The sequence below is a fragment of the Podarcis vaucheri genome, assembly GCF_965113315.1.
Source record: "Podarcis vaucheri genome assembly, chromosome: 12".
NCBI lineage: Eukaryota > Metazoa > Chordata > Lepidosauria > Squamata > Lacertidae > Podarcis > Podarcis vaucheri.
The window spans coordinates 42,855,998-43,099,790 of record NC_138750.1 but is presented as its reverse complement, the minus strand read 5'-3'; the positions used below and the strand labels follow the sequence as shown (position 1 = coordinate 43,099,790).

At 44.2% G+C, this 243,793-nt stretch overlaps 4 protein-coding genes and 1 long non-coding RNA gene across 9 annotated transcripts; 3 read left to right on the top strand and 2 right to left on the bottom strand.

The window, feature by feature from the left end:
- Positions 1 to 701: 701 nt before the first annotated feature.
- GPR158 (G protein-coupled receptor 158) lies at positions 702 to 123,346 on the bottom strand. The gene is made up of 11 exons (XM_082193743.1): positions 122,210 to 123,346; positions 106,198 to 106,303; positions 61,958 to 62,060; positions 55,791 to 56,008; positions 44,962 to 45,030; positions 38,783 to 38,892; positions 25,252 to 25,490; positions 11,473 to 11,611; positions 9,231 to 9,336; positions 8,217 to 8,363; positions 702 to 7,296 (listed from the first exon to the last, which is right to left on the bottom strand). Exons 1-11 carry the CDS (start codon positions 123,097 to 123,099, stop codon positions 5,839 to 5,841), a joined length of 3,585 nt encoding a protein of 1,194 aa, XP_082049869.1. The 5' UTR covers positions 123,100 to 123,346; the 3' UTR covers positions 702 to 5,838.
- Positions 123,347 to 154,613: 31,267 nt separating this feature from the next.
- THNSL1 (threonine synthase like 1) lies at positions 154,614 to 162,813 on the bottom strand. Of its 5 annotated transcripts, none has more exons than XM_082193782.1 (4): positions 162,695 to 162,813; positions 159,747 to 159,864; positions 157,856 to 158,000; positions 154,614 to 156,983 (listed from the first exon to the last, which is right to left on the bottom strand). In XM_082193782.1, the coding sequence occupies exon 4, from the start codon at positions 156,938 to 156,940 to the stop codon at positions 154,721 to 154,723; it is 2,220 nt and encodes a 739-aa protein (XP_082049908.1). In that variant the 5' UTR covers positions 156,941 to 156,983; positions 157,856 to 158,000; positions 159,747 to 159,864; positions 162,695 to 162,813; the 3' UTR covers positions 154,614 to 154,720. The 5 variants fall into 5 exon arrangements, with proteins under 5 accessions (XP_082049908.1, XP_082049910.1, XP_082049906.1 ...); XM_082193784.1 differs by having other exon boundaries at positions 159,809 to 159,864; XM_082193780.1 differs by lacking the exon at positions 159,747 to 159,864 and having other exon boundaries at positions 162,695 to 162,809.
- Positions 162,814 to 162,883: 70 nt separating this feature from the next.
- Positions 162,884 to 173,578, top strand: ENKUR (enkurin, TRPC channel interacting protein). The gene is made up of 6 exons (XM_082193819.1): positions 162,884 to 163,025; positions 164,353 to 164,503; positions 166,326 to 166,471; positions 168,918 to 169,141; positions 170,431 to 170,577; positions 173,217 to 173,578. Exons 2-6 carry the CDS (start codon positions 164,427 to 164,429, stop codon positions 173,388 to 173,390), a joined length of 768 nt encoding a protein of 255 aa, XP_082049945.1. The 5' UTR covers positions 162,884 to 163,025; positions 164,353 to 164,426; the 3' UTR covers positions 173,391 to 173,578.
- Positions 173,579 to 179,152: 5,574 nt separating this feature from the next.
- On the top strand, positions 179,153 to 229,150 carry PRTFDC1 (phosphoribosyl transferase domain containing 1). Its single transcript, XM_082193818.1, has 9 exons — positions 179,153 to 179,413; positions 184,022 to 184,128; positions 188,340 to 188,523; positions 210,000 to 210,065; positions 222,637 to 222,654; positions 223,469 to 223,551; positions 224,409 to 224,455; positions 225,674 to 225,750; positions 226,215 to 229,150. The coding sequence occupies exons 1-9, from the start codon at positions 179,168 to 179,170 to the stop codon at positions 226,260 to 226,262; spliced, it is 876 nt and encodes a 291-aa protein (XP_082049944.1). The 5' UTR covers positions 179,153 to 179,167; the 3' UTR covers positions 226,263 to 229,150.
- Positions 229,151 to 229,390: 240 nt separating this feature from the next.
- On the top strand, positions 229,391 to 231,215 carry LOC309515734. Its single transcript, XR_014212641.1, has 2 exons — positions 229,391 to 229,473; positions 229,887 to 231,215. It is a non-coding gene; the product is annotated as an uncharacterized lncRNA (long non-coding RNA).
- The last annotated feature ends 12,578 nt before the right edge of the window (positions 231,216 to 243,793 follow it).

Genomic DNA, 243,793 nt, shown 5'->3' with positions numbered 1-243,793 from the left:
TTAGGTTTCATTTTTTTTTTTTTATTTGAGTGACTGAAGTTAATAGTTAACCCATCATGCTTAATGATATCACTGGGGGCTGCTTTGGGCCCTGAAATCTTAGGGTTTGGGATCTCCTGACCTGGCAACACTAGCAGATACAGATGAGCCAAACATTTTGTGTGTGTGATTATTATTTTTTCCTACGGAGGAGAAACACATGTATACATTACATGGCCCTAAAGAAAACTTGATACAATTATAGATATATAATCAAGGTATTTTCACCCACCCACTTTGCAGCTTTTTATCAGCGCACACTTGCAATGGCCCCAATAACTTTTGCTGTTTGAGGCAGAGCAGCAAATGCACACACAGAGAGAGACACATACATACATACATACATACATACATACATACATACATACAAACACACACACGGTTAAAGTGTATCTAAGGCTGGCCAAACTTTTGTGGTACCTGAGGCAGAAAATCCCACAAGTGCCTCTCCTGCTCCCTGGCAGTGAAACTACAACAATAAATTACATAGCCAACCATTTGCGACACCCCAAATCAGCCACCTGAGGCAACAGCCTCACTCTTTCTAATGATAGGGCCAGCCCTGAAAGCACCGTGTGAACATTGGTAATGGAAAGGAGCGGGATGGGTAGGGGAAAGAGAACAAAATAAAGGTTGCCAAAGTTGAAGCAAAACTGCTCATCCTCCAATCCTACAATTTGAAAAATTATCCTAGTTAAACCAGGACTCGGGAGAATTTGAACACAAGATACAATGAGCAGAAGAACACCAAGGGAATGGAATGGAGGAAGACCTCTCCTTTAAAGAGACAAAGAGAATGGTGTTCAATATTACGTGCCTCTTGCTTTTACCACTATTCCTAGCCTGTTTCAGTGCACCCAAAGGGGCAGGTCAGCAAAAGGTCTTGCAGGAAGAGGTTGTGAACTCTCAAATGGCTTTTCACATTAGGTCCCATACTGAGAAAGTGCCTCTTTGCCTTCCACAGTGGAGAGAGTCCCTGCTTTCCATTACCATGTCGAAAAAGGGAACAAAACAACCATTCCCCTTCCTCCCCAAACCTCCCATCGTTCTGCTTAAGTTCTCTACTGGAGAAAGCCATTTTGTGACAATTAAAGGCATACACGTACATACATGTAAGGGCATATCCGAGTTTGAACCTTAGATTGAGTATTATGGGGTGGAGAAGGGTAATGCCAACCTGTACAACTTTATTTTCTTTCTTTGTCCCCACACCTTCCCTATACCAGTAAGATACACCAGAGCTTTCCTCTTTCTCAGTCTGAATCTTTCTTAGGGGAGTAAAAATTCTTTACTTCTACAACTTTAACTTTTCTGAATGATTAAATATTTTTATACCATCCATTGTAAATATATTATATATATTTTCTTGGTTTAAGAAAAATACATTTGTTTTTGCTTTTTAGAAAACGGTTCCTGACAGACTTTGGAAAGACAAAATATACAGACTTCTGAAGGCAGTTCAATTGCATCCCCGTTGTTGTTAAATTCTCTTCCCCCTCCCCCCTGGTCCAACATTTCCTTCTTGAGATATGTGCTGTGGTCTAGGAACCACCTTAGGCTCCCAATGGGATCCTTGGCTGCTGTCCCACATAAAAACCTGCGAAGGATTTGAATATAGATGGGGAAGGCAGTTCCAGGTGTTTTCCTCCATTGATGTACCTTGGCAGTAAAAGCCACTAACTACACTGGGAGTGGGAAGCCTGTGGTCCTCCAGATGTTGGACTCCAACGTCCATTGTCTCTGATCACCAGCCATCCTGATGGGAGTTGGAGTACAGCAACTTCAGGAGGTCCAAAGGTTCCCCATCCCAGCACTACACGCAGATAAAGCATCCTAACCACACACACACCCACTGTGGATGCAGATCACTTGTGGCTGGTTGCCTATCCTGTGTGCAGCTGCACCCTGTCTGACACCGTCCCCATCATCCTTACATAGTGCAGAAGAAGATACTGCACATATCCTTACATAGTACAGAGCTCATCTCAGTTGAGATGAATTGTCTTCATATGCTATCTGGGATTCTAAAGTGGTGTGCCCACTTTAGATTCAATAAGGTGGGAGTTAGGAGTCACCACCATGTCTTCATGCATGCATGAAGTTATCCAGGCCAGAATGGGGTCTCCATTCATTTCAATAAAGGGAGTTGATCTGAGTTCACATGCCTTTATGTGAAAGACAGCTTCATTTAAAGGGGATATATTGAGACCTCTGTGCATGCAAGAGATCCATGTGTTCATTTGAGAACATACATGGTGCACACACCAGGAGGCAGGCGTATTAACCCAATAAATTATACTCACGGGGCATTTTGGTACCTAGGTGGAGATGTAGACTATAACCTAGGGCTATATTTAAGAGGCTGAACTGCTACTGTTTAGTCTTCAGCCTCTGTGTTATCCAAAATTCCATGACATCCTTAACAAAGATTTATTCATTTTTGCCCATCAAAGACACCATTGGCTTCAGCTGGGACTGTTATAGACACAGCCTTAAGCAATTGTCCACATCTTGGCTGGACTAGTGCATAGTTCATCCTTGGGATCCCTTGAAACTAGGTTCAAATTTTTGCTCAGCTAGAAATGAATGATAGCTTTAGGTGAATGACTATCTCTCAACCATCACTGGTAGAAGGGAGATTAAAAAGTGCTTGCTTTAAAAATAATAATTATGCACTGCTCTTCATCCAAAGCTCAGAGTGTCCTACAAGTGGTTATCTCCCATCCAGGTAGCTTCCATGACCAGACCTGTTTAGCTTCAGCAGTAGAACTGCATCATATGCTTTCAGATCACACTCTCAGCTTACAAAAATGCCACCAACTTCACCTGGTGTACTGAAGATGAATGAAATTCGGCTTAAAAGCCAGCATTGGCTAGTGCATAGATTCCTCTCTCTATATATATATCAATATTTGGTATGTTATGAGCAGGGTAGCCATCTCCTGACTCAGATATCGCGGTGGTTGCTTCAACTGCTCCAAGTTAGACATCAACTCAAATAGACAACATGGGAGACTCAGAGTTGACCATCATTACTCTTGGTCACTTTCCACCCCTTCCTCATAATGATGCAATGTGGGACACTGTGAATTGCTTCACTCCATTCCTGGCTCACGTCACTGAGTCTTGGATATACAGGGCTGGGCAGTGTCCAAGAGCAACAATGTCATGTGCAATGCAAGGAAGTAGCAGCAAAGTGACAGGGAGTGGTGGCAGAACTGCTGCCTGAGCTGTCTTTTGTTGGGCGGAAAGCTCTTTAATGAAAGCCCAGAATTATATTTCCCACATTCCATCAAAGAGAGCTGATAGTTAGAACACACTGTCCCGATAGGCAAGGAATTCCCTCTGTGGATTTGTATGAGATACCCATCAGAGTTTTTAGAATATGACATTCCTCCAGCTAAAGGGAGGAGGCAGATGAACGACTATGTGCATTGAAGACACAGAGCAGAGAGAGATGGACATGAAAAATGTCTAGCTAGAGTTGTCTGGAAGTGCCAGTGCAGTCTTGGGTGGGGGTGGAAGTTGCCCACACTGCTCCCTGGTGCAGCCAAGTAGGACTGCTTTCTTGTTCCTACTGAGTCTCTGCTTTATATACTTGAAAGTTCTTAACTCCCCAATGCTCTCCCATCCAAACCTGGCAGTGCCACCCCTAAAACGTCCTACTGCTGGGGCAATTGTGGAGGCCATGTCTGTAATACGCAGAGTACAGATGTGAAACCTATGGCCCTCCAGATGTTGTGGGATTCCAACTCACAGCATTCATTGCCAGTAGCTATGCTGCGTGAGGCCAGTGGCAGCTGAGAGCCCAATTCCATCCAGAGAGAAACAGGTTCCTTGCTACAGAGACAGACAGTGATTAGGAACAGAGACTTGCATACATCTCAGTGCTCAGCCCTCCACTCAACTAATTCCCCTACATGCTCTAGTCTAAGGCAAAATCAGAGTCCTGCTTGCATCTGGAGCAAAATACAAGTAACCGGACAAGTTGGGGTGGAGGTACCCTTCCCAAATGCTGTTTTACTGAGCTGGAGTCATTAAAGCAACCATCGTGGTCTCCAGGACGGGAGCTGGCAACCGTGGTCAGTAGGTGGGTGGGTCACGGAGAGAAATGATATCATAACCTAATTGGGTAAAAGTGCTATAGAACAATTAATGATCACAAAACACCTTGCAGATTAAGGCTGCAATCCATAATCTGCACATTTACCTGGAAAGTAAACCCCACTGAGCTCAGTGTTGCTTATTTCTGAGTAAACATGCATAGGATCTGGCTGTACAAGTGCTTTGCAGGAGATTAACAAATGGGGGCTAACTGTTTTCTTTGTCCTGTCATTCACTTAATAGGTACAGGGCAGGAAGGTTCCTCACTTTCTGATTCTCTCAAGTTTAACAGTATGATGAACAAGGCCTTTCAAACCTAATTCCTCTCCTGAAACATGAATTCCAGAATTCCCACTCTGCAGAAGACATCTTCTACATTTCCCCGTTTTCTTTCAACTGGCTCAATGTAAAGTACAGAGCAAGATACTGATGAAGAATTATTAAAGCAGTGTTTCTGGAATGATAAATAACATTTTGCCAGTTTTCTAAGAAACATTGTCCCCAGATTTATTTTTAAACAGTGCTTGCTTTCTAAGCGCTACAGAAACAATAAATATCATTACAATTATTTACCAAGCTGTGCAACTCCCTAAGGTGACGGCTTCCGCTAGTAAAGATCATCAACGGACAAGTGCAAGAGACGGAACGTACCTCGTATAAAAACCCTGAATCGTACAGCATCAAATCATAATCGGAAATAACAGAGAGAAACAATAAGCCCACAATATAAACCACAACAACAACAACAAAAAGAACAGCCAAATAAAATCACCAGTGTGTTTTCTTATAGCTTCAACGAGCCTGTGGGAGCTTTGCCGTAAGTCCTAGAAATCAACCAATTTCTAGAGCAAGTTTTGCTTTCAAAATTGCACACATTCGATTTTACCTGCAGATTGCATAAATGTGTTGTGTCACATAATCATATCAAAGTTATTTGCAAACATTATACAAACTGGAATGCTTAAATATGAGACACAGAGTACATACATTTATAAGAAAAATGAGAGCAATCATATAAAAATATAATTGGGGAGGGGGATGCGTTAAGTTAGCAGTGCTATCAAGGGCAGAGATAAGGAGGGGGTTGGGGTCCAACTCTGCAATTCTATGATCCCATGAAAGTGAAAAGTCATGGTTTTCTTTGTTTCGTTTTCGTTTCTGGAGTTGCTCCCACAGCACACAATTTTTATCTCTGCATCCATTTGCTTCGAGTCTCGGTGTTATCCTACATCTGATCCGAGGCCTTTCGGAACAACTCCATTAGATTTTATGACATTTAATGAATTCGTAACCCACGTTATGCCACTACAGGGCCTTTAGGAATAATTACATTTGATCTTCATTACTTTGATGTTGCTTACTTACCAACCCCGCACATTATTACAAAAAAAAAAAATATTTCTAAAGGCATGTTTTCGCTCATTTGGAATGTAAACTCTTTTTGGGGGGACAGGGAAGGGCCACAGTTCCTCATGTTCTGGATCGCACTGATAACCCCGTTGGCACTCAACAATAAACAAACAAACAAGAGACAATTCACTTTGCCTAGTTCCTACGTATTCAAGGTGCTCGCCGCCTGCTTAAGTGATGCTCCTTTGGAATTTCCAGATCCTCAGGACCTTTCCCCCCTCCCTCTTTTCAGCCCTTTCTCATTCAGGTGTTCGCTTCTCTTCCCAACAGTCTAAGAAGCCCTCTTTATTTCGGATGCGCCGCCGTTTTATTCGAGCTTAAACTGGTAGCGTTCGATAAAGCTATACTTTTCTCCCCTTTGGGTAACTCTGGCGCCTCGTACTCCCAAGGGCAGATTTCCATACGCGACTTTAAAGGTTGCTGTGAGTTACTAGCTGCCGGCTTGGCAGAATCGGAGGGAAGCGCATTCCCCACTGGAGAGGAGGAGGAATTTTTTGTCTGGCCTCCCAGTTTATTGGTATCTGTGGTTTGTGCTGTTGTCTTTTGGAGCAGTTCCTTGGGCTCTCCAGCAGAAACGCTGGGGGCACACTGTTTATTAGCATTCTTGCCCTTTATCCCGGGAACATCCCGCTGAGCCTTCAAACTTGGCAGTTCTTCTTCTTGGGTCTCCCAAGGGCACACTTCACATCTATCTGTGCTCTTTTGATTGGGGAGCTGATTGCCTTCCGCAGTCTTGTGGGGCGTTTTGCCCTTGGCCGGGGAAGAGGGTTGCTTCTCTGATTCAGAGGAAGCAATGGAGACGTGCTTTTGAGCTTTGGAATCAGAAAGCCCAGACCCCGGGCTCTGGTCATAGATTTCCCAGGGGCAAACCTCTCCTATGTCAACTTTGCCCTTTGGCAGGGTCTTATCTGCTGCTGCTGCTGCTGCTGCTGCTGCTGTTGCCTCAGGATTCCCAGCTGCCTGAGCGGACTTTTGTTGCTTCATTATCCCAGATTTATGGGTCTTCTTCGCCTCGTCTGCATGGGCAGAGTTTTTCCGGTGAGAATCCTTATGCTCACTTTTATCGGCGCCCGAGTGCTTCTTGCTTCCCTCTTTGCTCTTCTGTTGAGACTTGTGCGACTTGCCGCCCTCTTCGCTTTGCATTTTTCCAGCCAGCCCCAGCGTTTTCTCCTTGGCACTGGCAATAACACTGAGCGATTTCTGCAACACTGACGTTCTGGGGTGAAGGGGCTTCTTATCTGCGCTTAAATTGTGAGCGCTCACGGATTTGCACACCAAAGGGACGTTTTCAGTGGACGTTGCTTCAGTTTTGTCTGCGGTCTTTTTCCCAGGGGCAGAATCCAGCAAGGAATTCTCAGTAGCTGTGATGACCTCCACGCTTTCTGTTGTTAAGCTGTTAGGCTCTGCGGCCGGCTCCCGGACGTGGTCGTAAGTGCTGTGAGACTTCTTCAACGAGAAGACTCGGTTCCTCAAGGATTCTTCCTTCGGTTTGATGTGTCCCCCAGAATCCGGTGGGTTCTTCTTTGTCGCAGGAGTATTCTTCGAAACCCCATGCTCCAGAAAGTCCTTTTCCTCCCGGGAGCACTGCCTGGTGACTGTCTCAGGGATCTCCGTAATTCTTCGCATGATTGAACGACCCAAGCCCTTTTTGGAGCACCTCTTCTTCTGGAGGTGTGGGTTGTTGGTGATCATCTTTTTCCTCTTATAAATCTCCAGCTGGGCATACAGCTTCTTCAATTCATCCTGTAAATCAGACAACAATACTTGTCAGGAAGGTATATATTGAGTCAAAATAAATGTAGTGTAGCTTTTCTTAACCTGAAGGGCCTAGGGATCAGATATCTGGGTCTTGGTTCCCTATCCCTGCAATAGAAGGAAACACATGGACCAATAGGGACCCAGGTGTACATTTCCCTGAGTTGAAACCTGAGGAAGTAGCTGAGCTTGCATGAAGATCCAATCAGATTGGGTCAAATTTAGCAAATTGTCTGCTGTCAGAGAGCATAAAAAGTAGGACTGAATCCAGCCCTCTATTCTCAACTCCTTCTTCCTCAACAGATGATCAGCAGAATTGAATGAGCCCAGAAAAAAATATGTGTACAGAGCCCTTTCCCCACTTGCACACAGAGTTCCAACTGGACTGAGTTACACATGCAGAAGACAACCAAAGAGCAGCACAAAATGGCCATCATTTCAGTTACATTTCACTGAGTTTAACATACGACAATACGAGAGTATTGTGAGAGTAACCTGAAGCCATTGGAAGAATTGGAAGAATCTATTCGGGTAAGAAACTAAGTTGTTGAAGGGGTATGATCTTTTTTCTATTTTCTTTTACATTTTTCTTTCTTTTTTTTTCTTCTTATGTCTTCTGTCTGTGTCTGAAAAAATGCAATAAAAACTATTTAAAAAAAAAAAAGAAACTAAGTTGTCCTTGTATTGGATTCTTCAGTTTTAACAGTCTGCAGTAACTCTCCAGCAATCAGAGAGGCTGCTTATGTCAGACTGAATTTACCATGCCAAAGATTTTATTAGGACTGAGCCGGCCATCATTTTCATAATTTATTTATTTCATCTTATTACTGAAGATTTCCCACCTGGCTTTTTAAAAAACACCCATAAAAAACACCCACAGAGAGAAAATTCACAAGGTTGGCATGTACCCTAATATCTTCCGGATCCAAGCTATGCTCGCTCCAAGCTGAATTGATACTGCTGTTCAGGTAAGATCCAGATCTTCCCATGTCGAGTTCATCTTCATAAGCCTCAGTAGCTATGTCATCTCTTGGGTTATTGCTTGAACGGGAAAACTGAAAACATGCGTGAGATGTCAAAATACATGCCCTGGTCAATATAACGAGTAAGATCAAAGAACATGCCCTTGTTCTTTAGTTCGACATTCCTGGAGACTACAATTGGCTCTTCCGTTGTGGCTGTCATGCACGCCTCCCCCTGAATATTCAACTTTTTTGCTGTTCTTTTAAAGTATGTGCATAGCCTTCATATGTGCATAGAAACCTTTGCCCTGCTAGCTTCATATAGAACAGGGTTGGGGAACCTGTGGTCCTCCAGCTGTTGCTGGACTCTAGTTTCTATTATCCCTGCTCATCATCCCCCCAACATCATCCCTGAGCATCGGCTTTGCTGGCTGGGACTGATGGGGAGTTGGAGTCCACCAGCCTTTGGAGGACCACTGGTTCACCATCCCTGGTATGGAAAGATACTTGCCGGGAGCAACTGCATGATACTTTGCAGTTCTAGAGAGAAATATATCTTTAGATGTCTCCTCAAAACATGAGATTTCTCAGGCTATTTCCTAATTCAACAAACAACAGTTGCCACCAAGTTATATTCATCTATCAGAGGGCTAAGATGCCTGTTAGGCGGAAGATCTGTGATGAGAACTCCTGGTGTTTCTAAAGCTGCCTTAAGGTATCCAAATTAGGTCAGGGCAGTGGCACTGAGGGGGTGCCTCTCTCTTATACCCAGCCATGGAGCTCAGAGCAGCAATTTAGACTGAGAGGAAAGGTCGGCATTCCAATTTAATTTGGAACCCTCTGCAAAATCTAAAAAAACCAAACAAACCCCAAACACGAAGAGACCCAGTAAGAGATCTCCTGCGTACTGTGCATTTGTCCCTGAGTTCTGACATGGGGGAAAGAGTAGAGAAAGAATACCTTCGGGATCAGAAGTAACCCAACGGTGACTGTCACAGTCAAGTGTGTGTGCGCAAAGAACAACATCAGCATCCAATCAGACTGAAGTCTTGAGGCAAGACTGAACCTAAAAATAGAATCCACAGGGTTGGAAAATGCATCTTCCTCCACTTTCCTCCCCCCACATTAAATGCTAGATCCTTAATATTCCTGACGACTCTTATAGAGCAAAAACCCGAATATAACAATGGACTACGTGATCGAATATGACATTGTTGCCTGTCTCTCCCTCAGCACACATCCTCTGATACACAGCCTCCTTGTGTGCACATCAGAGCAGCAATGCACATGCAGGGTTCATGTGCCCCATTGTATGTGGAAAACCAACCAAATGTTCCATTTGCAGTAAAGTGAAAACTTGCTGGGATGGCTCTAAGTGGGAGGATTCTTGACAAAGCACACTGTGGTGGAATCCCTCTGGCATTGGTGGGGCTACCACTGGAGGACTGCAGCACTACTAATACCCTCTTACAGTGGGTGGATGTGAACTACCCACTCAACTATCCATTGTTCATTTCCTTACATAATTATATCCTGCCCTATACTATGGGACCCACGGGGGGTGTACATGTGGCTGCCAGATAGTCATCCATCCAGGGTGCTAGCCAGCTTCACCAAAGTGGTGCTCTTATGTGCCTTCAGACCATGCACTGGAATCTAGAGTCCCTTGTGGGGCATTGTGGACAATTTAAAATGGTGGTGGCCTCCTACCTGCCTGCTACTGCTCTGTAAGCCAGAGCCTTGGAGATCTGTGACTGGAGCATCGTAGAGGGTGCAGAGCACCTGGCATCGATGCCAGAGGGTGCTGGTCATTATGACACACGCCTTGGTCACATAGCCAGACCAAAGTATTGCAAAGCATTCTTCAAGGGCACTTCCCTTGAAGAGTAAGCAGAAGCTGCAGTTGCAGCAAAAAGCACCAGGCAAAATACTTAACAGGTACTTATCTTTTGGATCGTATCACACTAATCCTCTTTCAATTGCCCTGGCTTCCATTTTGTTTCTGAGCCCAGTTTATATTCACTTAAATGGATTGGGACCAGGATTGCTGGAAGAAAACTGCTTCCTCCATCATCATCATCACCACCATCATTATTTAAATTTCTATACCACCCTTCACCTGAAGATCACGGGGTGGTTTACAATATACAAACACAAAAATACGTACCATAATAACAAACGAAACCAATTGCCCTCTACACACTGTTTGAAAGGCCATAAAACCTGCCCATCAAAATGAAAATCTTGGGAGGCCTTAATCTGTGTCTTGACACCAACAGAGGTATGGCTGGTGGGGATGCGGGGCAGTGCCTTCTCGGTGGTGCCCCCACCCCCAAGTTATGGAACTCTTCCTGAGGAAGGTCAGCCTGAAGCAGGTAGGTAAGATGCGTCTTAAAATTATTATTCTGCTAGGATTTTGACAGATTTCAATTCTGCCTCTGTAGGGATTTTGTAAGGCTGCATGACTAGGGAGCTACTTCCCTGGTTTCTTTTCAATGTTGATGCTTAGGCTTAGATTTCTATGCATGATTTCAAATGGGGCTAACAGCAAGAGGAGACTGGTCCATCAGGGCAAACGGGGCACTGCCCCACCACCCGCAGTCTGCTCCCAGTCACCTGCCACCTGCTACCTGCCTGCCTTAAAGGGAGTGGCTCTGGCTGTTCCCTTCCTCCTCTTTAGTCTCAGTTTTGCCTTTTCAGAACTCAGCAGGAGAATGAGGACAAAGCTATAAAGAGTTGGCTCTACCTACACAGGCTCTAGCTCCACTTACTGTTGGCCTCCCAGGATTCTGCCCTACCAATCCCAAAGGGGACAACTCTAGCTAGACATTTTCATGTCCCACTGCCTGCTGCCTGATAGTTTTCTTGGTTATTTTTAACCCTGGATTTTAAGTGTCATTTTAAAGCTTCTTGAATTAAGATTTATATAGTTGTACACAGCTTTTGGAAATAATAAATGCATAAAATGCTGTTGAGAGACCATTTCCTTTGATGCATGTACTGAAAACCATGCCTGCCTAATTAATAGATAGGAAGCTCATCTCTTCAGCCATCTAAGAGAACGTCTTTAAAAAATTCTGTGCTTTGCAGGAGGAACGCTTTCATCTGGGGGCTTTCTGATGTGCATCTTAGCCTGATGACCCATTTCAAATTGTACCATGTTGAAAGTAAACAGTTAAGAACCAGGCTGCAGGTCACTTGCCTAATTGCATGGAATATCGCAGAGATAATGAGCTCAATGTGAACCGCAACAGCCAAATAACGTGGCTCGTGGAACGCTGAGGGCACGGTCCGCACTGCATAGCAGAGATAAACGCCCCACAAGAGGAATAAAAATTCAGCTGCAAGAGAAACAATGTAAGAAATACATTAGTATTTATACATTAAAAATGAGAGAGCAAACTTGAAATTATCAGTTCGAATCTTGGTGTGTATATATATACAAATTCAACGACCGGAATTTATGCGTGTGCCAGTATGCTTTCAGATAACAGAATGGTAGATACATCACCTAATGTCCCCGCAAGCCTGCATGTGTTAGTTTCCCCATTCATTCCAATGGAGGGGAAGGTGTCATGCACTTAATGGAATCAATGTACACTACTGTATCTGTTTTGTAAATAAGGCCGGAAAAGTTACTCATCTCCAATGAATTCAAGATGGTGCACATGGATCTTTCCTCCACCCCATCCCAAATGTAATGTGTAGGTAGAAGAGGGTCCCTCTGCAATGAATTTCTTGTAACCCATTTCTTGTAACCCATTTCTTGTAACTATGAGGCTGATCTATTCATTTCATTTAATATTCGTTCATATATTTTTACTTTTCTGCTTTAAAAGCAACAGCTAACAATTAAAAACAATCACCAACGGAGAGGGAGAGAGAAGTTTAAAAAGAAAAAAAAAAAACACCGGTGAAATTAAAATGTTTTATTAAATACATTTAAAACAAGACTGAAACCCTAACAAAATAGCTCCTCATGGTAAAGACCCATTTATCACACCAGGAAAGCCAGTCAGAACAAAAACGTCTTCAATTATTTCCAGAAAGTGCAGATATTGGGTGCCTGCTGTATCTCGACCCAGAGGGCAGGGACAGCCACACTAAAAGCCCTGCTCTGAGTTATTACAGAGTGGGCTTCTAAGAGAAAGTCTCCTGTTGTTGTTGTTGTTTAGTCGTTTAGTTGTGTCCTACTCTTCATGACCCCATGGACCAGAGCATGCCAGGCACTCCTGTCTTCCACTGCCTCCCGCAGTTTGGTCAAACTCATGCTGGTAGCTTTGAGAACACTGTCTAACTATCTTGTCCTCTGTCATCCCCTTATCCTTGTGCCCTCCATCTTTCCCAACATCAGGGTCTTTTCCAGGGAGTCTTCTCCTCTCATGAGGTGGCCAAAGTATTGGAGCCTCAGCTTCACGATCTGTCCTTCCAGTGAGCACTCAGGGCTAACTCTCCTGTAGACTGCAACTATCTACTGGTAAGAAGCATACTTAGACTTCAGACACCTAACAGGTGTACTGTATGAGCTTTCATAGGCAATTTTATCACATCCATTTCATGGGTTAGTAAAGTTATTCTCCAGGGAGAAGGCAAAGGGTGTTTTTCTGTTGGCAGCTATTTTTCATTACAAATCTGTTAGCATAAAAGCGCAGTTTCCCTGGCATTGGCCATATCTTAGGTGAGCAAGCTGGTGACCTAAATATGTAGCATTTTGGAAGGAATTGGGCTTGTTGGCAGCAAGCAGTCCTTGAAGTCTAAAAGCTCCAGGCTGGAATTCCCTGAAGAATCCTTTCAAGCTGTGATCCCAAATATACTTTGCAGTCTGATCCTTTGACTCACTGGTTCAGCAAATGAAAGTGTAGCATAAACACGGCCTGCCAGCACATCACCACAGCATGGGTCCCTGCACTGCTGACTGACCCCGGCCAACTCAAGATGCTGACCCAGAACAGCAACACTTGCTGATGCCAACATTAGACACAGGTGCACAAAATCATTACTTCACACACAAACACAACAGATGGAGAAGTGCGGGATGATTAATCTGGAAAAGACTGAGTTAATGCACCATCTTCAAGGGCTTTTTTGCCCATCATGCAATCAGCCTACCTATGCAGGATCTGACAGAACATGGAGATGTGTTAAAAGACTATCACAGCTGATAAGCAGATATTTTTGCAAACACTTCTTTATGTACATTGGCCTGGGACAAGGCTGAGTAGTGGCATCTGATCAGTGCTATTTTTATGGGAAAATAGGTACCAGAACTCACCAATAACTACTTCTCCCTTGTTCTCTTAGAATGGCAATGGCGCCCACCTGAGAGGTGAGCTCTGGCTGGGGGAAAAATAGCCCTGCATCTAATGGATCTTTCCCCAGGCAGAATTTTGCTAACGGTTTCTTGTTATCGCTGAGAAAAAAATATACTTGCATCTTCTCCTCCTGTTCACAGATCAGAAACTTTACAGTTCACAATATCATCACATTCCCCTCCTCACAATATGGAACTATCTATACGTTAGCTTACCTGAGCTCCATTATCTTAATGTCTGCAATCACATCTGATGTTAAATTAACTTGGGCCCAATAATGGGAGGAAGGGAACACTTTCAGACCCCCCCCCCCAGTGTCCCTATTTTCCAGGTACAGTCCTGGATTTACAGAAGCCATCCTGGTTTCTGATTTGATCCCAGAATGTCCCACTTTTCCTTAGGATGTCCCTGTTTTCATCGGAGAAATGTTGGAGGGTATGGAGTTATGCGACCTCCCCGAGCCAAGGAGATAAGTAAATCTTTACAAGACATGTGAAGGCAGCCCTGTATAGGTAAGTTTTTTATGTTTACTGTTGTATTATGTTTTTATGTATGTTGAAAGCCACCCAAAGTGGCTGAGGCAACCCAGTCAGATGGGCGGGGTATAAATGTTGTTGTTGTTGAATAGGATGTCTCTATTTTTATTGGGAAAGTGTTGGAGGGTATGAACTTTGCTAGGGTTCTAGGGAACTGGGGGGAGCAGTAGCCCAGGCTGCAAGCTAATTACTATGAGGGGGGCAATTTATCTATGAGGAAGAGTCATAATTCAGTGGTAGAGCACATGCTTTGTATGCAGAATGTCCCAGTCCTAATCCCTGGCAGTTCTATGTAGGGTTGGGAGAGGCCCTGGTTAAAAACCTGGAGAGACACAAGGCTGATTGATTGGTAAAAGGCTGCTTCCTATATCTATCCCTTAAACTACACAGAGTGTACAGATATTGGAATTTCTCCTAAGATCTCTTAAGCGTTGGAACAGATCAAGCAGCATTCCGGCTCAGCCCCTTCTTTTGCAGAGAGAGTGCTTATACAGGAGAGAGAAGGGCACACAACTGCACATGGCATGCTCTCTCCAGAGTTCCCCGAGTCCTGTGGGCATTTCTTGTGCCACTCAGGAACACATAGGAGGGAAGGTCAAGCCCCATAACAATCATCGGCACCAAGTATTCAGGGAACCAATGCTGTTGATGGGATTTACAGCTCCATCACAAATGTAGATACTCCCTCTAATTTTGTGTTCTGCTGTTCCCCAACCCCCACATAACAGCCATGTTGTGTAGTGCCATGCCCCCATGGCAGCCATTTTGTGACTGGTGCTGACAGCACTTTCTCAAAATTCAAAATGGACCTGCTAACCTGCAAGAAACAAGGTCTAAAGTGCCTCTGTCACTTGTCACCGTTAGGAATTCGTATACATACATTAGTCAGGCTATAAAGGCCAATCACAGAATCATAGATTTGTAGAGTTGGAAGGGAGCACAGGCATCATCTAGTCCAACTCCATGCAATGCAGGAATCTTTCACTCAACGTGAAATATAAGGAGCAAAAGCAAATTATATCTAAAGGCTAAAGAACACTAATCAATTTTCTTGTTTTTTAAAACAGGTGAATTGGGGCCATGCGGTGTGGAAATTGAGTCCATGCTACAAATTTGTTCTGGACCCAGAGAAATAATACTTGGGAATTCAACCTGTTAGTGGGTGGAAGACTTGCTAAATTTTGATTTCCTACATAACAAATTTTAGCTTGTCAACACAGAGTCTGTTGTCAAAAACTGTTACATGGCAGAACAGACAAGATACTGGCAGCATTTAAGTTTTAGCCTCATGAATAATCTCTCCAAAAGGTTAGGATTAGGATGTTGAGTTCAGCATTTTGTTTTCATCAGTATGCAAAATAAGAATCTGGTTTGATAGTGAAGAAATGTTTGTCTGTCCTGAACCACAGGAGAGTTTGTGTGCTGTTTTAATCATGAGGTTCTCCAAGACAATATATGTAGCAATTATTATGCCACTGATTTTGTTTTTCCACTTGTTCTTCTCTTTTTATTTCCTCTCTTTTTATTTCAGCCTCTTTCTGCCTTTCTTCATGTCTCTCATAGCAGATGTCCAGGCCTCCTATGTGACGCCCACACCACACTTTGAGAACAACGACTTCAGGGCAATCTTGCAGTAAAAACAGCCAAACAAAAAATATAACCATTTTTTTATTTAAAAAACAGAGCCTACCCCTCATGTTCTCTCTTCTTTATATGCAAATCATACTGGAGAAAATACCAGTATCTCCTCTCTGAGTTCTAGGAGGTAAGGCTTGTACAGTGGTTGTTGTTGTTTAGTCGTTTAGTCGTGTCCGACTCTTCGTGACCCCATGGACCAGAGCACGCCAGGCACTTCTGTCCTCCACTGCCTCCCGCAGTTTGATCAAACTCATGCTGGTAGCTTCAAGAACACCATCCAACCATCTCATTCTCTGTCGTCCCCTTCTCCTTGTGCCCTCCATCTTTCCCAACATCAGGGTCTTTTCCAGGGAGTCTTCTCTTCTCATGAGGTGGCCAAAGTATTGGAGCCTCAGCTTCACGATCTGTCCTTCCAGTGAGCGCTCAGGGCTGATTTCCTTCAGAATGGAGAGGTTTGATCTTCTTGCAGTCCATGGGACTCTCAAGAGTCTCCTCCAGCACCATAATTCAAAAGCATCAATTCTTCGGCGATCAGCCTTCTTTATGGTCCAGCTCTCACTTCCATACATCACTACTGGGAAAACCATGGCTTTTACTATACGGACCTTTGTTGGCAAGGTGATGTCTCTGCTTTTTAAGATGTTGTCTAGGTTTGCCATCGCCTTTCTCCCAAGGATCAGGCGTCACCATCTGCACTGATCATGGAGCCCAAGAAGGTAAAATCTCTCACTGCCTCCATTTCCTCCCCTTCTATTTGCCAGGAGGTGATGGGCCCAGTGGCCATGATCTTCGTTTTTTTGATGTTGAGCTTCAGACCATATTTTGCGCTCTCCTCTTTCACCCTCATTAAAAGGTTCTTTAATTCCTCTTCACTTTCTGCCATCAAGGTTGTGTCATCTGCATATCTGAGGTTGTTGATATTTCTTCCGGCAATCTTAATTCCGGTTTGGGATTCATCCAGCCCAGCCTTTCGCATGATGAATTCTGCATATAAGTTAAATAAGCAGGGAGACAATATACAGCCTTGCCGTACTCCTTTCCCAATTTGGAACCAATCAGTTGTTCCATATCCAGTTCTAACTGTAGCTTCTTGTCCCACATAGAGATTTCTCAGGAGACAGATGAGGTGTTCAGGCACTCCCATTTCTTTAAGAACTTGCCATAGTTTGCTGTGGTCAACACAGTCAAAGGCTTTTGCATAGTCAATGAAGCAGATGTACAGTGGTACCTCGGGTTAAGTACTTAATTCGTTCTGGAGGTCCGTTCTTAACCTGAAACTGTTCTTAACCTGAAGCACCACTTTAGCTAATGGGGCCTCCTGCTGCTGCCGCGCCGCCGGAGCATGATTTCTGTTCTCATCCTGAAGCAACGTTCTTAACCTGAAGCACTATTTCTGGGTTAGCAGAGTCTGTAACCTGAAGCGTATGTAACCTGAAGCATATGTGACCCGAGGTACCACTGTACTAGCATGAGGAAAAAAGAAAGCTTCTGTTGTAAACAAGAATCCTTGGGCAAATTAAGTTTTGTTTACTCTAGCACAGTGGTAGCTGACCTGTGACCCTCCAGATGTGGTTGGACTGCAGTTCCCAGCACCCCAACCACTGGCCATGTTCAATATCATGTGTAGGGCCACAGATTGCCCCCTTCAGGGACAAATCCCTTAATGAGGCAATCAGTCCTTAGAAATGGCAGGGTCTGTGAGATATTTTCCTCCCTCCCTCTCTTTTTCTTTCTTTCCTTCTTTCTGTCTGTCTTGTCTTTGATTTGTTAACTGTCCTTCATCAGTTAGGATTTGGGGCATTATACAACAATATAGTTAAAACAACAAATTCAATAAACCAATTAAAAACCCTAATCTATACTTCAATGATAACCCAACCATCAACTTCATGCAAGCAAACCAGAACCTTTCTGAATATGCACAGGCTCATGTCTATTTCCTTGCCTTACTCTTTCCTTTGTGCCACTAGCTCTAAATTTAACATACAGTAACTATTTTACATAAATTAAACAATTAGTTGCAGCCCAAGGTTGCAAGACAAAACATCTGCAGGAGTTTGGCTTAACAACACTTTCTCCTTCATATCTCTCTCCGAAACCCATTTCTTCAGTAAAATTGCGCTGCAGAATTATCGCCTTCATGCAACCTACAAATGTTTTCCTTCTTAAAAGACCACCCACAAAAAAACTTGTTCGTCTTAATATTTGTTTGTCGCAATCCACAGTCCAGTGGAAGTGACAATGTTACATGTGAACTGGCTGGGTTCACATGTAATGTTCAACTACTGTTTAGTGTTGCGTGCTTGAATTGCAGGCTCATGGGCTTCTCCTATGCCCTCTCCTCCTCTAGCGCAGCCACAAGCAAGAAATCGGAAATTTCTTGTTTCTTGTCATATCCAAACCGGAAATCTGTTTTGCTTCTTACATGCCCCCACCCCTGGTTCTGCTTAATATCTGTTCTGTGTCTACCACTATTCCAATCTGCCACTGTTCAGCCTCTGTATTGGCTGTGTTCAAATGTAATGCTAAACCATAGTTCAATATGATATACGCAAACAACACTCATGTGGCTTCTTCCATGTCCTCTACTCCCCTCGAGTGGCTGACTGGAGGATATTTGGAACTTCTGGAGGATATTTGGAACTTCCTTGTTATGTCATTAGTGAGACAACTGTAGTTGATTATCTTGCTAGTTACACCAAAACATAGGTAACGCTATCCACAATTCCCAGCTCAAACATAACAAGCAACCACAGCTGGTTGAAAACAGAAGTAAAAGATCCTTGTGATGCGAGTCTGAGGAACACAATAATGTTATGTACACATAACAAAAAACTGCAGTTTAGCATTACGTGTGAACTGAGCTATTCTGTACAAGCCATCTACTAATTCGGTCTAAATAAATGTTAAATAGTTGAGGAAGTGGCAGTTTAACCTTCATAGTCACAACATTGTAGAATCTCTACAAATGTGCCAGTCAGCAAATGTTGCTGAAACCACACTCTGAAACTGAACTGTGTTTCAGCATATTTGTAAAATTCTGACCCCACAACAGTAAATCTATGCCAAATATATTCATATTTGTAATCATCACAAAGCTTTTGAGATAGCCCTCATGATCCCATGCTCTATGCTTATACGGTGGAACTCAGATAAGATTTATAACAGTTTATAGTTCAAAGGTAGAGATGTTTTAGCTACAGGAAACCAATTAGCATTACATCTTGAATCCTACAAAAATGGAATTCTTTCGCAATGCAAGGAAGATTACGATAATACATCTCCCAGCTACGCCTAACATTATCATTATTTAATTAGCAATAACAAATATATCATTCTGCTTGGAAAACAATTTATTACCCAAAGCACCAATTACACAGTTTAAATGTATCATGCAGAATTGTGCTGGAGGGTTTGGTGGGGGGGAATCAGGTTCGTATAATTAACTCTAGACTAATGCCACAATTGGCATAGAGAAATCTGCAGATGTTACCAAAATTTACTGCACTTTTAAATGTGGGAGCTGCATTCCGCAATTCTGATTACACAATGAGAACATGGGCATTTAAAGATAACAGTTATCCTGATGAAACTAAAAAGCAGTGTGTTTAAAGATCAATGGGGAAGAATCTTTTGCATGCTAATGCCACAATATTTACAAACACTCCTTCCAAATATATTTTGGCATGAACACAAAAGAGCTTGTGTTTGCCCAGTGGAACGTTTGACTTTTCCTTCCACCTTTGAACAACTGGCCCCTGTGCCAAAATTTCAAATAGCTTCTGAAACAGCCATTGCTTGCAAAAGCAGTTTTCCATGAAGTATGTGACTCAGTGGGAATTAAAAAAAGGGGGGGGGACGACTCATTAGTCTCCTGGAAGTTTCACAAGTTTATGGATCCCAACTAATATGTCCCAAATATTCCAGTTGCCTATGCTGCCACTTTTTTAAAAATGAAGTCATTGTTCTCCCAATGCTACTCTCTACCGTGACCAATGTATCTGAAAACAGGATATGGACAGATCTGACACAGGATAGAGTTTCTATGGCAATATACGCTTCTGGCTGCCAGAAAATTGTGTGTGGAACCTTTGGCCCCCCACATGATGCTGAATTACAGGTCCCATCATCCCTGAACACTGTCCATGCTTGCCAGGACTGGTTTATTCCATGACATCTGGAGGCCAAAGGTTCTACACACCTGGAGCAGGAGTGGGTAGAAATTTGGTTTTATCTGTATTTTAATATGAACCTATGTAAATTTTCACTTTCCCAAATGACAAGCAAAAGGAAATGCTGCTATTGTTCGGAATGTGCACTTTTCCAAACGTTGAGCAGTTACTGTTCTTCCACCAAATTTCACGTACAGAAATGTGTGTGTGGATAAAAATGCACATATTAGCAAAAAAGCCATTACAATTAGGGGAAAAGAACACTTTGCAAAACTGTGTGTATCTGGGAAAATTGCAAAAAATGTGTCTATATTAGGATAGTTTTTCACTAAAGACTTAAAGGGGGGGAAGCAAACTGATGCAGAAATGAAGAGAACTGAACTTAAGATTGGAACAATGGAAATGAAATTGAGAGATTTGTCCATCCCTACCCCTGAAAAAAATGAATTTGGTTGTGTGTGAAGTAGTCTATGCAGGGAGCACACAGAAATGCAAGTCCTATAAGGAGTGTGCCCCTGGCCCTATACAGGTTGACTGGACACTTGGATCAGCTGGGGAGGTCCTGAACGCTGTTCTGCTGATGGATGTTGCCCATTGTGTGGTGAAATGGGGTCATGACATGGTACCCAGATTGTGGAATCTCCCCCGCCCAAGGCATGGATAGATGGTCCCTACATTACTGGGCTTCGAGTGCCAGGTAAAAACTCACCTGTTAACTCAGACATTTGGATGCATCTGATTGTTCAAGGTATTTGTGTAAGTACCGATCAATGCAAACTTATAAATGTGTGACCGTTTTCCTTCTAATACTTTGCGAGCTGTTGTATTGCTCTTAGTTTATTTCTATTGTGTCGCTGTTTGGTCATGGTAATGCTCTCATTTTAAAATATCATTTAAGGAATGATATTTAAGGAATGGGTGAATCTTAAATAACATAAAATATTCCTCGATGCTTCTAGCATCTCTTTTCCATTTACCCACCCACAAACCCACCTTACAAGCTAGCACATGAACAACGCAAAGGTGCTCTCTCTCTCTCTCGCTCTCGCTCTCTCTCTCTCTCTCTCTCTCTCTGTGTGTGTGTGTGTGTGTGTTGGCTCTGCAGTCAGAAAATTCAGGAAAGCAGCAGGTCACTTTGTATGAACCACCATTTGCAGCATGCCACACAAATGTCGCCATCAGGAGATGGGAAGCTTGCAGAAGCATAGCCAAGCTTTGCTTCCGATGCAATTAATCATAGCTGCAACCTTTGGGTAACAATACAAACTGCAAGGCAGGAAATGAAAGTTTCCTCTTGTCTCTTGCAGAAAGAAAAAAGAAAAAAGGATGACCTTATGAAGAAAAGTGCATGTAAAAGCAAGAGAGGCGTCAGGCAGGCAAGCTGCCAGAATGGGGAAGATACACTTTGCAGCGAGAAACAACAGAATCATTCCAATGATCCTCTCATGGTGTAAGCTTCTGCTAATGCAAGGGTAGCTAACGCAGTGCTCTACAGATGTTGCCACAACTCCCGCCATCCTTGTACATTGGCCATGCTGGTTGGGTACCCTGTACCTTTAATAGTTGCATAGCTGTAGGGCTCCTGTACCTTTAACAGTGCTCAGTATTATGATCCAATTGCCAAATGAGAAAACGGGGTGTATCTGCTGAAACTCCCTGTTTTCTTTTCAGTCTGGTCATTCTGTTTGGACTCCCCAGGGCATGATGATTGCCTGCATTACACCTTGAAGCCAGATCTCCAATCCCAGGTCAATGTTTAAGCGGTCCTGTCTTTTAAAGCACCTTTTGGCAGCACTCCAAGCACTGGCCTGAAAAGGATGCTGATAGGGAAGAAAACAGTGCTGATTCTGGGCAGAGATAAGTGAATAGATGGGGAGGAGAATGGGACATAGCCATGGCAGAAGCTCCTCCTCCTTGAGAGCTTCTGAGGCTTTCAGAAGGCAGAGAGAGGTTAGGGCCGGGGAGGAAATTTGTTGCCTCTTGCTTTTTAATGAGAAGCTCTCTGGTGTACACTTCTTGAACCAAAGTGAACCCGAAATTCACCTTTACTGAGTGAACGACTTGGGGCCATGGACTGTGGGGAAGGAATTTGCTTCAGTTAGCATTCAAAGCTGAATCTATCAAATTCACACTTTCTGTAACAATATGAGAACCAAACAGCAGCTTGAAAATCAAAATTTTCTGATTTTTTAAATGCAGCTCTCCAGTCAAATGATGTGCACAAAAATGCATATATTAGTTTAAAATCAAAAAATGCATTATGTTTGGGGTAATTGCAAGCAAAAGTGTGCACTTTAGTCAAAACGCCATAAAAATGTGTATATTGGGAGAAATTCAACCTGAACTGTTGATGAATTATCATGAGTGGGGTTTTTTTTTGGGGGGGGGATGCAAATTGTTCAGGATATGTGGAGAACTGAATTGAAGACAGGGGAGAAGATGAGAGAACCAAAACTGAGAGATTTGCCCATCCTACACTTGACGAAGTCTTGTCCTCTGGAATCTTTGCAAATATATAAATTTAAAAGATTAATTGTCTTAGATATCTGCAAAAATGCTTGTTTAGATTACCAGAGGACTGCTACAACAACATATTTATTGGAACACGGTGTGAAATTCAGTAGCTAAGCAAATTATATTACATTAGCTCTGGCCTGGCTGAGATTCTTCCTGCCTGGTCAGGCAGATAAGTATTTTGGCTTCCAATATGAAGTTGAACATTAAACCGTAATTAAATTGGCATAAATGGATGTATTTAACATCTCTCTCCTTCCCCACAATTTCTACTTCAGCTGTTTGTGTTCTGTCATGGAAAGCCCAACTCCTTCTTACACCAGTATGCACAAACACACTCTTAAAAACACCATCCTAGAATCTCTTGCTGGGCATTTCTACAGTAAGGAACACAATTAAATGTTCAGTTTGAGCACAGATTTGGAAGACATATTAGTCTAAGGAGGAGGAAATAGCTCATGGGACATACAAAATGTGTGAATCATAAATGTTGGTTCCTTTATAAATCATCAACAACATGCACATTTTTAAAAAATGCATCGTGTAAGCTACTGCTTTTATCTCTATTACAATCTTATTATTATTTTATGGCTATTATTTATTCAATTTATTACCAGCCCTTCACAATCTGCTCCCACAGTGGGTTACAGCAATATAAAATTGAGTATTAAGAACAGCTGAAAGCAAATTACAGTCAAAGGATAAAGGTGGGTCCTGAAGACATATATCGCAGCAGTTGCAGCCCAGGAGAAAGATGCGTGTCTTCAGCATTCAACAAAAATGAAATAATAAAGGTGCCATTTAACATGCACACCAAATCTCACAGCTGTTCTCCAGAGCTGCCTTTCCAAATGACTTTATATTTCAGCTTGGCTTTTTAAAGCAGTTTGGTTTTCTGCCACTCGCAGAGATTGCGTCAATCTAATTATGCAGTTCACCAGTTTATTGATTAACTGGCCAAACTGAAATTCAGCATGGCGGAATGGCAATGCAAACTGCCCATTATCACTCCTTCCCTTTCTGCCATTCCTAGATACATTCTTTGGATATTTAAACTGAAATTGACGTATCTGTAGGTTCCTTTGAGACTTTTTTCTTTTTTGGTAGAAAGTGATGAATGACTGCAATCAGTAGCACCCTTCTTACTCATAATAATTTGCAGTGCAATTTTGCAGATCCTAAGCATGTGCATTATTTAGTTATTTGATTCATTTAACAATATTTTGCATATCGCACAACTGTAAAGAAATCCTCCAAGCGGTTCGCAAAGGTGTCAACACACAGAAAGGGGGTGTGGGGAGGAGAAAGGTGAAACCCAACCCTTTCCGCCGCGTTACATCACTGCGTTTAAGATGCCTGCAATTGCTGCGTGTTTAGAGTTTGGAGGTTTGCCGTTGCTTTTCATTTCAAAATTCGTGCAGCCTTGTAGGCATTTTATACCCCAGAGGACCACCTTCTCTCCATCAACAGGCTGCCTCCAAAAGATGTCTCTCTGCTGAAGGAAGGAATGTAGGAGGCTGCCTTATAATAAGTCAGATCGTTGGTCCATCTAGCTCAATATTGTTTATACTGACCGGAAGAAGCTCTCCAGAGTTTCAGGCAGGGGACAGTCCTAGCCTTCCTGTGAGATGCCCAGGATTGAACATGGAACCTTCTGAGGGCGAGGCAGATGCTCTACCACTGAGCTACAGCCCTTCCCTCAAATATTCAGTGGGGCTCCTTCCCTCATCTCCTGACTGAAGCCTTTGCTGGATCAAAGAGCCTTCTGTCAGCAAGGGATGCTGACATGAGATGCAATCAAATAAGAACACCACCTGCTAACTCTAGACCCACCATCCTGCAGGAACAATCCTGATGACCTTCTTCCCCTCAATGGATTCTTGCAAAAGTTGGAAGGATAACCCAGGCCGCAACTGGACTCAGGCATGCCCCAGTGGTGGTAGGGAACAGAACTCAGCTGGATCCTGCTAATTAATCAGAGATGCATTTTCAGTTGACTCTCAAGCCAGTAATTGGATAATTGCACCAATTAATTGATTAATGCTTTCGGCTCTACTACTAAGCCACTGGAGCAAACCCTAAATTTACATGGCAATTACAGAACATATGTAATGTTTGCAAAACATGCTGAGCGGGGAGAGGCTGGAACTGCAGAGTTACAACTCAGGTCACCTTTCTCCCAGTCAGTTGACCCCAATGACAGATTGCACTGCTAATTAAATCTAACACATAGCCTGCCTAGAGAGCTCGTTTCTGAATTGCTAGCTGAAACTTTTCAGTAGTTTTCTGTTTGAAATCTGACTTCAAGCCTTGTTGCAGCTATTTTCTGAGCCACAGGTCTGGAAAGCTGGTTATTTGCTCCATTCCACTGCTTGAGCTGACATCTGGAAGCCAATAGACCATAGGTGGTTGTTGTTTTTTAAAAAAATAAAAAATACAAATTATTGTATACTCAGTGTCAGGGACTGGCTGGACACTGAGGAGTGAGCACTAGGAAAAGGGGGGTTGGGAGAAGGGATCTGAGAGAGCCTGGAAAAGCCAGGAGATGAGAGACAAAGGCAGGAGAAACTGTAGGATTGGAGAGTGAAGAACAAGTACGAGAGGAATTTGTTTTAATTTGCTGAACAGCTTCTATGGATGTAGCACTGTTAGCGTTTGCAGTGTATTCCTTTTGTAACTGATATATTTAAATTGTCAGGTTGTGATGTGATTTTATTATTACGCTTTTTATAAGGAAAGGTGTGTTATAAATGTCTTAAACAAGCAAAATAATGACCAAAGCAAAACAGCAGTAGCAAAGGCAACTTACCAATAGCCATCATATAATCCCACCGGTCTATCAGGCACATGCTGAAGATCAGATGATCTGAGGTTTGTCCTTGGCCAACGAGAGAAATGTTTCGCTCCAGGTTTTGGCAGACGGCAGCAGTCCAGCCTATTAGGAACCAAAGCACCACCAGGAATATCACAGCCAGCATCTTCATCACGCGCCCGCCTGTCATGTATGGCATTCGGTGAACAGTCCGTGACAGGAACACTTTCAAAACCCTGTGCAATCAAATAGACACAACGTCACAATACAGTTGCCGGATCGAAATTCAAGGTGCTTGCAGTAATTCACAAGGCGCTTGACAACTTGGGTCCAGAACAGCTTAAGGATCACCCGATCCCTTATACCCCTGCCCGATCACTGAGATCTTCATCTGCCGTACCATCAAGCTATGTTGGACTCCAGAGCTTTGATAAACTCCATGCTCATCACCCTGGCAAGGTCAATAGTTTGGGACAATGGGAGCTGTGATCCATTAATCTCTGGAGGGCCACAGATTAGCCACACAGCTTCCTTCAAAACATTTTCTTATTATTATTTTTACAAATATCGCAATAATATTTTTTAATTTATACCCCACCCATGTGGCTGCGGTGCCCCAGCCACTCTGGGTGGCCTCCAACACATATAAAAACATAAGGAAACATCAAACATTAATAGTAACAATCTGATCCAATATTTTAAAAGTCACAATAACTTTAAAATAAACGATTTGTATCAAATAAAGCCATTTTCAACAATCCATTAAAATCTAATAGTAATCAGTAAAATTAAAGGCCAGCAAACAATAAATTTAAAAGTTTAAAATTAAACGCCAGCAAACAGATAAATTACAATAAATAAATACTAATCTATAATCAGTAAAAAAAAAATAACAGCAGCTCACAATACATAAAATACCACAAAACATACAAAACCATGTAAAAGGATCAAATTGAGAAACAAGGACATACAACTTATAAAATGATTTTTTAAAAATTGCCCTGAACTCCTCTCTTCCCAGCTGCTTCTGCTGGCAAAAATGTGCACTGAGGCAAGCACAATGAAATCAAGGCAGCCAAAGAAACGTATTTCAAGCCACCATTCTAGTGAACTGGCTCTTTAAATTAAAGTGCCTTCCCTGCTTCTCAGTACTTAAGAGGGCTAGGGCTAGCTCTACCATTAGTCAGGGTGAGGTGAACGCTTCAGGCGGTAGATTCTGAGGGTCAGGGAGAGAACAGAACTCTGTGTGCCCGCTCCATACTCCCTAAGCTAGTCTGCAGCCCTCAAGTGCAGTGGAAGACACTGTCTATTTGCCAGTGATGAACAGTCAACTACTGGTTTTTGGGACATGGGTTCGGGGTGTGCGTGAACCGTTTTGTCTGTTGCCTCGGGCAGCAAAATGTCTTGGATCTGCCCTGCCAATAGCACATAAATGTGTGTTTGGGGAAGAGCAGAGCGCTGCATGATAGGTAAAACCCCCAGTTACCCCACCATAGCACTGAATTATTGCTGCTGCCTATCAGCTACATGCACCAGAGAAAACAAACATACCATAAAAGCCAAGGGCATCTTTACAGAATTCTGTATCTATAAAGTGTGCAGTATGTAAGGAAGGATCAACTAAATATCAGTTACACCAATTATTTTTAGAACAACCTGGGTGTCCTGTTTCTTACCCATGTCATCAACAAAAGAGCCTGGGAGAATTGAGATAAAAATCTAGCGAACCGCTGAGCCGGAAGAAAAGTCACACCTACTATTTACAAGAATGTAAATTATTCACTCCCACAAATTTCCCCCCCTCCCCCTGCCACAATGCATTCTGCATTTTGGATCTTTCTTCTGGCTTTTGGATGTTGTCATCATCGCTACCCCATTATATAACCTTGACCTCACTGCTCACTTGTTTCTATAGTGGGCAGGAGGTAAGCCCCACCCCAACCTATCTGGGAAGCTAGGCAGGGCTGGGTCTGACTGGTACCTGGATAAGCAGACAGACGGTGAAGTCTGAGTGCTGCAAGCAAGGCTTGATGCCCTTTCCTCCCTCCCAGCCAAGTGGTGGGGCAGGAAAAAGAAACTGGCAGGAGAATAAGGCTTTGAATGGCTCCTAGCCCCAATGGCTGTCATAACTATAACTTTAAGAACTGGTACCCGACCTTGCTTTCCCCCTCCTCTCTCCCCATCACTTTTTCTTTGAGTGCCACATCTTTTAGATTCTCTCCTTTTTTCAGTCTTAACTTCAGCTCTCCACATTTCCACACCAGTTTGCAATTTTTTATTTTTTAAAAAGTAATGAAAATTCACCAGCATTTCAGTGCAAATTTCTCCAAATATACACTTTTTTGTGCAATCTTGCCCAGCAGGAACAATTTTGCAAAGCAAAATCTTCCCTAACACACTTTTTTCTATGTTATTTACACACACACAATGTGCACACTTTAAGAGAACTTTAAGAGAACTTCTTTGCAAAATTCGGAGAAGTTCAAAGGATGGTTGTATTTTGGTTCGCACCTCGTTTTGGAAAGTGCGGATTGGGTACGTTCACCTTTAGATGGGAACCAAGTCATATTTCTCCCCCATACCTAGAAAGGGCCGTGGCAGCTTGGCAGTGCATTCCCTTCTCCTCCCTGTTATTTGTCTCCCTTCCCAGTGGGGCTTGTTCGCGTGCTGCTTAGCTGTGCTTGGCAGTCTGAAGGAGGAGAGAGAGAAAGATGGCTCAGGAAAGAGGGGAACAGATTGGCCAGGGCAGTGTTTTCCCTTCTCCTCCTCCTCCTTTTCTGCTGTTACTTGGCTTCCTAACAGGCTGTGCTCACACACTGCTCTGACTGGAGGGCCTTGGCTTGCAGTCAGACAGAAAATGATGAACTGCACCAGCCTGAACTTTGGGCGAGTCAAGGAAAGAGCAGAGGAGTTGGAAATTACACAGCCCAGATCAATCTGCTCCCTTGCCCAGCTAGGCCCAAAAATCTCCAGTGCCAACAGCAAGGTTTATTTTATTTATTTATTTTATTTATATGTGATTGTTGTCATCCATGCAACGGTCACCTCCAGACTGGATTATTGTAACTCGCTCTATGTGGGGCTGCCCTTGAGACCAACCCAGAAACTCCAGCGGGTGCAGAATGCTGCAGCGAGACTCCTTACGGGGTCCTCGCTACGAGATCACATTCACCTGGTGCTATACCAGCTGCACTGGCTCCCGGTGGAGTACAGGATCAGGTTTAAGGTGCTGGTTTTAACCTTTAAAGCCCTGTATGGCCTAGGACTCTCGTACCTACGGGACCGCCTCTCCTGGTATGTCCCACAGAGGAACTTATGATCTTCAAACAAAAACATTTTGGAGGCCCCAGGCCACAGAGAGGTTAGGCTGGCCTCAACCAGAGCCAGGGCTTTTTTGGTTGTGGCTCCGATCTGGTGGAATGCTCTGCCACAAGAGATTAGAGCCCTGCGGGACTTGACATCTTCCCGCAGGGCCTGCAAGACAGAGCTATTCTGCCAAGCCTTTGGCCAGGGCACAGCCTGACTCCCTCCTTTGGCAATCTTCACAGAACTCTACCCAATGGTTGCCATCAATTTGATTTGAAGTAATTTTTTTAATGAAATGATTTTAAAATGTTGTCTTATTTTATTGTTGTTAGCCGCCCTGAGCCCGGCTTCGGCTGGAGAGGGCGGGATATAAATAAAAATTTATTATTATTGTTGTTGTTGTTGTTGGCATCTGACTGCCTTGAGAGAGTTCACTTCCGGAGAATGAAGTCAAACTGCTGTGTTAGCAGCACCAAAGTGACCTCTCTAGGCAGTGTGTATGGAGGTCCTTGGGTCCAAGGGAAAGCAATATGCTTGGCACCAGCAGGACTGCTGGAGCTGCTGGAAGAAGGAGTAAAAGGACTCTACTCTGGATTTGTGTTGGGTTTACTGCTTTGCCTTTTCTTTTCCCAGTGGAAGTTTAGGATCAGAGTTTTCCTTCTCTTGAAGAGCTGCCTTTCTAGGTTGATGAGCCTCACTTCCCCCTATAGCATGTGCAGAAACCCCCTTCTTGATCACTAGACCCACACTTGGTCTCGTCTGCTCAATTCGCTGGAGTCTGTACAGTGGTACCTCTGGTTGCGAACGGGATCCGTTTCGGAGGCCCATTCACAACATGGAAAGCCCGCAACCTGAAGCGCCGTATCTGCGCAGGTGCACAGTGTGATTTGGCACTTGTGCAAATACACAAAGCGCAATTGGCGAAACCCGGAAGTAACCCTATCCAGTACTTCTGGGTCGCCGTGGGACGCAACCTGAAAAGAGACAACATGAAGCAAACGTAACGTGAGGTATGACTGTACTTCAATGCAGGGGGAGTCCCCAACTCAACGAGGGTTTGAGACCCATCGGCTACCCCCACCTGGTTGAGCTGGCCAGTCGAAGCTGTTCCCCAGGGTGTGGCCACGCTCGCATGCTGGCATCTCCTGGGAGCCACAGGTGAGAGATGAATGCAGGGTGGGGACCAAAGGTAGACAAACTAAACCAGAAGGAGCACGATGTGCCCCCTTGCTAGAAGTACTGCCCCTCCCCACCCCACCTTCTTCTCCAAGAAGCTCAAGGTGTCGTATCTGGTCCCTACCCTGCCTTATTTAATTACCACAACAACCATGAGGGGCAGGTTAGGCTGAGAGGCAGTGATTGGCCCAAGTATTTCTAAACTGCTTAATTAAAAAAAAAAAAAACTCTTAGCAGTATAGATACAAAAAACACAACATAAAATAGTACAATAAAACAGAAACAAAAGAACAGTGAAATAGTATTATAAAAACAGAAAACAGAATTACAAAGAAAGAAACTCAGCAATAGCGAGGTTCCAGCTTATGGGTCAGGGCAAAAATATATGTCTTTGCAATATGGCTGAAGCTACTGATGGATGATATTGGGACGCAGGTGGCGCTGTGGTCTAAACCACTGAGCCTAGGGCTTGCAGAACAGAAGGTCAGCAGTTCGAATCCCCGCGATGGGGTGAGCTCCCATTGCTCGGTCCCAGCTCCTGTCAACCTAGCAGTTCTAAAGCACGTCAAAGTGCAAATAGATAAATAGGTACTGCTCCGGCGGGAAGGTAAACAGCATTTCCGTGCACTGCTCTGGTTTCGCCAGAAGCAGCTTAGTCATGCTGGCCACATGACCCGGAAAAACTGTCTGCAGACAAATGCCGGCTCCCTTGGCCAGTAAAGCAAGATGAGCACCGCAACCCCAGAGTCATTCGCGACTGGACTTAACTGTCGGGGTCCTTTACCTTTACCTTACTGATGGATGATGCATTGCAGGTGGCAGGATAAGAACCTAAGAAGGTGGCTAAATTTGTGGCCCTACAATGCCCACCAGCTCCAGCCAGCATGACCAATGGTCAGAGATGACAGGGGTTGTAGCTCAGCAACATCTGGTGGAAAACTGGTTAGTCCCCATGCTTTAGGTGTATGCCTCTTTTCTACCACCTGACTGTGAACCTGCCTGCTTGTCCGCCCAGGGTTTTTTAAGAGAGCTGGATAGACTTGCTAAGTGTCATTTGCTTTCCATAGTTCCAAGTGTGCTCCAAGACCAGCTGACGCTGATTTGCAACCCATCTATACAGCAGATGGGGCTGACGGGAGAGCCAGCCAGAATTTTTATTCTTTGCCAGATTAGGTAACGTCCCTTGCTTTGTATAAATGTGCTGGACAGGAAGCCAAAGCTCTCACACATATGTGCCCTGAGGGATCTACAGAACAACTGTTTTCTTGGCTAGGAAAAACAAAGTCTCAGGAACCAAAGTGACAATGAAATGATGCCCAAAAAATGATTATTTGAAGCTGAACAACTATGCATGTAAGCAAATGTGGGTATATGTGCATCAAATGCAAAACTACAAATTACAGTTATAAACTCTGCAAGCTATAGCAGCTATACAAAAAACAAAGAAGTCTTCCAGACAATACAAATAATAACTGATGATATCTCCAGGATTAGAGCTAGCTTCATGCTTCATCAGAATCAAATGGAAGAATTATTTGGGGGAGGGGGCAGCCATTAATCCCTGCCACCCATCAATTATTCAACATACACTATCTGAATTGTTTGCAAAACAACATTATAAGGCTTATTAGGTGGATACGGAGGTGCTGCTGTTGCTAAGGGCACTTGGCATCTTCCCTGCTGCGGAGATTCACTCTCTTCCAACAGGAGCATCTTACAGCAATAAACGTAGGTCCAGGAACACAGTAAATGATGCACTGTGCCTTTAACAGTTGTGTGTCTGGCACAAATTAAACAGGGTAAGCCTTTTCTAGTATGGAAACACTATCGTAGGGAAAGCTTTACCTGTGGACATTCTGTCTGTCAGACATCTTATTACTTGTGCGTGGCCCCTTATTTGCTTTCGGGCCCCATACTTTAGCACCGCAGCTTGTAACATCAAGAATGCTGATTTATTTTATTTTTATATTTGCTGAGGACAAACTTCTTAACAAACTCAAAGCATCATTTGGAGGAACTTGAACTTAACTAGTTCATTCTGTAAAAGGACATACTGAAATTAGTTCCATTTTGGACAGGATAAACTAGAACTAAAACAAGTTGCTTTTAAAAATGGCTTGTCAGGCACTACCTGTGGCCCCCAGAAAGTTGTCTAATGAGCAATGTGGCCCTTGGGATGTTGAGGGGCTGTGACAACTCCAGAGCTGAACTCAGCAGGGCCTTCAAAGCAATCGCAGACAAAGTCCACCTGGACAGGAGCTTGCGCAGGTCACATCTTGTGGGATGCCGTCAAAGTGTACATCCAAATATTAATACACCCTACATTACAGATGGGTCACTGTCTTTGTCACAGTGTTCTTCTTAAACAATTATAAAATCCTTCATATTGTACTGGTGCTGGGGCAAGCTAATTATTTGCTTCTAAAAAGCACTGAGAGATCACTATCTCACCCATCAGCCATTTGCCTACTTTTTCCCTTATCAAAGTTTTCCAGAACAAGGAGTACAAAAGATTTCAAGGTCAATATTTATCAGGAAGCTTACACATGAAAATAGATCTGAGTCATGGTCTCTAGTAATCCTCTCCTGCACAATGCATTCAAAACTTCCTTTATAACCACCAGGTCCAAATTGGAGTCAACTGTTTCAGCTGAATTTGCACCTCTTATAGCAAAACCTTGTGGAACCAAGCAACCTGCCAGTTCTGACTAGGCTTGAGGGAACAAAGCTATTAGATGTGGCACTGTTCAAAATTCAGGCAGTGCTTGCTCCCTAGATAACTTCTTTTGCTGTTTAAAAACCAACAGGAGTTTCACAACAAATTTCTTCACATGCAGGAAATATATTTTTATAGTGGCTCTCTTTTAAAAAACAAAAACACAGATATGTTTTAAAAATGTATCAGAGCCGAAAAATAAAATTCATCTTCTTAGCTGTGCATGTTTAGTCAGTAGTATAGCTGCGCATAGCGAAGGGTCCTAATAATCTCCAAAACTAATAAACGATTTAGAAAAATGGATCGTAAACCTTTTTGAACAAAGTGGGCACATCTTGAATTTTGAGGAAATGTTGTGGGCACCCGTCACAAAAGGCTGCTGGAGGGTACCATGCGCACAACACAAAATAAATTTAAAAATATTTCCTATTTTTGTTCTTATTGGCTGCCAATTTATTCACTTTTTCTGCTTTGATATGGAAAGGTTTTCTCTAGTAAATGAAAGCCATTGCTTCAAGAAAGTCCCCCTCACCCCGGCCACTTGTTCCTTTCTGATTTAGTAGGCACTTTGAGAAGTCGTGCTGGCAGAATACTAACAGTGCCATTTAATATGACACTATGCAATTCTTCTAGTGGGTTTTCCAAGTAAATTAATTAGATAACAGCCACTTATTACTAAAGTCAAGGTTTTCTCCACAAAAAGACCAATGGGCTTTCATGAGCCTGGTGGAAAGTTGATTCTGAATATAACAACAACAAAGCTAACTTCTATGCATGTGCCGTTGCATGAAAAGTCTTGTGAGACATTTTGGAACACTGCAATCCTGTGGCACGTTTACACCGAAGCGTGTCCAAGTATGTTCAGTGAGACTTACTGCTGAGAAAGATTGGCAGCTGAAGGACTATTCCTACGGGATGGAGATGGAAATGACCCATCTCTTTCAAAAAGGCAAAAAACAAAGGTAAATTGATAGGAAAATAATGTGCACTGCCAACCTCTGAAAAGCTATGGCAGAAGGAAAGATTCTTTCTGCTCTGATTAAGCTCACTTTGGCAGGAGGCTCTGCAAGCAAAAAGGCACCCAGCTGTGGAGTGCTCCTGCGTGAGACCAGTCTTTACCTCTGCATATATTATGCATGCTATTGATTATTGTCACTTAAACAGATCAATTAACTTCAAGCTCTAGTGGAGATGAGTTCCTTTAATTATACTCTGTGCTTCAAATAGAAGGGCATATGCTTTTTCTAGAGGAAAAGGGAGATTTACAATTTCCCGAATACTACCCTCGTTCACCTTTTTTTATTCCAAAGGGAGGGGATTCATTTCAATAAGGGTATATGTAAGTTTCTGAACTTAAGCAGGAATGATCAGATGCACAAATATAGGATTTTTTTTAGTGGAGGGACAGACTTGACAGCAGTACAAGCAGAAAGGATCTAGGGGTCTTGGTAGACTGCAAGTTTTAATATAAGACAACAGTGTGATGCAGCAGCAAAAAAAGCTAATGCTATTCTAGGTTGTCAACAGAAGTACAATATCCTGATCAAGAGAAGTCATAGTTACACTTTATTCTTCCTTGGTTAGAGTACTGTGTTCAGTTCAGGGACCACAGTTTAAGAAAGATGTTGACAAGCTGGAACGTGTGCAGAGGAGGACACCCAAGATGACAAAAGGTCTGGAAACCAAGCCTTATGAGGAACGGTTGAGGAAACTGGGTATGTTTAGCGTGGAGAGGAGGGGACTGAGAGGTAACATGACAGGCCTCTTCAAATATCTAAAGCATGGGTAGGCAAACTAAGGTCTGGGGGTTGGATCCGGCCCAATCGCCTACTAAATCCAGCACACGGACGGTCCGCAAATCAGCGTGTTTTTACATGAGTAGAATGTGTCCTTTTATTTAAAATGCATCTCTGGGTTATTTGTGGGGCTAGTGGCGGAGTTTCATGCTCCAGCACCGGGGCAGGGCGTGCATCCTGGGGGTGGGACGTGCTACCCGCAGGGGTGGGGTGCCCAGCACAGGGGGGGCAGCCGCAATGGCACCCTGGGGGTCGTGCTGCCGAGGGCGGTGTGCTCCCCCCCCCCGCACTTCTCTTCTTCCGCCAGAGTGTGGGGTCTGCCTGGTGTTTTTACATGAGTAGAATGTGTGCTTTTCTTTAAAATGCATCTCAGGCTTATTTGTGGGGCATAGGAATTCGTTCATTCCCCCCCCCCAAAAAAAAATAATAGTCCGGCCCCCATAAGGTCTGAGGGACAGTGGACCGGCCCCCTTCTGAAAAAGTTTGCTGACCCCTGAAAAGGGCTGTCACATGGAACACAGAGCAAACTTGTTTTCTACTGCTTCCGAGGGCTAAGACCCAAACCACTGGATTCAAATTACAAGAAAGGAGATTCTGACTAAACATCAGGAAGAACGTTCTTTTCATGAACTTCCTTATCTTGCTGTGCAATCCTACACATATCTACTCAAAAGTAGCTCCCTGGCATTTACATCTAAGTTTGTGGGTTTCAGGACCGCAGCCTCAGGAGCCAAGCCCATCAAAGAGATAACAAAAATACAACTTGCCTGTGTGTTCTTATGATTGTAAACAAGTAAAACAATCAACAGACTAGAAGTTATTGGAAGGGCACCTGTTTTGCGTCAATGAAGCCCCCAGGTTGTTCCTGAGACTCTCCAAGTTAAAAAATAGCAGGGTTGAGGAAAATCTCTCCTGAGAGATTAGACAGCTGCTGCAGCTTCCAGTCAGAATCAACAATCCTGAGCTAAATGGACGAGTGCTCTGAATTCCAAAGTAGATGTGACTGGCCTTTGGCTGTTCATCTCGAGTTTCGCATCCATTCTGGATCAAGGCCATGATGTGGGTGGAGACAAGCATTTAATCCTTTGACTCCACCATGATCTTGATCTGGACGAACAAACACACACGGGGCAGGCGGGTGCTGCTGTTTGCCCCAAGGGGATCATTGTCATTAGCACTAATAGCAAACAGTGGCTGTGGTGGATCCTGGGACAAATAGGTGGTACAGGGGGCCCTGATGCAGATCAGGATTGCACCAGGGGAAAAGGGTTACGTTTCCTCTCCCCACATGCTATGGAATCAAGTTGCTCCCTTGCACAACCGCAATTTAACAATAGCAGCAACAAAAGAGGACGCACACGCGCGCACACAAATCATGCAAAGTCTAATCAGGTCCTCAATGTCTGGCCCCAATCCAGCATTAAGCCACTTCATATGTCTGCCCAAAGCAGAGCTCCGTTGTCATTTCCCAGGCTCCCACAAAAAGCCTCCAAGCCTTCAGCTGCTGCTGCTTCTGTAGCATAACCAGTGACCTCAAGCTGTGCAGTGATACATCCCATTAACACTTCTGTAAACCGTTTAGTCTTGCTTTGAAGCCTGATGTAAGCCTGGCAGCTCTCTTTCCTTGGAATGCTACAAGTGATATAGCAGCAAAGATCATAGCATGGCAAGTATAGGCATTACTACCAAAGTAAATACAATTTGTGTAGTTCTGTTTTCAAATGCAGAAATGGAATGAGAGGGCAACAGTACAACTCCAAGCTGTGCACAAATAATCCACAGGGAAATGATGGGATATATATATATATATATATTTACACAGTGTGGTTTGGGCACAGGGTCAAGCTGCAGCTAAGGATGGATGAAGCTGCCAGTTTCAATACCTCTTGGTTTATCATTTCTCCAGTCTTAAATACAGTTCTCCCCATTCCCACTTCAGTTTGCAATTGAAAGAAGTATTCAGGAAAATCCGGACTGAAAGAACATACTGAAATACTATCAAAATAAGACAGGGATACTGTGAGTTGCTCTTCTGTCCAGAAGTGTGGGATATATCCTGTTTTGGATTGCATTATTCTCCCCATGAAGAGGCAGGTGCCCAGCCTGGAGACACTGTTGGAGACAACACTGCCACTGAAGGCACAAGCGCTCTCGGTGGCACAAGGTGCCTTCTGCTAGCTTCAGAGGGTAGCTCAAAGATGGTAGCACATTCTGGACAGGGGTAGTCTGGCTTTGGCTGTCTATGCTCTAGTAACCTGTAGTTTGGACTACTACAATGTGTTGTTGTAATAACATCAGAGGAGCCCTGCTGGATCTGCCTCAAGGACTGCCTCTTTCCATATGAACCTGAGGTCATCTTCTGAGTGTCACAGTCTGGTCTATGGGCGACTGAAGTTCTGGCTGAGGATGTCGGGACCGGAGGCAAGTTGGCGGGGTGGGAGCAGGAATGAGAGTCCAGAAGCCAGGGATCTGAGGATCAGGAAGCAGGGGGTCATGAAGTCAAGGGTCCAGGGGTCAAGAAGCAAGCAGTCAAGAAGCCGAGGTCCGAGGATCAGGAAGCAAGAAGCCAAACACAGCAAGGCAGGAAACATGTTGCTGTGGCAAAGAGCTGAAGGGAAATGCTGACCTTATATCCCTTCCGGGCTCTAGCCACCAGGTGCAGTGAGTTACCAAGCGGCCTCACCTGTGCGGCCATGCCTTGCCTCTCCTGAACAAACTTAGGAAGACCCCAGTCCTGCGAAGCCCTACTGGTCACAGGGCCTGGCTCCTGCACGCACACCTGACACTGAGGCCCTTCTTTGTGTGCCTCCTCCATGAGAGGAGAGTGGCAACACAAGAATGGGCCTTTTCTGAAGGCTCCCTGTTTGTGGAATACTCTCCCAGGAATGTTTGCCTGGCACCTTCATTGTACACTTTTAGGTGCCAGACAAAAGCATTCCTCTTTAACCAGGCCTTTGGCTGATTGACATCCAGTGCCCTTTTAAAATGTTTGTGAGGGTATTGGGTTGGTTTTTCTTTTTCTTTTGATTGTGTATTTTGTGCTTTTATATTGCACTTTTATCTTGTGAACCACCCTGAGCCCTGCGGGTATAGGGCGGTATAGAAATTTAGTAAATAAAATAAATCTGGCCTATCTCCCATCCACTCCAGCATCGTGTTCTCACAGTGGCCAACCAGATGTCTCTGCTAGAAGGACCTGAGTACAACAATATTTGCCCTACCTCTGATTCTCAGCCACTGGCTCTCAGGGGCATATGGCCGCCTACAGTAGAGAAGGACCACAGCCATTATGGCTGGTAGCCATTGACGGATATATTCTCCATGAATTTGCCCCTGCCTTAGAGGGCAAATTTTCCAGCTGTGGGGAGAGGGCTGTTACATCTCCCTGCAGCTGGAAGATTCAAAACCAAGGCTGCCACGGCAGCAGGCTGTCCCCATTCCACAACACAGAAAGGTAAGCGGTATTCCAAAAGCCCGTAGAAGAGGCCAGCTTTTGTGAAACATTCAAATGAGATCGACATGGTTATGCTCAAATGGGACCTTGACAGCATCATCATCATCATTATTTTTTGCCTTATTAGGCAACCATTTCTAGATAAAGCTTTAATCGCCAATCACATCTTACCAGGTAATTTATTGACAGCAGCCAGGTGGATTAATGCAAAGTTGACTCCCAGTGGATTAGGCACTGTTACTGCTCCTGAAAATTCTACTTCACTGCAGAATGTACATTATTCAATTATTTCCTCCAAGGGGTACTTTTCCAATAGTTTCGTCCAGTGTATAATTAAATATCTCTCATAAACACACATTCTTGCGGAGCAAATCAGTTCCTGCCCAAGATGGATCAAACTGCAGGTATAGGCAAACTTGGCCCTCCAGATGTTTTGGGACTACAACTCCCATCATCCCTGACCACTGGTCCTGTTAGCTAGGGATGATGGGAGTTGTAGTCCCAAAACATCTGGAGGGCCGAGTTTGCCTATGTCTGGATCAAAGGATCCATGGTTGCATCAAAAGCACTGCTGCTTTCAGCAGCCAGGTGAGGAGGGGGAGGCAATATTTTTCACACAGTTGTTTCTCCTGCACCATTCCAGGGCAGTACAAGGGAGAAACCCAAGGATTAGAACCCTACTCAAGAGATCTGAAGAGCTTCGGAACCTGTGGATATAAGACCTCCAGCATCCCCAGCCAATCCCAAAATGCCCCTTAAATGCTTTAGGAGTTTCTGCTGGTGGGAAAACTGGTGACAGCAAGCTAGAGTTTCTCTTAGGGCAGAGACCACCGCAGCCAAAGCACTCCCCTCCATCGGTAAGATTATGCTATTGGGTTCTAGACTACTGGGGAAATTAAGCATAGGCTTCCGAAGGCAGATGAAAACTTTGAAGAAGTCTGTTTTCCGTGCCCCCCAAAAATATAAAAATCACAGATCATCACTGCAATCTCCTCTGTACATGTGCGCGCACACACGCAAAACGAAATTACACAGAAATTACACTTCACCTAGAAACAAAAATGATAACATATGTAGTACCTGTGCAGCTTGAGTGTAACGGTTCCGTAAACAGTAGTAAATCCCAAAAGGCGAACCCATCTTAGGAGAACACAGCGAAATGTGCTTGGCTCAAAGTACAAAATGATAACCTAGAAAACAAAACAAAAGACATACAGAAGATATGTAGCAACTTCAAGTGAATCACAGAAGCCCTTCCTGGTTCATAAACAGAACGAGGGTTGGACACTGGGAGGTGCACTTTTTCCAGTGTTCCTGGGTGATTTCTGAGTTTGCTGCTACTTTATCTTTCTGCGTTTGCTGCTTACTTATCTTTCGCAGCCTAAATTGAAGGAGTGTAAAGAGCAGTCTAGCCCATTCAGTCGCAGCTGACTATACGGTAATATTTAATGAAGAAATAAAAGCCCACTATTTATAACGTGAAATAAGCACCCATGCTGATGTGTAGATAATAGCAATAAACAAACTTGCTGCCAGAGTGGTTCAATTAAGTGGTATGTGCCTGCTTAACTAAAAATGAATGTTTTAATAAAGTGTCTTGAAGGAAAAGTTATAGCATAGCATCTCCCCTCCTTGATAATTTTTAATCATCGCTTTTTGGCTTTCAGGCTACACATCACTTTCCTTTCATTTCCCCTATGGAGCGTGATGCTGCGCTGTTAGTGAATTTGCCTCTGAATGGAACAATAAAGAACAAAAGCTCTTAGTACAAAGAGTCTTACTTGGGATTTTTGATTTGCTTAGGCCGGAAGCTCTCCAGCAAGGTGGCGGAAAAGTCAGGACTCCTGCACCTTTCAAAGCTGCAGAGATGAATTTCAGCACGTGCAGCTTGTCATGCAATTACGCCTGCCAAAATCCCCTGTTCTGTACAACTGCAGAAGGTTCAGGAGTCCTGTCCTCTTTTTCACCTGGTCACTCTACTTCGCCAGGAGCACCCGAATCCAACCTTTGCAGCTTCTCAGATTTCTTAGATCTGACTGCTTAACCACAGCCAAGCACGACTCTCTTCCCTTTTGCTGGGGAAACCCTGCTGCAGCCATGAGTTAAGAGGCCCCACCATGGGTCTGTATAGACCCAGCTAACAACTCTGTTAAGTTACCAATGTCTCAGCGGAGGCTGAATTCAGTAAGGAAGGGTTTGAGAGACAATGCAAGGCAGAGCAATGCAAGACAGGCAAGGCAGAGGGAAAGCTTCTCAAGTTGTTGTTGGCATCTGTCTGTCTTGAGGGATAACAGAGTGTGCCTCCAGGGGTTAACTCAAACCAATGAGCTAGCAGAACCAAAGTGACCTCAGGGTGCAAGCCGGAGCAGTATGTATGGAGGCCCTGGGCTGCCCAGATGACAAGACCCTCCCCCCTGGGCCTCACTGATGTCACCCAGAGGAAAGCAGAGCAATGTGTTTGGCACCAGCTTAGCTCCAGAAGGAGGCATAAAAGGCCATCTAACCATTTTAGGATCTCCACTCCAGATTTGTGTAGGGTTTACTCCTCAAACAAGCCAATAACCTGGGCTGAAAGAACCAACCAACCAACCAACCCAGAACTCAGCTTGAATAAGTGTGTTGGATACAGCTCCCATCATCCCTGACCATTGCCCATGCTGGCTAGGAAAGACGGGACTTGGAGTACAGCAACACCTGGAGAACCACCACAGGTTCCCCACACCTGAGGTGCACTCACCTCTTCATACTCAAGAGTTGTACTTTTCTAACAAAGGTATTTCTTTTTTAAAAAATTAAAACCTGTGTCCATATTTTGATGGGCTAGCTCAGACTTCCTCAAACTCGGCCCGCCAGATGATTTTGGCCTACAACTCCCATGATCCTTAGCTAGCAGGGCCAGTGGTCATGGATGATGGGAACTGTAGTCTCAAAACATCTGGAGAGCTAAGTTTGAGGAAGCCTGGGCTAGCTATATTGGTCCTGACCAATAGCTCACTCTAGCAGTAGCTGTTTTATGGGCCAAAGTCGATTATACATTACAAGTATGATTGTATTATGTAAAAGTAAGAGCTAAAGATGTAGAGCAAGGTTTATTTATTTTTTAGAATGCCAGACTAGGACCTAGGAGAGCAGGATTCAAATCCCCACTCAGCCATATAGCCTCCTGGGTGACTTGGGGGCAGACACTGCCTCTCTCAGCCCAACCCACCACACAGGGATAAAATGGGACAAGGGAGAATTGTGAATGCCACACCTTGAGCTCTTTGAAGACAAGGTGGGATATAAATGTAAGCAGAATTTGTTTTCTGGGGGTTTTTATTGTGGGGGGATTGGACAGTTGTCTATACAAGTGGATATAACAAGTATATAACATATGAAGAGGATAGATGAATGAACACAGCTACAATATGCCAAAAGGAGAATAACAACAAGCATTTCCAGTTTAGTTTCTCTACAACAGGCATAGGCAAACTCCGGCCCTTGAGATTTTTGAGCCTACAATTCTCATCATTCCTGACCACTGGTCCTGCTAGCTAGGGATGATGGGAATTGTAGTTCCAAAACATCTGGAGGGCCAGAGTTTGCCTATGCTTGCTCTACAATAAGAGAGTTGGTTAACGTTAAGACATTTTCTGGTGTTCAAATAAGCTTCTAGTTACTTCAGATGTATAAAGTTAATTACAGGAGAATAAACTGTGGGAGGGGAGGGGAAATCAAAGTGTGCAACTCTAATTACTTTTCTAGCTGTTCTGTGGAGCAGGTATTAAAGGGAAACCGGTGTTCTTAAATGTCATCCCTCAGCTAATAAGTATCATAATAATTAATGGCTCTCTGAGCAAAGTTGCTTAAGGTCAGTTCTTTTAAATTCTAAATAAAGCCACTAAATGAAATTTTCAAAAGCATCCTGGTGACATGCCAAGTGGCATTCGCTTTAATTAGGGCCAACATGCTTTATGTTCTCTGCACACTCATCCTAAACAACTGACGAGGAAGGAAGTCTCATAGACTTGGGATAGCTAAGCGCTGCGAGTTCTAGTCCCACGTTGGGCAAAAAGATTCCTGCATTGATGGAGGGCTGGAAGGCCCTTGTGGCCCCTTCCAACTTTACAATTCTATGATTCTATTACTTCAGTGGCATTTCCTTCCATGTGCTTGAACAGCAATGCATGCAAGAAACTAGTTCCATTCAGGGATGGATGGATGCAATGAACATGTAAATTTGATGTCAATTTTAATCTGTACATTTAGCTTATAATGTACATTTTAAAAAGTCGCTTTTATTCGTGTTCCGATTTAGTTTTTCTGCTTTGATTTTTATTGACACTTACAATGTATATTTTTTACATTCTTTGTAAAGCACTTGGAGGTTTTTGTTTACAATTCAGTGGTATGAGAATTTAGTTAAATGCAATGAAATGTGAATTGTTTTGTTTTATTAAAAGAAGTAATGCAGCCCTAGGAGATGAGTCCTGAAACCCAAGAGGGGTTATTGCACTAAAATGTTTATCCCTGGGGCTTTGGTTCACTTTTGGAAAGACCAGATAAGAAGCTTTATTGGCCGTGTGTGCATGCGGTATGCAAAATGGAGAGTCCCCATTCACGCATATATACAGCAGGGGTGGGGAACCTGTTGACCTTCCAGATGTTGCTGGACTACAGCTCCTGACATCCCAGATTATTTGCCATGCTGGATTGAGCCAATGGAAGCTGGAGTTGAACAACATCTGGAAGGCCACAGTTCCCACCCCATATACTCATGTACAGCTTGCACACACATGGGCCACATCTGCACTATACATTCCAAGCAGCATCATAACACTGCAAACTGTCATGGCTCTGCCCCCCCCCACCAAGTATATTTTGTTATGGGAGCTGAGAGTTGTTAAGGGACCCCATTCCTCTCACAGAGCTACCCCTTCCCAAGTGGTTTAACAAGGAATCCCTCTTCCAAACAAGCAGAGGGGTCCTCACCCCTGCCTTGCAGGAACAATAATTGGGGGAGGAGGGAAGGGAGAAGGAAGTTTGCCCAGGGAGACTTCAATGATGAGAAGCATCCTAAGCCTCTTAGACTAGGAGCCAACGACTTCCACCCCCCAAGATCTCTCTGAAGGAAAGACAAGGCGTTGGGGGCTCTGAAAGAACTCCTGAGTTGGGTGCTCTCATCTAGGGGAGATTTCAGAACAAGAAGACATAACACAGGGCAATAGTGCGCTCTGTTTCCAGTCATCTTAACAGAGCTATGGTATTAGGAGCGTGCAGGGGGTTACTTTTGGAATTTTGGTTTCTTTTCTTTTTTAAAAAAACAACAACACAACAGACTTCACAGGGATGCATTGGGCACTAGAAGTGGTAGTTATTATGCAAACTGAAACAACTGTCAACAGACGGTTGGAGAGAAAAAGCATCAAAAGATAATAAAGGGGTGACAGAAACTAAATACAAGAAGCTTTTCATCTAGGCCTCATTATAGGCTTTATACACAAAGCTCCACAAGCTGGTGCATAAATCTTGGATGGCAAGATCAAATGTTTATTTCAATCAAGGAGATGAAAACAGAGTTATCTAACAGAAAAGTGTCGCCTCAGCATGTTTCCACATGAACAAACTCGAGAAGAACTGTACAACTATCCTTAGTTTTCCTTCTTCCCATACTTTTCCTAACATATATACTGTGAGTGGCCTGGGTCAAACGTAACACGAAACCATGGCTTAGTGTTATGTATGAACCCTGTACAGCAGTTTAACTATAGTTACAGCTTTGTCTACAGCCAACAAACCAAGATCTGAAGCCATGGTTTGTTGTTTGCTTACAAACCTTGATTTATTTTAACTATTGCTTGGCATTACATGTGAATCCAGTACCTTCTCCTTAACCATGGTTACTCTGAACACCTTAGCCAAGACATTCCACAGACTACAAAGGCACGAGGCAAGAGATGTTGGAAAAAAGAAACCAAACTTTGTAGAAACCATGGTTTGCTTGATTACCGTGGAACCACCGATGGTTTACTCATGGTTTGTTAAACAAACTATGTGTCTTTATTCCTCTTCCTGTTTTTCTATGCCACTTTTCTCATCTCAGAAATGTAAGAGGCTAGAAATAGGCGAAGGTAGTTAGCATCTTTCCTTTACATGTTCTATAATGGCCATCTGTTCCCTAAGGTAGGTGTTCTAACCAAAACAAATCAGTGTCTTTCTTTTCTTGTATTGTTCCACAATGTACCCACGTACAACAAAAATAGCAGTATGTTTTCTGAAAAATCCAGTGTCTATATATGTTGCTTGATTCCGGATGGTGGGGGGGGGGAATTGAGTCAATTTCCCTGTTTTATAACAAATGCCAGAAGGGCAACAGATTATTTGGGTTTCCCTTCTATATACAAGACATATTGAAAGAACAGTAGACAGATTTTGTAGCTTAGTTTAGGCATCAATAGCTTTGTTTAAAGGGGAAGGAAGAGGGGATGCACAAAGTCCGCAAGCTATTTTTCACAACCTGTTGGCTAATAAATAAGACTGGAAGCCACGGAAGCTCAGTGTTTTCCTAAGTGTGCCCCAGTGTTTCTTTCCTTTGATACAGCTCTGCCGTGATCCAGCTCCTGTTTATGAGGTGCTGCTTGTCTACAGTGGATCTGGGTACATCGTGTAACACCCTTAAGTTAAAAAGAAGAAAAGGAAATGGTTGTGGCGACTCTACAATTCTTCGGAGGATGGTGTAGGACAGGCTGTTGCAGTGTAAATTGCTACTGTGAGCAGCCCATGTCTAAGAGATTTCAGGAATGTATAAAGGGGAGGCAGTGGTGCCATGAGAGAAGGGCTTCGGACTCTACTTAGCAGGAAGGAGCTGCAGCAGATCCCAAACTTGGCAGGGCTATCTTATCATGCTTTAAAGTGGGTGAAGTAAATACGCACTACCATCTAAAGCAAGAATGGGAAACCTGCGGCCTTCCAGATGCATTGGGCTGCAAATCCCATCTTCCCAGACCGTTGGGCTGATGGGAACTGGAGTCCAACTGGAGGATCACAGGTTCCTCAGCCCTGGTCTAAAGATCTCTGCCAATGAGACCTTTTAAGTCCAGAGTCTCAAATTATCTAAGCGCACCTCTAAGATGAGGGCCCTTCAGGCAATGACCGTTCATGTGAGGACAGGGATGTGTGAAGATGCTCATCTGCGAAACATCGAAGGGAAGCACTGCATCTGATGCTCAGCTCACAGCCTCGTCTTTTATACTCCTTAAGAACAAAACAGTGTAACTCACCGGGAAGTAAAGAAGCAGTGACCCAAACAGGATAGTCTCCAAGAGAACAAGACCAGATGCCTTAATGCTCTAGAAACAGAAACAAACGGGTACAAGAAATTAGACTGACACAGACATTGCATTATTCGTTTCACGTTATCTTTAAAATATTTATAGCAGAAACATTAAAGAGGCTTGCAGATGAAATGTCATATTGGTGGGTTATAATCAAGGTGAATAAATGTTACCGATTTTAGCACAAGACAGAGAAGACTGACCACCTAACAACCAGATTGGTAAATTAACCCAAACACAGAATACTGGTGTTTAAACTGCTTTCAATACCTGTTAATATGTTTGCTTGTAAGCAGGTTCCCCTCATCAGGATTTACTTCCTAGCAAATAAGGTTGCAACATTAGCTCTATTGATATCAATATAATACAAGTCAGTGTAAACTGAAGCAGTCCATTTTAAATAGTTTATTACAGATGCTTGGAGTGTGCTCAGACAGGCATAATCACATCCATTTTTCCTATATGATTTAAACAGATGGCAAATGTTCGCATGCGCTGGGCATTTTCTGTAGCTTCCCTTTCCTAGAGAGAAACACCATTTCCCTCACCCCAAGCTATTTTCTTTTACTGGTTGATTGAATTTATATCCCACCCTTTCTCCCCGACCCCCACCCCCAGGCAGCAAGCACACCCGCAATAATAATAAAAAAATTCTAAAACAGCTACAGTTAAAAATATTATTTCATCCAGTGATCTCAAGATTGCCAGGAACATATTCTTCAGCCACCAAACATCTGGGGTTTCAAATTTCTCCTGAAAGCTAATAATGTTGGAGACAGAGGCACCTCACTGGAAAGGGCTTTGTGAACCTACCCTTAGATCATTATCTGAACTTAAAGGGGAATTTAATTATGATATATACATATCGAGGCTGAGAGATGGATACCAAAAATGACTGTAATGTACATGATATATGATTTTAGAGCTATTCTAATCAGTTGTGTATGTTTGCTTTTCACAGTCAGCTCTGCTACTGCTGTCAAGAAAGTCCAAGGGCTTCTTGAGACAAGGCAGTCGCCCAGTGTCAGGTATAAGCAGTCCACCACAGCTGAAAATCTAGGGAACTGAAACCCTCTCCAAGGGGGAAAGCCTTACTTTTTAAAATGCCCCCAAACTCTCTTCCGGGGAGCAAAACTGCTTGCCGCTTTACGGTGGACTGATGATCTCTTTGGCAATGCCTTTAATAATTTCAACTATTTTGGCTTGCAGAATCAGAGTACATGCAATTCATGGCTACTGGCATTTTGGAATGTACATAATACTCAGAAGGTAAATTGGAAAGCTATTTGTTCCAATTGCTTCTTCTCTTTTGCTTCTTCTCCTATACCACCAGGGCCATCAGAAGAGCCTTCAGCAATGCATAAAGCAGTGGTCAAGGGAAAAGAGAACCTGGAGGAGTTTAGGCATTCCCCAATGAGTAATACACTCTTGCTGCCATTCAATCATTTCTGCTGGGACCACTCAACTGCTTATTGTGCTAGGAGGGAATCTGTTGTTCCTCCACCCTAGAGAATCATTAAATATCTCTTTGCCAAAATGATGCAGCTGTCTTTGGGCATTGCCGTTTCCCACAGGCTGACAAACCAGGCAGCTTCTTTGGCATAATGAAGGTTGTCATCAAATGTCAAAGCATTTCCATGCTGCCCTCTGCAATGGCTACACTTTTGCTAGCAAACTGGCATTAATGACTGCACATGTAGTGTACATATAGGAAAATGACCAGGGAAACACCAGCACAATTTCCTTTAACAGCTCAAGCTAATGTGCCGCAGCACCAGATATCAAAATCCAGCGCTAGGATGTAGAATATTAATTTCCACAATGGATGGTGGTCGGCTGATAGATGAATCTAAATGCATCCTAAGCAGTAGTGGCTGGTGATGGTTATGCAATGGCTGTGTGCCTCCCAAAAGTCACTGTGATGTTTGTAAAGATGGAACAGAAGAAGAAGGAAGGAGAGAGAGAGGTATGAAAGTGTCCTGCTCAGTAGCAGATCGTATAGTGAGGCAGCAGTACTCCTGACCTCCCAGCAGCTGAGTCAGCTGCTGCTTACTAGGAAAGAGATGGGGAAAGTGAAAGGGAGGTCAGCACAGTGCAAACACACCAGCCAAGCCAATATGGTATTCCTGCCAGTGCCTTTGCGCTCTGCTGACCTCCCTGCCTCCTCACTCCATCGCAGCAGCAACTCAACTGCTGGGAGGCCAAGTGAGCACCACTGTCCCACCACACCATCAGCTACTGGACCTTCTTTTATAAACTCTAGCTTGCCTGTATGGTTAGTTTGTAATGCCTATCCATGGACTGTTCATGCATACACAGGGGGAATAAGCTATTTAAGACCCAGTGATAAGTGTATTATTTTGAAAGTACCTTACATTGATTTCAGTACAAGTGAATATCTTTAAGACTGCAGTCTATGTAGAACAGATATAGCACTATAGAAGGTGCTGGCAGAGGCTCTTTGGCTGCCACTCTTTGGGGATGGAGGAGGATTTCATTTAGTCCACAATTTTTAACGAACTAGCCTAATTCGCACACACACACACCCCCAGGGATGGATCATAATGCATGGATCATAACATAATTATTCTTTGGATTGCACACTTCCCTGAATTTCAGAGTTCTCGACTAAAAAGAATAATAAAAAAATGCAAAAATGCAAATTTTAGAATACAGCGTTTTTTAGAAATATGCAAGATAATATATGCAATGATATGTGTTCTGCGACAAAATAGGCATTTAAATGCATTTTAAAATATACATTTCCATACGGATCATAGATTATGGCAAAAATAAGACAGAACAGACTTACAAATGAGCACATGTGAAATAGATGCAGAATGGAAATATAATAATCCTACCATTCCTACTCAGTCGATAAGAGAAAATATCAAGCACAAAAATGCCAATATTTCAGCATTTACATTCCTGGGTTTTGACTTGTCTCAGATTAAAGGAAATGTGATGGTGGCAGTTCTGCGTACATTACCCTTCGGGCTCTTGAAACTCTCCCTTTTTTCTTTTCCATTGGATGCTTCCCATTTTGAGTGGGCCTTGGGGATGTGGCAGAACACTAAAATGGCTGTCAGACACAAGAAGAGCTTTAAGAGGCAGGACCACAAAATGGCGCAGGTGAGCCTCTCCATCAATGAAAAGAATGGCACCTCTGTCACCCACCAGGATGCTCACTTACAGAGCAAAAACATCTCTTCTGTTCAGAACAGAAGGGTGGGTGGGTGACCAGTCCCAAATGAAATATGGGCACGTTTAAGGGGATGTACTGTTAGGATATTTCCTAACAGAAATGCCGGTCATGTACCAGTACAAATAGGAAGTGGGCAGGAAGAGCAAACCATCTTTCATACAATGTGGATTTTTAAAAGGACATTTACTGAGACCTTTCACAAGTGCTAAGAGGCACACTGGCATTCATGGACAACATGTTGATGACCCACTTACATGACTGGGGCAGTTTGTATTCTGCTCTGGTCAGACCACACCTGGAGTACTGTGTCCAGTTCTGGGCACCACAATTCAAGAAGGACACTGACAAACTGGAACGTGTCCAGAGGAGGGCAACCAAAATGGTCAAAGGCCTGGAAACGATGCCTTATGAGGAACGGCTAAGGGAGCTGGGCATGTTTAGCCTGGAGAAGAGGAGGTTAAGGGGTGATATGATAGCCATGTTCAAATATATAAAAGGATGTCACATAGAGGAGGGAGAAAGGTTGTTTTCTGCTGCTCCAGAGAAGCGGACACGGAGCAATGGATCCAAACTACAAGAAAGAAGATTCCACCTAAACATTAGGAAGAACTTCCTGACAGTAAGAGCTGTTCGACAGTGGAATTTGCTGCCAAGGAGTGTGGTGGAGTCTCCTACTTTGGAGGTCTTTAAGCAGAGGCTTGACAACCATATGTCAGGAGTGCTCTGATGGTGTTTCCTGCTTGGCAGGGGGTTGGACTCGATGGCCCTTGTGGTCTCTTCCAACTCTATGATTCTATGATTCTATGATTCTAGTTATGCATTTAAATATATGAAGGCCATCTTTAATGATGCACTCAACATAGTCACTTCACCACAATGCAAAAGGAAATGCTTTCATACAAAGCACAAGACATACAATAGCAAGAAGACAAAAAGGACTATGTGGAACAAAGAGAGAAAGAGGCACAACTGCACAATGGTTGAACTGTCCAAGTTTAAGAGTTGGTGACAATATGTGCTCATGCCTCTATCCTGCAGTATGTAGTTTTGTAGGCAGTTGCCTTTTTTGGTGCATGTTGCGCATTAAAAAAATGCACACACCACCCTCGAGCTAGCATGCTCCGGGGACAGATTATTACACAACCTAAAGAAGGGTAAAACTATAAAATAACAATCAAGATAAAGCAAGCCTAGCAATGCAGCAAAATTCAGCAATAGAAACCAGCAGAGAGCAATAAAATCGTCAGAGTAAAAACCAGCCGACTGATTTGCTGGAGGGAAGTAGAAAAAGAGGGAGAAGAAGGAGAAGAAAGACAGGCAAGCCTCACTGGGAAAGGCATTTCAGAAAAAGAATTCCATACAGGTAGAATAAGGGTGGATGAGGTTTTTCGATTGAGGGCCATATTGACCCATTGGCAACTCTCTGGGGGCCACATTGTAAAGTAGGTGTGGCGGATGTGGAAAAGTAGGTGTGACCAAGATGGGAACGTGGACATGGTAGAATCAGTAAAGGAACATTTTCCAAGTGAATCTCCCTCTCCCACCCACTCAATTCATTTAATTAACTTTCCCCTCCTTTCTCCCAAAGTCATTCCTTTGTCTTCCAACCAACTGCATTCCATCTTCCCTCTCTGCCACCAAACCAAAGCAAGACACCATTTGCACACCCATGCTTTTATTATTAAGCAATAAAGTGTTGCTGCTGACTACTCTGCCTGTCCCATTTTGATGCACGTGGGCAGCACTTGGGACAGACTGCCGGTGACTGTTGTGTCTTTAGCCACTGACAGCATTGCAAGCAGCCACTGAGCACGGCTATTAATAGGACTACAAGAAATTAACTCTCTAGGACTGCTATAACAACAAGGAATCAGAAACAAGGAAAGACTGGGCTGTCTGGGGAACTGCAGAAGTGGAACCTGGCTGATTTAAACTGGAAAGTGCTTGGAGAAGCTCTGAGGATGTTTAAAAAAACCCATGAAAAAGGACAGGGGAAATAGGGATCTTTATTTAATTTATTTGCATTGTTTTAAGCCTTCGGTTTTGCTGCAGTGAAATGCCAGGGGGTCCCCGCAGGTTGCAATAAACTTTTGAGGGCCATGTATGGCCCATAGGTTATGGACTGCCCACCCATGAGCCAACGGAAAACTCCCATGTATTCTCTTTGAAGGTGTAAACCGAGCCTTCAAAATCAATTTCCCGCATTTGGAGTGTGTATACTCAGGAGTAACAGTAGAATTTCTACCACACAGAGAGAGAGAGAGAGAGAGAGAGAGAGAGAGAGAGAAAACGAACTTTGGAGGCCTTGTAGTACTTCTGCAATTCCTCGTAGATATATAAAGCTCTGCAAGCTCATTTTTCTTCTGATTTGGGAAAGTATGCTTCATTATCTTCAAGCCATATATTTGTCAAAAATGCTTATGCCAAAGGCCAGGTTTATCTCTAACTGCCCAGCTAGACTGTGGACACCACTTTAAAACTGAGGTAGGTGTGTGTGTGTGTGTGTGTGTGTGTGTGTGTTTTCCTTGAAAAGGCAGAAGAGGAAGGAAAGAACAAGAAGTCATCAATCACAAATGAATCGCATCCAGGAGGAAAGAGTATTAGTGTTCCCCAAGCAATTCTTCAGTTCACCCACCTCCTGATCTTTTTCTCTAACACAAGAAATGTAAATCTGTCAAGGTATGTTATGATGAAGATAAGTTGCTCTGTGTCTTCTGGTATAGAGACTCTGATCCGCACCATATACATGATCCTTTGAAGGCTTGAGGTCTAAAAATACAACACTGCAGGCTGATACGAAAGGAATCCCGCAGTCAAGGTGGCAAAGTACATATTCTTTAAGATCCGCCTTCCCAAATGGGTGCATTCCAGATGTTTCAGCATGGCCAACAGCCAGGAGTTGTAGCCCCAAACACCTGGGGGGCATTAGGTTGTGGAAAGCTGCTTAAAACAGTCCTCTAACTAGGGTTTGCTAATGCAGATGTGGAATTCTCTGTTTCCTTTGTGTAGGCTCACTGGTCAGACATCCCTCCATGCAGATGCTGGAGGTATTTGATGAAACCAGATTTTGTTGCTGCTGTTAACCAACAACCTGTGGATTGTATGTAATTAAATTGTTTAAATGACGTAGTTCTGTGGAGTGTTCTGTGTTTTGCCTTCAACCAGAACCTTCGGTGGAGGAACACAGAATTGTAGAGTTGGGAGGGAACTTAGTGGTTAAGACCGGTGGACTCATAATCTGGAGAACCAGGTTCGTGTCTCCGCTCCTCCACATACAGCTGCTGGGTGACCTTGGGCTAGTCACTTCAGCCTTGGGCTGAAGTCTCTCAGCCTCACTCACCTCACAGAGTGTTTGTTGTGGGGGAGGAAGGGAAAGGAGATTGTTAGCCACTTTGAGACTCCTTAGGGTAGTGATAAAGCGGGATAGCAAATCCAAACTCTTCTTCTTCTTCTTCTTGTCCAACCCCCTGCAATGCAGGAATCATTTGCCCAACCTGGGGCTTGAACCCAGAACCTTGAGATTAAGAGTCCCATGCTCTACTGACTGGGCTATCCAGGAGCTGTCCAATGTGCTTAATCTAGCTATGAAGGAAGAAAACGTAAATGTGAAGAAAGCAGCTTTTAGGGATAGAGACCACAAGGACCTTCCACTGCACTATGAAAGGTGCTCAGGGACGAAGGGTCCCTGAGAATTCAACAGAATCCTCTCCCCACCCGGTGCATATGCACAGGTACATAGGTGTGACTCCCACAATGCCATCCAGCCTTGAATACAAGTCGCTTATTCTTCAGACGCAAGCAACACAAAGAAGGCTGGAGCAAGATCAGTGGCTCCCAGACCTTTTCAGGCCATTGCCCCCTTGGTTCCATAAACTCATCCCCAGAGACCCCTACCCTACCATGTAAAAAGCATTATTCAGAATACATTGGTACCTCTGGTTGCAAACGGGATCTGTTCCGGAGGCCCGTTCGCAACATGAAAAACCTGCAACCTGAAGTGCCATATCTGCGCATGTGCGCAGCGTGATTTGGGGCTTGTGCACATGCACTAAGCGCAATTTAGTGCTTCTGCGCATGCGTGAGTGGCGAAACCCGGAAGTAACTCTTCCCGGTACTTCCGGGTCACCGCGGGACGCAACCTGAAAAAACGTAACATGAAGCAAACATAACATGAGGTATGACTGTAATGGTTTGCACAACCCACTGAGGAAGACAACAACACAATATAATTCAAACCGGTAACAATTAATTGCACATTTATTCAAAAGCCAATTAAAACTATTTTGTTTAATTAATTCAACAAAATGGTTGAATTTGATCCAGTGATACCAGGTTTTCTAAGTTGGATAGTCATTCACTGTAACTCCAGTGCCCCCTACTTCCCTCTTAAGTAATCCCTTTGCCCCCCCCAGGGGGCGGTACTCCCCACTCTGGGGACCTCTGGGCTAGTTGGGGGATATGGGAGTTACACGCAGCCTCTCCTATAGTTGCTGTGTGCCTAAGGGCTTTGTGTGAGCATAAGTGGGGAAGCAAGGTTCTCCTGCACTTACGGGAATTGTCTTTGCCTGGGTGCCGCATCCACAGATATCTGGCCTGCGGCTGGCCCTGTTCTGTGGAACAGCATTCCTGTAGAGGTGCCAGCTATCTGCACCTTCCAGAAACAACTGAAGACTTTTTTTTTTGTTCTGTCAAGCTTTCCAAGCTAGATGAATAGGTCTCCGCCACAGAAGCCTCCGCTGAATAGTTTGCTAAATTCATTTGCCACTATTATTTGTGCTGTTTTATAACTCCTTTTAGCTATTTTTTTATGATATTATGTACATCACCTTGAAAGAGAGATGCAGAAGGTGCTTGAGAATATAATAACCATAACCCCGTCTTAAAGTTACCAGTGCGTGCACCGCCACAAGACAATTGCCTTATTGACATATCAGGATCATTTAAAATGTCAACTGACACTCATCTCATTTGTGTATGCTTATGTATATATACATAATACAACAGAATATTACGTACATTCACAGACATGCATATTCATTGATCAAAGGCCAACGCAAAGCTATGTTCCCTGAATTAAAAGCATTCTGCCTTTGTTTTTCCACTGAACACTTGGGAGGCTAATTTCCATTCATGATGCATGTCTCCTTAACAGTATCAGTTATTTAAGACAGCCATTAAAAGCCTATGATATTACCATAATGAAGCAAAACTTTAGAGAGTTAGAACAGAGCTCTTCAGATAAGTTGCCACCAGGCTGTTAAACAGATGCCTTTTCTCTGTAATGGGATTACAGGACTGATGTACAGGCAACTCTCTCTGTAACATAAATCACAATTGTAGCAAACACATGTCTCATGGTCACGACGAACACAAAGGATTTGCCATGGAAAGAAAGAAATAAAAGGAGGGGGAGGGTTGGAAACAAAACAGGGAGGCAGCAAAATTGTTGAAGCCAGTTCTGAGGTTTCCTGCCAGGCATTTAATTGGGGGAACTGACAGGAAGTTATCCAATACAGAATCTGTTAGATAGATGCAGTTGCTTCTGCAATGATTGCTTAGGAAAGCTAAATAGAAATGCCTGTCTATTTATAGAAAGAGGTGATTGCAGCTATTAATTTGAGCAGTGGGATTCAAGTATTTTATGTGCATTTGATTTCGCTGGTTTCTGAGTAAACTGGAAGGCTATTTTAAGGCTGAATCGTTCTGCACAGAGCTGTCACAGCATTTTCTTCTTTATTAAAGATTTTCTTGGTTTACAAAAGTACATGCCTGGTCTCTTCTTTCAGGTTGTACAGTCTTTCTTACAAATCAGCTACATCTGTTGTGAGACATTAGTGTTGAGTACAGTATAAGATTGGGGAAGAGGAAGGGTGGGGTGATGAGGCTTATATTGCAGTGGTGCCCCGCAAGACGAATGCCTCGCAAGACGAAAAACCCGCTAGACGAAAGGGTTTTCCGTTTTTCGATGCGCTTCGCAAGACGAATTTCCCTATGGGCTTGCTTCGCAAAACGAAAAAGTCTTGCGAGTCTTGCGATTTTTTTCGCTCCCCCCCTTTTTCTAAGCCGCTAAGCCGCTAATAGCCTTTTAGCCGCTAAGCCGTTAATAGCCGCTAAGCCGCTAATAGCTGTGCTTCGCAAGACGAAAAAACCGCTAGACGAAGAGACTCATGGAACGGATTAATTTCGTCTTGCGAGGCACCACTGTACTTTTATATAGTGTACGTGTGTGGTTTCTTGTCAGTGTCAACTGGGTAGGTTCTCTTTCTATTCGTTTATTACATTTCCTTGGTAGTGAGAGGTATTGGGGGGCCAGGGTGTGGCTGGTTGTCTGTGGTTGGCTGAAGTGGGGTTTGTTTGCATTTGTGAGGGGTGGAGGGCTTGTTGGGTCAGGTAAGCCAGATTGATCTGTATGCTGCCAGAACAGCTGATGAGCGGCAAAGAGGGAGATCCCCAGCCCACAACCCCACCTCCTCTGTGGTGGGGAAGTGGCTATGTGATAAACGGGAGCCATAGCGGGGTGAAGGCGTCTTCTTCAATTTGTCCCCATATCAGTTTCAGTTTATTGGTTAGTTTTTCTAGTAAGGCTGTTTCACATACTGTTTGATACCACTGGTCCATGCTTACTCCTGAAAGGTCTCTCCATTGTCTGGCTAGGAGGCTTCTGACTGCTGAGAGCAGGTGGGTTATAAGCTCTGTATAATGTGAATGGTCACTATGATCTTTGAAGATGTTCAGTAGGGCCAGTTCTGAGGGGACTTCTAATACCTGTGTAGTTATTTTGCATATTTTATTTATTTATTTCAAGAAGTCTGAGGCTGCAATCCAAATCCTTCAAAGTCAATGGTTGGGGAAGTGGGTAGGAGGAAGACACATAGAGCAGGTTCGGATGGCCTTTAGAGGACTGTGATTGCGAGTTTGGGCGTCTCCACTGTGCCATAGACCTCAAGCAGGCAGTAGGGGTTAGAAGCATTCGAATCCACCCAGTTAGGGTCATAGTGACATGCCTAACACAATCCTTCCTGCAACTAGCTTAGAATTCAGCACTTTGCAGATCTGGGCAATTAACTTCTGACTAGTGATGGACCAGGGATGGATAGACCAACCTGTTTCCATTTTGTATCATTTTCACATGCACCCAGTCATAGGTCCATTCCATTCAGTGGGGAGGGAGTTGCATGAAAAAAAACCCCACACATATAAATTGTACTGATTCCATATGCATTCTACATGCATTCTTCCTCTAAAATAAGCATGTCTATAGGCTTTTCAATTACACCCTAAAACACAAACTTTTGTGAACATTTTTGAACCAAAACCGCATTGCAAAATCCAACCAAGTGCATAATCCAATCAATAGCTACAATCTGATTGGCATCTAAGTCCAGGAATGAAAAATTAGGTTGGTTTGCTTCAAAACATGGACCAAACAAATTTCTCCTCTGCCTCTACACCAGAGCCTTTGATTTTGACTGTGACAAATTTGGGTCACTCCCTTATGGGCAAAGCACACTTACGACACGTAAGAAAACAGGCAGGAAGATTAGAAGGGGGGGAATGTTTCCAAGTTTACCTTTGCTTTGCGAAACCGGTAGACCACGAGCATGCTTATGAAGTCCAGCAGCATACAGAGAGTTTGGAATGAGATGATAGCAAGCCGTAAATACTTGTCCTCCTGTGCATAGCAGGGAGTATCATCTGTGCAGTAAGAACATCCTTCCCTGCAGGGTAAGCAGCTGTAGATTTTCTCCGACATCTCACCTCCAGAAAAATGGCTCTCTGCAACCTTTCCTAAAAGTATCAGATATAGGGAGGGCAGGAGAGAGAGAGAGAGAGAGAGAGAGAGAGAGAGAGAGAGAGAGAGAGAGATAAAATTGGGGGGGCATTTGCTTGCCTTCCCGGTGACCCATGTCCCACCCTCCCATTTTTCTGAACCATATAAAGCTTTGAGACAAAGCTGCCATTTTGGAGGTAGTAGCAGAAGCCCGTCCTACTCTCGAGTAGGACCCTGACAGAGACACATGCCCGACTGAATGTTCCCTCCCTCCTGGTCAATCGTTTGGGAGCTTCAAAAGCTTTCTTCTGCCCGAACATCACAGCGACCGATGCCAACAGACATCGGCACACTTAGGGATCCGAGGAGTCTTTGCAGCTTGCGTAACAGACCTCAGCAACTCAGCATTTTGGCTAATCTATTTTATTTCCTTATAAACACACACACGGGCCCTGCAACATGGCTCCCTCTCTCTCTTGCATCAGACAGCAAAGAGAGAGGACAGAGGACAATAGTCCCACTTCACGGAACACAGTAACACAAACATCCTGTCTCCGTCACTTCCCACTCTGTGGAGTCAAAACATACACCGTCATGTGATAGACAACAATCCCATGACTGCAATCACGGAGCAGGAATTCAAACATCAGATAACTGCGGGAAACCGACAAGAAATGCCCAAGCAAAAGAGGGCTATCCCACCCTGTGGTTTGCAGCAACTTATATTCAGAAGCATGCTGCCTCCAACTGTGGAGGCAGAGGAGAGCCTTCCTGTCTAGTAGCCATTGATAGCCATATCCTCCATGAATTTGTCTCAGCATTTCTCAAAGAATGAGGTCGCAAGGCTCACTATGGAAGTATGCCAGCCCAGTTTGTGTGTGCCTGCCTAGACTGGCTGTCAGGGCTGGAGTCAGAGGCAGGTCAGCACAAAGAAGCAGAGTTAGCTGTCAGTGACTGTTAGCTTCAAGCAAATGACATACAAACTCAGCTACACTTCCCAGTAGCTCTTGCCCCTATAGAGCACTTGCCAGAACTGAAGGGGCCTTCCACCCCTCTCTTCTGGATGTCTCCCAAGCAGTCTCAAACTGCATCTGTTCACCTCTGGTCTCTGTTCTGCTCTCCCCACTATCCTGCATGTTCTTGGAGGGTGAGCTTGTCACAGCAGGAGAGGGGAATTCCCTGGATTCTTCAGCAGCCTCTTGACCCCCCCCCCCACTTCAGCCTCAAAGTCTGAACTGCTCCCTGTCACAGGGTCCTCCTGCTCATAAAACCGGTCCCTCCAGTATCCAGCACCTCCTCCCAATCTTTCCCTTCTGACATCTCATCGGTGTCCCACCCCCAATCCCTGGGCTCAGGGCCTTTATCCTCTGGGATTTCCTTTGGGGGTTCCATGGCTGGCGCCTTCCACCACTCCTGGCACTGGCCAGCTGCAGGCTGGACTAGCATGATCACTGGCTTTAAGATTGTGATTTCCTAAATATTTGCCCTTCGCTTCCGATTCCTCACTCTTGTAGGAAATGCCTGACCCTACTGCCTACCTGCTGACGTCCATCTAGACTGCAAGTATCCTTTCAAGACCCTGATCAAATTGGGCAGTGAGTTCCCTCTGCAGGCCTTGGCCTTGAACAGGACCATTTTCCTCTCCCTGCCTTCAGCTGGAGTCAGTTCTCCTACTGAGCCTTCTCTGCTCCTTCAAAAAAGAATGAACTGGGCTGTTTTTCTGGTATTTGCATCAGGAGCAGAACCCCAAATGGAAATCCATCTGCCCTGCCATCTCAGCAACCCACTTCAGCCTCCCAGTTCTGTCTCGACCTACAACCGTGCAGCCTCACCGAAAGCAGAAGGATGGCAAAGTTTTCAGTGGGAAAAGCATCTGGCCGGCAAAATCTTGATTATTAATGATGGTGAGCAAGCAAGAACACAGCTTGACTTTCAGGTTCCTTGCTGGGTTTGCAGAGCTGGCAGTTTAGATAAACAATCTTTTTAAAACTAATGTGCTGAGGAAATTTCACAGAGCATCAGAGGCTGCACAAACAAACAAAATCTCCACAAATTTCGCTCCAGCAACATTGCCTTCTAAAGTAGAAATGAAAAATGTGTGCATATATAAAGGTAACAGCACTTCTGGCACCCTCTAACCCAGTTTTTTCCACTGAATCGCTGCTCCCCATCTGGGGAGCAACCATATAACTGTAGTAATTAAGCAAAATTCTGCTCAGTTAGCAGATAGCTAAGGTAAAACATGACCCACAGAGGCTGCAATCCAAAACATGCTTACCAGGCAAGAAGTCCTATTGAAACAGTGGTGCTGACATCTGAGATACACACACTTATAAATGGACCTACCTTATTTATTTGTTTATTTATTTGTTTATTTATTTGAAATGCAACAAGGCAGTGTATAATATTAAAAAACAGAATACTACGATGGCATAAATTAAAAAAAACACTAATAAAGACTGGTTGGTAAAATAATTCTAAAAATCATATTCCATATTCCTAAGGCCTGTCAATGAAATACAGCTTTTAAAAGAAGCCAGGGCCTGCCACATTCAAGAACTGGTCCCTGATAAAGGCTGCCAAACCTCAGGGGGCATGGAGGACCACCAAAACTGCCCCATCAGAAGATCTCAGTGACTGAGGTGGAACATAAGGAATCACAAAGTCCTTGCGGTACTTTGGGCCCAAGTTGTTAAGGCAAATTAATCCTGCGCAAGCTTCTGCGCTGCTCCCAGCTTTATACATTTTGCCCTTATTTTGAATCTACAGTCCCACCATCCCTCCTCACAGCTGCGCTTTCTTGCTCCAGGAACATTTTACATTCTAATACTTCTGTCCAGAGTCATCTCTCTCTTCGACTTCAGCCAAAAAGAAAAAAGAAAACCCTCCCCAAAAGTTATGCAAACAGACCTCCAGGTCATGCTGTTTCTTTTGCAGCAACCATCGGCCTCCACCAGTTCCTCATCTTGCATTCATTTCCACAAAATCACCTCTTGGATTCCCACAGTAACAGCCCTTTTTATGTTGCAGTGGAGGCGACAGGCTACATTTTACATTTTGAATTAGTAGCTTTTCTTTCATCGTTTGACAACCTTCACCACTCTTGACACTAGCTGTCTCGCCCTTTGGTTTTGATAAGACACATATATTCCGTCTGGCAGGCTGAGAGTCACATCAAACAGCTACATCTCCAAGGATGAAGGGAATTTCTGAAGGTGTCACATTATGCCAAAGAGGGTTTTCCTTTTTTTTTTTTTAAGGCCTTAAATTTACTTGCATATAAGTACTATTTAATCAATAGTATTTTGCTTAATTTAATTTTTTGTTTTTGGTGTGTGGGCCATTTGATTTCAAGTGAGAAAACACTGAAAGTCTTGTTAAAAAAAATCATTATTTGTTTACTAAATTTATATGCCAGCCCTCCTTCAAAGGGTGGCAAATATGTCAATATGTACTAAAACAGTAAAATTTAAACTTCTAAAAAGAGTTAAGAACTCCTGAAAGGAACCACCTACCCTCAAACTAATAATTTTGGGGTTGCCAGGCACATGACTTTCAGCCATCAAATGCCTGGGTAACACTTTTAAATCTCTCTGTTTGCACCAGACCTTTAAATCTAGCGGCAAATGCTAATAAAGTTTGTATCTATCTAAATCAAAGGAACCTCTAGTAAGCTAGAGCCATGCTACGGAATGCCGTGTGTGACAGAAAGCCTATGTGAATGACTGGCAATGCTATTTCCCCCTTGCCTGTAGGCTGGAACTACATATTACATTTATAAACATGGGTTCCCAAGCAGGTAATACAAACATGGAAATGGAGGAAGCATTTGAAGCAGAGAACTGGAAGGAAGGAACACCTCCTGCGCCTATTGATTCTTCCCTGGGTTTACTTCTGTTCCGGGAGCCCAGCTGGGTAGCACAGAAAACATGGGATGGCTCAGAACCGCATGTCTTCATTGTAACATATGGTCCTGCCTTTAATCATTGCAAGAGAATAGGAGTCATCGTGATACCTTCTGTCCATGGCTAAAAAGTCAATGGCATGTTGTCAGCTCTCTCAAAGTAATGTAGTTTCCCCTTCATCTTGCCATTTTTCCAGCTGCAAGAGTCAGGGGTCTGCACAGAAACTCAGAAATAGCAGAAAGCACTAGATGCACAGGAAATGTCTTTGAGCATTCATGAACAGATGATCATCAATCTCCTCCACCAGACTGCCCAAACTCAATGCTGCTCACTTACCTAGGGACTGACTCTACCCTAGCTAGTGGAACTGTAGCTAGATTACCCCATCAACATCTCCCTGGAGGGGTCAATATGGCCTGCGCTAACTATGGCATGCCAAGATTTCAAAAACTGGGTTCCAGGTCTGGGACTCCTGAGATAACCCCCACCAGAACTTTTCAGAGATTTACCACACTTGATCACATGATAGACTTGAGCAGCCTTTCAGTGTATAAAGCACTTCCTCAACCTCGGCCCTCCAGATGTTTTGAGACTACAATTCCCAGCATCCCTGACCACTGGTCCTGCTAGCTTGGGATCATGGGAGTTATAGGCCAAAAACATCAGGAGGGCCGAGGTTGAGGAAGCCTGGTATAAAGGAAGGATAAAAACTGAACCCTGCATACCCCTCAAGATGTAATTCTAACCCAACTTTTGCAATCGTCAAAAATATTTGGCTAAGACATAGCAAAGACAGAACGATGCTCTTGTACATTGGTCTGTGGGGCTAGAATTCCTTATCCCCAAACTTCCTTAGAAGCCAGAATTTCCTTTGATGTCCACAAGTCTGATTTATGTTAAATGCAATAAAGGTAAAGGTACCCCTGCCCATACGGGCCAGTTGTGTCCGACTCTAGGGTTGTGCGCTCATCTCGCTCAAGAGGCCGGGAGCCAGCGCTGTCCAGAGACACTTCCAGGTCACGTGGCCAGCGTGACTAAGTGGCATCTGGCGAGCCAGCACCAGCGCCGCACACGGAAACGCCGTTTACCTCCCGCTATAAAGCGGTACCTATTTATCTACTTGCACTTAGGGGTGCTTTCAAACTGCTAGGTGGGCAGAAGCTGGGACCGAATGACGGGAGCTCACCCCGCCGCAGGGATTCGAACCGCCGACCTTGCGATCAGCAAGTCCTAGGCACTGAGGTTTTACCCACAGCGCCACCCGTGTCCCAATGTTAAATGCAATAGCGGGAGGTAATTGGCTGATCAAGTTAAACTAATCATTGTACTAGCCATGATGGCTATGTTCTGCCTCCACTATTGGAGGCGATATGCTTCTGACTACCAGTTGCTGGAAACCACATGTGAACAGAGTGCTGTTGCACTCAGGTCCTGTCTGCTGGCTTCCCATGGACATCTGGTTGGCCACTGTGAGAATAGGATAGTGGACTTGATGAGCCTCTGGCATGATACAGCAGGGTTCCTCTTATGTACTAGCAATGGAGAGTATAAACATCCTCTTCCAGGAAATGTTGCAAGGTGAGAAGGGCTTAAACCCTTGAATGCAGAGCCAAAAAAACCCCTCAATTACCCAGAGCCTCCATTTGTTGCCTCCTGAAGTTCTGCACACTGGAAAAACCAGCAACAGATGTATAATAGAACAATTAAATTTCAAAAGGAAAATCAGCGCTTATAAATGGGAATGCAGCACACTTCTGCTCTAATTATGATACCACAAATTGCTGGTGCCCAGCAGCAAAGGAGTTTTAAAGGGGGGGTGGGAATTATATTTATTTACAAATCAAATACACTTAAAAGTAGGTATGTTTTACAGGATTCTCCAGAGTATCACAGATGACAAACCACAGGGCTAAAATTCCTTAAGTGATTATATAATCCCTCCGTTGCAGGCCATTGGGAATATACTGTATAGCCCTGACAAGGATAAAAAGGAACCCTGCATTATTAATACGCTCTCTCTCTCGCCCCATCTCTCTTTCAAACCAAAGCAAAGGCACTTACTGTGAAAGCCGTTCATTGAAAACATTTTGGGACGATAGAATCCAGCCTTACAAATGCACTTGTAGGCTCCGAGTACAAATCCATGGCCCTTCACTGGCACACACTGGAAGGAAGGAAGGAGAAAGGGAGAAGATGAAAGAGGTGCCCACTCACTTTCCCAGAGATGTTCAACACCTTCATCTTGAGCCTGTCAATACTGGAGGGGGCTTTCCTTTACAAAAAGCAAAACAGGATTTTTTGTTTGTTTTTTAAGGCTCAAACAACAACTGTGATTTGTTTTAACTGTTTTTCGTTCTGAATTTTAAAATATTGCAACCCAAGCTGGAACCTGCTGGTGAACGATAAGATAATGTATTTTTCGCTCTATAAGACGCACCAGACCACAAGACGCACCTAGTTTTTTAGGAGGAAAACAAGAGAGAGAAAATTCTGAATCTCAGAAGCCAGAACAGCAAGAGGGATCGCTGTGCAGTGAAAGCAGCGATCCCTCTTGCTGTTCTGGCTTCTGGGATAGCTGCGCAGCCTGCATTCGCTCCATAAGACGCACACACATTTCCCCTTACTTTTTAGGAGGGAAAAAGTGAGTCTTATAGAGCAAAAAAATAAGGTAATTAATGTAGCTGTGGCAGTGATAGTAGCAGTGAAAACAATAGCAGCTATCCAGCAGTGGTATTGAATGCGTTGGGCTCGCCTTCACTGGAGGTATTCAAAGCAGAAGCTGGACAGTCAGGGGAAAGATCGTAAATCCCGGCACTGAGGGAAGTGGTCTAACTAGGCAACCTCCAAACGTCCCTTCCAATTCCCACGTTCTGTGATTCTAGGCCAGGGCATCTTCACTGCATGAATACTTTGTATTAACATGGCACAGCTGAACTGCATTAAAACAACAACATATGCGGGCTGGCATAAAAATGAAATTATTTAGAGTAAAAAACCAGGCTATTCCCGTCATTTATATTTATCAGTATTAGCAGACCAATGTTACAATAAGCATCACAGCAGGTTCTAATTAGCATGCAGGCCATGAATATTTAACTGGAACAACATATCTATGCATATATATCTACTTGTGAAGTCACAGCCACCTGTGGATAATAGCTTTATGACACTTTCTGTGATCGTAGAGACAAAAATGAAGTAGCGAATCCCAGCACAGAAAATGGAGATTTACAGTAAAATGTTGAGTTGGACAACTGATCTCCGATTCCAGATAAACATGACCAAAAGGGAGCAATCTGAGGGCAGTCTAACTTTATACATAATGGTAAAATGAAACAATATAATGGGATAACCCACATTCGCTGGTGTTCCACATTGACCAGGGACATACATACATCATCATCATGAATGAATTGCTTCCCATGACACATCTAAACATGATTTACAGTGAAACAAAAGCATCTACAAAACAATTACATATACAATATTGGTCTGAATATAAGCAGCACCTGAATATAAGCAGCACCTTAAAATTGAAGGGGGGGGAGAAAAAAGAAAAAATACCCGAATATAAGCTGCTCCCTTCCTCGCTACTCCTAGCTGCATACTGGGCGGGGAGGGAGGGAACCGTGCTTCCTCATGCTCTCCCTTCCTGGCCTTGGGGAAGAGGACAGGGGACTATGCATGGGGCGGGCACTGCTTTGCAGTGCTCCTGGCTGCATACCGTAAGGCTGCGAATATAAGCCACACTTTAACTTTCCACAGTCAGAATTTGGGGGGGAAAGTGAGGCTTATATTCAGGCCAATATGGTATTAAACAGGTCAAAGAATTGCATATATTAAAAACACTGATTAAAACAGCTACAGCACATACATGAAATAAACTCAAATCCAATATAAACACTACTGTGATAAAGATCCCCCTTTGGAAGGCTTGTTGAAAGAGGAATGCATTTAGCAGTTGATGGAAGGTGATATACGATGGGAGGGAGCTCCAAAGGTACATCATTGTCCCTAGGTAAAGGTAAAGGTACCCCCCTGCCCGTACGGGCCAGTCTTGACAGACTCTGGGGTTTGTGCGCCCATCTCACTCAAGAGGCCGGGGGCCAGCGCTGTCCGCAGACACTTCCGGGTCACGTGGCCAGCGTGACAAAGCTGCATCTGGCGAGCCAGCGCAGCACACGGAACGCCATTTACCTCCCGCTGGTAAGCGGTCCCTATTTATCTACTTGCACCCGGGGGTGCTTTCGAACTGCTAGGTTGGCAGGCGCTGGGACCGAGCAGCGGGAGCGCACCCCGCCGCGGGGATTCGAACCGCCGACCTTTCGATCGGCAAGCCCTAGGCGCTGAGGCTTTTACCCACAGCGCCACCCGCGTCCCATCATTGTCCCTACTCTCTCCTTATTTTGCATTTTGAAGGTATTTTAAGGATGATTTTTAAACAGTTAGTTTGAGCTGTGAGAATTACCATCCTTTGGGGCTCTGTTATCCTCCCCAAGTTTTCTACCAAAGCCATAGCAAACTTTAAAGCTGTCAAAAGTAACCTTACAGTAACTCTTCCCCCTCCCAAAAACCTACTCCCAATTTCACAGCGTATGCATAAATACTTATCCAAGGAAAAGCGACGAGGCATTTGCTGTGAGTAGATGGTATGACAAAATATGCAATTGCCACTTGCTGATAAACTCACTCAACAATGCAGACTCACCAGGGATGCAATCAAACGTGACACCATTCTGGACTAGCGGATAGCTTTTATTTCATTCCAGCCAAAATTTTCAAATCCTAGAAGCAATTTTGCATCTGTTGTGTGACTATAATGCTAGTCAGAAAATTTACCGAGCTCTGAACATAGTGCAATTGTAGATGGATGAATTGTGTCCTATATTCTTGTATAAAATAAGAATCAAAATGGCCTCTAAGAAATAGTGAGATGCACATCCTCTATAGTCTACAGCAAGGAGAGATGGGCTGGTGCGCTTTGGGTGAAAAAGCAATATATAAATACCCTATAATATACCATTTAGAAGTAGCCAGGCTCTTTTTTTCCTCTCCATTATCAATACTCATTCATTCATTCATTCATTTATTTATTTACATTTATATATACTGCCCATCATGAGAGCATCATAGGGTGGCCTTCCACAGAACCACAAAAATACATAACACAATAGCAAACACAACACACAGCCCGCCACCGCTCTTCCATGTATGTTTTAAAGCAAATATTTTCCAGTATCATAAATCAGTGCATCACAATGAGGAGGGCTCTTCACCTGTTCCCTATTCCTGAGCCTGCTCTTCTCTGGTTCCACTTGTGACCTGGCACTTACGCCCATTCCTAGGATCTGACTTATCCTTCTCTGAGGGCTGTTTTCTTTCCCTCTTTTCTTTTTTTTACAGCCTGAAGCTCTGAAGCCCCAAGGAGAGAGAGGAGAGCTGGGGTTCCTTCACAGCCTTCGCCTGCTGCGGCTGCACTGGGCCTTACATCTCTTTAACTTCAGGCAGATTGGGCTCACCTCCAGGCTGCGTGCTGGAAACACGGTGCTGCCATGCTCTAGACCACGAAGCAGAGATGCCTTCAAGGGCCCAATAGCAATGAGGCAGGCTCTTAATCAAAAAGCTTCCTGATGGGTTGTTGGGTTTGCCTAAACATGTTGCAGTTTCACAGCTTAAGGATCTCAGGCTGCCCAAATTTCACACATACACCCTATCAAGTCAGCTCCTTATGAAAGAAAGGTCACACATGAAGACAAGCCTACAGATAGATTGTTGGTGGTTCAGCTTGGTTAACTTTAATCAATGTGATTCATCACTGCAAAGAGAGAAGAAAATGAATAATGGAATGCCAGGCATTCTGGGCAGGCTATTTTGTATTGTTAAAATTAATCAGCTTTCTGGCTACATATTCAAAGTACATACATGAGCTTGAAGGAAACAAATTATCAACTCATGGACCAATGATTAGTGATTAAATTATTTGGGGCAAGAAGCCTGACAATGCCGTCTATGAATCCAGTGCTTCAAAAATCATATTTCCCTATTAACCTCAGCTGCAAGATTCTTCAACTGACATATTCAATTTAAAGCTCAGTTAAAAAGTTAAGGGGCATCCATCCAAACAGCCTGATTAAGCCTGCCAATTGCAACTTAACATCAGTAGTTTTCATGCAAACACATCTATTGTGCTAGTTTCAGCCTCCCCAACTGCCTGGGCTACTTCAGGAATATAAACTGAATCTATCCAGAGAGGCAGCCTTGTTAATCCATTTCAGAAACAGTGAAGAATCTTATGACACCTTAAAAGCTAAGAGACAGCAGTGTCCTGGACCACAGCAGGAGTTAGAACTCAGATAAAGAGGGGAAAGAGCTGGCTGAGGAACAAGACTGAGTCCTTGAACTTGAGACCAAGACTAGTGACCTGCACCTGAGGCTTTGCACCAGCGCCCCTACAGGCAGTTCCTCCTTAGCCTGAACAACCTGGAGAACGAAGTCCCATCATGCAAGACACCATTTGCTCACCAATACCTGCTCACTGGTGCAGATGACAGGCAGGTAGAAAAGGGAAAGCACCCAATCGCAAAGTATTGGAAGACACAAGATTTACCCACCTTGGAAGAATGGCAGATGAAAGTGATTGACTATATGACATTGGCGGAAATGACAAGCAGAATTCGTGACCAGGGAAAGGAGACTGCGGAAGAAGATTGGAAGAAATTTAAGATTTATCTTAAGAACTATTATAAACTTGATGAAGTTTAGAATGTCGAGATTTTACAGAGAGAAAGGGTTGCAGTAATATAAGATCAGATTAAGAAAGGACTATGATGAATTAGGATGGGAAAAAACATTTATAAGTTGCTATAAAAATTTGGACATGAGGATGCAGAAAGGGGAGGTATGGGGAAGTCCGAGGAAATAAGTCAATGAAAGGACATTTTGAAATTATATTTGTTTGTTTGTTTGTCTTTCTTTTATGTTTGTTTGTTATAAAAACTTTTGTAAAACTAATAAAAATTTCTTAAAAAAAAAAAAAAGAAAAGGGAAAGCACCCAATTTCTGGGCTATGGGTCAAAGGGCTTTCCTTTTAATGATACTCATTCCTCAGCATTGGTGGGTGGAGCATAGGAAAGATGGTCAAGGCCTGGGAGAAGAGAAATTAATTAGATCAGGGATCGGCAAGTTTACCTCGCCTGGGCCGGTTCAATCCAGCAGAGATCCCTCTGTGGGCCAGATCATCTGTGTGCGTGAAAGCGCATAATTTCCAGGGTCGGCATCTGCGCAGACACAATTTCCGGCGTCACAGACGTGAGTTCCTGTGCCGCGCCGGTTTAGTGCACCAGACGGGGACTCATTGAGTGGGCAGCTCGGTTTGGGGGCAGCTCGTGGGCTGGTTAAATGACCCCCGTGGGCCGCTTGTGGCACATGGCCTTAGGCTGACTGAACTAGAGCAACCTTCAACCAGTGGATGACCTCCAGGTGTTTTCAATTGCAACAGCCAGCAGCTGGCAGAGCAAATGCACCCAGTGATCTGTCCATGGTACTGAAAGTCTTGTCTCTGGCCTTCTTGACCTACCCATCTCTGCTTGCAGATATCAAACTGAGTTCCTCATTTTCTCAAATTTTCAGTACTATCCCAGAGAGTGCTGGCTGGACCCCTCTGCCTTCAAGGTCATACTTGGGCTCCACTGCCTCAAAACAGACAAGTGGAGAGAGAAAGAAAAAAATAACAGCAGGTCTGTAACATTTCTGCACAAGTATATTAGAGGTAACAAGAGAATGATCCATTCATAACAGCAGTCACTGTGGTAGCCCTGACTTATTGGCTGTGCAGTCCTAAATTAACATCTGTGATGGGAAAGAAACCCAGAGTCACAACCCAGAGTCACAATTAAGTAAGAACTAAGTAGAATCAAATCTATTGCTAAATTCTATTTCAGCAATTTCATATTATAGCTTCCTTTTGAAACCTTTTCATTGAAATATGTTGGCTTTGAAGTCAGCAGAAGTATGTCCTGATTTATGGATGCTGGCACTTTTTATGACAGATTTGCGTCCATTTATTCTCTTACAGAGCTATTACTGGATCCAGTGTTATCAGCTATTTGTAATTAAATAAACCCCTGCTCATTCTCCAAAGTGGTATATGTCATCCCTTGCCAGCAATGCCCTTTTGCAGTCTGCACAGGGGAAGCAGGTCAGTCTCCACACATGAGTATAAATGGACACAAACTGGGAATCGAAAATGACAACATTCTCATACACAAAACAGTGTGATCATCAGGAATTACAACAAATACAGTCAGTAAAATGATCTAAGGAAGAGGAAGAATTGCATTGGTTCAAACTTAATCATTTCAATCCTGCCACTGCATCTCTAAATAATGAGGAAGTGTTCTGAAAGCCTCCTTCTAGATTAACAGCACTTTAAATGCATAATCATGTAATCATGTAGTTCAAGTGAATTTCAACTTGGAACACACACACAAAAGAAATCCTGAATAAAAATCAATACAGTAAGGTTTTCTTCCCTTCCTTCTAACTTACATCAGATAAATAGCATCATTCTCAAAGCTAAATACAATGTAAGACAAAATATAGGCATAGAAACTATCGCAGGTGTGCAGCTGCTATGGCTGGACCAGAATGGGCCTGGAAACCTGCCTCAGTTGTGTTCAGTGGAGAAGGAGGAGGAGGTGAAACGCAGGAATATGAATGTGAAGGTGGCCAGCAGAACAGGAATGGATGTGTATGGAACAAGGGATCAAATGATATGCTGGGCAGTTTACAACTGATTAAAACAATACAGCAAGAACTGAATGCAAAAGAAATTAGCCAGTTGAAATCAGATGCAGAAAAGCATTTTCTCCCCCCGTTAAAAGATCAAGCAAATGAAGTAGCATTTGTCTGGTGCCTAAATTTAAGTAGCTGCTTGGCAAACATGCTTCAGGAAGTTGTTCTGTAGCTGGGGGAGGGCATCATAAAAGGGCACTGTCCTTGGGTCACCAAACCTCTGAAGGCAGAGTAGCCTTGTGCCTTGCTTTACAGAATTCAATCCTCTACTGGAAGGGTCCCAGCCTGCATGGTCCAAGTCTGATTTTAAGGTAAAGAACAATAAGAAGGGAGAGAGGATGGGGGTCTTGCGGCAGCCCATCCACAGCACCTAGGCAGTGAGCCATGGTTTGGCTAAGTACAGTGGCATTTAAGGTTACAGACGCTTCAGCTTACAGACTCTGCTAACCCAGAAATAGTACCTCAGGTTAAGAACTTTGCTTCAGGATGAGAACAGAAATTGCGTGGCGGCGGCGCAGCAGCGGGAGGCTCCATTAGCTAAAGTGGTACCTCAGGTTAAGAACAGTTTCAGGTTAAGAACGGACCTCCAGAATGAATTAAGTTCTTAACCCAAGGTACCACTGTATAGTGTGCTTATGAGGGCAGAAATTACAGGTGGCCTTTTAAAAGACAAGTCTGAAGGCACAAGAGAATAGTCAGGCTGGTGGGAGAGAATCATAGAATCATAGAATCACAGAGTTGGAAGAGACCACAAGGGCCATCGAGTCCAACCCCCTGCCAAGCAGGAAACACCATCAGAGCACTCCTGACATATGGAGCTGGCGGACTCTCCTTCCTTGGAGGTTTCCAAGCAGAGGTTGGAGCCATCTGTCATGGATGCCGGCATTGCAGGAAGTTGGACTAAGTGACCCCCTGTATTACCTCCAAGTCTACAATTCTAAGTTTCTATCATTAATGGCTTCTCCGAAAAGGGGTGTGGCCAGCAAGAGAATTCCCAGATGGCCCTGCCCACGTCTTCTAGTACCCAATGAGGCGGCTCTTCTCTGAGGATGTCCAGAATTTAGGAACCAGCGCCAGGCTCACAGCTCTTGAGCTATTGCTCCGAAGAGCTCTGAAAACAGAGGCATTATCCGCAGCTTACAAAAAGGTCTGTGTCTGTCAAAACACACACACACACACACACAAAATAAACAAACAGCCAGCACATCTTTGAGAGCCACATTAATTCTCAGAGTATTAACAAGGCCTTTTCCCCCAGATGGGTTTTCTCGTGTCTGTTCAGTATGGCTCTCTGGGTGAAGCTTTCCCCGCAGGCCTGGCACCCGTACGGCTTCTCTCCCGTGTGGATCCTCTGGTGCCTGAGCAGAACCTCTTTCTGGTTGAAGCTCTTCCCGCACTCGGGACACTCGTACGGCTTCTCCCCTGTGTGGATCTTCTGGTGCCTTACCAGCGAGTCCCTCCGGCAGAACTTCTTCTCGCACTCGGGACACTCGTACGGCTTCTTCCCCGTGTGGATCTTCTCGTGCCGGATCAGGCTCTCCCTCTGGCTGAAGCACTTCCCGCACTGAGGGCATTTGTGAGGCTTCTCCCCTGTGTGCGTCCCTCGGTGCCGGACGAATCCTTCTCGCCCGTTGAAGCTCTGTCCGCACTCGGAACACTGGTAAACCTTGGGCCTCGCGTGGATCCTCTGGTGTTTCGCCAGGTAATTCTTCTTCTGGAAACGCTTCCCGCACGCGAGGCACTTGTAAGGCATGGCGGCGGAGTGGACACTCTGGTTTGCAACTGATTTGCATCGGTACCATTTCCCGCCCTTCGAGTACAGAAATTTATTCACCCGTGCATGTCTCGAGGTTTCCTTCACTACCCCGTGACTTTCTGCCACCTCGTTTAATTCACCCCATCCCTCCGCCGGCTTTCTCCCCCATCGCTCGTCAGATTTGCATCCTTGTTCGTGAATCTCGGCTACCAGAGAAGAGCAAGCAGAGACGAAACACTCCATACATTTTTCTGTTCCAAGAATTCTTGCTTCCTCACAATAACCTAGAAACCTAGTTTCCCCTATTATAAATGCTGATTTATTTTAGCTGTGCTACATAGCTTTGGCATTTGATATGCAGGCCTATTTTCTATGTCACCACAATAAAAAGCAGCCACAGGGGAGTTGGGGTGTGTGGACCAGCTTATCTAAGCTGGCTACCCCTCCAGGAAATGGTTGTTAGAGTCAACAAATGACAGTCCCTAATCCCATGGCCCTTATGCTAAGGATGTGTTTAGATTTAAGGAGGATAAGGAACCCAGGGGGGAAGATTCTGACATCTGTCACAAAACTCTAATTCTGTCCCTCTTTAAATAGCATTGGCTGCCATTAGCTGGATCCATGCAAGGCTAGCTGGAGTGGGCAGCAGGGCTAGCTCCAGGTAGGGGTGTTCTCTGGTGGACCCTCTCTTAAGAGAGGGTTCCTTAATGTTGGAAGAAGCCCCAGCTTTGACGAGCTTACCTGGTAAGAGCAACAATGGGAAACAGCTGTGTTCCGATTGGAACAAGCTGAGCCTGGAGACCAACATCTAAATTTCCCACAATTTTCCAGGGGAACAGTGCTTTGAAACACGCCTGGTTGTGAACTAGAGCCAGGTATCAAAAGCATGTCACCCCACTGCTAGCACACCTGCACTGGTTTTTATTGGGAGATTTTTTTATTGCTTTAATTCTATGAGAGGTTAATTACTTTTTAATTACTTTCTGTTAGCTTCCATCTGTTTATCCTCTTCATATCTACAATAATGCTGGAGAATGCTGATATCCAGATTTATTTATTTTTTAAAATTTCACAGCTTGGAATTACATTTGTCCACTTCACCTTGAGGTTAACCACTTCACCTCTAAGATAAGAAAAATTCCTGAATGCCTGAAAACCATATATGAACACAATCAAGGGTCTTACATTTTGAATTTAGCTCACTGAAGAGAGAGAGAGAGCGAGAGAGAAATCTAGAAAAGCTTCCACACTGAATGATCAAGTTGTGAACTGAACATAAATCATTATTCTACCCTTGAGTTAGCTAAACACTAGAGCAATGATTTTCAAACTTCCAGCCATCTGTGTTATTCTGCGGAGATTTGAGCCTTGCAATGGACACACTCCAGTGAAGTTTCTACCAGGCAGCCCAAACCAGAAATCAGGAACATAGCTCTTAACGCAAAGATGCATTTTGATGCAAAGTTCTTGACCCAATAGGAAACCATAGCTGTCAACTTACAGATTTGAAAATAAGGGACCAGCAGCCTCAAAAATATGGGATCAGCAGCCAAAATAAGGGATTTTCCGGGCACAGGTATGTTCAACTTCTGAGCCCCTCTGAGCCAAAGGCAGAAAGCCCAGCCAGCAGCCAAACAAAGCCTCAAGGAAAACCACCATCACCTCTCCGCTGGGAAGCGCTGAGCAAAGGCGAGTCCCCAGACAACGCAGCTGTTTTGATCAGCACAAAGCATGCAAGCTCCACTCCCCAATCGTTCTTAGACTTCTTATTGGGTGAGCAACACAGCCAAGCAACACAGTTGGAGCCTCCCTCCTCCCTGGCCAGCAGGGAGGGAGGGAGAGGAGCTGCTTCCTTTGAAACCCGGGAAATTTAAGGGACATCATCAATAAGGGACAGCAGCGGGACACGGCACTGAGATAAGGGACTGTCCTGCCAAATAAGGGACGCTTGACAGCTATGTAGGAAACTGAAGCAAGCTGAACCCTTATGAAGGCAAGCAAAGCCTGTTCTGCATTAGTTCCACCTCCTTGAAGGAAGCGCCTATATCCTTGTTTGATTCTGTATCCTTCTGTGAGGTGTAAGATAGGATGACTATCTCATAGCTCTCTATATTTTGTTGGATTATCCCTGGACATTGCCCATCCTGGCTGGGGATGAAAGTCAACAACAGCTGGAGAGCCACAGGTTGACCACTCATGGTCTAAAGATGGAGCAACTGCTCTGAGGACTCACCCTTTGAATCTGAGGGTAGTGGTAGGGCTTGGTGGGCACAGAAGAAGGTACTCTCGGGGGGGGGGGTAATAGCCTGAATCTTACTCTCTTCTTTCTCAAAGCACTATGTGATCTGAAGGTCAGTGGCTATGCACTGTCAACAGCACTTCCATGTGGATTGATTTGTGCGCTAAAAAATACTAACATGTTAAAGGGAATTCTGGAGTATACTCTAAGCTGGAACCTTGGGTTCTTGCAAGTTGCCATCCATTCTTCTTCAGTATTTCTTTTGTCCTGTGAAATTTGAGACTGGGCCCTAGAACATAGGCAACACTACTCTGCAGCAGCAAATTGCAAAAAACAAAACAAAAAAAACCATAGTAACTCAGGCCAATCTGCTTATTAAGGACATTTGTGTCTGCTCTGTCCCAGCTCCCCTTCTTGTTTTTCTCACCCCTAGGAATACAGTATGAAAACCACTGGTCTAGGCAGAGTAAAATAAAAGCTAGGCTATATTGTAGCTATCCACTTCTGCAAAAAAGAAGTGATTCACAATCTTTTTATAGTAAGCTAAAGTACACATTATCCACCTGTGCCTAGGCCGTGTGTGAACAACCTCCACTTGGATTATTCCCAACGGTTCAAAAGAAGGAACATCTCTCCCATTCTTTAAATAGGAACCAACAAGACTAGTGATTTATTATTTTGATTCTAGCTCAGCTCTGGACTTTGGGGATGTCATTAACTCAGGGATCAGACAAAAACTCCTTTAAAACCATGAATGCCTTGTGGTGATAGCAACAGAACTTACCTGCTTTCTTATTCTCTGTGATGAAAACAAACTACCATCTTCTCTAGCTACCTATCAAAAAGATGCTTCAATTCACTCATCACCTAGTGCCATTCTGTTCTATCTTAAGTGTCTTCACTTTGAATTTGATTGTGTGCTGCGGCCATTGGGAATCCATATGGCAAACTGTCCAGACCTTGTCCAACCCAGATCCTGGAGGGACCCATCCAGATGAAGAAACCCACTCCAGCTATAGACTAGGAGGAGTCTACAGCACCCAAAGGCATTCTGAAGAGCCCTGTATCATGGATGCTTCACCTGCAACAAATATACGTGTTTTCTGGGATTTATAATTGATTTATAATTAATTGGGGGGGGGGAAGGTTGAAAATAACTTTTGTTAAGAAACCAGAAGCTTTTCTTTTAGGAATACTAGGAGAAGAGGTGCCAAAAGACTAGGAAAAAAACTATTCATGTATGCAACCACAGTTGCCTGAATGATATATGCCCAAAATTAGAAAGAGAAACTGGCTCCAAAAAAGAGACAATTGGCAATTAAAACTGATGGAATATGCAGAGAGGGCGAAACTCACTGGAAGTTTAAAAGATCAAGACGAGAGCCTTTTTTTTACTAGAATGGGGGGAAATTATTGAATACATGAAAACAAATTGTAAACAATTAAACACCTTAGGAGGATTGACATAAACACGAGCAGTAAGGAATTAAAAGGACACCCATATGCCCATGGGAATCCCACAAGCGTAATCTCTGGGCAAACAGTGCTTTCTTGTGATTCCTACCAATAGATAATCAGCAAACTGGCTCTGACAGTGGAGGCAGAATATAGCCAACATGGCTTGCAGTCATTGATAGTCCACTTTTCCATGAATCTGTGTAATCCAATTTTAACGCCATCAAAGATGGTAGTCGTCACTGCTGCTGTGGGAGCAAATTCCATCGCTCCTGAACTGTATGAAGAAGTACTTTCTTTTGTCTGTCCTAGATCTTCTATCATTCAGAGAGTTTACAACGTTCAGATGCATTGCCACGTGCTTCATAATAGATTTATTCCTTCCCTCAAGGAAGATACTCAGAAGGATTTCTAAGGTTCAACCAGGAAACCACCTCACAAGGGGATAAGTGATGCATTTGCAAACCTCTTGATAAAATCTACAGTAGGAGAGCAGATGAGAGAATGTTTCAAACTCTAAAGTGGTTCCAAGCACAGCACCTCTCCCTAAGGGAGCTCTGACAAATCTCCCATCCAGTATATTAGAGGGTCAAACCCAATCATCTGCTGGATTCTGCTTTTGGGGGCATTATATATATAGCACTTCTCAATTCCTCATTGTTGTCCCTCTGTCAGTTCCTAGTTTGTCAGCTTTAAACATTAATCATTAATTCCACTGAGGCTGAGATTTTGTACTGCTTTATATTTTGTACTTTGCTTTGCTTTGTTTATATTTAACTAAATGCATATACTGATTGATTGTAAGAAAACCTCTTACAAAACAGAAGTTTAATGGTGAGCTGTCTCTAATAATCATTTGACTGATTGATTGATTGATTGATTGACTCATTGTTGTAGCCTGTCCTGGGAACACAGCTGATGCAAGGTAGGCCAGAAATGGAAATAATAAAATAAAAATAAATTGTATGGGGAAAGCTCCCATTGGCACCAAAGGGAGCTTCTTCCCCTCACCCCTGGCAAGGCTAATTATAGCACAGGATCACAGCTGGAGAAGGAAAGATTAAACCTGCCATCCCTATATGCTGCAGTCCTGATTAAAATAGCACACACACATACACAGAACGCCTAGTATTCCCAGTTGATGGATTGCAACCCCAAACTCACAGGCTATTAAATAGGTTAATTGCAGTAGATGCCAGTTCATCTCCATAGACAAATTCAGGTCTCTTGGAATGCAAACAGTGCAGGCTGCTTGGCAAAAGTAAAACCCAAATCCAAAATAATGTATGTTTCTACACTTAACATATAGATCTGTTCTCAATCCCCATGTCTTCAACTCACAGATCCAAACGTATTGCATTCAGAGAAGAAAAACTGCCCACTAATGCATTATTTTTACTATAAGCACGAACACTGCTCTCTGGAAGCTGGAGTTGGAAAGTTTAGCTCCTTGGAAAGTCTCAGCAGCATTTCTGAACTCTGTGCAAAGTGCTATTAGGGCTTGTTCAAATATTAATCATGCCAATGTAAGTTGTACAACATTTGGCGGAGAGGGTGCCATTAGTGAATCATGATTTTCTGCCAAAAGGAGGCTAAAACAGTATTAAGCACAGCAAAAAAATTTTAAAAGTTACTTTGGAATGAAAAGATCCTAGATATATGGTGCTTTAATTAATCTACCTCTCTCTACCCTAAGCTCTCGGAGAGCAAATAGTAACCTGTAATACCCATTCACAGCAGGGAAATATTCCTTCTATTTCCAGTGTTCAGGGTGAGAGGACCATTGCAGCAACAATGGCTAGCAGAAGCACCCATGCACAATAGGCTCAAGGAAACACCAAGGTTTGCAGAAGTAAAAAAATATTTAGGGGGGAAAACCCCTAAGGGGACACTCTCAAACAAGCCTGATGATGAGAAGCCATTGACTACTTAGGAACTGTTGGAGGAGAGTGGCTAGTATCCTGAACAGTAGAAAACTATACTACCATGTTTAAAGACTTATCTCATCAGTGAGAAGTTCCAATATCAGCACCTTTGCCTGTTTGACTTCCATGGGATGAGAAATTACTAGCGACTAAAGACATTGCTGTAATATCTGGGCTTATTTCCAACTATACAAAGAAGAAATTGTTTAATTTCTATCCCTCTTTTTTTCCTCAGAGGAGCTCCTCACAACAACACTGTGAGGTTGGTTAGGCTGACAGGCAATGACTGGCCCAAGGTCAGTGAGTTTCATGGCAGAGTGGGGATTTGAACCCAGTTCTCCCAGGTCTACCACTATACCACACTGCAGCGGTTTATCCAACTGCACAAAACTCAGATATTTTTGCAGACACACACACACACACACACACACACACACACAAAGATGAGGCTCACGGGGGACTTGTTTCTCATAGTTCAAGGGCAAATTCCAACCACAAACGGGCACTTAGGGGGAGGGGGACAAAGTAGGGCCAGGGAGTGGGTGATGCCTTGGAAGAATCCAAATGGCCAGACAGAAAGGGATGGAAGTCTTCATTCGGCCCCCAAACTGGATATGGATTCCACTCTTATTTGGTGTGTCCTTCCCCCAACCACCCCCGCTGAAAGGTTTCCACTGAAGTCATCAAGAAATGCATCCTCTGCTAGGACATCTAGGCCATTATTCCTGGCATTGATAGCAACAGTGATCAAAAGCTGGCATGGCTCATCAGAAATAACTCCTGTGCTTCATTGCTCTCCTTCGGCATTCAATAATCATAAATCCCAACTTCCCCTTTTGAAATCCTTACCAGGCTGCTGATACAGAAAGCTCCATTTATCAGGTAATAAGGTGAAATCACTCCGTGAGAGAAAGCGAAGGGTGGGAAGGAGTGGGGAGGGGGAGGGGAGGGGGAGAGCCAGTCTGACTGTGCTGCATTTCATTCAACGCCTCCCCTGGTGAGCAGAATCCATAGCCGGGGTGGAGCTGACAACTGGAATTGTTGCTTTGTGTAACACTTTATTATCCATTTGCTCAGGCAAAGGCGTAGAAAAGAGTTAGAAGGCCACAGAGGACATTATATATACAGTGGTACCTCAGGTTAAGGACTTACTTCGTTCCGGAGGTCCGTTCTTAACCTGAAACTGTTCTTAACCTGAAGCACCACTTTAGCTAATGGGGCCTCCTGCTGCCGCCGCGCCGCTGGAGCCCGATTTCTGTTCTTATCCTGAAGCAAAGTTCTTAACCTGAAGCACTATTTCTGGGTTAGCGGAGTCTGTAACTTGAAGTGTATGTAACCTGAAATATATATATATATGTGTGTGTGTGTGTATATATATATATATATATATATATATTCCAGAGAAATGCAGTGAAGGACCTCAAGCAGTCATGAATCAAGAGAGACCTGGAAACTACAACTAACCCAGAATGAAGCAGCTAGACTGGGAGTGGTTGCCAAGACCATATAACACCGGTCTTGAAAGACCTTCATTGGCTCCCAGTATGTTTCCAAGCACGATTCAAAGTGTTGGTGCTGACCTTTAATGCCCAAAACAGCCTCAGCCCAGTATACCTGAGGGAGCGTCTCCACCCTTCATCATTCAGCCCAGACACTGACACAAAACTTTCAGAAGAAGCTGAGGGTTTCAATGACTGTTATTTTACATCCAAAGTGTGAGCAAGGATCAAGGTTGCCCCACTATTTCCTTCAAAACATGCAAATAAATATATCAGGTAAAAAGAGAGACCATAGAATCATAGAACTGTAGACCAGGAAGGGATCGTGAGGGCCATCTAGTCCAACCCCCTGCAATACAGGAATCTTTTGCCCAATGTGGGGCTCAAACTCATGACACTGAAATTACGAGTCTCAGACTCTATCTATCCCAGAAATAGCTCAACCTTCTTAAGCCTTCCCTGGGTAAATTTTTCTGCCAGGCAATAAATAATAGCTTAGTGCTGGAAACACTCTTGCTCTCCAGAAATGATGAACTATTTGGATGACTTAGGCAGTGGGCCATCCAAGTAATAACAAACTGATACCAGAAGATTAAGTCCCCTCTCTACGAAAAGCAGAACAGGAGTGGCAGGGAGCACATCAGCTCCAAGAAACAAAAGAGGTGGGTGATTCGCTGCTCCTACAGCTCTGTTTTGTACTGGAAGAATTCACAAGTGTGGAAGTAGTCCCTTTGGATCATGGGGAGTCCTTTACCCAAGGTATCCAGTGAAAATAGTGGGAGTAGTGGCAGCTGCTGGTTGTCTCCAAGTTGGCAGTATTGATACTGAATTTCACCACCAGGTCAATCAAGAGGGGGGAAAGTAGGCATGGCGGATTTCTAATACAAGTAAATGGGGCAAGCATATGACTGAGGGCATTTGGAACACCCTGGTTCAAACTGGGTATTACCTACACAACCTTCTCTAGGTCGGGCCTTTCTCTAGGTTGGGTCTACCACCTACTAGCCATATCAGTCATTATCTCAATAAAAATTAAGGAAACCCACAGAGTATTTTCCTTTTGAGATCCCATGCGCACTGAATTATATGCGGAAGAGAATCGCAATTCCTCCTGATCTTCCTTTTCACATAAATGAGCCTCCAAGAGGCAAACTGAGACCTAAGTCATGCATTATAAAAGGGAAGCAGAACCTTTTCCAGCTGGAGGGCTACATTCCCTTCTGGGAAATCTTCCAAGGGCCATGTGCTAGTGGGCGGGGTCAAAGGCAAAAGTGTGTGGAGCAACAAATATGAATTTTATGGCTAGTAGCCACTGATAGCCTTTTTCTGCATGAATTTGTATAATCTTTTTTTGAAAACCATCCAGGTTCGTGACCAACACTGCCTCCTGTGGGAATGTATCCTATAGTTGAATATATATTTCGACATATGTGTAACATATATTTGTTTCTTGCTTTTCTACCCAAGAGTTCAATGTTGCTTATGTTTTGCCTCCTCTTCCCAAGCCCTACACTATCCACAAATCATGTACCAGGCCTGGAAAATGCTGCTCTTGCCAACAGAAGTGTTGAACTGGGAGCATTCAAACAGTGGCGTAGCGTGGGGGTGCAGGGGGGGCCCGGCCGCACCGGGCACAACATCTGGGGGTTAGGGTTAGGGGGCGCAAATCCATGGGTAAGGGGGCACAAATCCACGGGTTAGGGGGCGCAAATTACTTGCCTTGTCCCGGGTGCTGACAACCCACGCTACGCCACTGCATCCAAATCACCACTTAGCCATGAATCTCACTGGGTGGCCTTGGGCCAGTCTCTCAGCCTAACCTACATCACAAGGTGATTATGAGGACAGACCAAGCAGAGGAAGAACCACATGCTCCTTGGAGCAAGCTAAAAATTGAACATACACAGGACTGCCTGTGTTACTCACATTGTGGTTCTGCTCTGAATCTGTCTCAGATAATCTGCACTTGATAAGCCCAGAGATCTTCCTTCCTCACCCACACCTGCCCCCCACGGTCCCCTCCCCTAGAGGATCAAGCTAACTGCCTTGTCACTCACTCGTGGATTACCATCTCCTTCCCTCTTATTAGCTATTTCAGTTGCTCTTCCTACAACTATATGGCTCAGAACATTTTCTCAATCTACTGGAGATAAAGCAGTAAGAGATAGCAGGGCAATCTTAGTGCCCAAAAAACTTGGGACTGACTCATCTCCATGAAAAGCAAGCTGCGTGAATCACACAGTCAGCGTGATGACTCAGAAGCAGAGCAAAGAGGTATCTGGCTGGAAATATAAAGGGTCGTGTTTTGTTTTTTTAAAGTGCCCCGCTGACAACCAAGGATACTGATTTAAAGAGGGGGTTTTCCACTTCTTAAAAAAGAAGAAGACGACGACGACAATGGTTAAATAAATAAATAAAAACACGGAGATGTGGTTTGGGCTTTAACAGGGCAGAAGAAAAGGCCGATTAAACTGTGACTCACTGCACATCGCCCCTTAGTGGCCCAATTTGCTGGATTCAACGGAGCTAGCCCTTCTTTTGTTCTCTCATAAGTGAAATCACGGTGGGTTATTTTTATTCTAAAAGCTTGACTGTACAAGTGTAATGAACAGCCCGTGGCTGTTCATTATCTGCAGCCATCGCTGATGGAAAGGAAGAACAAAAGCAATTCCAAGATGCTATTTCTGAGTGCATAGAGCTCGCCTGCCCTACCCTTAGACAAATGGAACACTTGGTCTGAGTGACAATCTTGGAGCTGAAGTCTGAGAGGGGGTACCTGTGGTGACAGCCGTAGAAGGGGTGGCAAGGATGTCATCTCTCAGCCTTATGTGGTGCAAAAGAAAAGGAGAGAGTGTGTGTCCACGGAAGAGACCCGTGTCAACCTCTCCTCCTGCACAACGCTACCTCACTGCCAAGTCTTCACGGCTGCCTCCAGACTGTTGCTATTTTGTGGGAGGGGTTCAAGATGCTCTTCAGGCAAAACTGTAAAGGGCTGTAAAATTGCATATGCAAAAGGGAGGGAAGAGAAGCGCAAGGGGGGGGCCAGACTGTCACTGTTTTGCAGCAGGGATTCAAATTCATACTGGGTATTTAGGTCTACACAATAAAACCAGTGGTGCAGGAAAACCACTTTTTATTTATTGTTTTAAATAACAAAGAGGGAGGGAGAGAAAAACTGAGAAAGATAAAGGAAGTGTGACAGATAGGGGAACAGTGCTTTTGGGGGGGTTGGTACTGAAGTACCATCACATTTTTTCAGATGTTAAAAGTGTGGCACTGACTGTAACACTGTGAGGGAACTCACTTTTTTAAAATACCGACTATTCGAAGTTTGGAAAGCAATGGGGAAATGCATTGAAAAGAGTAAGAGGCATGTGAAAATTCTGTGGTCAATAGCTGTGGTTCCAGAATTGCAAGGGGTTAGACTAGAGTCCCTTCCAACTCTGTGGTTCTTCAGCTTTTTATTGGGAATTTCCCCCAATAAACACATTTTTGTATGCAGATTACACATTTTTGCAAGCAATTTCTACTAATATAGCACTGCATTTTTTTGTATGTTATTTTCACTAACATGCTTCTTTTGATATACACTTTCTCCTAATATATGCATTTTTGTAAGTATTGTTTTGCTGGATAACTGCACCACAAAATTCTTAAGTGTGAATTTTGAAGGATGGCTGTGTTTTGGTTCTCATATTGTTTCAGGAAGTGAGAATTTGATAGATTTGAGCTGCATCAAATTTCTCCCCAGCCCTATCCAAAGTCTATGGCCCCAAGTAGCTCACTCAGCAAAGATGAATCTGCTAAGCTTTTTTTTAAAACAACAACAACAACAATAACAAAACAACTGTGTTTGGAAGCAAACTGCCAAATTACACCACTAAGCTGTATCAGAAACACATAGCATTCAAAGATCAAGCACAGGGGATGTATTCTGCATAAGAGCCACTGCCATCTGGCATAGACACATACACACACTAGGGATATAACCTATGTTTGCATCCCGGTTTCTCTAGCATTGCTTTTACACCAGGATTCGGTTGTGTGACAAACCCTTCTGCAAACTTCGTAAGCTGCAGTGCAAGGCATTGCCATGCCTGCGAATGAACTTTATTTCAAAATTCTAGCTGATACAATATGTAGTGTTATCTAGCTTCTAATTATGCATCTATTTATAGCCTACTCAATAAGAGGATAAAGCTAAGCCCCTTCTGGTCAGCTCTGGTTGTTGACCAAGTGGGAGACAGAAATGCCATGGCACAGTCAGTAGAGCTGCCCCTAGTTTTCTAACCAAATACAGTGCTACAAGTTGAGGAAAGGACACAAGAATTGGCTTCATACCAAATCAGACCATTGGTACAACCCACCCAGTAGATCTCTAGGATCTCAGAGAAGGGTATTTCCCAGCCCTACCTGAAGAGGATGAGGACTGAAACCGTGACTGTCTGAACACACTAAAGCCCAGCGATGATTGAAGTTGCAGTCCAACAGCATATGGAGGGCGACACCTTCCCTGTCTCCACTTTAAACCATAGAACCCATGCACCAGATTGTGAAGGACATTATCAACAGCTTCCCCGTTACTGAAGAAACACCTACTATCTACCGTTGGAGAACTGCCGAAATGTGCAACTCAAATGAAACTTGGGGAAATTCTCAGGATTTGTTTTGTGTGTGGGTTTCTAACTGAGCAATGATATACTTCCATTTTTATTATTATTAATATAAGGTTACCAGACGTCCTCATTTCCCTGGATTTACAAATCAGTCCCCTGACAAAATCCATCTATTTAGTAGGAAGCTGAAAAGTGTCCTCAGATTCATTGAAAAAAATCTGGTAACCTTATATTAATATTATACTGGGGGGGGGGGGAATCCCAAATACAGATTTTGTGCTTTGAGCTCTCCCAGCTCTGTCAATCCAAGAGAGGGAATGGGCTCAAGAGTTGCTCTGGGAACAAAATATGCTGAGAGTCTTCCTCCTAGATGGGGAATCTCCAGATGTTTCTGGACTACAACTCTCATCTGCCCTGCCATCTGCTGGCTAGGCCTGATGGGAGCAGGGGAGGGGGGCACAGGTTCACTATCCATATCCTTGATAAATCCAATGTACGTGCGAAAGGAGTCAATGGAAAACTCATGCACAAAGAGAACAACATGGACAATTCTTCTCATCTCTTCTGAGCTACCAAAAATAATTGGAACTGATGATGAGTTGTGCAGTTGTTTCCAGATTTGGGAAGGTTCACTGGACTTTATTCTAGAGCTGCAGCAAAATGAGCTGGGTCCTCTCCACTGCATCAAGTCTTTGCAAAGCATGCTTATGCCTCAGCTTAGGACACCATTAGAAATTGAGGATGATGGCATCTGGTGTGGGTTTGGTGCATTCTCAGCCTTATGGAAGAAGGGAGTACTCACTTCTATTTTTCCCTTGGCAACCACAGTGTCAATGGCCAGGCTTTGCTAGGTCAAAGCCTGGTGTACTGATAACATCACTGGTCAACTTAATCATGGAATCACAGAATTGTAGAGTTGGAAGGGACCCCAATAGTCATCTAAGTCCAAACCCCTGCAATGCAGGAGTCTAAAATAAAGCATCCATGAAAGATGGCCACCCAACCTCTGCGTAAAAAGGAAGGAGAGTCCACAACCTCCCAAGGGAGTCCATTGCACTGTCAAACAACTCTAACCATCAGAAACTTTTTCCTGATGTTTAGTTGGAATCTCCTTTCTTGAAACTCGAAGCCATTGGTTCGAGCAGGAGAAAACAAGCTTGTTCTGTCCTCCATGTGACAGCTCTTGAGATATCTGAAGGTGGCTATCATAGCCGTTATGGGAGAGGACAGATCTGGTCAGCAAATATGACAAGATCTTACAACGGCTTCTCCACATAATCCATCACGCCCAAATCATTTTCAGACTGCGTGTTGGAGTTTATCCACCCCCTCTGTTAATTTCATGGACCAGCGTGATCCTGTTTGCTGTTCAACCATCCAATAGAGTCCCAAGATTACAAATGAGCAGCAGATCAAAACAGCAATGCTGAAAGCTTTAAAAAGCCTCTGACTCATTTATCTGAGGGAAAATGTGTCCCCCCCCTAACATGCTATTTTTGAAGTATAATATTTCTGAGTTAAGTCACACACAATAATAAAAGTGTCATAACAGCCTGGGTCTACTTGGGATGGAATATCATTATGGGTGGTATCCCAGTCAGCACTTCTATGACACAGAAGCCTGGGAGGGTTAGGGAATCATTTTCTTTCAATCCAAAATCAGTTCCAGGGTGGGAGGGTGTAATTGAGTTACAGAATGTGGGTTCCTGGTCATCAACTAGATTGTCCAATCTACTCCAACATTGATTAACACCCAATTCCAAGGTCTCGCCTTTAGGAAAGGAGAAGAACATGCTGTTATTGCTATATTTGGTTGGGGAGACCAAATATGTGTAACTTTCCAGCTGGCAGAGCTGACGGGTTAACCTGGACAGAAGAGCAAACTGGGCACCACAGTCATAATCACACACATGCTTCTGTTGCTGTTGAATCTTGATTCAAAGTGGCCAAAGTGCCCTACCAAGAGCAAGATAGTTGCCTTCCATGGAATGAATTCTATGGGTTTATATAAAAGCATTTTTCCATCTCTGCCATATTAAGCAGTTGGTCCCTTACCTTTCTCGCCCTGATCTGGCCACAGTGATCCATACGACTGTCACCTCCAGGCTCAATTATTGTAACTCACTCTACACGGGGCTGCCCTTGAAGCTGACCCAGAAACTCCAGCAGGTGCAGAATGCTGCGGCGAGGCTCCTTACAGGGTCCTTGCCACGGGATCACATTCATCCAGTGCTTTACCAACTGCACTGGCTCCCGGTGGAGTACAGGGTCAGGTTTAAGGTGCTGGTTTTGACCTTTAAAGCCCTATGCAGCCTAGGACCCACATACCTACGGGACCGTCTCTCCTGTATGCCCCACGGAGGACCTTAAGGTCCACAAATGACAACACTTTGGAGGTCCTAAGTCGCAAGGTGGTTAGATTGGTCTCAACTAGGGCCAGGACCTTTTCAGTACTGGCCCCGACTTGGTGGAACGCTCTGTCACAAGAGACTAGGGCCCTGAGGGACTTGACATCTTTCCGCAGGGCCTGCAAGACAGAGCTGTTCCACCTGGCCTTTGGTTTGGACTCAGTCTGTCCCTTATGTTTCCCTCCCCTTATGGTTCTGAACTATGGGCTACTATTAAAATAAGGCTGTATTTTAAATTGTATTTTAACCCGTATTTTAAATTGGTGTGTTTCCCCCCCCCACTCCCTTATTATGTTTTTATTGTGATTTTACTGCTGTTAGCCACCCTGAGCCCGACTCAGGCCGGGGAGGGCGGGGTATAAATACAATTATTATTATTATTATTATTATTATTATTATTATTATTATTATTGGTGCATAATACATTTTGGCTTCTGGCAATCATTGGGAGGGTCAAGAAGATATGGAGACCACTGGAGACCATGGAAATCTTATTCAGCAATTCCTCTTCTTGTGGAGAGAAAGGCTGGGGATTTGTGCCCCAAGTCCAACCCACATCATCTCCCATTGAAAAGAATGAGGTAGCAAGCGATGTGAAAGACCCTCTACCTAAGACCCTGGAATGTCACTGCCAGCAAGGGTAGGGCATAACCTTCTAAAAGGTTTACAAAAATATAAAATAAAACATAAACACCGTCAGTTAAAAACAAGCATATAAAAGCATTCAAAAGATGAATCAAAATCAACAATAGCTAAAAAGAGATAAAATACATGTTAACTTTTACATGTCTAGATATGCTTTCCCTAAACAAACATGTTCTAAGCATGTGCTGAAAAGAATACAGAAACGGTACCTGCCTGGTGTCAATAGGCTGCTAGTTCCCAAGTGTAGGTGCTGCCATGCTAAAATATCAACTTCTTACACATGTGGAATGTCCTTACAAGAGGATCTCCACTCCTGAGGGACACAGTGATTGGTTGAGTATGTAGGGGATGACAGAATCTTTCAGGTGTTCTGGTCCTAAGGTGTTTAAAGTTTAGATTCCCAATAAATGCTGCACCCCACTTTCTGTATTCTGCGGAATCAGAGAATATCCACAGCCCTGCTTGGTGGTCCCCATCATTGGAACAACGGAGAGTAAGGAAGCAATCTATTGACCGTGTGGAGCTGGTAAACCCATTGACCGCAGTATTAGTGCAGCAATGTGAGCGAGCATTGAATTGCCCCTCCCCCCAAAAAAAATATTTCTGGACTAAGTGGCTTCCATTGATCTTATATGAACTTCCCCCACATGCCTCCATCTACCAAACTTAATTAGCATAGCAACAGTAATTCAAGCTGGAAATCATTTCCCAGCAGGAAAAACAAAAACAAGCAGACAGAGGGAAGAAACAGAACAGAAATTAGAGAGTGTTTAGACAGAAACAGGCTAAAAATAGTAATTATCACATTCCTGGTATATAATTGAATCATTTTCATGGGAAACATGCCACATTCTTTGGGTAGAAATGAGGTTTTTTCCCCCTTGTTCATAGCTATAGCTCATTAAGGGTGATGTGTTGCCATGGATACAGAGAGAACTATGGTCTGCTGCACAAGGCAAAAAACTGGGTGTGATGGGCCACAAAGGTTGCTGTACTAGTGCAACACCCAAAGTCATCATGTTGATTGAGTGCAGCGACTCAGGATGGGACGACTCCATTGTATGAGGCCCTGCAAGGGTTAGATGTGGGTGGATAAGGAGATGGCGAGAAGGCAATCCTATCTAAATCAACAGGACTAGAAATCATCCTTGTACAGTGAGAAACACAAGAATTAACTCAAAACACAACCACCAAATTGCAAAATCCTATAGCCTTTTTGGGGCATAAAGAGGAGCATAAATTGGCGTGCTAGACAGAGCACTGCAAATGAATTGAAACATTTTGCAGGAACTTGCTCTGAGTTGAGGAAAGAGGTAAGCCAAATCTCATGCAAGGAAAGCTCCTTGGCCACCTCACAGAAATCCTCAAGTAATCCCAGACTCTGCTGTTTGCGGTGCAGAAGAACTGAGGTGAATTTGATAGCAGAGTTGCATTGGTCTGAGGCTGCCTCAGCATGAGGGGTTGGGATAAATGCCTGCTGGGCTGTTTCTAGCCATAGAGTCTGGAAGGCTAAAACGTTTTATAAATAATCTATATGTACAACATTAGTAGGATGACTGCCCTTCAGATTTGGATAAGAGAAATTGTCCTTTCAGATTGCTATGTTATCATGAGCCAAACTGAGGGGAGGGGTGGAAGTGTTCCAAGAATGACTCAACATTTTATGATCAATCACTCTTTATTTCTGTTTATTGGAAAGGGTAATTGGTTTTACTGGAAAGATCCCAGAAATATGATCCTTGTAATCTTGCACATTTATATCCCCCCTTTTTCTCCAAGGAGCTCAAGGTGGAATACACCCCCATTTCATCTACAACAACCCTGTGTGGTGGGCTAGACTGAGAGGCAGTGATTGGCCGGAGGCCACCCAGTGAACTTCATGGCTGAGGGGTCGTGCTCGAACCCTGGTCTCCCAGGTCCTAGTTGGATGCAGCATCCTGCGTCAATGATATGCCTATGGAAAGCCCAGCAAGCAGGACCTGAGTGCAACTGCAGTCTCTCTTTTCTGTGGTTTCTGGCAACTGGAATTCAGAAACATTGTGCCTCCAGCAGTGGAGGTCTAGCATAGTCCTCAAGGTTCGGAGCCACTGATGGCCTTATCCCTCCATGAATTCATCTAAACCTCTTTTAAAGCCATCCAAGTTGGGGGCCATGGGCACCACTGTGCCTTGTGGGAATGAACTGCACAGTTTAACTACGCTCCGCATGAATAAATATTTCCTTTTCTCTGCTCTTAATATTCCAATGTTAAGCTTAATTGGATGTCCCAGAGTTCTGGTGTTATGAAAGAGGTAGGACAACTGTCCTCCTCTCACTTTCCCCAGACTGTGGATAATTTTATACAGAAAAGGAGCCTGACAGCTTTGCCACTAATTATTAAGGGGAATCTGCAGACATTTTGACTATTCCTATCCAAACCTTCCAAACATATAAACAATATATACATAAAACAATATATACACAATATGTAGGTTGGCTGCATTCACAACTTGCTCACAGTGGGAGAGGGGAAGCAGTTGTGTGGATAGAACCTCACTCAAGCTATTTTACAGGGTCCACAACTGCATTTCATTCTTTTCCCTTCCTCCCCATTTAGAATTTTTTTCCCAATCCTTAACTGCATTCATTGCTACTTAATTTTATTCTCCAGATCTGTGCATCCTATATTGCTTCTCCTCTCAGAACAAGTTGACTCTACAGCTTTAACAGGAAGTTCAGCTGCCGCTAAAGGAAGCAGATGTGATTCCAATAGAAACTGTTGAGCAAGATGCTGTTATTTTTGTATATTCCTTTTGAAGAGCAGAGTGGTTTTAAAGTGGCATTGCATTGTCCCAGGCACTGTCTGCATAGAGAATGAAGGCAGCAAGGATATGAAGTAAGTGAAGCAGGCAACAGGCATTTAGGGGGGGAAAGAATAATTCAATTCTCATGCAACTCTTTTCTTCTGCATAATTTACATTGAAAATTCCAGCATAATTTAAAACAAATATATGAAACCTCTGTTCATAAGAAATAGCCCTTTGAAAGGGAGAGGAGTGACACTTAGAAATTGCATAAGCCCAAGTCAAAGAGTGCAGAAAAGGAGCAGGGAGCTGTCCACAATTCATGGTTCTGAAGTCAGTCTCGATCAAATAACTTGTTAACTTGGCTGACTCACAATGACTCTAGAATCCAAGTCCAGGTATGAGATACTTGGAGAAGTCTACAGTCAGGATGGTAAATCTCCAAACAATTGTGATGAATGGGTAATGCAGGTGCCTTCCTACCCCATAATTCCTTACACTCACTGAAGAATGGGTGTTTGCAAGGGATCTGTGTATTGTCATTGGTCAGTACAACAAATTTTGATTGTTTCCATATGCCAAATGAGTTTCAAGATTATGTTGACTAAAGAACACATGGCAATTGTCTATATCTCCCCTCCAAGCCACTTTACATAGTCTAAAATAAAACATAGCAACGTTATTGTGTTCCTCCTTGGCTGTTGCAGTTGGTGATGTCTACAACTATATTGCTCATATAGCTATCACAGCCAAGAAAACTTTCAGTATGGCTCTTCTACTTAGACTTGTTACAGGTAGGGAAGTTGATGGTTTTAGGAACATTCTATGAAAGTCAGACCAGTTGGTCCATCGAGCTCAATGCTGTCAACACAGACTGGCAGCAGCTTTCCAGGATTTCAGTCAAACTTTTTCCTGGCCCTAACTGGAGATGCTGGGGATTAAACTTGGAACCTCCTGCATGCAAATCATATGTTCTACCTCTGCGCTATGGCCCTTTTCTATATGTTGAGTTGAACCTGCCAGATCAGGCTAATGGCTCATCTAGTCCAGCAGCCTGTTCTCACAGTGACCAACCAGATGCCTCCAATGGTACTGATAGCAGCACGGTGGCGAGAGCATGCAATACCATTGTTGTAGAAGCTACGCTGTCTATTTCCAAGCCCAATTAAAAAGTGCTGGTTTTAACCTTTAACGCCTTAAATTGTTTGGGTCCAAGTTATTTGGAGGACTGCTTGCATCCACATCAACCTGTCCACACGTTAAGACTGACAGCAGAGACTCTTCACGCTTGTCCATCTTTATGAACAGCGCAATTGCCAAGCAGGAGTGAGAGTCTATTCTCCATGGAGGTCCCACAACTCTGGGCTTCCTTAGCAGCCAACCTCCATAAAACAACCACACCATACTATTTCTGGTGGCCTATCCATGATGTAGCATGTATACTGTCACTGTGCTCCCCTTGGAGCTGATGGACTGCTGAAGTTAAGTTTTACTGAAGGCCGGGGATTTATGAATCATTGCCACCTTTACTGTCTGTTTTATGATTATTTATTTCACTGTGTTGATATTGTTCTAATTGTATTTAATGCACTATCTTGTTAGCCGCCCTGAGTGGTCTGACTCATATTTGCATCCTATTTGCTTTAAAATAAATGAATAAATTGAAGATTACAGAGCATCACCAAGGGAATCTGGCTTCATTTACTAAGGTCATCTCCAGGACTAAACTAAATCCCTAGAAAAAAGGTTTGCACCTGTTTCTACCCCTAGAAAGAGGACCACAAGCCATCCATTACATACACCTTTTGAATTTTTCCATTAGTTGTCAAAGAGGATGGTACAGGAGAGATGGATGATTTAAGGCCAATGGAAAGTCAAGGAAGGTCATGCGTCTCCTCATACCCATATTAAAATAGTGTCATTTGTCTTAATTTTAATAGAGGCATTAGGTTCCATTGTATCTTTTTCTTTAGAGTCATGTAGGAGAAGAACATTATTGGACTGGAGCGGGGAAGTGTTAGCAGCGATCTCCCATTTACCTTGTTTCTGTAGAAGTACATAACCAGCTGTGCAACCTATACAATGCAACACACAAAAGAAGTTGTGCATGATTCAAAACAGTTATGTAGCTATTCCATAGAACAAGGATGGGGAACTTGTGGACCTCCAGGTTTTGTTGGGCTCCAATTCCCATCAGTCCCAGCCAGGGGCCAAAGATTATGGAAGCTGTAGTTTAGCAGCATCTGAAGGATGACAATAACTCAGTTCATTCAACAGAATATTGCTTAACCATTTGAGCCTATGCATTGCTTACTGTAAGCTAAGTCCCCATGAGTTAAATGGGGCATACTTCCTGATAAGTGTGTATAGGTATTGCAGTCTAAAATAAACTGCACACTTCACACAAATCTTTAAAAGGGACAAGCCTCAGTTTGAAGACTTCACAACCTAAATATCTATAAGACACAGTAAGAGGAGGGGTGGGGAAGAAGGAATAGGAAATAAGAATTTGCAAAATACATAACTTATAAAGCATGGGAATTTGAGGGAAAGAGAAACCAAGTCATTGGGAGATGGAGTATTGGGTCTAAACCAAGGAGTTTTAGTTCAATGGACTAAAACTCCCATGAGCACCCATCAGCAAACAGTCGGGGATGATAGGAACTGTAGTTCCACAACATCTGGAGGGCCAAGGTTCCCCATCCCTGGTCAAAATCAAGAAGGGTTGCTCTTAAGTGAAAATCAAATCAGGGAGCCACCCATAATCTCCAAGGCACATTAAAAATAAATAAATGCTTAAGCCAGGTTGATTGCTTCACCAGTGAATCAGATTTGTTAGGATACTTCCTCAATGGATAGAAACCTGCCAAGTGCACGCACGTGCGCACGCACACACACAGTCCAAGGATGGGGAATATTGTCAAAGAAGCAAGAAAGAGCTGAGGAAGGCAGAAGGGAAAAGAGAAGCCCAGTCACCAGGAGAAGCAAGAGAGGAAGGGAAGAGGAGAGTGAAAGCAAGGAAATACAAGTAAACAGAGCAGAGAGATGAGCTTGTAATTGGGCACACCCTAGAGACCCTTATACTTCAAGGAAGTTTCCACTTTGCCGTTCTAAAGCAGCACTGCACCTGGTACAAACCACAATTTTGTACGAGCACATAAAACTGCTAGCACAACTCACTCGCTCCCTTTAAGGCCATCCAGTTATGAGCAATAAGCTGGCAAGCTGAAAAGTGTTTGGTCTTTAATTTCGCTTCCTGCTGTGTATTGGCCTTGTATCCCACATGTGGGACCCACAACCAAGCATGGAGTGCTTCTCTGCAAGAGTTCCAGCTTCTCCATTACAGACAGACACACACACACACTCAATTTATTCACTCTGTCTTTTAGCCTCCGCCCTCTCCAGTGTGTTTTTCTTTTAAAAATTAGGTGGTATTTCTCTCTCTCTCTATATATATATATACACACATACATATATACAGCCATGCACATAAAGCTGAATGCACACAAGTTCAATGTGCGTAAGCTGCAGGCTCATTGTATAGGATTGTGGTTTTAGTTGTGTTCCTTCATTGCAATGGGTCCACCCCAAATGAAACTTAGCTGAATACTGCCCAAGACTTCTGCCATCCTTGGGATTTCCTTGAGCTGGTCCAAATCTGCCTTTCCTGTGCGGATGGGGCCATTTGGGTTACATAAGAACCAGCATTCAGAAAAATCAAGTTCACGAAATATATATAACTCTTCCTTTGAAAGCTCAAAGCCGTTTACTCTTGCTCATTTTTCCATTTGCATAGCTTCAAAAATAATTCATAATTGGGTGCTCCGAGATTATCTTCTGAGCCGGTGTAACCTGGCAGGCTGAATTAATTTTATTACTTAAATATAAGTACTGCTCTCAATTTTCGCAGCAGATGAGGCTGATCCATGGAAATACCTAGATGCCACATGCTAAGGAAATAATAGCACATTTTGAAAATATGGTTGATGTAACAAGGGGAGGGTTAAAAAAGAAAGAAGAAGAACACATTGTAAAGCACTTGCAGCAGTGGGAATTCTGACAAATAAGGGGAATTGATGGATCTTATTATTGGACACATTTTTTTCTTTGTAGTTAATATTCTGAGAGAGAGAGAGAGAGAGAGAGAGAAGAAATAAATAGGTATTTTCTTTTCCTCAGACTATACAAAGCTGTGTTTCAAAAGGTTAGAGTCTATACCTTCGCATAAACTCATTTGACCTCCACTATCTGGACCGCATCCATAAAGCCACTTTATAAAAATGTGCTGCTTGCACAGTACAATAAATTGAACAAAGAGCTCAGGAGGACAGGATCAATGAAAGTGATAAAGGAAGATTGATCTGCTGAATGGGAAGCCTATTAGCCATTGTTGAGAAAGATGAGCACATCCCATTTGTCTCTTCCTCCAAAATTTAAATTACAGCATTACCAAGGGGGCCTTCTAACGATGGCACCAGCAAGGGCCTTGAGGTTCGGCGTGATGACAGCCACACGTTCTGACACAGAGCCCGGCTTCCCCTCCGTGGGACTAAGTGAGCAGGAGAGAAATGTCATAAAGGGAACCGGCTGAATACACACGGACAAGCGCTGGTGAAATTGCAAAGCAAAACCCCTAAGGGTAGAAACGTATTTATGGAAAAGAACTGAGAGCCGACTCATATATAAATAACCATTTTATGGGCTGGTTTTTACAATGAAATCGAAGTTGATACCAATTGACTTGGGGAGGGGGCAGGGGAGATGAGATACAGTAGTGGCATCACAAGGGCGACCTATGGCGGAAACCTTTTGGGAGTCCCACCTAAAAATGAAGCAAAGTCTAGGCACATCCTATTGCATTTGCTCCATTATTTATTATTCCTGGCCTGCTTTCTCCTTCTCAACTTTTGAAATTCAGATGGTAGGGGCAGGGGCAGAATTAGGCTTTATTTTACCCAGGTCAAAGACTCAGTTTGGCACACCTACACCCACACACCGGCTGAGAGCTTCAATGGCACCTGTTCTGGAGTCTTCACTGGGAGCAAAACACCTGGCTAGCCCCCAGCCCGCCCCACCCTACCCCCATAGCTACAGCTCTGCTTAGAGCAGTCTCTCTTTTGCTTCTGCTCTTTTAAAGTACCTTGTGTGCACAGTCCAAAGTCCATTTGTGTGAACTGATGATGCTCAACTCTGAGCTAGCCTCACCGATGTTAACAAATATACATTGGTGCTGAGCTATTATTCCCCTTTGAAATGTAAAATGTGCAAATTTTGGTTGTGTGTGTGCAATAAACAATATCCCAATTTTTAAGACTTGTGTGGGCATAAGTTACTGGGTAATTCTGCCAAGATGGATTATTATTATTATTATTCATTGAATTTATAAACTGCCCTATACCTGCAGGTCTCAGGGCAGTTCACAGGATAAAATTGGAATATAAAACCATATTGCCACTGTCTAAGGCCAAACGTGGGACTCAAACCCACAACCCTGAGATTAAGAGTCTCATGCTCTACCAACTGAGCTATCTTGATCCATGAATCCTCTTTTAAAGCCATCAAAATTGGTGGCCATCACTATTTCTTGTAGGAGCACATTCCATATTTTAACTAGGCACTGTGTGAAGAAGCACTTTCTTAACTCTGTCCAGAAACTTCCAACATTCAACATTCAATGAATGTCCCTTGTGCAGGAGCCTAGGCCCTCACTGTTCAACCTTTGTGACTATGCTAATTTGGCATCAACATGGGGATAGTCCATCTGGAGATGCCAGTTCCCACAACACCCATTAGGGACTCCATGCACTCTGCACTGGGTGCAGAGCCAAGAGTGGCTTCATATACTGCTCCCTTTCAGCAGTTGCACTGGAGCTATGAAAAGTATGAACTAGGCCATATTGTTAATTGTTTATTATTTTTAAAGAGTGGTGGCGGCGGCTGAAGAGCTGTAGCTAAGCAACCCACTTTTCCTTTATGTTGAAAAACGTATTTTGCAAAGCTCCACTTTTCACTGAAAGCTTTGACAAGCCTCTGTCTTTCTTTATATATAACTGTTATTGGAGGAAGGCCTAAACACCACCAAGTTGCTCTCCTATATGGGCTTTTCCTATAAAGGACAATGATGCAAATCTTCTTCATTTGGGAAGCTTTCAGCAATTGATAAAATGCACCTATTTTTTATTTTTAAAAAAGGAGTTCTCTTAAGTTTTTAAAGCGACAGTCAAGGACTTAAACATAGCTTTTTGTTTTTTAAAAAATAACAAACAAACTAAATGACTATCATGGGATGGCCATCATCATTCAGTGCCAAGTACAGTCCTGTTCACTGCATTAAAACTGCACACATCTCCAGGCACCTGGTGCTTTCTCAACAAATGAACATTTATCGAGGAAAAACCTATTGGTTTTGCCAACCCTGGTGTAAAAAGCCAGAATGAAACCAGCCAAGACAAAAATACATTTGATAAATGAAATTGTTGCAACCCACACAGAGACAGAGAATTGACACTGAGAAACATTTTAGAAATTAGAGCCTTGAGATAGTGAAGTGTTTATTTTCACAAGGAAGCCAAAGCATTTTACTTGTTTCATTTATTTCATAAAATGCATATATACCGCTTGATTGGAAAAAGAAAGAAAGAAAGAAAGAAAGAAAGAAAGAAAGAAAGAAAGACTTCAAAGTGGTTTACGGGGATGACTAATTGAACCTCCCCCTTCTCAAAATTCCCTGTGCATTTGCCCTGAACACCTGAAGTGGAATTTTGTGGAGACCTCTGAGGTTCTGGTTTCTCAGTAACTCCCACCCTTAGTGTCAGGGACTGGCAGGGCTCTGGTAACTGGGGGGGGGCAGAGGCTGACCCAGGAGAGGGGGCCAGCAATTTATAGGGTTTGGTGCCACCTGCGAGGCAGGAGAAGGGAAGGGTCTTAGCAGTCAGAGGCGGAGGAGGGGGCACAAGAAATGTTGGAAGTGGGGAAAGAAGCTGTTCAGGCAAGGGGCAGGCCAGTCAAATCCCTCACCCCCATCCCTTGCCCTGCTGTCTCCTAGAACCAGGAGGCGACAATAAAGCAAAGTGGTCCCACGCTCTGTTCTAGGCAGCCCTGCAAACGCCAAATGGCAACCCAAACAAGCCCAGAGAATGTTAACGGTGGAAGGCTCTCGTTTCCACAGTATTTTTCACAAGTGTCTCTAACACATCCCACTGGCTTTTGCAGCAATGTTATTTATAAAACGAGGGTTTTTTATCATTACAGTTTATTTGTATACCTCTTCTCGACTCCAAGGGGCCCCCAAGCGAACAGCATATTACATTTTTTAAAAACCACACACAAACTAGAAAAACAATTGATCAATCAAAACAAGACAATAAAATGACTGCTTCCAGCCAGTTTTTCTATGTCTACTATTTTTACATCTTTGTCTCATTTCCTAAGCACTCGGAAAGTCTCCTTCTGGGGGACAGACTACAGAACTCTAAAGGGACTACTAACTTCCGAAGAACAAGCCATGTCAGCAACAGCCGTTATTAGGACACAAAATATGTGACATCACAGTGTGCCATTGTGCATCACTCTGCCCCTTCTTCCAGGATTTATTGCAAATATTTTTATGCTGTTCTTCATAACTCCCAGGGTGGCTTACAGCAGAACGATAGACACATAAACATGAAACCAGAAGGATAACAACAATTGGGCCAAAGAGAGTGAAAAGGGAGAGCAGTTTTAAGAAGCCAAGCATCACATTCAGCAGAAAGGATACAGAGGCAGCCCAGGCAAATTTAAAATAAATAAATAAATCTTCAGCTGGTTCCAAAATGCCATCAAGTTCAACACCTGATAAGCCTCCCTGTGGAGAGTATTTGGTAGGAAGAGAAGCACGGACATGCCTTACACCAAGTTAGACCACTGACCACCTAGTATTTCCTACACTGACCGGCAGTGGCCGTCCAGGGTTTCAGGCAGGGAATCTTTCCCAGGTCCACCTGGAGATGCTGGGAACTGAACCTGGGACCTTCTGCATGCAAAAGTCATATGATTCTATGATTCCATCTTTGATTCTATGTGTAGCTGACTGCAGCATCCACCAAGCTCCTATCCTACCTAGAGGAAACGTCCTCCGTCAAAGTGAAGTGTCTAATAGCATAGAACAATGTGTGTCCCATTTCTACCCCAACACTGCCTAACTACCACCTGGCAATCAAAGAAAGCGACTCATTGTTAGCAAGTTCTGAATGGCTTTACTAAAGCTATCAGCAAGCCTCCTGTTTGCCAGCCTCCAAATCTATGTGAAATGTTAGTGGGAGCTGCACCATCTATCAGCGAGCCTGGATCTCATCCTTGTAATTCCAAATGTGTGTGTGTGTCTGTCTGTCTGTCTGTCTGTCTGTCTGTCTCATGCAGACAGCTACCTTCAAGAGCACCAGGGCTAAAATAATATTACATCAAACAGGACACACACCCCTTGCTCACTCTCTCCAACCCCCTTTCTCTCTCTCTTTCTCTCTCAACACGCCCTTTCATATCTTCCCGCTTCCTTGTCATCTGCATGAACTCAAGCTAAGCAACACAAGCTGCCCCTCCCACTGGATTAGAATTTACTTTTTTAGCACATCTAATGAACCACCCTGTAGCTTACAAAAGACACACACAACTACCTCCTTTCCTATACTGTTTGTACGAATGGAGGCAACCTTCCTGGAGACTGAACTCTTCCTTTTTTCCTTTCCTTTTCTAAATTGGCTTAATGCAGACCTACTCAAGACACCTGAGATCATTTCCATGCAGCACTTATTGGGGGGGGGGGTAAAGTGAATTGCTGGCCAGATGTATGACTGCATAGGAAAAGGGACAGAACAGGAGCATCGTTTGACAGTGTGAAATAACATGCCCAATATATACAGACACTGAAATTGAAATGCTGCATAGAAATGTGGAAAGTTAAGTGGCGTAAAGGTAAAGGGACCCCTGACCATTAGGTCCAGTCATGACCGACTCTGGGGTTGCGGCGCTCATCTCGCTTTATCGGCAAAGGGAGCCAGCGTACAGCTTCCGGGTCATGTGGCCAGCATGACTAAGCCACTTCTGGCAAACCAGAGCAGCGCACAGAAACATTGTTTACCTTCCTGCCGGAACGGTACCTATTTATCTACTTGCACTTGATGTGCTTCCAAACTGCTAGGTTGGCAGGAGCAGGGACCGAGCAACGGGAGCTTACCCCGTTGTGGGGATTCGAACAACCAACCTTCTGTCCTAGGCTCTGTGGTTTAACCCACAGCGCCACCCACGTCCCTTAGTTAAGTGGCATATTAATGTCTTAAATTAAAGCTCTTCCCCCACCCCCGTATCAAGAAGCAGAATAGTTCTGCCACGGAGAGGTGGTACTCACAATTCATATCCTAAGATCAGGTTGTATGCCACTACAACTCTTCTTTTTTAAAAAAGAAAAAGACATGTGGTATGGAAAAAATAGTATTTTGATAGTATAGCTAGAGATCAAACCCTTTATTGCTTGCAGAGAATCTCCCAGAAGACTCAACTTTCTTTCTTTCTTTCTTTCTTTCTTTCTTTCTTTCTTTCTTTCTTTTCTCTCTCTCTTTAATGACATCTAGCATAAGATTCTGATATTACAGTTTGAGATGAAACACTGGCAATAAGTCAGCACCATCAAAAGTTAGAATAAAAGGATTGCATTAATACACACACACGCCAACAGCAACAAAATATTCATTTGGCTAGCCTTTGTATTTCTTCTGCTTCCCAAGGGTTGGTGGCATTTCAAGATGGATATTGCGCTCCTGGGACCTAATTTAAGCTGTCAGGTTTCCTAAGAGAACTCATTTTTCTTACTATCCTATTACTCATAATGACGTAGGCATCAGGTGCATGAATTCTTCTTAGACCTTAGAGGGTGTATTGCCACATCATACATTTTGTTCAACTTGAGACTCGCCCATACTAGAAGATGTTAATCCACTAACATTGTGCGCAAAAAGGGAATGTGGCAGTTTTTTAATATACAGAATTTCACTGCCCAAATTAAGAAAGAACAGAAGGTGGCGCGCAGTTCTATTTATTTATTTCACGTCACAACACCTATATTTTCCACCTGCATTCTTGTGCTCTCACAAATAACTTAAGGCTCAAACTTTAATGAGTCACTATCACACTTGCTAAGTATAGCTTATCATCTGGGATGCTTCGCCAACAACCTGAGACAAAGAGCCATGCGCAATTCAAAATGGTGCAATGAGACAATTAAAAAGGACAGATCCAAACTGCTCTTTAAGATTAGACACAGTGGGCCAGAGATGTGGTGTAGTGGTTAGAGTGTTGGACTAGGACCTGGAAGACCAGGGTTCAAATCCCCATTCTGCCATGAAGCTCATTGGGCAGCCTTGGGCCAGTCACTGCCTTACAGCCTAACATATCTCACAGGTACAGATAGGTAGCCGTGTTGGTCTGCTGTAGTCAAAATAAAAAAAATTCCTTCCAGTAACACCTTAAAGAAGAAGTGTGCATGCACACAAAAGCTCATACCAAGAACTAACTTAGTTGGTCTTTAAGGTGCTACTGAAAGGAATTTTTTTATATCTCACAGGGTTGTTGTGGACAGCTCCTTGGAGAAAAAGGAGGGTTAGAAATTGAATAAATATACTATTGTTAGGCGGAATCCAGTTGCTGCATTGACAGAAGAGCTTTAAATCCAGCAGCTATCTCAAGCAAAACTAAGGGAAGGGAGCCATTTTATTTTATTTTTTGCCAATTTGCTATTAACCCTGCAGTCTCTTGTCGCCCCATGCATGCCACCTTCTAATCTATCATTATCATTTTGACAATTTATATAAAGCTTAAGGTCTCTGACATACAGAAGCTCAGTACAAGGAAGGCAAAAATTAATTTAAACTATAAAAATCTGAATTCAGCTAAAGCCCCTACTGAAATCATAACAAAACCAAAAGAAAAAAGAAAAAAAAAGTCTTGAGTAGGTGCTAGAAGTTCAACAATGAGGGAGCCCATCTGACCTCAACTGAAAGGAAGCTCCATAAAATTTGGCCCACAATACTGAACGCACAGCTTATGGTAGATACAAGCCACACATTCAAACCATAGGGGGGGCACTAACAATGACTTTGTACACATTACTCGGCTGGAAAACAGCACTGCAAAATGCAGAGACATGAAAATTTTTAAGGGCAGATGTGTTTCAGCTTGAGCATTGTTTCGAAAGTGACAGTTACAGTGGTTCACCTTTAAATGCAAGCTGAATCTATGAGGTGAATATGAGTATAAGAAGATGTTTATACAGAGCTTTAGGACTTGAGCAGAGACCTCACTGGTCTGAGCCCAGTACTCCATTCGTTGCAGTAGACCAACTCTCAGAGCCAATTCAGGTGTGAAACCATTTATGCAGTTCTCAACTGCTGGGTGTGTGATTGTGTGGGTTCATGCGTGCTTGTATTTAAGTAAATCTGCTGAGATAGCCCCAGTTTGGATCAGGGACCTGGTGAAGGTACAGAGGTTTAACCCTTTGCCCCCCACTGTGGTCCCAATCCAGATCTGTATCATTGTCCCCCACCCCAGTTCTTTGTGTCTGCTATCTGCATGGGAAGGAAAGCTCCCACTGGCACCAATGGCAGCTTTCCTTCTGGCATAAATAACAGGTAGAATCCCCTAATGGGGGCCCCACTGGGGTTACAATCCAGATCACGTACACTGTATCTGCTATTAGTGCTGGAAGGTAGGCTTTTACAGGTGCAAATGGGAGTTTGCCTTCCAGTGCAAATAGCAGGTATGGTGGGCAAAAGATGTAACACTCCTTTCTGCCCTACCTCATCAAAGTGCAAGTTTAGACTACCCCCCCCCATGTTTGCTATTTGCATATTTAAAAATCATCCATGCACTTGCTAATTGTGTGAATTGCTCCATGTCTAGCTTGGCACTTGGACTGAGAATTGTGCATGGTTTGAAAGAGCCCTGTCACCACTGCTCATCAATTCCTGTGGATGAGCCAAACTTCAAATGTTTTGCAAGAAATCACTTGTCTCTACTTAATCCCTCCCTACCATTTGGTAAATCTCTACTGTACCTTTAAAGTAATCATTCCTTTTAAATGCAAAAAAGCCCTAATGTACACTGTTCTTCTTGTGTGAAACGCTCCATCCCTCTTTATCAGTTGAGCTGCCCTTCTCTCTTCAGCATGCAGTACATTCTCCAGAGCTGCAACACACAAAATCTTCCCGTCACCATGACCTACTTATTCTCGCTTTGCTCTTTCTGAAAAGAGTGTAAATAGAAACCTAGCCCCTTGGCACCCTCGATCTGCCTTTCATAAGGCAGTCCCAAATGTGAGCAGAATACTGGCTACACCACCATTCATTAAGCAAACTAAATGTCAAATCCTTGCTGTTTCCAGTTCGTTTTTCATGCCATTATTCCTATTTACTCGTGTCCTTTCATTTTAGAAAGCTGGTAGCTGGCCAGGTTTAAGCAATGTCAAGTTTCTATTAAGCAGTTAAAAGGAGCCTTCTCGAACCTGGTGCCCTCCAAATGCTTTGGACTACAATTCCCATCACCCCCCCAGGTCATTGTAGTCCAAAACATGTGGAGAGCACCACCAGGCCAATGAAAACTGGCTTAAGAAGCTGTGGGGAACCTTGAGCCTTCCAGATGTTGCCGAACTACAACACTCATCAGCTCCAGCAACCATGGCCACTGGTCAGGGATGATGGGAGTTGTAGTTCAGCAGCTTCTGAAGGCCCAAAGGTTCCTCACACCTGATTAAAGGCTACTTCCAGGTGAAGCATCCAGGTGAAGCATCCATGCCTAAGGTACCAGTTCCTACATAACCGAAGAGAGGAAGCACTCCTTTGTTGTTGTTCTTAATTCAATTTATATACCACCCTTTATCCAAAGACCCCAGGGTGGTGTACAACATTAAGAACATAGTCTATGCAGCATAATAATAAAAACATAATACAAAGCATAATAGCATAATAATCAAAATAATCAAAATAAAAAAAATCCTTCCAGTAGCACCTTAAAGACCAACTAAGTTAGTTCTTGGTATGAGCTTTCGTGTGCATGCACATTTCTTCAGATACACTGAAACAGAAGTTGCCAGATCCTTCTATATAGTGAGAAGGTGGGGAGGGGTATTACTCAGAAGGGTGGTGGGAATGGGAGATTGGCAGATAGCTGAGATGAGCCTGTTGACGACTTAACTTAGTTGGTCTTTAAGGTGCTACTGGAAGGAATTTTTTTATTTTGACTATGGCAGACCAACACGGCTACCTATCTGTAATCATAATAATGTCATTTTAACTACTGGAAAAGAGGAGACTGAGAGGAGATATGATAGCCATCTTCAGATATCTCAAGGGCTGTCGTATGGAAGAAGCTTGTTTTCTCCTGTTGTGGACGGTAGGAATTGAACCAATGGCGTCAAGTTACAAGAAAGGAGATTCCAACTAAACACCAGGGAAAACCTTTTGACAGAGTTGTTTGACAGTGGAATGGACTCCTTTTGGAGGTGGAGGACTCTCCTTCCTTGGGAGGCTTTTAAGCAGAGGGTGGATGGCCATCTGTCATGGACGCTTTAGCTGAGATTCCTGTATTGCAGGGGTTTGGACTAGATGACCATTTGGATCCCTTCCAACTCTACAATTCTGTGATTCTATGGTTCTACTGGTGGTGGGCCCTTTGAGTGCTAAACACTTTGAGCTCACAACCTTAAGATAAAGGCGGAAGAAAAGGTGAGAGAGGGTGGAAAATGCTCTGGATTCAGCCTCGCCAATGAAGAAAGAATTCTATATTTTGTTTTATTTTTAATTCCGAGCCCCTTTCATCACCCAGTCTGTAAGAGGGGATTGCCTAGGTCTCCTCTTCCAAAGGAAGCAATAGGGAGCCTGCGACACACACACACACCCCAACCTGGAGGCTGCTAGGCTCCAACTCCCATCAGCTCCAGACAGCAGGGCAATAGTCCATCATCATCTGGAGGGCTACAGCCCCAGCCCCAAGTGGCTGCTATTTACTTTGAAAACCATTCACGCCATGGCAAATTGCTTGAGTGGTGCCACGCCTGGTTTGGCTGCAAGAGAAGTTAAACTGATCCTTACTCCCCCAAGTTCCCCCACCCAGCACTGCAAACTGACCTGGGTCCCAGCTTTTGCTAGACAGAGCCTACCTCATTAAAGTAACAGTAAAGGGACCCCTGACCATTAGGTCCAGTTGTGACCGACTCTGGGGTTGTGGCGCTCATCTCGCTTTATTGGCCGAGGGAGCCGGCATACAGCTTCTGGGTTGTGTGGCCAGCATGACTAAGCTGCTTCTGGCGAACCAGAGCAGCGCACGAAAACGCCGTTTACCTTCCCGCCAGAGCGGTACCTATTTATCTACTTGCACTGGTGTGCTTTTGAACTTCTAGGTTGGCCGGAGCTGGGACTGAGCAATGGGAGCTCACCCCGTCGCGGGGATTCTAACTGCCGACCTTCTGATGGGCAAGTCCTAGGCTCTGTGGTTTAACCCACAGCACCACCCGCATCCCTTCCTACCTCATTAAAGGTGTTTCAATCTGTTTTACAACATCCACTTGGTCACACCATTCAAGTATGCAAAAAAGCACCCTAAAAATAGGCAACTGCAGTCTAGCTTGGCCCAGAGAAATAAACAAAGCTGAGTTCTAGTTTTAAGGGTGAAATGCTCAGGAACTGCAGACATCCTTATGCATCATTCATGATCTCCTGCTTTCTTACATCCTGTCATGCTTTCCATCATGCTCCTGAGATCTAAAAACAACTCAAGCAGCAGACCTGCACTGGAATTTATTCTGCACGCAAAACAATTAAGAGCCAAGAGCAGATTCACTCTTCAGATGCTCCCGAATGAAATTCCAGGCCCAAATCTAAATGTCAGCTCCAGGAGAAGGATTTCATTTCAGCATCGCATTTTTAATGTTTGCCACCTCTTATCTTTTCCCCCTGGCAAAGGCATCCCCCGATAGAGGTCAACTCTAGGGAAATGAGAAATTCAAAAGAAACCCTTTTCTGCAGCTCATGAAAGGAACTGACTATTCTATGGTCTTTTAAATGTGTTTGTGGGGGGAGGGGGGTTATTGGTTTGTTTCGTTTTATTGTGTATTATGTGTTCCCATTTTGTATTTTTATGTCGTGAACCACCCTGTGATATTTGGATGAAGGTATACAAATTTAATAATAAATAAAAATTAATAATAATAATAATAATAATAATAATAATAATAATATTGTCACCATTGAGAATGCCCTTGGGAATGGCAACAATCCAAGTATGGAGGAAGCGCTTGGAAAGACTTTGTAAGACTCACAAGCTCCAACTGCCTGACTCCCCTCAATTGTATACAAATCACGCTTCCCATACCCCCTAAAAAAGGAGACCACTATAAAATGTGTTGGGTCTGGGGGGCCCTGGCCCCCCCACCACTGAGTTGAGTACTGGACAATGTCACCTAGATTCTGACTTCTTTTGAAGGTGTAAATCACTAGAGACATATGGATTTATTTATTTTTTGCAATATTCACTATATTTACAAATATGCAGGATGAGAAGGGCAAACGGGGTCTCTGGTGGCCATGACCAGGATGACAGTACAGTGGTACCTCAGGTTAAGAACTTAATTCGTTCTGGAGGTCTGTTCTTAACCTGAAACTGTTCTTAACCTGAACTGTTCTTAACCTGAACCACTTTAGCTAATGGGGCCTCCCACTGCCGCCGCGCTGCCGGAGCACGATTTCTGTTCTCATCCTGAAGCAAAATTCTTAACCTGAAGCACTATTTCTGGATTAGCGGGGTCTGTAACTTGAAGCGTATGTAACCTGAAGCGTATGTAACCCGAGGTACTACTGTATTGTCAACTTAAAAAAATAAAAATATATGAGGGTTGATTTGTTTCTGCTATAATTAATTGTGTTTCTTATGTTCTCCATCACTCAGGCTGTATGCGGAAGATAATTACAGCTATTTATAGCGTTCAGATCATTCACAAGTAACAGGCTTTTGCTTAGTTGTTGTTTTTCTTAAAACCAAAATAGGAGGCAGGATTTTGGAAGTCTCTGAAAGATGCTGATCCTTACGTGAACCCAAACTCTTTCATGTGCAGCTAGCCAAAAGCAAAGAGTTACAGCAAATGGTTGATAAGTGACTGATCAGGGTCAAAGGGCATAGAAAGCTGCCTTATACGGAGTTGGCTTGATAGCACAGGATTGACTACACTGGGAGAATCTCTCCAGGATTTCAGGAAGGGTCCCTCCCAGCCCTACCTGGAGATGCTAGGGATTGAACCTGGGACCTTCTGGTGCAAAGCAGATGCTAAGGACCTTCCCCACAGAATTTGCCTTGCTGTTCTTTCTTTATTCTGCTACGTTATGGACACCTCCCTCCTGGTCTTTCTTTTCTACAGCTGAAATACCGTATTTATGCTCCATAAGACGCACCTGACCATAAGACGCACCTAGTTTTTAGAGGAGGAAAGGGAGCCCTGTTTTTTTTTTGAGGATCAGCTCAAAGTTGTGCAGCTTCCTTTGCAAAGGGGAAAAATCCTGTTTTTACGGGGTCCAGCTCACAGTTCTGCAGCTTCTTTAAGAAAGGAAAGGAAACCATTTCTACAGTTTCCAGACAGATAATCTAATCAGCCAGTCACATGTCGCTGGGGAAACAAACAGCCTCCGTCTGCAGAACATTTAACAATGGAGGCCTGGGCGGGACTGGAAAGGGAGCCAGCGATCGACCACACATTCGCTCCATAAGACGCACAGACATTTCCCCTTACTTTTTAGTAGGAAAAAAGTGCATCTTATGGAGAGAAAAATACGCTATTTCCACCGGAGGCTGATCCATTTGAGCAAATGATGCCCTCAGGTCTACCCTCAGCCAGCCCTCACTTCCCTGCCTTCTTACTTAACAGCAAGTTCAGGAGGTGGCCCTGTCTGTCAGCTTCGTCCTCGTCACTCTCAGTGTTGCCGTTGTAGAGCCTGGTAGGGAGGAGGACGGGGACAACACTAGAATTTGTTGGCTCTGCCTGTCACTGGCTCTAGCACCACCTACAGTTGATCTCCCTGTCTTCCACCCTACCAGTCCAAAGAGGCTGAATACCACTGAGTACGCTACACTCTTGCTTAGGAGGGGAGTACTCTTGAACACAATGTCTACTTCCAAGTCAGCAGAATCAGGCTACATGCTACAAGCGTACTCCTGAAAACCAGTCACGCATCCAAAGTTGCAACTTAAATACAGGCCTACTACATTCAAGGTCCAACCCAGGCACGTGGTTAGAATCCCGTAGATCAGGAGCAGTCAACAAGGTACCACCCCAGATGTTGTCTAAATACATCTCCCAGCAGCCCACGCCTGGTAGTAAATGGTCAGGGATGATGGAGGTGGCAGTCCATCGACATCTGGAGGTACCATGTTGGCCCCAAGGGAGAAAATCTCATTGAATTCAGTAGGGTTTAGTTCTGATCAAATATGTATATAATCACGCAACTAAACGCACTGCTACCAGGAGCTAAACCATGGTTTGTCTCAGCATTACATGCAAATCTGAGCTCATGGTTTGTCTCCCCCAACAAACCATGAGCAGTAAGCCAAGAACAAACCTCAATTACGAGGTTTGCTTAAAACAATACAAGAGCATCAGCAAGAGTATGCGAGGAGCAAAGTAGCCACAATTTTCCCAATGTGTACCAGCGCACTTCCTTGTTCTCACTAAGCCATAGTTTGGCTTAGCGTTACATTCAAACCAAGCTAATATTTTCCTACATGTGTTGTTGGGGGTTTTTTATGTGCATTTCCTTGTATGTTTAGCACTGAAATAAAGAACAGGTCTGGCTATACATGAATCATGTGGGTGGGTGTGCATGCACATATATTTGTGCACATGCATTTAAAAGTGATTACTAGATATATGCCCAAAATAGAGCCCATTTATTACAAGAGCCTTCTATGGCTTGGGTGAAGGAACAGCAGTTGCCAACCACAAAGTTACCTTGTTCTACAGTTCGCTGCCACTGAAAGCTTGTACAGTCCATCTTGTGTGGGAAGCTTATTCCCATTTAAAAAGCAGGAAAATAAGGTCAAGACTTGCAATGTGGAAATCAAAGCGAAACATGGTAGAATACATCATTCATTGAGATTAAGGTACGTTTCCTTACCTCGGAGCTATTTAAGTGGCATGTGTGAGTTCCTGAAAACCAGCCCTCATTTGAACATTGGTCAATGTCCATTTTTTGTAAGTTTATGTCCACTTTCACAACACCCCTGGAAGAAGAAGAAGAAATGCCATTAATTCACATAGATTCAACACACCATTTTCCTTTCACTGTTAAAAATGGCGGGAATGTAGTGCTGAATCTTAATTGCATTTATGAAAAGCTATAGTTATTTGATTTGATGTACTGTATTTCTAGGATACTAACAAACAGTAAATAACAGCAGAACATCATAAATACAGCATAAATCATATAATATAATTAACAAAGCATGAATAAAACAACTGCAATCTATAAAACACTAGTAACAAAACAGCAACCAGAATATAAGCTAAACAAGAAATTTACAGCATAGGTCATATTATATGATTAACAAATCAATATAGCATTTCTATAAAGCGATGTTAACAACATTAACAAAATAGCACCTAAAAAAAATTTCAGCTGAGCACTGTTAAATCCATACACACCAATCATCTCACTAAGTTGGTTCTGATAATGAGTGCCAAACTTGCTCTGGTTATTAGTACCAGGAGTAAAAAGGATAGCTTTTTAGTGGACTGTTATACATTAGTGGATAGCTGCAAATGCTTTATGTTTTGTGCCGTTCTTCATTTCAAAAGCTTGTGTACTCCTACCCATCCCACAGATGTTGGCCCAGTCTAACCTATTCAGTCTCTCCATTACAGTCTGAAAACAACATCACAACAAGCTCCCAGTCGAATCTTAAGCCTTCTCTGAATCATCATCAGCTCATGTGTTGCTCGACATGAGATGTTAAGCTGGAAGAGAGCCATTCCGTTTTGTTTCCGCCATTGTCAATAGCTGCCAGTATCACATAAATCTGCATCAAGCAGATTTCACAATTTTCACAGTACTCTAATAGGAGTTGTATTCAGCTAAGATCTCCTCTGAACAGACCCATTGAAATCAATGGACTTTGGTTAGTCATAGAATCATAGAACTGTAGAGTTGGAAGGGACCACGAGAGTCATCTAGTACAACTCCCTGCAATGTAGGAATCTTTTGCCCAATGTGGGGCTCAAACCCACAACCCTGAGATTACGAATCTCATGCTTTACCAACTGAGCTATCCACAGGACTTCTCGTGCCCATTGATTTCAGTGGGCATACCTACTCTGCATATGACAAACACTGGATGCAATCCAATATTAGTCAATTAGATTTATGAGCCATTTGTGGAATTGGCTCCCTTTGCAGAATGTTCTTGATTGAATCGGAAGGCTTAGAATTACTTAACCAACTACAGGTACAGAGCCTAAGAGTCCTGCTTGACCTGCTTTTCAATAAACAGGTTTGCTGTGGGGGCCAGAAGTGCTTTTTATCTTCTGTGTTTATTGTGTAGACTCATCCCTTCTTGAATAGAGAGGATTTTTCAATGCTGACTCATGCTTTCATAACTCCCTGCTCAATACAGGGCTGCCCTTGAATACAACTCAGATACTTCTGGCATCTGAATTTCGGGCCAATGTTTTTGGAGAAATATTTTAAAAAGTTAAATGCCCCATCCAAGCCTCCCCACAAGCTGCCCTTTTGAACTTGTGGGATGATCCAACAGCAATTTTACCAAACTTAAGGAACTTTTGACATGGATGCTGGCTACAACGAGAATTTATTTGGCTCAGAAATGGAGGACACTACAGGGCTTCAACATAACATAACTCACAAATTACACATTTCTAAGGTCAGGAAGACCAGGGACATTTTCATGCAGTTAGGTGGAATTTCATTTATTATATTCTTGTGAACCACCCTGAGATGAAGAGGCGGGTTATTGGTGGGGGTTTTTTGTTTTATTAAATATTTTATGTCCTGGTTTTGTATTTTTTTTCCTGTTGTGAACCTGGGATCTTTGGGTGAAGGATGATATACAAATTTAATAAATAAAAATATCAAGAATGATTTGAGGCTTCTCGTGGTAAGAAAGGTTTGGTAATATCTGCAGTTCAAGTTGTGACTGTGAAGGCACAGGACCAGGAGCCAAGAAATGATGGCACATCTGAGGAACAGGTGTGGAGAATTTCAGCTGCTCCAGGTGACTCCTGGAAGTGGGCCACTAAACCCCCTGGCTCAATGCTGGAAATCCATCAGTAGAGCATTGCTGGCAGATGGCTGAAAACCTCCAGTCAGGGATAGCCAACATGGTGCTCTCCAACTGGGCTACAACTCTCACCGTTCCTGACCATTGGCCATCTTTGCCAAGGCTGATGGGAACTATACTACAACATCAACTGGATGGCACCATGTTGGCTACCCCTGCTCTAGGTAATTGACTCCATTGTCGAATTGCTCTTACTGTCAACATATTTCTCCTATCCTCCTGTAAATGAAGCCGATTTGATCAATCCCTAGGCTTCTGACGCAGCAGAGTAAGGCTGTCTACACACTCCCATTTACACTCCCATTTACCACTGGGTTGGGAAGCCGTGTGCACATGACAACTACCACAATCCACATCCACCCTGTTGTTTCTTGTGAAATACTGCATTCTGATGCACCAAACCAGTTTTGATCCCGATCGAGACCTGCTCATTGGCTGAATACATCCCTCCTTCCTGATGTGGACATACAGCAGGCAGCTTAAGATACACAGAAAACCATGCTGATCTGTACAACCATGTACAAACACAGTTTTGAAACGCAGCCAAAAGAAAAGAACAACCTCACTGCGTTTTAAGCCAGTAACGCACACACGGCCAAAAAAGCTTGTTCACGTATTTGAAGATTACTTCCTTCAGTGTATTTAAAGGAGGTGGGAATTGAGGAGCTTAAATTAGAGAGGGAGGATCAGGAACAAGGTAGAGAGACAGTAGCATCAGAAACAAACAGAGGGGTACCACTTTAGTACATGAAGGAGGCTGGGTATTCAGCAGAATATTGGATGTAAAACACAGTGGGCAGAAGTAGCCAACGGAGGTGAAATAGGAAAATATTTAGTGTTGGATGCAGTTTGCCCAGGATGGGTAGTGGATTTATTTGAGTTTGTATTGAGATTTTTACCTTGCACTGTTATTCTTTTTTTACTTTTGAGAGAAGAAATAATAATAATAATGCCTCACAGCTTATCTTGAAACCTCCATGACCAAATAGAATTAAAAACCTAAAAATGAATTATCTATTAACCTACTAAGCAGGCGCCGTATTAACTGTGCTGTCCAGATGTTTGGTCAGGACATAAGAAGTTAAATGCACGATAAGTACAATTTGGCTTGTCAGCAGCATTAGATCAGCCTGATAGTCACTGAGACTGGCAGTAGCGCTTTTCAGAATTCGGTATTCAAAACGAACCAACGAAGGCAATTGAAGACCATCTGACATTCGTATAGCACATTTTGCCCACAGAAAGCTAGCTCCCCAATGTCTATCATCATCATTGTTATTATTATTTACACTGCTAGCATGAAGTACTACAAACTTAGTAGTTTGAATGCCCACCAACAGATATGTTGAAAGGGACCACAAGGGTCATGCAGTCCAACCCCCTGCAATGCACGTATCTTTTGCCCAACGTGCGACTTGAACCCATGGCCCTGAGATTAAGAGTCTGGGGCTCTACCAACTGAGCTATCCCAGGCTGAGAATAAACTATAGCAAGATCAAGTGTCCAGAGCAAATCAAATTCATTAAATCAGAGCAGTCCATACAAGAGGCCAGAAAGACAAGCCTGTTATTACAAACCCCGTGTTGCAGGGCAGGTAGCATCGTTTGGGAGAAAGGTGAGACAGAGGAGCAGGTGCTAAATGAAACACAGGGGGAAGGGCCATAGCTCAGGGGCGGAGCAGCCCCCTTGGAGGCAGAAGGTCCCAGGTTCAATCCCTGGGTCTCCAGGTAGGGCTGGGAGAGACTCCTGCCTAAAACCCTGGAAAGACACTGCCAGTCAGTGTAGGCAATATTGAGCAAAATATACCAATGGTCTGACGCAGCATAAGGCAGTTCCCTTTGTTCCTTCAGCAGTTGTTAAAACATGGAGGTTAATATTAGGTGGTGTGGGATTCAAAGACTCCCAAACTGTGGTCCATGGGCCACTAGTGGTCTGCAAGCTTCATTCATGTGATCTGCAGCATGTGCACATTAAATGTTTGTTCTGATTTCTAATTGTATTATATTGCTTTATTTCCTTTTTTTGCTTCTTATATTGTATTTTATTGCATTGCAATCTAAAATCTGTAGCATGCAATGTGCGATGCAATAGAATACAATATAAGAAATAAAAGAAGCAATGAAAATACAATTAAAAATAGTTTAGCATCTAGCACAGGGCATCACAATTGCTACAACAGGCAGAACAATCATTAAGAGGTCCACCAAGACCCTCAGCAATTTTCAAGTCATCTGTGAGGGAAAATAAGTTTGGGAACGACTGACCTATCGTATTATTAGTTATTTTTTATATTACATTATTTATATATGGCATACATCTCTTCTACTTTTTATACTCACAACAACCCCAGGAGGCATACCTTTCAACATTTCTCCAATGAAAATAGGGACGTCCTAAGGAAAAGCGGGACACTCTGGGACTAAATCAGAAACCGGGACAGCTTCTGTAAATCCAGGACTGTTCTTGGAAAATAGCAACACTTGGAAGGTCTGCATGAGGTAGTTTAAGCTGAGAGCGAGCGATTGGCTCAAAGTAACCCAGTGAGCTTTGTGGCTGAAGTGGGGACTCAAACCCTGGTCTTCCAGGTTCTAGTCCAGCACTCTAACCACTACACCAGCCCGGGCACTATGCCACACTGATGGTTGGAGGGCATGAAACACTTGCAAAATGCAAAAATCTCTCAGTGGAAAATCATCTTTCTCCTTGCTGTAGATTCCATGTAGAACAGCTAGATTCAGCTAGAAGCACAACAGCAGTAATTGGCTGCTTGGCAATACAATAAGGTTGCTCAGCAAAGCTAGGAAGACCGTGTTACCTCCAATTACGGCTCTTGTGTATGGCCGCCATGCTTATCTTGTGCACATTTGAGCTTTGCACAGATATGTCATAAAGGCTAGAGCGCTTACATTTCATTTGGCCTCGCTATTCACACTGTCTCTCTCTTTATCCATGTGTCTGTATGTATATATGTCAACCCACTGAGACAAACACTTCATGCATCCAGGTCTAAACCACGAAAGCTCCTGCCAGAATTAATCTATTTGTCCTTAAGAGGATTTCTTGCTGTGTTTGCTGCAAAAGACTCACACAGCTAACCCCTCTACAACCATGACAGGGGAGGAAGTCTATAAATGTCAGGAGTCGCTCTTGATTGAAAAGGGAAGTTGGGGTCCTCCTCTCACAAGCACCCAGTGCTGCAAGCTTACCAAATCTCACTAGAACCAATGAGACCTACTTTTGGGTATCCATGGTTAGAATTAGGCCCCCTAAACTCAATGGAGCATGCCTCCAGGGGTGAAGTCAAACCGCTGTGTTAGCAGCACCAAAGTGGCCTCCTTGGGGTGCAAACCTGGGCAGTGCAGTGTGTATAGGGTTCCTAGGCTGCCCAGACAACAACAAAAACCTCTCAGCCTCACTGATTGGCCAAAAGGAAAGGAAAGCAATACATTTGGCACCAGCTTGGTTGTAGAAGTTGCCGGAAAGAGGCATACAAGGCGCCATCCAACCATCTTAGGTTCAGAGTTTTCCTTCTCCCTCACTTCCATACCATCCAACTACAGTGGTACCTCGGGTTACAGACTCTTCAGGTTACAGGCGCTTTAGGTTACAGACTCCGCTAACCCAGAAATAGTACCTTGGGTTAAGAACTTTGCTTCAGGATGAGAACAGAAATTGCGCTGCAGCAGCGCGGCAGGAAGCCCCATTAGCTAAAGTGGTACCTCAGGTTAAGGACAGTTTCAGGTTAAGAATGGACCTCCAGAATGAATTAAGTACTTAACCCGAGGTACCACTGTATTTCCAATGCAAATCCGGGACACACGTCTTCCAGGGTGTGCTCCTGGGCGAGACACATAGCCAGTCTCGCTTTTGCCACCCCCCTCCCAAAAAAAAAGCACTTTCTCGGGGTGAGAGCACATGAAATCACAGCACCAAAAATGGCCACCGAGATATTGCACAAAGAAACAGGATGTCCTGTTTTTCACAGGGCATGTGGAAGGTACGCACTTCCCTCCACTACAGCATGTGGAGAAATTATTTTAAGTGCCTGTTAAAAACATTTTTTTGTTTTTGTTTAGGCAAGCCTACTGACATATGCAGAATGCTGGCATGTACTTTAATCTGGTTTTGGGTTTGTTTTTGCTTATTAGTTTTATTTATTTATTTATTTATGGGTGTTTTAAACAGTTGTTTTGGATGCCATAAGAAATCTGAAACATTTGTTTTATTGTATTGTAGAAACGAAGATCCTCTTAAGAGTATGGTGCAAGATGAAGGAGAACTATGATTTAATTCAGAGGTAGAGTGCAGAAAAACACAAGCAGAAAAATTACATACCCACGCCATGTAAATTATGACACAGGACTTTCTCTCTACCAATAAGAAGCAGGGATTTCTCCTGTCCCAAGTAAAGTGGTTGTGTGCTTCAGAAACATCCCTGTATGTGCAAATCAGTGGTTATGTAAGCAAAGATTGGGAACTTGCTGGGCTGAGATGTGGACAACTAGGGTTCAAATCCCCATTCAGCCACTGTGTGACCTTGGACAAGCCATACACACTCTCTTTCAGCCTAAGCTACTTCACAGGGTTGTTTTGTGGATAAAACAAGAAGGGGGAGAACCAAATACACCACCTCAAACTCATTGGAGGAAAGGTGGGATCTAAATAAAAATATTAAACACTTGAGAAAGAAAGAAAAGACTTGGGAATGCATGTGTGAACGCATGCTCTGAGTCAACGTCAGTGCAGAAATCCGAACTCCAATCGGCAAATGTTTTCCCATGCAACACACTATGATCTGGTCCACATCTGCATTAAGACTAGATCAAGTCACATTATGGATGGAATAGCTCAGTCGGTAGAGACTATTAATCTCAGGATTTTGGGTTTCAGCCCCATGTTAGGGCAAAATATACATGCACTGCAGGGGGTTGGAATAGATGAGACTTGTGGTCCCTTCCAGCTCTACAGTTCTATGATTCTATGTAATGAACACACATTCCCTCCCTACGGTTCATCTTTCTTAAATGCGGGCAGCTTTCTCTCCCAGAACTGAGCAGATGTACTACTACCACATTTTTTTCCTCCGGCGTGCATTTCGAAGAGGACAGCAGCCTTCACTAAAAATAAATTTAATCAGAAAACTGGGCACAGCAATGTGGGCATATGAATTAGATCCACCTGCAAAGGGAAATCCCTCTGGACCATTTGGAGCAGTTTGCAAGAGTCAGATCTGAAATCTATCTTGTCAATGAGATTATGGCAGTTTCTAATGCGCCTTCAGATATATGGCATAGATCACGGCATATCTGGGGAGTTCCCGGTAATTTAATCAAAAGAGCTCGTTAAATAGTCTTTTCTCGCTTCAATTACTGCTTGGCTGAATTCTGCCAGCAGAGGAAAAACAGCACAGGACGAAGCTTTCTATATGCAAAAACGTAATGTTTAGAAGGAAGGGAGGACAGAGAGGGAGTCTGATTCTCCTCACCTCCGTACCAAAAAATAACCCCCCTGAATCATTGCAGGAACTTAGGAAGACCATTGAGTCCATCTAGCTCAAAAGAGCTCCAGAGGTTGCTGAACTATAACCCAGGCCTGTGTCTTGAGAACGCTGCCTTACAGAAGTGAGTCGTGGGCAACCTGCAACCATCAGCAGCCTTGACGCCTTCCACATGTGATGCATCAGGAAGATTTGAGGTATCAAATGGTAGGTAAAGGTAAAGGGACCCCTGACCATGAGGTCCAGTCGTGGCCGACTCTGGGGTTGCGGAGCTCATCTCTCTTTATTGGCCTAGAGAGCTGGCATTTTGTCCGCAGACAGCTTCCGGGTCATGTGGCCAGCATGACTAAGCCGCTTCTGGCGAACCAGAGCAGCGCACGGAAACGCCGTTTACCTTCCCGCCAGTGCGCTACCTATTTATCTACTTGCACTTTGACATGCTTTCAAACTGCTAGGTTGGCAGGAGCAGGGACCGAGCAACAGGAGCTCACCCCGTCACAGGGATTCGAACCGCCGACCTTCTGATCGGCAAGTCCTAGGCTCTGTGGTTTAACCCACAGCGCCACATGGCAGGACAGAATTCCAGACAAATATGTGCTCTCCTAGCCCTGTCTCAGCGATATCTATGCTGGATTGGTCGTGTCCACAGAATGGAAGATGGCAAGATCCCCAAGGACGTGGTCGAAAGGGAGCGGGCTTCAGGCACCAGGCCCGTTGGCAGACCAACTCTGTGCTACAAAGATGTCTGCAAACGTTACATGAAGGCTAACAACATCCCACATTTCCATGTGGGAATCGCTTGCGGACAACCGCAGCGCATGGAGACAGGCAGTCAAGTCATGTATCCACAGCAGCAACCAGAGGAGGAATAACCGCTGGGAGGAGAGTGGAGATGGGGAAAACGCCCTTGTGCATCTGCAGCAGCACAACTGGACGCCTTCATCTGCCCCAGCTGCAACAAAACTTGTCTCTCCCACATCGGTCTCTACAGCCACAGCAGGCGCTGCAACCTGCCAACAGCTTGACTTCACCCACAAAGGCGCGCTCCTCCATTGCTTCCCAAGATAGACAGGTGCCAACATCAGCTCCTGTGAGCTCTAGCAACTAATGCACTCACTGCCTGAACATTACAAATACAAGGGAATTAAACATCCTTCTCCTATTCAGAGATGGTGAGCAATCCTATTCTCACTTAGCTGGGAATGTGCCCCACTGAACTTAAAGGAGCTTGCTTCTGAACAGACATGCATAGGATTGCAGTATTAATTTACAGAGATCAGAAGCGGGAGTGAGGAACAAATGTTCAAAACTGGTTTGAGGAACCGTTGGCTCTCCAGATGTTGCAGAACTACAACTCCCATCAGGTGGGAGTTATAGTTTAGCACCAGTTGGAGGGCCAAAGGTTCCCCACACCCAGTTTAAAACAAGGCATCCTCAAAAGCAATAAATAAACAAATCTAGGGATAAAGGAGAGAGAGCGATTTACCAAGGGCTGGTTCTAGAAAATAGGAACATTTGAAGAATATGAAATAAATACAGCCTTTACAATCCATTTCCTAAATGGGAAGAATGCCTGTCCTTTAAAAAAAAAAAATCTGTGTAGCACATTTTGCTTTGAGTGTTGCAGCCCCAAGATAAGCTGGAAAGGATATCAAATGTTGAAGGCTTGTCTGGTGAGAAAATGTACTGAAAGGTTATTTCTCTCATTCCAAGCGGTGAAATGGGAAGGAGCAGGCAAACCAGAACATTAATATGTCCCTAACAGATGGCTCACAAGAGGCATTTTGCTGGGGGAAGACTCAGTGCAGCATTTTAAGGAGAGAAAGATGAATATTTCATCCTTTTACTCTTAAGGGACTCAACAAGAGGAGTTTGGAATTTTTAAAAGCCTCATTATCACTCAATGACACAGAGAAAGGGAAATTTAAAAGCCTATTTTGAGAGGCATGTGTGGTGATTAATCGTAATGATATAATGACACAGGTATAATTTTTCCCACTTTTTTTTTTTTTACCATTTCAGATTGTGAATGGATTTAAATGAAAATTATGTTTCCGTTGTATGATTTGCTAACACACACATGGAAAAGGTGCTTAGAACAAGAATTTCGTGATTTTGCTGTTTTGTGTTGCTTTGATCCATTCATTGTACCTTAGCTGCATGTTTCTTTTGTACTAGGAAGTGCTGTTTTTATTTGTTAATTCTTTGCTATTGTAGAATGCCACCTTGAGCTCAGCTTGGCTGCTGGAAAAGCAGTATAGAAATATTATATTGAATCAAATCAAGTGCAGCCAAACATCATTCTCTGGGAAGTTCTGTCCCTCCAGTCACTAAACAGGCAACCAGATAAGTGGTTCAGCTCTCCAATAAAGCATGCAGATATTGCCTCAAGTAGAAATATGGGCTTATATTCAACTAAGTCCTAATCAAAAATAAGTTAACCCTGCCCATTAACTTCATTGGGCCTACTCGGAGAAGGACTGGCATTGAATTACACCCATGAACTCCATAGATGTGAGGAGATAATATTAGGCTGTGGTTTGGAGAACTCCTAGTGCTTCTTGGCCTTCCTGCATGTGAGGCAGAAACTAAATACAATTTATTTAGAAAAGGATTTATATTCCACTGTATTACAGAAAGCAGTTTAAAAGTGAAAACAAAAAGCTATGCAACAAAAGCATACCAAGTTAAAAACGAAGACAAGTAAACCACGGTTGAGGCGTTTAAAAGTTGGCAAACACCTACTGAACCTCTATTGGGAGAGAGTTCCACAGGACTGGGCCTATGACACTAAAGGCTCACGTAAACTCCATGTTTTTCCTTACACAAATGTTCATGTTGGTTTTTTTAAACCACACCTTGTTTAAAATTTCATAGAGCCACTGAAGTCAGATGAATTAGTTTCTGGGAGGCTGGGATCTGACCAGACTCTAGCCTTGCAAAGCTGCCCGGGGAGGGCAGCGTGAAAACAGTGTTAAAAACTTTGGTATATAAGCTGGGTGCCAAATGGCACCTTGAATCTAGCTTGCGGTCAGAATGTCAGAATGTCTATTCGCTAGGGGGTTGGACTAAATGACCCTCACAGTCCCTTCCAACCCGACAATTCTGCAATTATTATCTCAGCTACATTGCTTGACTCTAGCTTGCTCTTACAACAATTTACTTGTCCCAGTGCAAGAAGGAGAAACACACGTAGTTGCAACTGGACCCACACCAGTAGCAAGATGCACCTGCCCCCTGGCTAATTTTGAGCAGGACGTCATGGACCCTTCGATCCCAGCCTCAGCCTCGAGGAGCTGAGATCGAACAGTGCATGGTTGTTGCGACCTTCTCATGCTGCCCTCCCTGAGCTGCCTTGCAAAGGCTGGTGTCTGATCCAGTGGCGTAGCGTGGGGGGTGCAGGGGGGGCCGGCTGCACCGGGCGCAACATCTGGGGGTTAGGGTTAGGGGCGCAAATCCACGGGTTAGGGGGCGCAATTTACCTGCCTTGCCCCGGGTGCTGACAACCCACGCTACGCCACTGGTCTGATCAGATCCCAACCTTGCAAAGTGCTGCAGGGCTGGCTCTGGGAGGGCGGCATGAGCAACACCTCCCCCCCCCCCAAAAAAAGGGATCTAGTCCATTAGAAGGCCCAGGTTCATAGAAAGAAGAAGAGTTTGGATTTGATATCCCGCTTTATCACTACCCGAAGGAGTCTCAAAGCGGCTAACATTCTCCTTTCCCTTCCACCCCCACAACAAACACTCTGTGAGGTGAGTGAGGCTGAGAGACTTCAAAGAAGTGTGACTAGCCCAAGGTCTCCCAGCAGCTGCATGTGGAGGAGTGGGGAATCGAACCCGGTTCACCAGATTACGAGTCCACCGCTCTTAACCACTACACCACACTGGCTCTCATAGAAAATGCAGTCTATAACATTGGTATGAAAATATTCAGCACAGATGTGATGTGATAAGGCGAACCTAAGAAGAGCCTTGCTGAATCAGACCAACGGCTTGCTTAGTCCAGCACCCGGTTTTCCACAACGGCAAACTGCATGCTTATGGAATATCCAAAAGTAGGGCATGAAGGCAATAACTTTCTCCTGATGTTCCCCAGCAACTGGCAGTCAGTGGCATGGTGTCTCTGGTCCTGGAGGCAGCACATAGCTTCCATAGTGAGCCTTTTTCCTCCATGAATTTGCCTAATCCCTTTTTACAGCCATCTAAGTTGGAAAAGATCTATTGAATGCCAACTTTCCCATGAGGCAAAAACAGACTTAAACCTATGACTCGTTGGGATGTTCCGTTCCACCTTAAGGAACAGGCATGATTGTTGTGTGTCACATGCCTGTTTACACTCCAGCACAGCTTGCTGGGAACTTCCATTTGTGTATAGCTTTTGCTTATGCTGTTTGCTTTGGACACGAAGGAGAGCAGACACGTTTCCTTTTGTCTTGATGTACGCTGAATAAACTGCTTGTAAATATGCTCACACAGCCTCTCCTGCTACTTCTGTTGCACAGCGTTTACTCCGCTGAGTAGCGTGCCCTAGCTTCTGAAGCTCGGGTCGCAGATTCATGCTGCACCAAGGACTGGAGTTCACCCGGCACACCGTCCGGTGGGCTGGAGCCAGCTGGGGTCCTGCCAATTGCCCCCGTTTCATTGGCTGCATGCCAACATGTCTATCCCTCCAATACGCTTGAGTGGGATAAATGCAAGAGGGGACATCTTTCCGCAGGGCCTGCAAGACATAGCTGTTCCGTCTGGCCTTTGGTTTGGACTCAGTCTGACCCTTATGTTTCCCCTCCCCCTTATGGTTTTGATCTATGGGCTTTTATTAAAAATGACGCTGAATTTTAAATTGTATTTTTAACCTGTATTTTAAATTGTTTTTTTCCCCTATTATGTTTTATTGTAATTTTACTGGTGTTAGCCGCCCTGAGCCCAGCTCTGGCCGGGGAGGGCGGGGTATAAATAAAAAATTATTTATTATTTATATTTACTGGCAGTAGGTACAAAAAGTGTCATGGCACTATTGTAGCAACCTAACCTTTGCAGGTTCGTGGAAGATATATGTTAAATACGTGTGCAATGACCAGCATTAGTCTTTGTAGGTAGAAAAGTATAGTTTAACTGCTACCATGATGACCTCTACTGGACATTTTATGTGGTAAGTATCACCTGTAACCAAGACCTGGGCCCTTTTCTGTCCAGGATTAGGCTGGATGGCATCTAATAATATCATTAAATTCTGCAACAGTGTCGCCCCATTGACCAGGAGCAATTTTCTTACAAGTTAGTTTTAACTTTAGATAATGAAACATGATGCTTCACAGCACAGAGAAAAGCTAACATGAACTGCAATAGGGCATGCTCCAAGCAGAGTATTCTTGTGTGAATAAAGGTAGGACTTATTGGAAGGGATTTTAAAGAGCTGCAGCCAGTTTCTTGGAGACCTATTCCTTTGTTACCATTGAGACTGACCCAGTTGACTTCTGATGGTCTGGAAAAACTCAAGCGAACACCCCTCCACTCACACACACACACACATCTCTCTCTCTCTCTCTCTCTCTCTCTCTCACACACACACACACACACACACACCAGCTTTACAGCTGGGCTTATTTCCTTTCTAATCCAACTTGGAAGCTCAGAGGTTAGTCAAGTACTCTGGCAATCCCAGATTCCCACCAGCCAATTGCATAACCAGACAGGAACCTCAGTGGAATAAGCCAAGGGAGTCCCTAGTTCACTTGGGGAGTCAACCAAAAGGGAATTTAGTAGCTAGAGGGAGATGTGGGTTAACCCAGATTAGAGGGAGACAGGCAAAGAGCAGCCTCAATGGACAAGGGGGAAAGGCTAGCACAAGGGGGAAAGGCTAGTGTTGGAACCGTACCCCCCTAGAGAGTCCAATGGCCTGTCAGTGTCATCAGAGTTATAGTCACCAGTCTTATTTATTCATTTTCAAAAGGTCGCTTTACAAAAGGAATTCCACAACACTACTACCAAAGGCAGACAGAAAACCAAGGGTGGATCCCAGGGTGGCTATGATACCGTACCACCAAAGCTTGCCAGCAGCCCTTAATAAAAAATATTTAGTTCTTAGGACATCCATCAGGAAGCGCTTGATTTTGTAATGTGCTTCTCCTACATTTTTTTAAAATGACAATTCAGTCTAACAATGCACAGCAATTTGAAAAGTCCACCTTCAGCCTTTTTTAAAAAAAAGAATATTCGTTTCAATAGTTCTCAAAGTAAAAATGCAGGAAACCATCATTTGAATTGGCCTTGAGTTGCATTCTGTGTGTGTGTGTGTGTGTGTGTGTGTGTGTTAATGCTGCCAACAATAAATTATTTAAGCAAATCTTTCTCTGTTATGTTCTCTGGGCTTACAAGCTCCTTCTCAAATCAGAAGTGGCAGAAAGCAGGAATCAATCAGTACCCTGCCTCCCCCCCAAAAAAATCAACCCAGACACCTGCTTTGGTAACCAAAGGAAACTGCACACATTTTCTCAAAGTAACCGTTACTTGGCTCAACCAGACACTGTGCAGCTGAAACACTCATCTAGCAGGAGAGCCTGAAAAGCACTGGACCAACAAGCAGACAGAAATGTGGACGAAGGAACAAGGAATGGACCCGAAACGGATAAAGAACCAGGGTTGCCAGATCCCAGCTCAAGAACAAACAAAAGGACAACACTTCTAGTCCAAATTCTCCCATTCATATACCAGGAGCAGCAAGTTACTTCCCATAGCTGAACTGTCTCAGCAGTCTGAGGCTTTGGAATATGATGAATAGTACATTTTCCTGCAAAAAAAATCTTGAGAACTGAAGTTTGTTTAAGGGTGCTTAGGAACTACAGCTCTCTGAAGGGTAAACTACCTGTGGTGGATCCCCAGGATTCTTTGGGGAGGGGAGATGGGCTTTAAATGTGTGATGTGCACATACTCCTCAGACTGGAAAAGGTCTATCATTAGCACTGCTGTGTACATAATGATAACTGTGCATGATCTGTAACTACTACAGCTGAATCCATCATTCGCCGCTCTGCCTCTGGTTCTATTGCTCTACTGCTATAATGTGGTGGGTACCAGAAACTATTTTTATTATGCACATACACACTAATGCTGAAAGAGATCTGCAACTGTTAAGACACCAGATTAAGTAAGGTGACAATAACTGGGAATGGGGGGGGCTACATTGACCAAAGTATTTAATAGGGCCCAAGCCTACAGAAGTTAGCCCCAAAGGAGGCTGAAGTTCCAAACACACTTAATAGATGCAACTGCCACTCAACGCAGCAGGGCTGGCTTTCGAGTAAACCTGTGCAGGTTTGCACTGTCTGTCCCATTGAAACCAGTCGTGTAAATGAGTTCAGATTAATTTAAAACCCCCATTGCTTTAGATCATAGGCATAACTTACTTTAGCTGGAACAAAGTCACGGTGTTCTGTTGATCCTAGCAACAGTACCAAACTACCATATTTTTTGCACCATAACACTCACTTTTTTCCTCCTAGAAAGTAAGGGGAAATGTCTGTGTGTGTTATGGAGGGAATGCCTACGGGTGGCATGCCTACGGATTTTCCTCCTCTATAAACTACGTGCGTGTTATGGTTGGGTGCGTGTTATAGAGCGAAAAATACGGTACTTTGCATTCTCACTGGAGCTAGAAGTTTTCACAAGGGGCAATCCAGCTCATCGTGAATGTGATTCCCTCTCCCTCTCCCCCCAACACACTTTCGCTCTCAAGTCACATAATTTTTGCCTCCTTTTAGAGGAGGCATGCTAATCTCAACCCAGATGGTTTTGAAAAAGAAAAAACCCTTCTCATAAGGGTTTCCTACTTGCAGCTGCTGCTTTATATTAAGGTACTGGTGCTATGAAATTGGAAATAAGGGTGCCTGAACACAGAGGGACTTACTTCTGAATAAATGCACATAGGACTGGGCTGCAAACAGATGTTCCTATGGCCCTACTCATGCTACAAATACCTTTCTCTCTTTTAAATAAAAATAAAACCTCTCTAACTTTCCTATCAGGTTGGAGAACAGCATTCCAGTTTTATAGGATGCAAAACAAAACAAAAAGCCGCAATCTCATGCAAACTTACATGGGAGGAAACCCCACTGAATTCAGTGTGGAGACTAACTTCCCAGACTGCGCTGAAGTTAAAGGGCTTAACTAATATTATTTGGGAAGCCTATGCAAGGAGCTAGAGGGATTCCAATGTTCTATGCAAGCATATTCTCACTCCTTACTCACAAAGCTTTGGCTTCTTAAAAGCAAAGAATCCCTTGTTCACATTTTGCTACAAAAAAAGAACCAAGAGACTCGTCAAACTTCAGGTCTCCTACCTGAATTCAGGAAGGAGGTTCGGCTGAAGCCCATAAAAAGCTGCAGAGAGAGTGACCAGCCAGGCCGGCTTGTAATTCCCATTCTCACACTCCAGGTAGGGGGAGGACCACTTGATGTGGCTCCTCTCGGAGGCCACCGGGTGCCCATCCCTCCTCTTCAGGCTGCCCTCCAAAGCCTTGGCACCGGGAGGACTCAAGCCCTTGCGGTGCTGGTGGGGCCTCCCCTTGCGCTTCCAGGCGTGGAACCACTCGGTCTCGCTGGAGGCGTTGGCCAGGTGGTGAGCCCCGGAAGACAAGTCCTGCAGGAGGATGTGGCTGTCCTGCCGGATGGCCTGGAGGAAGACCTGCGGGGCGGAGGACCAGGGCTCCAGGTTGAAGGTGATGGCCGCCCGGGAGATGTTGGGGTCCCCTTCCAGCAGGCTCTTGATGAGGATCTGGTACCACTCCAGGTCCTCCTGCAAGTTCTGCTCGCGGCTCCGGTTGCTCTGCAGGATGGTGTTGAGGAAGTTGGTGGCGTGCAGGAGCGTGTCGAGGGCGCCGTGCAGCGACGGGGGCGAGGCGGCCAGGCGGGGCTTCCCGGCCCAGGGGGGAGCCAGCTCGTACCTCCCGGAGCAGTTGGCGTGCCTCAGCTCCCGAGGGTCGCCCGTGCGGAGGAACGAGGCCACCTTGGCGGGCAGCTCCGGGGACAGCCTCTGGGCCAAGACGGGGGTCTTCTCCGGGGAAGCGCTCCAGGGAGGAGCCGCCGCGCTCTTGGCGCTGGGGTAAGGCGCCTGCTTCTCTCTGGCCGCTTTCCCTTTGCCAGGCGCCGCCTGCCCCGGGCTGCCCTCGGCGGCCGAGCCCAGGTGAGCCAAGGGCAGGAGCGCGAGGAGGAGACGCCAAGGCAGCCCCATGTCCGAGCGGGGGGTGGGATGCTGTGGAGAACCCGAGGAGTCACCTGTAGCGACGCCGCTCCTCGGCCGGGAATGGCGCAGGCTGCCCGCCTCTCGCCCAGGTTGCCTCCCTCCCGGCTCCGGGGAGATGCTATCGTGAGCCTGCTTACGTCTGCCTCCTTCCCCCGTCCGGCGCTGGCAGCGCTGGCAGGCAGGGCGGGATCCGGGCAGCGCTGCCTACGAGGCGGCGTCCTCCTCCAGGTGCGGCCGCCGCGGCGCCTCCATCCCGCGCTCGGTCCGCGCGGCTGCCATCCCCGCCCGAGGCGCCCGGCGAGCGGGAGGCGGGGCGAGGGAGAGACGCGCAGCAGGGAGGGGCCGCGAGATGCTTCCCCTCCGGCAGGCGCCCGCCGACTGGGGCGCTCGGCTTCCCCGGCTCCGCAGCAGCAGCAGCAGCCCCGCCTGCCTGCCTGAAGGAGGCGGCTGCGCTCTCCCGACTGCTGCGCCCACGGCCAGCCCCCTTTGGGATGCGGCCCTTCTCATAGGTGCGCTCAGGACGCCTTCGCGGCTCCGGGTGGCCGCGTCGCGCGTCAATCTCCAGGTTGCCTGGCGGTGGGCAGGGCGCCGGTGGGGGGGGTGCAGAGCGCGGGCGCTCCCCGGGAGAGGCGGGCCCGCCGGGCGCCTGCAGAGGCCGCCTTTGCAGGGACCCTCCGCCGCCTCCTCGGGTCGGGCCCAGCGGCGGGGAGGGAGGCAGCCCAGATTGGCTGGGATGCATTGCTTATCCTTGCATTTGTTTAAAGGTGATAAGAGAGGCCTGGAGGGCAGGGCTGGGTGTGAATGCCTGCCCCGAAGGGATATTAGGTTCGGTATCTTTATATATACTGTATATATATTTAATGGTATTAATGAATGGATTAATAACGAAACTAGGCGGAGATGATCGGAGATCAGGGAAATAGAGACACCTACTGGCTGAAGTTTTTAAAACTTCTCTCGGAAAGATATTAAAAGCTGAGCTGGGAGGCGGGAAGACAGGAATAGCAGAGGAGGAAATGTGCTCAGCGCCAGGGAAGAATCCTAGGTTTTCCTGGCTTTTCGTTGGGATGCATGGAAATGTGGGTGTGTTTGTGTGTAAGTACATGGGAGATTTCCACATCACAGTGGAAATATCCTTGGGCGAGCAGCAGATTCACTGGAAATCCACTTCACAAAGCTTCACAAGGTTTGAAGCAAATTTGCAGTCTTTTTGTTAAACTCTGAAGACCATAGCAATTATATCTATCTATCTACATCTCTTCATAGAATAAATATTTGATGTCTCCTGTAATGATTGTGGTTATGCATTATAATCATTATTATGTGTTTTGGCCTTGATCCAAGGTGCAGTTATGCATACTTTTATGTCCCATTGTTGATGATTGAAATAAAACAACCAAACAGTGTTCAGTTATAGCTTTTGTTTGATAGCATGTGATGCTACGAAGATTATAGGAGGGCAGCAGTAGTACCAGTGATCTTGGTCTGGCTCATTGAGACCAATACACATTTTTCCATGGATGGCACCTAGAAAAAATGGACTAGCATTTGTTTAATTGGCTGGTAAATATAACTGTGCTGATAGTGCAGTATAAGCCAAAGAGTCATATCGTGGCTAAGCGACAGTGAGTGTGAGTGAAATTGCTTGCCACTTCTACAATCACCGTCTCTGTCTAGTCTCTGTCTTGAAGAATGATCTGCTCTCTAATGTCGCAATGCCTCTTGGCTGTGCAGATTCTTAATGGGCCTTCTGCTGCTATTGGCTTACTTGCTCTGACATCATAAAGTGACTTGCCAGTCATGACTAGAGACAACTAAAAGCACTTCCAGACTCTCCATTTTCAGGTGGGATTCCATCACACACAAGTAAACTCAGGTTACAAATTCAGGTTAACGGGGGAGGATTTGCACAACCAACTCGCTTCCCTCAAAAGATCAGACTTTTTGTGATAAGGAAAGTGTCCAGAAAATGCACTGAAACATTTGTGATAACACTTGCTTTGACTCACTGTTGTCTAACCTCTCCACAATTAAATTGGAATGAATGCTTAGGAAACAGGTTTTTTGGAAGCAACCTTGAATGCTCAGGCAAGCTTTCCAGATATTTCCCTGAACCAAGTCCCTGAGCAACCCACATGAAACTGAACCCCGTTTATCATGTCATTACTCTGTGTGATTTAGGAAAAAGCAGCTTATTTCCATGCAAACATTGGACTGTCATTCCATATGCAGCCTGCAGAGAGCAAAAGTGGAAGGACACTGCCTTAATTGCTTACCATCTAAATTAGCATCTACTTCTTCCATAATGGCATCTAACTGATACATCATTCAGTGTTGAAATAATAATCGTTAACTCTGTACTGGGGAATAGCAACAAATAATACTTCCATGAGGGGGGGGGAATCCCAGCAATGTAACATTTTTGGTACTCTCTATTTGTGATGCTTTCCTGCAAAGCACAGGAACTTTTCCAGTTATCCTCTCCACTGCTAGATCAGACTAAAAGCCCTTCTAGTCCAGCATCCTATTCCCATGGTGGTGAAACAGGTGCCCCTGGGAAGTCCGCAAGCAGGACATGAGCACAACAACACTGAAAATTCCATTTATTGTCCCTCCCATGAAATTCTCAAAATCAGAAATTCTTGTGAATTGGATGCTGGTGTCAACAAAAGTGAAAGTGAATGAGGTTGTTTAGATGTTCAATAGGAGTAGCAATATGCACAAATTCACCAATACAGTGGTACCTCGGATTAAGAACTTAATTCGTTCCGGAGGTCCGTTCTTAACCTGAAACTATTCTTAACCTGAAGCACCACTTTAGCTAATGGGGCCTCCTGCTGCTGCCGCACCACCGGAGCACGATTTCTGTTGTCATCCTGAAGCAAAGTTCTTAACCTGAAGCACTATTTCTGGGTTAGCGGAGTCTGTAACCTGATGCGTATGTAACCTGAAGCATATGTAACCCAAGGTACCACTGTATTTATACTAGATGCTCCCGATTTGCAACCACTGTGGCAACTTGCAGTGGTGAGTTCCATAGTTTAACTCTGCACTATGGGAAGATGTCTTTCCTTTTGTCTGAGCTGGATTTCCCCCCCCCCCCATCTTTCTGCTTCAAGGGATGAACATGGCTTACTCACAAAGCTATCCATCAACCACCAAGCCTCTTGGGCTTGCTGAACATAAGGGTTGGCAGTTCAAATCCACGTGATAGGGTGAGCTCCCAGTGCTCTGTCCCAGCTTCTGCCAACCTAGCAGTTCAAAAGAACGCCGGTGCAAGTAGATAAATAGGTGCCGCTGCAGTGGGAAGGTAAACAGCTTTTCTGTGTTCTCTGGCTTCCGTCACGGTGTTCCGTTGCGCCAGAAGTGGTTTAGTCATGCTGGCCACATTACCTGGAAAGCTGTCTGTGGACAAACGCCAGCTCCCTCGGTTTGAAAGCAAGATGACTGCCACAACTCCATAGTCAAATTCAACTGGACTTAACCATCCAGGAGAGTGACACGGGTGGTGCTTTGGGTTAAACTACAGAGCCTAGGACTTGCCAATCAGAAGGTCGGCAGTTGAAATCCCCACAGCGGGGTGAGCTCCCATTGCTCGGTCCCTGCTCCTGCCAACCTAGCAGTTCAAAAGCACATCAAAGTGCAAGTAGATAAATAGGTACCGCTCTGGCGGGAAGGTAAACGGTGTTTCTGTCAGCTGCTCTGGTTTGCCAGAAGCAGCTTAGTCATGCTGGCCACATGACCCGGAAGCTGTATGCCAGCTCCCTCGGCCAATAAAGTGAGATGAGCGCCACAACCCCAGAGTCAGTCACGACTAGACCTAATGGTCAGGGGTCCCCTTTACCAGGAGTCCTTTACCTTTTTACCTTTACCATCATCACAAAGGGAACATCCACCTAAAGCAAGAAACCAGACAAAAATAGTCATGAAGCTAACTGATGTGTTAATTTCTTCTACAGTGGTACCTCAGGTTAAGTACTTAATTCGTTCTGGAGGTCCATTCTTAACCTGAAACTGTTCTTAGCCGGAAGCACCACTTTAGCTAATGGGGCCTCCTGCTGCTGCCGCGCCGCTGGAGCACAATTTCTGTTCTCATCCTGAAGCAAATTTCTTAACCCGAGGTACTATTTCTGGGTTAGCGGAATCTGTAACCTGAAGCGTATGTAACCCGAGGTACCACTGCACTGAGCTAGGTGACTCAAACAATTGGTCAACACTAATCTTTCACTGATTCTTTAACATTGGCTATCATCCCAAATGAGATGTCTTTCATTCCCAACCTAAGATGACTCAAAGGGCAACAGCGGCAGCTATGGGCTCCAGCACATTTCATTTTTATTAAGCAGAAAACAACAAAAGAACTTCCGGGCGGGGGGGGGGGAGTGAAGGATCAACTTAAGGGAATAATATTTCCCCTCTGTAATAGAACACATAGCAAGGTTTTCAAAGACATGCATGCACCAAGGACAAAGAGAGGATCAAGCTCTGCTATTACGTAGCTGCCATTCATCATCAGGACGTCTATGAAAAATAAATGCTTACCTTCACAAGACAGTCAATACATGCTAGTGGACCAGAACATAGTAGATGCTAGACATTGCTTAATGCAGTAAAAGGTAGAAAAGCGGCTGGTGGTTAAGCAACTTGGAGGCAGTAACGTTTCTGAATACCAGTTGCCAGAAACCACAGAAGGGGAGAGTGCTTGTGGGTTCCTGCTTGTGGTTTTCCACAGACATCTGGTTGGTTGTGAGAACAGGATGCAGAACTACATGGGCCATGGGTCTGACCCAGCAGGGTCTTCTTCTGTCCTTATGTCTGCATCTGGCTTCACCACCAGCCAATGTTTTGTTCCTGCCCCCTCCCCTGGTTTTCAGAGCTCAGGAGGACCTGAAAATGTGTGTGCTATTTTGTAGCATTTGGGTTGCAGAGAAAAACAAAGGTGGAGGCTCCATCTTGTTTTTAGGAACCCAGAGGTGCACCTCTGTGAAGGAGCCCAAATAGCATGTTGGGTGGGCCTGCGACAAATGCTTAACTGCTGTGCTGTGTGAACTGACAAACGGTGCTTATTTATGCCTCTTCCCCGGCCACCCTCAGAAAATAAGGAACTAAGGGCCCTGAGCTCAAGTAACACTGGGAGCCGAGAGGTCTTCTGGTTGGGAAAGACTAGTAATAGCTCCGTTGGTAGAGCATGAGGCTCATAATCTCAGGGGCATGGGTCCGAGCCTCATGTTGGGTGAAAGGTCCCTGCATTACAGGGGGTTGGACTGGATAGCCTTCGTGGTCCCTTCCAAATCTGCAATTCTCTTATCACTTTCCTTGTGAAGACCAAAGAGCTGCTTGAGTGCTTAGCAAACCCTCTGGTGCAAGCCCTACCCACTGAAATTACAAACAAGTAGATTGCTTTTGAATTATGATGCTTTTGAATTCTGGTGCTGGAGGAGACTCTTGAGAGTCCCATGGATTGCAAGAAGAACAAACCTCTCCATTCTGAAGGAAATCAGCCCTGAGTGCTCACTGGAAGGACAGATCCTGAAGCTGAGGCTCCAATACTTTGGCCACATCATGAGAAGAGAAGACTCCCTGGAAAAGACCCTGATGTTGGGAAAGATGGAGGGCGCAAGGAGAAGGGGACGACAGAGGACGAGATGGTTGGGCAGTGTTCTTGAAGCTACCAGCCTGAGTTTGACCAAACTGTGGGAGGCAGTGGAAAACAGGAGTGCCTGGCGTGCTCTGGTCCATGGGATCACGAAGAGTCGGACACGACTAAATGACTAAACAACAGATTTGCCCTTCTTGTTTGAAATCGCTCCTAGAAGAGGATGTTTGCCGGCCACACTAGCAGTTGGGATCTTGTTGATGCTTCCAGTTTGTTGATGCCAAAGAGACCAGAAGCAGTGACTGGAGCCAATTGCACCACCTGCTGGTTGGTATACAAATTTGTTGCTGGCTGGCTAGCAGCCGTCGGCTGAAGTCTTTGCCAAAGATGTGCAGACGTGTGGTATTTTCCCTGTTGAATATATTTTGGTGGGATATCTCAATATGCTTTTGTTGGATGGGGGTATTTTGTCAGCAGTTGTTTGTTTTGCAGGGATGTTTCGCCTGCCTTTTTGTGGTTCTCTTGGAAGGGCTGTCTGTCCCAGATGTTGTTTCGGAGATGGGTTTCTGCAGCACCCATAAGTAGCTGCTTCCTCTTCCTACTGACACTGAGAGCATTGGATTCAATTTCCACTCCTCATTATAACCCATCCTGCATTCAAACACTAGACTAGGATGCACCCACACAATGCAAAAAAACAGCAGATGGACAGACTGACTGACTGACTGTACATAGAGGGGAAGAGATGTGTTGCTTAGGTTGCCGGTTTCAAAACCCTCATGAAATATGCTTCCAGAAAAAAACATGCTGTTGATGATCTGAAAAAGTTGCAGATGTGAAACTCAAGAAATGAAGTTACAAAGAACAGAAGGGGAGTGGAGAAGATGACAGTGCACTTATTTAAGGCAATTAAACTTAATTGAGGGAGAAATGGCCATTTCAAAATACCTTTTTATTTTTATTTTTTTCCCCAAGCGCAGTTTTATTTTGAGCGACTAAGAAGTGGGGTGGGGGAAAATAGCAAATGTCTCTAGATAACAGCATCTGCCTTCCTCTATCCAGACCATTTTAACTACCTGGTAAGTAACAGAAGCTAATGATTATACACCTTGAAGACGGCAGTGATGCTTTTCTGCCAGATGCAGCAAATTAAACTGTTTCTCTGAGATGTTGTGCTTTGGATTTGTCTCTTCCCTGTCACTGTTCTCTCCTTTTCTAACAGCAGCTAAATTTGTGAACCGCTAATTAAAGAAAGGGGCCTTCTCTCTCTCTCTCTCTATATATATATATATATATACACACACACATAAGGGAGTTGAAAGGAAGCAGCATCGAAGAACTCTCTCGCTGCAGCTCATAAAAGGAAGAAGCAAAAATGTGGAGACACTCAGAGCAAGAGAGAGAGAGACAGAGAGCAATGAATTCTGTTTCACAACATTCCCCCAGAATGGAACCCATATGAGGGCCAGGAAATGTGTCAGAAGTCAGCACTGTAGAACCTGAGCTCATGTGATCAAGGCAGATCCTTCTGAGGACGGGTGACCAAAATATACAAATGAATTCACATCTTTCCTTTCCATTAAAATAGCAATAAAAGTAATTGAGCATTCAGGTGCCACCCTTCGTAGCCTTTTCAGCATGCAAGCATGTATCCAACTAAGCCCTACTCGGAGTAGACCACCTGGCATGAATGCAGCTAAGTTAGTCACGTTCATTAATTTCAGTGGGTCCACTCTGAGTCTGCCATTGGATACAACCCAAACTGCTTTACTGTCAGATCTGCACAGAAGTCCTAAGAAGCAAGATCGCGAGCATCCATTGGATTCTCCATATATGCACACCTGGAGCTCCTGCATAATAGAGCTTCCCATGCAGTCTGTTAGAGAGTGAAATTCTCCTACACACACACACACACACACACACACACACACACATGGCAGTCTTCTCCACTGAATGGTAGAGGCATCCCAAACAACCCAGAGAGCCAGCGAGGTGTAGTGGCTAAAGGTGCTGGATCTGGAAGGTGGAGGTTCAAATCCCCACTCAGTCATAAAGCTCACTGGGTGGCCTAGTCACGTTCTCTCAGCCTAAGCTACCCCACAGGGTTGTTGAAGTGATAAAGACAGTCCTGTGTAAGGACTAATGCATTATGATTATATCAAAGCGTTGTTGCAGAATACTCTCCACCCACCCACCCAAAAAAAGAACCCCCCACCACCAGTCTGGGAATTGCCATTTACCCCTTACAGAGCTACAATTCCCACACTTGGATTCTTTTGAAGAAGCCATGTGCTTTAAATGTACATGGGTGTGGCGTTTGCCTCCTAGGTGGGTCATAAGGAAAGGGTTAAATGTGTGTGAAGATGATAGGCTAGTGGGAACCTGAGGGGAGGAGTTAGAGTTGGAGTTGTGTGGAAGTCAGTTGAGTGTTGGGAGTTGAAGAAGGAAGAGGGAGGTTAAGTCTGTGGGCTGGTCAAGTTGTGTGGTGAGGGTGTGAGAAGAATTGTTAGGTGGAGTCAGATAGATAGTTGGAATAATCAGTCTGAAGTTGTTAGGAACGCATAGGACAGTTAAGGAACTAAGATTAAGAAACTGCCAAGAAAAATTAACTGAAACCATAAGCTTGTTCATGCCTATAAATAAACTTGATTATTTGTTAATGTTAACAACTGTCTAGACTCCATGTGTACCCGTGAGAAACAGGTTGGTGGCAGCAAAGAAAGCAATCACAGTGGTGACACAGGGTCAATAGACCGTCAAATGTCCGGGGACCCTGTGTGATCGCCACAATGGGTGACACCAATGACCCTGTTTGATTCATTCAAACCAATAAAATGGAAGTTCTAAAACCAGAACAAACAGAGATCACAGATTATATTCAGTGATTACAAGCTATCATTAATCAGTTCCTTCATTGCAAAAAGATAACAGGGATTCTGTGTGGCTTCTTCCTACAATGTACTGGAATAGTCTGTTATGGTTACCAAATTTTGTTCCAGGACCTCAGGCATAAAATTCTAAGAGGCCTCCAGTGACTCTCCCAAACACGTAGCTCCCTGGCCATAGGCCGCACAGCTCTCCAGCAGTACTACAAGAGCTAAGCCATAAGTAACCTCGCCCCTCTGTGATTTCAGAGCAAAATAATCCAATGGCAGGAGGGGAAGTAAGGTAGGCAAAGAAGTGAAGGAGACTGCAAAGATCAAAGAGAGAAGAGCAGGACCGTCCAGAAGGGTTTGGCTGCTCCAAGCTCCAAGCTGGTGTGTTATATTGCGAGCATGTTCTGCAACATGTTATTGACATACGAATGGGGCATTCGTGGTAGATTTATTCTGCTTTATTTTGTTCCACAATGCTTCTCCACTGCTACTACATCATTGCTCTCTAGAGGGGCTACCATGCAACAGGCTAAAAATATACTAGAACATTTGTCATATAAAAGGTCACCGTGTCTATGCACTGACTGGAAATGAAGATGAATGGCTGCCCCAAATTTTTGCAGGTGCAAAGGGTATTGCAAGCAGGATCATGCTTAAATGCCCCAACAGCATCATGAGCACAAATCATCACAAAAATGCAATAAGAAGGATGTCTGGAGGGGCCCAAACAGCCCATCAAAGGGATAGTCTTTTGGCATACCTTCAGCATATTAGAATTTAATATTTTTGTGCATTTTTTTTTCTTAATTGCAACATTAAAAAAAAAAAAATCTCAGCTGCTTCTCAGCCTTATTGCCATTTTCCACCAGGATAAATTTCCACTTCAGATGGAGATTATTACTTCATAAAAGAGGCTGCCAAGTTTAATTTTCATAATCATCGCATTATTTTATTAACTGCTAGGAGGGTTATTTGCTCTTCATGGAAGCTAAGGAAAGAAAAATTGCCTTCTCTCTCCCTTCTCCCTCTTGAAGATGTACATAAAGAGGTGTTACTCTCATAACAACTGCCTGTCAAGAAAATGATATCAGGTTCTTCAGTTAAAAGCATACCTGGTTCAGTGGCAGAGCACATTTTGTATACCTATTTTTCCCTGGCTTATTCCTGGATCCATTTCTCCTATTGGCAACTTTCCCCCTCTTGAATATCATACACTCTGATAACATAACGAAAATGCTTCTTCCCCTTACCTTATCCATGGGCGTAGCCAGGATTTATGTTAGGGGGAGCAGGACTCTTGTTTGGGGGCGGGGGCAGAACTGAGCTATCTGTGATGCAATTGGTCAGTTAGTTAAGTATTCTTCTTTATTTACTAGATTTGGGGGGCAGCTTCCCCCTGCACCCCCCGGCTACACCCCTGCCTTATCTAAACCCTGCTTTAGATTATCAGGAACAAAGTGCAGTGAACCTTGGGCTTGCATGCTCCCTTTCCTCTGTGATGCACCTGAGGAGAGTGGAGACCCCTGCATTTACATTCCAGCAAACCACAGTTCTGCATTACTGATGAACTCAGGACACTGCGGCTTGTTCTAACCAAAGTCTTTGAACAAACTGCAGTTCAGTCAACTATTGCAGACTTTCCCAATTATTCCCAGCTCCCTTTATTGTGACACCTATGGCAGCTCTTTTCAGTGCCAGCAGCAACTTTCAACATCAGTGGAACTGTTAGGGGAAGATTGGGGAAGAAGACTGGAGTTGCCCGCTCAACTGAGTGAGCAGGAAGTCCCGCCTCCCAAGGCAGGCACTGTCTTACGTACTTCAACAGCCCTGGAAGAAGAGCACACAGGAAAGGAGAATCGGGATCTCCCTTGTTGGGAGAGTAGCCAGGCCACTGCTCTGTGCCCATACACCCCACTGTCCCCTGACACGAGTGGTCCTCATTCCTCCATCTCTGGGCCAATTTGAGTGGCTGGCAGGGAACTGGGAACAAGTTGGGTGGCAAGGAAAGGGTGTGGTGAATCACAAGCTACGCAACCCTCACATGCCACATGGAATCAGCAAGAGCTTCCTATGTAGGGGGATTTTCTGCAATCATTCCACTTCCAATTTGGCTAGGTCACCATGGCTACAATGCACTCTGAGAGTTAAGGTACAAAATCACAACGTTACGAAAATTCAGAGGGGAGGGAGGGTTCATACATACTCACTTAACTGGGCTACAACTGGAGTTTGACACCTTTTTTTCTTGGCAAAGCTACTGGTCCTTTAATGCCTGCCTATGAGGCAGAAATTCAGCGGGCGAAGTTTTCCTCATCATGTTGGTGAAAGGTTCAGCGTCTGAATTTCCTCATATCTTAAGCTTCTGAAAAGGATGCTTGCCAGAAGGCAAAAGTGGAAAGATTCCTCCCAAACAGATTATATTAATAACATGGAGGATCAGAATAACAAAACTGGATTTCCTACACAGCGTCCCATATCATTCTTACACCCTTTCATTACTTTCTGTCATTAATTACACCGCCATAATCAAAGTAATATCAAGCAGCCAATTGGAAGAAGAAGTAGATGAGCTCAATTTCATACTCTGGGCTCACATTCACTTTCCTCCATTTATCTTCATTAGCAGCAGCAGCAGCATCTCACTGGAGTTTTCAGAAATGAAAGATTATGCATTTCTAAAAAGGGGGGGGGTTAAAATTTTCTCTCTAGGAAGGGAAGAAAGAAAATAGGAGAATTACATAGCAGTCAGAGAGAATGATGCCCAGGGTGTGACAAGATCAGGTTTGTGAATAGATAAAGACAAAGGACCCCTGGATGGTTAAGTCCAGTCATAGGTGACTATGGGGTTGTGGCACTCATCTCGCTTTCAGGCCATGGGAGATGGCATTTCTACACAGACAGCTTTCCAGATCATGTGGCCAGCATGACTAAACCGCTTCTGGCACAACGGAACACAGTGACAGAAACCAGAGCGCACAGAAATGCCATTTACCTTCCCGCCGCAGCAGTACCTATTTATCTACTTGCACTGTTGTGCTTTCGAACTGCTAGGTTGGCAGGAGCTGGTGTAGCACCCTGCTTGTGGTTAACGCTTAGCTGGAATGAAATATTCAACGCAGCAACAGAGAAATTAAAATAATAATTTATTTGTCAGACAAATAAATGAGAGGCACAGTGGTATATGGTTACCAAGCTCTGGCCTGGCCTCCTGCCATTATGGCCAGCACTTATATTCCCTTAATCCAGCCCCCTTTGCTCCTCCTGTGGCTGCCTCTGTTCAATCAGCCTGGTTGAATTTCCTATTGGCTGATTGCTATAACCAATTCTAAAAGATACACCCATATCCTCCTGTCCTTATATGGAACACAAAGAGCTATATATTGTTTCATCTATAAATGACAAATAAGTAGTAATATATCTTACATGTGTCTCAACAAGGAATCTTAATTACCAGCTCACCTCTTGCCTTCCTTGCTCTCCAAAACAGATGGTTAATAATTTTAAAATTTTATCTTGAACAGATGTCAGAGACCTTGGGTTCATATTCTCATGCATCATCAATGAAATATCTCCTTTTGGAGGTCTTTAAACAAAGGCCCGACAGCCATCTGTCATGAGCGCTCGATTGGCGTCTCCTGTCCGACAGGGGGGCTAGGCTGATGGCTGACTTAATTACAACTCTTACAACTATATGAAATAAGAATCTAGCATTTCTTAATAATTACATTTAAGCCAGCATATTTCATACATTATCATAGATAGCTTTTTAGAAGGATAAACTTCCTCAAAGTAAAAAGGAAGAAACAGTTTACAGCCTCAAAGTAAAATAGGAAAAAAGCCTCTTCCCCTGTTTACACTCCCCCCCTTCTCTAGCCAGTTGCTTTGTTTTCCATGTGCTCTTGGCCTTTTGTCCTGTGGCTCAAGTTTAACGGTTTTATTTTACTATTTACCCATTCCTAATTATGTTTGGTCTCTGCCTTTTTTATCTTCTGTAACATGTAGGGTCAGTGTCCTCACTCAGTCTGTAATTCCAGCTTTTACGACTTTGAGAATTGTTTTCTGCTATAAATCAAGGGGCCCCTTTGTCTAGGAGGAAAACATTGCCAGTGTTTTATTAAGCAGCTGGTCTGCCTGGCATGAAACTTTTGAAAATCTAAGCCCATTTAATTTAGGAACCTGATCAAGATATAAGCCAATATATGCCTTGATTAAAAATGCAGTCTATATTCAGATGCCACATTGGGACAGAGCAACAGGAACTCACCCCGTCATGGGGATTTGAACCGCCAACCTTCTCATCGGGAAGCCCAAGAGGCTCAGTGGTATAGACCACAGCGCCACGCACATCCCTTGGTTTGTGAATTTCGGCAACAGGGCTACCCTTTCTTGGGTTCCATGAAAAGTGGAATTGCTGTTAAACCAGTTTGCAGATGCACCCTCTTTCCTAGCCTCATCTTGACATAGTCATGTGATACTGTTCAGCCATTGCTAAACTACAGCTCCCAACACCCTTGATGGGAGCTGTTGGATGTCCCAACACATCAGGAAGACCAGAGATACTCACCTGGCTACCCTATGTAGCCATGCTAGCTAACTTAGCTAGCATGTTCATTATAAGGCCAAAAAGATCCCACCCTGAGCTCTTTAAGGTGACATATTCAAATACAGTGGTACCTCAGGTTAAGTACTTAATTCATTCCGGAGTTCCATAAGGATTCATACCCAAATGAATGAGTGCACCACAGTGGTACCTCGGGTTAAGTACTTAATTCGTTCCGGAGGTCCGTACTTAACCTGAAACTGTTCTTAACCTGAAGCACCACTTTAGCTAATGGGGCCTTCTGCTGCCACTGCGCCGCCGGAGCCCGATTTCTGTTCTCATCCTGAAGCAAAGTTCTTAGCCTGAAGCACTATTTCTGGATTAGCGGGGTCTGTAACCTGAAGCGTATGTAACCCAAAGTACCACTGTAACAGATTTGGCAATCGAAAATAAAATATTCGTCTTTCCTTCCAGCCCCTCAATCAGCTTCCAGTTCGCCAGCTATCCCTTCCTGAACCAGATAGTTTGGCATTGATTTTTTTGTAGACAGTGGCACTTAATTGGATTCATTATAGCAGCGCTGGCCTGCGCTTAGCATCACCAGTGGTACAGAACATACATGCATTTCCCCATCCTCATTTTCAACAAGATGTCAGTCAGCCACCTACGAGTTTGGCAGAGAGAATTCCACTGGCAAAGAGAAGATATTCCCTCCCGCCGCGCTGCTGTCATATCCTTGACAAACCTTATTGTATCAGGCAGATGGCTTATCTTTCTGTCAAGCAGCTCTTTTGTCATTAGAGTGGGAAATCTCCCTTGTAATGCATTTGCATGTAGGAGAAGATGCTTTGCAGGAGAACCTCAGAGTTATAAATAACGTTGGAAATCGAATTTCTCATCTAATAGATGATCGCCTCACTGAATGTCCCTCCTTTGCACACACTTCAAATTCACAGCACCCCTGTGGCTTTATTTAAGACACCAGCACTGACACACACAAACACATGTATACAAATATTTATCTATTTCTTTATTAGGGTGAATAATTGTGCATCACCCAAAAGAGGGGGTCAAAGTTGATACCAATTTGCACAACTGGACAGCCCTTCAGCAAGATGACTGCCTTCTGTAAAGGTGGACAAATGGCCACCCTATTCCTTCCAGAGGCCTTCCCATACCCCCCCCCCTTCATTTATTTATTTCATAAAATTTATACACCATTTGATTGATTAAAATACACACACATCCCAAAGTGGTTGCAAGAGCCCTGGACATTATCTGCAAAAAGAAGAAGGCAAACACGATAAATAAATATAGTACTCAAAATAAACAAGAACAGATCCACTAGTAGAAGATTATACAAAAGTGTTTGGTTATACAAAAGGGGATGTTTGAAAAGAGGCAGTTGAGGGGTCGGGATTGCAGAAGCAGATAGTTTCTTTCTTTCTTTCTTTCTTTCTTTCTTTCTTTCTTTTTTCTTTGAATAGCCTCTGCCTCTTTGCAGAGAAGCTACAGTACTTCATCCTAGCAACTTGGAGACTTCGTTGATCAGGAAGCTTGGAGGCTCTCTAGAGAGCAGTAATTGACATCTGCACAAGCAGTGTGGCTGATGAGCCTGTGATTTCTTCCCAAGGTGCTGTGGAGACTTCGTACTTCGCGACAAGTACCTCTGCAATAAAAGCCAAGAGGGCTCTGTTTTCAGCCTCCTAATGGAACGAAAGTTGTGGCAGGAGAGAGGGGGAGAAGGGTGTAAGATCCTGTCAAATTACTGCCAGAGCAAAAGCTGGCTGTCATTTCCCAAACAACGTTGCTTTATTAGTTGTACGCTCTCATAGGGTACATGACGCGACGCAGGCACAAGATGGACAGACTGGCAAGAATTCTGTTCCTTTGGGCAGGCAAAATCCTGCCATGTGATCCCCAGGGTGCCTTTGTTTGCTAATTGGTAGAGGGGATGGAAAAGAACTGAGAGGAAATTGGTAGACAAAGACTTAACATTAGCTGCTGGGGATTTATATGTACAAAACACTGAAGTTGTAAGCTAGCCAGGGTTCTGAGACCAGTAGACCAGGACCCAAGAAACCAGGATCAAGGGGGACAGCTGATTTCACTCTGGAGTCTGTTTCTGCCACTGCAATGGTTGGGAGTCAGATAATATGGGTCTGTGTACACATATTTGTCACTCTGGCTGGATTTCAATCCTTTGCTAGCTCTCCTATGGACTGTATGGGCTTTAGAATGGGATTGCATGGCAGGTGGCAAGAGCTTTGACAATTCAGTGCAAAAATAACTGTTAAACAAAATTACTATTTATTCATCACAATTTCAGGCATATCATAAGGAACATAAAATAGGGATGAATGCAGATTCTGGTTCCTATATTTTAAAAATGCAGTGTCATGTTTATCTGGATCAGAGAGCAGAAAGGTAACTCTGCCACTTAGGGAGAGTGCAGGGAAGCTGGCTAGTCTGTGGCAATGAACAAACACCCACTGCATCAAGCAGACTTTTATCATGTTAAAAAGACAAAACTGCCTCCAAATACTTTGCTATTTGGTCTAAATACACTAAATACTTAGGTCCTCCCAAGCAGTAGAAATTAAAAGCAGTATTTTATTAACAAAGCCAACCATCTGTTATCATTCCAGGTGATTCTGAAGGCAAATGCAGCTTGAGTTCAAAGGGAAGGCAAAGAATCTTTTCAAAACAAATCCAGGGACAACCTATGTTAACTGCATGCTCAAGAAAGGTTGCAAAAATACAAAAAGTCCATCTGAGGCATTTACCTTCTCTGATTTTTTAGCAGCTCTCCTCTGAGGCTATGCAGGAAGGAACAAAATGTGATTTCACCCTTTTTTGGATTGAGGTATTCTGATTCACCTTGAATGAACGTTTAGCAAAATCCAGACAAGCTTGTGATTATTATTTTATGTTACCAATTATTCTACAAAAAAAGCAAAAATTAAGCCTTGGCAAAACTAGCGTTATTCTTTTTTTAGACTGGTCTCTGCTGAAGCTAACCAGAGCAAAAAAAATAAAAAAATCAGCAGAGATTTGGTCACCCCATGCTTTACAGTTCAGAGAAACCAAATGGAGACGGTGAGTTTTTAAACAGGCATCAATAAATGCTCTTCAGATGTGTGGTGGCTGTACAGTAAAATGTCAAAGATTCCATCCCATCGTGCCAATGGTTATTTTCAAATGTCGGAGGTAAAGCTCATTCAGCTGCTCTAAGGGCCAGCAAGCAGCAAGGACTGAACATCCTGGATTCAGTGGCAAAGAGGGGCATTCTCTTTTCTTTTAATAGCTGCTGAAAGCACCAGCCACAGGTGATCTTTATTTTTATAGATGGTAGGGTGGGTGGTGGGGATGGAATGAAGACACTGTGAAAAAGAAGACTATGGAGAAATGCGGATTTGCTGTGCGGAGTCTTCAAAAGAAAGCAGCAGGAGATATTTCTCTCTGCATGCAGCCTCTTTTTCTCTCTCTCCACTCCCCCCCCCCCCAAAACCTCTTCTCTGGAGCCAGGCAGAAAGAATACAATGAGGAACCCGACATAAAGGACTCCAAAGAGAACAGATTCACAAATAACAACAATAGGGCTTTGCTCCAAATGCTTTTCTCTGGAAAGACTGTCATTTATTGATCTGGGGAATTTGCAAACCCTCAGACAGCTGGGCCCTGAAATGTTGCTTTTTCACCTGGTGAAGCAAATTGTGTCGAAGGTATTGTTGGGCTATCCATGGAACGTATGCAATGCTCTTGGCTCAACAGCTCCTCACCTTCTTCGCCGGGCTGGTTTTAGGAGGGAGGTCTGAGATAGAATTTTATAAGATGTGGGAGGCTGATACATGAAGATGAAGGGGCAGTGGCGTAGCGTGGGGGGTGCAGGGGGGGCCGGCCGCACCGGGCGCAACATCTGGGGGGGGCGCTCGCACTCGCAGCTCTCTGCCCCTACCGGGTTAGGGGGCGCAAATTACTTGCCTTGCCCCGGGTGCTGACAACCTACGCTACGCCACTGTGAAGGGGTCTTGCCCAACCGGCCAGGCCTATGTATGGGAGGCAGGCGGGTACACTTGCCCTGGGCCTCAGAGAGCTAAACTGGCCAGGGGCCTCTGCCAGGGACTGGCTGCTTTATTGTTTGAGTTTATAACTTTATTCTAACAAGACTCCTGCCCTGGGCCTCAGGCAAGCTCTGCATGGGCCTGCCACCAGTCTTGCCCTGACCTCAGCTAGTCCCCACTTGTCTGTCTGTCTGCCTGCCTGCCTGCCTGCCACCCATCCAGGGGGTGGCACTGTTGGTCAGCTTTTTAAGGGTTGCCATATTCCAGAAAGTAAAAACCAAGGCACCCCAAAAGTTGTTGAGCTCTTTTTAGGAAGACCTCCCAAAATTTTGAGCTTTTTAAAGGAAAACCCCAAAGTCAATCCCACCTTTGAAATCCTGGTAATGTCCGGGGAAATCCTGACGTATGGCAGCCCCATAGGCGTAGACGATGTGATTGGTCAGTTAGTGACGTATTTATACAGTGGTACCTTGAGTTACAAACGCCTCGGGTTACAAACGCTTCAGGTTACAAACTCCGCTAACCTGGAAGAGCTACCTCAAGTTGAACTTTGCCCCAGGATGAGAACGGAAATTGTGTGCCGGCGGCGCAGCGTCAGCAGCAGGCCCCATTAACGAAAGCACGCCTCTAGTTAAGAACAGTTTCAAGTTAAGAGCAGACCTCCGGAACGAATTAAGTTCGTAACTAGAGGTACCAATGTATTGTCTTATTTGATGGGGGGGCAGCTCCCCCTATACCCCCCCCGGCCCTAGCTTTTTCTACCTCCTATGGCTGTGCACACATCATACATTTAAAGCACATTCCCCCTGCCACCTCCTGAATCCTGGAAACTGTAATTTACCCCTCATAGAGCTACAATTCTCAGCACCCACAACAAACTGCAGTTCCCATGTTTCTTGGGATGGTGCGTGTGTGCTCTAAATGTTTGGTTTTTAAAAAAGACCTACTGTTGGGTTTCCCTGCTTTCCGTCCCTCCAGTTCCACAGGGCCCCAGACACCGCTGATGTCAGATTAGTTCCCTGATTGACATGTCCCTGCACATACATGTTGGTAGGCTGCAGGCATTTGGTTGTGTGGGGAGATTCTGTGCATTTGCCTGCCAAAGAGGGGCCATTGCTGGGTAGTGCAGAGTGCAGGCAAAGCACCCAGAAGGTCCCACATTCAATCCTTGGCCTTTCCAGTGATTAAAGGATCAGAGAGAAGGTGGAGGAAGGACTGCTGCCCTGGAGCCCTGCTGCCCATCAGAGGAGACATTTCTGGGCTGGATGGACCAAAGGTTTGACTTGGTATAAGGTAATTTCATTAAGAGATGGTTTGATGGCTTGTGAGGCAGAAGAAGGGGAGGACAAAGTTGAAACATTTGAGAGACGCTGCTCTATACACCTATGAATCCTGCAGTTGCATGTTCAGACAAGTGCGCTGACTGAAAGACAAAGGAGGGAATGAGCTAAAGATGAGCTCAACCTCCTCCAAGCTGGTTGCCACTTTTGCAAAAGTGATATCTATAACACACCATTTTGCTTTACAATGTTTTAATTGGACCGTGATGGAAATACGTTGCAGAAATAGGTAACAATATGTGGCCCTATGTTAAATTTACAATTGCCTGTGTGTTTTTAAGCTTTTATTTTGTTTTAATTTGTAAGGTTTCATTCTTTAATTTTGAAAAATCACATAAAATGTGAATCATCCTCATCATTGCAATAGTTTATTCTGAAGGGTATCAGAATCGATTTCAGGAAGGAGTCGCAATTGCAACGTCAGCCTCAGTTGGTAGAATGTGTCCCAAGCAACTGAAGTTATCTGGGTTCTAGAGACAAGTTTAGATCAGTGAAGACCCCTGTTAAGTGCGTAATAACACACTCCAGCTGACTCTATTAGCCTTTCTCCTTTCTCTTCCGGTGTCTGCATGATTTTGTCTCGTGGAATGTGATCCCGAACAACTTGGAGGATTAACCTTCGTTTTGCTCACACGCTGAAGAGCCCCCTCAATTCACTCAAGGACATTCTTTAAATTCCTTTCCTGCAGCACATTGTTTGAAAAGCCATAAATAGCAGCTCTTCAAACACAATGCTGAAAGCTGAAACTAATAACAAAAAAGGAGGAAAGGAAGAAACCACACAATTTCAGTCTAAAGCACTGATTGTATGCTGTTGTTTCCAAAAAGGACCAAATTCCTCTGGCTTGCCCAAGGCCACCTAGTGTGCTTGGTAGATGAGCAGGGCCCTGAAACACATTTTGCCTCATCTTGCTTCAAGCCCCAGTAGCATCCTGGCTCAAAATGCATGCACCAGTTTTGAAACAGATTCACAGAAAGTGTGGGATGCAGGAGGACTAGTATAGAATGCAAGGGCACCTGTGTTTCTTGGAAACCCCATCTCTCATATTACAGATGGAGGAGCTGAGGCATGGATTTTCACAATGACCTCGCGCTCGCTTTCTCTCTCTCTCTCTCTCTCTCTATATATATATATATAAAACTGATTTGGAAATGTAGAATACCGACTGGAAAAAAATAGACCCACAAAGGTCTTCTCCAGTGTCTCCCTTCCCCACTGAAATTAGACTGGAAATAAGCATCCTTTCGTAGCCAATAGAACTCTTGTGATGCCCACAAGAGTTTCTCTGTTTTGCATATATGTCTACATGGACCCCAAAGAGTTGGCGACGCTCTTTACTAGACAGTGGCCAATACCCTTAGATAAGTAGATGAGAGAGAGAGAGAGAGAGAGAGAGAGAGAGAATGGTATATAAAAATTCACTGATTTGTTTTAGAATTTCTGGTTTCATGGGAGTTGCTTTCTCCCCTGAGTCCTTGTGGATGGGTTGATTTGCCAGCCTCAATAAAATAACTAAACCTCAATTGCACTTTTCCCTCCTTTTCTCTCTAATTGGTAGTGAAAGTCAGCGAGCTGCTTTCCCATGGGAAAGCTAAAGGATTAACTATAACTCACATATACCAGCATACTTATTAAAAAGGCATATTTACAGCGCGGGTGGCCAGATGAGGGGGTTGTGAATTGTAACAACAGCATTTGCAATAACATGGTAGAAAGCAAAAGGAGAGGTTTGCTTTAGCAGTCTTTTTGCTTAGAAAACAAAACCCTAAATTCCTTTTTAAAATTAAAGTTACAGCCTGGAAACAAAGAAGAGCTCCCCTCACTGTAGTGGATGGTTTCCGACAAGGCAAAATCATGTCAGTCTTGTAATTAAAGCTGGACTGCATCTGCTCTCTTTAGGCAAGCAGAACAGGAACTGGGACACTGTAAAAAGCCACTCTGAAGGGGACAGATAAGGTGGGGGAGATTTTTATCCAAGAGAAAAAAGAGGGCACTGGAAGGGTTTATCTTAAAATGGTTGATGGGGAGAGAAAAAAGAGAGAGCAAGCTGCTTTTCCCGGATATTAATAAGCTCATTTTCAGGTTCCTCCCCCACTCCAAAGCTACACACTTCAAAGGTTTGGGGAATGGGAGATTTTCCTCCCAGCAAAGTATTAATCTCAATTAACTTAACTGTAACGAAGATTAATGAGCCAAAGAAGGAAACCAAGGTAGATAGAATCTGCAGCGGCATTTCTTACTGGTCAGCATGGGGAAGAGGTTTGCAACTGGGGAGCATCTCAGAGGAATTGGGGCAATGGCTTCCAAACCTGTATCCATGTGTGGCAAAGGGGGCTCCTGTTTAAACAAATCATATCAGAACAGTAGACAGGGCTTGGCCATGAGATTTGGAGTGCCCAGACTGTCACTATTTTGTGGGAGGGGTTCAAATGTACACCAAAAATTAAAGTATGCACAATCAAAGTGGATTGAAATGCTCTGTCACCCTAGCAGAACAAACAACTTTTTGTGGTTGCAGAAGCAATAGGTAAAGTCATTGAAAAGTGTGGGGTGAACCAACGGTCAATAAGAAAAGGTGCAAACATCTCACAAGGAAATCAGGATGAATGCTCAATGTTTTATAACCACCCTATAAAAAATCAGAACCCATGCTCAATAAAGGCCAGACACCGTCCAACCACTGTTTTAGGTTTTGTGTGAGGAAATCAGGATGAATGCTAAATAAACAGGTCATCTTGAGGAACCCGTGGCATTCCCCATCAAAGGAAGATCCCTCTCACACCAGGTATTATTTATAATTCAGGAAGGAGGAGTTGGAACTGGCAAAACTGACCCCCCAAAAATACTCTCTCTGATTTTCAAGGCTTAGGTCCTAGAGGATAGCTATAGCCCATACCAGGAGCGGGTGGTGCTGTGGTCTAAACAACTGAGTCTCTTGGGCTTGCTGATTGGAAGGTTGGCGGTTTGAATCCCTATGACGGGGTGAGCTCCCGTTGCTCTGTCCCAGTTCCAGCCAAACTAGCAGTTCAAAAGCATACAAGTGCAAGTAGATAAATAGGTACCACTGTGACTGGAAAGTAAACGGTGTTTCCGTGTGCTCTGGCATTTGTCACGGTGTGCCATTGCACCAGAAGCGGTTAAGTCATGTTGGCCACAATACCTAGAAAGCTGTCTGTGGACAAATGCCGGCTCCCTCGGCCTGAAAGCGAGGTGAGTGCTGCACCCCATAGTCGCCTTTGACTGGACGTAACCGTTCAGGGGGCCTTTACCTTTACCTTACCTGTAGCCAATAACCAAAAGGAGGTAGATGAAGTGAAGTAAACTGAATGTGGTAGAGAAGGCAACAGATGGTCTCATACACATTAGGCAATGTAAGACATTCTCTATGAGTAGATTCCTTTGGTTGGAGTCCAATGATCCATTCATGTGGTGGTGAGCATATGAATGAACTGAATATAACAAACACTCAGGTTGAAAAATAAGACCTGGAAGCACCATGGTGTTTTTATTAAACGTGAAGGATCACAGCAAACAGAACGCTGAAACTGGCGCATGTTTCGCCCAATATGCAGCAGCAGTCATGGCTTTTCCATTTAATGGTACGTTCAACAGGGAGCTGAAGACAATCAAACCTCCCAGAGAGGCTCTATGATACACATTATCAAGTAGATGTTTGCCATATTCACAGTCTAATTTTTGAAATATCTTAGTTGTTGAAGCAGCCCAGAGCTTCATGGGAAATGAATGGACCTCAGTACTAAGGAAACACAGCTTTGCCTCCTCCTTCAGAATAATGACCGTGAAGACAACTGTGGAATCGAGCAACCAAGGCATTCTCTTGCTAAATAATATTAGTGACAGCAAACACAACTTGTATGGCTTTAATAAAAGAAGATTAGACAAATTCATGGAGGGGAAAGCTATCAGTGGCTACTAGCCACAATGTCTCTGACCACTGTCAGAGGCAATATAGTCCTGAAGACCAGTTTCTGGGAATCACAAGTGTACAGCTGGGGAACTGAGGCTGACTGGTAGCTGTTATCTCACTCATGGCTCTCATTATATATCACTTAATGCCCTCAAATATTCTCATTACATGGACTTCTCCTCTTCAAATAAGGCACCTCCTGTCTTACTAAGTTCATATAGGCATCTTTTCCTTATTATTTTAATTTTTTTCTATTCCGACTTTCCTCCCAAAAGGAGCCCAGGGCAGTAAACAACAAAACAGCAAGACAATGAGATTTTAAAACATTTAAGCCCCCCTTTTTTTACAGACCTGTTTACAAGAACACTTGAAACTATTTTAAGCAATCAAAATCACTCCGGCAGGAGGGGAGAACATCGTGCTGACAATAAGGCTGCTTGTGCTCAGGAGGCATTTCGAACTGATCTCCTGTAATGGAATATGATCCATCCTTTGAAAGAAAATATTATCCATCTCCATTAGCATGAAACAGAGTCAAAGCAATGTAATCTCCAAAGGGACTTGAGACTGTTCCCTCAAGGAGATCATGTAAACACAAGAGAGCCAATGAACAAAACAGCCATTAGGCATGAGAGTGCTCAGTCACCTTTTTGTACATATATATATGCAATATAATATCATTTCTGAGCAAACGACTCAGACACTTCCTCCTGGGAAACATTATACCCTCAACAGAAGAGCCACAGGCAGCTGACAGATGGCTACAGGGGAATGACATAATGCCTGGAAAACGCAGGATAAGAGAGACACGATGGGGGAACCAAGTTGCTGATATTTCGACGCAAAGAATGTGAACAGTTCCATCCGAAATCATGGCTGGCCTACAGGAGTCCTCAGAGACCGAAACATTTCAGAGGCAGGTGTGTGCCTGTGCTTCCGTGAATGCCCCAGATTTCCCAAAGGAATAGAAGACGACTCCGTTAGGTGGTGATGAACAGGAGAGGAGAGGCGCTGACAATCCACACTCTATTTCTTTTAGTATTAGGAAACAGTAGCAAGGGCATCTTCAAGAGGAGCCTCCTGACCAACCAGAGGACCTATATTCTTGCTGGCCTCCCTCAATTCAGAAAAGGAGCCTGCGTGGGGGAGCTCCCGGCAGGTGCGTTGCTGCCGCTTACTGGGAGACGAAGGGCGAAGCAGTGGTCAAGTCAGCAAGTGCAAGCACACTGGCACAGCCAAGTTAACATTTCTGTCGGGTCTACACAGGGCTGTTCTCCCTCCCACCACACCCTTCCCAGTAATAATAATCATAATACAGTGGTACCTCGGGTTACATACGCTTCAGGTTACAGACTCTGTTTACCCAGAAATAGTACCTCGGGTTAAGAACTTTGCTTCAGGATGAGAATAGAAATTGTGCTGTGGCGGCATGGCGGCAGCAGGAGGCCCCATTAGCTAAAGTGGTGCTCCAGGTTAAGAACAGTTTCAGGTTAAGAACGGACCTCCGGAATGAATTAAGTACTTAACCCGAGGTACCACTGTAATAAAAAAATCATAATATAATTTTATTATTTGTACCCTGTCCATTTCACTGGGCAGCCCCAGTCAGGCCTAATAAAATATCAAACATTAAAAACTTCCCCATACAAGACTGCCTTCAGGTGCCTTCTAAAAGTTGCATAGTTATTTATCTCCTTGACATCTGATGGGAGGGTGTTCCACAGGGTGGTCTCCACTCCCAAGAAGGTCCTCTGCCTGGTTCCCTGTAGCTTCACTTGCCTCCGCAGTCTTCAGGAGCCTAACGCTGAAGAATTGCGTGAGGTTCTCTGGGAGGTGGGGTTTACTGAACTATGGTCCATCCAATGTATATAAGGATTCAGTTGGACCTAGACACTAGCAGAGTTAACACCTCACAGAGCCATCGTAGTAGGACCATGTGATAGAGGCACCAGAAGGACACCCTTTGGATTCCACTGTTTTTTATAAGGTTCTCTCTTTTCTTTACCATCCAGGTTAGGGTGTTAAGGATTCCATTCGTGCTCCAATAATGGACAAGATCTTTGCTGCTTACATGCTGCTTTGTGGTTAGAACCACCACCACACAGAACAGCAATACAGGTCATCACCCTGTGGCTCCTCTGTTGCACTCATAAATCAAGTCACAACTGCTCTGTGCAGCGGCGTAGCATGGGTTGTCAGCACCCGGGGCAAGGCAAGTAATTTGCGCCCCCTAACCCCTAACCTGCCGCCGCTGCCAGCTTCTTCTTGCTGCTGCCTGGTCTGGTCTGGTGTGGTTCTCTCCCGCGCTCTGGGCGGCCGCTGCACTGTCCCTCCCCCAGATAGTCCCTTGCTCTCTCTCCGCACCGCACGCCTGGCACCCACCCCCTCCACAGTGGGCGGCGACCCAGCGGCTCGTATCGGATTCGCACAGCCAACACTGCAGTGAGAGAGAGTGAGCCAGGTAGGGGCAAGAGAGCTGCGAGTGTGAGCGCCCCCCCCGATGTTGCGGCCGGTGCGGCCGGCCCCCCTGCACTACGCCACTGGCTCTGTGACGAAAATACATACATTGTTTGCCACCTCTCCACACTTTAATCCATGCTCAAGGCGGCTAACAACAGGGAAGGAGTCTCTGCCTTGTGGCAGTGGCGGCAGGAGGGGGAGGAGCCACCCACCATTAAAGCCATGCCGCTGCCGCCACATTCCTGGCTCCTCCGACCTGGTGCGACATCCGGATGTCATCTCACGGGCAACATCATAACATCACATGCATGATGGTTCCCTCTCACTTTGTTCACAAGTTGGCGCCTCTGAGCCACAACGAGCAATCATCTGGCCGAGTGTGAGGTGCAAACCAGGACAGAGTAGATGCTTAAGAAAGCACAGCATTTCAGCTATGGAGGGAATTATAACGACATGTCACCAAAGAGCTGGAAAGATTAATTTCATTATGAAGCTGTTGAATGTCATTTAACTTACCCTACTATATTGTTGTTCTTTGTTTAAAAGGTCCATATCTCTCACTTACATAGGCTGATCGTTTTCCATTATATTTTAACTGGCTTCGTGTGTGTGTGTGTGTGTGTGTATAATTTATCACAAGCCAGGAGCCTGTGTGCCATATGGTGCTCATTCCGAGATAATGAAATACCTGCTAAAACACATAATGGCTCTCTTTTGTCAGTGAATGCAAATCCTTTTTGTTATTCATGGGTCTGCTTTCCAATATTTCCCAGGCTGATGAACAGAGTATGGCTGCTCTGGCCCCCTCCCCCAATTGGCACTGCTCCTCTCCACCACTGGAGGCCAGCAGAGAGACAGCTACATGCCATTCAGCAGCCCTCGCCCCCTCGGGCACCGCCCCACTTGCATGGGGGAAGGGGGGGGAGTTAGGATTGCACTGTCAGTCTTCATTGTTTACATATTGCTCTGGTTACTGTGCAATATTAAAAACACATACCCCAAAAATGCTCTAAAGATAAACAATATTTTAGCAATTTAACTTTTAGTATATCCAATAATGGTCTTCACATCTTGTGGGGAGTCACGCTACCCTCCATTTAAACTGTATTCAAGGTACCAGAAGAAAACTTCAATTATTTATTTATTATATCTTTCCCCACCTTCCCCACCCCCAGTCTTTATCACAAATTCACACATCAGGTGTTCTTAACCAGGGATCCATGTGTGGGCTTTAGGGAATCTGTGATCTGGGTGTTGTTTTTAACAATGCAATAAAATGAACTGCATGCATAATTGTGTGTATATATCTTTGTGTACATTTTTTATGGGGAGGGGGTCCATAGCTTTCACCACACTCTTAAAGAGGTCCACAACCCCCCCCCCAAAAAAAAATTAAGAATCACTGCCATAGATCCATTTCCTATGTAATCACTTATAAGCTATTGCCAAAAGCAAAACAAATTTGAGTAAAATGATCACCTCATTGTCCATTTGTTTTGCAAGTTGCACTTATAATGATGTGTGCATGCCCCGGTGTCTGTGTCCAGTTGTTAAGAGAATCCTCTAGGACTCTGTTGTTAGGCCGCGGTGTTTGCAGTCTCCAGGGCACAATAAACAAGTCTTTGCAACCCTGAGCTGCTTTACATTAAGCACAGCTGAGATCTGACAGCCAGACAGGAGGCATTCCTGTGACAACTGATATGCCATGTAAACTATTGAAAGCCTCTTCCCCAGGAAAGTCAGCGCAGTCAGTCTTCCAATGGTTGGTTATGGTTTCCACAATCAGAAAAGAAAGAGAAATGTTGTGTAATATACAATGAAACATTAGTACCCCCTTAATCCTTTCACTTCTCACAGTATCATCACATGCGAACCAAACGTTTTTGAGCGTTGGGCCCATACCAGGAGCAAGTCTGGTGAGAAGTAAGTTTACATATCAGTGGAAAGGCATATTCAAGCAAATGTCCTTCTTTCTATATCTGCAAACACAGGGTTATTTATTGTGCAGATCCCCAGTGCATTTGTGAGGTGCTGCATCTATTGCTTTGTAACTACAGGAAGTACAAACTAAAGCCACAATCCTCAAAAAGTGCCAGGCACTGAGCTCTCGCCAGTTTGGAGAAGGCTGGCTTTTGGCTGAGCATTCAGACAGAATAGTGCAGCGTGGGGGGGGGGTGTCATCCCCACCCCCATTTATCTCCCCAAGTAGAAAAAGCTGTGTGATAGGGTAATAGACAACATATTCAAGAGTAGACCGGCTGAAATCAACAGAGTCTTTTAAGTTCATTGACTTAAGTCCATTGACTCTACGTATGAGTTAATTTTGGGCTCCAGTGAGTTAATTGGATATCACTCCTATGTTAAAACCAAAACAAATTGGAGGGGAAAGCATGCTGAAAATTCAGTAACGTTCTGCCCACCACGAAACTGTACTCCTGGGGGATTCATTTATTTGTCCTTTTGATTCTGTATTCTTAAACCACACACACCGTTTTGAAAACCCTTTTTTTTTTTTTTAATTCAGTAAGGAACCCTGGAACATCTTTGAAGGGTTTAGACTATAGCACTACAAATATTTGTTTTATTGCAGTTAAATTCCTCCCTCCCCCATTTCTCCCCATCATGGAGCCCAAAATGAACATACAGTTTGCAGGCAATCATCCAGTCAGGCACTGAGCAGACCCCAAATCTCCTTAGCTTCAAAAAGGTGGTAGCCTTAATGCCCTTCAGACCACACACCCTGGCACCATGGGAGTTTTGGGACCAGCTCTTTAATGGGAATTCATGCCAATATGTTTGCATAACTTGCTTAGAGGTTACATGACATCAGCTGTTTATTGAGCATCCCCCCTAATACATTTCACATACATGTCACCCTACCCACTCCCTCTCAAGGTGGTTGCTTTGCCAATGCACACAGGTAATGCCATAGTAAGAGGCAAAGGTTGTCCCACCTTCCTGTGCGGAATTGCTTTTCCTGCCTACAAGCTGAAATATGGGTAGTTCGTGTTATGCCAGTTAAGCGAGCCAAAAGATAAAATAAAAACCCACTCTCCCAAATCCTAGTCTACACACAATTAACCTGAAAGGAACTTAATGCATTAACCCCAAAGCTCCTATTAATTCCCATTTTTAAAAGTTTATTATTCTAATTCTTTGAATTAATATGGCACTAAATTTACCCTACAAAGGATGGTTTTACATTCCTTTGTAGGAGGAGCAGACTAGAGTGAATTAAAAATGGTTCTGCTAAAATGACTTTATGATAATACGTGACAGTGAAAGATTTGAGCGTATTACCCAGACAGCTGCTCTGCAAACAGAAAAAACTTGCCAAGGTGGTTTCAATGACACTCCAAACATTTAAGTTATGAGAATGATTTCCCCCTTTTTAACCATCTCCCCACTGAGAAAAGAAATGTGCATAGATACAGATATATAGGTATATACACACACATACAAAGTCAACTTAGACTAAACATATAAATGCAGTTTCCAAAAACAGGGGGGAGAAAAATAAATGTGAAATGGTACAGAAAACATTTTAAGGAGAAAAGGGAAGCCATGTGGAATTGAAAGAAATGAAAATGCCAACCCATAGCTATACCAGCAGACTTCAGAGGCAAGGAATGAGGCTTCACATAGAAGTTAGACTCAGAGAAAGTGAGGCCCAATAGCCAGCATACAAGCAAGAACTTTTCCATGCTATAACCTGGTATGAGCATTAAAACTTTATTGCCGTATCCAATGTTGCTCCTAGTCAGATCAGACCCGCTGAAGATAACGGACATGACTGACCTAGACCCATTAATTTCAATAGACCCACACTATGCATTTAAAATAACATCATACTATTACTGGTAAATAGTTTTGGCTTCCCCTAAAGAATCATGAGAACCATAGTTTGCTAAGAGTGCAAAGAGTTGTTAGGAGCTCCATTTCCCAGAATGGCTTAACAATCAATCCCTGTTCCCAGGGAACCCTGGGAACTGTAGTTCTGTGAGGAATAGGGGTACCCTAGCAATGCTCAGCATCCATAACAAGCTACAATTCCCAAGATTCTTTGGGTGAAGCCATGACTATTTGAAGTGTTATGATACTGCTTCAAATCTATAGCAGATACACCCCGCAGTTCTTTAAAGGTAAAGGGACCCCTGACCGTTAGGTCCAGTCGTGACCTACTCTGGGGTTGTGGCACTCATCTCGCTTTATTGGCCGAGGGAGCTTCCAGGTCATGTGGCCAGCATGACTAAGCCGCTTCTGGCAAACCACAGCAGCGCACGGAAATGCCATTTACCTTCCTGCCGGAGTGGTACCTATTTATCTACTTGCACTTTTGATGTGCTTTCGAACTGCTAGGTTGGCAGGAGCTGGGACCAAGCAACGGGAGCTCACCCCGTCGTGGGGATTCAAACCACCAACCTTCTGATCGGCAAGTCCTAGGCTCTGTGGTTTAAACCACAGCGCCACCCGCGTCCAGTTCTTTAGTAGCAACCAATTGCTTCCCCTCTTTTTCCCCCTCTGGCTGGACTTAACCAACTATTTATGTACCAAATGCTTCATGTCTGTTGACTGATTAACAAGGCAAAGAGAGGAATAGACTGAGCAATAGACGACAATCTCCCCATTTACAATCCATCTAACAAACCCCGATTGAAAATAGTTCTCTAGCAAGTTTAAAAATCCCTCCCAATCTCTTTAGATGCCACTAATCACCGAAGACGTTCCTAATAGCTTAAAAGGCCTACATTCTGAGCTCGGATGATCCAAGGAGATCAGAGCTCTGCGGCTCCATGTATGTGTCAGCACATCCGTCACTCCTGCCGCCACCCTGGCTCTGGGAAGCTGGCAGGGGGATTGGAACTGACAGGCCTCCTGCTCTCTCAAGCAAGAGCAAAAAAACCTCATCCATTTCATTGCTCCCTGGACTCCTAAGAGCAGGCACAGCCCAAGCAGACAGGGCAGGGGAGGAATATAATATGGTACCTAGGCTTATTTGAATAAAGCACGACGGCTGCTTAGGTGGCTTCTTCTTGCATGGCAGCTTTAATATTTTCTATTTCATTAAGACCGCAGCAGCAATGCAGACATTTGGAAGAGACTGTCTCCCCCAGGCAGCTGCTCCGGTGTGTGTGCCCATGGTGTAATGCAGAGGGGAACACAAGGGACTGCTGCTCTAGGACTTTGTTCAGAGCAAAAGAAATGGCATCGTGTATAGGAGCACCGCACAATTGGATGAGGCGATAATGAGGCTTTCAAGCTCCTTTCATAACACGGAGGAAGTTAGAGAATGAGAACAGCTTACAATTCTATGGCTGTCAGCTGATGCTAAATTGGGTATTATGCTATGTTGCGGGCAGCCCGCAGAGGCAGTGGTCATGGCAGAGGTCGGGCACCCATAGGCACCCACTGCAAAAATGTTGTGGGTGCTCGGGTCGCTGGGAGATGGCACCAGTGACTCAGACCCCACTATAATGGCGTAACAACCCATCTGAGAGACCTTTGTTTGCTCTGAGGAAGAGCTTCCCAGTGTTAAAGCTGGCCCAAAGGATTTTGCCCAACAATATTTTACGTGTGTGGTGCTTCTCTGCATACTCTTCTTCCCACCTTTTAAGGAATTGGGATGAATTTCCCCACCCCCAATTTATAAGTATTTCTTTTAGCTATTATGGATAACTCAAAGATTCCTTTAATGCAAGTCCAGACTTTGAAATGCTATTAGTAGGCTTGCCATACGTCAGGAAAGTTCCTGACATGTCCTGGTTTCCAGTTGTAAAAATGGCGTCAGGGGGCAATTTTGCCAAATTGGCAAAATGTCAGGGGGAAACCTGGATGTAATGTATGGCAATGTGATGTAAAAAGCAGCAAAAACACTATTTTGGGGGGAGGATTCCCAAAAAAAGCTAAACAACTTTGAAATATGGCAACCCTATTATTAGTAAACTACTATTAGCAAACTGTTAAGGATGCCATCTTGTGGCAAACGGCTAAATAGTGTTGCACAAAGTATCTCTCCAAAACTATTTGTTATTCCTTCCCTGGCCAACCAGAAACATCTGATGAAAGGCTGTAGCTCAGTGGTAAAGGGACCCCTGACCATTAGGTCCAGTCATGGCTGGCTCTGGGGTTGCGCCGCTCATCTCGCTTTATTGGCCGAGGGAGCCGGCGTACAGCTTCTGGGTCATGTGGCCAGCATGACTAAGCCACTTCTGGCGAACCAGAGCAGCGCACGGAAATGCCATTTACCTTCCCGCCAGAGCGGTACCTACTTATCTACTTGTACTTTGACATGCTTTCGAACATCTCATTTGCATGCAGAAGGTCCCAGGTTCTTCTTCTTCCTCTCATTAGCTCAGTCGGTATAGCATGAGAGTCACGGGTTTGAGCCCCACGTTGGGTGAAAGATTCCTGCACTGCAAGGACCCTCATGGCCCCTTCCAACCCTACGATTCTATGATAGGGCAGAAAGAAACCCTGGAGAATTGCTGCAAGACTGTGTGAGCAATACTGAGCATCCAAAACAGGACTTCCCTGGGAACCATATGCTAACCTTTTCTATTTCTCTTCCAAACAATGATCTCACCTTTGGGAATATGACATTATTATTTTTCAACAATGCTTGTTTTGTTTCTTACACTGCATTCAGTGCTCATGCATGTAAATATCTGGCAGTATATAGTCACTAAAAGGCAGCTACTGTGTTTACTAAGCATTTATTAAAACATGCGTTTGGGTGAATGTGTGAGGAGGAGGAGGGGAAATATTCAAAGCGCCATAGGAGGCAAATGTCAAATAAGCCTACAGTTAGAAAACCTTCATGAAGTGGTTTTGTATTAAGGATTCAACATGTTCCATGAGGACGTTCATGTCAGCAGCACAAACCTGGTACTGCTGCTTCTCGTTCTTTTTCAGAGTCTCTAATAGGCCCCTGTGGACCGGAGGCAAAGGGTTATAAGAGTTTAACAAGTGAAGCTGACTTAACGGAGTCTGCTTGATTTCTCCAATCCTCAATGCCTGTAGGACAGCAGGTGCAAATTTGGAATAATGAGCCGTAGAAGAAATGATCACCGGGCAAGTTTTATCTTGCAGTCGATCGGCAACCACCTTTGCGAGAGCTGTGTGCGTATCTAAAATGTAGCCTGTGGTATCGAACACAGAGCGAATGGCACCCAGGCAGTCGTCCTCAGAGCACCAATCAGCCACCAAATCCTGCTGAAGCCTCTCCAGGAAGTGTTCCTGCAACTGGAAGCAGCGCTGATTCTCCAGACTGCTAAACAGTTGCGTCACCAGCTGCCCGTCCCCATTAGCAATCAAGTGCAAATGTCGTTCAAGGTTGGAAGACTTCAAAATGTCCACTGCCGGTGACAGACTTTGCATTAATCGCCTCTCCTTTATATTGTACAGGCCTGTTTTTATGAATTCCGTCAAGACGTTGTTTTGATTGGAAGCACAGATGCATTTCCGTATAGGGATCCCCATCATTTGCGCATACTTAGCGGCTAGTATGTTGCCAAAGTTCCCTGTGGGAACACAGACATCAACGGGGTTCCCAAAGGAAATGATGCCTTGCTCCACAAGGTCAAGGTAGGCAGAGGCATGATAGACCACCTGGGGAAGCAAGCGAGCCCAGTTTATAGAATTTGCTGCACTTAACGATGTTCCGTATTCCACAGTGAGAAAGCCGGTAAAATCTGAATCGGTAAACATCTGCTTGATGGCAGACTGGCAAAAATCAAAATCCGATCTGACACCTATTACTTTTGTGTTTGCTTCCTGGTAGCCGACCATCTGTGATTTCTGAATCTGGCTAACTCCATCCTGGGGAAAGAGGGTGACCATGGCAATCCTTTGTTTATCCGTCTCCTTAAGCCGACTAAAACCATCCAGGACGGCACTTCCTGTGTCGCCGGAAGTAGCTACCAAGATCAGATAGTTACAGCTTTGGGGGATGCAATATGCAAACAGGTGGGGCATCAACTGCAACGCCAAATCCTTAAATGAAGCCGTTGGTCCATGAAACAGCTCCAGAAGAAACTGATTGCCTGCCAGGTGCCTAACGGGGGCAATTTTAGAACAGGTAAAATTTTCTCCATAGGCAGCCTGAACTATTTCCCATAACTTGGAAGCAGGCACATCAGCAGGATGTATGCACCTTTCCAGTATAACCTGAGCTCTTTCAGCATAGCTCGCCCCTAGTAGATGTTGCCATTCTCCTGCAGTGAATACTGGAAGCCCCATCTCAGGAACAAAAAGCCCACCATCAGGCGCCAGTCCCTCAACAAGAACATCGCTGAAATATTTCACAGAGCCTTTTGGCTCAACCTTCTTATTGCATCTTAGACTCCTGGTGGAAATGAAGCCATCTGAGTCAGAGTCTTGGTACCGCTTCACTGCATGAAGCACTTTCTCGGCAACAGCGTCGGCTGTAATTCCGTTCTCACAAAGCACGCGGACATCGTACCACTTCTTATAAAACTGCTTCCGAAACTGGAGGATGTCTCTCAGTGAGGTTCCGGGCCCCTGCCCCACAATACGGTCTACTTTCATCAACTGCAACCGATCCATGATGCTTTGCGTCGGTACGTCCAGATAGACCACAACCCCGTTTTTCTTCACGTGCTCCATGCCGGCAGCATTCATTGGGTTGGAGCCAGTAAGGGAAACGACACTTCCGGATGCTGAAAGATTTAACAAGGCTTTTCCTTCCTCTTCTAAAAATTGCTCATTGCCAACATCCTTCAATTTTTCTGCCACACTCATGTTCCAGGTTGTTTCAAGGACATCGTCGTCCACATCTATGAAGCAGGAGCCTAGTTTCTGCCCTACTATTTTCCCCACTGTCGTTTTGCCAGCTCCAGGGGGTCCCATCAGGACAATATTATTGTCCCCGACAAGAGAATGCCTAGACATCCATGCTGTCCGTGCAAGGGCAAAGCTTCTTGAAAAAATCAACTTTAAATACACATCAGAAACCATGATGCGACTCATTAGCTTCAGATGCCGATTCCAGACCACATGAAACATCTTCTTCTTTTCTCTCGAGCCAATTTCACAAGGAAAGGAAACGCTTTAAAAGAAGAGGAAGGGAAAATCCAGTGAGCCAGAAATACTTTGAACCTTAGCCACTTGACATTTAAAATAATTACTAGAATGTGAAGACTGCTCCATTTCCATCTTAGGGGAGCACGTTTTGGGGTTTTTTTTTAACAAGATCGCTCACCCATTCTGTGACCTGATCATGACAAATAAATGGTGAGGATTTTATTGAATTCCACCTTCTGTGAAATCTGTGCAGAGGGGAAAGGTTTTCCCTTTAAATCATGTGTTTGTTGTGAAATTTCTACTCTGGAAAGAAGCCACATGCTTAAAAAAATAAGCCTCTGTGCCTTCCTGCATAAAATCCTTACACTTAGTTCATTTTCTGTGCGTAGGATAGCTTAACTGTTTCCTTGGCTAAGAGCCACAAGCAGAACAGGACAGAACCACCTCTAACACTTACAATGAATACTCAATAGAGGCACTGCCTGTAGGCAGGTAATGTTCTCAGAATCAATAAAAAATCCTCAATGGAGCTCCCGAAACTGGCTGCTAGAAACACCAGTATGTACTCCATTTCTTAGACATACTGTATCACCCCTGCCCTCCCCTTGCCTTTATTTGCACATGTAAGGAAATATTAGGGGCACATTAACCCTAACTACCAGAGGATGGCAAACCTATAGAAGGTGGCAGCTGATTACAATGAATACTTTAAAACGCACGAACAAAAGCACCCAAGAGTGCAATTCAACTCCCACTGGAATGTCAAAACTTCTCCAGTCATTTAAATGGAGCCTGAGTGCACTTTATGCATTTATATAAAATCCTTTCTTTGCATCCAAATATATTTTCTTCCTTTGAAACCAACCAACCAACCAATCGTTTTGTTACATAACTTACGGTTGCAAGAGTAGCTCACTTCTGTCCCGTTATCGTCTGAGCAGGCATTGCAAAAAAATAATAACAAGCCCAGGCAAATGGCATCTGTGACGTACTCTTGTGCAGCAACCACGTACGGCTTTCTTTTCTTTTTGTAAGCCTCAATCTAGATGGAGGAGAATAAAAGAGAAAGATCAGAGTGAAGCAAATGCCGCACAAGCAAGTGCTCTCCAGAGGCAACAGAAGAACAAGCACTGGGCAAAGAGGACTCTCTCCAGCCCCAGAACATGAACACGTTGCCAAGAGTGGATTCGTTTTGTTTGCTCAGGGAAATCAACAGTGACGTCAACACGTACCACAAAGCAAACAGTGCACACACTTCAAGTCAGGAGACTAGGAAAACCTCGTATGCTTTGCCTTTTCAAAATTAAAACAATTTGGCCCTGAAAACAATATACAGTGGTACCTCGTGTTAAGTACTTAATTCGTTCCGGAGGTCCGTTCTTAACCTGAAACTGTTCTTAACCTGAAGCACCACTTTAGCTAATGGGGCCTCCCGATGTTGCCGCACAGCTAGAGCACGATTTCTGTTCTCATCCTGAAGCAAAGTTCTTAACCCGAGATACTACTGCTGAGTTAGCGGAGTCTCTAACCTGAAGCGTATGTAACCTGAAGCGTATGTAACCGAGGTACCACTGTAATCCTGCATTCTGGTAATGCTAGATGCTTAGCTCTTGCAAGTAAAATATTTTTGGTGAAAGCAGAGTTTAATGTAGCCTTGGCTAATCTGGTACCTTCCAGATGCTTTGGGAAACTCCCATCATCCCTAATCATTGGCCTTGCTGGCTGGGGCTGATGGGAGTTGGTGCTCAACATCTGGAGCAGGACAAGTTTCCCACTTTGTTCTAGACAAACAAAGCTTCCTTCACTTGCTGAGCTACTTTAATGGTGCCAGAAGAACCATTCTCATTCACCATCTTATACTGTTCATTTTTGCCCCTTGGCATCTTTTGACATGTTTATTCCATAATAAGAAGTACAGTGGTACCTCGGTTTACGAACTTAATCCATTCCGGAAGTCCGTTCTTAAACCAAAACCATTCTTAAACCGAGGCACGGTTTCCCTAACGAGGCCTCCCGTCGCCGGTGCCCTTCCACCATTCGGATTCCATTCTTAGACTGAGGTAAAGTTCTCAAACCAAGACACTCTTTCTGGTTTTGTGGAGTTTATAAACCAAATCGTTCTTTAACCGGACTGTTCTTAAACCGAGGTACCACTGTATGCAGCCTGTAAGACAAGAGGGCATAAATGTCCTGAAGGGACTCCTCCATTCTCCATGCACAGGGGCAGGGATATCTGTGGTCCTCCAGTGGTTGTTGGACTACAACTATCACTTGCAGCCAGCACAGCCATTGGCTAAGGAGTTGTAGGCCAACAGCATCTTCAGGGGTGGAAGTCTGCTAGTTATAGTCAACTAGCATAACAGAAAAGTACGACATTCACACAGCAATTGTTTTCCATATTCCATGCTCCCACTTTTTCTGTGCTATTCCAAGTCTTCTGGGGCTTGGAGCAGGAACCTTCTCCCCAACTCTATTCCATCATCCAGCTAAAGCTTTTTTAAAAAATAAAATAAAAATTCAGGTGCATTTCCTGATGGATAAGTAATTGCAATGAGTCCCAGGTTATGGTTTGAAGGCAAATGAAACAATTTGCTGAAGCAGTGCTGGGCTGGTCACTACTTGGATGAAAGAAAGGTGGGGTATAAAGGCATAAAAAAGTATTTCTTTAATTACATTTCCATGGTGACCTTTACATTTAATATTTGTAGTGATTTTGTTTGTTCTACTGCATTACTAGAATACCTCCAATGTGCTTTAACTGTAACTTTATTCTTTTTAAGTTGCTTACTTTCTTCTATTTAGAAAATTTAGCTGATGTATACAAATGAATGCAGGTCACAGAGCTTATACTTCTTCAGCAGCAGCTTGTCTCTCTACAGGAATATGTGCTGATTCCTTTGGGAAACCTAGATTTACATGCAAGAAACAGACAAAAAGTGGTGACTGGGGCAGAAATCAGCAGAGTCCTTCGGCGGTGTGGGGCCATGACTGTGACTGTGCCAGTGCAAATATTTAACTCACAGTTCTTTGCCCTTCCCTGGCTGAAAAACATGGCTGCAATTCACCATCTATGTAGAACACTGGCCTTCTGGGACATGGCTGGTTTTCTGAACTACTGTACACTAAAAGTATTATATTTTATGCAGTTATTGTCACACACCCAATGTGGCCCCGCTGAAATAGATCCAGGCTGAAATTTGATGAATACTAACATGGGCATAGCCAGGATTTGGGGGGGGGAGGCAAGCCTTTTGTGGGGGAGGGGGGCAGAACCTCAGTTTGCTATGTATTTTTATTGATTGTGGGGCAGCTGCTCCCCCCCTTGGCTACGCCCATGAATACTAATGTAGGTACACATAAAGCTCCCATAAAGGCACTGCTACCCCACTTCCAGTAATGTGTGCTGACCTACTTTAACCAGAAAGCAATGAATTGAATAATATTTCTATAGCTCTGATTCCAAAGAATTCAAATCTATCCCAAGGATTTGCCCTTAAAATACCATAGATCTGAGTGATGTTCCCTTGGAAACCCCAAACTGTTTTTTCCCATTACATTATCATTGCAACAAAACTGTTGAAGAAAAATTTGAATATCTATCTGTCTCAGGTCAGACATAGGAAAAGTTAAAGGGACCCCTGACCATGAGGTCAAGTCGTGACCGACTCTGGGGTTGCGGCGCTCATCTCGCTTTACAGGCCGAGGGAGCCAGCGTACAGCTTCCGGGTTCATGTGGCCAGCATGACTAAGCCGCTTCTGGCGAACCAGAGCAGCGCACGGAAATGCTGTTTACCTTCCTGCCTATTTATCTACTTGAACTTTGACGTGCTTTCGAACTGCTAGGTTGGCAGGAGCAGGGACCGAGCAACGGGAGCTCACCCCATTGCAGGGATTCAAACCGCCAACCTTCTGATCAGCAAGTCCTAGGTTCTGTGGTTTAACCCACAGCGCCACCCGAGTCCAGTTCTTTAGTAGCAACCAATTGCTTCCCCTCTTTAAACTGGCAAATAACATCCAAAAATAAGATTGCCATGAGCAATTCAATACATATTTTAGCCATGCAGCATAGATGATTACAATAACTATGATGTAACATGGAAGCAGTAAGTTGGTATTTCCAATACTTCTTTGTGCCATTAGCTGTTGTACAACATAAAAGAGAAAACAGAATTTGTGGATAAGCTTTAAATAGCACCCATTTATGAAAATTTTAAAAATATCCAGTGATTTGAGAATTGCCTTGCAATTCTCTTCCTCTTCCTGTGCAGGCATCAGTTACTATATTAAACAATCAGAGTGCAATTGCAAAGCATTTTCTATAACTTGCACCTAGCAATGCCAGTAGCAATGACCCCAATTCAAAGCAGAATCCGACTTCTAAGAAGGCTGGAAGAACAGGAGTACGGCAAGAATGAAGTGAAGGGTCAATGTATTAATTCAAATGTGATCATAACCAATATGAATTGTCTTAGTTATCACTGCTTCTCAGCCAGCAGTGGCCAGCTTTCTTCCATAGACAACACGTGTGAATCTTCTCAAATGTCGTTTTAGTTATTATTACATTTACATCCCACACTTCTACAAAGGACATCAAGCAGCATAAGAAGAGTCTTCTGGATCGGACCAACGACCTAGTCCAATACAGTGGTACGTTGGGTTAAGTACTTAATTTGTTCCGGAGGTCCGTATTTAACCTGCAACTGTTCTTAACCTGAAGCACCACTTTAGCTAATGGGGCCTCCAGCTGCTGCCGTGCCGCTGGAGCATGATTTCTGTTCTCATCCTTAAGCAAAGCTCTTAACCTGAAGCACTATTTCTGGGTTAGCAGAGTCTGTAACCTGAAGTGTATGTAACCTGAAGCGTATGTAACCCGAGGTACCACTGTACAGTACTCTATTCTCATACTGATCAACCAGATACCTAGGGGAAGCCTACAAGCAGAATTTGAGCACAAATGGTATTCAGAGGCCTATTGCCTCCAACATCCCCCACACCAAATGATAACAGTGTGGCACTTACTTCAAGAACTGTGTACCAGCACCTTTTTGATTCTTAAAAAACAAAAACAAAAAACCACCACTGGGATCTGCCTAGCTCTGCTGAGCAAATTTATTGTATTGCCAATTTACTGGGCTGCAGTTGTGAATGCATTCATGTATACATCTGAGCTCTGCGTAGGAAACCCACGGGTTGCGCGTCTTGCACTTGACTGCTTTGGGGTTCTGCTGCTTTCTTCCCATGTGTGCAAATGTCAGCCTACTCGCGTGGTGAATCCGATGCCGGCGGGCCCACCAGACCTCATGCATGCCACAATTCAAACACCCTTTAAACTTTATTCAGCGACCCGTGACTTTCCTCTCCGCTGCAGCAGAAACAGAGCAACGAAGAGTACCCCTTCTTCTTCAAGATATGGGGCGGCCCCCCGGTCTCGTCAGTGGGTGGGGAGGGAGGCACCTGCTCCAATGCAGCGCCTCGAGCAGGATGCGGACCGAGTCTCTCCCTTCAGGGCTACCAGAGGGCGACCCACCCGTTCCCCCCATTCCCTGCCAAGGCTGCCAAGAGCAGAGGGGAGGCTGCTCCTCGTGAGCAGGGAAAGGATCCATGCACGTAGCATGGATCCGAAAAGGAAGGAAGGAATCCGTTTCAAGGCACGCAAAAAAAAATTTAAATTAAAAGCCCTGCCCTCCCATAAAGCAGCTCTCCGCCATTGCTCTAACCACATGCAGGCAGACCTACCTGCTACTACGCGTGCGCGAACTCCCACGCCGGCGGCGTCCTCCTTCCTATCTCTGTGCAGTATCTCTACGGCGGCGTCCTCCCACCCTGCCCCTGCTGCGCCTGCGCGCCATTCCTTTCCTCCCCGGCTTCGCTCATTGTTCGCGGCACAGTCCCGGAAATGGCGTCACAAAGCCTCTCTCCCGTTCCACACACACACAAACACGCGCGCGCGTTGCTAAGCGGTGGTTTCCAAGGGCGACCAAACAGTGCCGCTCGTTCTAATGCGCGGCAGCCGAGGAGGCTTCGAACGGGAGCGGAAGAGGGCTCGGAGGAGAGACAGGAGAGCGGGGTAAGGCGAAGAGAGGGAGGCGGGGAAGGGATGGGAAGGGCGGGCAGGGAGCAGGGAGCAGGGAGAGCAAGAGGGACTCTGAGCGGGTGCAGACGGCGCGCGTGGGAATGCGAGGCAGGCAGGTCGTTCGCCCTGGACTCCTTGCGTGTTGGTAGATTGATACACCGCCTTCTCTCATAAGGAGCTCAGAGCGCTGCACGTGCTTCTCTCGCACACTTTTTTTTTTGGGGGGGGGGTCCAAATCTCACACATTTTTAACTTCACAACAGCCCTGCGAGGTAGGTCAACTTGAGAGAGTGGCTGGCCCGAAGTCACCCAGTGAGCTTCTTGGCGAAGTGGGGTTTTGTAATCCAACAACATCTCAAAGGCTAAGATATCATCATCATCATCATTATCATCAATCTCATCTCTGCCTGTTCAGATAAGCAGCAGTAGCAGCAGTTCTCCAAAGCCTCGCCTTTCCCAGATCTGTCACCTTGACAGCCTTTTAACCGGAGGTTTTTTTTAAACCCAGACCCTGAACGAAAAGCATTTGTGTATTTTTGGGAACCATGACCCGTAATAAAATTTTTAAAAATTGTATGCGCTTTGACATTGCATTATAGCATTTCTGGAGCCTATTCCGATAGCTGCTTTTAACTTGTGCAGCATACATCTTGCACATATGGCAGCTGACGTGTGGCAAAACACATCGCCCGATCACTTGGCAGGATGGTGTTAAAACTATCCAAGCTACCGCAGGGTGAGGTTTAACATAACTCATGGGTTTCCTCAGCCAAGTGCAGAAGTACAATAAGACCTTCCTCACCCACTTGGCAGGACAATTCAGGTGTTAGGTTGTAGAGACTCGGCATGTGATGTCGTTACTTGGAAAAATGGGTGAGAAACCCGTGGTGCTCCAATGTGGTTGGACGATTCTCTGCAGTCCTGATCACTGGTCGTGCTGGTAGGGGCTGTCCCAACAACTTCTGGCCCAGGGTCAACTCTGTGCAGACCTAGAGAGGAGGCTGGGAGTGATAATGTGAGCGATATTAGGGCAAACCGTGGAACTGGGATGGTTGAAATGTTGAGGTCAAAGGGTAATAGTGACCAGCCAAGGAGGAATGTGCAAACGAGAAGAATACAGAGTGTAAAAGAAGGAAGGGGAGGGTAAGAAGTATGTGCCTGGGGGACGGGATGCAGGGAGAAAAACCTGAAAGGAGAGGTGGAATGGTGTTTATCAGACAAAATGTGACAGGCAGTTCACTTTTTAAAAGATTTTTTTTTAATTTAAAAAAATATATTCAAAAGTTACAATACATTTTCAATCAATGTATCCTCTCCACAGACACATATATTTTAAGACAGTTCACTTTAGAAGTCTGGCAATTTGAATTATCTGCAGACTGTATCACTGTGAAAATGGCAGCAATGTGCATGGAGGAGAGCATTTACAACCTTCTACCTTACAATCTGGATAAGTCTTGCAAGGCACCTAGGTATGTGGGTAAGGATACTTGGGACTCATTCTGACAAACCTTTTATACTTGTCAATCAGTGATTGACCTGTTCCTATGGAAAGTGTTGCAATAATTTTTCTGCTCAAATGAATTTTGTATCTCCTATCATGGTGGCACTGTGGGTTAAACCACAGAGCCTAGGACTTGCCGATCAGAAGGTCGGCGGTTCAGTTCCCCATGACGGGGTGAGCTCCCGTTGCTCGGTCCCTGCTCCTGCCAACCTAGCAGTTCGAAAGCACGTCAAAGTGCAAGTAGATAAATAGGTACCACTCCAGCGGGAAGGTAAATGGTGTTTCCATGCGCTGCTCTTATTCACCAGAAGTGGCTTAGTCATGCTTGCCACATGACCTGGAAGCTGTACACCGGCTCCCTCGGCCAATAAAGCGAGATGAGCGCCGCAACCCCAGAGTCGACCACGACTGGACCTAATGGTCAGGGGTCCATTTACCTTTACCTTTTATCATACTACAGCCTTGGAATTGAGAAGGGACATTTGGGTGCATTCACATGGCAGTTTATTCTGTTTTTACGACAGAATATGTCTGGAACTATAGTGGAATATAGTGCAAGTTTATTATTCATTTCTGTGTTATTTACTTCCCGAAAAAAATCTGTTAGCAAATAATATGGAAATGAGTGCTAAACTTGCATTATATTCCACTATAGTTTCACTGTAATCCACTATAGTTCTGGAAGTGACTTTTACATCATGTGAAAGCTCAAATATAATTTTGAGATTTTGCCTTTTTCTTTTTTGCTTCCTAGTATTTAATGCTGTTCTCCTTTCTTTTCCATCTTTTTAATTTTTCAAGATATGCTTCGTATCCTCTCATAGCATACTAGTGTGGCTGATATATAAGGAATTGCTGCAAATTGCAGTCAAAGAGAACGCTCCCCAGCTCTGTCTTATGTGGTTAGGATTTTTATTGCCTGAACCACTAATGGCAGAATTATACAATGGACACGTCTTTTTGAATATACGGCAATCAATAACTGAAATTTAATTTCACCAGCTCAGGCAAATGTTATGCCTTTCTCATTCATGTGACCCAAATCACTTGAAGTCATGGCAGACCAAGAGAGAAATTCAATATAATCACTATAAAGTGATAAAATGAATGAGAAACAGTGTTTTCAAAGCCAGTAAAGAGAATCACTTTGGAACAGCAATTCCCTATTTTTGCTGACGTTTATTCCACTGTTGATTTAACTCTGGATAGGTGTGCAGTGTATAATACCAAGCTATGGCTTAATGGGACCATGTGAAGGTGTCACAGTCACTTATTTCCTCCCCAGTCTTTATTACTCCCACCCTGTGCTCAACTAAGCCCAGTTTTGACTTAGCATGTCACCTGAACCTGGGCTTGTAGTTATAAACTCTCCTTAGCTGTGATTCCTGCATTGTGGGGAGTTGGGCCAGGTGATGCTTGGGGCTCCTTCCAGTTGTACAATTCTATGATTCCTTGCTACAGCCAAGAACAAACTTTGCACGGGAGTCGGGAAGACTGGGGCAGAGCAAGGGGACTACAACCTCCTTGAGGCGGCCCATTTGCATGGTCCTGGTGAGCCATAGTTTGGCTTACTGTGTCATGTGAACCAGGTCAATGGGTGTTGCTGATTTCAGGCACAAATGAGATCAGAACAATGTTATTTCTTTTCAAATAGTTCATTTTTTACTTTGATAGACAACAGTCATTAAGGGACAGTGCTCAAGAAGACAGTGGTCTGTTGGGGGGGGGGAATAGCCTGTAGCTTCTCTTTCAGCTCTAATTATTGTGTGTATATTTTCTCTTCACTAAAGATATGTATCGACATTGAAAACGTATGTAAAAAATACAATACAGCAAAGTAAAGCACCGTGGAAAACCATAGGACCACCAAAAGTCCAGGTGCCAAATCCAAAAGACTTCCTTCAGAAACATTCAAAGGAACCAAAGTTACCACAGAGTATGTTTCATTAATTTGAATATGTTTATTAAATGTATACCATTTGTATATCTTTTTCCAGTGCATAGAATCGTAGAATATAGTCCCAACTCCCTGCAGTGCAGGAATCTAAACGAAAGCATCCATGAGAAATGGCCATCCAATGCCTGCTTAAAAACCTCCAATGAAGGAGAGTCCACAACCTCCCAAAGGAGACCGCTCCACTGCTGAACAGCTCTTACTGTCAGAAAGTTCTTCCTGATGTTTAGCTGTAATCTCCTTTCTTGTAACTTGAAGCTATTGGTTCAAGTTCTACCCTCCAAGCCAGGAGAAAACAAGCTAGCTCCATCTTCCACGTGACAGCCCTTAAGATATTTGAAGGTGGCTATCATCTCTTCCCTCAGTCTCCTCTTTTCCAGGCTAAACAAAACACAGTGTGACCTTCAGCCACTCCTCATAAGGCTTGGTACAAAGCAAAAGAACAAATCATGTAAAAATATCTGTAAATGCAAGATAAAAACTGTGCAGCCAAACAAAGCTGCCAAGAACAGAAATCAGCCATTCCAATTCATTCTCAGAAGAAATCTCCAAAGCCTCGTAAGAAAGGATGTGTGATATTAACTTCCACTAGGAAGTTTCCACCAGAAGTAAAAAGTATTCACTTCTAGAGTGAGATCATCCCACAGACTTGGGGCCACTGCTGTAAAAGCCCTACTTCTAGCAGCAGATATAAGGATTGCCTGCAGAGATGGTAACTGCTAAACACAGGGAGCAGGGAGCTGATATAATGAAAGCCTACCAAACCTAAGCCTAAAATATTTATTTCATTTTAATCTCATCCTTTATCTGAGGAGTACTCAGCGTTGTTCTCCCCCTCCCCCCATTTTTTTATTCTAATGGCTACCCCAGAAGATATAATGACTTGCCCAAAGTCAGTACCATTGCTAAGTAGTTATTTGTATTCCAGTCTTCCTAAGCCTAGGGTAATATTCTGACTACACCACATTGATGAATATCCCAGGCCACGTAAAATTTCACTACAATTTTACCCAGTTTAACATCCAGTAATATCTACTGTATTCTCTGGACACATGGGCAATTCTGTTCTAGTGATTTTAAGGACCATGTGTTAGTTGGCTGCTTGTTTAGTTTTTGCCTCTGATCTGGATGTGCAAGGCTAGAGATCAAGGCTTTTGTTAATCGTGCCAAGTCTGCATATTTTAAGGAAGACTTAAGTTGGCCAATCCACACCATGTTTGGGAAAGCTCAGCTATTTAATAGAGATCTCCACTGAAGTCCCCTTATAGTGCTTAAAATGGAAGTGTTTGCTTATAAATGTATATATTGTCAGAAATAGTGGTTAGAGAATGTGACATTTTGTTTTCACAAATGGATTTTGGGAATTGTGACAAGTCCAGGAGCATTACAGTTGGACCCCAAGTAACCAGGAGCCTCAGCGTTGCTGACTCCAAATGTTTTTCTAATATTATTATTTGTTATATACCTACTACAAAAAAAGTTTCAGTGTGACATGCAATATGAAAAATAGAGTTAGGGAAAACAAAACAAAAAACAAAAAAATTAAAAAGAACAAGAAAAACTTAAAATGTTCATAGACTAATTATAAAAGCAGCAGACAAGAACTCACCTCCCTCCAGCTACACACAATGACACACAAAAAGGTATGAAACTTTTCAAAATAATGTGTGGGTATTTTCCTGAAGCACAATATACCGTATTTTTCGCTCTATAAGACGCACCAGACCACAAGACGCACCTAGTTTTTGGAGGAGGAAAACAAGGAAAAAAATATTCTGAATCTCAGAAGCCAGAACAGCAAGAGGGATCGCTGTGCAGTGAAAGCAGCAATCCCTCTTGCTGTTCTGGCTTCTGTGATAGCTGCACAGCCTGCATTCGCTCCATAAGACGCACACACATTTCCCCCTTACTTTTTAGGAGGGAAAAAGTGAGTCTTATAGTGCAAAAAATACGGTAGTTAGGTTTTTTCATGTACATTTACTTAGCTTTTTAAGCCTTTATGGCAATATGTCATCAAGTTGTTTTGTTTCTTTCCGCAACTATTTTGAAATGTATCTTTTGCCCTTCACTGGGATGTCTTGGGCAATGGCTTAAATATTGTTGATCTTGATAGTTTACAGCAGTTACTTTATTCATTTATCATCCAGGACATGACAAGTCCCTCTCTACCCAGTCCTTCGTGAGCTGTCACCTCTCCCTTCTTACACATCACTTCTTATACTTGCTGCTCCCCAAAATAATCCTCCTTATGATGCAAAGTGTCGTAAGGAAACGAGCTGTCTAGGGCTGGGAGATCAGAATCCAGAAAATTGGGGGCAAGGGTGAAGGTTGAATTAAAGGCATAGACTTAGCAGAATCCTTAGATGAACATTTTAAAAAATGCAATTCATTTTGTGGCTTTTTATATATATTTTTTTAAAAAATACAGGAAATAAACATCAAGGAGGTAAGAAAGTGAAACCAGGTGTGCCTAAATTGTCAGATCACCCACTCATGGGAATTCAGAGTTCAAAGAATTTCATAAGCACAAATGCAGCTAATGTCATCATGGGGGTGCCTAAGAAACCTCTACCAGCTTGTGTTGACCGACGACAAGGCGACAAATACGTCCTTGAAACTTCAGGACTCGTTCCAAAATATCTCAAGAAAAAGGTATGCCTTATCAAAATGATGTGGTGCATTTACTAACAGTGAAATGCTATACATGCCTCCTTAGACATAAGTCCTGTTGAGTTAAATGGGGCTTACTCCCAGGCAACATCAACCCATTTGCCTTGCGGGAATCCCTTGTGGACGACCACAGTGCCTGGAGACAGGCAGTCAAGTTGTGTATCCATAGCAGTGACCAAAAGAGAAAAGACTGCTTGAAGGAGCACAGAGAGAAGAAACGCCGTGGTACATCTGCAGCAGCACAACTAGACACCTTCATCTGCAACAAGACATGTCTCTCCCACATTGTTCTCTACAGCCACAGCAGGCGCTGCAACCTTTCAGCAGCTTGACCTCGCCCCCAGAGGCGCACTCCTCCATTGTCTCCCAAGAAAGACAGGTGCCAATATCAACTCCCAAGCATAGGACTGCAACATAAGGCTCACTTATTTGCAATACTGAGTGAGCCAGACAAGCCATTGGTGTGATCCAGAAGGCTCCTCTGATGTTCTTAGGGCACGGGCAAAATTTTTAGAAACCAGAAGTGCCTGACCCTGAATATCTTTGTTGGGAATCTTAGTATTTTTAGCCAAAGTGAAGTAGTGGACATTAATGAGAAGTAGGGATATTTTTGAGTATTTTATAAAAGGTGTTAGATGTTTAATATCATAACGGAAGTCACATGTATTTAAAAGCAACAACAGATCAACTGGAGAATCCCATCCATCTCCAGATCAGTCCCTTTGCCCACAAGGGTACCAGCTACACTCACCTTCTGCATGCTTCATTATTCATAGGAAATGGAATAATTTTTCTGCTAAGGCTGCAATCCTGTATCTACTTACCTAGGAATTAGCAGCATTGAATTATGTGGGGCTTATGTCTGAGTTGGTATGTATAGGAGGATTGCACTGTGAATCTATAGTTCTGAAGTCTAAAGGTCCCTAGCCAACATTTCCATAAATCTTATAGGCTTAGTGTGTGTTTCTCCATTATTTTTGTATTTATTTTCTAAAGGTTTTTTGGTACTTTTGCAAAACCTCATGCCTGTTGATATGTACCACTTGCATGTAGATGCTGCTGTTGGCTACATAAGGATTCATACCCAAATGAATGAGTGCACTATTAGTATATACTAGGATTAATGAGAAAAAGTTCAAAGTAGTCTTTTTCTTTCTATAAAAAAAAAGAAAAGCAAAAAAAGTTATATTACATAAGGGTCTTTGTTGTTGATGAGGACGACGACAACAACAAAAGTATATGAATATCTGGAAGGTGCATTTTTCTTGTAGGATTACGGCATTACTCCGAAATATGTAACTAAGCGAAATGAAGAAGTAAAGAGAGCCCAGGAAGAGTATGATGCCTATGTCAAGGAAACTCTCAGACAAAAAGCCATGAAACGGCTCTCTGATGAAGACAGGGACAGTCTTCTTGAGGTATGTGGGTTGACTTGAATTAGACAGACTGAGGCATAAAAGATACATTTGTACAGGCACGAATGGGAAAGACTTTATGAATAGCATTGCAACTAAGAAGGGTAGATTTTCACTAGATGGAGCTCTAGAATAGTTATCTGCAGGACTGAGCAAGTTGGATGTGACAGAAATGTTTACAAAGTCTTTTCTGGAAGCTAGATTCCATATCATCACACACTTCATTGCATCAGCAGTAGTGGACCACTGTGGAGCCCAACTGCAGTTAAAGGCATGTCAGAAGGTTTTGTCCCACTTTAAAGAATAATCGGTAGCCAATGTCTTGAGGTTTTTTTTTAATGTTACAGTGTGCGGAAAATACAGTTGTGCAAAGCAATCTGTGCATGTTTAATATGAAGTAAATCCCATGGTGTTCAGTGCACCTCACTCGCAGGAAAATGTATATAGGACTGTGAGCCTATAAATGTTTACTCAGAGGAAAGTCTTACTGAGTTCAGTGGAGCTTAGCTTACACTCAGCTGAGTATAGCAGCCTTTCTCAAACTTGTGACCTCCAGCTGTTTCTGGAGTCTCAACAATCATGGCCAGTGGATAGGGATAATACAAGATGTCCAAAACATCTGGATAGGGATAATACGAGATGTCCAAAACATCTGGAGGTCTCCAAGTTGGAGTATAGGATTGCAGTCCTATATATATATATATATATATATATATATATATATATATATATATATATATTGCTTTCGTAGATTTTCACGGGTACAGGAATGCAGGTTTTGGTGTCTTTGGGTGTCTTCCCGTGTAAGAGTCGGGGTGTCTGTGCGACGTTTCGACGAGGTCTCACTCGTCATCTTCAGGCTGGTGCTTTCGGCTTCTTGTTACTGGAACAGAGCAGAATCTGGTGTTTGAGTTCCTATAAATACTGTTGAGGGGTGTGGTGTATAGCCTCCAACGTTCTGGGCAGAGAGGAAGTTCCTAGATTAGTGTGCCTCTTCTTCTTTTGTTCCTTAATTACTTGAGGGATATCTTGAGTGATTTCATGAGTGATATTCTGAATACCACTGGGTGGGTCATTAAGTGTAGATTAGTTGCTAAAGCTTTTGTGTCTTGACCTCTTGAGCTTGTGAAGAGTTTTTCTGAGAAGATGGCTGTGCTGCATTTAGTTGTGCTCTGGCTTGGCTTCGTGTATAGGGGCGAGCTGTGGTTTTGTGCCGAATAAATGCACGTATCGCAGAACACAAGAATGCCGTCAAAAAAGAAGAAAAAACTTCCTCTCTTTTCCAACACATGAAAGAAACAGGACACGAAATTAATTTTGCAGATTCCAAATTGCTCTTTAACATGGAACATCACCACAAGAGAATAATCATGGAAGCCATCGAGATAGAGAAACACCCTCACAACATGAACAAGCGTGACGACACGTCCCGCCTGCCAGACATCTGGAAATTAGCCCTCCCCTCAAAAACCGACACCAGAACCAGAGGCACACAGAACGCCGTCACCAATCAACCACACCAGACCCAAACCCAGACCCTCTCCACAGACATATTACAGACTCCATCCAGTAGCCAAACTATAGTGGCACCTCCGGATGCTGCACCCCCCTGCAATCCCTACACAGATCTGGCTGGCACAAGGCACAAAACCACAGCTCGCCCCTATACACGAAGCCAAGCCAGAGCACAACTAAATGCAGCACAGCCATCTTCTCAGAAAAACTCTTCACAAGCTCAAGAGGTCAAGACACAAAAGCTTTAGCAACTAATCTACACTTAATGACCCACCCAGTGGTATTCAGAATATCACTCATGAAATCACTCAAGATATCCCTCAAGTAATTAAGGAACAAAAGAAGAAAAGGCACACTAATCTAGGAACTTCCTCTCTGCCCAGAACGTTGGAGGCTATACACCACACCCCTCAACAGTATTTATAGGAACTCAAACACCAGATTCTGCTCTGTTCCAGTAACAAGAAGCCGAAAGCACCAGCCTGAAGATGACGAGTGAGACCTCGTCGAAACGTCGCACAGACACCCCGACTCTTACACGGGAAGACACCCGAAGACACCAAAACCTGCATATATATATATATATATATCTACTCAGAAGAAAATTGCATGGAGATCAATGGGGCTTATTCCAGTGTAAGTATGCATTGCAGGGTGGTGAACTGCTGCCCAGCAGGCTGAACCATTAAGCAATTTTATTTTTTTTGCCCCTCCAACATGTACCAATTTTTGCCTGCAGCAGTAGCAGAATCTGCATCAAGTAACAACACAGCATTGGGCTGGGCAGAGAGATAAGCCCAGCCTCTTAATGGGAAGGGAAGCACCAACGTCCCCACTCTTCAGATCAATAGTCTGAAGAGGCAGAGGGGGCTCAGTTCCCCCACCCCTCTCTGATGCTAAACTGGGCAGAGAGGTCCCTAGTATGTGTCTTCTAGTCATGTATTTATGTGTACCTTCATTTGTATGTGTGCTCTGATGTATGTACCTGTATGCGTGTATATATGGTGTGCGAATGCATGTATGAATATAGGGTGGCTTCCCAGAGGGCCTGTATAAGATTGCAGCCTTGTTGTGTTACTGTATAATGCTGCCGTATACTAATTCGTCTCTTTGTATACTCCAAATAGGGTCTCAAGAAGAATTGGGAAGACGTGCATCACCAATTCCAAAGCCTTTCCGTTGAAATAGATACACTACCAAAGAAACTTCACAAAGAAAGGCTGGAAGCAGAGATGAAACAGCTGGAACATGACATTCAGACAATTGAGAAACACAGAATTATTTATATTGCAAACAAATGAACAGGGCATCCTTGGGGGGGGGGGAATCCTCTGGGGTTGAAAACAAATACTACTTTCACTATATGCCCATATATTCATCTGTAGATGAATACTTAGGTTTTGACAAGTTAGGTAGAACTTTAGCTATATTTTATTTTTGAAAGTTTTAAAATATCTATTTTTTCCAAAATAAATATATCTATTTATTTATTTCCTGATTGTTCAGTGACCTATACTTTATTTTTAAAAAGCACCCCGAAAGTTTCATTGTTCATGTAACATGCTGTACAGCAATAATTCAAATAAGATGATAAATTAAGAGAGTATGGGAAATAAATGTATAATAAAGAGTTGCTAACTAAAGCTCCAAGTTCCTTCTATTTGTGGTTTGGATTCTACATTACCCAACAGCCAGGAAACAGTGTAATCTTCCTTTAAAGGTGAAAATAGGGGCAGTAAATGGAATGTGATGCTCACCAAAGCAGCTCTATAAATCCAAAGCACTTGATGTTTAAGGCATGCTCAAAGAACAGGTATATTCCAGGATTAAAGTATTATAAGATTTAGTGAACAAGACAAAGTTAGACCCATTGCAGCTCCTACATCTTGCCAAATTGTCTAGCTTTACAGCACTTCCAAACCACATTTGCATTTAAGGTCATGGGAATGTGAGCAGGCTTTGTCATCACAAGTCCAAAACATTAAGATTTTTTGTGGGTTAGAACTGAGGCATGAACTCTGCTTCACACATTAACTGCACTGTATACAACGCAAATGGCATTGTACTAGGCTGTGCATTTTCCAGACTTGCAGAGCATTCTAAATTCCCCTTCTGCCAGGGTTAGATTGAATTACTGTATCCTTCCACTCAGCTCTGCCTTCTGAACCTGCCTCCCAGTGGCTTCTGAATGTGTGGATGAGTGGAAAGCCTGCTTGTGGAAAGCTAGCAGAAAGCCCCCAAACAGTGAGGGGCTGAGACAGTCTGGGATCCATTGCATCCCAAGCTAATCCCACTGCCATCACGTAACAGCATCAATCCTGATCAGATTCAGTTGCTGAGAGAGCCTGGAGCTGGAGCAGCAATTGGACTCAGTCCTCTCCCACCTTCCACTGCAACTACCATGAGCAGCTGGGCTGTGGAAATGACAGTAGTTCCACCTCCCTGCAAAGCCCTGCCAATGGTGTTTGGATTGTGTCCTAAATCACATACAGGACATCCCTCTCACCAAACTTCACAGAAAGTCCCTGGAATTGCAAATATTCTTGTTAATTGCCTGGTTCCTATACACCAGCATGGGACGATTTGTTTAACAAACCACACAACCTGTACTGCAAGTGATCAAGCAAGCCATGGTTTATTTCTCCAAAGGGTTTCCCCCCCCCCCAGCTGTTTTTGTCTCATGCCTTTGTCATTTAGTGAGCTCCTGGTGTGGGATGGTCAAACAAACCATGGTTAAAGAAGCAATACCGCAAAATGTCAAGCTATAGTTAAAACAAGTGAAGATTTGTAAGATTTGTAATCATGGCTTCGGATCATGGTATTGGCAGTAAAACCACAGGTAAGCTGCTGGGCAGGCTCAGGCATCGCGCTAAGCCATGGCTCAACAAACCATAGTTATGCCATAGTGTAGTGTTGCATGTGTCTCAGCAGTTTGGGACAAGGCAGTTTGTTCCTACTTTCACTTCAGGGTGGGAATTGGGCAGTGAATAAGAGTCAATGCCTTATTAAATAATTCTCTGCCATTTATCAGAATACTGTAATGGATTTTTAAAAAGTAATTAGATATAGGTAAATTCATCCCATGGGCTGTTTGTACCCTTAAAGGTAAAGGGACCCCTGACCATTAGGTCCAGTCGTGACCGACTCCGGGGTTACGGCGCTCATCTCGCTTTATTGGCCGAGGGAGCCGGCATACAGCTTCCGGGTCATGTGGCCAGCATGACTAAGCCGCTTCTGGCAAACCAGAGCAGTGCACGGAAACACCGTTTACCTTCCCGCTGGAGTGGTACCTATTTATCTACTTGCACTTTGACATGCTTTCAAACTGCTAGGTTGGCAGGAGCAGGGACCGAGCAACGGGAGCTCACCTCGTCGGCGGGATTCGAACTGCCAACCTTCGGATCAGCAAGTCCTAGGCTCTGTGGTTTAACCAACAGCGCCACTCACGTCCCATATATACTTCACCAAAATCCAACCTGAATAAAAATGACTTGCAGCGCTACTGCCGAAAGATGCATAGGATACATTCAGCTATAACACTGATCATTAACCAAGGCTAGGCAAATTAATTTGTGCATGAGCTATGTGCCATTGTATTTATCCCACACACTTCCCACCTTTCTCTCAGTGGGGAAGCAAACAATGGAAAGGCTGGCTTAGTGTTACACCCAAAGCCGTGCTCATTTGTTTCTCCTAAGCAAATTGTGATTGGCGAGCTTGTCCTAGTCTTCACTGCCATGGTTTGTGAGCAACCACAAGCTGCTGGTTCAGAAATAATGCTAGGACAGCTGCTCTATGGTTTGTTTCCCCTTCATTCTGCACCCAAGTGTTAATGGTGCTGCTCTTTCCCTCTTCTTACACTGCCAGTGTTGTGCTCTTCCAGTCTTTGAACACCACAATGGAACAGGATGCTCTTTGCTACTTGATGCACATGGAAGCATCTATCAAGTCAACATATGGAACAGACATATCTCTTTCCATTTAAAACAGATGTGTACTTTTCATAAAGGTCATCAGCATGGCTGATTACTGGGGGTGGGGGGAATTGCTGTAATGAAAAACATTCAAGCTACAGACACATGGAAAACATTCTTATTCAATTCTCTCTCTCTCCAGGAAGTTTGACAAAATGCATTTAGAGAATCCTAGAAATGTTGTTCTATCTTTATGTATATGTAAAAGAACTGCCAGTGATGGGATTGGCAGCATTTTTCAATTGGCTCGTGTGCCCTTGCCAATATAGCAAAAGGAACAAAGGTGAATAAACACAATTGAGATTTCATTAGAATACTTTCTTTCATTAGAATACTAAGAAGAAATGTCAAGTTGTTTTTATAGGACAATCTGTTCTCATTGCTGTTGGGTGTATCTTGACTTGCACCAATTATGAACAGATGAAGGTGCTTGAGATCCTTGTTCTCTCTAACCTGTGTCAGTCTCCCAATATTTTAGGCCCAAAGCTATGTGAGCTCTTTAGAACCTGGGAACTTCTACATGTAACCTATGGCCCAGTTTGCATGTCACAATAAACCATAATTTAGTAGCGCAAAGGAAATAAACCACAATCTCAGTGTTAACAGTGTGTAGGGTAGGAGCAGAGGGGGTATTTCACTCCCAACAAACCACAGTTTGTTGTGAAGGTTTGATCTTGGCTTACTGATTGTGGTTTCTATGGGTGAAATAAACTGTGGCACCTGGTTCAGACATAATACCCAGGCATAATGATTTGTTTCCTCCTTGTGCTAGCAGGGAGGAGCTAGAGCAGCCTTATTGGTTTGTTCACAGTAAACCACTAATTATATACTGGCATGATGTGTTAAGGGACGTGGGTGGCGCTGTGGGTTAAACCAAAGAGCCTAGGGCTTGGTTGGCCGTTCAAATCCCCGCGAAGGGGTGAACTACCGTTGCTTGGTCCCTGCTCCTGCCAACCTAGCAGTTTGAAAGCAGGCAGTGCAAGTAGATAAATAGGTACCGCTCTGGCAGGAAGGTAAACGGCGTTTCCGTGTGCTGCTCTGGTTCGCCAGAAGCGGCTTTGGCATGCTGGCCACATGACCTGGAAGCTGTACGCCCACTCCCTTGGCCAGTAAAGCGAGATGAGCGCCGAAACCCCAGAGTCGTTCGCGACTAGACCTAATAGTCAGGGGTCCCTTTACCTTTTACCTATGATGTGTTATAACTGAGCCAATGGCAGACCTTACTTGCTCTGAAATGGTAAACCTGAGGTTGAGGGGCAAGCTACATGTTACATTCAATGCACAACTATTGTTTGATTCAAAATTGCCATGGGCAGCACATAGGGAAAGGCTTAATTCCTTTCCCTTGGCTTTAGTTCTTCCACCCCAAAACACTGTTTGCTTTTAACTGATAAGCAGAAAGTGGTGTAATGCTAAAATTAAAACCAGTGTGGTGCAGTGGTTAGGGCACTGGGCTAGGATCTGGGAAGCCAGGTTCAAATGCCCACCCAGCCAATAAAATCAATGGGTGATCTAGGGCAAATCACTGCCTCTCAGGAAGATCTGGTCACTAGGCTTTTAGGAAACAGCTAGTTTCCATCCCAGCTGTTATGTCTAAAGAAGTTGTAACATTAAGAATTTGTTTGTTTTCGTCTTTTCTCCCCAACCCCCCCCCCCCATTTTGTGTCCCATCTTTTCAGACTGTAAACCTGAGGGCAGCAGATGTGCTGTTTTCATTTATCAGTAAACCACTCCGGAAACTTTCTGGCTGAAGAGTAGAGTATAAATGCTTCAAATAAATAAATACTACCACATTTGATTTGGCATAAGCTTCTGCGGACAAGAGATTATTTCATCAAGTGCATGGAAGGCTGTCTTCGGTTGCCATCAGTGCATTATGTAGGTGATGAAGTGGTCTTTGGTCCACGGAGGTTAATCCTACAATATTTGCTAGCCTTTAGGGTACCACAGGGTCTCTCCCACTCTCTCCCTGGTTTATGTTGTGCAACACTCACCTGAAATCTATGGGCCAGATGCAGACAAAGGCTGCAATCTGGGAGAAAGTGCTGTTAAACCAAATGAGTTCTAAGCAGACATTAATATTATTACTTGAACTAAGCTCCCAATATACTTAATGGGACAAATTAGTCATGACTTAAGTCCCACTGATGTCAGTGGGAACTATCTGCACACAGTATCCTGCGTCTGCTCAGAAGCCCCATTAAGTACAATAAAACTCATTCCCCAGTTAAATCAGCCTGGATCCAACCTCATGTGTGTAAGATTGCAGACTCAGAGACACCTTTAAGTCCCAGTGAAATCACTGCCCATCTAAGAGGCTATGCACTGTGAAAGCCAGTTCAAGGACGAATTCCAGACAGGCAAAAACACACAGGGCAGGGCGGGTGAGGTGTGGCTGAGGTGTAGCCAGCTGAGAGGGGTTTGGAGGGCCACATGGGCATAACTAGGTTTTTTAAAATGAATTAAGTATAAAAAGGTTAAAAATTGGGGATAAGAACTTGTTGGATTTACAATTTGAATGGGAATATAAGAAGGGGAGGTGTGGAGAAGTCAGGGAAAGATGTTATTGAAAATAAGGATTGCAAATTGTATGTTTTTAATTTTTGAACTTTTCTTTTTGGTTTTTTAAAATGGAAAATTCTTAATAAATATTTAATAATAATAATAATAATAATAATAATAAAAACTAGGTTAGCCTGTAAGCGTATCATATTACGTACTCATTTCCTTACATTTATACCCGCCTCTTCTTCCTTTCAACCTAGAACCAAGGCAGCGGTCTCCCAGCTTTAGGCTTCCTTAGACCCAGGTTCAAATACTGCGCTCCCACAGAGAAGTCCCTCCTCTCTCAGCCTACTACTACCCTAACGCGCAGATTTTACCCTTAAGCGGAGAGGGAGCCACCATATCCTTGACGGAGAGGCTCCTTAACAGGCCCGAGCGCGGGCATTAGGGGGAAAAAAGGTTCCGGGGCTGAAACCGGGGACAGGCAGCTCTTTTGGTCCGTCGAGGTAAAAGCGAGCCCTGCCCAAAGGCAGGTGGTTTGAGAGGCATCACCCCCTCTCTGCGCCAGCTGGAAGAGACCCCCCTAAGGGCGGGTGTGGATGTTTGGGAGCAGTTCTGCAGAAGCCACGACGGCGCGGGCCACGTCTGGACGAGGCTGCGGAGGCTCAAGCTCTCGCGGCGGCGGCCGGAGGCTCCTTTTCTTTCCCGAGCGAGGCGCCGCCTCTTTTCCCTCCTCCTCCTCCTCCGTCTCAAGGCTCTCGCCAACCTCCTTTCGGAAGATGGCCGGGCTAAACAGCAAGACCCACGCAGCGGAGGCGCCGAGAAGCAGCGGCCGAGGGGTCGTGGTAAATGCAAAAAAAATAAAATAAAAATAAAAATCCCTTCTCCCCCTCCCCTGCTCCCGCATCCTAAGCTTTGCTGCCTCCCTTCTGCAGCTAAAGCATCCGCTTCCGTCAGCTAACCCCTTTCCCTCCCTTTCATCTATCCAATCCCTGCCCTTTATGGCGGCTCCCCCCCTCCTGTTATGAAACGCTCCCCGCCCGTCCCCCAAAAAGAATATTTGAATTGCAAGCGGGTTAGTCATTCATTGCGCTCGATGGGGCTCGCTCCCTGTCTGCTGTGCTGAGCCCGGTTATCTGGGAGAATACCGCCCCGCCCCCCCATTGAACCCAGTTAGGGTTTACATCCGAGTCAACGTGCATAGATAGGAACTGGGCTGCGCGAGTATGCATTCCGGTACATTGAAATATGATGCATGTTGTTTACCACAGTTTTCCATTGGGATTTCCCCCGGGTAAGTACGGTATGTGTAGGAAAGCAGCCTTATTGCTAGCACACACACACACACAAATATTTTGGATGCGATTTCGTTGGGGGTTCTGATACCTGTTTTGGTTAGAGGAGAGTTGTTCCCTCTAGATTAATTGTCACGTTAAGAGTGTGAAATGCTGCAGCTGCAACTTCGTAATTTCATCTAAATAGTCTTGGCTTTGTACTGGGGTAGAAACCCATTCAGTGCACCAGCCACCACCCAAAAAACAGCAACGTGTCGTCCTAGCACAGCAAGTAAAGCTTCTGTGGGAGAAAAGCACAACAATACTCTAAATTTTCCTCACTAGGTGCTGTATATGAAAATGTTCATGTTTGTGCATAGCAATCCCTAATTGCAGCCAGCAGAATGTATTACCTCACCTGCAGCCATAATTACGGCATGGGGGGAGGTTTTGGTATTGCTTAGCCTCCCGGATTAGCAGGTTCACAACAGGTGTGCTTAAAAGAATGTTAAGATACAGCTAGGCAATCTTAAGGTGTGCATTCTTATCAAACATTAACTGTTTTCTATTCCTATGTACTCTTAAGGGTGCAGGTAACAAACACAACTGTCTTCTGAATAAATAAATCGTAAAGCCCAGTCCCAGGCATGTTTACTCTGAAGTAAAAGTGTTACTTTGGACAATGTTGCTTACTCCCAGGCACATATGCATAGGATTTTACTGTTACTCATGTCTCCAGTTTACTGGTCATTAATAGCTTAAGGCAGTCTTGACCCCAAGCACCTACCTGGCAGACCTAGACAAAAAGGAGTCGCCCTTCATCTGCACCTGGTATAGATACCACTTATTATAGGAAAATGAAAATAGGCCTTTGTTCTGATCCAGCAAGCCTGCTCTTACGTGCTTTCTCTGCCTTTCTCTGAAGGGCTTCCCTGTCTCCTGTGTTTACCTTGTCTTAGATTGACAAAAGTGTTTAGGTCACAGAAGGAGGAAGCAAACCTCTGCTTTGGCAGTATTCTATACATGCCCACAGTGTTTTATGACACTTCTGTTCATTTCCTTAAACCAGAGCTAGCCAGTGTTGTTCCTTCCAGATGTTGTTAGACTGCAGCTCCCACCACACCTCATCATAGGCTGTGGTGGCTGGAGCTGACATGATTTGGGAAGCCTGGCAACATCTGGGGGGGCACCATGTTGGCTACCCTTACTTTAAAATGTCCGAGAGTCCTGGGGTTTGGGCACATATAGCAAAGAATTTACGGTACTTGATACAGAATGGAAGATTTGTGTTAGGGGAATGAGATTTATTTCCCCACAAAAGCTGCCCAGAGTGCAAGGATATGTTGCTCCTTTCCACATGTCTTGGCACATTGTAGAAAACTCTGTTATGGCAAATATGTTACCATTCCAAAAAAAGAATACAGTGGTACCTCGAGTTACAGACGCTTCAGGTTACATATGCTACAGGTTACAGACTCTGCTAACCCAGAAATAGTACCTCGGGTTAAGAACTTTGCTTCAGGATGAGAACAGAAACCGTGCTCTGGCAGCGCAGCAGCAGCCGGAGGCCCCATTAGCTAAAGTGGTGCTTCAGGTTAAAAACAGTTTCAGGTTAAGAATGGACCTCCGGAACGAATTAAGTACTTAACCCAAGGTAGCACTGTAATGTTGTTGTTTTTATTGCATTTGATTTACCAGACAAATGTCAATCTTTTATTTATGCATTGCCTTCCATGCTCATCTCAAAGCAGTGTACAAAATGCAATAAAAACAGTTTTAAACAATATTGAAAATAGCCGCAAAGTAAAAAAAAACACACACACACAAATACCAGATATACACCTGTGGCAAAGATCCTTTCATCCTGCTGGGAAGGCTTGTCAGAACAAAAATGTATTCACTTGTTTCCGGAAAGGGCAGAATGTGGGATGCCTGTCACATTTTGGCAAGAATGCTGCTTGCACAGAACATGGGCAGCCACACTAAAAGCTCTCCTGTGAGTTACTGCAGACTGGGCTTCTGAGATCTTTGGAACATGTGGAAAGGAGAAGCTTTCCTACAAGGAAAGAGTCTTAATGAAGTCGCAGCATTTCCTACTAAGTCTTGTTCTATGGGTGTAGCCTCACGTACTTTTGATACAGAACTCCTGCACTCTCTTCGGCAGCACATATATTCTAAAATTGGAACGATACAGAGAAGAGGAATGCAGAAGTCCCATGCAAATTTCTACATGAATTGAGTTTGTTGCTGTGTCGCTTGTATGCTAATAATCTCTTGCAGAAGGTTACTAGCCTAGATTTTTGATTTGCTCACTCTAAAACGAGGACGAGCAATAAGGGACTAACCCATAGACTTTTGCGGGGTTGTTTTCCACAGTCATGCAGTTACGGACAAAATGACATTTTAACTTTGAACTTTTGCCCAGATGAACCGTGAAATGATCCTTTCCAGTATCCTCTTGTGAAAGCTGTCCAAGGGAAACTCAGCCAAGGCTGGATGTTCCAGCGCTAGTTCAGAATGCATTCAGAACAGAGCACATACTGATGCTTGGAGGCCAGAAGTAGTCTTCCCTGTTCTTGCTAGAATACTAAAAAGGCCCAAGAAGCACCATGTGATCCCCATGTGATCTTCTGGTTCACTCGCTACCTTCTGTCTGAGGTGAAGAAGAATGTTTGAGCGAGCCAGAGGCCCTCTTCCAAGCACAACCCAAGTAGATTCCTGCAGAGAGATAGATTGTCGCTGCATGCCCAAAGACTAATTTGCTAGGACTTGAAGCCAGAGAGAACTTTTCACTCTCGTTTTTTTTTTTTTTTTAGAAGAGGGGTAGCAGAAACAACAAAGAGTTTTATGGCTCTGTCAAGACCAAACACGTTTGCTACGGCATAATTTTTTGTGGGCTACAGCCCACTTCAAGAGGTGAATCAGGTTGCATCTGATGGGAGAGGGCTGTCGTCCACAAAAGCATAAGCCGTAAGAAATGTGTTTAGCCCTGAGAATGCCACAAAACGCCACTATTTATTGTTGTCTCTTTTGTTCTAGGTTAACCCACTTAGATCATTTCTTAGAAACAAGGCTTTCTATTAAAACAAGGCTGAGGAACCTTCCCCCCCTCCAAACCCAGCAATATGCTGGCAGTGGGTTGGAGGAGGGACAGGGATGGGCAAGGCCACCCCTTTCTCCTCTTTCACTCCCTGCCCACCCCCCACTTCAAATCTTCTTTGTTCTCCACTGGAGAGCCAGTGTGGTGTAGTGGTTAAGAGCGGTAGTCACGTAATCTGGGGAACCAGGTTCGTGTCTCCGCTCCTCCACATGCAGCTGCTGGGTGACCTTGGGCCAGTCACACTTCTTTGAAGTCTCTCAGCCCCACTCACCTCACAGAGTGTTTGTTGTGGGGGAGGAAGGGAAAGGAGAATGTTAGCCGCTTTGAGACTCCTTAAAGGGAGTGAAAGGCGGGATATCAAATCCAAACTCTTCTTCTTCTTCTTCTCCTTGCCCAGCAAACCAACAGGAGAGCAGCAAATCAGTCTTGCCAGAAATGTGAATCAGTTGCTTGCATAAAAAAGGTAAATGGACCCCTGACAGTTAAGTCCAGTCACAGTCGACTCTGGGGTTGTGGCGCTCATCTCGGTTTACAGGCTGAGGGAGCCGGCGTTTGTCTGCGGACAGTTTTTCTGGGTCATGTGGCCAGCATGACTAAGCCGCTCCGGGCGCAACAGAACACCGAAACCAGAGCAGCGCACGGAAATACCATTTACCTTCCCGCCGGAGCAGTACCTATTTATCTACTTGCACTTTTTGGGATGGTTTTGAACTGCTAGGTTGGCAGGAGCTGGGACCGAGAAACGGGCGCTCACCCTGTTGCGGGGATTCGAACCGCCGACCTTCTGATCAGCAAGCCCAAGAGGCTCAGTGGTTTAGACCACAGCGCCACCCGCGTCCCTAATCACTTGCATAGGGGTTCCATTAGTTTCAGTGTTTTTTGTCTCCCCCCCCTTTCTGGGCTTCCCTCCCAACATGAAATTAGGGTGATGGTTGCACGTTCCCCACCTCTGTGCCGATGGATCAAGCCATGCTAAGGTTTACATGACTGCTTCTGCTAAACCGATTGCCAAATAGTGTTTAAACACAGATGATGCAATCAAAATTAAGTTTCTAATGAACATTTTATCTCTTTTACAGATTTCAGATGATTGGCCTGGGTATAGTTTGGAACTGTTTACATATCCACAACACTACTATGGAGATCTTGACTATGTGCTCATACCACATGGGATCATTGTGGACAGGTGAGGGTCTGAGAGTATGACGTTTATGAAAGCTACATGTTCAGTTCCTCCCAAGGTAGGAACATAACGCTTGCTAAAATATTGACACCCCAATTTAAGCTGTAATGCTTATTGTAACAGGAAGCCTAAAAGCTCGCTCTCTTCCTAGCCTGGGACCAGGAATAAGTTCCCGTCTCTCTCTCAGCTGGACTATGGTGTTATCAGCTCTGCTTTCCCCTCTGACCTTGAGGCAAGGTCTGCAAGATTCAGGACAAACAAACAGGAATACCTTTTCACACAGGATGTAGTTAAATTGTGGAATTCTCTCCCACAAGAGGTAGTGGTGGCCAGCACCTTGGGTGGCTTTAAAAGAGGATTGGACGAATTCACAGAGGATGGGGCTATTCATGGCTGCTAGCCACAACGGCTGTGTTCCACAGTCAAGGAATTGTTGTTTAGTCATTTAGTCATGTCCGACTTTTCGTGACCCCATGGACCAGAGCACGCCAGGCACTCCTGTTTTCCACTGCCTCCCGCAGTTTGGTCAAACTCATCCTGGTAGCTTCGAGAACACTGTCCAACCATCTCGTCCTCTGTCGTCCCCTTCTCCTTGTGCCCTCCATCTTTCCCAACATCAGGGTCTTTTCCAGGGAGTCTTCTCTTCTCATGAGGTGGCCAAAGTATTGGAGCCTCAACTTCACGATCTATCCTTCTAGTGAGCACTCAGGGCTGGTTTCCTTCAGAATGGAGAGGTTTGATCTTCTTGCAGTCCATGGGACTCTCAAGAGTCTCCTCTAGCACCATAATTCAAAAGCATCAATTCTTTGGCGATCAGCCTTCTTTATGGTCCAGCTCTCACTTCCATACATCACTACTGGGAAAACCATAGCTTTAGCTATATGGACCTTTGTTGGCAAGGTGATGTCTCTGCTTTTTTAGGGTGCTGTCTAGACAGTCAAGGAAGCACACACCTAAATACCAGTTGCTGGAAGTTGCAGGTGGGGAGAGGACATCTGATTGGCCACTGTGAGAATAGAGTGCTAGACTAGATGGGCCTTGGGCCTGATCCAGCAGGCTCCTCTTTGTGTTGTTAGGAGTATAAAGATGAGGGAGCATCCAGCCCCAGACCTGCCCCTAAGGGAACGGGGTCTTCTTGCTTCCCTCCAATTCCCCCTCAGCATGAATGAGCAGCATGAAATTAAAGACATCTAGGCATGGTGCAGTCGCAAATGCACATTGCCCCCCGGCAGCTAATTTTAAGAGGATTCATTAAAAACCAGGCTTAAGGGAGCCAAAAGGAGAAAGCAGAAGGGCTGAAGAAACAGTCCATGTTTGTGTAACCCAATGCAGTTATTTACAAACAAGCTTCTGGTCTCCTCGTGAGTAGTATCATGGCTGGTCAAGAGGACAGTGAGAGACAACGGACTATGGCCAACATTCAAAGGGATAATTATTGCCAGATTTTGCCTGGGAGATGACAGGCTTCCTTCAGCTTGTGTATCGTGGGCTTGGCCAGAGTTACCTGGTCTGCCAACTGCTAGGAAATGGAAGCTGAGCGACCTGGAAGTGTTTAAACAGACAGGCCGGGAGTAGGCCACAACTGCACCATGGTTACCGCAGTTACTGGTATGTAAGCTCAGTTGAAATTGGGGAGATGTGTTTCCACATAACTCTTTAGGGTGGAGATGCTGAATACCCATTCAAGAAGGTGGACTCAGTGACACATTTATGCAGCTCTGGTAAAGACAGGGTACTTTCCTGTCATTGCATGGATGGCTACAGATTTTTAAGTCTTGGTTCTTTGATTATTTCATTTATTCATAATAAAAAAATTCCTTCCAGTAGCACCTTAAAGACCAACTAAGTTAGTTCTTGGTATGAGCTTTCGTGTGCATGCACACTTCTTCAGATACACGGTGTATCTGAAGAAGTGTGCATGCACACGAAAGCTCATACCAAGAACTAACTTAGTTGGTCTTTAAGGTGCTACTGGAATGAATTTTTTTTATTTTGACTATGGCAGACCAACACGGCTACCTATTCATTTATTCATATACATCTTGTTTTATTTATATACTAATTAATGCCAAAAGTAGGCTTCCAAGCTTTTCTCATTTCCTGTGCTCAATAAGTACAAGTTGTGACTTGTTTAAACGAGATACCTGTAACCAGTGCTTTTTTTCTAGAAAAATAGGTGCCGGTACTCACCATGATGTTGTTACAGTAAGTGTCACATTTTTAACCAAAAAAGAGAAAGGTGCTGGTATTATGTACCCTTGAGTACCCCTTGGGAAGAACATGTAACCCTTCTTCTTAATGAGACGGTTACTATTCTGCATCAAGCTAACATAACAAGATGTTATGGCTATTTTTATGTGGCCTGTGCTAACCATGGTTGGAGCTTCTAGATGTACAACAGGCAAACCATGGTTTAGAAAGTGGCTTGCCCACTTTCATTTGTCACCCTTTCAGCACTCAGCTTGATAAGTTCTTAAGTTCTTAACTGAGACTTCTTCAAAGTTGGTTTAGGGGTCAGAATGTAGGACTAGGGACAGGAAGACATTCAGCCATTCAGTACACTGAATGACACATCACCAGTCACTGTCTCTAAGCTGGATTGTTGTGAGGATAAAATGTTGGGGTGCAGTGGGGGCATATATGCTGCCTTGAGCTCCTTGGAGGAAATGTGGAATAGAAAATAAATAAATAAATTTATATAATTTAATCTGTATTTTCTTCTTCGTCCAAGGAAGAACAGCAATTATACCCATCCAACAGCCCTGGGAAGTAGGCTGTTCAGAGAGACTATTATATTCCAAAGGCATAGAGCTGAGTTTTATAGCTGAATATGGATTTGTACCTGCATTTTCCGCATCCATACCCAACGCTCTAGCCAGCTACCTTTAAATATAAATACGAGCTTTAATGAGAAGCTCTGGCAAGTGATATCTTTGTTATTCGTAGCTGGGGATTGTTAACTGCTAAGCTGTCACCTAGAATAAAGTTTAAATACTTAGTTTCTGAGATGTTTTGAATGCTAAAGCTGAAATAGCTTCAGGGCTAGAATGTCACTGGAAATCATTCAAGGTGCACATTGTAGTCCTCAGAATAGCAAAAGGGTTAGGAAAATGAGGAGATCTTAAAAGACAATTCAGCACCTCCTTCTGCATAAAAATAACAGCAACCAGAGGTCACTAATCCCCTTACTGGGTAATCAACATATTTTAAATGCCTGAATTAGCAGGTGTGGAAAAAGAACTTCAGCTGTGAGCGAGCAATTGTAATTTCCGCAGCAAAAAAATAAATTAACAAGCTGCCAAGAAATCGCCACACACCCTTCATGAAATGATTGCCTGAGTGTGAAATATGTGTGAGCATTCTACTGAGTTCTGGATCTTTTGGATCAGGACACCAGAAGGATAGCCTTCACCTGGGTTATGTCCACCTGGACCTTCAGATCCTCTGTAGAGACCCTCCTCTATGTGCTGAGTGGGGTTTGCAACTAGAGAGAAGGACGTATCTGTGGTGCCACCCCTATCGTGAAATAGTTACCCCAGAGAGGCTCACCTGATGCCATCCCTATGGTCTCCTTTTGGTGCCCAAGTGCAGACCTCTTCATTCACCCAGGTCTTTTTGAAGCAACTTGCATTTAAAGAGAGAGTGTTGTAAACCTGGTCTTCCAGTGGCTGGGTTGAGTTCTCTTCTATTTTCTACTCGAAACTGGTTGGTTTGGAAGAAAAGTGTTGTGCTACTTTCTATGGTTTCCAGTATATTTTAATTAATTTTTTTGTGTGTGTGTGTTTATTCTGTTGCTTATGCCGAAGGGAAGTCATATAAATTCAGCAATAAATAAAATAAATACAGAAGATCCCAGGAACTTTGTGGCTGGGCTTTCTGGCTATTTTGCTTGTCCTGCACACATGGAACTTGGTTTTTTTCCTTACATGTGCCTTGATATGTTGCTAATATTTGTTATTAAAAAAATCCAGTTGCACCAGAATTTGGGTGGCGATGCTCATTTGAATATCGATGTAGTCTATTTGCACCGAACTACTTTAAATGGGATGCACATTCAGACGCCCATCTCCACCCACATTCTGGTGCAACTGATCCTGAAGTTGAATCCTGAAATGAGACCTTGAACTTTACTATTTTTGTATTGCACCATAGAATATACTTGCATTGAAAAATCCCAAGTCTTACCATATATTTATCCTTAATTTTTGCTTTAGGACAGAATGTTTGGCCAAAGATATCATGCAAGACATTGGATACAATGACATTGTAGTTCTCTGTGTACTTAAAGGTGGCTACAAATTCTGTGCTGACCTTGTGGAGCATATTAAGAACCTCAGTAGAAATTCAGAAAGGTTCATCTCCATGAAAGTTGACTTTGTCAGACTGAAAAGTTACCTGGTAAGTAATGATTTTGCTTACTTAAAGAAAAAGAAAAAAAAACATTGTGAGTTGAATGTGGTCTGATTACAGTTTGTATACATGGATTTTTATTTTTTTTAAAGGCAAGCATCAAAATCCAACCTTCCCAGTTTTTGCTGTTGCAGGCTTCAATGAATAAACTGATGTAATGTAATGAATTAACTTTTCTCCTTTCGTGAACAGAACAGGAATTTGGGAGATGACACACTCAACTTAAGGTCTGGTTGATTTTTTAAGGATCCTAAATGATTTACTCCACTACAGCTTTATTGCATCCATTATTCCTTCTCTCTCAGTGAAACTGAACCAGCCAACACAAAGTTCCATTTATAATAATAATAATAATAATAATAATAATAATAATAATAATAATAATAATAACAACAACAACAATAATTTATTATGTATACCCCACCCATCATTGCAGGATTTTAATGTTGGCTTTATAGAGAGAGAAAGGGGGGAAACTATCCCCAGAGTCCCTTGGGTCAATTAGTTCTGTTTAAGCCTATTTAAGACCACAGCATAGATGTGCCTTAGGTTTGAAGCAAGACTCAAGCCAAAATCCAAAGAAAGAGTGGAACTGGGTCCATGAGTGGTGGAGGTGGGACTGAGATCTGACACTTGTTTCTCTTACACAGCACCATCCACACACCCAGTAGCAAATGGCCAAGGAACAGGGAGGAGTTTCTAAAGCAGTTTGTGATATGACATGTGGTTCCACAGATGTTTGGAGAAACAATGCGAGCAATTCTACCGTGCTAGCACAAGCCCCTTGGGCAAACCAGAGCAGCACTTTTGGATCTTTGCCATTTTTTACAGCGAACTATTTGTTTTTGTCGTGAATCCTTATAATAGAAGGAACAGGAAGGTAGAAGCATCCCACCCACAGGGCTGGCCCCAGACCAAATGCAGGGAACATCCCCACCAGCCCCCTCTCTGTCTTCAGGTTTTTGGATGTCTTGTTTTTTATTGGATTCATAGCCCATTTCATGACTCGGCACAATTTGCAATCATGCAATTTGCATCCACAGTTCTTGTGGATCAGGAACTAGTTAAGTTAGCAGGGAGCAAAGAGTAGGATGGAGCTCAGAAAATGAAGTGTTCCCCCCTCCCCCCAAGGATCTGTATTCATCATCATCATCAAACCTTTACAGTGGTACCTCAGGTTACATACGCTTCAGGTTACATACACTTCAGGTTACAGACGCCGCTAACCCAGAAATACTACCTCGGGTTAAGAACTTTGCTTCAGGATGAGAACAGAAATCGTGTTCCGGCAGCGCGGCAGCAGCGGGAGGCCCCATTAGCTAAAGTGGTGCTTCAGGTTAAGAACAGTTTCAGGTTAAGAACGGACCTCCGGAACGAATTAAGTACGTAACCAAAGGTACCACTGTATTGGCATCGCATACAAACATTCAGAATAAATAGGCCAGTGCGATCTCGTCGCCATTTCAACAGTACAGTCATTTGCCAAAGGGAAGAAGAGGTGAGAAAGATCTGTATTCGAACCTGTGCTTTTTAAGCAGTGATGTGAACAAGTTTGCTGATGATACTAAGTTGTTCAGGGTTGTTAAAAGAAAAGAAAAAGGATTCTGAAGAACTCTGAAAGGACCTCTCCAAATGGTGAATGGGCTTTAAAATAGCAAACACAATTCATTGTAAACAAGTGTAAAGTGATGCATGTCAAAAAATATTAAATTCACATATATGGTACATTCACGAGGTGCTAACTGGCAGCAATTGACTAGGAGCAAGACTTTGGAGCTGTAGCAAATAGGTCAGTGGAGATGTCAACGCACTATGCAGTAGCTGTGAAAAAAAAAGGTAGATTCTATGCTGAGGGATCATATTGAAAGGAACTGAGAATAAAATTCCTGATATCATTAATGCTGTTATGGGGTGCAGCCACATTTGGAATGCTGTGTACCATTCTGGCTGCCTCACCTCATAAAAAGAGAAATGGGAAAGCTGGGAAAGGTTCAGAAGTGGGTAACCCAAATGATGGATGGAGCAAGTCCTCTAGGAGGAACGGTTGCGGCATTTGGGCCTTTTTTACTTTAGGGGAAAGGCAAATAAGGGGTGACATGATAGAAGAGCATAAAATTATGCACGATGGAGAGAAAGTGGCTGGAGAAAACTTGTTCTCCCTCTCATAACCCTGGAATGCGTGGACTCCCAATGGAAGCTGAATGTCGAGAGATTAAGAACAGGCCCCCCAAAAAAGTACATTTACTCACCCAGTGCATAGTTAAACTATGGGATTCACTCCCACAGGAGACAGTGATGGCTACTGTCAGGGAACTGACATCGGTGGGAGAGGCGAAGTGGAGGCTCCCAGATGATACTGGCGAAGGACCCAGCAGCAGGGGGAGAAACAGCTCAGTAGAGGGGGAAGCCAATCAGCGCAACACCAGGGATAAAGGGGGGCAGACGGGGGAATTGGAGAGAGGGCTCCAGGACTCTTCACTGGACATCAGTGAGGAGAGCCCAGGTCCTCCGCTACCCATGCCTTCCCTGCGCAGAAGACTCCCGCGCAGTGAGAGGAGGAGGAGACTGGGAGTCAAACAACTTTTATGTTGGAAGAGGTTCAAGAAACGCCCACTGACGGATTATGCCAGTGACTGAGGCAGCCACGATGAGAAGGGGCTGTGCAGTCAGAAAGGTTTAACAAGGGAAATTAACCGAGAAAGGCACCAGCTTACGCACGAGTAACTCATACCTATTACAGCTACCAATGTGCATGGCTTTAAAAGAGGATTAGACAAATTCGTGGTGGTAAAGACTATCAGTGGCATAGCTGTCAACGTTTCCCTTTTTTAAAGGAAATTCCCTTATTCCGAATAGGATTCCTCGCAAGGAAAGGGAAAAGTTGGCAGCTATGATCAGTGGCTTCCAGCCAGGATGCTCCTAAATGCCAGTTTCTGGAAACTGCAGTCGGGGAGAAGGCTCTTGTGTTCAGGTCTTGGTTTCAGGCTTCATGCAAGCATCTGGTTAGCCACTGTGAGAACAGCATTCTGGACTAGATGGGGTATTGACCTCTTGCAGTAGCCTCTTCTTATGCTTATCTCTGTCATAATAGGGTTAGAAAGTTGCACATATGAATCTGATTCCAGTTGTTTACACACACACACCCCACACTCACATTCACTGTCCCAGTAAATAATAATAATAAAACATTGATATCAATATTAATATTATTACCCTGCCCATCTGGCTGGGTTTCCCCCACTACTCTGGGCAACTCCCGACAGAATATTAAAGACACGATAAAAAATCAAATATTAAATGCTTCCCTAAACAGGGCTGCCTTCAGATGTCTTCTAAAAGTCAGATAGTTGTTTATTTCCTTGACATCTGATGGGAGGGCGTTCCACAGGGCGGGCGCCACCACTGAGAAGGCCCTCTGCCTGGTTTCCTGTAACCTCACTTCTCGCAGTGAGGGAACCGCCAGAAGGCCCTCAGAGCTGAACCTAAGGCTGAACGATGGGGGTGGAGACGCTCCTTCAGGTATACTGGGCCGATGCCATTTAGGGCTTTAAAGGTCAGCACCAACACTTTGAATTGTGCTTGGAAACATACTGGGAGCCAATGTAGGTCTTGCAGTTCACATCTAACGCCAAGCCAAACCATGGCTAAGCGCGAAGGAGGAACTTGCTGTCAAAATCATGGCCGTTCCTCCCCGGTGCTGCTGCACTGCAGAGTGCTATATCACAGTTTGGCTTAGTGTTGCATTCAAAATCCAGGCTCATGGTTTCTATGGTTAATGAGACAACTAGTTAACTAGATAACTGGAGACGGATTCTTCCCCTTGTCTTCTCAGGGGTCACCTGGGTCACCACCTCATAAATCCTGCCCTGCAGCCAACACTGGGCAGGAGGTGAAGATAGCAATCTTACACTCCCCAGGAATGCATCCTATTTTCTGCCAACTCCAGGGTGGTGGAGGGCTGTGTTCAGTTTCTGCACCAATGGTTGTATGGACACATTTATTATCAACCAGAACCAATGCTGGTATCAGCCTGGTTATGGATATCCCTTTCAGTTGCTTTTCATTGTTTTTCTGTGTGGGATCAAACCTCCTTGCTTTCCTTGCTCTGTTTTTCCCTTGCATTTTAACATCTCAGTTTTATTTTTATCTAATTCACTTTCTGGGGCCAGATAGTGGTTTTCCTTGAACGCATTTACTCCCCAACCCCGCCATTCTCTTCCAGCTTCCCCCTTACTAACCATTTCCTGTTTCTCTCTCTTTCTCTCTCTCTCTTTTCCTTAAGGGAGTCCTGCTGCTTTCTGTTCCCTTTCCATGCAGCTGTGCTCTCTTCTGTCTCCAACTGTTTGTCTCGGAGAGCCATGTCCAAGTCTTGTAAACACTGGTGGGATTCTGATGTCTTTTCTTGCTCCACGTTCAGCATTCATGGCTAACAGGTTAGTTCATCGTAGACAATGGTAAATGGAAGCGGGGTGGGGGAGATAATCTGGATTTAACCGCTTAGGAAATACGCTACAAAGTTTTAGTGCAGCCCCCCCCCCTGCCTTCTTTTTTCTTCCTGTGTGCAAGGAGAGGTTTTTGGCAACTGCCAACACTTGCTACCTTACCAACACAGCCTGACAGAAAGCCTTGGCTGCAACCCACAGCAAGCAAACACATCAGAACAACGCAACTCGGCCAGGCTTTCTCCTGCTTTCTCAATACCGGACACAAAGGCAAGCGCTGGACAGTTTCAAAAGCCGTGCAGGGGGGCAGGCAGTTTGAATATAATTTCTTTGTGCGCATGCAAATGGAGTCTTTTTGGATGGCAGGTACCGCCTGAGTCAATGGATGTTCCATCTGTCTTCACAAGTATATAAAAATTCCAGCTAGAGCCAAAACTGCTCATGGATTGTTTTTGCAAAGAATTTCAGTTGAAAAACACCCCCCAAAAGCCCATAACCCTTGAGAAGATTTTCAGCGCTCCTTTTTTAATGTTCATTTGTGAAACCCTCCTCTTTCTTTGCCTATTTTTTAAAATTGATTTTTGAAAATATGATCAGACAAACCATATATTCTCCTGCCTTTCTTCACCCCCACCTTTCAGTGTGGCCCACAGTGAGAAGACGATGGAAGGGGGCAATCATGTGTATGCATTTGACTTAGCTCTGTATTATGATGCTATGGCTCTGGTGCCAGGCTTGTATAGTTTTTAATCTCAAGTGCCTTCACTTGCCCTCAGTGACATCTTTATATAGCTCAATCTGATTGGTTACGTAGATTGTGACATTTTCCTCATTCACTGTGTGATCCCTGATGGGCTAGAATTGCCCGGGAAGGAGGAAGAACCACAGAGTATACGATATAAAAGTTTTGAGAGAAAATGTGTACACAGCTAGTACTGCAAGGTGAAAACTAGAAATCAAAACTGGGAAATACTCGTTGCAGTTCCATCCTCAAGCATCATCGTGGATTTCTCGCTCGTTTATACTCAGACACTCGGCCTGGAACTTGGTGAAACCAGGGCTTTCTTTGCAGCTTCCAGTCAGCTGCAACTTCCTCGCAAGCTCCATTAAATTGAATGGGAGTTTGCACAAGAACTCACTACAGCTCTTGTGCAGCTCCTGTTTGGCTGCCTCCACTGTAATAATAATAATAATAATAATAATAATAATAATAATAATAATAATAATTTTTTATTTATACATACCCTGCCCATCTGGCTGGGTTTCCCCAGCCACTCTGGGCGGCTTCCAACAAAAGATTAAAATTACATTAAAACTGTAAGGGGCACTATGGTTCTGATAGTAGTGTTGGGATACTGCCAGGGAGACAAAGTCCATCATGGCCCCAAGCCGTCTGCCGGACGATCCATCGATCTCCCGTAGGCACGCAGTATCAGCGATTAGCGACATGAGTTTCTAGAAAATATCTTGCCACATTCCAGAGCTCATGCACACTCTTATCAGCAGATAATTGACAGCAGAAGTCGCACTCAGGAGAGCGTTATTTACAAGCTTTATTCAGCGTTGATCAGAACAGAGAAAGACATGACTGCCTGCGTCAGTGTCTCCGGACAGAGAGAGAAAACAAAAGCAATAGAAACATAAACATCCTGTGAACAGGACATGCGCAGACTCTCTGACTCACAAAGCCTGCTCCCTTTTAAGGTGGAACGGAAATATCCTAACAAGTAGTTGCTGGAAACCACAGCAGGGGAAGAGTGTTGTTGCACTCAGGTCTTGTTTGCAGGCTTCTCATAGCCATCTGACTGACCACCGTAAGAACAGGCTACTGGGCGAAGTGGGCTCTGGCTTGATCCAGAAGACACTTGCATTCTTACTTCTTTCAGTGGGGCTTGGGAATAATTTGCTTAATAATACACGAGCCTTTTCCTGGTCATGCAGCCCTCCCCACCCCACCCCTTCTTCTCAGCAGCCCTGAACAAATTGCAAGAGTTTTCAATTAACCATAGTTTTCCTGTTTGGACCAAACAGGCCACTGTGGTTTAGGCTTCAGAATGAGTCAGGATTTTAAACCATGGTTTGAAGTTAGGTGATGATCTGGCCTTTTTTCCAAAACCTGGTAACCGCTATGGTTTACTGAAGACTTCTGCATTTCATTCTGGCATGCATGACTGAATTCAGCCAGTCTCTCACCAACTAAGGCAGAGATGAAGAACCTGTAGCTGCCCAAATGTTGTTGGACTACAACTCCTATCATCCATTTGCTATCCTGGCTGGGGCTGATGGGAGTTGGAGTTTAAGAAGATCTGGAGGGTTCCAGGTCCCTCATTGTTACATATTTTTAAAAATATTAGAGAGAAGCCCTTGTCTAAAAGTTGCTAAATGTGACTGGCATTTTAAATAAATTTCCACTGTATTTCTACAGAAGGGATGCAGGCAATTTGAAAAAAAAAAGTTATATGGTCTCCTAGAAGAATATTTTTAGTAGTGACTGTCGAATGTGTGTTTCAGCTTTGAAAATGGCATTTTCAACTTCTGTTATCAATAAAGTAACTCTTTGTTCATTCCTGTGTTTATAGGAAATCTTCAAAAGAAAGTTGTTTTGCTGATGTCTAAATCATGTGGTAGAAAGTGTTGAAGATATGTGGTTTGAGCTAGCTTGCTTAATCCTTTGAAACTTATCACAATTATTTATGGTATCCAGAACATAACTAATTTTAAAAATGTGACCTCCCTACTGAATAACAACCAAGATACACAATGGGTGCATTGATACGTGCACACAACCAAATACATTGATATTATATGTTTGGTTTTTTTCCTACATTCCATTATTTGCAATTTATTTTACAGTTTTTCATTTTCGGCGGTATGTTGTCTCAGACAGAAGGATCCATGCCTGAAAACACTTGAGAAAAACATACAACAATACGGGCTTTGTGCCTGAACCTTCTAGGGAATCTGATTACATTCAGCTAATAGTTCAGGTTTTGGTAAACTGAGATCGGGGTAGCCAAGGTCGTGGTTTCCAGATGTGGCTGGACTGCAACACCCTTCATCCATGACCATTGGCTGATGGGAGTTGCAGTTTGACAACATCTGGAGGGCAGCATGTTGGCTCTCCGTGCTGTAAACTGATAAAACACTCGGCCATTTTTAAAGTTCTAATAAATTTGTGGGCTACGCTAGAACTCTGCAGATCAAGTTTTCTTTTTCAAAAGTGATGAGCTCAAGTCAATATATGTAATCCTGCCCTTCCTCTGAGCTCCCTCTCTGGCTCTCAGTCACCAAGCCTACAAAGGTCCTTTGTCTCCACACTTCTTGCCAATGGTACACAGTCCTCCTGTCCCTTGGCCTTGCCTGTGATGTGTCTACCCTCCCCCACCGCCAGACCCCATGCTCCACTTTCCCCATTTCCAACTCTTTCTTTAATACGCTTCTCTGTTCTGTTTGGAATTCCCTTTTTGTTATTCGCTTCTCACCCTGCTTCCTACCATTTGGCCCTTACTTTGGCCCCTCTGCCTCCAGGGTCCTTGCCCACCCAGCATTCCCACCTACTTTGGAATAAATATTTATAGGCTCAGGCTGCTGGGATTTGTTGCTGTGCTTGGTTTTGGTTGTTGGTTATTGTTGTTTTTGTACTTTTGGCATTATGAGGAATCAGATGCTGCAGCTATGAATGAAGTAATGACTTCCTACCGGGAGCCCATCCATTGTGGTTTCCTGGCACGGAAGCACAATCCAAAGGGACACTTGATTACTGCTAGATGTTCCACTGCTAATTTAGACGAGTTTCAGTGTTTCATTTATAATGGGAGTAAGTGTGTGCTCTTTTCAGGCTGAAGGACGTTTCCCAAGCGAAATAACCGCACTAAAAGCAGATCGGCAGCAAATTTTCTAAACTGCAGCCTATGGAAACTTCACTTAATTCGTGGCCAGTAGGAAAAAGAAAAACTTAAAAAGCTTGCTAACCTTTAGTGGCATTCAGTCAGTATGCTCAGTGCATTTTGCCAGTTATCTATACCTAATTGGCATGGAAAATTGAACTCATGACTCTCCTTGTAGGAAAACGCACACATGGGTGTGTGTTTTTTTTCACCCTGCTCTGTGGGTTACAGGAGAATCTCCACTATTTCAGTTGGTTAAAGGCTTTTCCTTGGAAGAAGACGAGGTCAAGCATTCTGTTCCCTGTGCTTTCATATCTGCGGTCAAAGTGGTGATTTGTATTGTCTTCATTCACAGTATGCGGTCGTGGATTAATTACATATTGGCGCCTGCCTGGTGGAGTGAATTCCCATCACCCCTGAAGCCAATGTTTGCACTAATTTAAGATGAGTTTTTTTAAATGGGTGGGAGGGCCAAGTAGAAGAAGCCAGTTAGCGCAGAATTTGGCCCTGCAGTACAAGCCTTGGCAAGGGGTACTTGGCAAGGAAACCTTCCTTTTCTCAGTTTTGGTAGGAGCTGCTTCAGCATTAGTAAGAAGAGCCAAACAAGACTATTATTATAACATATTGGGGATTTTTGAATTGGGCAAGGTTACTGTTAGGGGTTGGGAAGAACTGAGAGGTGCCCTGCGGTTTGAGGGAAAGGCATGGATCTGATTTTTTTATTTTTTTTTATGGAGGGGAGGATGGGGACCAAACTGCACTTGTTATTCGTGTGTGTGTGTGTGTGTGTGTGTGTGTGTGTGTTTCTTTTTAACCACTGCTTGCAGCCCTGGTATGTTGGATGTGCTTGAACCACAGTTTCCTAGTTTGGGTGCTATGGCAAACTGTGGTTTAACAAATCAGGAAGTCTTCAGTGAAGTCAGGTCCTTGGGATAAACACAAGCATTTGTTCATTCCTGATCATGGCTTGTTGGGCTGGGAATGTGATGTTTAAACCAGACTATTGGCACAGGTGCTTTTGGAGGCAGTCTCCCTTGGGAGGAAGAGAAAAGCAGACCAGCTCACTTAGGTCTTCAACCAGTGAATCTACATCCACAGGTGGATCAGGAAGATACGCCAGGTGGTTCTTGACCAAGTTGTTACTGCTATGTTGGATTTCAGCTATGGCTGGCTAGACCAAAATATGCGATGGGAATGGTTTTCTAATTAGACTCTCAGTTTATCAATTTCCACAAGTGCTGCAATATGGCAGGAGAAAAGCATGAACCATTCTAAGCTCATGATTCTGTTTTTGGCTGTGTGTATTACGTATTAGGCAAAGGGCATTCAGCATCCTAAGATTCTTACTTTTCCATTTAAAAACATGAAGTTGCTAAGCCTGGGGTAACCCAACATGATGCTCTTCTGAAGTTGTTGGAATACAAGTCCCATCATCCCCGACCATTGCCCATGTTGACTAGGGCTGATGGAAGTTGGAGTCCCAACAACATCTGGTGTGCACTAATGTTTGCTTAACCCCACACTAAGCTGTATGACTGCAAAAGTGTGCATGAATGTTTGTGGGAGTGTTCCTACAGGTTTCATTGGAGTGAGAATTCAGTGTTCTGCATAAAGTCCCTCCCCCACCTTAGAAGAATCAGAGTAAATATGCTTAATACCTTTCAGTGTATATGTAGACCTTCATTCTAGTACCCTTTCAAATGGGGTGGTTGGCTCACAGGCCATAGGACCCCGCTTTTCTTGATAGTTCATTCCCATGGTACAAGTTCTTTTTGCTACCCTGTGGGAGGATGAGCACGATATACATTCCAACCATAAAGTCCCCTTGGTGTAGATGCTCTAATTTTAACACGCGTAACCCTGCCTATAGCCTATAGCTATCTCACTGAAGGAATAGCAGCAATCCCTTTGGGAATGCAAGACCCAGAGGACGTTTCAGAGGATCCCCCTATGTTCATGTAGCCGTAAATATTAACTAGTGAAAGTGTTGCTTGGGGATTCTAAGAAGAAGGAGGGAAAAAAATCAAGGTAGTTCTGAAACCAGTCGTTAAAATTACTGCAGTTTTAGAAAGTTCAAGCTGCTGTCTTGATTCAAAATGGCACCCACTTGTATCCAAATATAGTCAGATACCTGCTTCTTGATCTCAGCATCCATCATGCAAATGAATCAGGACAATGGGACCATGTAGTCCAGCATTCTGCTCTCGGAGTGGCCAGCCAGAGGCCTTTGGGAAACCTGGAAGCAGGACCTGAAAACAAGGGTATTCTCCCCTCCTGTCGTTTCCAGCAACTGGTATATCTTAAGGATCCAAATGCTCATAGAACAGACTAAGAAAAGAAACAGTTTTCCAAAGTATATAGTGTGTGTGTGTTTGTTTGTTTGGTTTTGTTCCTATATGAATGACAATGCTTAGAGAGCATTTCCTTTCATTTAGCTCTGGAAAAGGAACATTGTTAATTGGAGCAAGCCCAGAAGCATTATAATTTCTCCCAAGGAATTTTATGACATCCTCTGCTGGCATCTCTCAGGCCTTGTTATTTAAAATAGATCAGATGGGGACCCCGCCTTGCAAGGCATAAGCCAGAAAGAGCCTATTCAGTCTAGTTCAAGAATGTGGCAGTAGCAAGGAGGCATATTTCAGCACGATACATCCAATTCCATGTTCTTTCATGTGCCTCATCTATAAGTGGTTCTTGTGATTAAACACTGAGCTAGTTTGAGTTGGGATAGCAGAGCCTTCAGATGTCCAGGAATGGAAAGAGACCTTGAACAGTGTGGTCAGAAGGCAGAGGGCCTCATGCTTTCAGCGAACAAATGCACTTTGTAGTATTCATGTCTCCATCTGCTGACCGTCCTCCTGCTTCTGGTTCCATAATTTTGGAGTCCATGGCCCATTCTTCACAAACCTAGATCTCATGCATTACTTGCTCCTGGAACCCCGGCTTTTGCAACTGACCCAGAGCATGGTCTGAAGCTAAGCAGATGTGGGTCTGGCCAGCACCTTGATGGGGTATCATCTGGGAACCACATAAACACTGCTTTGGGTTGTAGGGCAGGATATAAATGTAAAATTGCTAACTTGCAGTATCAGCTTGTTCTTAGTACCAACATTTTAAACTTTTTATTGAAAAGATGCAATGACATATTTATTGATTCAGTGGTTATGTGGATGATGCATGGCCTATATGATGATGCATCTCCTCCACCTGTCCAGTTGACCTGTGGTAAACTAGAAGGTCTTTCTGCTCAGGTATCTTAATTGCTGTCCACCACCATTCGTCATTCCCCTGAGATGGTTTACGCCAGGATTAGATTCAGTACCTGACCCCACTTCAGTCCTCAAATGGTTCCAGTACCTGAATTCCCCAAGTAGGATGGTTGTTATTTCCAAACTCACCCAAGGCCCATTCATATCTGTATATTCATAAGTGGTGATAATTAAATGCCTTATTCGGGGACAGCAGGCCACTGAATACCGGTTTCTGTGTTAGGAAGCTTTTGCCTGCAGGCCCTGTTTTTGTGGACTTCCCAGAGACACCTGCTTGGCTCCTGTTAGAAGCTTGATCCAACAGCTGTTCTTACGATTTCTAAAAGAATTACTGTATTTATAAGCAACCTTAGAGTTAGCATTTTCAGTAACAAAAAAAAAATATTTTGACATGCATCTTATGTGACATTAGCAGTACAGTTCTCTACATTTCTCCTCAGAAGCTGCAGTCATTTACATGCTTACCTGGGATTAAGCCTCGCTGGTCTCATTGGGACTTACTTTTGAGTAAATATGCATAGAATTGCACTGTAAACTGTAGGTTTGTGTCTCTGCAAAGGGGCTTTGAGGTCAAGCTGAAAGTGGTGATACTGTTGATGGGTGTGTGTGACAGAATATAACTGTGTGCTTACTTTTTTTTCCACTAGTTTTTTTTTTGCCTCAAGAAGTTATTTGTGGGATTAAAATAACCCCCATCTGTTGTCTGCAGTATATGAATTTCCGGAAAGGGGAAGCCATGAACTTAATGATTTTAGTCTTCCGGCAAAATAATTTCAAGTATGCTAATGTTCACAGAGCGTGAATTTTAAACAATATATATTCATTTTCATTAGTACACAATTCTCCTACTATTCTCTACAGATGCTTCTGTTCCTATGTGTGTGGGGGGGGGAGCACATTCACAACAGGAACTATGGTACCTTCAGCTTTCTGCTGTGACAGAAGTATTCCCTGCTCTTAAAAAAAGTGTTGCCTTGACAATCACCCAGATTTGCATGTTAATGGATGTTTATCCTGGAGGGAAACCTGCTATCCATTTGCCCTAGGAGGCAAATGGTCTGTATCTGAATATTTTGCCCTATCCTGTAGGTTGGGGGTGAGGAACTTTGGGCCCAGAGACTAAATGTGGCCCTCCGATCCTCTCTGTATGGCCCTCAGAACTCTTCCCAGGTCATGCTCCCAAGGCCACGCCCATCACCAGCCTTGTTGTGCACCTTCTTCCAGTTGCATGGACTGCGACCTTGAACTGCAATCGTACCTCTTGCGTGCGAGGCCGGACAGGGACATGAGTCTGGTGACAGCCCCACCTCTGCTGTGCAGCCCAAAGAAGATCACACTTGGGCTGAAGAAGTTTCTCCAACCCTGTGGCACGCCAGCCGTTGCTGAGTTATCATTGCCTCTGACCACTGGCCATGTTGGCAGGGCTGATGGGAGTCAGAGTCCAACAACTTTTGAAGGGCCACAGGTTTCCTACTCCTGCCTTAGGCACACCTTCTGCTAAATAATAATAATAATAATAATAATAATAATAATAATAATAATAATAATAATAAATTTATTATTTATACCCCGCCCATTTGGCTGGGTTTCACCGGCCACTCTGGGCGGCTTCCAACAGAATATTGAAATACAATAACCCAGGGGTGTCAAACTCAAATTCATCGGGGGCCGCATCAGCAGTTTGGTCATCCTCAAAGGGCCGGTTGTAACCACGGAAGTGGTTTCCTGAATGCATGTAAAGTGGAGGTTTCCTGTGTAGAACGGCCGGCGCCGCTAGAGGGCAGACGTTCTCTAGCTTGTAGGCTGCCGCGCATGCGCTGAAGAGGTGGCTTTCTTGTGTCAAAAAAAAAAAGCGAGAATAAAAGGTGAAGGCTGGTGGCTGGCGGTGGCTACACGGGCCACATGACGAAGTCTGGCAGGACGGATTCGGCCCGCGGGCCTTGTGTTTGACACCTGTGCAATAACCTATTAAACATTAAAAGCTTCCCTAAACAGGGCTGCCTTTAGATGTCTTCTAAAAGTTTAGTAGTTGTTTTTCTCTTTGACATTCGGTGGGAAGGGCGTTCCACAGGGCGGGTGCCACTACCGAGAAGGCCCTCTGCCTGGTTCCCTGTAACTTGGCTTCTCGCAATGAGGAAGCCTCCAGAAGGCCCTCAGCACTGGATCTCAGTGTTACTGTCCAACTTCTTATGCCGTCGTGAACATCATTTTGCACAAACCTCCCTGACCTAACAGGAGAAAAAACAACTGATCTGGCCAACCCATATCAATAGGAGCACATTATACAGCAAAAACAGAGCTGTCATCAAGTGGAAAGGCATGTTCAGCTGCAAATTAAGAAGCGGGGGCTCTCAATCCCCCCCCATTCGAGACAGATGTTTTTATTGGTAGACATCTGAGAAAACTGTACTTTTCAGGGAGTTCGGATTTATCAGATGTGCATGGTTCACGGCACAGGGCTACTGAGCTGCTCTAGCTGGCAGATAATCCTGCTCATCCTCCTTTTCATTCATGTAATTAAATTTGGAGGTTAAATCTTCCCTGCTAGTGGTGGAACAGCATTAAAAAACTGTCTTTCTTCTGTCTCCTTCCCCACCCCGGCTGAAACTGCTCACGCAGTGACGCCATTGGGTGGAAGGTTAATCTACAGCAGAGTGGAGAAACACAATATATCACATTGTTTTTGTGCTCTGAAAGAACTCATCATTAGAAAACATCTCACTTTGTTGCAGTTGCACTGGCCCAGCCGCCTTGTGCAGCGTTACGGCCGGCCATCTGCAAGCGCCATTCAGCTGTAGTCACCCAGAATCAAGGGTGGAAATAATTTCTGCTTGCGATTGAAAAGCCGCACAAGATCAGCCAGGCCTTCGTTCTGCAAATCTGCTATTAACACTCTTTCCATCTCTGCATAGATGGGCAGCAAGTTGTATTGGCACTGGGATAAGCATTTTGATAAGAGTGCAATATTAGCCAATAGAGTAGATTGGCACCTGCAGTACTGTTGTTGTTGTTACTATTACTGTTAGATTTAATAAATCACATTTTTTTGCTGTGACTTACACCGCAAAAATAAAAATCAGATATAAAGGACAGGAAACAAAAACAGGGTCACCCTAACCTATAATTTGGCTATTTCAAGGCTGAGCAGAACCGAGGGCGCATAGTTATTTGTGCTTTCCCTGCTCTGGGGTCCATCCCCATTTGATAAACTAGGCCTTATGACAGTTGTTTGTAACACTTGCCACATCTTTAGCGGAGGGGGGGGGGTTTACTGAAAAGAAACTTCTTGCTGTACCACAGCTTGTATTTCCCCTCCATGCATTGAGTGCATTATGCACTTTGAAACATTCAGTTTAAAGACCCACGCTTGCAGTTCTCCCCCCCCCCTTAGACAATCTTCCACGCTTAACCAGAACAATTAAAAAACCCAACTCGCTTAGCTATTGATAACTTAACTTTGGAAGCTATCATGAAATCAGCAACACAAACCAAATTGAAATGCACCCTGCTGCCTGATTCCTTTATTTATTTCAAGTGTTGAAGAACAGATAAGGCCATCGAAATGTCACAGCTCAGACAAAACAGCTCTGGAGTTCTGTTAGAATTAGGATGCCAACAGGGCATTCTGGGAGCTGCACTTTCATTGTTGTGTTCTCAGTCGTCCAACAAAAAAATTCCAGGGAAAATAGGGCTGCATCCTTTACAAACACCTATTAATCATGGCACATTGTCCATTACGCCATATCTTTTCTTGGGGTCCGGTTCAAGGGAAGGAGATTTCCTGTTTGAAGCATGATGAGTATACAAATTCCATTTTCATGAAATGTTTCATCCGGAATTTGCTGTAAACGCTTCCCAACATGCTAAAAATAAATGAAGGTGTGTACACACTTAGGGACACTTAAGACTTTTCTGCAAGGAGCAAGCATAAGTCTGGGCACATTGTTGTCATTCTTCCAGCATTGACTGGAGGCTAATATGTGAGTCACAACCAGTGGTGCTGGAGAAATTCATTCGGTCCATGCTTTTAAGCAAACTAACCTAACATGTGCTCTTCAGCAGAATACAGTCGTACCTTGGAAGTCAAACGGAATCCGTTCCGGAAGTCTGTTCGACTTCCAAAATGTTCGGAAACCAAATCACAGCTTCTGATTGGCTGCATTAAGCTCCTGCAGCCAATCGGAAGCCGCAGAAGCACCGTCTGACGTTTGGGTTCCAAAGAATGTTCGCAAGCTGGAACAGTCACTTCCCAGGTTTGGGAGCCAAAACATCCGAGTACCAAGGCGCACGGGATCCAAGGTACAACTGAATGTGGAGCAGACACAGTTATCCTTTGGATTGTGAAAACAAGCTTTTAATACAATAAAAAACCAAAAAACAACAACCCTAGGTTTAAAAAATATAATTAAAGACAAGAGCAAAATAGGATCACAACAACAGTAACTTAGCCCGAACCAATTTTTAATGGTGAAAATGTTAAAAGGCTTTTCAGCTTGCCTTTTAAAGGGAGGGGGGCATTCAAATCTCTTTAGGGTGAGAGTTCCATGACATGGGTGCAGCAGCTGAGAAGGCCCTCCCCCATGTCCCATCCAGCCACAACTCTGAAGGCAAGAAGGCATGGATGCAAAAAGGCAGTGCTGAATACAATGGATGGGCAGGTTCACAAGGAAAGAAGGAGATGGCCTTCTTCTAATTTAGGCCTTGTCCAAGAGTATCTGACAGCTTCTGTGCTTTGAACTGATTGTGATGCAGTGAAGATGAATAAAACCTGGTCTATAAAAATCTATATTGTTGATACATCCCAAACCTGATGTACTTAAAAAACACACACTTTTTTGCAATTTCTAGGAGACCATATCAACAGGTTTCTTCTGAGGGAGGAAGGAGGTGAATATAACAGCTCAGATGATAGGCAACTAGGGATGTAGTAGAGGGCCCGTCCATAGTTTTAACGAGGCGGAGTGCTGGAAATTTATTGCAGCCGCATTTGTGCCATTATTAAGTTAGCCTTTGTTCTGCCAGAACAGTTTTTAAAAGATTCCATTTTCTGCTCGGCTACTGCAAGCCAGCAGATGTGTGCTGCTTTGTGCAACTTTCACATCGGCAGCCCTGTTTGTGGGACTCCTCTCTTTCCTGAGACCACCCAATTCATTGCACATGTAGCTTCAGATGGATTCAAGATCCCCCTGGCCTCCAGAAAAGAAAAGGAAGACTGTAATAATAGACTAACCCACCCAGTTCAAAAAACATGATCTAATACTGGAAGAATTGGCAACCTAAAAGTCGCTGCTGTTATGGAAGCTTTGAGAAGGTGGCTCAAGAAACATTTTATGCTGGGAATTTCTCTCTACGGTACTTAAAGGAGCATATACAGAAAGCTTTAAACATTGCTTTTTGGGTTTGTTCTTTGAAATTCCATTTATCTGGGAGGTTTATTAAGTACAGTGGTGCCCCGCAAGACGAATGCCTCGCAAGACGAAAAACCCGCTAGACGAAAGGGTTTTCCGTTTTTCGATGCGCTTCGCAAGTCGAATTTCCCTATGGGCTTGCTTCGCAAAACGAAAAAGTCTTGCGAGTCTTGCGATTTTTTTCGCTTTCCCCCCTTTTTCTAAGCCGCTAAGCCGCTAATAGCCTTTTAGCCGCTAAGCTGCTAAGCCTTTAATAGCCGCTAAACCGCTAATAGCGCTAAGCCGCTAATAGGGTTGCTTCGCAAGACGAAAAAACCGCTAGACGAAGAGACTCGCGGAACGGATTAATTTCGTCTTGCGAGGCACCACTGTACAGGATAAGGGGATAAGGCTTCAATCCAGCTTCTGGTGATGTTTCTCATGATTGCAGCTTGAGAGGCAGTCCATTTATCCCTGCCACAGGTCTCTGCCATGGATGCATTCCTGCAGAATACAGTCATAACTTAGAAGTCAAACAGAATCCATTCCGGAAGTCCATTCGACTTCCAAAACCTTCGGAAACCAACACGCGGCTTCTGATTGGCTGTAAGAAGCTTCTGCAACCAATCGGAAGCCATGGAATCCCCATCGGACGTTCTGCTTCCAAAAATAATTCACAAACCGGAACAGTCACTTCTGGGTTTGCGATGTTCGGGAGCCAAAACGTTCTACTAGCAAGGCGTTCGACTTCCAAAGTATGACTATATCTGTGAGGCCTCAGCTAAGTTCACAGACAGGCTGCAGTTGGGGATCCCAGGCAAGCAGGCTTAAGATTCAAAGGCAGAGGGTGTGGTCTATGATGGATCAGGCTGTAGAGCACAAAGGCATGGAAAATGAGAGGGATGGAGCAAGTCCACTTAGCAGCATCTGCCAAGGACCAGTTGAGCACATGACTTGGGATATTACTGTTTTATTAAGTCTTGTAGCGTCTTGATTGGTTTGAAGGGTCAACGGACAGTATCCATGTGGGTACTGAAATCTAGAGGATATAACTGAGCCACAGAGTTTAATTTGCTGATGAACCAGAGTGTTGATGGTATAGATCAGCCTTTCTCAACCTGTGGGTCCCCAGATGTTGTTGAACTACAACTCCCATCACCCCTAGCTAGCAAGGCCAGAGCTCAGGGATGATGGGATTTGTAGTAAAACATCATCTGGGGACCCACAGGTTGAGAACCGCTGGTATAGATGATAAGGCACAGGAGACTGACTGCTGGAAACATAGATACAAGCTCACTAAATATTCCCAGCCAGTTTGCTGTGGTGGCTACATGTGCATGATGAAATGTCAGTTGAGTGACATGCACGAGCTTCACAGCCACTTTGTTCATGTAAGCTAGGAAGCTACAGGTAACCATAGCTTCCTATGATGTCTGAATCAGGAAACCAAGGTTAACAAAGAAAATATGGCTTCCAGATCCTGGCTTCTTTGGAAGCTATTTACCCTAGTTGCCAGTTCAGACGTAACAGGAAGCTGAAGTAGCTTAAGCTTCCTGGTTCATATACTTGCTTGTGCAAAGGGAGCATGTAAGTTGTGCGTATCACAGTTTATAAGCCAGGATTTGATGGTGCGAATGCATTCACCGTCTTCAGAGGGAAGCCTGAAGTCATCCATGGTGCCTTCAGATATTCCTGAGTTCTGGCAACGTCAGAGAGCATAGATGAAGGTTTGCTTAGATAAAGATTAAGGTGCTCTTGATTCCTTTCCCGCCTCCATCGCCTGGGTTCCACACATCTTCATAGGTCAGCCATTGTTAGATGTCTGCCCTCTATAAAGTTTTCAGAACAGATTTAAAATATGTTTCCTGATGGCAATTTCTTCAATTTGTCACGGGGAGCTGTGATGAATTGTGGAGCAAAATACTGTGAAGTGGCTTGAGAGCAGTACATAATGATTCGTGGCAATATGTGGAATTTAATTGGAATACAAAATTGGTGATAAGAACTGCTTTTTTTCAATATCGTCTTTAAAGTTCTGAAAAAGCATGGGAATGAACCGTCTAGCTCAGAAGGAAGCTAGTGCGGTGCTCTCCCAGTCAGTGTTGGACTATTGTTTATGCTGATGGGAGCTAGAGTCCAGGACATCAGGGAGGCAGTAAATTGAATCTCCCTCGCTGATACCATTAGAAGACAGTTGTGAGTCCAAGTTGACCTTTAAATATGATGGAATAAAATCCCAATTTTAGGTTGCTAAACTTTTTATTTATTGTATTTTCAGCCCTCCAAGGCAGTTTACATAACACAATATAAAATGCACTTGAAGTCACCAAACAACATCCATATAGTGCCTGGAAGATGAAAATGCGGTTTATTTAACTATCACTGATGTTAAGATGACTAACTTTATTGTATCCATATAATCTATCCAAGGGCTTTTTAGTTTCTACTGAGATTGTTTTATTTTTGTTTATAAATTTAATAAATTTTGTTTGTTGCATCAGTAACAATAAAAATGGGGGAGGCTCGGCAAAATTTTTTTGAAACTGAGTTAAAGCACAACCAGAAATAGTTCAAAAACAAAAGACAACTGTAAATTAAATTAGCAGTTTCAAATTTAAAACATTTAAGGAAAAACCAATTTGGAACACTTTAAGGTATGCTTAAAGCTTTGCATAGAAGAGGTGTGGCTCAGTTCACTGGGGAGGGAATTCTTTAACCAGCGGGTCACCACTGAAAAGGCCCTTCAAGAAAAAAATATTAATATAGAGAGTGGAATTCAGTGTTGCTACTTTTGATCCAGTGGAGGTGCCTACTAACATGTGAGAAAGGGAGAAATTCCCCACCCCCACCCCCAGTTCTTGCTGCAGCCCTCTCAGCTCCATGAAAATCTGCTCCAGAGGGTTGGGGGCTTCAGGGGAGAGAGGGAATTGCAGAAAATTACCTCTTTCTCCTATTCATACGCCTCCACTGGATTATAAGACAAGCAGAACAGCAACCTTGGATTTCACCCATTGAAATCACACAAGAAAAGAGTATCAACCAGCGCTGGTGGACTTAAGGATGATATGCAACAACATATTAAAGCTACTCATATAATGTCACTTATGAAAGGCAGCTAATGCAATACACAGGCATTTGCTTTGATTTCATTTGCACATCTGTTCCTTCCATTGTGGCAAAATATTCTTCTGCTTTGGCAGGAATTGCAAATATGGTCACAAGAATTACATAGCAGTTTCCCCAGTAGCTGCCAGTTCACAGCTATACAATCCTTAACTTCTCTTATTGGATAGTATAATCCTGTGCTTTGAAAGACTCTTGGATTCACTTTTGCAGTTCTTTGCCAGCAGCAGAGTTCTTGCCGCAGCCCAGAGTGTTAAAATGCAAAGGAAGTATACTTCAAAGCCTTTGAAAGGGATTTTATCATTTTCTTTTTTAAAAGTAAACAAAAGACCCTTTGCTTGTTTGTTTATTACAACTATTAATTACTCTGTAGGTCTAGAAGAGTCTTGTTCCCAAAACAGATGTCTTATTGGTGGTTTTACCTCAGGGGACACACACACACACACTTTTTCTAGTTTGGAAACGTTAGAGAAAACACATCTTTTTCTGCAGCAGTAAGATGTTCTGTTTTCCTCCCCCTTCTTATAAATTTCAGTTATTGTCCTCTGTTCAATAAAACTTCTAGGGTGATTTACATAATACAGTAATCAATATTCCAATAGTAACCTGAAAACACCCTCCCCCCAAAAATGTTTCCCTGATATTAGACCATGCACTGCAGTCATAGTATTTAGGTGCCTCCTTTAAAAAATAAAAAGTATTTTGCCAGGCATTTGGTGATTAATTGCACACTGATACTGATAGTATATTGCTGGTATGGATTTATTGTAACCTTTATTTCTATTTCATGGGTTTGTATATTTATCAGGTCTTAAGGATAGTTGTTAGTTGCCCTGAGCAAGATATAATAAAGGTAAAGGTAAAGGTACCCCTGCCCGAATGGGCCAGTCTTGACAGACTCTGGGGTTTGTGCGCCCATCTCACTCAAGAGGCCGGGGGCCAGCGCTGTCCGGAGACACTTCCGGGTCACGTGGCCAGCGTGACAAAGCTGCATCTGGCGAGCCAGCACAGCACACGGAACGCCGTTTACCTTCCCGCTGGTAAGCGGTACCTATTTATCTACTTGCACCCGGGGGTGCTTTCGAACTGCTAGGTTGGCAGGCGCTGGGACCGAGCAGCGGGAGCGCACCCCGCCGCGGGGATTCGAACCGCCGACCTTTCGATCGGCAAGCCCTAGGCGCTGAGGCTTTTACCCACAGCGCCACCCAGACAATAAATAGTTCTATAGAAATAGGTTTCACTGAAATTGGTCTATGTGCCCTTTTTGGGTACTAGCTCACAGTCAACTCATTAGGGATGAAGATATTTGTCAAAGTTAAGAGTGCAAGTAAAATGTGATCTACTTTTATTTTTCAGAATGACCAGTCTATGCAAGATACACAGATCATAGGGGGAGATGACTTCTCAAAGCTGGCTGGAAAGGTTTGTAAGATTTTTAAATAAAACGAGGCCATTATGACACCAGGATTGGACTAACACTGAGATTCAAATAGAGCATGATTAGGGCAATAACAAAACCTAGAGAGAAGCAAGAGGAGCAAGATGCTAATAATTACCTTCTCCAAGAAAGGCAGGGCAAAGAGAAACAGTCACCTTGGTTTCAGGATGACCAAGGGTGCAGAATCGCAGCTGGGTCCACAACTACTATCAGAGCTAAATACATACTCTTTAGTAACTGGATATTATTGACAGTGAACATGTGAGCTACTGATAAATATCCCGAAAAGGATTCTACCCCCGCATTCTGGAGGAAAAGGCATTGTCTACACATAATAGTAAATTGTCATTAGCACTACATGCCTGAAGTGGACTTGCACAGTCAGGTGGAGAAATTTTGTAGCGTTTAGTTTCGTTTTCAGAGAATCCTGGCTCGCCATGGCATACTAACCAGAGATAACAGTTTACCACAAGCTCTGATGAGCTTCTACACAAGCCAGTTCCAAGCCATGGGTTATGGGGTTTGTGATAAACCACAGTCTCCGGTTTGTATATCAGAGCAAGCCAGGATTCTGCAGAAGCAAAACTGAAGTGCTAACCCAGGGTTGGCTAGTCTGCGGCCCTCCAGATACTGTTGGACTACACCTCCCCTGATCCCTGACAGCAGGTTGGTGATGATGGGAGTTGAAGTCCAACAAAATCTGGAGGACTACAGGTTCCTCACCTGTCACAGAGTGTTCACAGCTCAGTCCGGTGCCTGTCTAAGTGCCATTGCATTCTGTAGTGCTCACACCCAGGTAAGTTGGAGCATTCTTCCCTGCCACCCCAACAGACCTTCCTGTATGTTTTAAACAATTATGTGCCTTGCTTCAACATAAGCCGGCATGAACATTGTCATAAACTGTCACTAGATAACTGAGAAGCTGCTTTTGAAAAGTAAATGTTTGATTCAACACATGCAGCCAGTCTGCATAAAGGCCATTTCAACCATTTCTTTCAAGTACTGTACTTATGTCCACTCAATTTAATTTAAACAACAGCCCCCCCCCTTTTTTTTTTTTGCTTTTCTCAAGCTGGCAAAATAGCTGCTTCTAGCAAAGGGGCAGCTAGAAATATTGTTTTGCCTAGATATAATCCTGTGTTTCAGAGGGCCAAAAAAAGACAATATGTGGAATGCATGATTGCATTTAATATGCCTGGAGCCCTCCGCCCCCCACCCAGCCTTCTATTAGCTATAATAGCCACAGAGTGGTATGAGCAGGATTCAGACTGCAGGAAGGGAGGTTAACCCTTTCCAACCATCCTGCAGTCATGCTATTCTCCCCATGAGAAGATTTACCATCAATTATAGCTTTTCGCCCAGCACAAATGGCAACATGGGATGGGTCATTTTTAGGAGACTACAGCATAGGAGGGAAGGGTTAACCCCCCCAAAAAAAAATACACCATCGTCCATATCCTGCTCCTGCTCTCCCACAGCTTCTGTTTTCAAAGGTGAAGGCAAATTAAATGTAATTGTCTTGTTTTGGCCCTGAACCTTTTAATGGCACCTTGGTTTTGACAATGGTAAATCATGGGACTTGTCAATGATTTGAATCAGCTGGAAGGCTGATAAGCAATTTATTTTCATTTCCCCCCATTCTGCATGCACATACTGATGTTTTTAAAAAGGGGAAATAAAATATTTTTGTTCAAGGACAAGACTCTTTTAATCCAGGCCTAGTTATACGCTGAATCACTTGAGGAGGAAGGATGACTTTATTTCATTAGGCAGATGGTCTGTGTGGGAAAGTGATCAAAACAGCAAGCCTCGGGATGAATTTGGGCAGGAAACCACTAAAATTAATTTACACTCCAAGTGAAATTACTCTTGTGTTAATAGTAGGACTGGTAACTGATTAAAGACTTTTAGTTAATTAATCATCTGGCTTTTAACAGATTAATCAATTACATTTTAATAAATTGTCCTATTACCAAAATCTCAGTGTCTTTTTTTCTTATTGAAGGAACTGCATGATAACTTCATGATTTATTTAACAAAAGCTACCGTATTTTTCGCCCTATAGGACGTACTGTCCCATAAGGCGCACCTAGTTTTTAGGGGGAGGAAATAAAGGGGGGATTATTTCCCCCCCAGGCGCGGGGCTGGGGCGGGGGAAGCCCGAGCGTCCCCCGACCCCAGCCCCCAAACAGGCAGCTCTCTGCAAGCCGTGGGAGCCCAGCGATGGGCTCCCGCTGCTTGCGGAGAGGTCCGCGCAGCCTGGACGCGCTGAGCTCAGCGCGCGCAGGCTTCAGCATGCAGGCAACTCTCCACAAGCGGCGGGAGCCCAGCAACGGGCTCCCGCCGCTTGCAGAGAGGTCCGCGAAGCCTGGACGCGCTTAGCTCAGCGCGCGCAGGCTTCAGCATGCAGGCAACTCTCTGCAAGCGGTGGGAGCCCAGCAACGGGCTCCCGCCGCTTGCAGAGAGGTCCGCGAAGCCTGGACGCGCTTAGCTCAGCGCGCGCAGGCTTCAGCATGCAGGCAACTCTCTGCAAGCGGCGGGAGCCCAGCGATGGGCTCCCGCTGCTTGCGGAGAGGTCCGCGAGGCCTGGACGCGCTGAGCTCAGCGCGCGCAGGCTTCAGCATGCAGGCAACTCTCTGCAAGCGGTGGGAGCCCAGCAACGGGCTCCCGCTGCTTGCGGAGAGGTCCGCGAAGCCTGGAGAGCGAGAGGGGTCGGTGCGCACCGACCCTTCTCGCTCTCCAGGCTTCAGCGAAAGCCTGCATTCGCCCCATAGGACGCACACACATTTCCCCTTCATTTTTGGAGGGGGGGAAGTGTGTCCTATAGGCCGAAAAATACAGTATCTACCATCCATTGTCGCCAGTACTGTCTAAAATAGCGAAATGCAACTCAAACTGATTTTCTTTTATATGTTGCTGGGTGGTATAAGAAATGGTTTGTGAGAATTATTGCGCATCAGTATTATGTCAGTTGTTACATGATTAGTATGTTAGTACCAGAACCAGTGATTAGATTTGCAGTGTTGAGTGTTAAAAGAGGCAAGGCTTTCTGGATCTAAAAGAGGGGAATTTCAGCAGCTGTAGCTTGTTATGCAATCTACACCCACAGCAATTCTCTCCATTTGGCCTAGGGGTGGCTAACCTGTGGTCTCCAGATGTTGATGAATTCCCATCATCCTCAGCCAGTGTAGCCAGTAGTCAAGGATTGACATTTGGAGGGCCACAGGTGAACCCCCACCCCCCATTTTATAAACCTGCTTCATATTTTCATTAGCAGTGCTGGCAAACAGAGCATAGGTTGCCATTTCTTGCAAGGCTGAATTAGCAGGTTCTCACCAGTCCCCCATCATATCTGCCTACCAGTCTTACTAAGGACATTACGTGTGTTCCTTACAAAGATTATGTAAATGTACCAGGTTTATTATAAATATCCTCGTTGTTCAACATTGAGCAACCTTTGAAAATCTGCCACAAACAGAACGCGGTTCATAAACTCGACGTGTTTATTTTCATCCTTGCTTACAGATGACTTGAATAATGCCAGCTGACAGGATTAGATAAAGCTTAATATCCTTTTTCAGAAAACCTTTCCCTTTTTCCCCATTTTCTAAAAAGAGGCTTTAAGCCAACTTCTGAGATATATTAAGGAATCAAAAGCTGCATGGAGCTAAATATTAACTACCGGTATGGTGTTTTGTGCCTGAAAGGTTAATTTTGAAGATCTACTTGGTACAAAAAAAAGGACCCTACTGGGTTTTGTTGTCAGCAGTTAGCAAGAAAGCTTCGGTGTCAACAAGACTTCAAAAGTATACTGCCAGAGTGTGGAGAAAGAGACCCCCTGGGGCATTCCTAGTGTGCCAGCCAAATGCCCTCAAAAAACAGTGGATATACAAATATGAAAGATAGGGATGGACTGCAGTTCCTATGATCCCCGACCACTGACCATGCTGGGTGGCGTTGGTTGAAGTTGGAGTCCGACAACATCCAAAAGGTCACAGGTTCCCCTCACCTGTAACTACCTGCCCAAGCTGGAGGTCAAACTACAGTTAGCTTAGTAGTGTGTTTCAGCTACCACACTTAGGAGATAGCACATTTTTTAACAGAAGAAGCATCCCCTGGGATCTGCTTTAGTTCTTTGCTCCCATGCCATGTACTTGCATTAAATTGTCTCCCCAACGCTGTTATTTGTCCCTGAAGGTGTTATTTGCTGAGTCAGCCTCCCAGCCCCTTTGTGGCTATATTTGATGAAGGAAAAACATGTCCTATGTAGTGCACAGTCATAGAAAACACACTTTTTTATGTGCGTAAAAAGTCTCAGCAAGAGGCGTAAAGTCTCAGCAAGAAACAGTCTTGGCAAGAGGATTCCTCAGAGCTGCGGCCTTCCAGATGTTGCTAGACTACAACTCCCATCATCCATGACTGCTGGCCATGCTGGCTGGGACTGATGGGAATTGGGAGTCCAGCACCCTGTGAACCTTAGGGCAGCCACAGGGATTTTTTGGCCCTCCAGAAATAGTTGGACTCTTAATTCACAACCCTAGCCAGGGATGGGTTAGGGATCAGATTTGTATCCCAACAACATCTGGAGGGCCACAGGTTCCCCACCCCTGCCTTAGAACTCCAACTTGCAGAGCTTTTAGCTTGAGCTCCTGGCCTCCTGTGCCAGATCTGCAGCCATCATTTATATACAATACCCCCTCCAAAGCTTAGTCAGTGACTCAAGCTATCCTGGATCCTAGTTCCTCCCAGCCAGTTCCTGGCCAGATAGCCAGTTGTCTGCTTTCCCAATATTTGATATGAACCCAGGGATTCAGACTCCTTTTGAGAATGCAACTTAGGGAGTGTGAACCTTTAAACTATGAAAACCACCGATGCAGTTTAGTTGTCTGGGGTGAGCCAGCAGTAAATCACACTGTGCAAGCTGGAGTTAACTCTTCATTAGCAGAAACAGGAGTGTCAGGCCTAATGAGCCCAGCAACTCATCTCTGGTAGGTCTTGCTCGCATGAAGCAGTTGCTGAGACTGAAGGTGTTCACCTCCCTGCAGCTGCCTAAGTGCTGCTCCTCACCAGCAATCTATTGCTTTTTTCCAAGCAACCAGAGAGTGTGTCTGCATGTCACCAACCTCACCTCTGCCCTTTTCATGCCTCTTCTGATTCTGGGAGACAAGCAGGAAGGGGAGCTTGTTGCAGTAGAAGAGGGAGACACTCGTGACTCTTCACCAACCTGACTCATCTCTGCCTCTTGGCCTCTCTCCTCCCACCCTCCTGCTTCAGCTTCTGCCTCTGATCCTGGACTGCTCTCTGCCACAGACTCTGCCAGCTCACTGAGCCCTGTTCCCTCCTCAGCTTCTGACACCTCCTCTTCCCAGTCTTCTCCCTCTGACCACTCATTGTTCTCCCACCACTCCTCCCCGGGATCTGAGCCTTCTTCCCTTGGTGGTTCCCCAGCTGGTTCCTCCTTCCATTCTTCTACGTCCAACCAGTCCATGACAGTAGTGCCTGCAAACATGGTTCTTATTTGGGGAGAAAAGAGCCCAGTCTGTGCCCAAACAAAGAGCACGAGAAGGACACCATTAGGCATGTCAGATTTTAGGAAGGGTCTGTAAAAAAATAAATAAACCTCGCTTCCCTGTGCAATTGCCCAGGAGAGAGAAAGTTGGCAGCTTCATCTGGCTGCTCTGATTGCAGGGAATCTGTTTCCTGACGGAATTCTCTCCACCTCTCGAAAGCCCATCTTGCCTGGCTCTCTTCTTGCCATGCAGCTGACAACTACCTGCCTACCCTCAGCAGATATAATTAGCATTGTTACTTTTTCTGCAGCAGATGAGATGACTCAACACCTTCTGAAGCAGAACCAAAAAAAGAAAAAGGGGGAAAAAGGGATGCTACTGGGAAAAGGGAGAATCAATTTGAGGTGTAGCCAGCAGGACCCACATGTATCATCTTTCATCATGGAGCATCTGCCTTCTGTTCATCATTAGCAGCATGAAGGTTACTGAGCTGTCACAATGGAGCTGGATGTTCTGATTCAGATTTCTTTCTCTATCTCTTTTTTAATCCTTCTTACCAATCTAGGCTGCATAGACATATGTTCTTGAATTAGGAGATAAATATAGGGGTGGTGGTGGTGGTGGGGTTTCTTGCAAATTGAACTCTGCCATACCTAAGAGAGTGGCATGAGGGGGGGGGACAGCTTAATCTGATATTTACTACACACCATTAAAGCAGCCCTAGCAGGACCCTTCGCTCACAGTTGTAGAACATACAGAATACGTGAGTGCTGTTCTTTGTGTGAAGGGCTGTGGCTTAGCAGCAGAGGATGGCCAAGGTCTTTGGTTCAATCCTGGCATCGCCAGGTAGAACTGCGAGAGTACCTAGTGTAAAATTATTGAGAGCCGCTGCCAATCGATGCAGACAGTACTGATCTCCATGGACCCAATGGTTTGACTCTGTATAAGGCATCTTCCAATGTTCCTTTGTTTACTTAGAAGTCGCCTATATTCAACAGAGCTTACTCTTTGATATGCGTGTGCAGGATTGCAACCTCACCGTGCAAATTTAACCATGTCTACTCTGAAGTAACTGCCATAGAGTCCAATAGGGCTTGCCCCAGGCAAATGGGTGTATAGTACTGTGCAGCAAATCTCCTGTTCTTTTATATTTATTTGAAACCGTTATCTCCCATCTGTGCTCGCTCAAGGCAACTCAAAGCTCACACCATAAATTAGCAAGCTGAAAACATCAAAACGCTAAGACAACAGTAAAAAAAAAAAGCAATACACTAGCAGCAGCAAAGGTTGTTTAAAAAGAAAAAAACAGATGCACATGAAAACTAATATACCTTACAAACCAAAAGGAAGCTTTTACTAGCTTCTGGAAGCGATTTAAGGAGAGGGCAAAGCACACCTACTTGGGGAGAGAGGTCAGCAGCCTAGGAGCGGCCACAGAAAAGGACCTGTCACTGGTCCCAATGAAGTGTATTTCAGGGGCTGCTGGGATACAATAGAGGGCTTCTGAAGATGATAGAAAGAGGGTAGAATTGTATGGGAGACGAAGTCAGGCCTTCAGATATCCCAGTCCCAAAAGATGTTCAGTTGGTACTCAGGTGCAGCCCAAGACATTCTGCCACCCGAGGCCAAGTGGGGCAGGGTGACCATCCACACGTACAAGGAAGCCAAAGAAACAGGCAGCTGAATTTTACTTAAATTTTGGTGACGGGACAGATCCACCACTGCACCTGCTAGCTTGCAGGGAGAGGTCAGGGCAGCTCTTGGCATCTGCCACCTGAGACAATTGCCCCATTCTGCCTAAGGGTAGAGTGAGGTAGGGAACCCTCCAGATGTTATTAGACTGCAACTCCCAGCAGCTCAGCTAGCATGGCCAGTTGTCAGGGATGACAGGAATTGGGGTCCAGCAACATCTGTAGGACCTGCAGGTGATGCAGAGTAGCTCTTTGTTCCAATGCTGAACTCCACCTGCTATTAGAAACTTTCCACCCCACTAAAACCTTTCCGGAACAGCAATTTGTGAAGATACAATCAAGTGAAATCTTCTGATTTATATAACTAGCCATATCTGATGTGAGTTTTGGTGTGTGTTTGACTGTATCATCCCACTCTGTTGATTCATCTGCTGACTCATTTTCGTTTATTAGTAGCACTGCAGTGCTAGGATGAGCTGTGAGTGAGGAGGTGGCATGGCTTGCACCTGGTGTCTTGATTCTGCGATTTTAAAAAAAAACCAGCCACCTCCCAACACAACATGGTGCACAGATTTTTGTAAAAATGAACATGGAATTATCTGAATGGCTCTGGAATGATTAAACAAAATGCCTGGCTTGAACATGAACAGCAAAAATAAAATGCAGAGGCAAGACAAGAAACAGTAAAGACACCCCACACAATTGTAAATGAAATCCATTTGGCAAAAACAATTTTGGTTGTATTCAGTAAGTTGGTTATATTGCTCATTACCAGACTCATAGTTCCAAAGCTTTATTTTGAGCCTGGTTTTTGGTACACGGCTGATTACACAAAAGCTATCAAATCTCAAACGTTATCCAGCTATTCACTGCCCTTTTATCTGTGTTCAGTTTCAGACTATTTTGCTGATGTTCACTGATAAGGCGCTGCTGCATGAAACCTTATTGGTGATATGCTTTCAGTGTAATTAAAGTCAATATAAGGAAGATTTAGGTGTACGTTGCAGCTTAAATATTATACTGATAACCTCCATAATCATTTCCCCCAAAACATACTGCTGTCACATCACAGATTAATTTATGTATATAAAATTGGCTTTGAGAGCCTGTGGTTGTACATGTTTACAGTTGTACATGTTATGATCAATCCTGACTTCAGTTAGTCACACTTGGATCCTACTGAAGTTTGCAGATAGATTTCATTGGGAAAAGTGCAACTAACTTCGGCTGGAGCAAAGCCAGTATATTTTCCATGGTGCCACTCTTGATTACTTTATAAACATATATATATTAATCTTATTGAAAGTATATCCTCCATTAAATAGTTATGGCTGAACTGCCTGATCCCTGGCCACAGTTTGGATGTTGGGAACTGCAACAACTCCAGTTCCATTGCCTTGGTATTGTATTATGAATAAGTCAGTTCTGCTCCTTCATTGTCCTTATAGACAGGGAAATATTCTCATTTTGCTAGCCCCCAGCTTCAACATCACAGCCTTCTTGGATATATCTTATAGCCTTCTCAGATATAGGTAGGACTACCACTTTTTGCCCACCAGCACCCTGCACATTTAACAGTTTAATGGTAGATAAAAATTCAATGGGTGCATCTTTTCCGAGGGTAGAGATGCCACAATAGAAAAGAGATTTCTGTCTATTGTGCAAATACTGAATGCTTTGGGGAAAAAGAAGTTGCAACCAGTTACATTTAACAGGCACAAATCTAGCACAAGCAGATTTGCTGTTCATGAAGCAGTATTAGAGTAACACCCCTCTAGGTAAATTTCAAAACTAGATTTGTAAGGGTCAGGTGCGGGCACAATTAATACCATATAATGATTAACACAGAGATGGTTGGTGTTCACTCTTCATGATTACAAAGCCTGGTCTCCTAAAGTGTTGGTTTGCAGCTACTAAGAAGGCGCTTTCTCGAGTTCCCACCAAACATGCATCAGAAGTTGTTGGGACAGAGAAAAGGACCTCTGCAGAATAATTCAATTTGTACTGCCCTGCTCTCTCTGATGCCTCACCCTTCTCTCTCTCCCTCCTGGTAAGCATCAGTGATCCACTGCCTGGAGAACCAGCATTACAGCTGCCCGCTCCCCACAAGCTGCTGCTTCTCAACATCCAAGAAGGCTTGTATGGAAGAAGGCAGCCCTTCATGTTACAAGTTGCAGCCAGACCAGATGCTTTACCTTGCACTTCTTCTTCTTGCCGTACCAAACCATGGTTTGTTGTCATTTCTGAATCAGACCATTTTCCTGTGCTCCAGCAAGGAACTGCTTGTAAGCTTGGCCAAGAGCAGGACCTTCCGGCCTCCTTTTGCAAGGATTTCTGGCATTTGGAGCCCAAGGAATCCCAACAAGTGGTGCCTACGCCTGGCATCAGGGTGGAGTTGAGAAGGGGACTTTGGATATAATTCTTTCACCAAAGTCAACAGCAGCGATCTGCTGTGAAACCTGTTAAGGCAGGCGAGTTAAGATTGTGTAACTTTACAGCGTGGACGCTCCATGTTATTAAATTTATTACAGGACTACCGAAATAGAGTTCTAGTTTATCAACATGGCAGAAGAATTATCACCAGCTGCACATGAGCCTGTCATTGGCTGCAGGTTGATTTCCTGTGGAAAGAAGCTTGAAGCAAATAGAAAATATATGTCTGGCCATCTGGAAGACAGAAAACCACTTCTGAAGTATTAACTGCCATGTATTAATGCCTCTACCCTTGTGGTTCTTTCCAACTCTACAATTTTTTGTTTCTCTTTAGAAATATTTCATTAGCTAATCCTCCCCCATTTGCTAATATTGCAGTATTATTATCTCATGGCTTGAGTATTTGCAGCTAATTACAGGTCACATTTCACTGTGTAAGTCATATCAGTAGCATGTAAACAGGTTTGGAAGGTAATGACCTAATTTAGATGATCCTATCTCGGTTTAACGAGCCAAGATACTGAATTGAATAAACTTGTATGTATGATCACAGACCCTTCTGCCTTTCCTGGGATGCTGCAGTTAAACTAGGGAGGAGTTAGCCATAGTTTCCCATTTTCAGGATTATCAGGTTTAAAACTAGCAAGGATCTAAATAACATCAGAATGAACATCTGGTTTGTTATGGAGCTGGAAACCATATTTTCTTGATTGAGATGAAGCTGTAGTTAATTGAAGACTTCCATATTGCATGATAGATAAGATGATGATCCACCAAAATAACCCTTGTGCTGATGGTTCCTGGCTGTTAGCAATGGAAAGTTGGACTGTGCTGGAGAGCCACAGAAGTAAAACAGGGAGAATTTAGAAAACTGCAGACATTGGGATGAAGATGGTTCACCTAAGAATTTGCAATAGCAAAGACTTAACTTTGCCCACTCATCCAAGGCAGTAGTAATGCATTTAAATATTTATTCAATATTGCTTAAGTAGGATTTGGGAGATCTCAAGTACACAGTAAGGTTCTGAAGCTAGTTGCTTGGAGACATACTAGCAAGACTAATACAAGCCTATTGTCAATCAGAGTACATCAGGATCTTGAGGATTTTGTATATTCTCTTTTCAGTTGCCCAGTTCTCATATCAAATAAGAAACAAAATTCTTCCCCAGCTGCTGTCACGTAAGGAAATAGTGGCCAGACCTTCAAAAGATAGATTTTTGGGAGGTTAGCAAACAGATGCCAAGAATATTACTTTGCTCAGCAACTTATGCCTTAGCATTATCTAAATCTCGTAATGCTATTTTGAGTTGGCTTGCCTCTTGTCCATTGTAAAACACTTGCAAGATAACAGGTTCCGTTATTAATTGTTTAATGTATTGTATTTTTGCATTCCTGCTATGGCCTTTGGCAAGTATGGAAATAAAACTGAACTGTTGTAGATGAGGCATTTCCTTTAAGAGAGTTTAGGTGTGCAAAGTTAGATCAGAAGTCCAGGCATACATACATACCTAATTTTATTTGTATGCAACCTTTCCATAGTTCAAGCTTGCTTACAACATGAAAAAACGTACATCATTACAAGCATAACAAAAGTACTAATAAGCAATAAATGAAACCTCAAAAAGTTCACAACCAAATTGAACAATTTCCACATAAATCATAATAAGATTAAAATAAAGGTATCAAAAAAATAATATCAATAACAGCACCCCCTCCCCCAAACCTCTAAACAATTCCTCAACCCAAGAGTCTGTTCAGCAGTCTCAGCTTCTGCAGCTGGAGTCAGACAGGGCCCCACCCTCCTAAGCCAGATGGGAAAAGCCTGCAAGGCCAGGAGCAGGTCTTCTAGGACTTACCGCCAAGATTACATGAGAGAAGGGCTGAGAAGATGAAGAGGTGAATGGAGACTCAGCATAACAGCAGGTTCAGCAGTACTTGTGTTCTGGCACCCTGAAAATTATTGAAAACTTCCCGAGGAAAGTGAAAGATCTCAGGTGGACCTCGTTGGGAAAGGCCTGTCAGTCCAAAAATACAATGTGCAAGAACCTGGTAGCTTACATTGGAGCAGGAACGTAGACAGAGTCTAGAAGAATTTGGCGGTTCAGGGAGCAGAGCCCTGCCTAAAAGCTGTGTATCTTCCTGCTGGCAGAGATGATGGACCTGTGGCCTTCCTGATGTTGTTGAACTCCAGTTCCCATCAGCCCCAGTCAGCATGGCCAATGGCCAAGAAGGAGGGGAGTTGAAGTCCAGTAATATCTGGTTGGCCACAGGTTTCTCACCCCCTGCCAATCCCTGTAAATATAACACACACACACACACACACACACACACACAGAGTTGCCAGACCATCGTTCTTAATGCTTGCCAGTTGGCAGACCTATGTATGAAACAGTTATACTGAACTGAGCTATTGGTCCACCTAGCCCTACGTGTTGGCTGCTCTTTCATGACACAGCTCTAAGGTTTCCAGCCGTGGAGATTTCCCAGTCACGTTGTTTCTTAACTAGAGAGGCCAGGGGTTGGGCCTTCAACGTTCTGCATACAGAGTGTATGTGCTGTGCTGGTGGGAATGAAACTATTCGCGTTTTCTTCCCTCTCCCCTTCCCTGGTAGGAGACCAAGTCACCTCTCACTGCAAGAAAGAAAGAACTGGGTCAGAGCTGCAGGTATAGGGCAGAAGCAGGGAGCATCCCCTTGCTGTCTGCCAGGGACAAGGACTCTCCTTGCTCCCAGTACTTGGTTGGTTGGCTTAGCTGGGGCCACCCTTGCAGCTCTCCATCATCAGATCTCCCTTTTCTTCCTCATCCTGGAGAAGACCCAGAGAACATGGACTCCCGTTCTGCTAGTGGTTTGCTGTTGATTCACTTTGTTCTCCTGCCTAACCACATTTCTTTTTCTCCCCCTTGTTTGTTTGTGTTTCAGAATGTATTAATTGTGGAGGTAAGTTCATCTATTTGGATTGGCTAAAATGGGGGGTGGTCCTTTTGGGTACAGTACGCCTTGTACCACTTAATGTACGTAGGTGCAGATAGACAAAGAATCCCATGAAGTAAAAAAAAACCTTGCTAGTGCTTTTCGAAAGCCGTTTAGCTAAAGGCTGTGACAACTTTTTTTTTTTGGACTATGAAAAAGACCCAAAAGAGGCTAATTCCCCCCCCCCCTCCTCCCTCCAGAAATTAAAATAATAAAATGGTGTTGATGTTGCAGAACTTTTCAGCTATTAGCTAACCAGGTCAGTTTCAAGGCTCTTGTGTTAATAATATACGAAGCCCTGAAAAACTTGGTTCCAGGATGCCTTAAGGCTTATATCCCAGCTTGAGCACTGACATCATTCGGAAGACTTTAAGTTGTCCTCCATCTTACAAAGACTTAGCTGGTTTAAACTTTCTTCCTTCTTACTAAACTGTCAACTTCCTGTGAAAATTATTTTGCATTATCTTTAATGGTGTTTTATTATACTTGCACATATTGTTGTGTGCCACCTTGATATTTTATATGAGTAAACAGCATATAAATATTTTTTATAAATAAATAAATGCCCTAACTCCACACGCGCACACACACCAGCCTCCTTTTACCTTTCGTGCTCCTGTGGTGCAATGGGTCTGTGCGTCTGGCTGTTAACCAGAAGGATGGTGGTTCGAGCCCACTCAGGGGCTGTGGGCAGGATTCCTTCATTTGCAGGGGGTTAGACTAGATGACTCTTAGGGGTCCCTTCCAACTCTACAGCTCCATGCTTCTATGCTTTCCAAAGGATATCATTGGAACTGGAAGAACGATGAGAGCTCTGCTCAGCAAAATTGAAAAATGCAAGCCCAAGATGGTCAAGGTGGCAAGGTAAGTGTAGTATTTGGGAGGGACCACATCTCAATGGGTGGAGCAGCCTTCATAGTGCGATGCCCTCCAGATGTTTTGGACTACTAGTCCCATCAGCCACAGCTAGCACAGCCAGTGGTCGGGAATGATGGGAATGGTAGTGCCAACAGCATGTAAAGGCTACTGTGCAGGCCACTGCTCAGAAGCTTGTCTCTTTATCTATGGGAGGATGGCAGAGGCAGCTGACTCAGCTGCTAAGGGAAAGAGAAACGAAATCCTTTTGGGTTTGCCCTTGATGAGTCTTCAGACATCTCCGATGGAGGGGAAGTGCACTCACTTACTCTTCTGCTGAAATTGGGGTGAGGTGGGGAGTTTGCCAAGCTAAACAGAGCTCACCAGCCATGCATGGTTACCCATCAGAGGCTCAATGTATCTCTTGTTTTTGCTACCTGTCTTTAGAGTGTCAAAACGGAATGGGGTTGGTTCTCGAGCAAGGACCATAATCAAAATAGTGGATAATATTGAGCTTGATGGACAATTATCTGACCTGGGAGGCCATAATATATGGCTGTTGGGCTGTGGTTCAGCTTAATGTTAGGACATGGTACCCTCCAGATGTTGTTAGACTACAACTCCCATCATCCTTGTCCATTGGCCAAGGCTGACTAAGGCTGTTGGGAGTTGGTGTCCAACAACATTTTAGAGGGGCACCAGGCTTAGCGGGTTGCAAGTTGTACAGGCTTTAAGGAAATGGGAGACGGGGACAGAAGAATACATCCAACCAAGCCAAAATGTTTAGGAGTTATGTGAACAAACCCAGCTTTTTAAAATGTTTACAATAAAAAAACCATACATTTTTGTTATTTATTTAATGATAGTTTGCTGGTGAAAAGAACATCTCAGCCTAATGGATACAGACCGGACTGTAAGTGCTCTCCTGTGGATTTTCTTTGCTTCCTGATTGTGAAGTAGCTAAAATGTTCCATTGTTCCTGTTTTCATTAAATAGGCAAGACGTAACACACCCGGTCCTTGGGGTGTTGTTCAAAAGTGATGCTAGGAATAGCGTCTAAACAATGGAAGTGCCATCTTGATCAGAACTATCAATTGGGGGGGGGCAGCTTCCCCTCCACTGTCCCTATTTCATTATAAACATGTATGAGAGACGACATGGGAAATGACCACCTTTTAAAACCGATTTCAGAGTTGTGCCACTGTCAAGAATCACAAGCTTGACCTTGCAACTCTGCATATAGGCTGAGAAAGAAACCTTCACAACACTTCTGTTTCCAAGAGTGTTTGGAGTTACCGTACTTTTCGCTCTATAAGACGCACCAGACAATAAGATGCACCTAGTTTTTGGAAAGGAAAACAAGGGGGAAAAGAGTTCTGAATCCCAGAAGCCAGAATAGCAAGAGGGATCGCTGCGCAGCGAAAGCAGTGATCCCTCTTGCTGTTCTGGCTTCTGGGATAGCTGCACAGCTTGCATTCGCTCCATAAGACGCACACACATTTCCCCTTACTTTTTAGGAGGGAAAAAGTGAGTCTTATAGAACCAAAAATACGGTAGTTTAACACCAGCTTCAGATAAGTTTAAAAGCTGCCCAGCGGGTGTTCCTTGCAACACCCTGCATTTTATTCTGAGATCTGAGAGCTTATAATGAAGGACAGTATATAAATCTATTTTTTTTAAAATGCCCTTAGCATGTCCGTTGGCCAAGATACAACACACTGTGGCTTCAAAGTCCTACGTTGTCCAGCTGTATCCCAGTTGCAGACAACTGCAGATTGTTCCTTGAAGCTGTCAGAAAAATAATTTGGGAGTTACCGGTAACATCCCTGGGGACACATCTCTGTTTGGGTAAGAGCTGTAGTTAGCAAGCTCTATATTTCTTTGCCCCCTCAATATTAGCTAACAGGATTCCTTTTAGACAGAATTGTGGTCCTTTATATAGCCTAATTGGGTACATCTAGACATCTCTGCTTCAGATTCAGTAAAGTGTTCCCATCTCAGAGCCCCAGACTCACAGTCACTGGGATTTGGCTCTTGTATACAATTTCCAGGTCAGTGAACTATTACATAAAGGAAGTGTCAGGGTTTGTATTTTTAACAATACAGACATTTTGCCCTCTCTCTCTTCCAGATTATGGATTTGAAATTCCAAATTTATTTGTGGTGGGCTATGCTTTAGACTACAATGAGTACTTCAGAGATCTAAATGTAAGTGTCTCCCACTCTTTGCCTCCTGAAAAAAACAAACACTTTTATAAACTATGACTTTCAAACCCAGCCAATCTAGAACTGGGTTTCCTCTTCTGTGGCTAACAGTAAAAATTTGTACCCTACTTCTGCAGCGCATGGTGTTTTTAAATCCTTATCCTGCCTGCCTTCATGTACAATAGTTTGCTTCATGAATAATGCTAAACCATAGTTTAGCTGCGGGAAGCCTTGGGCTCACCCTCTCCTCTTCACGCAGCTCTGAGGAGAATGGAAATATCCATTACATAAGATAAACACCTTTTCCAGCACTCATACTTGCAGCGTTATTTCTGTCAGTGGGAGAATGTGATTTATTTCTGTCACTCGACACAGCACACTGGAGCAACCAGAGTGCAGAATGTGGCTCCTCCATAAACGCTGTTGGTTGACTTTGTGGGTTGTGATGTTAAAACTTTTCGTTTCAGCACATATGTGTTATCAATAACCATGGCAAAGCCAAATACAGAGTCTAAGGAATAACCGGCTGGCCTGAACTGGAAAACTGACAGTCCCCTTGAAGCATCTCCTGAAGACATCTGTCCCATTCAGCCTGGACTAAAAAGTGGCCCCTTCTTTCTAAAGGGGAAAAAAAGACTTTGCCACCCTCATCTCCTTTGTAGCAGAACTTGGACAAGGCAAAGACCGAGAAGTCATGATCTTTTTATATATACATATAATTTAGTGTTATAAGCTAGCAACTAATTAGTTAATTCATTATAATTAGTTATGACTATAATTAGTTACTATGAGATAGTAAGTGAGATGGCATTTATTTGTTGGCTTGCTTATCCCTTACCTTGCTCCAATCTTCTTTGTGAACATAGTGAGGGCAGCTGCGCTATTCACAAAGCTATTCTGCAAGGATCCGTAGCTTTGTGCCTCCCAGTGCTGCATCTTGTTGCTTCCAGTTCTCTCCAGTAACCTATCTGTGCCTTCTTCTGAGCCCTTCTTTTAAAGCTTTCTTGAAGAAGCTCAGTGTACATCAGAGGTGGGGAACTGCAGGCCCTGGGAGCAAACGTAGCCCCAGACACCTTTGTCGGCTTCTTGGGGCTTTCTGCAAGCCACACCCTCTTTCCGCAGCTCGCCCCCCTCACTAGCTCTTAGAATCATAGAATTATAGAGTTGGAAGGTACCCCGAGGGTCATCTAGTTCAACCCCATGCAACACAGGAATCTCAACACGCGGTCTCCCATCCAGTTTGGAGCCATGCCTGACCCTGCTTAGCTTTGTAAATGTATTAGCAGTTCTTTGCACCCAAGTGTTTTCGCCTGCCTGGAATGTGCCCTTGAACTCTGATAATGCTTCATTTTTGCCTGGATGGAAAACAAGGGGGGAGTGTGAGTATGCATAAAGAACTAGTCTGCTCTACAGAAGTAAAATGCGCATTTGTTGCTCCGTTCAGTTCGGCTTCTGGCTCCACCCATCACAAGCATGTGGACCTTGAAAGGTTCCCCCAAAAGGGAATAAGGCTGGAAAATGTTCCCCATTATCCTCACAAGAACCTTGTGAAGTAGCTAAGGCTCAGGGAGAATGTACTGGCCTCAGACTCACCCAGCGAACTTAGAGGCTGAGTGGGGATTTGAACCCTGGTCTCCTAGGTCTTAGGACAACACTCTAACCACTATGCCACACTGGCTTTCAGGAGGCTTACAGTGGCATGCAAAAGTGCAGACTATATAATAATTGTGCTCTAAATTAATCCGTCTGTTCATCATGGCCACACACAGTTGCCCTGAGCAAACCTATAAAAGGTAGCTTGGCTCTTTTCCTGTATCTTGAGTTTTGTCGTCAGTAAGGTTCTATTTTGCGGGATAACAAGATTCTTGAATCATACATCAAATTCAAGAAACATCAAATATACATTATGTTAACGGTGTGCTTGTTCTCCCAGGAGTACACATTGATTGATCCCTGACCAGCTGACATCTCCAAAGCTGGTGCTGCCTGTGGAGCAGGAACTAGTGTAAATGGTTCTCCTCTACTCCCATTAATCCTCACAATGACCCTGTGAGGTAGACTAGGCTGAACAATATAGACTGCCCCTAAGTCACCCAGTGACTAGGACTAGGGTGATATCTGGTTTTCAACATCATGATATATCACCAGCAAAACATCGCAATATACCGATATGTCACAATATCCGAAATAAGGAATGAGTTGTGTAGAGTCACTCATATGTGGTTCATTGTTCTAGGGCTACAGTCCTAAGCACAACTTGCTAGGGAGTAAATTTCATTGCGCATGGAAGGACTTATTTTTTTGAGTAAGCATGTTTTAAGCCATTTGTATTTCCTAGGAATATGTTTCCTAGGAAGGTAACTGGTTTTAATTCATATCTAGTCCCACACTGCAGAGGCATGTGAGTATGTGAATCAATAAAGTCCCCAGTGGGTCGGTTTCAGTAAATGTATTTATGGGTGTGTTTCTGATGAGCCTTTGTTACCCATTCATCCAAAATCATATGGAGCTCCAGTATAATAACATTGAATCTTAATGAATCTTTGCGAGACACTTTTGATTTGACCTTTCAAGGGGAGATGATGGTGTGTCATGAATGCATGGATGTACTCAACTGTGTTTAATACACTGAATTTTAATTGGAACCAAACAATAGCAGCCAAGCTTGGGTTCCCAAACGGCATCCTTTGTGTACAACATAGGAAAGTCATAGATGAGACAAAAAACCAAGACCCTCTATGAGTGCACATTTCCATAACCGAAACTAATCATGTACAAAGGGTTGCTTAGATGGCATATATTCTTTTTCAAATGTTTTTTCTCTCTCTTAATGATCCTGTTTTTTTCACAAGCAATTAACCTATCTATGAATATGAATATGGGGGTGTTGATACAGGGGTGGGGAAACAGTCTTTTCTGAAGATAGGAAACATTTCATGTAGCAAAGCTCAAATCCATATTAAAAGCATCTTCAGCTTTCCGGGCTTTTGAGGTTTCCCGTTTCCTTTGCCATCATCTGCAAAATATTTTTTTCTCATTTACCTGTTGCACTCATTGGAAGAAGGCCATTATGTGCTATATACAAACTGCTCTCAATAACTTCCTAAAGGAAGCCAGTGCAAAAATATAAAAATCGAATGCAAGCAGCTTTGTTCAGAACAGCATGGGGCCTATTGTTGTTAGACTGCAGTTTCCTTTACACTAATAAACAGTAAGGGCGCTTTGCTATATTAGAGATTGCTTTCGACTTCCCATCGCCTCTTCTTCAGCACAGATTTGCACACCCCACAGAAGCCTTTACAATGTACACAAGTGCTTTGGGGGAAACCAATGTAAACATTTCCTGTGTACCTCTGCTGTGGCCTGTACATTTTTCCTAGCTGAATAAAATGAACTGAAGTAACTATGGGATTTCCACCATTGTGTAATTAATTGCTCTCAGTGCCCCATGTTTATGCATATACAGATTGGGTGGGGGGAGGTTGAATATAGATTTTTCTGCACGTTTCCTTTGTGAGAGAAAACAATTTCCACTCAGCTATCTGTCTAAGACAGGCATCCCCAAACTCGGCCCTCCAGCTGTTTTGGGACTACAACTCCCATCATCCCTACCTAACAGGACCTAACAGTGGTCAGGGATGATGGGAATTGTAGTCCCAAAACAACTGGAGGGCCGAGTTTGGGGGATGCCTGGTCTAAGGGAGCAATCCTAAACTCTCTGGAAGGGTGGTGTCAGGGAACTGCTATCGGAGGGACAGGTGGTGGAAGGGCTCACGGAGGTTGGGAGAGACCCAGCAGCTGAAGCAGGAACCAGCAGGGGGAGAGGTGGGTCTCTGAGGGAAAGTGAGCAGGAGGGAGGGCTCAGGGACACGTCCAGCGAGAACAGTGGGGAGGTTTCTGGACCTCCCATAGGGAGACCCACTCCTCGCCGGAAACTGTCACGCCGTGAGTCCAGAAGACGTGTTTCCGTTAAGGAGCTTTTATGTTGGAAGCGATTCCGAAAGCAGCCACTGTCGGAATCTGCGAGTGACTAGAGCAGCCATGTCTGAGGGGCTCTGTCACAGACAGAGGTTTGTGGACTTGAACAAACTCTGAGGGACTACAATTTTACGCACAAGCAGCTCATCATCCCATCACAGGTGGCATTGGGTTCATTGGATCCTACAGGTCTCCCTCACATAGGAGGAGCATGTAAGTTCAGGCCAATGGTCCAGCGAGTCCAGCTTCCTGCTCTCACAGATACCCAGATGCCTATGGGAAACCTGCAAGCAGGACACGAGCACAAGAGCCCTCCTCCCCTCTTGGGCTTCCTGCAACTGGTATTCAAGAAGCATTCCTGCCTCCAACTGTGGAGGCAGAGGATAGCCATCATAGCTAGTAAGCATGGATAGCCACCTCCTCCACGAATGAGCAGAGGGAGAGCTCTGTGCAAAGGAGGAATGTCAGGAATGCCCTGGTGTGGTGGCAGCAAGCTCCGCCACTGTTCTGCAGGTAGAAACACGGCCCATGATGGAACCTGAAATGGTGTCTTCCCAGGGCACGTTGGGGAAGGCGATGACTCACAGAAATCTACGCATCCTTGTTCCCCAGACCAACTGCAAGAGCTACACCAGCCCTGGAGCTGACATAGTCCCCCCCCCCCCGTTGCAGTTAGTGGGAGGGACATACAGTGGTACCTCGGGTTAAGTACTTGATTTGTTCTGGAGGTCTGCTCTTAACCTGAAGCACCACTTTAGCTAATGGGGCCTCCCGCTGCGCTGCCATCGTGCAATTTCTGTTCTCATCCTGAAGCAAAGTTCTTAACCCGAGGTAATATTTCTGGGTTAGCGGAGTCTGTAACCTGAAGCGCATGTAACCTGAAGCGTATGTAACCTGAGGTACCACTGTACTGTATTTTTGAAAACCTGACTGCAGCAGGAAAAAGAAGAAATGCTACTCGCCTCACAAGGTGGTAGTTTCTCCACCATGCAGAAACTCTCAGGCTTTAAAAATAATTCAAATTTATTTCAACACAAAATTAAAAACATTTGCATTATTGGTTCTTAAAAGCCTGAGAAAAGTGATGTTTTTGCTTGGCAGCTAAATAATAGCAATGAGGGTACCAGGCAAGCCTCCTTAGGAAGGACATTTCAAAAGCAAGGCGCTAACACTGGAAAGTTTCTGTTGTTATCACCCGACCCCAGGCATCCTGAGAAAGACCACAGGGTGGTGATCTCAGTGGACTAGCCAAATTGATGCAGGAGAAGGTGACCTAAGAGGTATTTACATCCTAAACCGTGTGGGGTTTTAGGGGTGATGACCCAGCTCTGACACAGACTCTGGGCCGAGCAACTGGATTAATGGTACAGATAATACTGATTCAGGAATCTATCTTTGCTTTGTTTGTATATATATTTTTATTTTCATCTTGCATTTTAGTCTGATGTACTGCATACAGTTATTTTAATGGTTGTTTTAGAAAATATGGGGGGGTGAAGTGGGGGAGATCACAACTGTTTATACATTTTATTCCTAGTCCCCGTGATCTCTTTGAGTCACTTGTATCCAGTGACCTACCAAATGCTGTCATCATCAGAGCCAAGTGATCTTTTTCAATCATGGTTGCATCTCTTGACTCATGAACTAGTCGGAGGGTGTTTATTCTTCCAATCAATTTAACAACATCTGGCAGATTATATAAGGCGAGAGGATGTTCTTTATAAACCGTCATGGACAACATGTTTCTCTGTTTTTTGCAGCCATCCAATTTTCTCTGATTTCCCTCTCTTGCTCTCTAATAGCTGACATCCTTCCACACCCTGCCCCCAAAGATAAAAGCAGGATTGTTGCATCTACGAAAGTGACATCAGCATTTTGCTCCCTTTCGACAATTAATTCAACTCATTCATCCTTCAGTTGGCTGGATCCCAAAGCTATCTGGGAGAAAATGACTGAGGATGACAAAACAAACACTATCCAAAACAGCTATATCTATAACTCGTTTAAGGGCTATATTTTTAATGGGAAGCTTCAATCTACAAAGCAGTCCAGATCTATTGTTGTATGTTGTGTCCCAAGTATGATGCTGCCTTGCAATTCTGATAAAAAAAAAAACTTTGATTGGTGTCTTTCATAAACGATGATAACATGCTCCTCAACATATAGGGCTTGCATGCAAATCATGCACATGATGGAATCTTCTGGGGTGAAGGGTGCTCTAAAAAGAGAAATAGTAAATAAATAAATAACTGCAAACACAATAGGATACATGCAGCTTTCGCAACAAGAACATATAGGCACCGCAAGTCTTGCATAAATACACACTGGTGACTCTTGTTCACAATGCTGAGAGATGCGCAACACAGCGTGTGCATGCATGTTGCCAACCCAGACAGCATGTATGATGAAAACATGCATGGCAAAAGCAATTAAGTTCTGCTCTCTCCATGCCATCAACGCTGCCTAACATAGGCATTGGGCCAACACAGCCTGCTGTCAGTGCCACTGTTACCACTACATTGGCACGGTGTAAAGTTTCTGTTCCTGTGCCTTTTGCCTGCATCCCCATCGCAGCCAGGAACTGTAACTCAACCACAGGATTGCTCTGCTAGTGAACCTTATTCATGGGTCTGCCGCAGCTCAGAAGGCAGAGTAGGGAACTCCATGATGGCAGGTGCCTCACAGAAGGAAGAACATGAATGAGAAACTTGGCAAATGGAAGCACTTCCCTTTGGCTATGCTGTTTCCTTTCCTGATTCCGCCTCCTCCTCCTCGGCTCTTGCATCCTAGTGCGGGGGTGTTTGCAGCCGAAGGAAAGTAACGCCAGTTGGAGTCTTGGAAGGAGCCTCCCCACCCTGACGCACAAATGCTCCTGTTCTAGTTCCCACTGTGCAAATAACAGGGCAGAAGAGCACATATGGCATGTGTGAAGAAGATCAAACTCTGAATTCAAGCCACTGCTGTTATTAGAGCACTGCAAGGTACTCTGGGGAAATTGCATCGTTTTCCTTTGGTGTGCAAACGGTAGCATGCAATTTATTAATTATTATTACCATCGTTATTATCAACAAGAGCAGTAGCAGAAATTACTATAGCCAGCATTAATAATAGTAGCAATAATAATAATAATAATAATAATAATAATAATAATAAGGCTTTAAAATGGGATTAGACCAATCCATGGAGATGACTACCAATGGCTGCGAGTCATGATGGCTAGATGTTGCATCCAGTGTCAAGAGCAAGGATGCCTCTGAGTGCCGGTTGTGGGGCTCATGAATGGGAGAGTGCTGTTGCACTCCTACCCTGCCTGTGAGCTTCTGATAGGCATCTAGCTGGCATCTGTCAGAGCAGAATGCTTGATAGGCCTTTGCTCTGATTCATCAGGGCTTCCTAGGTTCTTCTCTTCCCCCAAGGGCTCTAGCATAAAAGCAACCTCAGTGACCTTGGACCCGTCAGTATCTAACTATCTAACCCAGAGTTGTTAAAAGAATAAAAAAGGGGCAATCATTTAGGAGGAGGAGAGTGGTCTAAGAGGAGGATGCCTTGGAGTCTGATGAGCGAACAACCCTTACTGGTAACGGCAGCATAGGAGGGGGATAAACTGGAGCAGGGCTGGTGGCTGTCAGTCCTTCCCTGCCAAGTTATCTTCCCTGACATCTGCACCACACACTTAAAAGCACACAACTTCCCCCCAAAGAATCCAGTGAACATAGGAAGCTGCCTTATATTGAGTCAGGTAATTGGTTCATCCAGCACAGTACTGTCTGCACTAGGCTTTCTCAACCTGTAGGTCCCCAGATGTTGTTGAACTACAACTCCCATCACCCCTAGCTAGCAAGGCCAGAGCTCAGGGATGATGGGAGTTGTAGTCCAACAACATCTGGGGACCCACAGGTGGAGAACCGCAGGTCTACACTGATAAGCCAAGGATGTCCAGGATTCCAGACGGGGTTTTCTCCCTTCCCTCCTTGGAGATGCCAGGATTGAAAATTGGAACCTTCTGCACGCCAAGCAGATGAGCTACAGCCACTGAGCTACAGCCTTTCCCTGGACTCTGTGGGAACTGTAGTTTGTTAAGGGTGCTGGTAGTATTAGCTTTGTGAGCTGGGAGGGGGGGGGACATTCCCCGGTAGTCACCATGTGCTTTAAATGTGCATTGGGTGTGCTTTCGAATGGTTGGTGTGGATCCACCCTTACACAGTTATCAGCTCTCTTACCTACTTTACAGACTGACAGAAGCAGAGAAAGCAGATGGAAATTTAATTTTCATTATTTTAAAAGAGGCTTCTGGTTTGTGTCCAGCTTGATCAGAGTGGAAAGGCTTGCTGGCATGCTGAGCGCAAAGCAAGGAACTCTTTGTACCCACCAGCGTGCCCAAACGCTTTGTACCCAAAGCTGAGACAACAGATCTGCTATGAAATAGAGCCTTCGGTTGGAAAGCCTTCCCTGGCTATTGGACTCGCAGATGAGCAACGCTACCAGCATCAAGCACATGTCTTGATCCAGTAGCCCAGTGTGTTCTTGACATGAGAGGGAATGGCTGCTTGACCTAACTTGGGCTTGACTTGGGACATCCAAGCACAGAATATTAGCCCAATCCTAATATAGCGGACACCTGGCTCCACATCCAAAAAGGAGACGAGCCAAAGTCTCAAATTGGTGGGTGTTTACTTCTATTTGTGTAAACGGAACCAGAAGTAAGAACGTGTTTCCTGCACAGAAAGGGAGAAGGAAGTCTGGGTACATTCGTGGAGCTGCCGTCGCAAAATAGCCCAAGCTGTCTCTCTCCAGAGAGATGCAGAAATATTCAATGAGTTCACACTCTGGCACTGCCTAGACTCCCATGGCGGCTCTCCAACCTTGTCCTGAGGCAAGGTGAAGTCACTCTTTCTGGCAGGGAGTTTTATGGCCAGAAAACTCCGGACAAAGTTTGTCCCAAAGATGTTGCCTTGTGACCATAGCTCAGTGTTACGCAGGATGTCCCAGGTTCAAAACCTGATCTCTCCAGGTAGGGCCAGGACTGTCCCCTGCCTGAAACCCTGGAAAGCTGCTGCCAGTCAGTGAAAACTATACTGAGATATCTGGGACAATGGTCTGACTCAGAATAAGGCAGCTGCCTATAGACCTCTCCCCAGTGGTGGGTGTCAGGTGTGCGTGCAGGAGCCAGGCCCTGTGACCAATAGGACTTTGCAGGACTGGGGCCTTCCTAAGTTTGTTCTGAAGAGGCAAGGCGCGGCCTCACAGGTGAGGCCAATTGGTAACTCACAGCACCTGGTGGCAAGAGCTGGGAAGGGATATAAGGTCAGCATTTCCCTTTGGCTCTTTGCCACAGCAACACGCTTCCTGCCTTGCTGTGTTTGGCTTCTTGCTTCCTAATCCTTGAACCTCGGCTTCTTGACTCCTTGCTTCCTGACCCTCGGACCCTTGGCTTCTTGACTCCCAGCTCTCTGACCCTTGGACTCTTGGCTTCCTGACTCCTGGACCCCTGTTCCTGCTCCCACCCCGCCATCTTGCCCCCAGTCCTGATGTCCCCTGCCGGAACTTCAATCACCCATGACCATAGCAGTGGGGGTGGCAACAGCAGTGTCAGAGAGAAGGGTTTCCTAGCAAATGCATTCTTTCCCGATAGGAGAACAAGCAGACCTAGGAGAACTATAGTGTGGGGTGTTCACAGATGCACTTTCAACTTCAGGGCCGCTACTGCAAGGATTCTGTTTCTTTGTTGATTTAAAGCCGCAAGAGCATATGCTAATCTATCACTTAAAAGGCACTGATTGCAAATATGTCTCCAAACAGTGTTGGTCTGGAGCAGCTTTTTCTCGGTGACAATTGCCATATTGGGCAAATGAAAGCCGCTCTGGAAAAGGAGCCACTCTAGGATCCTTGCGCAGTGCCATCTGCAAGGTACTCTCTCTAAACCTTGCAAGCTGTTACCAGAGAAATTGGCAGCCAACGAGGCCGGCATGCCACATGAGTAGGCAAGAGGGTAAAGGCAGCTGAATTAAGGCCTCTTTTTGAGCACAAACAACTATATTAGTCTGCTTGGTATTTATACGCTATCTTTCATCCAAATTGATTTCATGGTGGTTTACAACAAGATCAAAGAACAAGCACAAAGTAAAAATGGAACACCCTAGGGGTCCTGCTTACCAAACACAATGTGTTCCCTGGAAATTGTTCGTCAGGCAAGCGTTCACATAAAGAGTCTAGGATTTTCATTGATTTCTATGGGGGCATTTTCAATCCGGGATTTTTCTGATTTATTGCCCCACTTTTTCAATGGTTTCTTCCTGGAACAGTGACAGGCAACTAGCCAAGGAGAGACAAAGGGAAAACCTGATTTGGCTGATGTCTCCTGCTCTGTGATTTGTCCAATCTCTCCTGCCCTCTGATTCTTCTGATCTTGCTTCCTCCCTCCTTGCCTGGTTTCTGCCCCCAAATGGCTGCCACCAACCAGCAAAGCACAAACAAACAAGAATTAAAGAGGTGAGTGAAATGCAGGCTGTTCAGATATCTGTAGAATGTATAGTGAGGTTTGGGCATAATTCTTTGTTTGGATAAGTGAATTTTCACATAACAAGCAGGTAGATATCAGGACCTGCATGTACTCGCCAATTATGAACCCCTATATTCTGATGTAGCTTCACAGCACCACCTGAAGTGTCTAGGATTTCACACCTCCTATAGTGAACTCTAAATACATAAGGCAGCTCCTACTCAGCCCTTGGGAAGCTCTCTATTTTGTATCTCAAGTTCCACAGTAACATGATGACTCTATAATCAACTTTTGAGAAATGCAGGGACTCTTGGGTCTTCATGCAACTATCCCCCACTTTATGTGTCATGATCACATAATAAACATTTTCCCTTCTGCAGGTAGAAATTAACTATTTTATGAATGTAGCATTCCAGGTTAGATTGGAAAAACCCATGCCCATGCAAAATATCGAGGAAACACTGATAATGCACCTGGTCCAAAGCACAGCCTAGGCTGTGGATCCATTCTTCCTCTACTTCAGGAAGGAGGGGGAAAAGTTCATGGCCACAGCTGCCCATAATCTACCACCTAAGAGTCCACCAGGTTGATAGAAAACCAGCCAATGCAGGCAAAGGCAACCTGATATTGTTGGTTTCCAACTCCCATCATCCTGACCAGTGGTCACTGGTGCCCCATCCCTGGTCTAATCCTTTTTGAAGAAAGGTGGTACATATGGCAAATTAGAGGTTGGAACGAGTATATACAGTACTGTGAGTTCCCTTTAACACACACTGCTTTCTCTGATTTTCAATAAAGAGATAGGACATTAAAAAGTTATCCCAGAAAATGCACCCTCCCCCTTTCATATTATGTGGGTGCTCCACATGTGAAAATTGTGGAAAGTGTAAACTGGGGAACTGTTGGGATACTTCCGTCTAGAAGGGAAAATAAACCAAATGTGGATTGAAGAAATGAAAAGAGTTTCACAATAGTGAAAGGATGGTCTCTAAACCCAGAGATTGGCTGGGGGATTATGAAGGCATCTGGGGGCAATTTATAGAAGATTATGTACATGACACATAGTGGCACAGTGACAGGGGAATGGCAGGCGAGGGAAATAACCCATGGTGCTTTCACAATCCCTGGCTGAGCCCCTTCTGTCCTCTGCGCTCTCACATGCTTCAGATCCATTCTACTACCATCCCTTCCCGAATAGAATCAACCTTGGCATTTCTACCTCTGATCAGTCTACAGCTGATGGCCAGCAAAGAACGTCTGTTACGGAGCCTGAGAGGATAATGAAAGCTCTGCCTCAGATGCTAAGACTCTGACCTGCTCAAATTCACACAAACAAGCCATCGCTTTCTGTCAGCAAGGGCCAAGTGCATGTGAAACCTGACAGGACTCTGCAGCATCTTTTATCTTCCTCGGATACTGACATTTATAATTTGATATTTATAAATTGATTAAAACTCATGTGGAAGATTTCTTCACCCAAGGCCCCCATCTGCACACTTTTATATGTTTAAATTAGCACCACACCACTTGAAACAGTCATGGCTTCCCTGCAAAGAATACCGGGAACTGTAGTCTGTTCAGGATCCTGCGTGTTGTGAGGGCTTCCCCTCACAGAGGTACAATTTCCAGAGTGGTGCAACAATTAATACCTCTTTCTAGGGAACTCTGGGAATTGTGGTTCTGGGAGGGATTTTTTTGTGGGGCGGAGAGGCTCTTAGCAACTCTCAGCATCTTTAATAAACTCCCAGGATTATTTAGGGAAAGCCGTGACTGTTTAAAAGTGGTATGATGATGCTTTAGATTTATAGTGCAGATAGGGCCTAGGTGAAAGATACAGGAAACAGCATCCAATTGCGGGGGTACTCAGGAAGCAACTACAGGGGAGGGTTCAGATAGTGGGACAGCTGCCCAGAAATCCTCTATAATCACTCTGGAGGTGGCAAGGGATGACATTTGCCCATTTAAGTGGGCCTGGATTTAATGACTGAACAATCGTAAGATTTCCCCTTTCCCATCAGTGGCTCAGACTAGGAAATCTTTCCAGACAAAGGACCCAGCTATCCTATATGTCTGTCCCCCGTGTCAGTTCTTCACGTAAATGGTAAGAATGATAAATAAACACCAAAGCTGGCAGGTTTTTATGAAGAGCAAGTGAATGGGGGAGCTATAAAGGAGAGAGACAGGAATGGCTGAGGATACAGTACCAGGAGGATTCAGCAGAAATAATGAGCTGAATATGGACAAAGGAAAAATGTGTTGGGAGGCCAAATATCTGGAAGAAAGAAAGAAAAAATCCTGACAGTGAGGACTACTAGACTGTGAACTAATTTCCCGAGGGAAATGGTGGGGGATCCATAGCCCGAGTCATTTCAACTGGATGAGACAAAGAACGGGAAAATTAAGAAAGTGGAGGGCAGTTTTGAAGTGATTGGACCTGGGGAGGTCATGGCGGGGGACCGAGCAGGGAGCATGCGAGCTCAACTGCTTGATGATGTAAAAGCTCCTTTCAGTCGCAATTTCCTTTATTCTGAAATGAAATAATATGCCTCATTCAAGGGCCAGTTGAGAACGGGCTGCCAAACCTGCAGCTGCAAAAGTGCTCATCCCTCCAGGGACAGGTTGAAATGCTAATATGATGCTTACTGATCAAGCCCCAGTATTGTGTGTTCTGCAATAGGGTCTTCTGCTTCACGCTGATTGATAGCAGCCTCAGTGGAAATAAATGCAAACCTGCTCCAGAAATCAGGAGATTGTCCCGTGTTTTCAAAGCACACCGTGGAGCCCAGCAGGTGAGTCTGGAATTGGAAGAAGGAAAGAGCGGGGACCTTCCTAGACACCCACGACACCTCCCCCAAAATTGCAATCCTCAAGTGCCAGAAAACAAATGAATTAGGAAATCGCCCCTCTTGCTTAGTCTAGGACAGCTATGAGGCAGTCGTGCCATAGTGAAAGTTTGTGTGATATATTATATAAGATTTGGCTGCCTACCACTGAGAAGAAAGAAACCAGCAAGTCTAGGATTTTAATGAAGCTGCTGTTCTATGATAAAAAGCTTCTGGAACATTCATGGCACAACATACAGTATCGAGTGAAAATGTCATCTTAGGGCCCAAAAACATAGGAGAACTGCAGGGCTGGGCTTCTAAATGTGAGAAAGCATGAATCACCTGAAAAATGGTTGCTGGATAATGTAAAATAAGCAGCAGCAACTACAAGGCATGTGGGAAGTTGAATCCTCCCTCTGCCTGCCACTGCACCCTGTGCATTTGTCCTCAACCACCCCCTCCCAGATGTTTTTCTTCCAGCTCTGCTCATTTTTGGTATCTGTTAAGTTCTTCTTTAATATAAGGCAGGGTTACTCACTTTTGTAGGCTCAGAAGAAGAGGCCATTTATCCTCAAATAGGTTAACCTACAACTGTATTGGAAAGTGAATGTGGCCACCATAACAAGCTAAAGCGTGGAGTCCTCGCTCTAACCGATAATAACTGGAGACAAAGCTTAACTTAGCTGCCCAGAGTAGCTGGAGAAGCCCAGCCAGATGGGTGGGGTATAAATAATAAATTATTATTAAATTATTATTATTACTCTACCATGACCCATTAATACAGTATTAGAGCCTGGCTGAGGAGAAATTGCCTTGAGTGACAGACTACAAAGGGAATTATGGCAAAGGAGGTAGCAATGGGATAAGGGATCATCATCCCCAAGAATGGCCCTACTGTTAGGCAGAATGAGGTGACTGCCTCATGCGGCAAATGCTGGAACAGATAAGAGCAAGCAGTATTGAAGTAAGATTCAACTGCAGATCCCAGCAGCACTTCAGTCAGTGGCATATACAAGTCAACAGTGTTTTCCACAGTCAAGTCATGAATATGTATGTGCACATTGTCCCATAATAAAATGTCAGGATACACAGTGCAACATTAGGTGCTGTTTGTTGTCTCTGACATAGGGCCAGTTCCATCATAATGCCTAATCATGATCTGCAAAGGGCAACCACAGTTTGTCATGATATCCAGATTGATAAACCATGGTTTGCAATCAGGCACCAAACCCGGATCTGAAAATATGGATTAAAGCTGGTCTTGAGTTGTTTGGGTGCGCATGTTTCGCCAACCTACATTTAATATGTGGAAAGGGAAGCCGTTATCTGACCACCGTGCCAGGTGCGCAGGGCCTCATTTACTAAGCTAGGATCAGATTGTGGAAGAAGTGAAGGAATGAAAAGGAATAATAGGAGCCCTTTATGTTTTGTCTGTTTCCTTCAGCAAGACTCAAGCTGGCAGTCAGTAGCAACTGCCTTCTGTTCCTTGTGTGGTATTGGTTTACCTTATCTTGGCACTCTGGCCTGAAGGCTGCCTTCCTTGCAGAAAGAGCTTCTTCTTTTAAAGGGAGAAACCGCTTTGGACACTGTCAAAGTAGTGTCCACCCTAAAGCAAAAAAAATGTTTTTTAATTGTTCATCAGATCTGCTCTTCTAGTTTTTAGATGTTCTTGTTTTTCAGTGTTAGAGGAGAGTGCAAAATATGGTCTGAAGCTCAACATCAAAGAAAACTAAGATCATGGCCACTGGTCCCATCACATCCTGGCAAATAGAAGGGGAAGAAATGGAGGCAGTGAGAGATTTTGCCTTCCTGGGCTCCATGATCACTGCAGATGGTGACAGCAGTCACGAAATTAAAAGACGCCTGCTTCTTGGGAGAAAAGCAATGACAAACCTAGATAGCATCTTAAAAAGCAGAGACATCACCTTGCCGACAAAAATCCGTAAAGTTAAAGCTATGGTTTTCCCAGTAGTGATGTATGGAAGTGAGAGCTGGACCATAAAGAAGGCTGATCACCGAAGAATTGATGCTTTTGAATTATGGTGCTGGAGGAGACTCTTGAGAGTCCCATGGACTGCAAGAAGATGAAACCTCTCCATTCTGAAGGAAATCAGCCCTGAGTGCTCACTGGAAGGACAGATCGTGAAGCTGAGGCTCCAATACTTTGGCCACCTCATGAGAAGAGAAGACTCCCTGGAAAAGACCTTGATGTTGGAAAGATGGAGGGCACAAGGAGAAAGGGACAACAGAGGACGAGATGGTTGGACAGTGTTCTCGAAGCTACCAGCATGAGTTTGACTAAACTGCAGGAGGCAGTGGAAGACAGGAGTGCCTGCCGTGCTCTGGTCCAGGGGGTCACGAAGAGTCAGACACTACTAAACGACTAAATAACAAGCATTACTTTTACTACTTGGTTGGTTGTTGCTCTGATCTCCTTTGGGAGGAAGAGCATGGTGTAAATTCAAGTAACACTTGGATTTGAATGCAGAAGGTCCTAGGGTCAATCCCCAGCATCTCCAGGTGAGACCAGGAGAGAACCTTGCCTGAAACCTTGAAGAGCTGGGCAAGCCAAAGCAGACAAGTGCTGAGCTACATGGACCAGTGGTCTGACTTAGTATATAGCATTTTCCTATGTACGAATGTTATGTTGGATGCAACATGGTTTGACCATGAAATTCAGCTACCTGAAAACCTTAGCTTTTACTTTGAAAAATTGGTTCAATTCTCATTTTAAGACAAATGTAGCTAATATGCACTTTCTGAAGCAATATCTGAACCGAAACAAAGCCATCCTTCAGAATTTGCCCTTCCCCGAACTTTGCAATCCAGTTCTCCAGCAAAAAAAAAAGGAGGTACAAAAACACATATATTCAGGGGTGCATAAAAATGCACTTATTAGCGGACTAACATACAAAAATGCATTTTATTGGGGGAAATTGCTTTGCAAAAATGTGTATATTAGGATAAATTTTATACATATACAGAGAGAGAAAGCAATTCTCAGATGGTGGTGAATTCTCAGAAGGACTTTTTAAAAAATTGGAAAAATGAGAAACTAAGAGAAACCAAAGTTGACAGATTTGGCTTTTCCTATTTGTGGTACACAAAGAAAGCTGCCTGATACAGTGAAGCCGATTCAGAATGTGCCATTTTAGAAGCCAGATTTAAAGTAAACTTGATCTTTCTTCTCTTCCTCTCCCACCTCATCCTTCTGCTTGCTCACATGTCCATACCTGTGCTGTTCATCTTCATGTCAGCATTTTGCAGACTATGGTTTGTTACACCCCTACCCTCCTCCTGAATTTTTGCCTCAAGTTGTTCCTTCCTAGCGGCCTCTGTTCTGCTTTTGGTGCTCCTGCAGTCCAGTTTCAAGGCCTCTGAAATATTCACATTGCAAAACCTCTGTCGCATTAAAATCAACAATCAGCTGGAAGTCATCCTTCTTTCATTATATTTGGCAATTGAATCTGGAGCGGCTAAAAAGGCCTCCACCCTGCAGCTGTATCTCATCAGTGATCCTGCTTAAATGCAAGGAGTTGGCCGGGACAGCAAATGTTCCCCAACTGCAACCTGTTTCCAAGTGACATCTCAGAAGCATTTTTAGAAACAACTTTCTGTGTCGCTCCGCAGCGGGGGTGTCTGGAAAATGTGCTGCTTTGATTCTGAAGTACATCTGATGTGCTTCCCCAGCTGATTAAATGGACTGGTTCATGCACACATGTGATTCTCGAGTCGCAACACACTACTGTGTTACCGAGTTTCAACATTTGCATGTAAGAATCATCACAGAGCAAACACAACACAGGCAGAACATTTCCATAGGCTCACATACACATCTGAGTTCATGTATTTAATTTTGCACATTGCTCACTGCCATTATAGTGGCACAGAAGTACTTTTATAAATAAATGAAAGAGCTAGGTAAAGGTAAAGGGACCCCTGACCATTAGGTCCAGTTGTGACTGACTCTGGGGTTACGGCGCTCATCTTGCTTTATTGGCCGAGGGAGCCAGCATACAGCTTCTGGGTCATGTGGCCAGCATGACTAAGCCGCTTCTGGCAAACCAGAGCAGCGCACAGAAACACCGTTTACCTTCCCGCCAGAGCGGTACCTATTTATCTACTTGCACTTTGATGTGCTTTCGAACTGCTAGGTTGGCAGGAGCAGGGACCGAGCAATGGGAGCTCACCCCATCACGGGGATTCGAACTGCTCACCTTCTGGTCAGCAAGTCCTAGGCTCTGTGGTTTAACTCACAGCGCCACCCGCGTCCCTAATGAAAGAGCTATGTCAGCATAAAACCTGGTATTTGTAGTCTTCTCCCATTGGCTCTAATGGGAGAGAACAAGGAAGGAAATAGCTCCTCCAGCTCCACTTTTGGTGTGTGTTTGGCCCCCTTCCCTGGTGGCTTGGTGCTGCAGAGCAATTGCCAGCAGACCAGAGGCGGAGCTCTGTGCCCGCACATCCCCAGCCATAAGATTGTTCTGCAAGCAATCAAGTAATATATGTATTTGTGCGGGGTGGCATGATCTGAGCACTGAATAAATAATCGACTTTCATAACACCTCAGACGGTGCTTTTCAAGGACGTCGGCTCACACATTCAATTATGAATCATCAAGTGTAGGATAATCAGTTAAGAAGAAGAAAAAAGTGTGAATATGCACTTGTGAGCCAAGCCTGATGATTATGTCACCGAGTAATGAGAAACCGAACAGTGTACATATGTGTATAATCCCTGCTTT

Excerpts from the sequence above, each read along its gene's own strand:
- THNSL1 (XM_082193782.1), bottom strand. The coding sequence starts at position 156,940 with ATGTTTCATGTGGTCTGGAATCGGCATCTGAAGCTAATGAGTCGCATC.
- GPR158 (XM_082193743.1), bottom strand. The coding sequence starts at position 123,099 with ATGGGGCTGCCTTGGCGTCTCCTCCTCGCGCTCCTGCCCTTGGCTCAC. Across the intron at positions 9,337-11,472 it reads GCGATATTCCATGCAATTAG|GTTCAGTCTTGCCTCAAGAC; the intron begins GCAAGTGACCTG and ends TTCTATTTTTAG. Across the intron at positions 8,364-9,230 it reads GGTTACTTCTGATCCCGAAG|TTTTCCCGTTCAAGCAATAA; the intron begins GTATTCTTTCTC and ends GCATGTTTTCAG.
- PRTFDC1 (XM_082193818.1), top strand. The coding sequence starts at position 179,168 with ATGTTTGGGAGCAGTTCTGCAGAAGCCACGACGGCGCGGGCCACGTCT. Across the intron at positions 179,414-184,021 it reads GCAGCGGCCGAGGGGTCGTG|ATTTCAGATGATTGGCCTGG; the intron begins GTAAATGCAAAA and ends TCTCTTTTACAG. Across the intron at positions 184,129-188,339 it reads CATGGGATCATTGTGGACAG|GACAGAATGTTTGGCCAAAG; the intron begins GTGAGGGTCTGA and ends TTTTTGCTTTAG.
- ENKUR (XM_082193819.1), top strand. The coding sequence starts at position 164,427 with ATGGCAGCAATGTGCATGGAGGAGAGCATTTACAACCTTCTACCTTAC. Across the intron at positions 166,472-168,917 it reads GGAACCAAAGTTACCACAGA|GAAATAAACATCAAGGAGGT; the intron begins GTATGTTTCATT and ends TAAAAAATACAG. Across the intron at positions 170,578-173,216 it reads ACAGGGACAGTCTTCTTGAG|GGTCTCAAGAAGAATTGGGA; the intron begins GTATGTGGGTTG and ends TACTCCAAATAG.